This window comes from Mastigoproctus giganteus, chromosome 2, assembly GCF_048544385.1.
Source record: "Mastigoproctus giganteus isolate SK-2022 chromosome 2, ASM4854438v1, whole genome shotgun sequence".
Classification (NCBI taxonomy): Eukaryota; Metazoa; Arthropoda; class Arachnida; order Uropygi; family Thelyphonidae; genus Mastigoproctus; species Mastigoproctus giganteus.
In genome coordinates, this window is record NC_143576.1 from 83,598,910 (window position 1) to 83,887,267 (window position 288,358).

The 288,358-nt window shown below is 37.3% G+C and overlaps 3 protein-coding genes across 3 annotated transcripts; 1 reads left to right on the forward strand and 2 right to left on the reverse strand.

The window, feature by feature from the left end:
* Positions 1–27,426: 27,426 nt before the first annotated feature.
* Positions 27,427–28,804, reverse strand: Uba4 (Ubiquitin-like activating enzyme 4). Its single transcript, XM_090368553.1, has one exon. It carries the CDS (start codon positions 28,774–28,776, stop codon positions 27,427–27,429), a length of 1,350 nt encoding a protein of 449 aa, XP_090224679.1. The 5' UTR covers positions 28,777–28,804.
* A 225-nt stretch (positions 28,805–29,029) lies between these two features.
* On the forward strand, positions 29,030–220,140 carry LOC150089378 (poly(A) RNA polymerase gld-2 homolog A-like). Its single transcript, XM_090368554.1, has 13 exons — positions 29,030–29,191; positions 54,636–55,248; positions 75,778–75,958; positions 93,549–93,663; positions 117,563–117,654; positions 122,954–123,017; positions 139,822–139,888; positions 151,676–151,752; positions 160,830–160,958; positions 170,015–170,061; positions 189,909–190,036; positions 206,144–206,259; positions 219,933–220,140. Exons 2-13 carry the CDS (start codon positions 54,824–54,826, stop codon positions 220,070–220,072), a joined length of 1,581 nt encoding a protein of 526 aa, XP_090224680.1. The 5' UTR covers positions 29,030–29,191; positions 54,636–54,823; the 3' UTR covers positions 220,073–220,140.
* Positions 220,141–243,437: 23,297 nt separating this feature from the next.
* Positions 243,438–276,807, reverse strand: RpS6 (ribosomal protein S6). Its single transcript, XM_090389318.1, has 5 exons — positions 276,712–276,807; positions 266,992–267,123; positions 258,313–258,523; positions 247,235–247,384; positions 243,438–243,751 (listed from the first exon to the last, which is right to left on the reverse strand). Exons 1-5 carry the CDS (start codon positions 276,715–276,717, stop codon positions 243,495–243,497), a joined length of 756 nt encoding a protein of 251 aa, XP_090245444.1. The 5' UTR covers positions 276,718–276,807; the 3' UTR covers positions 243,438–243,494.
* Positions 276,808–288,358: the final 11,551 nt, after the last annotated feature.

A 288,358-nucleotide genomic window follows, 5' to 3' on the forward strand; every position in this document is an offset into this window, starting at 1 on the left:
TCGACTTCACAGTAAGGTACCTAATTCTGGCTAGTGATATGCTCCCAAATGCAAAAATCATCATTGGAAGCAGACGTGAACTGCCAGTCGCCAATGTGGCACAGCCATACCCCAGATAAACAGGGTACTAGAAATAGGACCAGGTTGGAAGAGTTCCTGGCAACTTCAACATTAACTGTAGTTTTTTTTTTTTTTTTTTTTGGTTTGGTAGTTGTTGGCGCATCGGCTTCTGTGGCCATAGTGCACCTCCCAAGGTTTTTGCAGTACTTTGATCCAAGCCCGAGGCGGGAATCGAACCCGCGACCTTTGGGTTGCCCGGCAGGCACTTTACCCACCTGGCTAGCCCGGTCGGCATTAACTGTAGTAAACTTACCCAACAATCTGCCTACATTCTGCAACACATTATGGGAGGCCACTATAGACATCACCATCGCAACGAGGAACGCAGCCAACATTTCCAATTGGACCGTCCGTGAGGCCTGGACAACGTGCCATTACGCTCAGTCTAAACAAATCACTGGCCACAGTACCTATGAACAGACAAACCGCCCATAGATATGCCATAGCAAAGGCAGACTGGGAACTCTTCCAGACCACCTTACAGAATAGCATACAATAGAGAGTATTCCAACGTATCTAGGACCCAAGAATCCTCCAAATTAAAACGACTGAAATCATAAAACAAGCCAGCCTCAGCAAACCAATTTGGCTTCAGGCGGGGGCACCTCCACTGTGGATGCCTTAACTCACCTCCTAACCAAGGTAAACAGATGTAATACAAAGTACTTCCTAGTGATAGCCGTGGACTTCGCTGGGGCGTTCAACTCACTTTGGTGGCTGAGTGTCCTGGCGAGGCTGCGCAAAGCCAACATGCCAGAAAACCTCTATAACACCATCAAAAGTTACCTAAGCAACAGAACCATCAAAGTCACTGCCCCCTATGGCACACTCTCCAGGCATGTCCATCGGGGCTGCCCTCAAGGTTCTGTCCTTGGCCCACTACTGTGGAATATTGTCTTGGACACCTTTCTTAACATCGATCTCCATGAAGTACAATCTCAGGCATTTGCGGACGATCTCATTCTGATGATACAGGCAAACTCAAGAGCCGCATTAGAGGTCCTCGCAAATTGGGTCCTGACCCTCTCTCCAAGAATGGGCAAATCGAAATCAATTCAAAATATCCGCCACAAAAACAAACTCCATCCTACTAAAGGGACACCTTGATCTTAGGTGGCCTCTGCAAATAAAAATTGGGCAGGAAACAATCGAATTCTCCAACTGAAATACCTAGGCATGATATTGGACCAAAACCTGTCATTTCAGGACTATCTGAAATATCTCCGTGAAAAAATAAGACGCTACACAGCCATGGTTGTCAGGGTCATGCGTAAAGAATGGGGATTGAAAAAGCGAGTCCTCCAACTGTTCTACAAAGCTATCTTCACTCCGATTGTCATCTATGCATTCGGCGCATTGTTTCAAAAAAACTACAACAGCAGTAAACAGATGTATCACAGACCAAATTCACAGATCCATCCTCCTAACCATCGCTCGCGCTTCTTGCACAGTGAGCACCCATGCAGTGCAGGTGCTCGCCGGCACTCTCCAACTGGACTTAGAAATCATACAACGTGGCCTACTGTACTACCTAGACAAAGGTACCCCACAGACTTTTCTGGGGTTCACTATTGACCTAACTAGCAACAGAAATGTGGAAAAGAAGAGGATACAAAATCACCTGCAGCAGGCATGGCAGAAAAGGTGGAGCAACTCTCAAAAGGGAGAGATCACAAAGACGTTTCTACCCAATATTGAACAAAACTACTCTACTCAACCTCACCCAACTGTTTCTCCCCAGGTCCACAAGTAACTTACCTTTTAACTGGATACGGAGCGATTAATGCCAAACTGTCTCTACTTGGGGTCCAGGATGATCCAACTTGCACTTGCAGGGGGCTGGAGAGCTGGCAGCACCTCATGTATGACTGTCGGCTCTATGAAGTCCTATGTGGTGTTTTACTCACCAGAATCCACTACTTACCACAGGGACAAGAACATCACCTCCTAGACATGGAGGAGTATCAAGCCTTCTCGGATTACACACAAGCACTGTTCGCGAGGAGGAGAAACCAAATGGCAGCAGCCCACAACCCACTACCATTATAACCAAAGAACATCTGTTCTTTCGCTCGCTTGGACTGGGACACCAGAAATGACCCACCCCCAAGAATTAGAAAACTCAGGAAACACTCTATACCAAAATAGACTAATATGGACGGGACCCATGTCCCATGAATGACAAATGGAGATGACTACCAAACTTAGACACCCCACCAGCTGGGTCTATGTGAACAAGACACATTCCTGAGAACTGGAAGGCTTAGGAAATAAACCACACTAAGGAGGACTAACATGGACGGGACCCAGGTCCCACGGATGACAGATATGACACCAGATTGGACACCACCAACAGGGTCATTGTATAGTTTTCCTGCAGACGCTTGTTGGCGATCGCACTGGGCTCCCTTGCCTGGTGCCTTTCCACCTCCTTCCCCTGTGCCAGTGGTGGGACGCTCCCTCTACTTTCTCCTGGTGAGGCATGGGACTGCCTCACTGACTTCTGGGGTTGCCTACACTATCACCATATTTCTACCTTAACCCCCCCCGCCTTCAGTCTCCCACCCACTCTATCTTTATGCCAGCGAATGCCCCACACACAAAAACTTAATTATGTCCAAATTACCGTTTGCCCATTTTTTCGGCCTTTATTATGCAAGCGTTATCCCCCTCATCTAATGATCATCAAAACCGACGATGATGGATATATGGCTCTGTCTGTACGTACATGCATATAAAAGAGCCCGCACATTTTTTTTTTTTTTAGGTCCTAGTCACTGAAATCTCAGGAAATTAGGTGGCAGGATCTGCCAGAGTGAAACTAAAACTGCTGCGTTCCTGGTCTGCCTTCACGGGGCAAAGGTGGGCCTCAGCAGCTAAACGACCAGATGAACAACTGTACATGACACTACACACATACAATATCCATACCTTTTAAACCTCTGGCATTTCCAGCAAACTGGCAACCCACAATGAAAACTACACGAAGATGGGGGGAACCCCTGGTGGCATGTGACACTAAATACACCTTACTGCCCTGTGGATGCATGATGACCATGAAGGGATGCAGATGGTATGCATATGCATGGATGGACACATAAGCTGGACCGTTTAGAGATGCGTCTAGACGTACCAGAAGTCGCAATGTGTGCCAGTTGAACACACCCCTGATGTCTATAGATTCATCCAATTGTAAAGAAAAGGATACACAATTAGTAATATGAGCACGCAATTGTTTGCTCAGATTTTTATTCATTTTTTCGATGAGTCGCATCAGAGTATTTTTAGATAATTGCAGATCTTGAAAATCACTTTTAATTTCATTTTAATTCTTAAAATTTTCAAAAAGAGAATCTGTTATTTCTAAAAATGAGAATTTGATGAATTGACCATCAGAAAATGGTTTGCAAGAAGATGACTCACTTTAAATGATACTACAGTTATTGCTTTAGATTGTAAATTAGGTGTCATGAAGAAATTTTATTGTGCAAATAATCTGGATTCAAGTTTTTTTAATTAAATTTTTCTAAGGTCACTATTAGGCAGTTGGTATTTACCATGGAGTGCATTGAAGTGCCTTTCTAAATTTCCTTTTTTGGGTATAGACACGGAAGCATTGGAGATCAAACCACAACATTTTTCTTTTATCATTACAAAAAAGTATTCTAGTTCCCACTCTTGATGAAAATAATACATTTTGCTCTTTTTCATAGTATTCATTTAAAATCAAAGTGTATTAAATTAACGTATAAATACTGTCAAGTTATTAATAATATTAAGTAAGCTAAATAAGAATTCAACACATACACTATGCGCTCCACAACGTAATTGCGTGAATTTTCACTAGACAAGCCTAGCTGCTGCACGGCAACAAGAGTATTCAGATGATTCAACAGAATTGTATAAAGCATATGCAGTGGGGTATATAATAACAATAACATTTAGATTTTGACTAATCAATTTTTTTAATATATTTAATATTCATCGTGATCGACCGAAATTAAAGCCGTGATCGACTTGTTGTGAACACTTGCTCTACATGAACAAGATTTCATTCATTAAGAGTGGATTTGATTTTGATGAAAAAGTCTCAGGGGGAGATAAATCTGAAGGATAAGGGGATGGTGTAGTTCTAGCAAAACTATCATACTGCTGGGTCCATCACTGTGGAGGGGGGGGGGGCATTCGGTGGGTTGACAACTGGTTTGGTATGACTGTTAAAGTTCATGTAGGGGAACGTTCAGCAGTGTGGCAAGGATACCCAGATTTAATATTTTTCCACTGCTATAACTCAACTGATGCCTTACTCTTGAATTCTTTTAATGATGATCCAAAACTTGCACAACTTGTTGACATAAATTCTTTATGAATGATTTCTTTGACAGCAAGGGTGTGTGTGGCTTGACAACTGCCTTATACAATGGGATAATCATCTCCTTATCCCTGTTAGCAAATTTCTGCATATGACTGACAAGACCCCACGACTTGATCTGGCAGCTTGTCTGCACTACTCAGAAAACTTCATATCTGACTGCACAGTTGTCCCAGGTCTTTTTCATTTTCTACCACCTTAAGTGTAGTACACACAGTTAGTATGTTTATCTGGGGTTACTTCCACCCATATGCAGTACTTTACATTTGTTAATGCTAAATTTCAGTTACCATTTCTCAGCCCATCTGCTCAATTTTTCTAGATTCTGTTGCAGTAGCATACTGTCATTAACAACGCTGCCAAGCTTTGTATCATCTGCAAACTTCGACATTAACCCTGATTTTAAACCGACATTAAACCATCAATATCATTGATAAATAAACAAAACAAAAATGGGCCCAACACTGAACCCTGGGGGTCTCCACTTACAAAATTAGTCCATGAAGAGTAGTGTCCATTGATTAACTCTTTCTATCTTCTCCCATCCAACCATCCTTTTATTCAATGTAGCAACTTGCCCTTAATGCTATACTGCTCCAATTTGTACAGTGGTCTTCCATGCGCAACAGTATCAAAAGCTTTCCTGAAATCCAATCCAAGTATATGACATAAAAATTATTTTTTGCATCCAGTTCCTTTGTAACCACATCACAGTATCCAATCAAACTGGTCAAACAAGACTTCCCCTGAACAAACCCATGCTGTGTCTGAACTATAACTGCAGTCTTGTCTAGATGATCCTGCAGTGGTTCTTTAACCAGTAACTCCATTATTTTCTGCGGAAAATAAGTTAAACTAACAGGTCTGTAATTACTTGTGTCACCTTTCGATCCCCCTTTGTGAACTGGGGATATATTTGCACATCTACAGTCCTTGGGGAACCCTCCCATGCATCCAAGGATGCCCTCATAATCATGGCCAAGGACCTGCTTACATCCTTTGCTGCCTCCTTTAATATAACTGGATAGCATTAGCATTAGCATTAGTAGAGGCATTTGATGCAAGAAAGCAAGCTTATGCAGCATCAGCCAAAAAAAAAAAAAAAAAAAAAAAAAAAAAGTAACATAAATAAATAAAAATAACCACTTCCACTTCACCCCTCCGTTCGTTCGAAATACCTGTCCAGCTGAGCCTTAAACTTATTTAGGCTATCAACTTCCACGACAAGGGATGGAAGTCTGTTCCACCCACCAACCACCCGCTGGCTAAAGGCAAATTTCCGCACATCTATCCTACATCTGTCTTTCCTCAATTTGAATTTATGCCCTCTCAGGTGATTTTTCTGAGCTAGAGGAAGAATCCCATCAGCATTGAGCATGCTCAAACCATTCAAGGCTTTGTACACCTCTATCAGATCACCCCGCTGGTGCCTAGTTTCCAGACACTGTAATTTGCAAAACTTAAGCCTTTCTTCGTAAGAGAACCCCTTTGTCCCATTCACCAATCTAGTTGCCCTTCTCTGTACTCGTTCCAGCAGCTCTACATCCTTCCTGAAATGAGGCCTCCAGGCCTGTATACAGTACTCTAGGTGTGGCCTGACCATTGCCTTATACAAGGGAATAATCACCTCCTTATCCCTGCTAGAAAAATTCCTATATATCATTGACAATACACCATGAGCTACTCTTGCAGCTCGTCTGCACTGCTCAGAGAACTTCATATCTGCCTGCACCACCACCCCCAGGTCCCTTTCATTCTCTACCACTGTCAGTGTAGTACCACAGAGTTGATACGTTGCTCTGGGGTTGCTGTTTCCCATATGTAGTACTTTACATTTGTCAATGTTAAACTTCATTTGCCACCTCGAAGCCCATCTGCTCAACCTTTCCAAATCCTGTTGCAGCAGCATAGTGTCAGTAGTGTCCTTGACAACCCTGCCAACCTTCGTATCGTCTGCAAACTTGGACATTAAGCCTGATATACCATCATCAATATCATTTATAAATACAGAAAACAATAAAGGCCCCAATACTGAACCCTGAGGGACTCCACTAATAACATTAGTCCACGATGAGCAGTGTCCATTGATTACCACTCTCTGTCTTCTCCCCCTCAACCACCCCTTTATCCATAGCAGCAACTTGCCTCCAATGCCACACTGCTCCAATTTGTGCAGCAGTCTTCCATGTGCAACAGTATCAAAAGCCTTTCTAAGATCCAAGTATATAATATCAAAGTTATTCCCTGCATCCAGTTCTTTTGTGACTGCATCATAGTATCCAATCAAATTGGTCAGGCAAGACTTCCCCTTAACAAAACCATGCTGTGTCCTAGCTATAACTGAAGTCTTGTCTAGATGATCCTGCAGTGCTTCTTTCACCAGTGCCTCCATTAATTTTCCGGGAACAGAAGTTAAACTCACAGGTCTATAATTACTTGTGTCAGCCTTTGATCCCCCTTTGTGAATTGGGGTCACATTTGCACATCTCCAGTCAATGGGTACCTCCCCTGAGTCCAAGGAAGCTCTCATAATTATGGCTAAGGGTTTGCTTACCTCCTTTGCTGCCTCCTTTAATATAACTGGATAGATCCCATCCAGCCCAGGTGCCTTTCTTGTGTTTATCTTCAACAATTTCTCCTCCACTTTGCTCTCAGTTATTACAAGATTCTCTAGCTTACTGCTAGAGTTGACTACACCTCTGGCATTCCCCTCGCTGAATAACTCCTCATGTGTGAATGTCGATGCAAAATATTCATTTAGTTTGTTAGCTACCCGAGCAGGGTCATCAACAGTTGACCCATCGATCTCAAGTGGACCAATCTGATTCATCCCCTTCCTTCTAGTGTTTACATAAGTAAAGAACTCTTTGCTGTTTTTCTTCGCATCCCTTGCCAAGGATCTCTCGTAATCTGCCTTCGCCTGCCTAACCTCCTTTGTAACTTGGTTACAGATCAACTTGTATCTATCATAGGCGTCCGTGTCACGTGTTAATTTGTATGTATCCCATGCATTTTTCTTCTCTGCCATATGCCTCATTAGTTCATCTGACAACCATTTAGGCCTAAACCTTGAACAATATTTCTTAGTTGGTATGTAAAGCCTAGTAGCTTCCACGATAAGTTCTTTGAATGCTTCCCATTTTGAATTTGCTGTTGGCAATATCATCAGTTGATCCCACTGTATAGAATTTAAATACTGTCTCAGTCCATTGTAGTCGCCTTTACGAAAGCAATACCCCTTCCCTTTACCCCTAATGGTAGTTACCTCTTTGAGTAACTCCCACTTCAGCACACTGTGATCACTGCCACCAAGTGGTTCATTTATCTGCAGATTCTTAATGCATGAAGAATCACTACTGATAATCAAATCAAGAGTATTACTCCCTCTAGTTGCCTCCCGAACATGCTGATGTAGAAAACAATCATCCAATAAATCCACAAAAGCCTTGCTACTGTGTGAGTGACCAGCCCCCAAATTCCAGTCAATATCTGGGAAATTAAAATCCCCCATTATAAGACTCTCTGATTTACTGGCCCACTCTATTTCTCCGAACAGTTTCTTATTATACTCATCAGAGTCATTAGGACTATAGCACACTCCTACTCTCAATTTTGATCTCCCAATGCTTATGTCACACCAAACTGACTCGACACTGCACTGTCCAGCGATGTCGACTGGCTTCACTTCCTTGGATTTTATGTGTTTTTTAACTAATAGCATAACCCCTCCTCCCTTCCTATCCTGTCTATCCTTTCTGTAGACATTGTACTCCCCAAATTCCAGTTCTGCATTTCTTATATCTGTGTGACACCACGTCTCTGAAATCCCCACAATATCTGCCTTTGATGTTTTGAGCAATACCTCAAATTCATCAAATTTATTTACTAAACTCCTAGCATTGGTGTACACACAAGTATACATGCACCTGTTCTTTTTCTTAGCTACCCTAACACAACCCATGTGTTTACTTGTACCCCAATGATTCCCAGCAGTCTCTGAAATATCCTGCATCTTATTTTCCAGGCTGCGGCTCATTCCAATAGAAGCAGTGCAAGAATCACTTTCACCTCTGCCAGTGGCTACTGTTAATCTATTAGTCCTTGTATCCCCCCAATCTAGCAGTTTTCCGACCCACCTAACATTGCCTCGATAGCATCAGCAAACATTCTTGCACCCTTTCTATTTAAGTGTATCCCATCCCTGTAGAAGCAGTCTCTCCTGTTAACAAGTACAGACCAGGCTGAAAAAAATTCTACCCCTTGAGCCCTGCACAATCTTTCCAGGGCCGAATTGATTGACAGGGCTCTCATCATATACTCCCTCCTATCGTGTCTGGGCAGAATTGCAGACACTTTCAATTTCAACCCTAATTCACGGCTTTTTTTCATCAGTGACCTGTACTTGTCAAGTAATTCCGCCGGTCTCCTACTCTTAATGTCATTAGTGCCAACGTGTACAACTATATCACCTTTTGTGCCCTTAAAAGATGATATCCGCTCTACAACGTCATCAACTTTTGCCCCTGGCAGACATACCCTGGTCCTATTCCACCTATCCTTTTTACAAAGCATGTTTCCCATTTCCCTGACAATAGAGTCACCAACAACTACTAGTTCCTTTGGGACCAGCGCATTCTGCCTTGGGGGTTGCCGCTGTGTTGCGCGATGACCAAGTGCAAGCTCTGGCATTGGTGTGGGCAGCTGAGAGCTTGATGGGCCCCTCACTTGTAATCCTTCGAGGGCATCCACCCTATCCTTCAAGCTCTCATATAGGCCCATAACAACGCTGAGTTGTCGGGGTAGATTCCATCCACCCCAGGTGCATTTCTTACGTTTAACTTCAACAGTTTCTGCTCCACTTTGCTCTGTTATTGCAAAATCATTTAGCTCCCTGTTAGAATTTGATAAGCTTTTGCCCTTCATTTCACCAACAGAATTCCTCATGTATGAATGTAGATGCAAAATACCCATTCACTTTGTTAGCTACCTGTGCAGAATCATCAACAATCGAACCATCGATATCAAGTGGACCAGTCTGATTCATCCCCCTTCCTTCTAGAGTTTACATAAGTAAAGAAGTCTTTACTGATTTTCTTTGCATCCTTTGCCAAAGATTTCTTGTAATCTGCCTTTGCTTGCCTAACCTCCTTTGTGACCTGATTATAGACTCTCATATGTACCATATGCTTCTGTGTCTCCTGATAATTTATATGCATCCCATGCATTTTTCTTCTCTGCCTCGAACCTCATTAGTTAAGCTGACATGGCCATGTCAGCTTAATTAATGTTCTCATTGCTTTGCTGCCCTGGGGCATGATTTCTGTTTAAATACAATTTAATTGTATTTAATAGGCCTAAAAGGCCTATTAAATACATATTGTACTAATAGGCCTAAAAACTTGATCAGTTTTTCTTAGTTGTTATGAAATACTTAGTAGTTTCCAAGATTAATTCTTTGAATGCTTCCTATTTATAATTCACTTTTGGTAAAATCATCAATTGCTCCCACTGTATTTAATTTAAAATACTTTCTGAGCCACTATAGCCACATTTATGAAAGCAAAAACCCTTCCTTTTACCTCTGATGGTAGTTAATCTTTGAGTAAATCCCACATCACTACACTCTTATCACTGCCAACTAGTGGTACTTTTATCTCCAGATTCTTAATGCATCAAGAATCACTGCTGATAATCAAATCAAGAGTATTACTGCCTCTGTTTGTTTCTCGAACATGCTGTTGTAAAAAAACAGTCATTAAGTAAATCCACAAATGTCTTGCTAGTGTGTGAGTGAACAACCCACAAGTTCCAGTCAATATCTGGGAAGATAAAAATAAAATAATAAAAATAAAATAAGATAAAAAAAAAATAAAAATCCAGATAAAAATAAAGATAACACCTGAAACTCTCATAGACGTCCATTAGAATGCTGAGTTGCCACATCATTTCTTGACACTCTCTCTGCACCTAGCACACACAAAGACCTTGGTTAGATCATGTTTTGTTCAAGAAACATCCATAAACATTTCACATTTTGCACATTTTTTTAGACTGTAATGCTTGGAGAATCTCCCCTTTCAGTTCTCCCGTAAGCCACAGCACTCCCGCTAATTTGTTCTCATTGCTTTGCTGCCCTAGTCTGGGGCATGATTTCTGTTTAAATACAATTTAATTAACAATAAAAATTAATGATTAATTTAATTGCCAATACTATACTAAGCTAACCGATTCCTAATACAGTGCTACGTATTATGCTATCCAGTTTTACGTTATACCTTATGCTATCATGTTCGAGATACACATTACACTATTCCATATTGATGTAAAGTAATAACAAAAATGGCAGTAAGTTTCGAATGGGTCAAGGTTCTATGGATACTAAGTAGTAACCTACAAAATCTCTATCTAAATTCAAAATAATCTGAGTGTGACTACTTCTAAAAAATAAAAAATAGATGTGCAGAAATTCACCTTTAGCCAGCGGGTGGTTGATAGTTGGAACAAACTTCCATCTGTTGTAGTGGAGGTCAGTAACTTAAATAAGTTCAAGGCAGAACTATACAAACATTTAGAGTGAACGGATGGGTGAAATGGGAAGGATGTTTTTTTTTTGGCTGCTGCTATATAAGCTTGCTTTCTTGCATCATATTCCTACTAATGCTAAATTAATATGACAATTATATCAATATAATGGCAAAAATTTATCAAAAACTCATATGTTTGCTGGAGCTTAAAAATCTCCTTCCCCAATTTTATGCAATCAACGTGTGATTTTTTTTTTTTAGCTGCTTCTGGGGTTAGAAGCATTGTTGAATGTCCACAGCATTCTTATTGTAGATCAATATGGCCATTCCAAAATCTTGCAAACCAGTAAAAAAAATAAGAGTGCAAGATAGAGCATACACTTGTTCCAGTGGCAAAACTACCATATAGTCAGATCCACCATTGTGGGAAGTCCAAGGAGCCAGGAACTTCAATGGCTGGTTTCTAAAGATCATGTGGGGGTCATTATGGAATTTGGCTGGGACCAAGAATTTATAGTTTCACCTCTGACTATGTTCCACCAATCTGTAGGTTTCAAATGAATTTTCTCCAAATTGAAACAAAATTTAATATTCATTCTTTGTGTGATCACTTAACATAATGATAACACTTTGAAAACCTCAACAGCTATAACACAGCTGAATGCAAATGACTGGTCTTGAGAAGGATGCAGTCACATAGTTTAGCTGCCAAAATGCATTTCATCTAGAGGTGGCATATTCATATAGGCAGACTAGGTGGTTGCCTAGAGTGCCATTGGGGAATTTATGAATGCCTAAAGTAGAGTCCCGCATTGAGACACGTACCCACAGGTTATCGCATTGTGGATTGGATTGCGGGTCAATTCTCAGGTAATTTTGCAGTTTGTAGGTCAGGTGTGGTTCCAGTTTTTGTAAATACTGTAATTCATTGTCATATGACAGCAAAAGACCAGAATTAAAAGGCTTAACAGAAAGAAAAAAAGGTGGAAGGAAGATGACAGATGATATGGAATATTCAAGCAATAAAAATGTTGAACCAACCTCAAACTGACAAAATCCAAAATTATATCACAATAAAATTTCCAAAACCAGTATGTGAGTATGAAGATTTATAATTGTTGAAGTGGTGATGGTGGGGGGTGCAACAGTTTCAAGTTTTCCAAAACTTGAAACTGTGGCTTGTTTTATGTTTGTCATTCCCAAGAGCAGCGACCCAATGAAAGAGATTTTTCCACAGCTGGATTTCTAATCCAAGAAAGAGTAATACAGTTGAACCCAGAAACTGTTGATGACTATCCTCTTTCTGCATAGCAAAAATGTATAAAATTAATTGTTATGAATACATTTTCAATATATTTTCTCTATGTTTATTTTTGCATATTATATAAAATAAAAATATTATCAATGATTGATTTTTTCATTATTATTGACATGTGAAAAATTTAAGACATTTTTTTTAATATGTCCTTTTTTTGCTTGTGTTTTGCAGGTAGAAAAAAATGTGGGCCAGGTTTGGGTGTGATTCCAGTTATTGCAAGCACAAATTGCTTTTGAGTGCAGTTCCAGTTACCACCTGTGCGGGTCAGGTTTGGGTCTAATACAGTGGACTTGTGTAGGACTATAGTCTAGAGTGCCAATTTCATGGTTTGTCAAGCTGGAAGTCATGTTAGGGCAACCCCTGGTTTCATTATGCTCTTATGTGCTTTGGCATGCATGCATGCATGCAATGCACTCAATGTGAAGCATTAGAATCACCTTGACACTGTATAAGCTGATTCCAATGCTTCCACAACTTCTGGAAGTATTTCTGAAGTTGTGTTTAGGTGAAAGGGACTTTTCTTTTTTGGTTCAAATGATGCAAGAAAACATAATCTGCCACTATTACTACTTTCTCAGAACAATACAAGCATCCATGACTTCTAATAGGAAAGGACTCTGTGTAGTTGTACATATAGTAGTAGTATTAGAGTGACCTATAGCATTATGCAAATTTGTTTTTTAGTAAGTAATAGTAAACAAATTTTTTCAAATTCAATTGTTCAATTTCTTATTTTCTCACAAAAACAAAGCTTTAGATTACTAATCAATGCTATTATTGTTATAGATTACATTAATTTAGTAATGTGCCCGAGGTTTAGCTCTGTAGTAGCAGATCATCATGAGCATAAGCTGTGGTGCAATGTTTTTTTTTTTTTTTAGTAACTTTCCTATTTTTCATCTTTCCTTTTGGGCTCTACTTGAGAACAGGGCCCTGTCACGGCTGCACCACAGAATGATATGCCATTTTCAGCCTTACGTAAATCTGTTTATGCTCATTTCTTATAGCCACTTTCTCCTGGGGTGTCACTATTTCTATTTTAGACTTCACTTAATTGGTACTTTGTCTCGTGACTCAAATATATGTTGAAAGTTTTAGGTAGTAATTCGTTGAAACATATTTCCAACCAATTAGTACTACTAAATGGTTTCCTTGTAAGACTGAAAAATTTCGCCAACAGTATTTGGAAAGTCACTATCTCTAAATAGAAAGTTCAAAAACTTTAAATATTATTAGTTTCTAAAAATTAAAGAAACTAATATGTAATTAGAAAAAAATTATTTACAAATTAAAAAAAATAATTACACTAATTAATTGTGTAAATATTATTATATTATTATAATAATATATAATAATGATTATATAATTATATGCTCAAAATTATGAAGTAGGTAGGTTGTGGTGTGTCACACCACAAGCAAATTTAAAAACTACATAAAAACAATACTCTTAAGTAGGTTTCATGTTTGTAAAAATACTCTTGAACAGATGGTAGAAAGGTATTGAAATTTCAGACCATAAGTAAAGGCAAAATGAACAGAAGTAAGAAATATAGATGTCTTGCAGTCAGAGAGAAACTGCATCAAACAAGTTAAGAGTTAATTTACATATTTTGAAATATAGCAAAATATTAATAGTTTTAGGTAGTAATTCGTTGAAACATTTCCAACCAATTAATACTACTAAATGGTTTCCTTGTAAGGCTGAAAAATCTCTCCAACGCTATCCCTAAATAGAAAGCTCAGGAAAACAACAAAGGAGTTAATTTACCTAAGCATTTTCAATATTTGCTTTACTGAGAGATGTAATTTAAATTTCTCACTTCCTGCTTATTTTTTAAATTTTAATCTTATTTAATCTAAATCATATTTTTAATATCCTATGATGAATGTGTGTGTGTATAACCTTGCAAAGTAATATTAGTAGGGTCACCATGATTTTTGATTTTCATGGAAACATCTTTAACCAGTGTAACCAATGTCTGGTGAGTAACACTGGAAAAGATTTTTAATTATGTTCATCTTTACACACATTACCAGTTGATATTGTATTCATTATTTCTATATTCCTTTTGCAAACTTTTACATTAAAAAAAAAAAAAAGTACAAACTGTTGCAAAATTTTTTATAATAAAAAAAAAAGTTTGACATTAATGTCTCAGTTGTGCTGTTTTCAGTAGATGGAAACAATCAAAATTGGTTGTTGTGATCAGTAGAAGTGGTTTACTTCTACTGATCAGAAATTTTGTGTGGGCAGGGCATGTATGTTCCACACTGGTAGTTTTTACATGTGGCAGTACATATTTAGTATAGTGGTTAAGAAGACAAGATACTTGGTTAATATTAGACTTAAGTTTCTGTAGGTCTTAATTTTCGGAAAATATGTGTGAAGAAAAGTTGTTCCAGAAAACTAAGTAGAAGGAATAAATGAGGAAGGGGAAAAGTTGGTCCTGTGAGTTTCGTGTTGGATAATGAATGGATGTTGACTGGTTGCAGCAAGTGTTCAAACTGTTTTGTAAAAGAGAAGGGAAATTACAGATGCCAAACCAAAACAGCAGTGTTTATGACAGTACCTACAGAAAAGATATGCAGCAGAAACCGAGCATCAAAAGAAACAGAGAGTGGAGAGACTTTGTAAGAGATGAGTCATTGATTAACCTAGCAGCTCTCTTCTGAATGGGCTACTAGGTTAAAACTTCTCAAGCCTAAAAGCTTGAGAAGTTTTGGGGAACAAACAGATGTGACAACAATAGTCTGTGGATTTTCAGCTCTGAAATGGATAAGTAGTTTTGTTATTTTTACCATATTCTTCGTTAATTAACATACTACATTGTGTTCTACAAAGATATTAAATAGGCTTAGTAGCATTCGTTAGCTTATTTTTTAAAATTTAACTAGTGATTTTTGTAATTTACGATTTGCCTCTTGTACCAGTGTTGGCGCCATTATTGTTGAACTTACCACCATTGTATAGATTGATACGAAATAGCATAATGTGTATTTCGAACTGATAGCGTAAGGCATAACGTAAAACTAGATAGCGTAATACGTAGAACTGTATTAGGAACCTGTTAGTTTAGTATAGGATTAACAATTAATCAATAAAATTTATTAATCCTATTAAATTTCATTGTTAATTAAATTGTATTTAAATGGAAATAATGACCCAGACTAGAGCTGCGAAGCAAAAATCATAGAGTAGCAGAAGTGCTGTGGCTTAGGGCAGAAATGAAGCGGGCAATTCTCTAATGCATCACAGTCTCAAAAACTGTACGAAATGTGAAATGTTTGCGAACATTTCGGGAACAGGACATGATCTAGCCAAGGAGGATGTGTGTGTGTGTGTGTGTGTGTGTGTGTGTGTGTGTGTGATAACCTTGTTGTTGTTGTTGTTATTTGGAACATTAGCAACTAAGGCCATATTGCTCCGGAGATATGCGGTGGTCATTCCTTGACCTTTCCGCATCCTCCGTATTTCATGGCTCACGAGCTCGAACCCTGGTCTAATCAAGAAGCATGTGTTATGCACTGCTGCTCCTGCCCACCTGGCTACGGAGGCACCGTGTGTGTGAAAAGGAATTAGGCACCAACTCAGTGTTCTGATGGGTGTCTATGAGAGTTTGAGGTGTAGGGTAGATGTCTTTGAAGAAATTAATATGAGGGACCCATCAAGCTCTCAGGTGCCAACTCAATGCCAGATCTCACTCCTGTGCAGCTGGCAATGCTTGTTTGTTTGTTTGTTTTTTGGTTTTTAGGAGCATTAGCAACTAAGGCCATATTGCTCCTGGGATATGCGGTGGTCATTCCCTGACATTTTCGCATCCTCCGTATTTGGTGATCACGGGCTCGAACCCCGGTCTAATTAAGAAGCGTGTGCTACGCACTGTTGCTTCTGCCCACCTGGCTACGGAGGCGCCGCAGCTGGCAATGCAGAGGCAATCTTCAAGGCAGAATGTGCTGGTTTCACAGGAACTACTTATTGTTGGTGACTATTGTTAGGGAGACGAGGATTATATTATGAAAAAGGATAGGTGGAACAGGACCAGGGTATGTCTGTCCAGAGGCAAACGTTGATGACATTGTAGAGCAGATATCATATTTTAAGGGCACAAAAGGTGATATTGTTGTACACATTGACACTAATGACCTTAAGAATAAGACATCTGGAGATTTAATTAGCAAGTACAAGTCAATGTTGAAAAAAAGTTGTGAGCTAGGGTTAAATTTGAAAGTGTCTGCAATTCTGCAGAGAGACGATAGGATGGAGTATATGATGAGAGCCTTGTCAATCAATTCAGCCCTGGAGAGACTCTGCAAGGCTTATGGGGTAGAATTTTTTTCAGAGTGGTCTGTGCTTGTTAACCAGATAGACTTCTTCAACAGGGAGTCAGTACACTTAAATCGAAAGGGTGTAACAATATTTGCTGATGCTATTGAGGCAGTGTTAGCATTAGCAGAGGCATTTGATGCAAGAAAGCAAGCTTATGCAGCATCACATCAGCCAAAAAAAAAAAAAAAACCCACTTCCACTTCACCCCTCTGTTCGTTCAAAATACCTGTCCAGCTGAGCCTTAAACTTAGGTGGTTCAGAAAATTTCTAGCTTGGGGGGGGGGGTTATACAGACTAAAAGATAAACAGTGGCTGTAGGCAGAGGTGAAAGTGATTCTTGCACTACTTCTATTGGAATCAGCAGCAGCCTGGAAAGCAATTTGCTGAGGATTTCCAGGACTGCTGGGAGTCATAGTGAAGCAAGTAAATACATGGGCTGTGTTAGGGTAACTAAAAGTAGGAATAGGTGCGTGTACACCACTGCCAGAAATATAGTTAATAAATTTGAGAAGTTTGACGTGCTGGTCAAGACATCAAAGGCAGATATTGTTGGGATATCAGAGACGTAGTGTTACACAGATATAAGCAGAGCAGAATTGGAATTTTGGGAGTACAATGTGTACTGAAAGGATAGACAGGACAGGAAAGGAGGAGAGGTTATGCTGTTAGTTAAGAAACAAAACCTAAGGAAGTGCATCCAATTGACATTGGTGGACAATGTTGTTGTTGTTATTTGGTTTTTAGGAGCATTAGCAACTAAGGCCATATTGCTCCGGGAATATCCGGTGGTCATTCCCTGACCTTTCCACATCCTCCGTATTTGGTGGTCACGGGCTCGAACCCCGGTCTAACCAAGAAGCGTGTGCTATGCACTGCTGCTCCTGCCCACCTGGCTACGGAGGCGGCAGGTGGACAATGCATGGTTGAGTCAGTGTGGTTTGAATAAGCACTGGGAAAGGGAAAAAGAGTAGGGGTGTGTGTGTGTGTGTGTGTTATAGGCCTAATGAATCTGGGTTGGTCATTCGCACACATAGCAAGGCTTTTGTGGATTTATTGAATGATTGTTTTCTACAGCAGCATGTTCGTGAGGCAACCAGAGGGAGTAATACTCTTGATCTGATTATTAGCAGTGATTATTCATGCATTAAGAATTTGCAGATAAAGGAACCACTAGGTGACAGTGATCACCTAGTGGTTCCTAGGTGATCACTGATGTGGGAGTTACTTAAAGATGTAACTACCAAGAGTAAAGGGAAGGCTTTTTGCTTTTGTAAAGGTGAGTACAGTGGTCTTGGACAGTTTTTAAATTATAGAATTAGTGGGATCAACTGATGATGTTACCAACGGTGAATTCTAAATGGGAAGCCTTCAGGGATTTAATCTTGGAGGCTACTAGGCTTTTCATACCAACTAAGAAATACTGTTCAAAGTTTAGGCCTAAATGAATGTCAGATGAATTAATGAGGCACGTGACAGAGAAGAAAAATGCATGGGATGCATATAAATTATCAGGCAACATATAAGGCAACAAACATAAATTATCAGGCAACAACTCCTACGGCAGATATATGCTAATCTGTAATCATGTCACAAAGGAGGTTAGGCAGGCAAAGGCAGATTATGAGAAATCTTTCTCAAAGGATGTAAAAAAAAAAAAAAAAACCCAGGAGAGTTCTTTACTTATGTAAACTCTAGAAGGAAGGGGATGAATCAGATTGGGCCACTTATCATTGATGGTTCGACTAGTGATGATCCTGCTAAAGTAGCTGATAATCTTAATGAGGATTTGCATCTACTTTCACATGTGTGGAATTATTCAAGGAAGGGAATGCTAGAAGTTTATCAAACCCTAACAGGAGCTAAGTGACTTTGTAATAACTGAGAGCAAAGTGGAGGAGAAATTGTTGAAGTTAAACGTAAAAAAGGCACCTGGGGCAGATGGAATCCATCCTGTTGTAATGAAGGAGGCAGCAAGGGAAGTAAGCAACCCTTAGCCATAATTATGAGAGCATCCTTAGTCAGGGAAGGTCCCCATGGACTGGAGATGTGCAAATGTATCCCCAATTCACAAAGGAGGTTGATAATCATAGCTCCCTGAATCAGATGTGACCAAGAAGCAGTTATAACCTGACGCTGTTTGGTATTAAAAGTGGGGAAGTGAGAATCTGCACGAAAGTTAAGAATGCCACACACTTACTTCTACTGTTAAAAATGTTGAACAAAAGTTGAACAAAAGCCGAGAATTAGGGTTGAATTTGAAAGTGTCTGCAATTCTGCCCAGACACGATAGGAGGGAGTATATGATGAGAGCCTTGTCGATCAATTCGGCCCTGGAAAGATTGTGCAAGGCTCAAGGGGTAGAATTTTTTTCAGCCTGGACTGTACTTGTTAACAGGAGAGATTGCTTCTACAGGGATGGGATACACTTAAATAGAAAGGGTGCAAGAATATTTGCTGATGCTATCGAGGCAGTGTTAGGTGGGTCGGAAAACTGCTAGCTTGGGGGGAGACAAAGACCAATAGATTGACAGTAGCCACTGGCAGAGGTGAAAGAGATTCTTGCACTGCTTCTATTAGAATGAGCAGAAGCCTGAAAAACAAGATGCATGGTATTTCAGAGACTGCTGGGAGCCATTGCGGTACAAGTAAACACATGGGTTGTGTTAGGGTAGCTAAGAATAGAAACAGGTGCAGGTATACTTGCGTGTACACCAATGCTAGGAGTTTAGTAAATAAATTTGATGAATTTGAGGTATTGCTCAAAACATCGAAGGCAGATATTGTTGGGATATCAGAGACGTGGTGTCACACAGATATAAGGGATGCAGAACTGCAATTTGGGGAGTACAACGTCTACAGAAAGGATAGACAGGATAGGAAGGGAGGAGGGGTTATGTTATTAGTTAAGAAACACATAAAAACCAAGGAAGTGAAGCCAGTCGACATCGCTGGACAGTGCAATGTGGAGTCAGTTTGGTGTGACATAAACATTGGGAGATCAAAATTGAGAGTAGGAGTGTGCTATAGGCCTAATGACTCTGATGAGCATAATAAGGAACTGTACAGGGAAATAGAGTGGGCCAGTAAATCAGAGTGTCTTATAATGGGAGATTTTAATTTCACAGATATTGACTGGAATTTGGGGGCTGGTTACTCACACACTAGCAGGACTTTTCTGGATTTATTAGATGATTGTTTTCTACATCAGCATGTTCGGGAGGCAACTAGAGGGAGTAATACTCTTGATTTGATTATCAGCAGTGATTCTTCATGCATTAAGAATCTGCAGGTAAATGAACCACTAGGTGGCATTGATCACAGTGTGCTGAAGTGGGATTTACTCAAAGAGGTAACTACCATTAGGGGTAAAGGGAAGGGTTATTGCTTCCGTAAAGGCGACTACGATGGACTGAGACAGTATTTAAATTCTATACAGTGGGACCAACTGATGATGTTACCAACAGCAAATTCAAAATGGGAAGCATTCAAAGAACTTATCTTGGAAGCTACTAGGCTTTACATACCAACTAAGAAATATTGTTCAAGGTTTAGGCCAAAATGGATGTCAGATGAACTAATGAGGCATATGGCAGAGAAGAAAAATGCATGGGATACATACAAATTAACACATGACACAGAAGCCTATGATAGATACAAGTTGATATGCAACCAAGTTACAAAGGAGGTTAGGCAGGCGAAGGCAGATTACGAGAAATCCTTGGCAAGGGATGCAAAGAAAAACAGCAAAGAGTTCTTTACTTATGTAAACTCTAGAAGGAAGGGGATGAATCAGATTGGTCCACTTGATATTGATGGGTCAAGTGTTGATGATCCTGCTCAGGTAGCTAACAAACTAAATGAATATTTTGCATCGACATTCACACATGAGGAGTTATTCAGCGAGGGGAATGCCAGAGGTGTATTCAACTCTAGCAGTAAGCTACAGAATCTTGAAATAACTGGGAGTAAAGTGGAGGAGAAACTGTTGAAGATAAACACAAGAAAGGCACCCAGGGTGGATGGGATCTATCCAGTTATATTAAAGGAGGCAGCAAAGGAAGTAAGCAAACCTTTAGCCATAATTATGAGAGCTTCCTTGGACTCAGGGGAGGTACCCATAGACTGGAAATGTGCAAATGTGACCCCAATTCACAAAGGAGGATCAAAGGCTGACACAAGTAATTATAGACCTGTGAGCTTAACTTCTGTTCCAGGAAAATTAATGGAGGCACTGGTTAAAGAAGCATTGCAGGATCATTTAGACAAGACTTCAGTTATAGCTCAGACACAGCATGGTTTTGTTAAGGGGAAGTCTTGCCTGACCAACTTGATTGGATACTATGATGCAGTCACAAAAGAACTGGATGCAGGGAATAACTTTGATATTATATACTTGGATCTTAGAAAGGCTTTTGATACTGTTGCACATAGAAGACTGCTACACAAATTGGAGCAGTGTGACATTGGAAGCAAATTGCTGCTATGGATAAATGGGTGGTTGAGGGGGAGAAGACAGAGAGTGGTAATCAATGGACACTGCTCATCGTGGACTGATGTTATTAGTGGAGTCCCTCAGGGCTCAGTGTTGGGTCCATTATTGTTTTCTGTATTTATAAATGATATTGATGATGGTATATCGGGCTTAATGTCCAAGTTTGCAGACGATACAAAGGTTGGCAGGGTTGTCAAGGACACTACTGACACTATGCTGCTGCAACAGGATCTGGAAAGGTTGAGCAGATGGGCTGAGAGGTGGCAAATGAAGTTTAACATTGATAAATGTAAAGTACTACACATGGGAAACAGCAACCCCAGAGCAACGTATCAACTCTGTGGTACTACACTGACAGTGGTAGAGAATGAAAGGGACTTGGGGGTGGTTGTGCAGGCAGATATGAAGTTCTCTGAGCAGTGCAGACGGGCTGCAAGAGTAGCTCATGGAGTATTGTCAATAATATACAGGAATTTTTCCAGCAGGGATAAGGAGGTGATTATTCCATTGTATAAGGCGATGGTCAGGCCACACCTAGAGTACTGTATACAGGTCTGGAGACCTCATTTCAAGAAGGATGTAGAGCTGCTGGAACGAGTACAGAGAAGGGCAACAAGATTAGTGAATGGAACAAAGGGGTGCTCTTACGAAGAAAGGCTTAAGTTTTGCAAATTACAGTGTCTGGAGACTAGGCACCAGCGAGGTGATCTGATAGAGGTGTATAAAGCTTTGAATGGTTTAAGCATGCTCAATGCTGATGGGATTCTTCCTCTAGCTCAGAGAAATCACCTGAGAGGGCATAAATTCAAATTGAGGAAAGACAGATGTAGGATAGACGTGCGGAAATTTGCCTTTAGCCAGCGGGTGGTTGGTTGGTGGAACAGACTTCCATCCCTTGTGGTGGAGGTTGATAGCCTAAATAAGTTTAAGGCTCAGCTGGACAGGTATTTTGAACGAACAGAGGGGTGAAGTGGAAGTGGTTTTTTTTTTTTTTTTTTTTTTTTTTTGGCTGATGCTGCATAAGCTTGCTTTCTTGCATCAAATGCCTCTACTAATGCTAATGCTAATGTCACACATGCTGAATATGCCGATACGGTGTGCCTATTGTTTTTGTGGTGGAAGTGCTACTGGTGCTTGTAGAGAATACCATCAACAGTTTCTTAACCACAGAATACTGGATTCAAGAGCATTTACTAGTACAGTTCACATATTTCTTCTGAACGTGCAACTCATATTTCTTCTGAACGTGCAAACGAACAAAATGTGAATGAAATAGAACACATTCTTCAGTCAGTAGAATGTAGTCCTACTATTAGCACAAAGATTTTCTATGCATATAGGTGTTCCACAGACGGTATGGCAAACATTACGTGAGCATGGCTTGTATCCATTTCACATACAGCGGGTGCAACACCTTCAACCAAGAGATGACAGCCAGCAATTGGAATTTTGTCAGTGGGCAAATGCTAATCACCGATTAATTCCATTAATACTGTTCGGTGATGAAGCTACTTTCACCTGTGACAGTATCAACAACACCCGTAACTGTGATAGGTGGTTAGACAAAAATCGACATGCTACTGTAGAAACAAATTTTCAACATCACTTCTTTGTAAACATGTGGTGCGGTATCATCAACAATCAGTTGATTGGGCCTGTTGTGTTCAAAATTGTCTTACAGGGCCCACTTACCTAGAATTTCTGCAAAGCAAACTTCCACTACTATTGGAGGATGTTCCCTTGGCTACAATGATTGGTATGTATTTTCAGCATGACAGAGTTCCTGCACGTTAATCAATCAAACTTTCCCCTGAATGATGGATCGGCCACGGTGGTCCCGTTCATTGGCCACCGAAGTCTCCAGATCACTCCGTTAGATTTTTGTTTGTGGGAATGGATGAAAAACACAGCAAACAAAGAAAAGGTGAATACATGAGATGAATTGTTCACTTGCATTTTGGATACTGCTGCCCTCATAAAGGAAAGCCAAGACAACCTCAGAAGAACAACACACCACGTCATATTACAAGAGTTGCAAAGTGCACTGAGGATGGCGGTGAGATTTTCAAACATTTATTGTGAACTGTAAAAAATCTGTCAATTATTTGCGTTTTGTATCATTAAAAAAGTCAATAAATACAAACAATAAGTCATTTATTGTTCTTTAATACCTCTCATAATGGTTTTGTGTGTGCCAGTTTCAAACAGCTGTATCTCTGTATCGATTGAAAATTGGACACGTTTGTATGAACTTTTTTACTCAGAATAATTGATGCTATTACCTCCCAAAATATTTACTATTCCTCCTGAATCACCCTGTATATATAAAATAAAGGGTTCAAGTGTAAACAATGGTAAATAATATTTTTTGTGTAAAATACAATTGGATCTTTTTCACATGAGTCAACATAACAGTTTTGAGGCTTTAACTCCTTATGCAGTAAGAGGTCCTAAAAGGCATCACTTATAGCAATGTCTTGGCTGTGAGTAACTTTGCATATATGAAGTACATAGTGCAAGCAGTTAGGCTTTGATTCACAGAACTGCCTTTGGCAACCCCCCCATCAAAGCATCCTCACCACTCTAAGCTATACGCTTTCTTGTTTTAGTTCAAGGCTTAAGCCCATTTAAAAAAATTAAATTAGGCATGCAGCACTAAATCTCAATTGAAATTATAGCACTATGGAAGTACAATAATAATATTAAATTATATATTGTGTAACATTAAATTTATGAAACATCTATGGTATTAAATATACACAAACAGAATTGCTTACAAGCACGTATTAAGGAATTATACTTATTTCAACTACTGATAATTCCTGACATATTTTGCATCAAACATTTCTCCCAACTCTAAATTAAGAGAATACATAAACTACTTACCCAATAAGAAAAAAAAAAAAACCCTGTTTAATCAGAATACAAATAACTTTAGCAAAAATTTAAAATAGAAAGTATCGAAATTCGTAAACTTTTATACAAACAGGAATGAGATGTGTCACATAAGAAATATATTCATATTATTATTATTATTATTAGCCTTATGGTGCAAGGAAGCCTGAAGCTTTTTCTGTACTAGCCAAAAAAAATTTCAGTTACCCCAGACAGAGAGAGAAATAGAAGGGAATCACCAAGAAAGAGAAGAATGATGATATCCAGCTTAGGACCCTGGGTGTGCCAAGCCCATACTCACCAGATGTGAGCCCCTGATTTTGGACGACTTGTCTGAAGTAATACTTTAACACTGATGCATCTAACTCTAAATGGTGCTTGTTCTTTTAGGGAAGGGTTTTAGGTTCAGATCTTTAATTTGGTGTTTCCTTTGAAGTGTATTCTGATATTAATATTAGCAGTAGTGGCAAAATGATACATGGAATCAAAGCTTATATAGCATCAGAAAAAAAAAAAAAAAACACCCACATATCTATGCAACCTCTTTAATAACACTGGCCAATTTTTACCTCCATACTACAATTCAGGGAGCTAGATATGACATTGACCTGTACCTGCAAATTATAATGTTTGCATGTGCTCAGCGATAGTTACTTTCAAAACTCTTACTACCTTGTCTGCTTTCCTCTTTTAATGGAAAGAGGATTGTAGTGCAAGTACATGTACAGTTTATCTGCATATCTATTGCATACTGTTTGTTTCCTCTGTGTTTTGCACACCACTGTATTGTTGAAATGTTTAAGCAGAAGCAACGGAAGTGTGTGAATCACCCTGGAAATTTCTGCTAGGTGTGTGGATGGTTTACAACAAAAATTCCCAAAAAGAAAATCACAGTATTACTAAACTGTGCATATTTGTACTTTAGTTGCAAGACTGGTGTTCAGGACAAAGCTTTGGCTTCACACATGTGCTGTATTACCTGCACCATAAATCTGAAGATAATAAAACTAGGAAAATAAAAAAAAAAATCATGCTATGACTTTTCATGGATGAACTGCAGCCCACAAACCTTTGATAATAGAAACAAATGCACATTGTGAATTTACACGGTGCAAGGTATACCAAACCTGGGTTGCAGTTCAATGGAAATATATCCTGTGACATTTAGAGAGAAACTACATGCTCTTGTCAGATGGGTACAGGGGATATGGAATGCTTGCTACCTGAGACTGTTGTCCCAAATGGTGAATAACTTTCAGAGGTCAAGATTATTCGATAGCTATTCCATGATCCTGTCATGCAACAATTCCATCCCTTTTCACCAACAAACTACTGGTGAGAAGGAATGAGTACTACTTATGTAAGCTGTCAGTACCATGAATTATGCAAGTGAAAGATATATGGAATGAGAGAAAAAAAAAAGGGGAACTAACAAATGATCTTCATCTGTCTATAGAACTCTCATGATAGCTGCAGTTCATGAAACAATGAATGCTTCATCCTTCTCTGATGAACTGGAAAATTCTGATGTGCCACACTGTGACAATTTTATAAGTGACCCTTATACCTTTTAATGTGACAGAGCTTCATATCAAACAAAAAAAAAAAAAAAGAAGCAAATATTGAGAGAATGTGCGAAGAAAAAAACATGAGAGCACTGCAGTGGCCAGAATAACGAGCATTCAAGTGGCCAGAAAAGTTAGGATAAAACAAAGCCAAGACAGTCCTCTTTGTTAGTGGAGCTCACAAAAATGTTTTAAAGGAGGAGTAGGGCATAATACCAGTAACTCTGTACCTGAAATTTGTGAAATTCTGACAAAGGCAAGTCAATATGCTAGTTTTTGTTTTTTGAAAAAAATACTTCTTTTGTTCATAATTGCAAGTTTCCCTGATTTTAGTAAGGTTGTGTTTATGTATATCAGAACAGGCTTTCACTTTGCTAGCTGAAGTTTCCATAACCTTCATTTATTTACTTTTTATTAGATACCTTCTTATCTTTGTCATTCCTCTCTGCACTATACGGTATCTTAAACGAAATGTATAACTTGAGTACTTAACAGGGTAGCCCAGAAGTCCTTTATACATTTGAAATAGTGATAACCTTTTAAATTTTTAATGAAAGTAAAACTCTACATGACAGTTTATTTTGTCTTTCTTGAATATTTTATCACATATCACCTCTCTCAAGGTAACTTGGGAATTTTTTTTTGACTGGTGCAGCATATGACTAATAATAATAATAATGAAAAATTACATCCTCAAAATCTCTACCATTGCTATTTTGACAAATGTTTGCTTCAGTGATCATCTCTTCATAGTTCTGGCCAATATCCCAGGTGTTATTTGATTAATTTTGTCCTAAATGTTCTTTTAACTTGTTAATATTTCTTGTTTTGCTGACAAACATATGTTCTTTTAAGTAACTCAAAAAAAAAAAAAAAAAAAAAATGGAGCTGATAAATTAGGTAAGTGGGCTGATCAATTCATGTCCCACAGCATGAGATTAAGCAGTTGGGAAAACATTATTTAAAAATTCTTTTGCTTCTCTTATTGTGACCCCATCCTCTAGTTTGGCCAAACTGTCACAAAGTGGGTGTGCCAATCAATCATGGATCATTGTTCTGGACTTCTCTCCATTAAAAGTTTCTATATGACTATCGTTGGCCTCCAAGAATTATTATTATTAGCCGTATGGTGGAAGGAAGCCTGAGGCTTAAGCTAGCTGAACCAGCCAAAAAAAAAAAAAAAAAAAAATTGAGTTACCCTGAGAGAGAGAGAGCAAGAATCAAAAGTAGAAGAGAATCACCAAGAAAGAGAAGAATAATGATATCCAGCTCAGGACCCTGGGTGTGCCAAGCCCATACCAGATGTGAGCCCCTGAATTACAGACTGATAACTGTTTGGGCAGGAATGCCACACCAAATAGTGACACAATTTGGATGCATTTGTTGTTCAAAGTTACTTTTTCAGTACCCTAAAACCTGCAGCTTTGCTTGTTAATCTCTGCAAATGACTTTGTCACTTGTTATCAATTTTGATAAGAAAATATTATTTTCAGCTGCAATATCCAAGGTAGCACATATCAATTCTAGTTAGTTTTCTCATTCCCTGGCTTTAATTATTGTACTAACTATTCTAAGGATTTTATTACCTCTTATTGCCCATGTATACAAAACTTTCTGTTGTTGATTTATCTTGAAAAAAAAAAAGAAAAAAAAAAAAGGGAAAAGCTGAGAAATGGAAATGAATTTAATCAAATTCTTTACCATATTTCACCTAGAAATAGTTCAGGAGAAGAGCATCTAGGCTTTTTTCACAAACAGTTATCATAAAATAATGTAAAAGTTTCTTTGAATTAAAAAAAAAAAAAAAAAAACTAGTACAATGGAAAGTCAGGATCAACACTACTTGCCCATTCATACAAACCTCCTTTAACATCTTGCCAAACTACATGCAAATCTGGCAGTTTCTCCTGTAAAATACGAACTGCTTTCTGAGAATCATTTCCTCTATGACATAAAATAAACACTTTGTGATAAACGTCATTCATTTTCTGTTCGGCAATGGTTTTCTTAACTTTCTGAAGTATGTGTTCACTCTGTAGCTGTGAAAATGGAATGTTAATAGAACTTGGCAGACTGCACATTTTAAATTCAGTGGGTGACCGAATATCAATCAATGTATGTGGAAGACCTTTTTCTCTTATTTCTTTGTAATCTGAACAAGAAATTCTTTCGCTTTCTTTTAAAAGATGAACTGGTTCTATTTTGTCAGTTGCAGATGCCCCACAAAACTGAACATAATCTATAAGATCGGTTATGGTTGGATTATCACCACACACAGCACAACTCATTTTTTTGGAGCGCAGTTTCACTATCTTGAAGCAACCAACTCGTCCATCAAAAATGAGCAGTTTCTTGTAATATGAGGGCTCAATTCCAATTGCTATCTTTATTACTTCTAGGGCCTGTAAGCATCCAATGATTCCAGGAACTGCACCAAGCACTCCAACTTCAGAACAACTTGTTGTCATTTCTGGATCAGGTGGTGAAGGATATAAACACCTGTAACAAGGTCCTTCTTTAAAATTATACACTGTCAACTGTCCTTCAAGTTTCAATGCTGAACCTGAAATCAAAGGTTTCTTTAACAGTACACAAGCATCATTCAGGAGATATCGCGTGGCCATATTATCTGTTGCATCAACTACTATGTCATATTGCAGAATGATGGCCTTTGCATTATATCTATCCAAAAGAATTTGATGAGATACGCATTCCACCGTAGAATTCAAACTACGAATTGCATTTGCTAGCAAAACAGCTTTAGATTCATTCAGGCAAGCCTCTTTAAACAGTATTTGTCTGTGAAGATTACTAAGCTCCAATTCATCATAATCTACAATGCCAATTTTACCGATACCGGATGCCGCCAAATACGCACTGGATGGGCAACCAAGGCCCCCAGCTCCAACAACAAGTACTGATGTATTTCTTAGAGCAAATTGACCATTAACTCCGATGTCTGCAAGAATTAACTGTCTGCTGTATCGACTGATGTCATCCTTCGATAAAATCCCATATTCATTTTCCACTGCGATTCTTTTTGGTTGAATGTCGTTGCTATTACCTCTCTCGTATTTACTTAATTTGGATTTCAATTCAGCGATTTCTTTATCCTTAGCAATGATTAAGTTTTGGAAAACTTCATAGTCGGTACAACTCATTTTCAGTAAAGTACCTGGGGCACAAAATAGAGAAAGACTCGTCGAAATCAAAAATATAGTATACGCAAACTTACCACAAAAAGCTACCACGAGATGCCGCTAACATGTGTACGTTAATGAATTTCTCAAATTGGTGCACGTTTTCTACATAGATGACGCAATAATACACCCGGAACAGGAAGTGCATCAGAATTACAGCTGATTAATCGAAAAACTGCCTTGAATTTTTCTTATGGTGTGCATACGGTTAAGGCATCATTTTCTGTGATATAGTTGGAAATTTTTTTATTCTAAGTCATTAAATTTAAATATTAATGTAGTTAGCATTTTTAGTAGTTCTTATTAGCAGTATAAAGGGAAGAGCTTGTAAGACGGTCTTTCTTCTAGTCCCTAGGGTTACTGCCTGACATGATTGGTGTGTATCGATTTCATAACTATCTACTGGTTTATCGTTAAATCAGTAGGAACGTTGATTAACACTTATGTTTTTAGCCTTCCATTTAGAGTCCTAAATTAGAATCCGAGGAGGTTTATTGTATTTATTTATTTTTATTTGATATCACAAACAGTTGCGGTGTTCGTCGAACAGGAATATCTGGTAATGGAGTGCTTACCGTTACATGCATATTAAAAAAAAAATAATAGGGAAATTAATTAAGCAGTGCTCGCAGAGAAAATTTGTCATAATAATGATATGAGCGAACTACATTTGTATGAGAAGCACTTCGGTTTTACAGCGACTTTCATATTAACGAGTATTAGTGAATGCTAATAAGAAGTTTATATTTCATAATGGTAACAGATCGGTTATGTCTAATGGGACAGTCGCTGAGTTCGTTTTAAGGTACACAGAATCCCAGAATTAAGGTACCCAGAAAGGCTGTTTACCTTTAGGCTAAGCCAAGAGGGTCTTTTCTCTCTTAATTGATATCCCTTTTCATAAAAAAAAAAAAAAAAAAAAAAAACAATATTCTTAGTACATTCTTATTGAATAAAAGTAGTCATAAATAATTTTAGAAAGATGTAAACTTTATTAAATAAATACATAAATAGTTAATGTAGATTAAAAAAAAAATTTTTTTCTTTTCCTTAGTTCTTGTCCAGTAAAATGATTGTTAATAGTAACAGGTTATGCTTTTTTACAATACTTTTGCAAAGTGAAATACAGACTTCATTAGAGAGAGAGAGAGCAAGTGAGACTAGCCATTATATGCAAACTATCAGAAAATTTCTTCTGTGACAGGATAGTAGTTCCTCACATCAATAATATCAAAATTCAAAAATGCTTGGATTTTGATATTATTGATGTGAGGAAATTTAATGTTTTTTAGTTAGGCTAAGTAAGCTTAGGTGAGGCAGAGGAGCACTTTTGCTGAGATTTTTTCCCCCTGTTCTTCTCATATACAGACAAACCAACTTTGTATCATCTAGGAGGATGTAGTGACATTTATTTCAAATAAACGTCACTAAAATATTTTCCATAGGAAAAGGTTGAGGCGACTTGCTGTGAAAATGTGTAACTTTGAATTATTGCCAAGGAAATTTGGCTACAAGGCATTAGTGTAGTATTTTGTAGTTGAAGTTGTAGCCATTTTTGATAAATAATTATCACAAATGGCTACAACTTCTACCATACTGATGGCATGTTGCCTTGCCACAGTCATCCTGATGGCAATACTATATTGTTATAGGACGGGTGGACATAAATCAATGTGAACTTAGCCGAACTATTGTGATATAGAATTGCAGTAGAGAAACTAGGTTCTTTTAGAAGTTTGTTATTTACACCTGGTCACTTTACTCTTTTTTAAAGGAAATTTTTCAAATGTTTAACATTATAAAAATTACCACAAATTTCTTGTAAGTGATGTGGGTGGATGGATAGGTATAGATACATGTTATATGTCCCTTTTTGCTGTAATAGGCTTACATATGTAAGTTTGTACATTTTGTTTTTTAACAACTTTTGCTGTAATGGTATCTTGCTTATATATAACACTCACAAGTTCTCAGTACTATTCTTTTATAAATAAATAGAAATATCCCATTAAGAGAGATTGTCAATTATTTATGATAATAGTGTAATATAAGGATTTTAAAAAAAAATTCTTGCATGTAAAAGATCAAAACCACTATGATAAAATAGTGGAGCAGTGTGGCATTGGAGGCAAATTGCTGCTAAGCATAAAGGGATGGTTGAGTGGGAGAAGACAGTGGTAATCAATGGACACTGTTCTTTGTGGACTAATGTTATTAGTGGAGTCCCTCAGGGTTCAGTGTTGGGTCCATTGTTTTCTGTATTTACCAATGATATTGATGAAGGTATATCAGGCTTAATGTCCAAGTTTGCAGACGATACGAAGGTTGTTAAGGATGCTGACAGTATGCTGCTGCAACAGGATCTGGAAAAGTTGAGCAGATGGGCTGAGAGGTGGCAAATGAAGTTTAACATTGACAAATGTAAAGTACTACATATGGGAAGCAGTAATCCCAGAGTAACGTATCAACTCTGTGGTACCACACTGACAGTGGTAGAGAATGAAAAGGACCTGGGGGTAATTGTGCAGGCAGATATGAAGTTTTCTGAGCAGTGCAGACGGTCTGCAAGAGTAGCTCATGGTGTCTTGTCAATGATATACAGGAATTTTTCTAGCAGGGATAAGGAGGTGATTATTCCCTTGTATAAGGCAATGGTCAGACCACACCTTGGATACTGTATACAAGTCTGGAGGCCTCATTTTAAGAAGGGTTAGAGCTGTTGGAATGAGTACAGAGAAGGGCAACAAGATTATTGAATGGAACAAAGGGTTGCTCTTACGAAGAAAGGCTTAAGTTTTGCAAATTACAGTGTCTTGAGACTAGGCACCTGCGAGGTGATCTGATTGAGGTGTATGGTTTGAGCATGCTCAATGCTGATGGGATTCTTGCTCAGAATAATCACCTGAGAGGGCATAAATTCAAATTGAGGAAAGACGGTTGTAGGATAGATGTGCAGAAGTTTGCCTTTAGCCAGCGGGTGGTTGATTGCTGGAACAAACTTCCATCTGTCGTTGTAGAAGTTGATAGTTTAAATAGATTCAAGGTAGAACTTGACAAACATTTGGAGCGAGTGGATGGGTGAAATAAGGGCGTTTTTTTTTTTTTTTTGGCTGATCTATATAAGCTTACTTTCTTGCATCATGTGCATTTGCTAATGCTAATATTATTTTATAGTGTAAACCTTGATATGTGAGTGTATTATACCAGGAATTATGTTCTGCTATTGTTAATGTATTTGTACTTTTCAAATGAAGTTTTTATTTTAAATCCTAAGTTCATTCTTGTGTGAATTTTTCTAGTGTCAATTGTTTGACAACTAATTTGCTATCCCAGACTGTAGCGCCCTAACCGAGTGATCAGCACAAGGGTGCATAAGTACATGTGCCTTGAGTGATTGGGGTTTGAGCCCGTGACTGCTAAATACAGTGCTGTTTCTTGTATTCTCTCTACCTTGTGAACTCCTCTGACCATGTGGTCATCCCACAGTATAAACAGAAAATTTATTTTATTTAATAGAAGTTTATTCTGCTATGAATAAATCTTGAGATATTATATGTACAATGTAGCTTGAATCACAGATGAGAGAATTCAGAGAAAAAAATTTCAGAATGCATTATATTATTATTTTTTGATGTGAGATGAACAACTTGAACGTTGATATACAGATTTAGTATTTCTTCATGTACACAAATGCCAATAATTAAAAGGCACATCAATGTTCTTTACATTTGTAATTAAGCAACTAAGCATACGCTTATTCAATAATACTCATAGTATGGTTTGAGTGATAATTGAAACATCTGCTCTGCAATCTGTTTCAGCAAATGATATGATAAAAATATATATACTTATATCTGTTAAAAATATATATATACATATATATGTTACCATGTAGTTTGGAAAAACAAAATAGCTTTAAGGCATATAAATCATTTAAAGTGAAATATCAACTAAATTTTTAGCTGGTGACATTTCAGAATTCTTTCGAGATCTGTCATCAGACCTAAGTAGGACTAAGTAAGAAGCAGACTTGTTCATTTTAGGATACCACTGCTAAATTAGAATTACAAATACATTACAGTAGAAAATAAGTTATAATGAGATGGAAATGAGGCCCACACTATCTCGCTGCAATTTCAGTTTTTCAAAGTGTCTTTGTTCACTGAATTCAGGGAAAATTATTAGTAGTGGCAAATGATGCAAGAAAACAAACATACAGAATAGGCCAAAAAAAAAAAAAAAATCCCATTTCACCTATCCACTTCCACAACAGTGGATGGAAGCTTGTTCCAGCAATCAACCACATGTTGGCTGTAGGCAAACTTCCATACATCTATTCTGCAACCATTCTTCCTCAATTTGAATTTATGTACCCTTGGGTGTGTAGTCTGAGCTAGAGGAAGAATCACATCAGCATTTAATTTTGCTCAAACCATTCAGTCTTAAACACCTCAGTCAGTCAGATCACCCCCACAGGTGCCTAGTTTCCAGACGTTGCAATTTGCAAACCAGATGCCTTTCTTGGTATGAGCACTCTTTTTGTTTCCCTTGCCAATCTCATTGCCTTCTCTATACCCATTCCAGTAGCCCTGTCCTAAAATGAGGCCTCCAGACTTGTATGCAGCAATCAAGATGTAGCCTACCATTGGCTTATATAATGAAATAATCACCACCTTATCCCTGCTAGCAAAATTCCTGTATATCATTGACAAAACCCCATGAGTTCTCCTGGCAGCCTGCCTGCACTGTTTGGAGAATTTCATATCTGACTGCTCAATTAACCTCGGGCCTTTTCATTTTTCACTGCTCTGAGTGTAGTACCACACGATTGGCGCTAATAACATTAGTCCACGAAGAGCAATGTCCATTGAAAATAACTGTCTTCTTATACTCAACCAACCCTTTATCCATAGCAGTAACTTTCTCTTAATGCCACAGTGCTCCAATTTATACAGCAGTCTTTTTATGTGCAACTATCAAAAGCTTTCCTGAAATCCAAGCATATGACATCAAAATTATTTTTTGCATCCATTTCCATCATAATATCCAATGAAATTGGTTAGATAAGATCTCCCCTTAATGAACCAATGCTGTGACTGAAGTATAACTGCATTCCTGTCTAGATGGTCTTGCATCAATTCAGGTGACAATTATTTTCCCTGGAATAGAAGTTAAGCTAATACGTCTGTAATTAGTCATGTCACCCTTTGTGAATTGAGGATGCTTTCTGACATCTTAGTTCATAGGGTCCTTACCCTGAATCCAAAGATGTTCTCATAATTATGGCTAAAGGTTTTCTTACTTCCTTTGCTGCCTTTCTTAATATAATTGGATAGATCTTATCCACCACAGGTGCCTTTCTTATGTTTAACTTCAACAATTTCTCTGTCACTTTATTACAAAATAGAGGAATTTTGCTCTCTATTTTCCTCTGTTATCACAACATCATTTAGTTTCCTGTTAGTTTGATAAACTTCTGGCATCCACTTCCCTAAAAATACTCCCCATGTGTTAATGTAGATGCAAAATATCTATTCAGTTTGTTAGCAACCTGTGCAGGATCATCAACATTTAAACCATTGTTATCAAGTGGACCAATGTGATTCATTCCCTTCCTTGTAGTGTTTACATAAGTAAAGAAGTCTGCTGTTTTTCTTTGTCACACATTTCTCATAATTTGTGTTAACTTGGCTAACCTCTTTTGTGACTTTATTGCAGACTAGTTTATATACCCCAGGGGCATCTGGTGAGTATAGCTTGGCACACCTAGGGTCCTGAGCTGGATATCATCATTCTTCTCTTTCTTGGTGATTCCTTCTACTTCTGACTCTCTCTCATGGTAACTTGTGAATTTTTTTTTGCTGGTGCAGCATAAGCCTCAGGCTTCCTTGCACCATATTATTATTATTTTTAAGGTTTTTTTGGTGCAATGAAGCCTGAGGCTTATGCTGCACCAGCCAAAAATAAAATTTTTGAATTACCCTGAGAGAGAGAGAGAGAGGGGGGGGGGAAAAATACGAGTCAGAAGTAGAAGGGAATCATCAAGGAAGAGAAGAATGATGATATCCAGCTCAGGACCCTGGGTGTGGCAAGCCCATACTCACAAGATGTGAGCCCCTGGGGTTTATAATATCTACCATAAGCTTCTGTGTCATCTTATAATTTACATGCGCCCAATGCATTTTTCTTCTTTGCGACTTATCTCATTAGTTCATCTGGCATCCATTTAGATCTAATCCCTGACCAGTATTTCTTAGTTGGTATGAAAAGCTTAGTAGCTTCTACAGTAATTTGCAAGAATGCTTCTTATTTAGAATTTGTTATTAGTAACATTCCTCGTTTGTCTCGCTGTATAGAATTTAAAAATTGTCTAAGACCTATATAGTCTGCATCATGAAAGCAAAAACTTTTCCTTTTACCCTTGATGATAGTTACAACTTTAAGTAAATCCCACATCAATACACTATGATAACTGCCACCTAGTGTTTCTTTTATCTGCAGATTCTTAATGCATCAAGAATCACTGCTGATTATCACATCAAGAATATTGCTTTCTCTTGTTATCTTTCTAACATGCTGCTGTAAAAAACAGTCATCCAATAAATCCACAAAAGTCTTTCTAGTTTGAGTGACCAACCAACCCACAATTCTACTCTATATCTGGAAAGCTAAAATCCCCCATTATATGATTTGCTGTCCCACTCTATTTCTCTGTATAGTTGTTTGTTGTACTCAGCACAGTCATTAGGCCTATAACACACTCTTGATCTCATTTTTGTTTCCGGCTGCTTATGTCACTCCAAACTGATTCAACATTGCACTGGCCACCAGTGTCAACTGGATGCAATGCCTTAGATTTTGTTTCTTAATTAAGAGCATACCCCTCCCATCCTGCCCTGTCTGTACACACTGTACTCCCCATATTCTACATACCTTATGTCTGAGTGACACCACGTCTCTGAATTCCCCACAATGTCTGCATTTGATGACTTGACTGGTACTTCATAAAATTTATTTACTATGCTTCTAGGATTGGTGTACATGTAAGTATACATGCACCTATTCTTACTCTTAGTTACCCTATCATACCCCATGTATTTCCTTGTTTCATGGTGACCCACTGCAGGTCTTGAAATCCCAGATATTGTTCTTTCTGGGCTGCCACATGTTCCAATAGAAGCAGTGGAAGATTCATCTTAACTTCTGTCTGCAGCTATTGTTAATCTATTACTCTTTGTATCTTATCCAAGCTAACAGCTTTTCGACCCACCTAGCTCTCCCTCGATAGCACCAGCAAATATTCATGCATAAGTATACTTATGCAAGAATTAAATTCTTATATAAGCGTCCTTAAATATTCTTATTTAAGTGTATCTTATCCCTGGAGAAGCATTCTCTTAACATGTACAGACCACGCTGAGAAAATTTCTATCTATGAGCCTTGTACAATCTTTCCAGGGCTGAATTGATTGACAAGGCTCTCATCATGTACTCCCTCCTATTGTGTGTGTGAGCAGAATTGCAGAGACTTTCAAATTTAACCGTAATGTGGGACTTTTCCTTAGCATTGCCATGTATTTTTTAAAATAAGTCCTCAGATCTCCTATGCTTGATAACATCCTAGCATAACCCCAGGGGCTCACATCTAGTGAGTGTGGGCTTGGCACACCCAGGGTCCTGAGCTGGATATCATCATTCTTCTCTTTCTTGGTGATTCCATTCTACTTTTGTCTCTCTCTCTCTCTCTCTCTCTCAGGGTGTAACTCAGAATTTTTTTTTTTTTTTTTGGTTGGTGCAGCATAAGCCTCAGGCTTCCTTGCACCATATGGCTAATAATAATATCTTTTCACTCTTACAGCTTTCAGTTTTGAGTACTCCAAATACTAACCAGTCAAAAATGGCAAAGTAAAGTTATACCGCATAACTTTTTCATGAGTGATTCTTTACCAAATTTACATAATTATGAGTACTGACATTGCCACAAAGGAATGTCAGTACTCTTGTTTGTTCTACTATCAAGGTTTTCTTTAATCTTGATAAACAAGGTTAGCAGCATCCATTCTACTTCTATGATCATGAGCTCGACCAAACAGATTTGATCTTATATGAATGTAGCCTTAATGTTTGGCTCATGACTTTTAAACAATTATTTGGGTAACATTTAGGCCTGAAGCAAAATTCTCAGTACTCTAAATGCATTAACTTGATGTTAAAATAATTTTTTGAACAGCCTGAGATATTTCCTCAACTGTCTCATCAGGAGTTTGTTGGTGTGTCATTTCAATGGGAATAATATACGCTTCCCATCCTTTCAAAATTTTACATGGGAGCAACATGTCCGTTAGTGAGGCTGGCACCAAAACTCATTTTTTTCTCCTCTGTCCTACACAATAATGTAGTGGATTCGACATGTAATATATTTTTAACAGTTTGAGTTCAAATTCTGTTGAAGACTAAATGAATTTTTAAATTCTTCTCATCAAGCGAGGAGTTAGGAAAGTAGTTAGCCAGTTCAGGTAGGAGTAGGTTCCTCCCATGAACTATTCTGTTTTTATTTTTTAGTTCTCATAACATGTAGATTGGCCTATGAACACAGACATGCATACAAGCATCATACTTGTAAAGACAGAATATATCCGATTATTTTCTAATGTGCCAAACCTTGTATGGCAAGTTAGAATCTAAGTTCAGTGACTTTTGCAAAAAATTAATTTCATTCAGTGATAAATTTGTAAATTGTTAATATTCTTCAATATAATCTCCTTTTGCAACCATATACTTGTTCCATTCTACTTGCTACTGATCAAGACTTTTTTTTTTTTTTTTGCAAGACATTTTTCTTCTTTAGTGATTGCATTTAGGCAGTCTGCTGTTTCTTGAATCAACTGAAATTGTTTACCTTTCATGTCCCATTTTAATTTTGGGAATAGCCAAAGGCTGTATTTTGCCAAATAAGATGGGTGTAGCAGAAATGGAAGTGTGTTTGTGAATCAAATTGCCATACAGCGAGTGATATGGTGAAGGAGCCAACTTTTTTGCCAGTTTTAGTATTTTATGGCAGATTGTATCTCTCAACCATTTTATAACTTCTCAGTAGTAATAGTAGGCTACATTCAGCGACACCATATGGAACAAATTGTGATGATACCACTCCTTTGTCAAAAAAAATGCAATCAACATGACCTTTGTATGTGATTTTGGCTTCTTCATCTACTTTGACCTTGGTGATGACACTGTTTTCCACTGGGGATTTTTAACCTTGTTCTGGGGGTTGCATTCTTACTTGTATTACTCTGTCACCTGTTATAATTTTTCTTAAAAATGCAAGATCCGACATGGCTTGCTTGAACAACCCAGATGAAATGAAAACATTGATGCTGTCTTTGACCTGAGTGAGAATGCATGGAACAGACTTTGCTCATTTGCCTTGTGTTTGAATCCTCAGTAATGTTCCAAACTAAAGGGAAAAGACTATTCCTTATCAATTTATTAAATGGTCAGTCATGAATTTGATTGTAGGCATCTGCTTCTTTCTTCATTTTCAAGCAAAAGATTTCCTCTCACAAACCCTTTGACTCTCCAAGTTCAGAACAAAATTTAATGTGTGCTTGTTATTTCAAATTTTTCCATTTTCAATGCCTGTGATAATTGAGAAAAACAAGTGTTTACTCAAAGCCATTTGGTGTGCATATGCTCAGAAGATATTGTTAATTTTTTAGCTATTGCTATGCATTTAAGAATTATTATTATTAGCCATATGGTGCAAGAAAGCCTGAGGCTTATGTTGCACCAGCCAAAAAAATTTTCTGAATTACCCAGAGAGAGAGAGAGAGAGAGAGAGAGAGAGAGAGAGAGAATAGAAGGGAATCACCAAGAAAAAGGATGATATCTAGCTCAGGACCCACACCCTGGGTGTGCCAAGCCCATACTCACCAGATGTGATCCCCTGGATTATTCACCAGATTTTTTGATTAAACTTTGTATAAATAACAACAAGGCACTTTCTCTCCTACAAGACTCAAGACATTTCAGAAAACTCAACAGACGTTTCTGAATGCTAAAGTAGTTTATCCAATGTATATTCTAGTTTTTTTTTTATTTGTTACTGTTCCTGAATTAACTTGTATTTCATGCATTGCTATATCAATCTAAAAAAAATTTAATGCATCACGGGGAAGTTCACTCTGTATGATCCTGAGCCCATAATTGCTATAAAATTACCATGAGATGTGAAATGAATGGTACGTGTGAGTAGATTGCACACCCCTACCCAACATAACCATTATTCCTTCAAAAGAAAATTACTACTTTCTTTATTGATAGAGTACTTTATTGTCATTTGAAACATCCCCATGTGCCTCTTCACATCATTTATATCATTAATCTGAACTTCTATTGTTATGTCAACTCATATCATTATCTGTAAACTTTTCTACTCTTATTTTTTAAATAAATTTAATTTAGATAGCTGAATTCCCATGGGGAATTCAGCTATCTAAATTACTTTACTTTTACTATCTAAAGTGCTTTACTTTTTACGCTTTGCATTTCTCAGTCTAATAGATTAACTAGAGCTGCAAGCAGAGGTTAAAATGATTCTTGTACTGCTTCTATTGGAACATCAGCAGCCTGAAATGCAAGGTGTCTGGAATTTGAAGCCTTGCTGTGGGTCACCGTGGAACTGGTAAATAAGTAGTCTGTGTTAGGGTAACTAAGAATAATAACATGTGCTTGTATACTTGCATGTACATTAATTCCAGGAGCATATTAATAAATTTTGAGGTATTGATTAAGTCATGAAATTTATTTACTATGTTCCTACCATTAGTGTACATGCAAGTATACATACACTGGTTCTTACTCTTAAGTTACTCTAGCACAGCTCATGTATTTACTTTTCCTCGGTGACCTATAGCAGTGCTTGAAATCTGTGAAACCTTTCTTTCCAGGCTGCTGGATGTTTCAGTAGAAACAGTGCAAGAATTAGAGTAGAAACTCGATTATCCAGATTACACAGGACAAATACATAATATTATGTTATTAGAGAAAAATATGTAGCAGATATTATGTTGTGCAATGCATGGTGAAGCATCAGGTAGCAGCCAGTATGCATGCCAGTATGGCATGTAGCAATTTGCCATTCAGAAATACATTCATCTCCTGGGCACGGCTAGCCAATGTACTTGTTTGTTTTGTGAATGGGTATTTTTTTTTTTTTTTTTTTTTTTTTTCAATCATGATTTATTAAAAAAAAAGGGCAATAATTGAGGTCTTGAGAAGGGGTGAATCAGGATGTTTTCAGGCAGAGAAATATGAAGTTGTCAAGTCAACAATCTCGGACATTTAAAATAGTGAAAGCATTATAAAATTTTCTAATCATTAATGAGGATGGCAATTTAGCACGTAAAGTTAGTGAAGTGAAAGAGGCTGTCTGCGTGTGGTTTTTTCAATAGTGATCTTCTGGACAGCCAATATCTGATCCTTTATGTGAAAAACAATATTTTTTTAATACAAAATTAAATGGAGACCCGAAGTTCAAAGCAAGCTCCGGTTGGCTCAGAAAGTTTTAGGGAACTTGAAATTTATGAAGAAAGGCTTTCTGCCAACATATCTTCAGCAAACTGATTTATAGAAATATTGAAGTTTGCAGAGGAAATCCTGGTGAGATGGTTTAAACTGAAAAGCACTCCACAGCAGATAGTTACTGTCATGCCATGAGAGTACTGCACCAGGGTACAAAAAAACAAAGAACATGTAACCATAATGGTTTGTGCCAATTCAAATGGCAGACTGATTGCTGTTTCTTATTGAGAAGTTGAAAGTTCCTGGATGCTTCAAAAATGTAAGGAGTCTCCCAATAATGATGAGGAAATTTTCTGACTTATGATCATCAGAAAAAAAGCATGTGTGAATAGTGAAATTTTCAAACAACGTAACAGAAATTTTCCAGAAGTGAAATAATAGAATCGATTGGTAAAGAAGGAAAAATATTATTATTACTCGATAATGCACCTTCACATCTGTCAGTGGAATGCTGAAAACAGATTGACAAAAATGGTTGCAATGCCTACATTGAAAACAACACCTTTGACAGCTCTTATTTGCTCATGATAATGATGAGGAATATGTTATAAATTTCTTTTAAAAAAAATCAACTTAAGACTTGCTTCAAGTAAGTGGAAGGTTGGAATTCTACAGATGTGTCAACATTTAAAAAATTGTGGAACAAAATATTCAAAAGGCCTTTATGAAGTTCAGATGACAAAATGAATGTAACACTATAAAAGAAGCATGGAAACATTAAAACAGATTTCAGTATGCAGAGAATGCAGCAAAGAAGATGTCAGTGCATGGTTAAATTTTGATTTTTACAATCCTAGATTCCAAGTTTTAACATTGGTGAAATAATTGAATCCTTGTTGAACATGGAAGTAGAAGGACAGGACCAAGAAGGTGAGGTAGAAAATATTAGTCCTTCACATTGTGAAGATTTCAATGTTTAGAAGTTGCTGTGAACTGGTTTGAGAGATAGAAAGAATATGATACGAGACTAATAGATTAACAGTAGCTACAGGCAGAGGTGAAAGTGATTTTTGCACTGCTTCTATTGGATCAAGCAGCAGCCTTTAAAGCAAAGTTCTGGGGATTTCAAGAACTGCTAGGAGTCATCATGAAACAAGTAAATACATGGGCTGTGTTAGGGTAACTAAGAGTAAGAACAGATGCATGTATACTTCCACGTACACTAATGCTAGGAGTATAATAAATAAATTTCATGAATTAGCTGGTCACGCCATCAATTGCAGAACATGGTTGGGATTTCAGAGACATGGTGGCACTTAGATGTAAGGAATGCAGAACTTCAATATGGGGAGTACAATGTACAGGTAGTTCTGACCTTTACAAGTTAATTCAGTTATAGTGTGTGCTCATAAAGCGGGAATTGATTTCCCATAGATGTAATGTTAAAAACGGGTTACGCTTTCAAAAATGAAATTTCACCATAGTAATGTTAAATGAAGATCAACAAAACAATAGTTTATGCTTAAACAAAGATTTATTTATCCAAAGAAATGAAAACATAGCCTTTAAAATCAAGCAAATTATAATAATAAAGAAATTATTTATATCATACAAATGTTAAAGAATGTTTATTCTTCATCATTGACTAAATGCATGCTCGTTAATGGTTCTTCACTTATTGTTGGCTTGGCACTTATTAGTTTGTTGGAAGCACAAGGAAGCGTTCTTCTTCGGAAATGCTTCTAGAGTTGTTTGTTTCCAAGACATTGATTAAATTTCACGATAACATGCATAAACATTTTTTTAAATCTATAGCAACTTTTCTAGTGCGATTGAAATGTGAATCTTGTGACTCAAACCTGAATTGCTTTTTGTATGTTTTGAAAAGCTTTGTCAAGTCCCTTGAGAGTGAATGAATGAACAGGAGTTTCAGCTGTCAAATCTTCTTTCTCAGTTTCTTCACATTTTGCCATTTCAAGGGGGGGGGTCTTCATTTGTGAGCTGTCCATTGGGTGTTTGAAGCATATCAGTGACATCAGTTGTAGAAACCTCAAGCTGCAATTGGTTAGAAATATTAACAACCACTTCTGTTTCATTTTGTATGATCTCTGCTGGTTCTTGAAATCTTTCAAAATTATCGATAAACTGATGACAGAGTTTATTCCAAACACTCTTCATGTTCTTCTCTGTAATTTTGTCCCAGGCTTGTTTTCTTATTTTGACTGCATCTAAAATATGGAATTCTTTCTGAAATTCTTTGAGTTGGACCACCCTCCTTACCTCTGCATGAACAAATAAATGCACACACAGTAGTATTGTATGGCTACACGTGTGATTTGAAATGAGGTATTTATTAATGTTTAGCATTTATTTATTGCAATTAATGTCTACATTTTTGATTCTGTTGATACTTGATATTTAAAAAAAAAAGAACTAGTAAACCCTGGAACTCAAAGCGGGAACTGCCTGTATACAGAAAGGACAAACAGGATAGGAGGGGGGGGGGATTATGCTCATAGTTAAGAAGCAATTAAAATCTTAGACTTGTGGGTTGGTCAATTGCATAGTAAGACTTTGTGGATATATTAGCATTAGTAGAGGCATATTTGCAAAAAAGCAAGATTATATAGCATCAACTAAAAAAATAAACCTTCCCATTTCACCCATTCATTCACTTGACATGTTTGACTAGTTCTGCCTTGAACTTATTTAAGTTGCTCACCTCCACTAATTCATCATTAATTCATCTGATATCCATTTAGGCCTAAACCTTGAACAGTATTTCTTAGTTGGTATGAAAAGCCTAGTAGCCTCCAGGATTAAGTCCATGAAGGCCTCCCATTTAGAATTCACTGTTGGCAACATAATCAGTTGATCCCACTGTATAGAATTTAAAAACTCTCTGAGACCACTGTAGTTGCCTTTACTAAAGCAAAAACCCTTCCCCTTACCCCTGATGGTAGCTACATCTTTAAGTAAATCCCACATCAGTACACTGTGATCACTGCCACCTAGTGGTTCCTTTATCTGCAGATTCTTAACGCATCAAGAATCACTGCTGATAATCAGATCAAGAGTATTACTCCCTCTGGTTGCCTCTTGAACATGCTGCTGTAGAAAACAGTCATCCAGTAAATCCACAAAAGTCTTTTTAATGTGCAAGTAACCAACTGACAAGTTCCAGTCAAAATCTGGAAAGTTAAAATCCCTCATTATAAGGCATTCTGATTTACTGCCCCACTCTGCACAATTGCTCATTATACTCAATTCATTGGTCCTATAACACACACCTACTCTCATTTTCCTTTTCCCAGTGCTTATGTCACACCACACTGTATTAACATTGCATTGTCCACCAATGTAAATTGGATGTACTTCCTTAGGTTTAGTTTTTTAACTAACAGCATAACCCCTCCTCCCTTCCTGTCCAGTTGATCCTTTCTGTATTCCCCAAATTCCAATTCTGCACTGCTTATATTCGTGTGGCCCCCACATCTCTGATATCATAATAATATCCACTTTTGATGTCTTGATGTCTAATTCATCAAATTTATTTACTATACTGCTGGCATTGGCATACATGCAAGTATACATACATGTATTCTTACTCTTAGTTACCCTAACATAACCTATGTATTTACTTGTTCCATTATGACTCCAAGCAGCCCTTGAAATTCCCAGTACCTTGCTTTCCATGCTGCTGCTCATTCCAATATAAGTCATATTGGATGACTGTTTTCTACAATAGCATGTTTGGCAGAGGAAGAGAGAGAGAGTATCTTAAATAGATACTCTTGATCTTATTTATCAGCAGTGATTATTCATTGCATTAAAAGAACCACTGGTGTTAGTGATAAGTGTATTGATTTGGGATTTACTTGAAGATGTAACTACCATCAGGGGTAAAGGGAGTGCTTTTTGTTTTCATAAAGGTGACTGTAGTGGTCACAGATAGTTTTAAATTGTGTACCATGTATCCAACTGATGATGTCACTATCTGCAAATTCCAAATGGGAAGCATTCAAGGAATTAATCGTAGAAGCTACTAAGCTTTTCATACCAACTAAGAAATACTCTTCAAGGTATAGGGCATTGGATGGATTAAATGGATGTCGGATGAACTGAAATTTGTGGCAGAGAAGAAAAGTGCATGGGATGCATATGAATTACACTGGTTGGCATCAATTTCTTCCCTGAAATAATTTCGAAAGATTCTCATAGGAATTTATATTCCAAAACTTAGATATATGCGTAAAAAGTTCTTATTGCCCTCAGTTTTCAAATATAATAGTTAATGACTGAAAAGGAAGACCTGTTGTTAAGCTTCATTTCTTACATTCGCATTTAGACATTTTTCCTGGAGAAAAAAAAAAAAAAATTCTGTACCAAGTACATAATGTGTAATAATAGCATATTTAACGTGTTTTATATTTAAGAGTCATCGGCAGGTGTTGAAAACATTTTTAATTTTCAGATATTAATAAAATTTATGGATAATAATATAACAATGTTTTTATTTTATTAATAATAATTACATATCAGTTACTGTGAAAAAAAAAAAGTATTGGTCTGTGATGACTAAAGTAGGATATAAAATTTTTACATTGAAGAGATTTTAGTTCACGACTGAATAAACCATCAATAGTTGTTCCATTACGTGTAGCATTTATCGAAAAAAGCTGATGATATGTCCATGTTGAAGAACATTTTCATAAATGTGCAGAACTCTTTTCCAGCCTCAGTTTAATTGTAAAGAAAAAAATTACATTCAATCTGAAAACACCAAGTGACTTGAAACCAGATGCGTTTTAGAATTAACGCATTTCCAAGTTTCCGAAAGTTTTTTTGTATCTTAAAACCTTAATATTTCTGTTTTTAAATTCCTTAGCTTTCCAATTACATCTATATTATCCTATTTATTATGTGAGAGAATTTCCTTGATCACATGTTCATATTTTGCACTATCCTGGAAAAATTACTGCAATTTTCAGAAGTTTGAAAGTTTTTCCCTTTAGTATAGAGGTAAGATGAAGCTCCATGGAAAATTTCATTAAATTTCGTCAGGTAAAAGATAAATCATTGTTGCCATAATACAAATTTGTACAGCTCAAATTTGTACAGCAGTCTTTCATGTGCAACAGTACCAAAAGCTTTCCTGAAATAGAAATATATGATATCAAAATTATTTTTTGTATCCAATTCCTTTGTGACCACATCGCATTTTGTATCCAATTCCTTTGTGACCACATCCAATCAAGTTGGTCTGACAAGATTTCCCCTTAAAAAACCCATGTTCTGTTTGAACTATAGCTGCAGCCTTGTCTCGACGGTCCTGCTTTACTTCTTTAACCAGTGACTCCATTATTTTCTCCAGAACAAAAGTTAAACTAACAGGTCTGTAATTACTCGTGTCACCCTTTGATTCCCCCTTTGTGAATTGGGGATACATTTGCACATCTCCAGTCTATGGGTGGACCTCCCCTGAATCCAAGGGTGCTTTCATAATTATAGTTATTATAATTAAGGGTATGCTTACTTTCTCTACTACTTCCCTTAATATAATTGGATAGATCTCATCCACTCCAGAAAAGGTAGTACAAAACAATTATGAGAGCATTCTTGGGTGCAGGGAAGGTCCTCACAGACTGGAGATGTGCAAATGTATTCCCAATTCACAAAGGTAATCAAAGGGGTGACATGAGTAATTAGACTCTTTAGTTTAACTTCTGTTATGGGGAAAATAATGGAGCCATTGATAAAAGAAGTAATGTAGGATTATCTAGACAAGACTGCCATTATACTTCAAGATACAGCATGGGTTTATTAAGGGGAAACCTTTTTTGACCAATTTGATTGTATACTACGATGTTGTCACAAAGTAACTGAATGTGAAAAATAATTTTGATACCATATAATTGGATTTCTGGAGGATAGCTTTTGATACTGTTGCATGCACATAAGACTTTGATACTGTTGCATATGTTATACAAATTGGAGCAGTGTGGCATTAAGGGCAAGTTGTTGCCATAAATGAAGGGATGGTTGAGTGGGAGAAAATAGAGTGGTAATCAATGGAAATTTTATGGACTAATGTTATTAGTGGAGTTTCCCAGGGTTTGGTGTTTTGTGCTCCATTGTTGTTTTCTATAGTTATCAAGGATATTGATGAATGTTTTGTTTTATTAATTTGTGATACTATGTAACTCCCCCCCCTCCCCCCAAAGTCTTTGATTCTCTTTGTGGGGGAGCAAGTGATAGGGAATGGATAGTGTTACCTGCTCCTTATGGTCTTAACAAGATTGAAGCTCTATGGATGAGTTCCATTTTCTAGGTTAGCAAGATCCAGTGCCTGATCTGGCTTGGTTCCTTGCATAATAACTATATGTATTGTTACAGATATATACAGTCTGCTCCTAACTTATAGCCATTATGCTGAAGTAAATGAACCTCCACTCGTGATCTCAATAAAGCATGTATTATTATGCTGATCATACCTACGTGCAACTAATAATCCATGCAAAATTAGATCCATGTCTGAGCACCTAAACTGATTATATTATTTATAAAAACCAATGTATTCTTCTTGCAATAATCGATCTATTTGCAATACTCATACTAAACTGTATGAGTATTACAAATAGATACATATTTCTGAGGTGATATGCTTAACTCCACCTCCTCCTTAGTGCAATTTCCATCTCCAAGATATCAAATATGTTTCTTTAGAAACATACTCCAGCTTTACAGCTTTATTGAAAAGTAACTCATTCTGAGGTAACTGTATTCCTTAAGGAAATGCTGGTCAAATGATTACTACCTGATTATAGCATTTATTCTGCTGAAATATTAGACTAATAATTAATCTAATATTAATCTAATATTTCAGCAGAATCTAATCTAATACAGTATTTCATCGCATTGAACCTCCTCTAGTGTGATGTAATATGTCTCCAAGTATCCACAGACGTATTTTGAAGCAGAAAGCAAAGTTGATGCAGCATTAGACAAAAAAAACAAAAAAAAACACATCTTTTTACCCTCTTCATTTGCCCATTCCTTCTCATAATTTTGACCAATCCTTTTAATTACATCAAACTAGTCACTTCATAATACTAGGGTGCCTCCGTAGCCAGGTGGGAAGGAGCAGCAGTGCTACGCACTGCTGCTCCTTCTTGATTAGACCGGGGCTTGAGCCTGTCACCACCAAATACGGAGGATGCGGAAAGGTCAGGGAATGACCACCGCATATTCCCGGAGCAATATGGCCTTAGTTGCTAATGCTCCTAAAAACCAAACAACAACAATCATAATACTAGGTGGAAGTTTATTCCATCATCCAATTGCTTTCTGGCTGAAGGCAAATTTCTGTATATCTTTTCTGTGCCTATCCTTTATAAATTTATGTTCTCTTGGCACATATCAGCTGAGAGGGAAAAGCTGATATTAGCATTTAGTTTACATAACCTTTTTGAAGCTTTCAATTTGATCATAATGCAAATGCCTAGTTTCTAGTTTCCTAATTTATGGAACCAAATTTTTCTTAGTAAGAATATATTATTGTACTTCCAACTAATCTTGTTGCCCTTTTTTGCACCCCTTCCAACAGATCTCTGGGCTTCCTAAGGTGTGGCCTAATGATTGCTTTATACAATGGGATAATTATCTATTTGTCTCTGCTGGCAGAGTCCTTGTATATCATATACAGAAATCCACAAGCCTTTCTAGCAGCCTGCTTGGAATGCTCAGAGAAACTTTATGGAGTCTAATATTATTCCAGGTCTTTTTCCTTAACCACCTTGAGATTTGGTGGTACCCAATTTTTACTTATTATTTACTGTTATCAAAATGCAATCCTTTACTTTTATCTGTGTTAGATCTCAGTTGCTGTTTTTTCAGTCCATCTCCTTGAAGTAGCATATGCTAATTGTCATTAAGCACCCTGCCCACTCTTGTATAATCAGAAAACCTAGACATCAAACTTGAAATACTTACATTATTATATCATTAAAAAATATTGAAAATGATAAGGGACCCAACAACAAATACTGTGATATCCTACTAATAATATTAGTCCATGAATTGTAGTGACTGTTTAATCTTTGGCTTCTACAAGTTAATCATCTCTTCATAACATAGTACAGGTGTTGGAGCAATGTGGCATTAGGGAAAAGTTGTTATAAATAAATATACCCACACTTGCATCTGCAGTTTACTTAAATCTTTCTCTCTTGTTTTATTTAATGATAAGTATTTGACACAGAATTCAGGGTATAGGCTAAATGTAATTGTTAAATTAATATGAATTCAAGATATCAGTATTAATCTTAATATTAAATGTATTAATATTTCAAGGTATCTTTTTAATATAACATTCCATCCGTTTGGATGGAATTTGGAATGTGATATAGTGTGCCAAAATAAATGTAACACATGGAAGAAACTGGCTAATGTTCAGGCACATTGTTGAAAGTGGAAGCCAGTGTGTTCCTTAAGTGTACGAGGTGAATCTTATTTCTGAATGGTTGTTTTAGTGCACCTGTTGATGTGGCATCTGTTGCATGCTTGTGTCCTGCAACTCATTCCAATGAATGACAATGATTTATAACATGAAATTTTAACACAGCTGATTTGCCATTTCAAATAAAACAGCTATTTGCCATTTAAAAATGATGAAACAGGATTTCCTCATCCTCCCTTATGTTTTTAATGATGATTTGAATGTGCAGTATCCTTTAACATTTCTCAACATAAAGAAATAAGGTTAGCTAAGGTCTACTTTTGGCAAACATACTATTCTAAATTGGCTGGCCATGAAACAGACAGACTATGCCAAGGATGTAATATTCTTCTTGAATTTATATACCAGGTTTCAGTTTTTAAAATTTTTTTTGCAAGTCTTGTGGATCTCATGAAGATTTGCTATCAATCATATTCAACAGTTTTGAGAATTAATGAACCCATAAATGCAGTGATGGCTCCAAATATTTTCCTACCCCAGGCACACCTGAATTTTAATAACCTTTTAAGACACTATTTGCCAGAATTCCTTCAAATATTTATTTCTTTATTGCTGGCTATCTGGGTACTGAATACAGCCATCACCACTGAGAGTCGAGCCTCCTCTACCTTGGTGATGTCTAGTGATAGCAGCACAAGCAGGTAATTTCAAAACCTGGTAACCTGTATTTATGTGTGTGTGTGTATATATATATATATATATATATATATATATATATATATTTTTTTTTTTTTTTTTTTTTTTTTTACCCCCTTGTAAAATATCAATTGAATGTAAACAGATAAAATAATTCCTACACAAAACCTTCACTCAGGTGAATTTTTTTTTTATTTATGTAACTAATGTTACTTCTGAAATTCACTTACTAACTTTTAATGAGATATTTATTGCAGTAGTTTCTACTTAATTTGTGTTTTCATTTTCTTAAAGATATTAAGTTTAGGAAGCACTTGTAAATTTATTTTATTTTATTTTTTTTTTTAACAGTTTAAAGTTTTCTGTTTTTGGTACATTTTATTCATAATTATTTAATAGTGCATTAATTAACATTTGAAGAATTATATTTAAAACAAAATCAGGTGAACTTTCTGAATCACAACATTCATCATTAAGGAAGATTTCTTGATTAGCATTAGTAGAGGCATATGATGCAAGAAAGCAAGCTTATACAGCATCAGCAAAAAAATAATAATAATAAAAAAAAAAAAAAAACACCTCCCGTTTTATCCATCTGTTTGCTCCAGAGGTTTGTCTAGTTCTGCCTTGAATTTGTTTAAGCTGTCAACTTCCACAACAACAGATGGAAGTTTGTTCCAGCAATCAACCACTTGCTGGCTAAAGGCAAATTTCTGCACATCTATTTTACAACTGTCTTCCCTTAATTTGAATTTATGCCCCCTCAAGTGCATAATCTGAGCAAGAAGAAGAATCCCATCAGCACTGAGTTTGTTGAAGCCATTCAAGGCCTTATACAATAGTAACAGTATCCTTAGAAAGAATAATTACTAATTGTTTTTGGTTGTTTTATCTAAGAAACATTATTTCTTTCTGAAATGGGTGAGTTTTTGAACAATAATATAATTATGACAAACAGTATTCACAACACCAAGACGAGGACATAACAAACAATCTCTATCCATATTTCTGATGAGCCTATGTCCAGATTTAACCCTCTATCTAGAGCCTTGAAACACAAATCACATTTCAGCTTTTTTTAGAGCTGCATGAACATTGAATAGAGCAGCAAATGATGCTAGGAAACAAGCTTATAGAGCATCAGCCAAAAGACAAACTACTTACCTCATCTGCCTGCTCCTTTCTAATGATACATGTAATTATTCCTTAAATTCATTCAAACTACCTGTTTCCACAGCACCAGTTGATAGTTTTGTTCCAGCAATCAGCTACTCTCTGGCTGAAAGCAAGTTTTTATACATCTATCCTGCAGCTTTCCTTTTTTTAATTTGTCTTCTTGTGTGTGTAGTCTGATAAGAATAAGGTTATCACATCAAGTTTATGCAGTCCATTTAAAAATATCCAGACAGATAAGTAAGAACAGGAAGGACTGGTAAAATATCTGTAAAATCCCTTTCTGAAATATTAATTTTGAAATGAGAGAAAGCATTTTCTAATTTGTTATCAGATCTCCAGCTGTTCTAATTCTTCAAATTGTTCAGCTTTTATGAGATTTTGTGAATGTCATTCTGGTATTCTTGTTCTAACACTTGCAAATATCTTCCTTTGAAAAATGGGATTTGCATACCTTAGAGGAAAATTAATACATATGTATAATTCACTTCCAAATCAATATTTTATATAAATGACTGTCACCATTGTATCTGGTGAGTATGGGCTTGGCACACCCAGGGTCCTGAGCTGGATATCATCATTCTTCTCTTCCTTGGTGATTCCCTTCTACTTTTGACTCTCTCTCAGGGTAACTCATGGAATTTTTTTTTTTTTTTTTAGCTGGTGCAGCAAAAGCCTCAGGCTTCCTTGCACCATGTAGCTAATAATAATAATATTTAAAACTTATCAAAATAATGATTTCAGGCTAATCAAAGGCTAAATAAATGCAACATGAGCAATTTCTGCCAGAATACAGGAAAGAAGTATATGTAAAAAAAAATTTTAAAAACCCCTTTTGAACTCATTCTTCATAAGTCAAATAAAAAATATATTTTAAAATTTATATTTACATTTTTTTAAAAATTATTCAAGTGAATCATTCACTGGCAAACTTTTCTTTTAAGAATTTATAATATTAATTGTAGGAGAGATTACTCTTTTTTACATTAGTTATAATATTTTATTATTTTATTTATATTGCTTCATTTCAAATAAACCAAATGTTCACACCAAAGACCTAATTTTTGCTCTGAAATTAAGACAAAAAATGGGGATATGTACAGATTACTATTTCTTAAGCAGGTATACATTATCTGAAAGTCTGATAGCAATACATGAACAATGCAAAAAGAAAAAAAATAATAATGATAACACTTGATAAATATCCCATAGCTGGCTGCCTTACATAAATTCTAGGAATCATGAGGGATTAGAGTTGATCTACATAATGTACATGTAGAAAAATGCTATTATTACAAGTTTTATGCAAATTAGGTATATACTTACCTGTCATTAACTAATAAAGTCCATGCAATTTACAATCCCTGAAATATAATGATTTCAAAAACTACAGATTGGTTTAACTTATTTAGAAAGTGAATCCAGTATGTTGCAAAAAAAAAAAAAAAAATTAATTATTTTATTTTATTTTTTAACTTACAAAATTGTATTTTTTTTTTTTTTTTGATTATACATGTAATTAAAATATTGCCTACTTTAGATTTTGTTGAAATGAAATTCTATTGATGAATTACACTAGTCCATATTTGAGAAACTTTTCTTTTGGGAAACTAAATAGTTGTTCTTTCAGTTCATTAGGATTAATTTCCTCTACAGTTAAATATAATTTTTTAACATATGTTTACAGGATAATCCACAATAGCAGGTAAAACACAAAAATAGTAATAAACATGGCAGAGACTGATCCATCCTACAACACTTGGATTGTAACTGTTCTTGAGTATATGCAACTGCTTGCTTTGGGTAGGCAGAAGTTATCCCAACATTGTGTGACATCAAAAGTACAATGCAGTCCTGTACCATACAGCGCAGTAAGAAAGGTAGTCCTGTGTTAACCCTGCAATATGTTTGAATTTAATATAATTCATGTGGAGAAGCATAAAATGACAAGCAAATCTCAGTAATATTTTTATTTATTTTCACACTTTTTTTTTGCTGCCCAAGGTCTTGCTGGCTTGCTTCACGAGCCAGCAAGAACCAATTATTCAGCATTGGCAATCAAGTGGTACAAAATCTTGTACTGAAGACAGCTAATATGGTCTTAAAAATAGTAAAAACACTAAGTACAATGCATAGTTCTGTGCTGCAGAACTATACATCAGCAAAAAAAATAATTTTTTTTCACCTATTCATTACCTCCAACAGTTTGTTTAGTTCTTCCTTGCATTTATTCAAGTTATTCACTTCCACAACTTCAGATCAAAGTTTGTTCCAGCAATCACCCACCTGCTGGCTAAAGGCAAACTTCTGCAACCATTCTTGCCCAATTTGAATTTATGCTCCCTCGTGTGTATTCTGTATACTGAGCAAGAGGAAGAATCCCATCAGCATTGAGCTTTTTCAGTTCGTTCAAAGCTTTAAACACCTCCATCAGATCACCTTGTAGGTGCCTAGTCTCCATATTCTGCAATTTGCAGAACTGAAGCCTTTCTTGATTAGAGCATCCCTTTGTACCCTTCACAAATCTCATTGCCCGTTTCTGTGCCACTCCAACAGTTATATGTCCTTCCTAAAATGAGCCCCCGGTCCTGTATGCAGTACTCAAGATGTAGCCCGACCATTGCCTTGTACAATGGAATAATCACCTCCTTATTCCTGCTGGTAAAATTCCTGTATATCATTGACAAAATCCAATGAGCTGCCCTGGCAGGCTCTCTGCACTGCTCGAAGAACTTCATATCTGACTGTCCAATTAACCTCAGGCCTCTTTCATTTTCCACTACCCTGAGTGTAGTGCCACACAGGTGGGGCATTACTGCTACCCTTTTGTAGTACTTTGTATTCGTCAATGTTGAATCTTAATTGCCATTTCTCAGCCAGCTACCTAATTTTTCTAGATCTTGTTGCATACAATCATTACTGTCATTAACCACCCTGCCAATATTTGTTTCATCTGTAAACTTAAACATTAAGCCTTCATCAATATTTTTAATAAATACAGAAAACGAGCACAGCACCGAACCCTGACAACTTTATTGATAACATTAGTCCATGAAGATCAGTGTCCATTGATAACAACTCACTGTCTTCTCCCGCTCAACCATCCCCTTATGCCATGTTCCAATTTATATGGCAGTCTATTATGTGCAACAATATCAAAAGCTTACCTGAAATCCAAGCATATGATATCAAAATTATTTTTTGCATCCAGTTCTTTTGTTACTGCATCACAGGATCCAATCAATTTTGTCAGACAAGATTACCCCTTGACAAACCCATGCTGTAACTGAAGTATAACTGCACTTCTGTTTAGATGGTCCTGCTTCACTTCTCTAACCAGACACTCCATTATTTTCCCTGGAATAGAAGTTAAAGCTAACAGGTATGTAAATAACCATGTCACTTTTTGATCCTCCTTTGTGCATTGGGAATACAGTCATACATCTCCAGTCCACAGGGACCTTTACTGAATCTAAGGATGTTCTCATAGTTATAGCTAAGGGTTTGTTTACCACCTTTGCAGTCTCCCTTAATATATTTGGATAGATTCCAACCACCCCCTCTGCCTTACTTACATATAACTTAAGAAATTTTTCTTCCACTTTCTTCTCACTTATTACAAAATCATTTAGCTTCCTTTTAGAATTTAATAAACTTCTGGCATTCAGTTCCCTAAAGAATTCCTCATGTGTGAATGTAGATGCAAAATACTTATTGAGCTTGTCAGAAACCTGGACAGAATCATCAACAGTTAAACCATTGATATCAAGTGGATCTATGTGATTCATCCCCTTCCTTCTAGTGTTTACATAACTAAAGAAGTCTGCTATTTTTCTTTGCATCCTTTGCCAGAGATTACAAAAAATCTCTTATGTTAGTGGGTTGTGTTTCTTTTTGAACCCACTGTATAATGAACCAAATATGTTATGTTAATATATATATATAATTTTTTTTTTTTTTCCTTTTTCAGATTTCAGGCTAGTATGGGAAGATTTAACACAATTTTTCTTTTAAGTTCAAGATGGAATATATGTTAATGTGCATGACAAGTTTGTCATGACTTCCATTACAGTAATTTTTCAACAGACTATTAATCAGTCTGGAATTAGCATAGTGGATCTTTAATTTTCTTTACCAACATAGATTTCACACAGTAAAATGTATCATTCTGCTTGTCCTACTCCTTGGATACTTGGCAGTGGATGTATTCCCACAAAACTGCCTTTTACTATATCACCATATGGAGATTTACCTCTTCTTGCTATGGATCAAGTTGCTACAGTGATACCTTGTGCCCAAGTATCCAGTGTGATACCAACATTTCCAATAGAAGTTGCCAACATGCGAAGAGTTCCAGTTAGTATGATAGTGCAGAACTCTGAGATATATGGAAGAAAATTGTGGTGTAAAAAAAGTCATTATTGGTCATTAACTCGTCGTCCTTCAAAAGACAGTATTCCTGATGCCTCCAGTAGTGATGACAGTAGAGCAACAGAATCGCGTCCATCTACTCCATCGTCTGAATGTGTCTCACTTGATGCTGAAGAAAATCAAATACAGGAAGCAGTCTTGGAAAAGAAAAAGTATGTGTTTTTTGCTTATTTAAGAGTTTCCTTTATTCAACTATTTTTTTTTTTTAATATTAATAGTATTAAAATTATGTATAGAAGCAAGTTTTGAACAAAATTAGCCAAAAAAAAAACTTTTACTACTTCATTTGCTTTTCCTTCTAATAATTTGTCCAGTCCTCTTTTAAATTTATTCATATTTTACATAATGCTAAGTGGAAGTTTATTCCAACAGTCAGTTGCATTATGGCTGGAGGGAAATTTCTTCCTCTGTTCTCCAACCATCCTCTTTCAATTTACATTTGTCTTATTTTGTGTGTTGTATTAGTCATATGGTGAAAGGAAGCTGCAGGCTTTTGCTGCACAAAGCCAAAAAAAAAAAAAGTAAATAAAAAATAAAATAAACTACCTATGTGATGATTCTCTCCCAACATTTTAGCTGACCTTTGAAATTTTCCCAAGCTGTCAGCCTCAGCCACTCAAGGAGGCAACTTAAACCAGTAATTAACAACTTGTTGGCTAAACGAAAACTTCCCGTAATCCATTCTAAACCTCTTTCCTAGTAATTTGAGTTTGTGATCTCTAGTCTGGGAATTCATTTATAACAGTGAATTTTGCCCTCATTCATTTTTCTTTCTCCTTTTCAGGGCCTTGTAGATCTGAATTGGGTCCTTCTATCCCACATATTTAAAATATTTCCTCATATAGATGTCCTTTTGCCAGTCTCAGCAGTCACATTGCTTATCTTTGGACTCTTTCAGGAAGCTTGAATTTTTTATTTTTAGTTATAGTCTCCATACTTGGACAGTATTCCAAATGATGTGGTCTTACAATTGCCTTGTACAGTGGGATTATGATCTCCCTAATTCTAGAAGCAAATGTTCAATAAATCATCCATTGGACACAGTGGACTCTACCTGCTTGGAGAACTTCATCAGTGTGTATTGTAACCTTCACTAAATCCTTTTCTTCATCTTCTTTTTTAATTTGTTCCACTGAGTGGCGTATGCTATTTTGGAGATGCTATTCCCCAAGTGTAAATATTGCATTTTGCTGCATTAAAATATAGCTGCCACTTGTTTGATCATCTCTGAAGCCTACCTAAGTTGCCCTGAAGAAGTGCACTTGTTTCTGATTATTTATTCTTGACATCTGCAAATTTTTACGTCAAGCTCTAATATCCCTTTGTCAATATCATTTAAGCAAATCAGAAACAACAGTGGTCCCAATACTGATCCTTGGTGGGGAGGGAGCATCTTGCATTAGTCAAGGGGCATCCAACCTGTTTTGGCTAGAGGCAAAAGCAGATAAAATGCTGATGGTCTCAGCTCAGGCTACATGGGTTCATACAGGAAGTGCATAGAGGACTGAGAACAGTTCCTTACCACTAATTACGCATTTCCCAAAATGGAACTGTTAGCTTCTATGTTTACTGTTTAATTTTTTTACATTTAACAGTTAGCTATATAATATCAGTGTAGATACACCATAGTTTATCCATGAATTAAACTACGTACATAGTGCGAAGGCATCATTTTTAATTGTACATACGTCACACTACATGCATAATTTAATTTATGGGTAAATTATGGTATATCTACACTGATATTATATAGTTAATTTAAACCGATATCATATTATGCCTCGTGCATTGAACTGTTCAAATATTTAACAGTTAGATATGATAATATGGATATTACATAACACTAATAGCATTTTTATTATATGGTTATAATAATATTGGTAATTACCAAGGAAGATACATAAACATAAGAAGGCAATACAAAACAATTTGACTATTACTAAAAATTAATATTTTCAGAAGCTGGTATAAAACTCAAAGTATTAATTATATGGTGCGGAAAGCTCTAGGCTTTTGCTGTACCAGTCAAAAAAAATAATAATAATAAATAAATAAATTACCTAGTGATTCCTACTTCACAACTCCAGCTGATCTCTGAATTTTCCACACTGCTAGCCTCAACCAACCATGGAGGCAATTTATTCCAGTAAATATTTTGTGATATGCAAGTTTTAAACTTGGGAATATGTAACTTAAGGCTGTTTACATGGCTAGGGGACTGCACGATGTGAAGGAATGTGCTATAAAGGCTATGTGCAGCCTATTCTTTCACATTGTGCTGCAGGCTGCATCCTCCCCTGCTAACACAAATTTGACAAGTAATATTAATCACAACCTTTATGCTCCTGTCTGTATCCACCTTCTAATCCATCTGAAGAGCTTCCCTGTGATCCTAGTATAGCCCAACATATATAGTAACTATTGTGCAGGACTGCATCAAGTGCTTTTATAAAATCCAAATAAACAATGTTGAAGTTATTTTCTGTATCCAATTTGTGACTGTCAAAATAGCAAACCAAGTTTGTTAAATATGATTTTCCCTTTTCAAAACTGTGCTGTGTAAAGCGAGAATCTGTCATAGTCTCCTTTAGTAAAATTAAAACCCATTCCTTTACCTTTATCAACTGCCACCTTGTTCCTCATCATATATATTCATTTCTTGTTAATGGTTTCTCATACTGTCGGCCCTATGATGTCATCTGGTTTGTGGGTGATGATGTGGTCTAGAATAGTCTTGTCCCTAGTACTTTCCCTAATGTGTTGATACAATAATAATCTAATTGACTTATAAAATTTTGTTCCCATGTTGGGTTTTCCTCCCACTTGCTGCAATCAATAAGGGGCAAATTGAAATTGCCTTTAATAAGACATTCACCTTTGCTTGCCATTCATTGTCATCTGGACATAGCAGCTCTCATCATAACTTTCATATTTTTCTTGTCTGTAGGTTACTCCCATTCTTATACCTTTGCTTCCAGCTAACTGGTTAGCTGGAAGCAAAGGTTGTGGAGTTGCAAAGGGTGCACACAAATTCTGTATTAGCCTGGTGCCATCACAGATTCTGTATTAGTATGTGTATCTCCTGAATATGTGAAAGTTTTTGTTGCAAACTCAGGCAACTTTAGATAAGAAGTATCACCCCACTGCCCTTTCTACCTCCCCTATCCCTCTTAAACATGTTGTATGTGCTCAGAGAATTTCATATCTGACTGCACAATTACCCCCAGACCTTTTTCATTTTTTACTACACTGAATGTAGTTCCACACAGTTAAGTTACTCTGAAATTACTGCTACATGTGTGCAGTACCTTGCATTTGGAAATGGCAGTTGAAATTTAACAATGACAAATGCAAGGTACTGCATATGGGTAGCAGTAATATCGGAATAACTTATCAACTGTGTGGAACTACATTCAGGGTAGTAAAAATGAAAAAGACTTGGGGGGGGTGTAATTGTGCAGTCAGATGTGACATTCTTTGAGCAGTGCAGACATACTACCAAGACATATCATGGAGTTTTGTCAATGATATGTAGAAAGTTTGCTAGTAGGGATAAGGCGGTGATTATTCCTTTGTACAAGATCATGGTTGGGCTGTATCTAGAGTATTCTATACAGGTCTGGAGGCCTCACTTTTGGAAGGATGTAGATCTGCTGGAATGGGTGTGGAGAAGGGTAACCAGATTGGTGAAGGGAACAAAAGAGTTCTCTTACCTAGAAAGGCTTCAGTTCTGCAAATTGCAGTAAGCATCTGTAGACTAGGCACCTGTGGGGGTGATCTGATTGAAGTGTTTAAGGTCTTGAATGGATTGAGTAAGCTGAATGTGAATAGCGTTCTTCCTCTTGCTGAAACTACACATGAGGGGGCATAAATTTAAGTTGAGGAAGGGTGGTTGTAGGATAGATGTGCGGAAGTTTGCCTTCAGTCAGTGAGTGGTTGATTGTTGCAATAGGTTTCTATCTGTTGTTGTTGTGGAAGTGGATTGTTTCAATAAATTGAAGAAAGAACTGGACAAATTCTTGGAGGGTAAAGATGGTGTGTGTGGGTGTTGATGCTATATAAGCTTGTTTTCTTCATTTGCATCATTTTCTTTCTTCTACTACTATATACCATAGTGAAATTTATCATCCCTATTTCTGGATGACACCATTTCCTTTAGTCTTATTATATCAGCATTAGTTGGCCTAATCAGCACTTCAAATTCACTCGTTTTATGGATAACACTTGTGACATTACTTTCAATGCAGTTAACATTAAGTGTTCTTGTTTACTACCTTGGCATATGTTTTTAAGTTATTTAAGCTTGTTTTCCTAGCATTAGCTTCTTGTTCATTAGACATGGCTACCCGTGTCAGGGAAATGGGAAATATATTGTGCAAAAAGGATAGGTGGAATAGTACCAGGGTATGTCTGCCAGGGGTAAAAGTTGATGACGTTGTAGAGCAGATATCATCTTTTAAGGGCAAAAAAATGATATCTTTGTACATGTTGGCACTAATGACATTAAGCATAGAAGATCTACGGATTTACTTAACAAGTACAGGTCAAGGTTGAAAAAAAAGTTGCGAGTTAGGGTTAAATTCGAAAGTGTCTGCAATTCTGCCCAGACACGATAGAAGGGAGTATATGATGAGAGCCTTGTCAATCAATTCCACCCTGGAGAGATTGTGCAAGGCTCATGGGGTAGAATTTTTTTCAACATGGTCTGTGCTCGTTAACAGGAGAGATCACTTTTACTGGAATGGGATACACTTAAATAGAAAGGGTGCAAGAATATTTGCTGATGCTATCAAGGTGTTAGGTGGGTTAGAATACTGCTAGCTTGGGAGGATACACAGACCAAGAGATTAACAATAGTCACAGCAGAGGTGAAAGCGATCCTTGCACTGCTTCTATTGGAATAAGCAGCAGCTTCATAGGAGTATAGTAAATAAATTCGATGAATTTGAAGTGCTGGACAAGACATCAAAGGCGGATATTGTTGGGACATCAGAGATGTGGTATGACACAGATATAAGGAATTCAGAATTGGAATTTGCGGTGTACAGACAGGACAGGAAGGGAGGAGTGGTTATGCTGTTCGTTAGGAAACACATAAAATCTAAGGCAGTACATCCAGTTGACATGGGTGGACAGTGCAACGTTGAGTCAGTTTGGTGTGACATAAGCACTGGGAAAGCAAAAATGAGGGTAGGAGCTTGTTATATGCTTAATGATTCTGAGGAGTACAATGAATAATTATACAGAGAAATAGTGGGTCAGTAAATCAGAGTGTCTTATAATGGAGGATTTTAACTTCCCAGATATTGACTGGAACTTGTGGGTTGGTCACCTGCACACTAGTAAGGTTTTTGTGGATTTATTAGATGATTGTTTTTCTACAGCAGCATGTTAGAGAGGCAACCAGAGGGAATAACACTCTTTATCTTGTTCAGCAGTGATTATTCATGCATTATGAATTTACAGATAAAGGAACGACTATGTAGCAGTTATCACAGTGTACTAATGTGGGATTTACTTAAAGATATAACTACCTTCAGGGGTAAAGGGAAGGGTTTTTACTTTCATAAAGGTGGCTACAGTGATCTCAGTTTTTTTTTTTTTAGGTTTTATACAGTGGGACCAACTGATGATGTTACCAACAGCAAATTCCATTTGGGTTTAGGCCCAAATGGATGTCAGATGAACTAATGAGACTTGTGGAAGAGAATAAAAATGCATGGAATGCATATAAATTATCAGGCAACACAGATGCCCATGGTGTGTGTGTGTGTGTGTGTGTGTGTGTGTGCAAGGTAGTCTGTAATCAAGTCACAAAGGTTAGGCAAGCGAAGGCAGATTATGAGAAATCTTTGTCAATGGATGCAAAGAAAACCACTAAAGGCTTCTTTACTTATATAAACTCTAAAAGGAAGTGGATGAATCAGATTGGTTCATTTGACTTCATTGGTTTGACTGTACATAACCATTCTCAGATAGCTGCTAAGCTAAATGAGTATTTTGCCTCTACATTCACACATGAGCAGCTATTCAAGGAGGAGGAGACGGCCAGATGTTTATTGAACTCTAATAGGGATTTAAATGATTTTGTAATAACTGAGAGCAAAGTGGAGGAGAAATTAAGTTAAACATAAGAAAGACACCTGGGGTGGATAAGATCTATCCAGTTATATTAAAGGAGGTGGCAAAGGAAGTAAACAAAACATTAATCATAGTTATGAGATTCCTTGGACTCAGGGGAAGTACCCCACGTGCTGGAGATGGGCAAATGTAGCTCCAATTCACAAAGGGGGATCAGAAGGTGACAATTAATTACAGACCTGTTGGTTTGACTTCTGTTCAGGGAGAATAATAGAGTCACTGGTGAAAGAAGCATTGCAGGATTATCTAGACAAGACTGCAGTAATAATTCGGACACAGCATGGGTTTTTTTTTTTTTAGGGGAAGTCTTGTCTGACCAATTTGATTGGATACTATGATGAACAAAGGAACTGGATGCGAAAAATAATTTTGATATCATATTTCGGGAAAGATTTTGATACTGTTGCACATGGAAGACCACTGTATAAATTGGAAATTGGATTAGTATGGCATTAAGGGCAAGTTGCTACAATGGATAAAAGGATGGTTGAGTGGGAGAAGACAGAGTGTTTGTCAGTGGACACTGCTGTTCGTGGCCTAATGTTATTTGTGGTGTTCTCCAGGGTTCGGTGTTGGGCCCATTGTTGTTTTGTATATTTATCAATGATATTGATGAAGGTATATGAAGCTTAATGTCAGAGTTTGCAGATGATACAAAGTTCAGTGGGTTGTTAATAATAGTAATGACAGTATGCTGCTGCAACAGGATCTGAAAAAGTTGGGCAGATGGGCTGTGAGAGGTAGCAACTGAAGTTTAACATTGAAAAATGCAAAGTATTGCATACAAGTAGCAGTAACCCCAGAGAAATGTACCAACTGGGTGGCATTACAATTAGGATAGTGGAAAATGACCTGGGGGTAATTGTGTAGTCAGATATGAAGTTTTCTGAGCAGTGCTGACAGCCTGCCAGAGTAGGTCATGGGGTTTTGTCAGTGATATATACAGGAATTTTGCTAGCATGGATAAGGAGGTGATTATCCTCTTGTATAAGGCAATGGTTATGCCATACCTTGAGTACTGCATACAGGCCTGGAAGCCTCATTTTAGGAAGGACGTAGGATTGTTAGAATGAGTACAGAGAAGGGCAACAAGACTGGTGAGGGGGACGAAGAGGGTGCTCTCACAAAGAAAGGCTTAAGTTCTGAAAATTGCAGCATCTGGAGACAAGGCACTTGTGAGGCAATCTGATTGAGGTTTATAAGGCTCAATGCTGATGGGATTCTTCCTCTTGCTTAGATTACAAAACTCCGATGGCATACACTCAAATTGAGGAAAGACAGTTGTAGAATAAATGTGAGGAAATTTGCCTTTAGCCAGCAGGTGGTGATTGCATGGAGAAATTTCCATTTGTGATTGTGGAAGTTGATAGCTTAAATAAATTCAAGGGAGAACTAGACAAACATTTGAAACAAATGGATGGGTGAAATGGGAAGGGTTTTTTTTTTTGGCCGATGCTGTATAAACTTGCTTTTTTGTATCATATGCCTCTGCTAATGCTAATATCTTACCAATATCAGCTGTTGCAGCAACAAACAAGAACTCTTGAGTCATGTTTGATCCGAATCATAAGATATCAGAAAGAGTAAAGATGCTATATATAATTTATTGAATTCTTTTTAAAGCCTTAGCACTTCAATTAATTCATTGTGCTGATACTTAGTTTCCATATGCTGCAATTTACAGGACCCAAGCCCTTCTTGGTAAAAGTACCCTCTCATATATCCCCAACCAGGGATAGATTGTGATTGCTACAAAGTGGCTCAGGAAATATTTTTAAACTACACGTATCACTTGCCAGTCACAGGGGTTATAGATCCGAAATCTCATTATTGGAAAATGCTTGAAAGACAGCTCATTCTGGCCTTCAGTGTTCTGTGTCACAGGTACCAAGAATACAATGCGGAGATGGGGGAAACTCCCTGGTGCCTTCAGACGACTGTCACACTTTACACTTGCCTGAAGATTTGTAGTTAAATGCTAATTTTGGGATCTGATTTGGGTTCATTCTTTCTATGTGACTGATCCATTTTTTTCTGATACCATTTTATGTCATTTACTACATTATCTACTTTTAATTTTCACAAATATGTGAATTTCTTTGATGGTCTCTAGCCTTGTTAAGCCTTATAATGGTCTTAAAAATCTCATTTGTGCTACTTCTATTTTTGTGCACCTTTTTTAATTATTACCCAAGTCTCACAATTGTAAAAGATGATTTATTTTAAGTTTCAATAAAATTGAAATGTAAAGGAAAAAAGATTAAAGGTTATCAAAACATGGTAAACTACTAAAATCAATCACTTGGGCACAAAATGTGACCAGAACTAACTAGGAACCAAAACTAAACTGAAAACAACAACATTAATGAGCAGTACCGTGAAGTATGCAGTGAAAGTAGCTCCCAGTCAGGAAATTATAGTTACTAAAGAGAAATTTTAAAAACAATACTTCAATAAACTTTAAGTTAGTTAGAATCCCCTGAGTAGATATTCCATTTCCCATAATATTGCCAGGCAGGAGGATACATTAAATGTATGTATATCTTAGTGTTTTATAGCCACAGGCACAGGAAACTTGTGCTAGGACAAACAGCTTTAGAAAATTAACACAGATAAATTAGTCACATGCACAAAAAATAATTTCTGGCACAATAAAAGATGCTTTCAAAGTTTCTCCTTGTCATGAATTGGAAATGCTCTGCAACAGTTCCAGTTTAGCTGGAAATTCCACCATTTTCTCATTATTTACAGAATCTGTTATAAAAGTAAATTTTTAATAGAAAAATCAAAGTACAGCTTTGGATGATAAATTACAGTTGATTAAACATTGAAGAGCATCAAAAAGTCTTTGGACACAGCCTCTTGGGTGTCCAAATACTTAACTTCTCCCAAGGTGTTTGCCATGAATAGTGCTATTCTAGAACAGAGTGTTATAGTGAATGAGTGTTGAGTGATCCATGTTATAGCAGGGGAACAGTTGTACTTACAATTAAAAATCTGCAGATTAGCAGACAATAGTTGAGAATAAAATATCACCATACTACACTTATTCTTATATATCAAGTGAAATAGAGATCCTCATTGATAGCTCTATGTGAGCATAAAAGTTCTGTGGAAACATGTTATCCTTCCTTTGCTTTCTCTGTGAATAGGAGCTAAATTTGACCATTGGGTTTAAAACATGACTAAAATAGACTAATCTCACACCTGGAAACAAATTTCATCCATAAACCCCTTGTCACCTCAAGCTTTGTGTGACAAGTCACCCAATGTACTTTGTTGTGAGTGATACCACTACATATAATAGTAGAACTAATGGCCCTAAATAAAGAGAGATACTGTTATTTTGTATATCATTTCAGAATTGCTTGAAATAAGTAATGCTGAACTCCACCCTCATGTTTTTGATGGACCATACATCAGAGGTGTTGCAAAATAATTTCATATTTCACTGTCTCAAAATGAAGTGGGGGTTTGGTAAGCAATGAAGAGCATTGTTAAGAACTTTTAGTTCATTTATAAATCAAAGATCTAAAAGAAGATCATCAATAACATGCTTATTAGTTGCAGCATGAGTGTGAAGGATTGGTCCTCCTTAGTGGATTGTGGCAAGTGCAATGCACCTGAACTTCCAATTGAAAAGAATCCTAAATGAATCCTTTCTCCCCTAAGAAAGGGGAGAAAGTCTCCCATTACTGGCAAGGAGGATTGTATACACTAAACTTTAATTCCTGCATCCAGGTCTCCTGAATTCTAGGACTGGCTCTGAGGTTGAAGGTTCGTTAGTCACAGCCACCTTGAATACTTTCCATATAATCTTGATGTAGTGAGTGAAGATCAAGGTGTAAAGTCTTGCGAAGATATAAAGACTATGGAAAACAAAAATACCAGTGTCAATGAAATAAGGTAATCATGACTAACTATTGTTGTATTTGAGAAGGGATTCATGCAATTAACACAAAAGTGTTTCAAAAAAGCACAAATTTATTCATGTTTTAAAATAAAATAAAATATTGATCTAGTGAGACAACCAAATACCTACGTACAGGGTGTTCATTTTAAAATGCAACCACAGTTTCATTTCATAATATTTATTATAATAACAACCAAATATGTAAAACAATAAAATAATTACTTATGTACAGTTCACAAAAGATGCTAAAAGTGCTCACCATTATGCCGAATACAAGCATTCACTCATTTCACACATTGTGTGCCACTGAATGAAGAGTTTTGATTTATTCTTGAAGTAGCCTCCGAGATGACTGTTTTCAGTTGCTTTATGGTGTGAGGATTACTGTCATAAACAAGAACTTTTAGATGGGCCCAAAAAAATAAATCTGTTGGAAATAGGTAAGGAGACCTATGGAGCCATAAGCCCTGTGAAATCAACTGTTCTCCAAAAAATTCTTGCAGTAATTCCATGGTCATTTGCATTATATGGCAATTGGCTCCATCTTGTTGAAACCAGGATTACCTCTTATCAATATTATCTTATCCTCTTATCTTATCTTATAAGAGATTGATAACAGGTATTCCTGATTTATCAGTTGATTCAACCATTTTCTGATTGAGATGCTGAGGTTTTTACAATTATTAATGACTTCATGCAGGTAGTTCATTTACCTACCAGAATACCAGGAAATTATAGCCACACAGCCAACATTCTTGATCTTTTTCTTGCGAACAGCTCTTCTAAGTACATGGTCGAGGCAAAGTGGTCTTTTAGGCATCTCAGATCACAACATGGTGATGGTCTCTTCTCCAGTGGAACCTTTTTCTTGTGGCCAGTCTCAGCCTTGTGTTGTTTGGCATTGCAAGAATGCAAAAATCTGTGAGATTTCTTTTTTTTTTTCCATTGGTTGAATTACTGTTTGAAATCTTCTGATGTCAACATTTGCTCAGATTGTATCAGTCAAATTATTCTTGTAGGGATGAAATAATTTATTCCACACTCTACCTTAAAATCTCATCCTTTATCTAAACCTTGGTTTTCCAATAAAAGTGCTAAGACTGTGCAAGACAATTGTGTGTTGCGATTGGCTTACATCCAAATCTCTGGTTAATTTTCTGCCTACATAAAAAGCTTGAAACAACTGTAAAGCAATTATTAATCAGAAGAAACTATATTCTGAACAGGCTAAGAGTAGAAAACTTGCTTCTTGTCCAAATGGTAGTCAAACATTCTGGTCTCTTGCCTAAGCTACGAGGGGCGATCACTTAATTTGCGGTTGGTTCAAGATTTTGTTTACTGCACGAACTTTCCATAACTGCAGCTAGAGGTACTCTTCCAGATCGCTACTGAGCAGACTCTGTATGCACATTCCGGTACTTGTCAAGCTAGTGTTGCGTGAAGAGTTTTTTTTTTTTTTTTTTTTTAGCCGCAGTTCACTGATAATAGTTTTGAAGCAAGTATCATGTTGGACATGCAGATTGAACAGTAATGTGATTTGTTATTGTGTCAGATGGGACTTAAATGCATCAGAAACAGTTAAAGAAATGAATGAAGCATATGGTAATGAGTGTCTTGGTAGGATGTCCATATTTAAATGGCACAAGTGACACAGTGACGGCCATGAGTCTGTTGGAGATGACCCAAGACCTCGTCAGCCTTCCTCCTTAACAACTCCTGAGCAAATCACAAAAGCCAGGAAATCTTGGATGAAGACAGGCAAATTACACTTCATGAATTAGCTGTTAGAATGTCCATTTCATACAGTAGTGCTCACAATATTGTGAATTATCACCTGAAAATATCTCGAATCTGTGCCTGCTGGATTCTACACAATTTGACTCCAGAACAAAAACAGCAAAGAAATAATTGATTGTCTTGAAACACAGGGTCAAAACTTCTTAAATTGAATAGTGACGCGATGAAACTTAGATTTTTCACTATGATCCAGAGACAAAACAAGAGTCGTGAGTGGAACCATTGATTCACCAAGACCTGAGAAATTGAGTTTCTCATTTGGCTGACAAACAATGGTTCTTGTGTTTATTGACATAAAAGGCATTCTTGTTACACATTTTGTGCTTCATGGAACAACTATGAATAAGGAAACATATTCTGAGGTTCTCAGTCAAACCTCTTCATGCCATTCATGAAAAACATCAAGAATTTCCAGTGTGAAGTGATTTCTCTATCAAGACAATGCCAGGCCCCACATGGCTAATATTGTGCAGGCAGTGATCACGGCCATAGGTACCATGGTTCTGCCACATTCCCATTATTCACTGGACTTAGCCCTGTGTGATTTCTTCCTATTTCCACGTGTGAAGAAAGCTCCAGACAGTTAGCATTTTGTATCCGACAACGATGCTCGCAGAGCCACAATGGTGGATGTACTTCATGGTATTTCGAAAAATGGCTTGCAAGAAGCATTTAATGTGTGCATACGACAGTGGCAAAAGTGTGTAAAGTTCAAGGGAAAGTATTTCAAGAAGAAGAAATCCACAAAAGATTCAGATGATGACAAGATAAGATCTTGACCAGTCCACAAATTAAATGATCACCTTTCATATTGGCCTCAACTTTTGTCCATCTCTATTCCTACCACTGTTAAAATCTAGTGGTTCTCTTGCTACCTCAGCTAAAAATAAATCCGACCTGCTAGCATTCTAGTTTTCTTCTAACTGTTGTATTGATGATCTTGGTAAACTACCTATGGCCATTTTCAGTATGCTCTATTCAATGCTCCTCCGGTCTTTCCATCAAAAGGATGTCAGAAGAATTTTGAACAGTCTTGATACCAAAAAAGTGCCCATTCCTAATAGTATTTTTCCACTTGTTACCAAAACCTGTGCTTACTCATGTTCTATGTTTCCTTTTTACACTTTCTTATTCCACCGATGTTTTCCTTTTTGCTTGGAAATTTGCTTACATCCAACCAGTTCCTAAAAAGGGTGATTCCCTCCCATCCAATTAACCCATGCACTTACTTCTACTCTTTTTAAAGTAATGGAGACATCCATTAACCACCAACTCCTAAACTATCTAGAAACCTTCCATCTGATCAACGATTGCCAGTACAGATTCAGTCAGTGTTGATCCACTGGTGATATACTGGCTTGTGTTACCCATCTATGGACAAATTCAGTGGAAACGTTTGGTGAAACTGAGGCAGTTGCTCTTGACATTTCAAAGGCTTTTGATCATGTTTGGCATAAAGGCCTTCTAAATAAGCTTCTATCTTATGGTTTTCCAACTGTTTTTTTGGAACTGGGAGTTTTCTCTCTTGCTGCTCACTGTGGTGATGGTTGATGACTCTGTCTTCTAATTTCTCTACTAATGCTGGTGTTTCTCCCACTCTTTTTGTCTTGTATATTAATGACTTACTATTGACTGGAAATCATATCCATAGTTTTACTTATGATAGCACATTGCATTCCACCGTCCATTTTGAGAAACCTTGCCTTGAACAAACAGCTTCAACTTCTCGAATATTCCCTACCATTTCCTTAAATGCTGATTTCCAGGTAATTCTCTAATTGGGCAAAGATAACTTAGTTAATTTTAACACTTCTAAAACTTATCTCTCAAAAAGAATTCTTTTGCTCCTATGCTTATCTTTAAAGACACCTTTTTTTTTTTTCTTTTTTTTTTTTTTTTTTTGACAAGCTCACATGACTCTATTAGGAATCATCTTGGCTTCTAATCTCGTGGCATAATCACATCACAAATATTGCTTACTCAGCTTCTAAAAAAACTTTTCTTCTTTACTTTCATTAATTTTCTTACAAATAGCTACTCGCTCTGTACAAATCTCAAATCCACACTACCATATGGTATTGTTTCCGCGTCTGTGGTGGTGCCCCATAACCTATCTCAGGCTTCTAGACTCCATTTAAAAAAGAGCAGTTGGGTTAATTAATGGCCCATCTCTTACAGTCTCTCTGTTCTCATAGATGTTCTGTTTCTGCTGCATGCCTTTTCTATAGATATTTCATTGGACACTGTTCTTCCAAATTGGCTTCTATAATTACCCTTCTCCCTCTCTCTCTCTCTCTCTCTTACAAACCATTCTGAACATGAGCCATAATGATTCATCATCCATTTACTTTCCATCTTCAAACTCATAGAACCAACTTTTCCTATTCCTGATTTTTTTTTTTCAACTTCTGTTTTCTGGAACAACCTCCCTTTAAATATAATTCCTGAAAATTGCAATCTACAGAAATTCATGTCTAATAAATTTGATGAGTTTGAAGTGTTGGGATATCACAGATGTGGTGCGACTCAGATATAAGGGAAGGCGAATTTGAATATTGGGAGTACAATGTATACAGAAAGGACAGATAGGATAGGAGGGGTAGGGGTTGTGCCCTTAGTTAAGAAACACACAAAAATCTAAGACAGTGAATCCAGGTGACATGGATGGCCAGTGCAATCTTAAGCACTTGGAAGGCAAAAATGAGAGTAGTAGTGTATTACAGGCCTAATGAGTCTGGTGAATACAACGAAAAACTGTACAGAGAAATAGTGGTCCAGTAAATCAGATTGTTTTATAATGGAGGATTTTAACCTTCCAGATATTGACAGGAACTTGTGGGTTGGTCACTTACACATTAGCTAGACTTTTGTGGATTTATTGGATGATTGTTTTCTACAGCAGCATGTTAGAGAGGCAACCAGAGTGAGTAATACTGTTGATCTGATTATTGGCAATGTTTATTCATGCATTAAGAATCTGCAGATAAAAACCTATCACAGCATATTGATTTACTTAAAGATGTAACTACCATCAAGGATAACGAGAGGGGCCTCTACTCGGGACAGTTTTTAAATTCTATACGATATTACCATCAGCAAATTGTAAGTGGGAAGCATTAAAGAAATTAATCATGGAAGCTACCTACTGGGCTTTTCATACCAAATAAGAAATACTGTTCAACGTTTAGGCCTAAATGGATGTCGGATGAACTAATGAGACTCGTGGCAGAGAATAAAAATGCACGGGATGCATAAATTGTTGGACGACACAGAAGTCTATGGTTGATATAAGCTGGCCTGTAATCAAGTCACGAAGGAGTTTAGGCAAGTAAAGGCAGATTATGAGAAATCTTTGGAAAAGAAAGATACAAAGAAAAACAGCAAATATTTCTTTGCTTATGTAAATGCTAGAAGGAAGGGGATGAATCAAATTCATCCACTTGATATTTATGGTTCAATTGTTGATGATCCTGTTAAGGATCATCAATCCTAAATTCACACATGAGGAATTCTGTAGGGAAATGAAGGCCAGAAGTTTATTGAACTCTAACAAGTAGCTAAATGATTTTGTAATAAGTGAGAGGAAAGTGGAAGAAAAGTTGTTGAAGTTAAATATAACAAAGGCATCTGGGGTGGATGGGATTATTTCAGACACATCATGGGTTTGTTAGGGGAAAACTTGTCTGACCAATTTGATTGGATACTATGGTGTGTGTGGTCACAAAAAACTAGATGCAAAAAATAATTTTGATATATTCTTTGATTTCAGGAAAGCCTTAGATAATTTTGCACATAAAATAATGCTGTACCAATTGGAGCAGTCTGGCATTAAGGGCTAGTTGCTGCTATGGATAAAGGGATGATTGAGTGGGAGAAGACAGAGTGGTAATCAATGGACATTGCTCTTTGTGGACTAATGTTATTAGTGGAGTCTTTCTCCCCATTGTTCAGTGTTTGGGCCATTGTTGTTTTCTGTATTTATCAATGATATTGATGAAGGCATAACAGGCTTAATGTCCAAGTTTGTACATGACACAATGGTTGACTGGTGGAGTAATGACAGTAGGCTAGTGCAACAGGATCTCAAAGTTATGCAGATGGGCTGAGAAATGCCAAGTACTGCATATGGATAACAGTATATGGATCCCAGAGTAATGTACTAACTATGTGGTACTACACTCAGGGTACTGAAAAAGACTGTGGGCAATTGTGCAGCAGATATGAAGTTCTCTGAGCAGTGCAGACAGGCTCTCAGGACAGTTCATGGGGTTTTGTCAATGATATTTAGGAATTTTGCCAGCAGGGATAAGGGGATCATTATACCATTGTATAAGGTAATGGTCAGGCCACATCTTGAGTACTGCATACGGTACTGGAGGCTTCATTTTAGGCAGGATGTAGAGCTGCTGGAATGAGTGCAGAGAAGGGCAGCGAGATTGGTAAGGGGAACAGTCGGGTGCTGTTACCACGAAAGGCTTCAGTTCTGCAAATTGGTGCCTCCGTAGCCAGGTGGGTAGGAGCGGCAGTGCGTAGCACACACTTCTTGATGAGACTGGGGTTCAAGCCTGTGACCACCAAATACAGAGGATGCAGAAAGGTCGGGGAATGACCACGCATATCCCCGGAGCAATATGGCCTTAGTTGCTAATGCTCCTAAAAACAAAATAACAACAACAGTTCTGCAAATTGCATAATGTGGAAAATAGACATCTGTGTGCTGATCTGATTGGTTTTAAGGCTTTGAATGGATTGAGTAAGCTCATTGCTGATGGGAATTGAGGAGGCATAAATTCAAATTGAGAAAGACAGTTGCAGAATAGATGTACGGAAGCTTGCCTTTGGCCAGCGAGTGGTTGTTTGTTGGAACAAACTTCCATCTGTTGTTGTGGGAGTTAATAGCTTAAATAAAATCAAGGAAGAATAGACAAACTATTGGAGGGAATGGATAACTGAAATTTGTATGTTTTTATTTTGTCTGATGCTTTATAAACTTGCATCACATGCCACTACTCATGCTAATGTTTACAAGTTATCTTCTTTCATTTTCTCAACTTTAAACTCACACGTTGCTAAGTACTTTTGGTTTAATACCTCTCATGTTTGGGGTTTACATTAAAAAAAAAAAAAAAAAAAACCTTTGTAACAAGGTGATAAATTGTGGTTTTGTCTGACACTCCTGGAAATGCTTGATAGAAAGCTTTTTGCATGACATGATTTCCTACCAAAATAATGCTTCACTATGAAAATTATTTGTTCAAGAGTCAGAGCAATCATTCTAATCAAAAATTTGAATTTTTTTTTTCTGGTGCAATGCACCAACACACATCAGTTTTCCACGTTTCTAACAGCTCATTTGCTTAAAGTTGTCTCGTCTCACTGATTAAACTCAGTCAGCTCCCTCTACCAACAACCAATAAAAAATGTAACACAAACAACGTACAGAAACTAACAATTGTGGGTTGCATTTTAAAATAAATATCTTTTATATTACCATTTGTTTTTAATAATCTGTACCAAAAATTGTCTGCTCAATATTTTAAACTAAGCTGATGGAATAATAAAGGTAATTTTTCATACACAAAAAGCATTTTGCTTATTGGAGGCTTGAAGTGGTGAAACCCATGTTTAGTCTCTAGAGCAAAGTTTCCGGCATCCCCCTCTCCCCATACTTCTCCTTCAACCCATGCACGGTACTAAGTACTATAGGTTTTGATACCTTTTTGCATTTGGGGTTTTCATAAAAAAAAAAAAGGAAAGAAAAATAAAATTCATATAAACATGTTTGATTCTGAATGGTCACAGAGCTTGGGCTGTTTGAATTTTAAAATATGGCTATGGGGTTTTGAATGGTAAAAAGAATTAAAAGTAATAAAATAATATAAAACAAAATAAGAATAAATGGACACATACGTGCTACAAATAAACTATTTTTACTTTCAAAACTTCATAGCTATTTGTTAAAATTCAAACACCCATAGCTCTGCAACCATTTAGAAATGGACACATGTTTGCTTATATAAACATGACTTCTTTTTATTTGTTTTGGTGTATGGAACTACCCCTATAATTTTGTCAGTGTAATTTAGAAATATCCCATATATTTAAAAATGTGAACCAGACGGCCTCCGTAGCCGAGTTGGCGCATTATAACCTTAGTTGCTAATGCGCCAATAAAACCCAACCAACCAACTGTCGCCGAGTGGTCAGGAGCGGGAGTGCTGTAGCACACACTCTGAGTAGACTGGTGCTCAAGCCCCTGACTGCTAAATACAGTTGATCTGCCAAACTGCACTGGACCAGTATGGCAGATTATGGTCCATTTCCTTCAGCATGAATTGTTGAGGAGGCTTCCATCCTGCAGTGGGTTGATAATGGTTGCAGTTTACTTTTTTTTTCTTCTTTTTTTTTTTTAACCACCTATACTTTTTAATTTTATGCAAAAAATTGATTAGAATTAGCACCTAAAAATTGTACTGGTTCATCTCTTTTCATTGAAAAAATGGTAGTGTGTGTTTTTTTTTTTTTTTTTTTTTTTTTTAACAAGTTTAGTCAATTGCTGTAATTCTAAGCACAAGGTGTATATCAACTCAAATTGTACAATATTTTTATTTATTGAGAATCTGTGTTACCCATAGACCAATGATTTGTATTCTGTAGATTTATGTCACTGTGTGTCATGCATGAACACTGTGTTCAAGAATATGCTGTTTGAAATAATTACTAATAGAACCAAGTTCTCTTCACAAATGAGTCTGGGTACATATTGCAACCTAATTCTCAATGAAGTAATGGGTTGCTAGTGGTTCAGAAGTAGAGATTAGCTCCTAAGACCAGTAGTCCTTCCACATGCCATAGCAACAGAAGAAATTTGTTTTCATGGCTGATGCTTTTTTTTGGGAGCTACTTTGAGAAGACACTCATAAAATGTTATGAGTGTCTTCGAGAAGACACTCATAACATTTTATGAGTGTCTTTTTTTTAATTAAATTACTCTTAGAACTTTTTGGGCAGACTGTGTATGTGTATACACTATACTACTAAAAATTATGGGATACTTATGTATAAAATGTATTTATTCAAAGAAACTAATAAAATGTTAACCCACCTTTAACCATGAAGACTACTTTACTGTATCATAGAAGGCTTTCTACTGTTTTCTGGTAGAAAGCTAGTTGTTTGTGCTCATTCATCCTTTAAGTTCATCAAATAATTAATTCAACTAATAGAGAGGGACCAACTTGGTATTGCCCTAATTTTGTGTTTCCATTCATTCCAAAGATGTTTTCAAGTCACAAACCTATTTGTGACAAGGAGCATTGTCATGTTGTAAATTACAAGATAGTTGCCATAAAACTCTCACAATCACACAGAACTAGCACATACAGAACTGTATAGACCGTCAGTGGGATACAGCATTTGTGGTTCAATATGCTGTATTAGTGGACCTAGTCCATACTATGAGAAATACTTCCATACTGTGACAGTTTGTCCATTTACCTTCATAGTTGGGAAAACAAACACTCAGTAAGTGCTCTTCAAGCATTCTCCTTACACAAAGATGCCCATCAGGCTGGAAGAGTGTGTAGCGTTATCCATCACTCTACAGGACCAATTTCCATTGATTCACAATTTAGGCCCACTGTGTCTTGCACCATGCCAATCAGCACTTTTGTTTTTGTTATGTGTTAGGCATGCAGGCAGCAGATTTCCATTCCTTGTGGAAACACTCACAGGTTTGCCTGTAGCCACTTCCAGCTCCAACTTGGATTCTGTATGTTCTGATGGTTAGACGAGGTAATCAGCCACCTTAAGGCATGTTGGTTTGTGTCACTCAGCATTCTCTCTCTCTCTGTCTCTCTGTCTGTCTGATAATTCTTGAGTCATCTCTGGACTTTTTGTTAGTTGTCACTTATGAATGTTCAGTACTTCAGCAGTGGCATGCACATTTTCTCCACTTGACATCTAACCATCCTACTCTTTCAGAAACTGTTAGCTCATTCTTTGTGCTTGTTGTTTGGCATAAATGTTTAAAATGAATTCCGGACTTTGGCTGTCTCCTGTTTTTGCAATTTTCATTAATTAAGTAGGGGCCCGAACATGTTCTTTGCCTCCAGGCCCGAAAAAGGGTAGCTACGCTACTGCCTTTAAAGCAGTGTAGGTGACACAAACCAACTAAATCAATATTAACTGGAAAGAGATTAGGATACCCCCTCCCCACATTTCCTGACATTTTTTTTTTTTTTTTTTCGCAAATATAACACTTGGGCCATGCCAGCTTTTTTCCTGGTTTAGCTCTACATCCTCTCTATCAGTACTGCTCCCTCCCTTACTGGCATGACATGAGAATAAACTGGGAGAACAGCACACTCAGCACCAGGAGATCCACTATGTTACAATATGCTGCTTCTGTGGCCTCAAAAGCTTGGAAAGAATTGCAGCTCAGAGAGCAGCTACTTATTAGTAATTCCTGCATAACAATTCTCAAATCGATCAGCAGCACATAAAGCATGCCAGAAAATCAAGTGTCGTACCTGTTAGAGATTTTTTCTTATCAGCTTATTTTATCCCGAATAAAAACTTTTTTACACTTAATCTTCCTTCCGACTTGTTAACTACGTTTTCTAGTGTAGATGAGCTTTGTTTCACAGAACTGGATTCATAACATAAGTTATTATACAGATATTGACACCTTTATTTAAGTTGTTTTATAGTCTTTCATGATAAGTAATTCTATCTCTTAAGTTCTTTCCAATTTGTTATGCTAAATTTTTCTTAGGATTTGTTATTAAAATAAATTTATCCACTGTTAAAATGCATCATTTATTTTTAGGAAACGAGAACCCAGTTCTGGTTGTTCTTATCGTCCATCTTCACACCGACCATATACATTTAGGAAAGCTAAATATTATGGATACAGTTTCAGCAGCCATATTAAAGGATTTGATCCTGATTATCCTATTAGTCGACCACCTGTATCTCCTCATCTGCTCAGTGGTGATGAATGGCAAAAAGTAAGTACCCAAGTAGAACCTTGAATAAATTGGTATTCTACATAATGCCTAGTGTTTCTTTTAGCCCCTGACTTCCTTCCTTTTTGAATATTTATTTATTGGGATATAATGTACCATTTACTTTGTTATTTATCAACTGTGGTACATTCAATAAAGATTTATTTATTTTCTGCAGAGTGGAAGATAAAATTTAATTTACTTTTGTTTTTGATTGGAATTCAAATAATGGGTAATTAATAAATGTTTTAATTAATGTTTTGATACACCACAAAACTTGGATATTGCAAGATTTTTGAATATTCAGTATATGTGCTCAGAGGGTGATTTACAAAAATTATTTTTCATGATATTAGTATTAGTTGTGAAAAATTATGCAAGAAAGCAAGCTTATACGGCATCAGCAAAAAAGCCAACACTTCCCATATTATCTGTCCACTTCTAACAGTTTGTCTAGTTCTTCCCTGAAGGTATTAGCATTAGTAGAGGCATATGATGCAAGAAAGCAAGCTTATGCAGCATCAGCCAAAAAAAAAAAAAAAAAAAAAAACTTCCACTTCATCCCTCCGTTCGTTCGAAATACCTGTCCAGCTGAACCTTAAATTTATTTAGGCTATCAACTTCCACAACAAGGGATTGAAGTCTATTCCACCAACCAACTACCCGCTGCCTAAAGGCAAATTTCCGCACATCTATCCTACATCTGTCTTTCCTCAATTTGAATTTATGCCCTCTCAGGAGATTATTCTGAGCAAGAGGCAGTATCCCATCAGCATTGAGCATGCTCAAGCCATTCAAGGCTTTGTAGCACTCAGATCACCTCGCCGGTGCCTAGTCTCCAGACACTAATTTGCAAAACTTAAGCCTTTCTTCGTAAGAGCAATCCCTCGTTCCGTTCACTAACCTTGTTGCCCTTCTCTGTACTCGTTCCAGCAGCTCTACATCCTTCTTGAAATGAGGCCTCCAGGCCTGTATACAGTACTCAAGGTGCGGCCTGACCATTGCCTTATACAAGGGAATAATCACCACCCTATCCCTGGTAGAAAAATTCCTGTATATCATTGATAAGACACCATGAGCTACTCTTGCAGCCCATCTGCACTGCTCAGAGAACTTCATATCCGCCTGCACAATTACCCCCAGGTCCTTTTCATTCTCTACCACTGTCAGTGTAGTACCACAGAGTTGATACGTTGCTCTGGGGTTGCCGTTTCCCATATGTAGTACTTTACATTTGTCAATGTTAAACTTCATTTGCCACTTCTCAGCCAATCTGCTCAACTTTTCCAGATCCTGTTGCAGCAGCATAGCGTCAGTAGTGTCCTTAACAACCCTGCCAACCTTTGTATGGTCTGCAAACTTGGACATTAAGCTTGATATACCATCATCAATATTATTTATAAATACAGAAAACAACAATGGACCCAACACTGAACCCTGAGGGACTCCACTAATAACATTAGTCCACGATGAGCAGTGTCCATTGATTACCACTCTGTCTTCTGCCACTCAACCATCCCTTTATCCATAGCAACAATTTTACTCCAATGCCACACCTCCAATTTGTGCAGCAGTCTTCCATGTGCAACAGTATCAAAAGCCTTTCTAAGATCCAAATATATAATATCAAAGTTATTCCCTGCATCCAATTCTTTTGTGACTACATCATAGTATCCAATCAAATTGGTCAGGCAAGACCTTCCCTTAACAAATCCATGCTGTGTCTGAGCTATAACTGAATTCTTGTCAAGATGATCCTGCAGTGCTTCTTTAACCAGTGCCTCCATTAATTTTCCTGGAACAGAAGTTAAACTAGCAGGTCTATAATTACTTGTCAGCCTTTGATCCTCCTTTGTGAATTGGGGTTGCATTTGCACATCTCCAGTCTGTGGGTACCTCCCCTGAGTCCAAGGAAGCTCTCATAATTATGGCTAACGGATTGCTTACTTCCTTTGCTGCCTCCTTTAACTGGATAGATAACTGGATAGATCCCATCCACCCCAGGTGCCTTTCTTGTATTTATCTTCAACAATTTCTCCTCCATTTTACTCTCAATTATTACAAGATCATCTAGCTCACTGTCGGTGTTTACTTCATCTATGGCATTCCCCTTCCTGAATAACTCCTCATGTGTGAATGTAGATGCAAAATATTGATTTAGTTTGTTAGCTACCTGAGCAGAATCATGAACATGAACCATCGATATCAAGTAGACCAATCTGATTCATCCCCTTCCTTCTAGAGTTTCTTAAGTAAAGAACTTGCTGTTTTTCTTTGCATCCCTTGCCAAAGATTTCTTGTAATCTGCCTTTGCCCGCCTAACCTCTTTTGTAAATTGGTCGCAGATCAACTTATATCTATCATAGGCTTCTGTGTCACGTGTTAATTTATATGTATCCCATGCATTTTTCTTTTCTGCCATATGTCTCATTAGTTCATCTGATATCCATTTGGCCTGAACCTTGAACAATATTTCTTAGTTGGTATGTAAAGCCTAGTAGCTTCCAAGATAAGTTCTTTGAATGCTTCCCATTTTGAGTTTGCTGTTGGTAACTTCATCAGTTGGTCCCACTGTGTAGAATTTAAATACTGTCTCAGACCATCATAGCCTTTACGAAAGCAATAACCCTTCCCTTTACCCCTGATGGTAGTTATCTCCTTGAGTAAATCCCACTTCAGCACACTGTGATCACTGCCACCTAGTGGTTCCTGTATCTGCAGATTCTTAATGCATGAAGAATCACTACTGATAATCAAATCAAGAGTATTGCTCCCTCTAGTTGCCTCCTGAACATGCTGATTTAGAAAACAATCATATAATAAATCCACAAAAGCCTTGCTAGTGTGTGAGTGACCAACTCACAAATTCCAGTCAGTATCTGGGAAATTAAAATTCCCCATTATAAGACTCTCTGATTTACTGGCCCACTCTATTTCCCTGTACAGTTTCTTATTATACTCTTCAGAGTCATTAAGCCTATAGCACACTCCTACTCTCAATTTTGATTTCCCAATGCTTATGTCACACAAAACTGACTCGACACTGCACTGTCCAGCGATGTCGACTGGCTTCACTTCCTTGAATTTTATGTGTTTCTTATCTAATAGCATAACCCCTCCTCCCTTCCTATCCTGTCTATCCTTTCTGTAGACGTTGTACTCCCCAAATTCCAGTTCTGCATTACTTATATCTGTGTGACACCATGTCTTTGATATCCCAACAATATCCGCCTTTGATACTTTGAGCAATACCTCAAATTTATTTACCAAACTCCTAGCATTGGTGTACACGCAAGTATACATGCACCTGCTCGTTTTCTTAGCTACCCTAACACAACCCATGTGTTTACTTGTACCCCAATGATTCCCAGCAGTCTCTGAAATATCCTGCATCTTATTTTCCAGGCTGCTGCTCATTCCAATAGAAGCAGTGCAAGAATCACTTTCACCTCTCCCAGCTGCTACTGTTAATCTATTAGTCCTTGTATCCCCCCAATCTAGCAGTTTTCCGACCCACCTAACACTGCCTTGATAGCATCAGCAAACATTCTTGCACCCTTTCTTTTTAAGTGTATCCCATCCCTGTAGAAGCAGTCTCTCCTGTTAACAAGTACAGACCAGTCTGAAAAAAATTCTACCCCTTGAGCCTTGCACAATCTTTCCAGGGCCAAATTCAAACTACCCACCACTACAACACCACATAGGACTTTGTTCCTCTTTCAATTACCTCCTGGCTGAAGACATTTCTGCATATATTTTATTTCTTTTTTTACTCTATTTGAAGTATATGGTGTATGTTCTGGAACCATCCTCAATTTCAATTTATGATCCCCTCTAATATGTAGTCTGAGCAAGAGGAATGATTCCATGAGCCTTGAGCTTACTGGATCCATTCAAAACCTTAAACACCTCAATTAGATCTCCTCATAGGTGCTTAGTCACCAGATGCTGCAGTTTGCAGAACTGAAGCTCTTTCCAGGTAAGAGCACCCTTTTCTCCCCTCACTAATCTCGTTGCTTTTGTCTGCATATCAAAAGATCTACATCCTTCCAAATATGAGACTTCTAACCTGTATGCAATACTGAAGATGTGGTCCAACCATTGACTTATATAGTGGGACAATTACCTCCTTATCCTTGCTGGCAAAATTCTTGTATATCATTAACAAAACCTCATGAGCTGTCCTGGCAGCCTGTCTGCACTGCTCAGAGAACTTCATATCTGACTACACAATTATTCCCAGATCTTTTTTTTTTTTCATTCTCCACTACTGCACAGTTAGTACATTAATCTGGAATTACTGCTACTCATATGAAGTACATTCCATTTGTCAATGTTAAACTTCAATTGTCATTTCTCAGCCCATCTGCCTAATTTTTATAGATCTTGTTGCATGTACCAACCTTGATTACTGTCATTAATAAATACCAAACCAACTTTTGTAATATTTGCAAGCTTAGACATTAAGTCTGCTATACCTTCTTAAATAAATACTGAAAACAGCAATGGACCTAGCACCGAACCTTGGACTCCACATATGACATTAGTTAACAAAGAGCAGTATCCATTGTTAACCACACTGTCTTCTGCCAGTCAACCATCCCTTTATCTGTAGCAGTAATTTGTCCTTAATGCTACACTGCTACAATTTGTACAGCAGTCTTATGCATAACGTTATCAAAATATTTCCCGAAATCCAAGTACAGCAGACTCTCGATTTACCTAGATCGGATTAACTGGGACACTTCAAGATTCCAAATATAAAAAAAAAAAAAAAAAAAAAACAAAAAAAACAACCAGAAATCATAAAATTCAAATAACAAATGGAATAGGTATAAACAGATGTTTTGCAAGTCATAAATAAGCGACATGCGGCATTATAAGTATCATTGGGATATTAGTGTACCTGTTATCTTGCAACCCCACTGTCTTCACACCAGCCACTCAAAAAAAGAAAAAAAGAGAACAAATGTTTAGTTTGTTTTAGTGCGAGTTGGTTGTGACGATTGTTATTACGTTGCACCGCAAAAAGACAATTTTGTTTTGTTATTTATGTCAGGGATGTGAATTTTTTTTTTTTTTTTTTTGTTTAGAAATTGGGAAAATTATGGGTAAACGCAAAAGAGTTGCGCTTTCAGTTAAACAAAAATTTGAAATTATTCAAAAGTTTGAAAACGGTGCATCCATTAAATCTCTAATGAACCGCTATAATGTTGGTGACCAAACCATACGCAACATTGTAAAAAATATAGTAAAGCTATAGACTTAAAATCAACATTGCAAAAAATAAAGGGAAGCATTGTATTGGACACGCCAGTAGTGCGTGATAAGTTTATCTATTGCCGTATTTTTTTATGTAGGTTGCTGAACCTTTTTCGATACTGTAAGTCCCCGTCTTACGCAACTACGGATTTACTGGATTTATGTAATTTTTTTTTTTTTTTTTTTTTTTTAGGATTGTAAAATTTAAAACAAACAAACAAAAAAAAATAAGCAATCAATAACAATGATCACTGCCTGCAAAAATTGCACAAGTGAGACACTGAGTAACAAGCAAAAAAATAGGAAAGAAGAGAAGATTCTAACAATTTATTTATGGTTTTTTTTTATGTGACTGAAGATTTCACCATAATAACGTAAAAACACACAGAATTCCAGCTATCGGTATTATCACAAATACAATAAGATCGAGTTTACTACCCGTTTATAATTAGATGCACGAACAGAAAAGTCCAGTAACACGGAAAGTGAAAATTGTTTTTATTGTTTTATGGTAGTGACCTCCAGAAATGTGCTTTAGCAAAATGTGAGCTCTTGTGGGGTGATAATAGTGTTTTCGCCTAAACCTTGTGAATTTCATTTTGACTGTTATCATGGTGCTGACTAAGAGAATAAGTGACAGTGCTACTAGTAAATCTACCAACAAAAGGAAAGCGATCGATTTGGATCAGAAAATTAAACTAATAAGGATGTATGAAAATGGTAAAACATTAACAAGTATTGCGTGGAATTCAGATTTGTCAATAATAATATAGTAGCAGTATGTTACTAGTCATTCCCAAGTTACGTAAAACTCGACGAAGTAAGAAGTCCTGGAACGTATGTCGGGGACTTCTGTATTTTTGGATTAACCGGGAAATCGATTATCCGGGATTTGTTTTTTAAACCGAGAGTCTACTGTATATGATATCAAAATTATTTTTTGCATCCAGTTCCTTTGATACTGCATGTAGTGTCCAATCAGATTGGTTAGGCAAGCTCACCTGTTAACAAATTCATACTCTGACTGCATTATAAGTGCATTTTGTGTAGGTGGCTGTAATTATATCATAATATCCAATTATACTGGTCAAACAAGATTGCTTCTTAACATCGGAGCTGCCATGATGGTCAATTTGACCATTTGACTATTTTAAATTGTTGCAGCCTTTTAATTACTGAAGTGTTGAGTTGTTTTTGGCATTTTTTAACTTTCTATTAACTTATAGCATGTACAATTGCAAATAATTATACACACATTTTTATTTTAAATTTTAAAAGAAATATACCTAAAATTATACCTGAAACTGTCAAAGCAGTCAATTTGACTGTGTGTAAAATTTTGATAAAATTAGCTAATTTTGTACAGTGTATCAACTTTTTGTATTTATTTACCTTATGACAAACATTTGTGATTCAAATCGCCCTATGGTTTGTGCAACTACATGTCCAGATGCATATGTATGCACACCTGCGCATGCCACTTCACGTCTGAATGTGTAGGAGTCACTACCACATGTTGCTCCACTGTGCCATTTTAGTTTAGTCTGGGTGAAACTTTATATGTGGAAAGGTATTTCAACGATTTTTACGGTGCTAGTTCAGTTGTGTTACTAAAATGATTTTAATGATTTTCTCAGGAGCACATTCAAAAATGTCTAGAGAAATTAGAAAAGCTATCTGAAAATGAGTCTAGAGTGGAGTTGAAATTAGAGTAGAAGAAAGTGAAAAATGGATTCCTAATGAAGGGGCAAGGAATTCAATTGTAGTGAAAATAATACTTCTGATCCTTATACATCAAGCGATACTGTAAATGATAATACATGGCATCATAATTGGAAAAACTATGTATCTGTTAGAGGGCAGCAAACATAATTCAAAATCTGGGCATATATGGGAAGTTATAAAATCTGGTGGTCCTTCAGCTGGACGTGCACTGCAAAGGAATGGAATTCACGACAACTCTGGGCATAACTCTTTATGCAAGACGAAATGTGTATATGGATTCTGTGGTAAGTGCGTTTTGTTTATTTTTAGACACTTTAATGATAAAATATATACAGAACTGTAATGAAATTGAAGTGTGAAGACAACTGAAGAATAATGATTGGTCTGCATCCATTCAAGAACTAGATGTTGTTATCTTACAGAGCATATGGTGCTAGAAATTTATAACTGGATAGTTTGTGGTCAACTGTATTGGGGGCTTTGATTTTTTTTTATTATTTAAAAAAAAAATTTTTTTATGATACAATGTCATGTAATAAATTTGATAAAAATTAAGTGGTTCATAAGATTTGACATTCCTTCTTCAAGGAAGGGCGTGTCTAGGAAATGAGAAATTTGCTTTAGCTTCAGAAATGTGGTGCAAATTTATTTCCAACTGTAGAGCTTGCTATATACCTGGAGCAAATATAATAGATGAGCAACTATTTTCAGCTAAAGCTAGATGCCGATTTGTCCAGTATGTGGCCAAAGAACTAGACAAATTGATTGGCAACTGACACAACTTCAAAATATCTACTGAATGGCTTTTCTTATTTAGGAAAACGCACTATGCATCCAGCTAGTCAACCACTTTCTGAATATTTTGTCCTAAAACTAATGGAACCATTTTTGAATCAAGGTATAAATATAATCACTTATAACTTTACCAGTTATGAATTGGCAAAGAAATAAAAGTCGAAAAAATACTACTATAGTGGGAACTGTGAATCATGCTCGTATAGGAGTTCCAACAGCCATATAACAAAGAAGGCAGAATTATATTCCACTTCGGTTTTCAAACTTGATGATTGCACTCTGAATATCAGGCCAAAGCAAATAAAAATGTCATTGTTGAGTACATGTCATACAAGCGTTGCAACAAGTAATGGTACAAAGAAGAATCCTGACACAGTATTATATTACAACAAAACAAAATATGGGGTTGATGTTTTTGACCAAATTGCTAAAAAATATTCAACAAAAGCAGGTTCATGTAGATGGCTCATTCAAATATTTTATAATATATTAAATCTTGCAGTAATCAATGCTTGGATTATCTATAAAGAAGAGACAGGGAACATTATGAGTGGGAAGAGATTTTATATTTAATCTAGCTGAAGAACTCAGAAAAGAATATATAGATTCACAGCAGCTGAAACCAGTAACAATAGTGGCTGCATCAAAAATCTCAACAGGTCTGCGCTTGTTAACAGGAGAGAGTGTTTCTACAGGATGGGATACAAATAAATAGAAAGGGTGCAAGAATATTTGCTGATGCTATTTAGGCAGTGTTAGTTGGGTCGGAAAACGGTTAGCTTTGGGGATACATGGACTAATAGATTAACAGTAGCTACTGGCAGAGGTGAAAGTGATGATTCTTGCATTGCTTCTATTTGAATGAGCAGCAGGCTGGAAAACAAGGTGCCGTGGGTGATTTCAGAGACAGCTGGGAGTCATTGTGGAACAAGTAAATACATGGGCTGTGTTAGGGTAGCTAAGAATAAGAACAGGTGTATGTATACTTGCATGTACACCAATGCTAAAAGTGTAGTAAATAAATTTGATGAAATTTAAGTGTTGGTAAAAACATAAAAAGCAGATATTGTTGGGATATCAGAGACGTGGTGTCACACAGATATAAAGAATGCAGAATTGGAATTTGGGGAGTACATTGTGTACAGAAAGGATAGGAAGGGAGGAGGGGTTATGCTGCTAGTTAAGAAACACAAAATCTAAAGAAGTGCAGCCAGTTGACATGGGTGGACAGTGCAGTGCAGTGTTGAGTCAGTTTGGTCTGACATAAGCACTGGGAAAGGAAAAATGAGAGTAGGTGTGTGTTATAGACCAAATGAATCTGATGAGTATAATGAGCAATTGTGCAGCAAAATAGTGGACCAGTAAATCAGAGTGTCTTATAATGGGGAAATTTTATTTCCCAGAGATTGACTGGAATTTGTGGGTTGGAGCCACACACACACACACACACACACACACACACACACACACACACACACACACACACTAGCAAGGCTTTTGTGGATTTATTGGATGATTGTTTTCTACAGCAGCATGTTCGGGAGGCAACTAGAGGGAGTAATACTCTTGATCTGATTATCAGTAGTGATTCTTCATGCATTAAGAATCTGCAGATAAAAATTTGCACTGAAAAACTGGTCATATGCACTAAAATGCTAATATATGCACTACAGTTTTTACATTTATTACAATTAATTGAACCACAATTTTTGTATTCAACATGCATTCAACATTTAAGGTAATAAAACAGTTTATGAAAAGTTTTAGCATCTTTTTTAAAAGTTTTTCCCTTTCAAACTTACACCTGGAATAATTTTTGTTACAAAACACGATAATGTACAGGGTGATTCACTACCAGTGTGACAAACTTGCAGGAGGTGTAGGAGGCACAAAGACGAATTGGAATCGCATAGCATTGCAGGGTCCGAAATGCCTTCGTCATGCGGTAGAGGACGTTGAACAGGAGGTCGCATGAACAGTCAGCATTTGCGAACCGGTTCCCGAGGCAGTAGGATGGACGAGTATTCAAACATTGAACTGGCCGACATTCACCTTGCGTATGGAGCTGCGGACTGTAATGGACATGCTGCTCTGCGCTTGTATCAGGAACGTTTCCCGCACGGGTGTGCTCCTCCTCATACGATTTTCGCACGTGTGCACAGAAGGTTACGTGAGACTGGTTGTTTTATAAGAGGTACCATGAATCAAGCGCGAACGACGAGGACGCCAGACAATGAGGAGAATGTCCTATGTCTTGCAGAAGGCAATCCAAGTATGAGTACTTGAGTGATAGGCCAACGATTGGGTATTTCCCAGTCCACTGTATGGAGGATACTGTCAACAAAAGAGTAGGAGACTGGCGGAATTACTTAGCAAGTACAGGTCACTGTTGAAAAAAAGCCGTGAATTAGGGTTGAATTTGAAAGTGTCTGCAATTCTGCCCAGACACGATAGGAGGGAGTATATGATGAGAGCCTTGTCAATCAATTCGGCCCTGGAGGGATTGTGCAAGGCTCAAGGGGTAGAATTTTTTTCAGCCTGGACTGTACTTGTTAACAGGAGGGATTGCTTCTACAGGGATGGGATACACTTAAATAGAAAGGGTGAAAGAATTTTTGCTGATGCTGTCGAGGCAGTGTTAGGTGGGTCGGAAAACTGCTAGTTGGGGGGGATACAAGGACTAATAGATTAACAGTAGCCACTGGCAGAGGTGGAAGTGATTCTTGCACTGCTTCTATTGAAATGAGCAGAAGCCTGAAAAACAAGATGCAGGATATTTCAGAGACTGCTGGGAGTCATTGCGGTACAAGTAAACACATGGGTTGTGTTAGGGTAGCTAAGTATAGAAACAGGTGCATGTATACCTGCGTGTACACCAATGCTAGGAGTTTGGTAAATAAATTTGATGAATTTGAGGTATTGCTCAAAACATCAAAGGCAGATATTGTTGGGATATCAGAGACGTGGTGTCACACAGATATAAGTAATGCGGAACTGGAATTTGGGGAATACAATGTGTATAGAAAGGATAGACAGGACAGGAGGGGAGGAGGGGTTATGCTATTAATTAAGAAACACATAAAGTCCAAGGAAGTGAAGCCAGTTGACATCGATGGACAGGGCAGTGTCGAGTCAGTTTGGTGTGACATAAGCATAGAGAAATCAAAATTGAGAGTAGGAGTGTGCTATAGGCCTAATGACTCTGATGAGTATAATAAGATATTGTACAAGGAAATAGAGTGGGCCAGTAAATCAGAGAGTCTTATAATGGGGGATTTTAATTTCCCAGATATTGACTGGAATTTGTGGGTTGGTCACTCGCACACTAGCAAGGCTTTTGTGGATTTATTGGATGATTGTTTTCTACATCGGCATGTTCGTGAGGCAACAAGAGGGAGCAATACTCTTGATCTGATTATCAGTAGTGATTCTTCATGCATTAAGAATCTGCAGGTAAATGAACCACTAGGTGGCAGTGATCACAGTGTGTTGAAGTGGGATTTACTCAAGGAGGTAACTACCATCAGAGGTAAAGGGAAGGGTTTTTGTTTTCGTAAAGGCGACTATGATGGTCTGAGACAGTATTTAAATTCTATACAGTGGGACCAACTGATGATGTTACCAACAGCAAACTTAAAATGGGAGGCATTCAAGGAACTAATCTTGGAGGCTACCAGGCTTTACATACCAACTAAGAAATATTGTTCAAGGTTTAGGCCTAAATGGTTGTCAGATGAACTAATGAGACATGTGGCAGAGAAGAAAAATGCATGGGATACATACAAATTAATGGGTGACATGGAAGCCTATGATAGATATAAGTTGGTCTGTAACCAAGTCACAAAGGAGATTAGGCAGGCAAAGGCAGACTATGAAAAATCCTTGGCAAAGGATGCAAAGAAAAACAGAAAAGAGTTCTTTACATATTTAAACTCAAGAAGGAAAGGGATGAATCAGATTGGTCCACTGGATATTGATGGTTCAACAGTTGAGGATCCTGCTCAGGTGGCTAACAATTTAAACGAGTATTTTGCATCTACATTCACGCATGAGGAGTTATTCAGGAAGGAGAATGATGTAGGTAAAGTAAACATTGGCAGTGAGCTGGATGATTTTGTAATAACTGAGAGGAAAGTGGAGGAGAGATTGTTGAGGATAAACATAAAAAAGGCACCTGGGGTGGATGGGATCTATCCAGTTATATTAAAGGAGGCAGCAAAGGAAGTAAGCAAGCCCCTAGCCATAATTATGAGAGCTTCTTTGGACTCAGGGGAGGTACCCATAGACTGGAGATGTGCAAATGTAACCCCAATTCACAAAGGAGGATCAAAGGCTGACACAAGTAATTATAGACCTGTTAGTTTAACTTCTGTTCCAGGTAAATTAATGGAGGCACTGGTTATAGAAGCACTGCAGGATCATCTAGACAAGAATTCAGTTATAGCTCAGACGCAGCATGGTTTTGTTAAGGGCAGGTCTTGCCTGACCAATTTGATTGGATACTATGATGTAGTCACAAAAGAACTGGATGCAGGGAATAACTTTGATATTATATATTTGGATCTTAGAAAGGCTTTTGATACTGTTGCACATGGAAGACTGCTGCACAAATTGGAGCAGTGTGGCATTGGAGGCAAATTGCTGCTATGGATAAGGGGATGGTTGAGTGGCAGAAGACAGAGAGTGGTAATCAATGGACACTGCTCAACGTGGACTAATGTTATTAGTGGAGTTCCTCAGGGTTCAGTGTTGGGTCCGTTGTTGTTTTCGGTGTTTATGAATGATATTGATGATGGGATATCAAGTTTAATGTCCAAGTTTGCAGATGATACAAAGGTTGGCAGGGTTGTTAAGGACACTACTGATGCTATGCTGCTGCAACAGGATCTGGAAAGGTTGAACAGATGGACTGAGAGGTGGCAAATGAAGTTTAACATTGACAAATGTAAAGTACTACATATGGGAAACAGTAACCCCAGAGCAACGTATCAACTCTGCGGTACTACACTGACAGTGGTGGAGAATGAAAAGGACCTGGGGATAATTGTGCAGGCAGATATGAAGTTCTCTGAGCAGTGCAGACGAGCTGCAAGAGTAGCTCATGGTGTCTTGTCAATGATAAAGAGGAATTTTTCTAGCAGGGATAAGGAGGTGATTATTCCCTTGTATAAGGCAATGGTTAGGCCACATCTTGAGTACTGTATACAAATCTGGAGGCCTCATTTCAGGAAGGATGTGGAGCTGCTGGAACGGGTACAGAGAAGGGCAGCAAGATTAGTGAATGGAACAAAGGGTTGCTCTTACGAAGAAAGGCTTAAGTTTTGCAAATTACAGAGTCTGGAGACTAGGCACCGGAGAGGTGATCTGATAGAGGTGTATAAGGCTTTGAATGGTTTGAGCATGCTCAATGCCAATGGGATTCTTCATCTTGCTCAGAATAATCAGCTCCGAGGGCATAAATTCAAATTGAGGAAGGACGGATGTCGGATAGATGTGCGGAAATTTGCCTTTGGCCAGCGGGTGGTTGGTTGGTGGAACCGACTTCCATCACTTGTTGTTGAAGTTGATAGCCTAAACAAATTTAAAGCTCAACTGGACAGGTATTTCGAACGAACGGAGGGGTGAAATGGGAGTGGTGTGTGTGTTTTTTTTTTTTTTTTGGCTGATGCTGAATAAGCTTGCTTTCTTGCATCATATGCCTCTACTAATGCTAATGCTAACCAAATGAGTTCATACCATCTGCAACGCGTCCAATCATTGGAGCCTGCAGATTATCCACTCCGGAGGACTTTTGCTACTTGGTTTCTTCAACAGAGTGCGGCAGACAGCACATTTGCTGCATCCATATTGTTCACGGATGAGGCAAGTTGCACAAGAGAGGGAACCTTCAATCAACATAACACCCATTTGTGGGCTTTGGAGAACCCCCACGGTACGCGAACACGTGTAACTCAATGCCGTTTCTCTGTCAATGTTTGGGCCGGCATTGTTGGAGACCACCTCATTGGACTGTACCGTTTGCCCCCTCGTCTGGACGGTAGGGCATACTTGATCTTTCTATAGCAAGTCCTGCCCGAACTTATTGAAGAAGCACATGTTCCTCAGTCGTTGTGCCGCTCAATGTGGTTCCAGCATGATGGGACTCCCCCACATTACACCAGTGATGTCCGCCAACACCTAAATGTTACATTTGGACAGCATTGGATAGGTCGTGGTGGTCCGGTTCATTGGCCTGCTAGATCGCCGGACCTATCATGCCTGGACTTCTTCTGCTGGGGAAGTCCAGGCATGATTCAGTTGAAGACCTCATCGCTCACATCTCTGTAGCTGCCGGGGAGATTCGAGACATGCCAGCAATCTTCCAGAATGTTAGGGATTTCATGCGGCGGCACTGTGAAGCCTGTGTGACTGCTTCTGGTCAAACTTTCGAACACCTTCTGTAGCATGGCTTTTTGCCAATGTAAAACTTGTTATTAAAATGATTTCTGTTACACTAATGAGTTGCTGTTTCTTTTCTTTTCTTTTTCTTTGCTTCTTTGTTCATGCGACCTCCCGCATGATGAAGGCATTTCGGACCCTGCAATGCTATGTGATTCCGATTCGTCTTTGTGCCCCCTACACCTCCTGCAAGTTTGTCGCACTGGTAGTGAATCACCCTATATATCTCAAAGTGGTCCATTGTAAATTTGTGATTCCAGTCTCAAATGGAGGTAGTAGGGTTCCCTGTGAGTTATTCTGGGTTTTTTCAGCCTAAACTGGGTTAGTGATGTCTTGCAGTTTTGCATCAGACAAACATATGCCAGTTGTACTTCACCTATCCCTGTTACACAGAATATTTCCCACTTTTCACTAATAAAAAATCTTCAGTAACCATAACTTCGTTCATTCATTCATTACCCAAAACACTCTACTTTGAGGGAACTGAAAAATGTGGTGGCAACTTCACATAGTCAAATTACTTGTATTAATAAGTAATTTGTTGGCGACTCCGTAGGCAGGAGCGGCAGTGCGTAGCACACGCTTCTTGATTAGATCGGGGTTCGAGCCCGTGACCACCAAATATGGAGGATGCGGAATGACCACCATATATCGCTGGAGCAATATGGCCTTAGTTGCTAATGCTCCTAAAAAAAACAAACAAACAAGTAATTTGATTAAGAGAATAGTCATAAGTAATATGACTAGTCATATTACTTATTAATATGACATTAATAAGTAATGACTATAAAAATATTAATTCATCCAATATTTTAGGAAATACTGAAGGCTAAAAATCGAATGTTCTAAATTATGCTTTTGTTATGATGTATCATTAGTCTAGTATATTTGAGGTAACCATAGATTTACTGTAGTTGTATTTTTTACAAAACTAGTATGACAAGAGGAGTTAAAAAGCATGTAAAATTTAAGACTATGCATGTTGTTCACATGGTTTGCCAGTGTAATATTGACTCAATTTGGTGTGATATAAGCATAGGGAAAACAAAAAAAAGAAGAATGTTGTTATAGGCCAAACAACTATATAAATAAATTGATTTGGTCAGAAAATCAGAATGTCTTATAAAAAAAAAACTGCAGCCATTATCAATCCACTACAGGATGGAAGCTTCCTCAACGATTCACATTGAGGGAAATGGATCATAATCTGCCACCTTGGTCCAGTGCAGGCTGGCAGATCAACCGTATTTAGCAGGCAGGAACTTGAACCCTTGTTTACTCAAAGCACATGTGCTACTGCACTCCCACTCCTGACCACTTGGCTACAGAGGCCTACCTTATAATGGGGAAACTTTAAATTTCCAGATATTGACTGGTTAGGGGTTGGTCCACTCACTCAGCAGAGCCTTTCTGGATATACTGTGACTGTTTTCTAGAGCAGCATTGTTAGATAGGCAACAAAGATATCAGATCATGAATCTGATTATTAGCAGTGACTCTTTATGCATTAATCCTATATTTGCAGATAAAGGAACTATTAGGTGGCAGTGATCATAATATACTGATGCTGTTGGCTTAAAAATATAACTATCAATGGTAAAGGGAAGGATTTTGCTTCTGTAAAGTTGACTACAATGGTCTTTTTACAATTTTATTTTATTGTCATTGTTTCAAGCTACCAACTACAAATTCTAAGTAGAAAGCATTGAAGGAAGCAATCATAGAAGGCTACTAAGCTTTTTATACCAACTAAGAGATATTGTTCAAAGTTTAGACCTAACTGGATGTCAGATGAATTCATAAGGCTAGTGGCAGAGAAAAAAAATGTGTGGGATGATTATAAATTATCAATGAGACAGAAACCTAAGATGTATACAAACTAGTCTGTAGTCAAGTCACTAAGGGCTTAGGCAAGCTGAGGCAGATTGAGGATTAATTGCTTATGTTATCATTAGAAGGGAATGGATGAACTACATTAGCCCACAAGATATGAATGCCATAACTATTTATGATCTTGTTCTAGTTACTGACAAATTAAATAAATATTTTGCATCATCTACATTCATATAGAAAAAAAATTTTAGGAATTGTAATACTAGAAGTGTACCAGAAGTTATAACTGGGACCTAAATGATTTTGTGATAATTGAGAATAAAGTGGAGGGGAAAAAAATTGAAGCTAAAAGCTCTTCTGTTAAGCAATAATGGGTGGAGTGAGAAACTACAGATTTGTAAGGTTGACTTCTCTTGTAGAGAAAATAATGGAGTGAGTAAAGAAATATTGCAGAATCATCTTGACAGGAATACAATTATATGAAAATTATGGCATGGAATTTTTAAGAATAGACCTTGTCTGACAGTCTATTTGTCTAACGTGATGCAATAACAAAGGAACTGGTTACAAAAAATAATTTTGACATATTTCATTAAAGCTTTTGACAGTGTTCTACCTGGACTACTATACATAAATGAATAGTTGAGTGGCAGAACACAGAGGTTGGTTATGAATAGGCATTGCTCTTCCTGTACTAATATTATTGGTGGAGTCCCTTACGGTTCATTGCTGGCTCCCCTTACTGTTTTCAATATTTATTAATGATATTGATGAAGGCATATCAAATTTATCTGTTTGCAGTTATTAATGAAACAAATCAGGATATATTACTGCAACAAGACCTACAAAAATTGGATAGATGGACTGGCAATTCACATTGATAAATACTGAGTACTGCACACCAGTTGGGTGGTACCACAGTCAAGAAAAAGAGAGGTAAGGCTAATTGTACAGTCCAACATGAAGTTGTCGGACCAGTGCAGACAAACTGCTAAGACAGTTCATAGTGTATACAGAAAGTTTGCTATTAGTGAAAAGGAGGTGATTATCCCATTTTATGAAAAACTTCAGTTCTGCAAATTTCAGCTCTCAGAAACTAGGCACCTGTGAGAAACCTGACTTAAGTGCTGATGGCATCATTACTCTTTCTCAGACAACACATTTGAGCCAGTGATTGATTGATTTTTGGAACAGACTTCTATTGTTCCTACTTCACCTATACATCTGGTTTTTTTGGAAGCAGTTAGTTTAAATAATTTAAGGAAGAACTAGACAGATTATTAGAAGGGATGGAGAGGTAAGGTAGGTAGGATTTTTTTATCTTTTTTTTTGGGTGATGTTTTGCATAAGCTTGCTTCTTACATCATTTGTCACTGTTAATACTAATATAAAACAGATCGTGGGGAACTAAGGAGCTGATTATATTTGATGCCCATCCACTTGGAAATCTGAAGTTTAATTTTGTTAGCTGCTTTAAATGTTATGCAGACTGACCTAGTTTTTGAGATACAATGATCCATAATTTTTTTTCTCTGTTTAGCTATCCCATGCAGTTTGGCAGTATTTTATTGAGAACCGACAAACAGAAGAAGCTTACATTAAAAAGATGGAACTCAAGGATGCCCTTCATTGGGTTTTGTTATCCTACTTTCCATGTGAGTATCTGATATCAATAATATATTTTGTTTTTATTGAAATATTAAGTTAAAATTTATAAAATATGAGCAAATTTATTGCAAAGGCTTCTGACTTATGAGAGTTATAAAACATACTCGTACTTAATCAAGAGCAGACTATTATATTTGAAGCAAATTACCTTGACTTGTTTTGGTCTTGCACTTCAAGTAAACAGCACTTCTCCTCGAGGCATTGTTATTTATGTGTAGTGATTGCTGTTAACTAGACAACCATTTCAGAGATTCTCTTTATCAAAGACTAATAGGTCACTAACAGTGTAGAGCTTGAAAACATGATGATTAAGTATTTCCACAGCAGGAGAAATGCCAAAAAGGTTATTTCAAAACTGAAGTAAATTTAGAGCAAAGATAGAATCATTCTACTAATTCAAAATGCTGTTATGGACATAAAACATCCTTTCTGAAATAGTAATATAATTTGGTTAGCTAGAACTAATTACAGCATTTTTTTTTTTTGTATGTAATTCTTAATGGTGGTCAGATGCAATAAATGAAGATGTTAATTATCAGCCTGAAGTTCTAACCATGGTATTATTTAATTAATGCTGTCAAGTACCTTGCTAATTTCTTGTGTTTCTTCTTTATAGGAATCATCTGTTATCTTCTGAGTTGCTTCCTATGTCACTGACCTTCTTTGTCACTTGTCTTCTCACTGTTTGCAGAGGCTGTGATTCCTTCCTTATTTAAATGACTGCCTTTGCTTTTTGTTCTGAAACTGCTGCTTACTGAAAGTTGTGATCGGTAATCTTGTGTTTTTTTTTTTTTTTTTCTCAATACGTTTCTTCCAGCAGTTTACAAATGCCATTGAGTTAACTTTCTCCCCTGTTAATCCAATGTTGTATTGTAGTATAGTTCAGTTCAAATTCTCAAATTTCAAGTTCTACAATTTTCAGAAATTCTAAAACTTGAATTTCAGAGTTGCAACACCAGCAAGTAGCTCACCATGATAGCAGGCATTGAAGGCTTAAATAATACCTTTATACCGTGGACTGGATCAGTGCAGAAATGCAACTCTGATCTTGCCATCTTTCAGTTTCAGGACATCATCTGAAGGATTGGTTGGACAGTGATCTCACAATAACAGAGCTTTTTTTTTTTTTTTTTCATTATTTTTGGAAAGAAAGTGGCACCTCACTGATGGTAGAAATTCTGTTTAAAACCATGAAGCAAAAATATCTCACATTGTCCTCAAGTGTTTCAAATTCTAATGATGCTTTAGCTTGTGGTTGCTAGTGTTGTTTGTGCACATTGACAGGGTCTCTCTCTGTTTTCTTGCCTGCTTTGTTGGGTGCCAATGTCACAGATTACTGAAAAATTACCTTTTTTACATCCAGTGATTTGTTGGGGAGAATAGTATAATGCTGTTTCATTATAGTTGTAAAACTGCCCATCAGTGAACTCGCCATTTTAAATCAAATTAAGCAGAAATTTGAGGAATGAATCTGCTGCAGTGTAACTAGTTGCAGATTTGCCCGCAAGACTAACCTGGAATATCCCACAATGAACCTTCCATCTCCAAAGTTGCCACCATTCAGGAGTTTTAAATGAAATTGAACGAAGTAGCTTGCAGAATTGAAATCACTGCCTATTCTTTCAAAATTATTACATTTATTGGTACTCCATTTCATTCTTGTAGAAAACACTCGTATAAGTATTAATCCATATCATTGTTTTCACAGTCTACTTTTCTTTTTTTTTGGAGGCCTACTTCATCTTCTGGGGAGTCTATGAATATTTAAGTTTCTTCCTTTTTCATCCAACCACGGAATTCCACTGAAATTTCACACATGCATAATACACACCATTTTCTTTTGCCACTCTTAACTCTTTCAGTAATCTGTGACTATTCTTTATATAATTTTTTATTTTATTGGAAACGACTGTCACATGTTCACTTTCTAGTTCATTTCACAAATATTATGTAGTCTCAGTCCTAATCTCAATGATACCCATTTCCACTTAGTCTGCCAAACCCCATGTACTTTTTCTGACAGAATCTCAGTTATCAGTTGATTCGACCACTGCTCATCTCAGTTGCCCAAATTATTTGCTGTATGAGTCTTTTCACCTCAAAGGTGGTGCTTGTGCATATGTCTGTTTCAATATTCCCTGTCAGAGACCTAGTAATTTGGAATCTTCTGTTTTTGATCTTCTCCCATTTCCACTAATCACTTGGAACTCTTTGACTTACTCTTTTCACCTTGAATTTCTTCAGTCCAACTTTCCTAACAGCGAGGTAATTTTCCTTGGTGATTTTAATGTTCACAACTCCAGCTGGCTTTCATTTTCTAGTCACACCACCACAGCTGGTTGAGATGCTGAGGCTTTTGCAATTACTAATGACCTTGCACAGATTGCTCATTTACCTACCAGAATACTGGACAATCCTAACCATACAGCCAACATGCTTGATCTTTTTCTCACAATCAACCCTTCCAAGTACATGGTCAAAATGAGCGATCCTTTAGGCACCTCAGATCATTACTTGGTGATTCTCTCTCTCCAATGGAGCCTTTATCTCATGGCTATTCTCAACCTCATGTTTTATGGCATTACAAGAATGCAAAATGTGATGACCTGCAAGATTTTCTTCTCTTCCTTGGTCGGATTATTGTTTCAAAATCTCTGATGTCAACGTTTTCTCAGATTGTGTCAGTGAAATTATTCTTGTAGGAATGGAATCCTTTATTCCACATTCCAAATTAAAATCTCATCCTTTATCTAAACCTTGGTTATCCAATAAATGTGCTAAGGCTGTTCAAGAGAATAATGTTGCATATCGTAATTGGCTTGTTTCCAATTCTTCATTTTCTGCCTACACCAGAGCTCTCAACAATTGTAAAGCAGTTATTAATCAGTCCAAACTAGATTTTGAACAGGCTAAGAGTAGAAAACTTGCTTTTAGCCCTGATGGTAGTAGAGCATTCTGGTCTCTTGCCAAAGCTATTGGTCACAATTTTTGCCCATCTCTGTCAAAACCAGATGGTTCTATTGTCCCTTCAGCTAAGGATAAAGCTGACCTGCTAGCATCTCATTTTTCTTCCAACTCATGCATTAATGATCTTGGTAAAATACCTCCCACCATTCCCAGCATGTTCTATTCAATGACTTCTGTGGTCTTCTGTCAAAAGGATGTCAGAAGAATTTTGACGAATCTTGATATTAAGAAAGCTCCAGGTCCTGATGGTATTTCTCCACTTGTTCTCAAAACTTGTGCTCCTGAACTTACTCCTCTTCTTTTCCACCTTTTTTCACTTTTTTTTTGCAAAGGTGTTTTTCCTTCTGCTTGGAAATTTGCTCATATCCAGCCAGTTTCTAAAAAGGGTGACAAATCCCTCCCATCCAATTATCGTCCCATTGCAATTACTTCTACTCTTTCTAAAGTAATGGAGAAATCAATTAACTGCCAACTGATAGATAGATTAACTGCCAACAGATAGTTTATCTAGAAACCTTCTGGCTGGTCAACGATCGCCAGTATGGATTCCGTCAGTGTCGTTCCACTGGTGATATTCTGGCTTATGTTACCTGTTTATGGACAAATTCAATGGAAAAGTTGGGTGAAACAAGGATTTGCTCTTGACATCTCAAAAGCTTTTGATCGTATTTGGCATAAAGATCTTCTAAACAAGCTTTCATCTTATGGTTTGCCAACTGTTTTTTGTAATTGGTTATCCAGTTTTTCTCTCTGACTGCTCATTGAGGGTGATGGTAGATGGCTCTGTCTTCTAACTTCTCCACTAATGCTGGTGTCCCCCAAGGTTCAATACTTTCCCCCACTCTTTTCCTCTTGTGTATTAATGACCGTCTTCCATTGACTGGAAATCCCATCCATAGTTTTGCTGATGATAGCACATTGGATTCCAATTTCCAGTTTGAGAAACCTTGCCCTGCTCAATCAGCGTCAACTTCTTGAATATCCGCTACCAATTCCTTAAATGCTGATCTCAAGGTAATTCTCCAATGGGGCAAAGAAAACTTAGTTGACTTCAATCCTTCTAAAACTCAGTCTTGTCTTATATTTCGCAAAAAGGATTCTTCTGCTTCTATGGTGACTCTCCTTTGACTTATCTTTGACTCTCCTTTGACTTATCTTTGGTGACTCTCCAACTTCTAGGCAAGATAATATATCTCTTTTGGGGATTACCCTGACTTCTAATCTCTCTTGGCACAAGCATATTACAAATATTGCTTCCTCTGCATCTAAAAACATTGGTTTTCTCTTTTGCTCTCAGTGTTACTTTTCTTCCAGACAGCTGTTCAATCTGTACAAATTGCAAATCTGCCCTTCCATGGAATATTGTTCCCACATATGGTGCGGTGCCCCCAAAATCTCTCTCAGGCTTCTAGATTCCATTCAGAAGAGGTCAGTTTTAGGTTTATATATGACTCATCTCTAACAGAGTCTTTTCACTCTGTCTCATATACGTACTGTTTCTGCTGCATGCCTTTTTACAGATACTTCCACGAGCACTGTTCTTCTGAATTGGCTTCTATAATTCTTGCTCTCTTTAAAAATAGTCCTACCACGTGCTGCCACCAGCCAACGTCCATTTACTGTCCAACTTCAAATTCACAGAACCAAATTTTCAAACTCCTTGTTTATTCATCAACTACTGTTTTCTGGAACAACCCCTCATACATATTTCCTGAAAATTACAGTCTTCAGAAGTTAGTCTAATGTCAACAAATATCTTCCTTTGTGTTCTCTACTTCCAACCCATGCATGGTACTAAGTACTGTAGGTTCAAATATCTCATGTTTGGGGTTTTCATCGGAAAAAAAACAAAAAAAAAAAAAAAAAACATGTTAGGGAAAAACATTACTGCCTCCTCATGTTAGATTAAAAACATTACTACTGCCATGTTAGGAAAAAAAAAAAACATGAAGTCACAATTGCAGTAGTCAGTAAAAGAAAATTCACAAAATGACTTACAAAGTAGTGTAAGAGCAGAGAAAAATGTCTTATATACACAGTTAACAGTGTTTTGAGAAAAATAAAACAAAATTGAACTGCCTGGCTAGAATTTGACCTGTCATAATGTTGAAGTGAGGTGACATGATTTGTGGGAAAAAGCAGTTGACAATTTCTCATAGTGATTTCACATTCTCAAATGGGACACTGCATATGGAGAATGCCAATTTACAGTAAACCCTATTACTAAATAGTCAAGAATGACTGGCTCAGCTTATGAAATCCTCAACAATAAATCAGTATCACATGGTCATAGTCCTGGTCCTGAGTCTTGCTGTAAACATCTTTGTAAAGGAAAGGTCAATAGCTTACCACAGTTTACTGTGCAGTAGCAATTAAAATATGATTTTCAACAAAAAATAATCTTCTTGTCAATAAGATTTAATTTCAAAAGACTAGGGGCACATTTAGAAATTTTTATCCTCAGATGAAATATTCGTACACGAATCTTGAAAAGAGCCTCAAATTACTTCCAGTATGATGTCAAAATGCTAATTTGAGAAGTCTTTTTTATTTAAAAATGGTACAATAACCATAGCACATACTGATGTCTAAAGAAACTGTTTCAGCACTCCAAATTTCAAAATATAATGTGATTAATGTAACCAAAAGATTAAATTATTTAGCAAGAGCTTATCATTGTAGTACTCACCTCTAAATCTGTAAATTAAGAAATTGAATTTATAGAAGGTGAAAAGAATTAAAATTAAACTATTTAAAACATCTAAGGGAGAAAAGAAATGAACAACTTTTTCCTGGGTTGTTGTCTATAAAAGAATCAGAATAGTGTATTAAAAACCAAGAGCCTTTGATAAGACTTTCAACATCATCATCAGTTGGTTTCAATGAAGCCAACTGATGATGATGATGATGAATGGGGCTTCACACTGGAACTCCATTTTCCAGTGTGAAATTACTTGTTCTTTGAACACACTTTTTTTTTTTTTCATATTTGTTTCAGGATCCCACAGTATATCCAAAAACATGGTGTAGGCATGATATATCTAGGTTGCGCTTTATTAAAAAAAAAAAAAAAAAAGCTTTAAACTGCACAAAAAGAGTATTGCATGATAATAACAAGACTTCATTTCTTGCACTTGGTTTACTGAAAAACACTTTTTTTGAGACTGTCTTCTTCGTGCTCTGATTAGCATGTGAAGTAGACTGTTTTTAGTACAGTAATATAGTAATTGAAGAAACGTAGAAAGTACTGTGATCCCTTTAAGAAATTAAAGACAGTTTTTACTGTTTCATTTGTTTTCATTGTCCACTTGTTTCAATAAAACTAAAGCACAGCATATACAAAAATTTTACAAGGGCATGAGATAATATTATGAAGAAAAGAGAAAATGACAGAAAATCATTCCTTTAATGGACCAATAATATAACCCATCTCAGAAAAGAAGTATAAAATATAAAACAAGCATTCCAAAGGAAGAGTTTCATGTCTCCAAGAAAAATTCTTTTTTTTTTTTTACTTTTTATGAAACCCCCAGACACAGGGCATAGAACCTATAGCACTTAGTACCATGAATGGGTTGTAGGTTGAAAAGATGTGAAAGGAGGTTGTTCCAGAAAACAGAAATTGAAGAAATAAATGAGGAAGAAAAGTTGGTTCTGTGAATTTGAAGTTGAACAGTAAGTGGATATTGACTGGTTGTGGCATGTATTCTTCAGACTGGATTGGAAGAGAGAGGGGAAATTATAGAAGCTAATTCAGAAGATAGTGCCTATGGAAATATCTGTAGAAAAGGCATGCAGCAGAAACCAAAAGTGAAGAGACAGAAAAGTAACACTAAGAGTGAAAGTGAAAACCCAGTTTTTTTAGATGAAGTGGAAGCAATATTTGTGATGTACTTATGCTGAGAGAGAGAGAGAGAGAGAGAGAGAGAGAGAGAGAGAGAGAGAGAGAGAGAGAGAGATTAGAAATTGGGATAATCTCTAGACATCTGAGTGCCATTGAAGATAAGCATAAGAACAGAAGAATCCTTTTTTGTGAGATATAAGATAGTACTGAGTTTTAGGACTAAAATTTCCTAAGTTATCTTTGCCCTGCTGGAGAATTAAGTGGATATCAGCTTTTAAGAAATTGCTAACAGATATTCATGAAGTGGAAGCTGTTTGTGCAGAGGTTTTAGAAACTGGAAAGAGGAATGCAATGTGGTATCATCAGCAAAACTGTGGATAGGATTTGCAGAAGAAAGAACTGAACTTCAAGGAAGAATAAACTCATTGGTATAAGTTAAGGGGGCAGAGAGAGAGAGAGAGAGAGAGAGAGAGAGAGAGAGAGAGAGAGAGAGAGAGAGAGAGAGAGAGAGAGAGAGAGAGAGAGATTTACCATCACATGCAGTGAGCACGCAGAGAAAGAAATCCAGATTAGGAGAGTAGGTCATGGGGTCTTGTCAATGATATACAGGAATTTTATTAGCATGGATGAGGAGGTGATTATCTGTTTGTATAAGGCAATGGTCAGGTCACACCTTGAGTACTACGTACAGGTCTGGAGGCCTCATTTTAGGAAGGATGTAGAGTTGCTAGAACGAGTACAGAGAAGGGCAACAAGATTGGTGAGGGGAACAAATTTTTTTTTTTTTACCAAGAAAGCCTTAAATTCTGCAAATTTCAGCATCTGGAGACTAGGCAGCTGCAGGGTGATCTTATTGAGGTGTGTATGGCCTTGAATGGCATTGAGCAGGCTCAATGCTGATGGGATTCTTCATTCTCTTTATCCTCTTACATGAACCTAAGGGGGAATAAACTCAAATTAAGGAAAGTCAGTTGTAGAATAGATGACTTTCATCAACCGGTGAAACACCACCACTTTGCTTATTGGAGGCTTGAAGTGGTGAAACCCATGTTTAGTCTCTAGAGCAAAGTTTCTGGCATCCCCCTCCCCCCATACTTCTCCTTCAACCCATGCACGGTACTAAGTACTATAGGTTTTGATACCTTTCGTGTTTGGGGTTTTCATAAAAAAAAAAAAAAAAAAAAAAAGAAGAATAGATGTGCAGAAATTTGCCTTTATCTAGTGGGTAGTTGATTGCTGGAACAAACTTGCATCTGTTGTGGAAGTTGATAGCTTAAATAAATTCAAGGAAGAACTAGACAAACATTTGGAGTGAATAGATGTGTGAAATGGGAAGGTTTTTTTTTTTTTTTTTTTGGTTGATGCTGTATAAGGTTTCTTTCTTGCATCATATGTCTCTACTAATGCTAATTACAAAAAACAGTTGACAATCTGTAAGATGGAAGCTTATTTAGAAGATCTTTATACCAAACACGATCAAAAGCCTTTGAAATGTCAAGAGAAACTGCTAGAGTTTCACCAAACTTTTCTGTTGAATTTCACCATAGATGGGTTAACATAATCCAATATATCACCAGTAGATCAATTCTGATGGAATCCATACTGGTGATAATTGATTTAATGGAAGGTTTCAAGGTGGTTTAGCAGTTGGCAGTTAACGAATTTCTCCATAACTTTTTAAATAGAACAGAGGTAAGTGTAACTGGAGTGATTTGTCACCATTTTTAGCAATTGGCTGTTTATGAGCAAATTTCCAAGCAGAAGGGAAAAAACCAGTGGAATAAGAAGGTGAAAAAGTAGAACAGGAGTAAGCCCAGAAGCACAGGTTTTGAGATTAAGTGGAGAAATACCATCAGGATCTGAAGCTATCTTGGTAACAAAATCGTTCCCAATTCTTCTGACATCCTTTTGATGAAAAACCACAGGAGGTATTGAGTTTAGTGTACTTGAATGGTGGGAGGTGGTTTACCAAGATGATTAATACAAGTCTCAGAAGAAAATTAGGATGTTAGTAAATTGACTTTATCCTTAAGTGAAGTTGCAATAGAACCAGTGCTTTTTTTGTAAAAAAAATAGGTGCCGGTACCCATTCTTTGCTATCAGGAAAAATTGAAAATTAAAAGGATATGAAAAGCCTCTCCACCACCACCGTCTCAACACTGGCTCTCTGAGTATCTTGCTGCCGGGACAACTCCAGCTTTGAAAATTGTTAAAAAATACTTCTTGTCGCAAAATTTATAAATGACCTTTACAGAATTATTATCTAACTATTTAGCAACCTTTTTGTCACCAAAAGGAGAGTTACTTAGTACAAAGAAGTGCGCTGTCAAAATGCAATAAAAAATTGTTTTTTTAATTTTAACACATTTATAATTTATCATTTAATTATAAATGATAGATTTCAATCGGAGTAGTTTTCCCTTGATAAGCATCAAATAATGCATAGCTAATGTGATTTTTAAATTTTTAGCTCCGTTAGAGAGGGGAACACAAATTACTCACATTTTCCTGTCTGATGCCACCATTTTTAATTTTAAAATTATATTTTAAACATACTCATTGAGCTCTTTCCAACAGTGTAGCTATAGGTTGTTGACAACATTTTTATCCCCCTACATTTTAACCCCCCCTCCATTTCTCAGACAAATTTTTATCAACAATGATCAATATGGCGTTATGTTGTCCCACTTGATGTGCAAACCCATGCAAAATTTCTAGTCAATAGGTTGAGTGGTTCCAGAGATACAATGCTGTGACAGACGGATGGACAGGCAGACAACCGAGTGACATTTTAAGCATCCTTCATTAGACTATGGCCCCTAAAAATAATAAGTAAAAATAAATAACATAAGTAAAAATAATTTTATAATAAAGTTTTTGTAGAATATTCCAAATTTTTATTAAGTTTTCATCTGACACCCTATGCTAATTTCTTTTCTTCCTCTTTGTGTGTGTCGGTTGCTGAATGACATTTCTGAAGCAGCCACAAATCGACATATTTTGCTGGATCGAAGCGGGTCAGCGGTGAGCATACAATTTTAAGAAACAGTAGTGAAGAAACTGTTTTTGTCATCAACAAAGCTCTGGTTGGACTGACAAGCAGATTCATTTGTGAAGATCCTCGTTCACACTCACTCGATGAAATTGGTATTGTACTCAGAGCGTCCATCAAATTCTTCAGTTCTTCCGAAACCATCTTTTCAATTAGGTACCCCCGAAATCCACGAATTGCATTTAACTGTAACTTAGTTGACAATTTTCTAACTTCATTTTCACCAAATGCCAACAATTCATGCTTAGAAGGTTTTAATATCTTTGTTGTCCTCGTTTTCCTTCTCTCGTCATCAGTATTGTCACTAGTTCTTAAATTTGGATTTTTTTAGTGTTTTTTTTTTTTTTTTGAAACTGTCCAAAATGTCAGTGTCATTCGGATATTCAGGTACAGTGACCAGGCGCCTCCGTAGCCAGGTGGGAAGGAACACCAGTGCCTAGCACACGCTTCTTGATTAGACCGGGGTTCGAGCCCGTCACCACCAAATACGGAGTATGCGGAAAGGTCAGGGAATGACCACCGCACCGGAGCAATATGGCCTTAGTTGCTGATGCTCCTAAAAACCAAATAACAGCAACAGCAACAGTACAGTGACCATGTAAACAGAGATAGGGAAAATTTACGGAAATTTTCACTTCCTTGAAACAATAGATGATTATTTGTCGGGGTAAAAGAAAATCACTTTTCTAATTCTCGAAAGGGGTGCTCACGGTTGATTCACGAAGGTGTCCAACCTATGGCCTGCTTGGAAAGTGAACTAAAACAGCATTCTAAATTTTGTTAATTATCAAAAAATTTCTCATTAAATGTTTTGTTCAGTAAATGTAATTGTGTATTGCACTTAATAAAATTTTCGAATATTTTCAATTTTACTTTTACATGCAACAAGATATGGAAAATGTAACACAGTAATCTAACTTTGAATTTTTTTGAATATGGCCCTATACGGGAAATGTTTGGACACCACTGCAGTAGAAGGTGAACCAGAGCCCATTGGGAATGCACCTTGATCAGCTCTCTGCAGACCAGTGCAACTTCTCCGTATGTGGGACAGGTGGTCAGATAGTTTTTACCAGGTATCACTAAGTTGTAGAATGGTAATCCCTTCAGCTCTCTTAATTCACGCAGCAGCACTAATTGCCTGAAGGCCAGAAATGCGAACAGGGCGTACCGAGTTAATTTTCTCCTAATCCGTTTGCTATATGAAAATTTTCTTGCTCAACGGAAACTATTTTAAATGTAACTTCCAATGGGAATTCAAAATAATTAAACAGAGGTCCGACTGAGTAATTTAGAATTAAGAAAATGGTTATACAGTTTTATGTAGAAAATATCCTTACAATAGACAGTGAAAAATGTAAATTTAGTTAAATAATTTTAAGCTTATTTGAATAGTAGATAAACATGTGAAAAAAATTTACGGAATATTACAAATTTCAAAGTGCACTGCATCCAAATGTCACACGTCACTGTTAATAAAGGTGCCAGTATGGCGTACCATTATGTACCGTCACAAAAAAAGCACTGAATAGAACTATTAGGTTTTAACAGAGGTGGAAGTATGGTTGGGCAAAGGTTGCAACTAGTAGCATTTGGCAAGAGACCACAATGCTTGACTATCATTTGGACAAGAAGCAAGTTTCTGCTCGTAGCCTATTCAAAATATAGTTTGGACTGATAACTGATTCACAATTGTTACAAACTTTGCTGTATGCAGGAAATGAACCTGGAGATTTGGATGCAAGTCAGTTGTGCAACATTCTTATCTTGAACAGCCTTAGCACATTTATTTGAAAACAAAGGTTTAGATAAATAATTAGATTTTTAAACTGCCATGTTCCAAATTACTAAGTCTTTTACAAGGAATATCAGAGTGTACATATGCACAAGTGCCACCTTTGAAATGAAAGGAATTGTACAGTGAAGAATTAGGAGAACTGAGATGAGCAGTGGTTGAATCAACCGATAATTGGAATTCTGTCAGAAAAAGTAAGTGGCGATTGGCAGACTAAGTGGAAATGGACATTGTTGAGAATGGAAATGTTTGGGAGTTTAGATTTTTTTTACAGATAAGTTTACTTTATTAGTTTGCCTACTCATGTTGCAGTAGTAAGAAAAGGTGATGAGGACATGTATGAAGTAATGATATTTTTGGATATGGGGTACACAGAGCAAGGATAACCCAGCTCCTTGACATAATGTGGCTTCGATAATGACCCCTGTATACACACTACTGTCTTCCTTGAGACTGAGTAATGTGGCAGAGTAGAGGCAGCAAAGTCATTCAGTAGCTGATCCATATACCTCCTAGAGAGTTACCAATAGGTTTGTCTGATGGACTATCTAACTGCTAGCCTATGAACACCATGTTAGAGCTATACCCTCAAAATTTAAGGAAGATAATATCTCGCCATGATGCCCATAATAACTACAAAAGACATCAGTCATTCTGCTTGATGGATGAGATGGGCTTTGCTGTGTAGCCTCAACATGGGTTTCACCAGTTTAAGCCTCTGATAAGCAAGGTGGTAGTATTGCACTGGTTGATGAGTGTTGTCAACTACCTAGTGTTGCCTGGTGATACAGTAAGCCTTCATTTTTCTGCGCGATGTCGAAGTCACACTTTGGCCTCTGTTTACATTGGTTCACACCTGAAGATCTTTATGCTTCCAGTATACCAAGTGCAGTATTTTGAGACCTTAATACAGGGGGTTATACCCAGGGTTACAAATAATTCTACCATCCTGAAGGTGCAATTAGATTATTTGTTTGCTACAGAATGATCGGACCTCACCAAAATTCACTCCATTTGACCCAAGTGTCATCTGAATATCAGTTCCATGAACATTTTAGATTCCTAGGTAGCAAGCCCTAGTTTCTCATACCTGAGTGAATGTTTGTGACAAGCCTCAAGAGCCGACCGGGCTAGCCGAGTGGGTAAAGTACCTGCCCGGCAACCCAAAAGGTCGCGGGTTCGATTCCCGCCTCGGGCTTGGATCAAAGTACTGCAAAAACCTTGGGAGGTGCAATATGGCCACAGAAGCTGATGCGCCAACAACTACCAAATCAAAAAAAAAAAAAAAAAAAACAAGCCTCAAGGACCAAATAGAAATTACATCACTTGGGTATAAGAAACAGAAGCTGTTACTGTTCATATAACTCCCCATATTTCAGTAACACTTGTCTCTATCTACCTGCCACCAAACCATACTTACTCCTTAAAAGAACTTGAAGATCTCTTCACACAGGTACCTCCACCTCTCTCTATATTAGGTGATTTTAACAGGCACCACCCCTTATAGAGCAATCCTAAACTAGATAGACGTAGTCAACTCATTGAAAGCTTTCTAGAGGCACAAAACCTCACAATACTCAATACTGGTGCACACACTCACGTACAGCTCCCAAATGGACACACCTCAGCAATAGATCTCTCAATTTGTTCTCCAGTACTGGTCCTGACCATAGTGGTATGTTATAAAGGATCCCATGGGCATCGACCACTTTACAAACATATGCCACTTTTTAATAGCACAGACTCCTTCAACCAAATCCTGCAGGAAATGGAAATTTGTCCGAGCAAACTGGGCAAAATTTCAGTCCTCTATCTCTCTTGATGAGGAAAAAATCCACCTACAGCATATTGATAATGTGACGGCTTACATTCGTTACATCTTCTAAAAGTGGCCAAAGACACAATACCATTACCAAATCCTCCTGGCAAAAAGCACTGTAATTGCTGGTGGAATGAGGAATGCACAAAAACAGAGAAAGCAAAAAATAAAGCCTGGAATTTATTTCGGCAATGTCCAATCACAGCCAACATCATTAATTATAAGAAGATAAGAGCAAAAGCACGTTTCATACAAAGGCAATCCAAAAAAGAATCCTGGATCCATTTTGTTGAGCTTTTGGGATCAGTGTTTCTACACTGATCCCAAAATAATATGGGAAAAAATGAGACAGTTGTCTGATAAGTTTCCTACCATACCTTTTCCAATCCTCTCCTGAAATGGGCAAGATCTATCAAGACCCTTAGATATAGCTAATGTTTTGGGCAATACTTTTGCTGAAATCTCAGCAGCATCAGCCTATACTACCTCATTGCAATGAATTAAAAACACAACAGAAAATCATGCTATTAACTTTCAAACTGCCCGCCTTCTACCATATAACAAACCTCTGCAATATCCTGAACTTTTGCATGCCATTAGAACAGCCCACAATGGTGCTGCTGGGACAGATGGGATTTATTATATCATGCTACATCTTAATGACAAAGTTTTGCATCTCCTCCTGGTATTTTACAATTGTATATTTTTAGAAAATGTTTTTCCAGCTTCTTGGTATCACTCTACTGTTTTGGCATTCCTAAAGCCTGGAAAAGATCCAACCAATCAACCCTCTAGCTATAGACCAATATCTCTATCAAGCTGCCTCAGCAAAATCTTAGAAAAAATTGTCCACAGAAGACTTGTCTGGATCCTTGAATCAGAACATCTAATGAGGAATAGTCAATGTCTTTCATCGAAATAGGTCATGCTTGGATCTTATGGTCAAGGCTACATTTGCCATTTGAAATGCCTTTGTTAAATGTGTTAAATGGTTTCTATAGATATAGAGAAGACTTTTGACACCACTTGGTGGCATGGCGTACTAAGTGATCTTTACTGTCTTGGTCTACGGGGCAACCTACCTACATTTGTTCAGAACTTCCTACATACTAGGTTGTTGCAAGTTAGCATTAGTAGAGGCATATGATGCAAGAAAGCAAGTTTATGCAGCATCAGCCAAAAAAAAAAAAAAAAAAAAACACTACTCCCATTTCATCCCTCCGTTCATTCGAAATACCTGTCCAGCTGAGCCTTAAATTTATTTAGACTATCAACTTCCACAACAAGGGATGGAAGTTTGTTCCACCAACCAACTACCCGCTGACTAAAGGCAAATTTCTGCCATCAATCCTACATCTGTCTTTCCTGAATTTGAATTTATGCCCTCTCAGGTGATTATTCTGAGCAACAGGAAGAATCCCATCGGCATTGAGCATGCTCAAACCATTCAAGGCTTTATACACCTCTATCAGATCACCTCACCGGTGCCTAGTCTCCAGACACTGTAATTTGCAAAATTTAAGCCTTTCTTCGTAAGAGCAACCCTTTGTTCCATTCACTAATCTTGTTGCCCTTCTCTGTACTCGTTCCAGCAGCTCTACATCATTCTTGAAATGAGGCCTCCAGACCTGTATACAGTACTCTAGGTGTGGCCTGACCATTGCCTTATACAAGGGAATAATCACCTCCTTATCCCTGCTGGAAAAATTCCTGTATATCATTGACAATACTCCATGAGCTACTCTTGCAGCTCGTCTGCACTGCTCAGAGAACTTCATATCTGCCTGCACAACCACCCCCAAGTCCCTTTCATTCTCTACCACTGTCAGTGTAGTACCACAGAGTTGATACGTTGCTCTGGGGTTGCTGTTTCCCATGTGTAGTACTTTACATTTGTCAATGTTAAACTTCATTTGCCACCTCTCCAGCCCATCTGCTCAACCTTTCCAGATCCTGTTGCAGCAGCATAGTGTCAGTAGTGTCCTTGACAACCCTGCCAACCTTTGTATCGTCTGCAAACTTGGACATTAAGCTTGATATACCATCATCAATATCATTTATAAATACAGAAAACAATAATGGACCCAACACTGAGCCCTGAGGGACTCCACTAATAACATTATTCCACGATGAGCAGTGTCCATTGATTACCACTCTCTGTCTTCTCCCCCTCAACCACCCCTTTATCCATAGCAGCAATTTGCCTCCAATGTCACACTGCTCCAATTTGTGTAGCAGTCTTCCATGTGCAACAGTATCAAAAGCCTTTCTAAGATCCAAGTATATAATATCAAAGCTATTCCCTGCATCCAGTTCTTTTGTGACTGCGTCATAGTATCCAATCAAATTGGTCAGGAAAGACTTCCCCTTAACAAAACCATGCTGTGTCGGAGCTATAACTGAAGTCTTGTCTAAATGATCCTGCAGTGCTTCTTTAACCAGTGCCTCCATTAATTTTCCTGGAACAGAAGTTAAGCTCACAGGTCAACCTTTGATCCTCCTTTGTGAATTGGGGTCACATTTGCACATTTCCAGTCTATGGGTACCTCCCCTGAGTCCAAGGAAGTTCTCATAATTATGGCTAAGGGTTTGCTTACTTCCTTTGCTGCGTCCTTTAATATAACTGGATAGATCCCATCCACCCCAGGTACCTTTCTTGTGTTTATCTTCAACAATTTCTCCTCCACTTTACTCTCAGTTATTACAAGATTATCTAGCTTACTGCCAGAGTTGAATACACCTCTGGCATTTCCCTCGCTGAATAACTCCTCATGTGTGAATGTCGATGCAAAATATTCATTTAGTTTGTTAGCTACCTGAGCAGGATCATCAACAGTTGACCCATCAATATCAAGTGGACCAATCTGATTCATCCCCTTCCTTCTAGAGTTTACATAAGTAAAGAACTCTTTGCTGTTTTTCTTTGCAACCCTTGCCAAGGATTTCTCGTAATCTGCTTTCGCCTGCCTAACCTCCTTTGTAACTTGGTTGCATATCAACTTGTATCTATCATAGGCTTCTGTGTCATGTGTTAAATTGTAAGTATCCCATGCATTTTTCTTCTCTGCCATATGCCTCATTAGTTCATCTGACATCCATTTTGGCCTAAACCTTGAACAATATTTCTTAGTTGGTATGTAAAGCCTAGTAGCTTCCAAGATAGGTTCTTTGAATGCTTCCCATTTTGAATTTGCTGTTGGTAACATCATCAGTTGGTCCCACTGTATAGAATTTAAATACTGTCTCAGTCCATCGTAGTCGCCTTTATGGAAGCAATAACCCTTCCCTTTACCCCTAATGGTAGTTACCTCTTTGAGTAAATCCCACTTCAGCACACTGTGATCACTGCCACCTAGTGGTTCATTTATCTGCAGATTCTTAATGCATGAAGAATCACTGCTGATAATCAAATCAAGAGTATTACTCCCTCTAGTTGCCTCCCGAACATAATTTGCTTCTTTAGATCCATATTTAAATTATAGTATCAAGTTTTTATTTGATGGACCTTGTCAAGCTCGATCCCTGTACTGACAATCTGGATGTCAAGGAGGTAGGCAGAAGGAGATCTCACACATAGGAGGTCCGGTTTGTGCACTCCCACTTGAGTAACAAACCGAGGTTCCTTTTGGACTTCCCATTCTTTTTGAAACAACCGATTCTCAAAAAGGTTCACCACGCCATTGTGCATTTTCATGCGGATTCCATGTGTCTGTTGGCATCTCTGAGCAATGTGGGCGAGCGAATCAACCTCATTGCATCCGGCCCGGCATTGCCTATCCTAACTTCGCCCTCAAGATGTTCTAGAGAGGGTCGGAAGGGCATTGATCCTAGTTTTAACCAAGTTAATAAATGCGTGGCCAGACAGCAATTTGTCCCGTCACCCACCCACCGATGCTGTGATCTCACCTGCGAGGAGTTTCTAAAACAGTTGCCATCAAAAAAGGAGTGCGGGAGCCCCTCCACAGATTACTTGTTGCAACTTTATTTTCCAGTACCTGAGCCCCATCCTTAAGCAACTTATATGCTCCATTCAACTCTTTAGCTATTAGCCTCTGAGACTTAATAGATTTCACAACTTCCAGAGGAGATTGATGCAGTCTCTCAAGGTGATTTTTCTTTAATATTGGGATAAACCAACGGAGGGAGGGAATCCCAAGTCCTCCATCAGCAATGTCCACATGAAAGTATGGAGTAACAGTGTCTTTTGGCAGATCAACCAAGATTTTACAGATGTTCTTATCAGTACTTCCATCCTATACAATCTAGATGCTGTTATTTTTCAAATGTCAGTGCGTGGTAATATCTAGGTAATAGGAAGATTCTTAGAATAAAAAGCCTCTGTTGTGGCTTCAAGGGGGCTGCTCTTAATCACCCAAAAGCCTCTCATAAATTATGATCTGGGAGGACTTTTCCTATAACATCAAATTTTACTCCCAAGTATTTCCAGCATTGCTGTAAGTCCCCCGCTGGTAAAGATTTATCGCCTATCGTGAGACTGTGCCCTTCAATCTTAGACTTCCTCTCTTTCCCAGATGGGACCCAGAACAACATCCAACTTTTGTCCATGTTAATTGATAGCCCTCTTCTCTTAAAGAAATAATATTGTCCAGAAGGTACTGCAGTCCCTGACTGTGTAGAAGCTGCTATGAGGTCTTCAGCGAAGGCAAGAACATTTATTTTAAAATCCCTCATGTCAAAACCAAGATATGAGGGCAACTTTCAAATCATTATATCTAAAACAATATTCAAGAATAATGGAGATAATGGATTTCCTTGTCGTACCCCATTAGTGGGTGATATCCAATTTGTCTCCCCTGAAACCTCAACTCGGTTGTACAGTATTTTTGCAGCATATACACTTTTCATAAAAGTTAAAGGATAATGCTTCCTTCTTAGGGCCTCAATTATAGCACTATAGTCTACACTGTCAAATGCCTTTTGGAGACGGACGCCAGATGTAGTGGCTTTAGATCATTTCTGGTAGTACTAATCATCGTTTGGAGAATCATTACGTTTTCAGCAACCCCATCAGCTGGAATAAAAGCCCTCTGTCTTGGATCCAGCTTAATCCTCTTCATTAAGCGAAGAGATAAGATCTTATGAAACGTTTGAAGAATTATAGAAGATACAGTTATAGGACAGAAGTCTTCTGGAAATTTAGAGACAGATTTCTTAGGTAGCAAAATAGTATATGCTATATACAAACATGTCGGCAAAGCATCTGTCCATAAGAATATGTTGAATGGATCTGTTACAATCTTCATAGGTATCTTCCTAAACTGTCTCATCTGAACCAGGACTTATAGATAAATCTGGGTATGCACCTTTTACTTCATCACCAGTAATAGGGCTGTAAAGTAATGCATTTAATTCCATATCTTCTTCGTATCCGTCAAGAATATATAAATCTTGCTCTTCATTCTGCTTACAAAACACTTTTTCCCAAAAAGACAGCATATCTGTTGAAGGTACTATGTCTTCTGCCATTCCCACAGGATTAAGAATCTTGTGAGTGCACCTTTTCCTATTTTTATAATACAAACACTGGGTGAGGGCATTTTCTCTGGCATCTCCTACTAAGCGGTTTTCTTTTATTATCTGGCTCCAGGACAATCTTTCCTATTTTTTTCTTGATAGTAGCAGTGGTCATCCCCATGATGTTAAGGTATGTGTAACTATCAAGTTCTTCCATCTCAAATCTGTTGTCCAATGCTTCCACAATAAAACACTTCACACGTCGATGATTGTATGTAGCTTCCAGTAGCTCTTCCATTGATTTAATCATGACATCGTGGAGTTGTTCTTTCATGATAGATGCTGAAACACTCTCCCATATTTCGGTGAACGAACTTACTGGAACCTGGACAACATAACCCATGGAAACCTCACCAGAAGGTGAGGCTGGAGGTGCCACACGAGCAGAGTTAACTTGTCCGGTGGAACCAGACACCTCTGTCGGAGTCATCCTCTGGGAGGGGGGTACTCCCTTGGAGGTACGCTCGGTAGGAGAGGGAGATGGGTCCTCCATTTCCCTGGAGTTCCCAGAGGAATTGAGAATGGAAGCTAAGATGTTATTATAACTTGCCATCTTTTTCCTGCCATTTATCGATTCTACAGTTCTATGTGGGAAAACAGCATTGCAGATGTTGGTTAATATTCTTGACATACATTCTTAGCTATCAGTTCAATCTCAGCATAAACTAGCATCATCACCTCCTCATCAGTCCATCAAGACTGGATTCTGGTCATATTGATCATAGTGTTAGATTCTTCTGGATGCACCCTCTTGATGTGGATGCCCTGTCCAGTTTTGGTAGTAAAACTACGTTGACAGAAGTTGCATTTGAAGGCGTCAGCCCTAATAGAGGATACTGCAGCCTGTTTCAGTGGATTACTATGGCCATGGGCATGAGACTCCAAGGCTTTCTCTTTATTCATTTCTGGCTCAAGGAGATAATAACCTTGGCAGGGTTGGGAGCCTCATCAAGGAGAGACTAGCGAACACCACTTTAGCCAGGACTCACCTGCCCGATCCACACCATGAGGAGGTAGTGTGTTCTGCACTTGTGGAAAGTGCCTAGTACAAAGCTCTGTATTCAAAGTCTTTCCTCATATTGGTGCCCTTTAGCAGATCTCACCAAGCAGATTGCTTTTCTTTGGACCCTTTCAAGAAGTTAGTTTTTTTTTTTAGGTGTATTCTCCATACTTACACTATTCCTAGTTGCTGTCTTACAATTGCCTTATACAGTGGGATTATGGCATCCCTGTCTATGTGAACAAATATTTGATAAATCATCGGTGGAACACCATAAGTCTTCTTTGCCACCTGTTTACACACTTTTATGAAAACTTTGTACCTGAACATATTTCAACTCCTAAATCCCTTTTTTCTTCTGTGTTTTTTTATTCAACCCCATGAAATATATGATATTTTGTGATTGCTCTTCCTGAAATGTTAAGACCTTGCATTTTTCTGTGTTAGCATTAGTAGAGCCATATGATACAAGAAAGCATACTTTCTTGCATTATAAGTCTGCCCAGATAGAAAATGAATGATAAGAAAAGAAGGAAATGTTAAAAACTAGTGAGATGGTATCTATTTGTAAGTTTAAAGGGCTATTGTTATAAAGAAAATTTTGGCTTAACATTTCTGAAGAGGGTATAGTCTGCAACAGTATTAACCTTGAAACAATGACAATGAGTTGGTGGTGTTTAATATCCAATCCAAGACAGAAATGCACACAGAAGTCCTGAGTATGTTAATGTTTAAAAGCATGCTGTTCTTGTAAGCAATCCTATGGCTGTATCTCAATATAAAATAATAAATTTTCTGTTTATACTGTGGACAGCCATATAGGGTCAAGAGGAGTTTCAAGATTGAGAATATAGGAATATAGCAGTAGGAACTTATACAATGGCAGACAAAAACACTGCATCACCTTAAAAAAAGTAATATTTGTAGTGAAATGTATAAGATATTGTTTGATTACAGTCATTTTGTTTGCCGCAAAGCAAAGGTATTGTGTCAGATAACGCTTCTATTGCATCAGACAGTAATTGCAAGGTATTGCATCAGCCATTTCTGTAAATATGGCATTGGAAGGGTATACACACTCATTAGTATCCTGTTTGGTGGAGGTGTGATCATGGCTCCATATGTTCAGTTGACACCAAAGAAAATAAGTGTAGCTGTTGCTCTGTCCCAGGAAGGGCTTTCTATGCATGCTATCACTGATAAAATAGGCTGTCACCAGTCAGCAGTATCCCAGGTGTTGAAATTAAAGCATGAAACCAGTGATGTGAAGAGAAGATCTGGATCAGGCCGTAAGAGTACTATGCCTTCCCAAGATCGATATTTGTGCTCCTGATCTAAAACTGGACTTTAGATGGCCTCTGGTGTTAAAACAAGTGCACGAACTATCCAAAGACAGCTTTCGGAATGTGGTCTGCATGCCTATCGGCCCAAGAAGAAGCATTTGTTGACCCAACAAATGAAGAAGTGACTTACTTGGGCTAAAACGCATGTTTTATGGACAAAAGAGCAATGGGACACCATCATCCTTTCTGATGAATCAAAATTCAACTTGCATGGGTTGGATGGGAAAGCGATATATCAGAAGATGAAAATCAGAGGCATACCATCCTGACTGCCTAACACTGACTGTAAAGTTTCCCACCGGTCAGATGGTCTGGGGATGCATAACAAGCAAAGGGGTGGGACAAATTAAGTTTATTAATGGAACGGTGAATGCAGAAACCTACACTGCTATCTTGGAGGAGTGCCCGAAACCCATTATTAGTGCCTGAAACCCATTATTTGGATGACACAGACATCCAAAACTGAGTTTTTCAATAGGACTCAGCACCTTGCCACACAGCAAAATTGGTAAGTTTTATGCTATTTAGATTTAGTGATGAGTTTGTCTTCTTGTCTCACAAGGCTTAAAACATACTTACACCAATGTTTTTCCTTGTTTTTCTCCCTTAGGGTGCAGTCATAACTCAGAAATAATGCTGGCATTAGTATTGGACTGGCTCGAAAACAGTCCAGATTTGAACCCTATTGAAAATTGCTGGTACATAATGTCGTTTAAAATTGCTCAGAAGAAGTCAACAAGTAAGATTCAGCTGCAGGAAAGCATTGTAAGGGTGTGGTACCATGAAATTGGGCAACCGTGTATCCAGAAGTTGATTAACTCTATGCCAGATCATTGCAAGGCTGTAATTGCAGCTTGAGGAGGAACAACAAAATACTGAGGACTTATTTTGCTGATTTAAGGTACATAATACTATTACGTTAACTTGTCATATCTGTTTGTACACGTAAATGCAATAAAATGTATGTTTGGTTGTCATTGATTACCATTTTTATGATTTCTCATATTTCCATTAATTATGCATTTTACCATTTGTGAAGATATTTTGTGGCAGTTAGGTATATCAGGTGGAGTCTTTTTATAGGATTTCATTCACAGAGATATATATCCCATCTAACAAATGCATTTTAAACATTCCTGCAACCCATAATACAGTGCAAAACACATTATTTGCAAAATTCACAAGCGATGCAGTTTTTTTGTTTATCGCTGTAGGTATATAGCAGTCATACAGGCCAGAACCATGGCCAACAGAAATGTGTGTACTACTGCACATTGCATTTGGCCACTCAACTGTGATGTATATTGCAACAAAATTAACTTCTACACCACAATCTGGATTATAAACTCCATGTTTCTGTTTTTTTGTTTTTGTTTTTTGCTAAAAATTCATAAATTTGTTTTCTGAAGAAAGTTATAGGTTGGCAACTATGTGAATAGTACCAATGATAATTTTTTATATTGTGGGATAGTATAATAATGAATGTATTTTTTATTGGGAAATGCTCTTCACAAATGGGAGGAGTAGCATTTTTTGTTTGCATTTGGATGCTTAAAAAGTCCTATCATGGCCTATATAGGCATGCTAGAAGGTATGTCAACAATTGATATACAGACCTGTAAATGTATTATATAGATTTCTAAAGACAAACAAAAATGGAACTCCCAAAACTGTTCAGGTAGTAAATTCTTTTAAACAGGTAAAAACTTAATTTTATGGAACATTTTTCCATGAGCAGGCATTTTGGATTTAGTTGAAAGACATCTTAAGTGGGAGAGTTCTCTTAAATGGATTTCACTGTATTTCAATGCGAAAACAAAATACTGCACATGCATGTACACACGCACTTCAATTATATATAGTATATGCATCTATTTTTTACTATGACAGCATTTGTGTAAAGATGGATGTACAACCATTGATTCTGGCTGCAAGTGGAACTGAATAATTTTAACCTGCTTCAAACAAATTGCTTTGGTATATTTTTTTATTTATTTATTTTTTTTTTTCCACAAACTGCTTTGTCACACATTAATTATATCTGTGTAAGTTTACTAGTAGTGCTTTTTTAATTATATGGAAAACTTTGCAATTAATGTCTTTGTATTGGTTGATAGCTTGGTGATTGTTATCTATGACTGTATTATAAGAAGGCTTGTTAATCTGTTAGTTGCAAACCCATTATTCCTCATAAATGATAGATAATCAATGGCCTGCTATTATAATGTTTTACAAAATTTGAAGGTTCTGTGAAATGACAGGAAATGCATTTCCTGTCATTTCACGGCTCAACTTTTTTCTCGTCAAATGAGAAAGTTTCACTCTTGTTGCCAGTTAGAGAGGAGCATTCTAGGTTTTTCACTGAGTGCTAAGGTGGTTTGTCCTTGGATTTAGTGTGTAGCATTTGCTGTTGGGAAATCCAGTTTTTATTGCACTTTAGTAGCTTTCATTAATATACAGCCTATTTTCTTTATGATACATCTTTTAAATGTATCTAATATAGTTGGTCACAAGTATCATTTCTTTCTTAGATTGCAGCATCCATGTTGTTGGATCATCAGTTAATGGCCTTGGTACTAATACTAGTGATATGGACATGTGCCTTATGGTGTCATACTCTGAGGTAATGTTTCTTAGCATTTTCATTTGAAAAATTATGAATTAAAATTGTATTAGCATGGTTTGGAAAATTAATGCAATGTTCATTCAAATTATATCTATTTAAATGTCACTATTGAAGGTATTAGTAAGTATTTGAACTTTAGGTAGTTTTCATTTCCTGCTCACCATGGGTACTACTACTATACAGGGTGATTCAGGAGAAATAGTAAATATTTTGTGAGGTTATAGTATTGATTATTCTGAATAAAAAAGTTCATATAAACATGTATCCAATTCTCAGTGGATACAGAGATACAGGCACCTCCGTAGCCAGGTGGGCAGGAGCAGCAGTGTGTAGCACACGCTTCTTGATTAGACCAGAGTTCGAGCCCGTGACCACCAAATACGGAGGATGCGGAAAGGTCAGGGAATGACCACCGCATATCCCCGGAGCAATATGGCCTTAGTTGCTAATGCTCCTAAAAACCAAATAACAACAACAACAACAGAGATACAACTGTTTGAAACTGGTGTGCACAGCTCCCTGAATCAGATGTGACCAAGAAGCATTATAACCCGATGCTGTTTGGCGTTAGAAGTGTTGTTAAGAATGCCACACATCTTCACACATGCTGAATATGCCGATATGGTTTTTGTGGTGCAAGTGCTACTGCTGCTTGTAGAGAATACCATTCACTGTTTCCTAACTGCAGAATACCAGATTCAAGAGTGTTTACTAGTGTTTACACCAAACTGTGTGAGACTGGTACAGTTCCCAGCACTCATATTTCTTGTGAACATGCAAATGAACAAAATATGGATGAAATAGAACACATTCTTCAGTCAGTAGAACTTAGTCCTACTATTAGCGCATGAAGAATTTCTATGCATATCAGTGTTCCACAGACACGTATGTGGGCACAGCTTGTATCCATTTCACATACAGCAGGTGCAACACCTTCAACTAGGAGAAAATGCCCAGCGATTGGAATTTTGTTGATGGGTAAATGCTAATTTCCAATTAATTCCATTAATACTGTTCAGTGATGAAGCTACTTTCACCCATAAAGGTATCAACAACACCTGTAACTCTTGATAGGTGGTCAGATGAAAATCCACATGCCACTGTAGAAACAAATTTTCAATGTCACTTCTCTGTAAACATGTGGTGCGGTATCCGTGACAATCGGTTGGGCCTGTTGTGTTACAAAATTGTCTTACAGGGTCCATTTACGTAGAATTTCTGCAAAACGAACTTCCACTTCTATTGGAGGATGTTCCCTTGGTTAGAAGGATTGATATGTACTTTCAGCATGATGGAGCACCTGCACATTATACCCATCTGGTAATACAATATCTAAATTGAACTTTCCCTGAATGATGGATTGGCCATGATGGTTCCATTCATTGGCCTCCAGGGTCTCCATACCTCACTTCATTAGATTTTTGTTTGTGGGGATGGATGAAAAGTGTAATATACAAAGAAAAGATGAATACAAGAGATTATTTTCTAAATTTCATGCTTACTCGGGATGCAAATAAAATCCACTTTAACATCTATCATAAACCTACAGACATCGGTATGCTTCTACATTATAACAGCTATCACCCGTTCACCTGCAAAAGATTGATTATCTTTAATTAATTTCTCAATGCTTATAAATGTTCAATGATGAATCTGATTTGAGCTCAGAAATACAAATATTAACCAGCAGATTCTTAAACAAGGGTTACCCACTTGCGACAATAGACAGAATTAGGGTACAAGCTAAGGATAGAATGCAAAAACATACACCAACCAACAATAGTAATATCGAAAAATACTTTATTTCTGTCCCACATGTTGAACAGTGGTACAAACAACTTATCAGATTCTTTAAAGATACCGAATTTAAAATTGTAGCCAGGCCAATACGGAAATTACACGCTATACTGAACAATCGCTCAGTCCTTTCCTTGTTTGCAACACAAATAAATGACCTAGTATACAACCATTTCTTGCAGTGATTGCGACTCGTCTTTTCAGGGTTCTATGCAGTTTCCTCTGAATTTTCGTGTTAATCAACACGCTGCCTCAGTTTGTGCTTCTTGTTCAGCAGCATCAGAATTAGCCTTTCGTGCTGTTAATGAAAAACATACTTTTTTTATTTAACGAGGCCAAAATACTTAGTGTAACATAATCCAATGTAATTATACAAGACTATTAATTGCAGAAACCATCGAAATTAAATTACATGAGAATTCTGTTAATGTTCACCGACCATATCTAATCTCCGACTCGTGGTCCTTTACACGCATGCGTGAAGACAAATAATCCCTATTTAAGTTCCCTGTTCACCCCTGTCAAATGTGTGTGGTCGAAAAGCATTGTCAGCTTCAGGAAGGAAAATTATTTTTTTCATTTTGCATTTTTTTCGTTAAATTAATTTTTTACTTAATTTTTAATTGCGTTAAATTGATTTTTAATTGTTTGATTTTTAATTATTAATTATTTCTTACTGTAGTGTAAAATTTTTTTTTTTAATTGTTTTCATTTTAATTTCTGAAGAGTATCATACGGAAGTGTTCTACGTATCATATTGAGATAAACTTCTCTTTTGCAAATAAACTTTTACAAATAAAAATGGTACTTAATGCTATATATCCTGAGATTTTAACTACGTAATCATGGGCCTGCAGTCAAAACCAAAGGAAATGCAGCAAGAAGTATGGCCTCTGTTTCTGTTATGACATACAAGTAGCAGATAGAAAAAGTGAGCAGACGTATATGTCATAGCCGATCTGACAGAGACCAAAAAGAAAAGAATAAAAAATCAAATATAATTCAAAAATAAATAAAAGTAAAATGCAAAATTAAGATAAAATTAATACCAATTAATTCCAATTGAATGAATGGCAAACAGCCCTGCGTGAATTTTAACAAGCATAATATATTATTTTTTAGTTCTTTTTTAGCCATTGTCACTTATACATTGTGATTTTTAACTACAATTTATTATTATTGATTATGTAATACACACACAAGCACACGTGTGCAGGGTTAGTCAAAATGTTATCAACAACTTTGACAGTTCAGTTGAAAATAACTACGTATTTTTCTGTAAGAAAAAAAAAAAAAGCTACCAAAGTTTTTAACAGTTACCTGACAGTCCTTCAATATGGGCCCCATGTATGACTCTGCACTCATCAATGCAGTAATCAAATTCATGCTACTTTGTCAAGCATATTGTTGTCAATCTGAGTGATACATCCTCACACCTCTTGCAAAGTGACAGGTAAAGGGAGCACAAACACCAAATCTTTCATAAAATCCTATAAATAAAAATCTAAGGGAGTGAGTTCCTGTGATCTCAGTATCCAATGAACTAAAGGTTTATCACAGGAATCGCGGCCAATCAGTGATTGGCCGTGCTTCCACACTCCATGAACTGCTTATACCACCTAATGATGGAGTCTTGAGTTGGTGTATTTCTGTGAAATTTAGTTTGAATGATTGCTGCACTGAAACACTTGATTTTGTTTCATGATAACAGAGAACAGTGAATGGGATAATTGTCATTCAGAAACTTCCGCACCTCTTTATGGAAGTATGGTGGAGCCACATCCTGCCGCAAAATGAAGTTGTTTTCACCTTGTGGCAGCAACCACTTGATCATCATTTCAAGGCAAAAAATGCTATTCAGTGTCTTTGGCAAAAAAGAAGGGGCCCATAAATCTTTTTCATGGAATTGCGCAGAAAAAGTTTAATTTTGGACTGTCCCAGTCATGTTCCACAGTTTCATGTGGATTCTCGCTCCCAGATAGGAATGGTGTATCGATTCACTTTACTACTGAGATGGAACATGTCTTCTTTGGTAAACGCTAATCCTTCTGTGCAATTTTCAACAGTATCACACAGTTCTTGGATGTTACATCAAAATTCATACCTAGGAACTTAGTCATGTGGTTTTAGGGCTTGTAAAAAACGAATTTTGTAAGGATGCATGGAAAGTCAACATTCTGAGAATACGGCAAACTTTTCTGTGGAATTCCAAGCTCCCTACTGGCCTTGTTAGTCAATTTACAGGGAAAAAGAAGCTGCAGAGATGCCTGCTGCACACACATTCCACAGTTGCATTGTCTGTGCTGGCACACCTGTGCTTTTGCCCTTGCAGATGCATCCACACTCCATGAACTGCTTATACCACGTAATGTTGGAGTCTCGAGTTGGTGTATTTCTTTGAAATTTAGTTTGAATGATTGCTGCACTGAAACACTTGATTTTGTTTCATGATAACAGAGAACACAAAATGATTTCTCCACAGGAGATGCCATTTTGAATGCAGCACTATCTGGCACAGACACTGGAGATATCTTTGCCATCTCTGTTGAGGCAAACAACTTTGATATTTATGCTTTCATTTGAAAGCATTTTTTCACAGAAACATATGTAATATATTTGACATAAACTGTTAAAGTTTGATTGTATATATAAATAAAAATGTGCAGTTTCAGATTTGATTAAAAAAAAAGTTTAATGAATTTCAAAAAATTCATTTGTAATCAATGATAAATGTTTGCATTGTTAAAATTCATCAATATAGTCTCTAGCAACTATACACTTGTTCCATTGTGCCTGCCACTGATCAAAACATTTTCCCCTACACGTTCTGTTTTAATTTTGGGAGGGGGCAAAAGTTGCATAGAGCCAAATCAGGTGAATAAGTGTGTGCAGCACAATGGAAATTTTTTGTTGGTCAAAAATTGCTGGATGGCGAGTGATGTTTAATGCAGTTGCAGTCAAAGAGCTAACCATTTTGCCATTTTTTTTTTTTTTTTTTTTGGGGGTCTTTTATGACATTATCAACAGTTGCAAAATTTCTTGGTAGTAGTCTGCATTAACAGAGAAGACTCGCATAACAAATTCTGATAACATTATATCCCCCTTGTCAAAAAAATGCAATCAGCATGACTTTCATGTGATTTGACTCACTTGTTTTGACCATGGTGATGAAGTTGTTTTCCATTGGGTGCTGTGAACCTTTGGTCTCTAGATCATATCCATGTGACCAAGGTTCATCATCTCTAATATTTATGTTAAAAATGCAGGTCCTGAGACAGCTTTATTAAAGAGTTAAGGTCTGATTCCTGAGAATATATATATGCTCATTGTTAATGATTTGTATCATAGCTAGTGCTGATATTAATTTTTTTAATTATTAGTTTGTTCCAAGAATTGGGAAGGGGAAGCAAGCTATCTAAACTTTTAGCACTGGGATGCACATTTTTCGAAATTTGATAAAAATTTATAAATTTAGTTTTATCAAATTTTTCTTTTACAGATAGACCAACAAACCGTTGCTACTGGGATCTTGAAGGATATACATAAATGTCTCAGCAGGTGTAGTAAGTATCATTTAATAATAAATTACATTGAATTTATTATTAATTAATAATTATTTACTATAAGATGCAGATGTGTGGTAATGTTGTTCACTCCACTGTTTCATTTTCAAATATTCAAGGCTGTTAAATGTATGATTTTATTTATTTATTAGTACATTAGCATTGAAACTGTACAACCTGTATAGTTTGTACACTAATGTTCTCATATCTTTTTTGTTTCCATTTCTCTCTACTCCCACTAATTAGAAATTAAAATAAGAATAAATATATGTTTATTTTGTATGCTTGGGATGGCATATTTGAATACTTCATACTACAGCATTCCCCAAATCAGGTGATGCATATTAATGAAATAATTCTCTATACTCCATTTTCAGGTGGAATGGTATTTAATCTTCATTAATTAGCAATAGCAAAAAGTCCAGTTTTGTGCAATTACAATAGGACAAAACATTCATCTCCTTTTTCTGACAGAATTACAGGATTTGATGAAAAAAAAATTCAGTGAATGACCTTATTCTTGAATGCATAGCGATTGCTAAAAGATTGAGCAGTGCTTATAACATCTTTTGCTAAAAGATTGAGCAGTGCTTATAACATCTTTTGCTAAAAGATTGAGCAGTGCTTATAACATCTTTTGACTCTGACTACACGAAGTTTTAACTCATTATGCCTGAATTTGGTAAAAAGCAGCTTTGAGCAAACATTCGTTTTTCTCATTTGTTGTGGATACTAAAAAATTATGAAATTTGAACACTTGCAACATTAAATTTTGTTAGTATTAGTAGTGGCAATAGATGAATGGAGACAAGTTTAAACTGCATCAGGCAAAAAAAAATCCCACATCACCTGTCCATCCTGCTTAATAGTTTTTCAATTCATTAAATTTATTTAACACCAGATGGACACTAGTTATGGTTAGGCCACATCTTGAATACTCTTATTGTCATTAACCACACTGCCAACCTTTGTATCATCTACAAACTTAGACATTAAGCCTTCATCAATATCATTAATAAATATTGAAAACAACAGTGGACCCAGCACTGAACTCCATGGGAGGACTCCACTAATAACATTAGTCCACAAAGAGCAGTGTCCATTGATAACCGCTCTGTCTTCTCACACTCAAATCCCTTTAGTCATAGTTGTGACTTGCCCCAAATGCCACATTTCTCAAATATGTACAATAGTCTTCTTGTGGAGCAGTATCAAAAGCTTTTCTGAAATCTAAGTATATGATATCAAAATTACTTTTTGAATCCAATTTCTTTGTTACTATGTACCCAATCAGACAAGATTGCCCCTTAACAAATCCATTTGATTGTTGTGGTATTATAATTTCAGTTTTGTTTAGATGGCTGCATTACATCTTTAACTGGTCACTCCATTATTTTTTTCTAGAATAGAAATCAAGCCTACAGTTTTGTAATTACTCACTTTGCTCTCTGATCCCACTTTGTGAATAGGAGAGACAACTGAAACATCTTCTATGTATAGGTAATCCTTGAATCCAAAGAATATCTCATAATTATGGTTTAAGGTTTGCTTATCTCTGTAAAAAACCTTTAGCCATAGCAAAATGATAAGTTAATAGCTTAAAAAACCATTAACTTATCTCTTTTCTTGCCTCTCTTGATATAACTGTATAGACCCTGTCTGCCTCAAGGGCATTGTTTACTGGGGTAATGAGCATGTAAGTGATATTTGGTATGTTTGAATGATTTTAAAATTAAATTTCATAGTTTTTATTTTGCTCCTCAACCACTCAGATAGCTGCTCTTACTTCCTCACAATCTGGGGCAGGCAGACAGAGGTTATTCCCTTATCTGGCAAAAAAGGGCAAATTTCTATGGATAGGTACAGGTTGTTTGAAGTATTTTGACCCCTGAGGGCAGTGCACCTGAGTTCTGCGACATGTTTAACTTGGGAAAAGATTGTTTTTATAGCTTAGAATAGTTTTCTGGCTTTTTAGCATTTTCGGCCTTGCACAGTTTAATATTATATAATAGTTGTAAATATTGTATATAATATAGTTACTTATCTTGCTTGATTTGTAACTTTTAGTTGCAAATAGTTATTTTATTTATACAATTTACTAATAATGTCTGAAAATTCAAGTGAAAATAAGATAAAACAAGCAGATCTTGGTCTTGAATGAGTCTGATGGGCTCATTCAAGACCAAGATCAGCTGTCCAATGTAATGGATGACAAAGTGGATGAAATTAATGAAGAAATATTTTTGCAGATTGAAGAGTTAACTGAAATTGAGGTTTTTACTGGCAAAAGCATACCAAGGACTCCTGCAAAGGGAAGGTCATTGTCACTTTCTGGTCTCTCACAAGGAACTCATGTACAGAAGCACTCTAAAAAGATACTGATGCAAAATTCAGTGAAATATTTATGACTAAGAAGGATAAAGTGAGTGAGTCTTCTCAAAAAGGAAAGAATTTTGGAATGGGAAATAAAAGATGTAAAAACAATAGTAAAATTTAAAAATCAGAGCATGAAAGATTTCAAGCATATAAAAGAAATAAGTTGATCGAGAAACAGCAGCTATGAGAACTATTATGGAACTAAGAAACGTGTTAGAAAGAAAAGCAATGGATGTCTCTGTTGCGAACTTATTATTAAAGATAGACTAGGAAAAAAGAGCAGATGACTTCTGACAAGACCAATGTATCTGTAGTAAGGGATACAAGTGCTTCTGATAGTTGTCCACCAAAAGTTATTGGCATCGTGCAACATTGTAATTGCCTTAGATTTCAATGCTAATTCTCTTTTCTGGAATGGGGAAGTGCTCTGATGATAGAGGAGTAATTTTGGAAGAATTTCTCTCTCTGCTTCTGGATTGGGTGTTGTTAACATGCCGGGGCATTTTCACATTTATTCTGAAATAAATGGACAGTCCTATGTAGATGTGACTTTATCTAATATGTCAATTTTTAATAAGATTAAGAATTGGAAAGTGGTTGAAGATCTGATCATTGGTGATCACAATGGCATCACTTTTCAGATTAGTGATTTTGGATTTTGGTTGTTATCTAATTAAGAGAGTTAAGTGGGATAAGCTTGATGCATTGTTTATGAGATATGTTGATATAGTAAATTGGGATAGTTTAAATTCTCCTCAATTTGTTGAGAAATTACAAGAAGTAATAATAAAAGTGTGTGATAGTTGTATGGCTAAAATTAGGGTAGTTACTTGTCCAGTGTTTTGGTGGAATCATGATTTAACAATGTTAAGGAAAGAGGTTAATGCCTCAAGGAGATTGTTATAGCAAAATAGGAGAATAGATAATTTAGAGTTAGTGAATGTTTATAAGGCAATGTATAAAGAAAAACATAAAGCTTAAGAGTATGTCATCAATAAATAAGACCAAACAGATTTCTTGATGCAAGATTCAAGATTCATGGGAATATTTTCAAAATTATAACTGAACAGTATAGATTCAGTAAAGTTACTTCCACAGTTGGCAATAAAATTCAGCATACTATAGGATCATATGATTCAGTTAATAAGATTTTGGACAAACTTAAGATGATAGTCAGATTCAGCAAGAGATATTAGGTCAAAATGATAATATTAGTAATGGTAGAATAGAATGTTTATTTACATCTATTGAAATTGCAGAAGCAGTAGACCATCCTAAGCAGGGTAAATTGCAGGGTCTGGATGCAGTTGTAATGCTTAAAAAAAAAATATAGATTGAGGCCTATGTTATATTTGAAAATGTATCATAACTGTTTGGCTGAAAGTGTCTTTCCCCAGACATGGAAGATTGCCCAGTTGAACTTGATTATAAAGAGCCCTGATTGACCAGCTTGTGAACCTAGCTCATATCATCCAATCGCTTTATTACCTGTTTTAGCAGAAGTCTGTGAAGGGCTATGTATAGCTGATTAGTTATGAAGAGAAAAATGTCCTCAGAAAACCAATATGGTTTTAAAAAAGGAAATACTGAGAATGCCATTTACAAAGTAAGGCATTGTGTTGAAGAATATTCTGGGTGGTACATTTTAGGAATTTGTAGATTTTAAAGGTACATTTGACATGCTCCATCACTAGGTAAGTGTTCATCATTTACCCGGGGAAGTGATGGTGCCTGGATGCACAGTGGGACGAAAACAAACCGGTGGCAGCAGTGTTCATGCTTTGGTGATGTTCTGCTGGGATACCCTGGTCCAGTCATCCATGTGCTGGGCACTCTGATGTCTATCACCTACATAAACATCATTGCTGACCAGGTACACTCTTTCGTGGCAACGATCTTCTCATGTGGTGCCATCTTTCAGAAGGATAATGCGCCATGCCACACCATTTGGATTGTTCGAGACTGGTTTGCAGAGTGTGAGGAAAACTTGCAGGTATTGCCCTGGCCTCTAAATTTCTCAGATGAATCCCATCGGTGGTTTGTGTTGGAACAGCAACTCCGACTGCAGCATCTCAACCACGGACTGTACAGGAGTTAAAGGATCTACTGGTTACACGTTCGTACCAGATACCCAAGACACATTTAGCACATTTAGAAATCTTGTAGCGCCCATGCCTCGCCGGGTATGAGCTGTTTTGGCTACACGTGGAGGACCAACATCATATTAGGTAGGTGGTCATAATGTTTTGACTCATCGGTGTATATCTTTTTGTCTAGAGTAGATATTATTGATGTAAAGAAAAGACCATAGCACCAGTTTGGTAGGCATGCAGCTTTCTTATTAATCGGACATAGACTGGCCTTAAGATTATGCCAATTAGGCCTTATAAGTATGATAGTATTAGATGTACCTGTGGAGAGGAAGAGACATTGCCAACTGGGCTAGCTGGGTGGGTAAAGTGCCTGCCTGGCAACCCAGAGGTCGTGGGTTCGAATCCCGCCTCCGGCTTGGATCAAAGTAGAAAATGCAAAAACTTTGCGAGGTGCAATATGGCCACAGAAGCCGATGCGCTAACAACTTAAAAAAAAAAAAAAAAAAAAAAGACATTAATACACACAATGCTGATTTAAGATTACAGTTGGAGTTATCATTTGGAAGTTTGGATTGTGAAACTTTGTGGTTGATGTTTGTTGATAAAAGATGTTTTACATATTTTAATAATTTTGTTCATAATATTTTTAAGTGGAGGATATTATTAAGAACTGGATAGAAGAGTCCAGCCTCCTAGGGATGGAAACCTGATTCACTGGGATGAGCAGAGAAATAACCTCCAAGCTCAATCTTTTTATATCTGGACTAAGTGGTCTTACCCTCTGTTTGATCTTGATTAAGATTTGAGTTAATTGTTCATTTAATGATTTTATTTATTTATTTTAATGGTGATAACTTCTTTTGGCCTAACAAAGTTTTGAGAACATCCACAGATGGACTTTAGTCTGGAGAGTGGCTGTCAAAGGTACTTTAAATGGAATGGAATATATCTTCAAGAATTTCTGTTTTACTTTCCTGTCAGTTATCGCACAATTGTTTAGTTCCCTGTTAGAATTTGATATACTTCTGGCCTCCCCATCCCTATAAAATTCCTCATATGGAATGTAAATGAAAAATATCTATTCAGTTTGTTAGCAACCTGAACAGGATCATCAACGGTTATACCATTCATATCTAGTGAACCAACGTGAATTATTTGCAAAAAATAGCAAAATTTATTTTTCTTTGAATTCTTAGCCAAAGATTTCTCATTATCTGCCTTAGCTTGCCTAACCTCTTAGTGACTTCATTGCAGACTAGTTTGTATTTACTGTGGTTTTCTGTGTCCCACTTGATAATTTATAATCACCCCATGCATTTGTCTTTTTTACACTAGTCACACCAGCTCATCTAAGTCTAAATTATAGACACAATATTTCTTAGTTGGTATAAAAAGCTTAGTAGATTTCTATGATTACATCCTTGAATGCTTTCCATTGTTAATTTGTTCTCGGTAACATCAGCAGTTGGTTCCACTGTATAGAATTTAAAAATTGTTTATGACCATTTTAGCACCTTTTACAAAAGCAAAATTTCTCCATTTATCTCCAATTATAGTAATTATAATTTTCAATTATGTCTCACCTCAGTACATTTTTTTTGAGCCCTTTAAAAGATAACTATTTTCCTCATTAACTTTTACTCTTGGTAGACATACTCTTGTCTTATTCCACCTATCATTTTGGCAAAATATATTTCCCATTTCTTTGACAGAGTTACCTATAACAGCTACTCCTGTGGACCACCATACTCTGCCATGGATGATCTTGTTGTGTCTTGTGTTGCATGAGTGCAGTCTCTAGCATTGTGTTGGGTGGCTATATTGAAGGGTTCCTTTTTTAATTTCTTTGAAGGCATCAATCCTGTTCCTCACGCCCTCATATAAGCCCATCAGAATACGGATTTGGCACTTAAGTTCCTAGCTCATTCTCTTCTAGCCCACAAAGAAATCCACCTTGTTCATATCATGTCCCACTACAGATAATTCTACAAAAAGACCACAATTAGTGCAATGAATATAGCTGCGATCTGCAAGAGAACTACAATTAATAATTCTCTCCTGAGCCAAAGCGTTCCTGCTACTTTCAACTTTTTGCTTTGCTGCTCTTGTTAGAGATATGATTTTAATCTAAATTTAATTTAAAAATACCACACAAACTAAGAAATAAGAGTATAAATGCTATGCTATTTCTGTATTGTGATGACAATACAAACTGGTCCTTGAGGTTGTCACAGACATTCTCTCAGATATGCCAGACAAGCTGTACTTGCTACCTGGGAGTCTAAAACACTGATGGAACTGATATTCGGGTGACACACAAGTCAAGTGGACCCAATTTCGGCGAAGTCCGGACGGTCTGTGACAGCCAAATCCTCTGCTTGCACCTTCACAATGGTGGGACTGTTAGTAATCCTGGGTATAACCTCCATGCACAAGTACATGGTGGGTGACCACCCAGGTGTGAACCAACGTAAGCAGGGGTCAAGGTGTGGCACCCACACCACATGGAGGAACGCCGCCCCTCTATGTTACCAGGCAGTACTAGGTGGTAGATGACTCTCATCAACCGGTGAAATACCACCACTTTGCTTATTGGAGGCTTGAAGTGGTGGAATCCATGTTTAGTCTCTAGAGCTAAGTTCCTGTCAACCCTTTCCCTGTTCCTGTGGGGGACCCTGTGGGTTCCTGTGGGACCAGTGCATTCTGCCTTAGGGGGTTGCCACTGTGTTGCGTGTTGACCAAGTGCAAGCTCTGGCATTGATGTGGGCAGTTGAGAGCTTGATGGGGCCCCTCAATTTAGATCCTTTGAAGGCATCCACCCTGTCCTTCAAGCTCTCATATAGGCCCATAACAACGCTGAGTTGTCTGATTTCCTTACACTCCTTACATCGTGCACACACACACAAAGACATCCCTCATGGCAATATCATGTCCCGTACCCGATTGCTCCACAAACATCAAGCAAGCAGTGCATTTTAAAAGGCTGTGATTCAGAGGGCAACTGCCCCCCCCTTCCCCCCAGTTCTCCCCTGAGCCACAGCACTCCCATTAGCTTGAGCCTTTTGCTTTTCTGCTCTGGTCTGAGTCATGATTTCGATTTAATTTCAATAAATATAGGTTATAATACCTGATGTGTTTGGGGTTTTCATAAAAAAAAAAAAAAAAGTAAAGGAGATACAGTTGTTAATACTCGATAGAACTGATTATATAAATAAGTTAGATTCAATTATATCAGATACCTCTACTTATCTTGAGGTAGTCCCAGTACTATTTACCAATTGGGTCAATCAGTACAATAAAACATTAACCACGTATCAAAAAAATGACTACATCACCATGTATAAGTTAAAGGAATTGAAGGCCAGAACATACAACATGGTGAAACTGCTTAAGAATGGATTTCCTATTCGACCCATTGTTTCTTACAGAAACTCGGCATTTTCATCTTTAGCCACACATGTTTATAGTATTATAAAACCCTTTAGACTGGTGATAAAATTTGGGATAAAAAACTACAATACATTATTTAATAATCTTAAGGACTGTAGACTCGGTGATAATAATAACTTATTCTCACTAGATGTTACTTCCTTACATACGAATGTAAATGTTGAATACACATTAGATATTCTTTGGGATATGTTAAATAATAACTCTATACTGATTAATTATACGAAGCTTCCTATTAAAGAAATTTTTTCACTTAATTAAACTTTTAGTTGAAGCCAACTATATGACCTTTGAAGCAAAGTATATAAACAAATTTTTGGTTTGCTAATGGGATTGAGTCTAAGCAGCTTAATATCTATCTTTCAGTGATTGAGCATATACATTTGATGCCTTTTCTACCCTGTATCATATACTACAGGAGGTATTTAGACAATGTTCTGGTTATTACTGATAGCACTATTCAAGGCATTTTACATTCATTTAATAATATTTTTTCTAGACTCAGTTTTACATTGGAAAGGGAAAATACGGATACTAAGTCATGAAATTTTCTAAATTTCACACTTACTCGGGACACGAATAAAATCCAATTTGACATCTATCACAAACCAATAAATACCAGTGTGCTTCTACATTATAACAGCTATCACTCGTTTGCCAACAAAAGGGCTAATATCTTTAATCAGTTTCTCAATGCCTATAAATAATATTCAATGATGGAATCTGCTTTAGACTCAGAAATACAGATGTTAACCAGCAGATTCTTAAACAGGGATTACCCCCTTGGTACAATAAATCAAATTGGAGTACAAGCTATGGATAAGATACAAAAAACTACAATTAACAATAGTAACATCAAAATACTGTATTCCTGGTGCCTCCATAGCAGCACACGCAGCTAATCAAGAAGGTCTAATCAAGAAGCAGCACACGCTTCTTGATTAGACCGGGGGTTCAAGCCCGTCAAATACGGGGGATGCGGAAAGGTCAGGGAATGACCACCGCATATCCCGGAGCAATATGGCCTTAGTTGCTAATGCTCCTTAAAAAAAAAAAAAAAAAAAAAACAAAAAACCAACTTTATTTCTGTCCCATGCATTGAACAGTGGCACATTTTTTAACAGATTCTTTAAAAATACTGAATTTAAGATTGTGGCCAGACCAATATGAAAATTACATGCTACACTGAACAGTCACTCAGTCCTTTCCTCTTTTGCAACACAAATAAATGACTTGGTATACAATATTTCTTTCAGTGATTGTGACTCATCTTACCAAGGGACCACGCGATTTCTGATCATTGTCCACATGAAACAGCACGCATCCTGAGTTCGTTGCTTCTCGTGCAGCAGCGTCAGAATTGGCCTTCCATGCTGTTAACGAAAAACATACAATTTTATTTAACGAGGCCAAAATACTTAAGTGTCCAATGTAATTATACACTAATTGCAGAAACTGTCAATTTAAATTACACGAGAATTCTTTTAACATTTATTGTCCATATCTAATCTCTGATTCGCAGTCTTTTGCGAGCATGTGCAAAGACAAATAATCATGGCGTTTTCACACGCATTTGTGAGGACAAATAATCTCTCTATTTAAGATTGTTCCAGTCATACTTACTGCAGTAGTAACTGTAAGAAGTATAATTGTGACGTCATACTATTCAAAAATTCTAGAAAGTTAGAACTCCAGATATCGTATTGGTCATGAAAAATGCGTCACGTGCGCTAATCATACTACTATTGAGTGGTGTGAGCATGGGAAGCCCCTCTCTGGAAGACGCTGTGGATGATGTCACTTCCGTGACCGATCACATTTACTCTGTAGGTATGCCCCCCCAAAGGATGTTTCACATCAAAAAGTCAGCAAAAGTGCAAGCCCATTGTTAAAATATTCACAGCTCACCACTGGCAGTAACCCCAGAAGCCCCAGGGGAAGGTGCATTAGAAAAGGTGCGACGCCTAAGCAGTGGAATAATGCAATCATAGTTTTACTGCATAAGAAAGGAGATAAATCAGAAATTGGAAATTATAGACCAATTAGCCTGTTACCAGTTGTTACCAGTTCTACCAGTTGTTCACAACTGGTACATGTGGGATAACAAGCTAACAGATCATTACTAACAGATTAGAAAGAATACTTGATGAGAATCAACCGAAAGAGCAAGCTGGCTTTAGGACAGGATTCTCAACTATGGATCACCTTCACGTAATATCACAGCTAATGGAGAAAGCAAATGAATATAAAACACCATTATGCCTGGCATTTGTGGATTATGAAAAGGCATTTGACTCCATACAGCATAAGGCAATGTTTCAGGCACTGGAAAGACAAGGCATAGATACCCCATATATTATGATTTTGAAGAAAATATATGAGAGTGCTACCTCCTTTATCAGACTAGACAAAGACAGTAGCAAATTTAAAATCGAGAAAGGAGTTTGACAAGGAGACAATATCTCCGAAGCTGTTTGCTGCTGCCCTTGAGGAAGCTTTCAGAAGATTAGACTGGTCGCAGAAAGGGGTCAATGTGAACGGAGAGTACCTAAACCATTTACGATTTGCAGGTGACACTGTGGTCATAAGCCACGATCCCAAAGAATTAGAGGAAAATCTTAATCAGTTATGCACAGTTAGTAAGGATTTTGGACTAACGATGAATATGCCTAAAACAAAAGTAATGATGAACAAGTATGCCACAGAAAGGGAAATAATGATTGAAGGAGTAATTGAAAAGGTGGAGTCATATACTTATCTGGGACAAGTTATTAGCTGTAATAATGATAAATGGCTGGAAGTCAATAGAAGAATAAATTTTGTATGGATAGCATTCAGGAAATATAGTCACATACTGAAGAGCAATATCCCAGTTTGTCTGAAATGTAAAATAATGAACCAATGTATTCTCCCCACCATGACTTATGGAAGTGAAACTTGGGCACTCAGCAAAAGAATGGAAGAAAAGCTGAGAACTACACAGCGAAGAATGGAACGAATTATATTGGGAATCAGACTGTTAGATAAGAAGGGAAACACATGGATTAGGCAGCAAACTCAAGTAAAGGACATTCTTATCAAAACTAAAGAACTAAAATGGTCTTGGGCAGGACACATAGCTCGAAGACATGATGACAGATGGACTAAGAAAATAACAGAATGGTACCCAAGAGGAGCTAGAAGAAAACCTGGAAGACAAAGGCGGAGATGAATAGATGAAATTCATGAGTTTTTGGGTAGTAAATGGATGGCCAGTGCTCAAAACAGAAGGAACTGGAAAGATGCTGGAGAGGCCTTCATCCTGCAGTGGATTGAACATGGCTGATGATGATGATGAGTGGAGTAGTACTCGGTGTAGTGGAGAATGAAAAAACCTTGGGAATAATTGTGCAGTCAGATCTGAAGTTTTCAGAGTAGTGAACACAAGCTGCTAGAGCAGCTCATAGGGTCTTGTCAATGATATACAGGAACTTTTCTAGCAGGGATAAGGAGGTTATTATCCCTTTTTTATAAGATAATGGTCATTGAATACTGCATACAGGTCTGGAGACTCATTTTAAGAAGGATGTAGAGCTGCTGGAATGAGTACAGAGAAGGGCAATGAGATTGGTGATTGGCACAAAGGGGTTCTCTTACCAGTAAATTTTTAAGTTCTGCAAATTACAGTGTCTGGAGATTAGGCACCTGCAAGGTGATTTGATTGAAGTGTATAAGGCTTTGAATGGTTTGAGCAAGTTCAATGCTGATGGGATTCTTCCTTTTTACTTTTTATTTTTACCTCCTACTCAGATTACACACTTGAGGGGTATAAATTCAAACTGAGGAAAGTCAGTTGCAGAATGGATGTGCAGAAATTTCACTTTATTCAGTGAGTTGTTGCTGGAACAAACTTCCATCTGTTGTTATGTAAGCTGATAGTTTAAATAGATTCAAGGAAGAACTGGACAAATGCATAATGCAAATATATGCAAAATATGATTTATCATTGAGGTGGAACATTCTTTATGCAACAAGCATTTTCATGTCAATATATTAACCATTTTAAAAAATAAACACTAGTATTTATCCACATGTTTTATCATATTTTTTGTGCTCTTAACTAGTCTTGTTGCTCCTCTTGGCACACTTTCTAACATATCTATGCTTTTTCTAAAATGAGGTTTCCAAACTGTATGCCATATTTCTCATATGGCCTAACCATTACCTGTATACAATGAGATATTGGCAAAGTCTCTGTATATTATTAACAGAATACTATTAGTCGTTCTAGCAGCCTGTTTGCACTGCTTATAGAAACTTCATGTAGGACTGTACGTTATCTGTCTTTTTCCTTTTACATTGAGTTTGTCGCCTCCGTAGCCAGGTGGGCAGGAGCGGCAGTGCATAGCACACGCTCCTTGATTAGACTGTGGTTCGAGCCCGTGACCACCAAATACGGAGGATGCAGAAAGGTCAGGGAATGACCACTGCATATCCCCGGAGCAATATGGCCTTAGTTGCTAATGCTCCTAAAAACCAAATAACAAACAACTAAATTTACTGTTTACAGTGTGACATATTAAATGTTTATTTTCAGTTTAACACTGAGATAGACTCTGAATCCTTACATAGAATTTTGTAAATTTTTATTTTTACCAATGTCTTTCACTGAATTGTTGAATGTGTAATTAGTTCAGACTGTGAAGTGTGCAACAGACCATCAGGGGCAGCCAAATGTGTGCTGGATTTTATATAGGTTATGGGCAACCTTTCTCCACAAAAATGCTTAGAAGAAAGCTGAATAAAGCCTCATACCATGGCCAGGTTGCTGTACTAAAACTGCTCATTACATTTGTCAATGATTATCTGCATTTCCAGTGGCATCAGGAGATAAGGCTATGGATTGCTTATCAGTAGTGGAATATGATATAGTCTTGGTGAGTCATCTTTCATCTTTTTTTTTTTTTTTTTTTTTTTTTTGCAGTGAATAGATGTACACAAGTGTAGCAACAGCCAAAAGAACTTTCCTTCTTGGATTCCCTTATTGCAGTAGATAAGGGGATCAGGCTATGCGGGTAAATGCGTCAGTGATAAGAACATGCCTTATCACTGGTACGAACTGTGTGACCACTTTAAATGATCATCTATACCTCATGCTATAGCACTTCTACCCGGCTAGGGCTTGTCTTCCATGATTACAATGCTATGTCTCATAGAACCACATCAAAGTTGCAGTATCTGCCATGTCCCCAGTAACCTGGCATTAATCACATAGAATATTTGTGAAAATTTCTGAGGTTGCCACCTACAGCAGATGTTTGTTACTATCCAACTTGCAAAAATTGGTGGCTTTCCTTGTGTTACTAGATTCCTGTTTCTCAGTCTTGTGGATTCTGCATGATGCCAGATCATTTGTCATCCTGGCTGCACATGGTGGACCAATAATGTACTGACTGACTGTTTCCATTATTGTCTACTGTGTTCTCTCTCTCTCTCTCACACATTCACACACCATGGATGTACATGGTTGACAGAATATTGTGTTTGTGTGTGTGTGTGTATATATATATACACACACCCATGTGCATGGCAGACAGAATATTTTTGTGTGTGTGTGTATATATATATACAGGGTGTTCACTACCAGTGCGACAAACTTGCAGGAGGTGTAGGGAGCACAAAGATGAATCGGAATCACATAGCATTGCAGGGTCCGAAATGCCTTCATCATGCGGTAGAGGACGTTGAATGGGAGGTTGCGTGAACAGCGATCCCGCCGGAAGTCAGCATTTGCGAATCGGTTCCCGAGGCAGTAGGATGGACGAGTATTCAAACATTGAACTGGCCGACATGCACCTTGCGTATGGAGCTGCGGACTGTAATGGGCTCTGCGCTTGTACCAGGAACGTTTCCCGCACAGGCGTGCTCCTCATCATACAATTTTCGCACGTGTGCACAGAAGGTTACATGAGACTGGTTGTTTCACGAGAGGTACCATGAATCGAGAGCGAACGACGAGGACGCCAGACAATGAGGAGAATGTCCTACGTCTTGCAGAAGGCAGTAAGAGTACTCGAGCAATAGGCCAACGATTGGGTATTTCCCAATCCACTGTATGGAGGATACTGTCAACAAACCAAATGAGTTCATACCATCTGCAACACATCCAATCATTGGAGCCTGCAGATTATCCACTCCGGAGGACTTTTGCTACTTGGTTTCTTCAACAGAAACGGTTCGCAAATGCTGACTTCCAGCAGGATCGCTGTTCACGGTACTTCCCGTTCAATGTCCTCTACTGCATGACGAAGGCATTTTGGACCCTGCAATGCTATGCGATTCCGATTCGTCTTTGTGCCCCCTACACCTCCTGCAAGTTTGTCGCACTGGTAGTGAATCACCCTGTATATATAAACATATGTGAAATTATGTAGAAAAATATGGAATTTGCAAAATAGAAAAAGAGTATCAGAACAGATTAATGCCATCAAAATAATGATTGAACATTACATCAGTCTGTAAAACATATATTACATTATTTATTAAATTGAATACCAAGGGAATTATACAACTGATGAAATTTAATAAGAATTATGGGATGTAAGTATTATGGGTGAAAAAATATACCTATAAGGCCATAGTGCCAAGTATTTAGGTAACCTATGTTGGACTTCATTGTTGTACGCTATAAATAAACACACAAATTATAATAAAATAATAAAAATAAAATGATGTAGCAAATCATTGATTAATGGATACATTAAATGGAATGTTAACTAGTGCTAGCACCACTTGATACATCCTATCAATAATTGGCTGAGGCTGTTTGTTTGCCAGTTTGTCTAGGTTCAAATATACTAAGAATATAATTTAAATACTCTAATATAATAATGCAGTATATGTTAAATTTAGCAGGAAAATGGCATAATAACTGCTAGCCTGACAGATAGCAGTAAAAAAATAATAATAAAATAATGGAATTGAGTACCAACTATTAATTTTTATAAGTGCAATTTATTTATGTAGTGAAAAAGAGAAAGGCTTATGTCAAAATTAAGGCCAATAGGAGGAGGAGGAATAAGGATAGCAATAGACCTCAATTTCCCTCAAATTGCTCTAATAGATTTTGAGGTATAAAAATTTAGAGTTAGCAAGCTGAAAGCAAAAATGTAGAAACAGCATATTATATACATACTTCAGATTTACCAGGAGTATAACTGCCCGACCTTTTAGTACATTATTTATTAAAATGAATACCAAGGGAATCATATGACTAATGAAATTTAATAAGAATTATTGAATATAAGTATTAGGGGTGAAAAAATATACCTATAAGGCCATAGTGCCAAGTATTTAGGTAATATATGTTGGACTTCATTGTTGTACTCTATAAATAAACACACAAATTATAATAAAAATAAAATGATGTAGCAAATTATTGATTAATGAATATATTGAATAGAATGTTAAATAAACACATAAATTATAATAAAAATAAAATGATGTAGCAAATTATTGATTAATGAATATATTGAATAGAATGTCAACTAGTTAAATGTTAACTAGACAAACTGGCAAATGGGAAACAGATAGCCTCAGCCAATTATTGATAGGATGTATTTCCCTAGTTAACGTTCCATTCAATGTATCCATTAATCAATTTTTGCTACATCATTTTATTTTTATTATTTTATTATAATTTGTGTTTATTTATAGGGTACAACATAGGTTACCTAAATACTTGGCACTATGGCCTTATAGATATATTTTTTCACCCCTAATACTTATATTCCATAATTCTTATTAAATTTCATCAGTTGTATAATTCCCTTGGTATTCAGTTTAATAAATAATGTTTTATATATATATATATATATATTTGAATAATGGCTTTAAAAGTTATAATGAAATGAAATAAAAAATAAATATAAAGCTATTATTAGAGGCAGCAAAATGCACATCCTCCACATGATGCCCAGTACATAATTAATATAAAAATAAAAATCAATACATATGCCAGTAGCATGGCAAAACTGTAGAGGGAAAAATTAACATAAAAATTAAATCAACAGGGAAGGGTTTTTTTTTTTTTAGGAGCATTAGCAACTAAGGCCATATTGCTCCGGGATATGCGGTGGTCATTCCCTGACCTTTCCGCATCCTCCGTATTTGGTGGTGACGGGCTCGAACCCCGGTCTAATCAAGAAGCGTATGCTACGCACTGCTGATCCTTCACAATTACGGAGGCACCTACAGGGAAGGGAAAAGTAAAGGTAACAAGACTGAATCTGTAGCCAAAAGTCTCCAGATAATTTATAAGTTCAATTAATAATAAATCCATTTTAAATTTAAAATATAAAGCCAATTATGTAATAATTTAGTGGCACCCCCTTGTAAGATACCAGTTCTGAGAGACGTGAAATATCACCAAAACGGGACTAAAAGGAACTACTAAAATAAAACAAAGTAACAAAATAATAGACTGACCATTATGCCCCATATCGATGGAGGACCATGAGGCTAATAAATTTACCATTATTAGCCTCATGGTCCTCCATCGATATGGGGCATAATGGTCATTCTATTATTTTATTACTTTGTTTTATTTTAGTAGTTCGTTTTAGTCCCGTTTTGGTGATATTTCATGTCTCTCGGAACTGGTACCTTACAAGGGGGGTGCCGCTAAATTATTACATAATTGGCTTTATATTTTAAATTTAAAATTTTTATGTTAATTTTTCGCTCTACAGTTTTGCCATGCTACTGGCGTATGTATTGATTCTTATTTTTATATTAATTATCGATTTATATATATATATATATATATATGCATAAAATACATGTGTATATACGTATGTATTGTAAATTCCCCATTTCTGAAAACTGACATTTTTGTATAATTCTAGGCTTCATTAAATGCATTGATCTGATAAAGGCCAAAGTACCAATACTAAAATTTACCGATAGACATAGGTAAGTATAGAAATCATGGAGATGATTGATTTAACTTATATAACCATTAGTTTAATTCAACTAATATAATGTAACAGCATTTTTTAAAGTTTTTCTGTCATTATGTAATTTTAATGCTATTCCTTATAGTAATGTCATGTTTCTTAGCATTATATTGGTAATAAAAATGAAATCTCTCTATATGAAATAGAAAAAATTGCACTATTCATTTTATAAGAAATTGATTTAACAATTGTTGGATACCATATCATTGAAAAAAAAAGTCAAAACATTCATCATTTTGCTTTTGTTATGTTTTGTTACTTTAGTGCTGTATTTAAGTGTAGTGGCACCAGGACTATCATGATTGCAGAGGTTGGAAATGTTAATATGTCCAGTAGCATAACTAGGATTGTTGAATCCTGTAGCCAAATATTAGAAATTCATTGTCCTTTTCAGTTTTAATTTTTCAATAAATTAAACTGGCAAATTTATTATTTTTACTTCTACTAATATGCCAGCTGCTTGCAGTCAATTTTTATGTGTAGATTTCAAAAATAATTCTTAAAATTTAACATGTACTATTTCTATAGATCGTTGACTTTACCCATATAATACATAGACTCAGTGACCACTGAATTGTGACCACCCCATCCGTAGTGGATTATGCCACATAGCTTGCAGTATAAAAAGCCAAACAGCTTTGTATGCTAGAGCAGTAGTAATTTGCATCTGGTTGTGCAAGTAACAGTGATGAAGTAGCAGTTATAGGATGTAATAAAGATATCACAGTGTTTCAAACAGGCATGATTGTGGGAACTCATGTGTTGAGTATTTCCATATTGGAAACAGCGCATTTTGTCAGTTGCTCACAGCCCACTGAGGTTAAGGTGTACAAAGAATGGTGTCAAACGGATCAAACTACCTCACCAACAGAACTGTAAAGGATTACGCAAAGTAGATGTTTCTGGTGAGTGAAGGGTGCAGTACGTTGTACTGGCCCAATGGCAGTCACTGTGTGACAGTTGACATCGGAATACAATACGGGGAAATGCAAGTACGATATTCCAATTGATGATGTGCCACACACTCAGATGTATGGGGTTCTACAGCAGAGATGACCCAAAAGACACCCTCTCCTTACTGCTGATCATTGCCAATGGTGAATGCTGGTGGTGCATTCACCACCAGCTGCTGATCATTATCAATGGTAGTGCCAACAATGCACTGGTTGGACACTGGAGGACTGGAAATAAGTGTGCTGGACAAATGAGTTCAAATACCTGGACTCTTGTTGCTTGCACCACATGTTGATGGATCCTTTTGTATGTGGCACAAGCAACAAGAGCCCATGGACCATCATGTATGGTGCCCACTGTCCAGGCAGGTGGCAGTTGCTTAATATGGGAAATGTTTTGCTGGCAAGAACTAGGACCTGGTGTGTGTGTGTGTGTGTGTGTGTGTGTGTGCGCGCGCGCGCGCGCGCACGCGCAGCAATTCACTGGTGAGGTCTACTGGCAGCTCTTAGGAGACCTTGTGCTTCCTGCCATGTTTCATTTTTTCCCAGACAGAAACGGGATCTGTCAAGGTGATAATATGCCATATCATCGGGCCTGCACTGTGCATAAGTGGTTTGAGGAACACTGTGAAGATATCACTCATCTTGATTGGCTTCCAAATTTGCCTGACTGCAGTCAACTTGTGGGATGTTTTGGAACTGGAAGTGAGGTATATGAACATGCAACCGATGCTGTAAAAAGCATTGTAGATAGTACGATTGCAGATTCCTATGGTCTTTACAATTCTAGTGGAGTAAATGCCATGATTAGCAGCTGTTATCCATGTGGACGATGTCCCAGCATGGTATTAGATAGGTAGTCATAATTCGGTGTCTCCTGAGTATATATCTCTTACTACAATTTAGGGACGTAGATACGATCTACTTCCCTAAGTAGAAACTGATCTGTTGTATTACCTGGAAATAATAATGTTTGCATGTGTTCATAACCCCGGGGGCTCACATCTGGTGAGTATGGGCTTGGCACACCCAGGGTCCTGAGCTGGATATCATCATTCTTCTCTTTCTTGGCGATTCCCTTCTACTTTTGACTCTCTCTCTCAGGGTTACTCAGGAACTTTTTTTTTTCCTGGTGCAGCATAAGCCTCAGGCTTCCTTGCATCATATGGATATTAATAATAATAATAATAAATGGGAGTAATGTTGGAGAGGGTTAAGCTGTTCAACCTTGCATGTCTACCTCTGACCTCTCCCTCTTTCAGTTACTGAAAAGTAACTGAAAACCATTGAGTATGTATACATTTTTTTCTGTGTATCTATTGCATATTGTTTGTTTTTCTTAGTATTGTATTGTTAAAATTTTTAAGCAGAAGCAAAAGAAGTGTCTGAATCATCCTGACAATTTCTGCTATGTGGGTGAACAGTTTACAACAAACTTAGAGGGGAAATATCTTTATCACTTCCATATTCTCTGTACTTTGGTTGCAAGAGTGGCAATCAGGAAAACACTTGAGCTCCACATATGTGCTATATTACCTGCAACATGCTATATATTTACCCATTCTAGCATCACTCTACCCACCTGTGTATCAGAATACGGCAGACTGACAGCCCTTTTTCATGAAACTTTAATGCCTCCTATGCTTATTTTTTAAATGACATTTATTTTTATTTACATTTCCTTTTTTTTTTTTTCTTTTTATTTAAGGAGTAAATACGTTCAGTAAATGAGTAAATCACTGAATTATATCTGCAGGCCTGTTCATTCTCCCACCTCATCTACGGCCTTTCCTTGATAACTTACAGTAGTGTACTAATAGAGATTATAAAGGAAGTTTCTTTCATCACAAGTGATTCACCTTCCATGTGTTATGGCTGTGTCCCGTAGCAAAATTTTGCAACCTACCACACCCACACCCACATTGGTAACAACAAAGTGATGCGTCCGATTACTATCGGCATAAGAGAAATTTTTCAACTTCTGTTCCTATATGCAAAATATCATTCCTTTGGGCTGTTTAAAAAATTTCCAATCTTGTACATGATTTTTTATTTAATTTATATTGGATCTGTTTATATACAAAAAAGAGTGCTGCACTTTCCTTTGGCTGAAAATGCATTGTCACAGCATTTAATTTTGACCAACGACCCAAGAGGATGCCAGCTATTAAAAAAAAAAAAAACTAATAACATAACTAATAGTATAACATAACTAATAATAATATAATATAATAATATAACTAATAATAATATAAACTACTAATAACTAATAGATAAAATAATAAAATTAAAGAGAAAATGAAAAGCAAGCAAAAAACAAAAAAAAAAAAATTATTGGATAATCCATGTATTTTTATTTCTTGATGAATAGTTAAATTTTTTTTATTTTAAATTATTTTCTGATGAAAACTAGAAAATGATATAATGCCAGTGTGATCATGTCCTGGAAGAGGAATATAAAAAATAATTCAGTTTATGGCAAATGTACACATTTCATAACCAATCCCGACAGCAGCAAACTCCATACCTTGTGAAGGGAGAATCAATTAATGCAGTGGTGTCAAAATGCAGACCATAGAGAATGTAGAATGGCAAAAACTGCTAAAGGCAATTAAAGTATGCCTTGGAATTTGCATAACAACGGGGTACTTATTAGACAAAAACAAAGCTTTGTTTCTGTAACGCAGTGGGAATGTGTACTTTTCTTTCTTTTAAAATTAAAGTTTACATTGCAATTGTTGGTTTCATTGTAAAGTTATTTGAAACTTTACATCACAATTGGTCTAATTTCAGAAGGCACTACTGTCCAACTCTTAGCATTGCTGCTTACCATTAATATGTCATACAATTTCTTCATTATAAGAAGATTACAGGAATTGTCTTTCTGAAAAAAACTGCAGTATTGAATGTTGATGCATTTTATTCTATAATTAGACTTTTTTACTTTGCAGTATCAAATGGTGATCGAAAAGGGAGATCTTTCGTTTGTGTTTGCTATTTAAACGAAAATAATTTGCTACAGCATAGCTAAGTAAGAATATCACCCTTTGTAAAAGAGTCTGGTATGTCTTTTAGTCACTGCTACCCCCACCCAATAAACATAAAGAAGAGTGGGGAACAAGTGCTCCTACAGCAGAACAACCACCATCAACTATATGGTATCACACAGCAATTACTTCCTCCCCCACCCTCATGAAGGAAGAACTTGGAACAACATGTGCAAACAGATATTTTGTTTCAAACAGTTGAAAATGAAACTTAGGGCAAATAAACTGCTTTACGATGTGATCCACTATTATGTTAGCATTAGTAGAGGCATTTGATGCAAGAAAGCAAGCTTATGCAGCATCAGCCAAAAAAAAAAATAAAATAAAATACATAAATAAAAAATAACCACTTCCACTTCACCCCTCTGTTCGTTCGAAATACCTGTCCAGCTGAGCCTTAAACTTATTTAGGCTGTCAACTTCCACGACAAGGGATGTTCCACCTACCAACCACCCGCTGGCTAAAGGCAAATTTCTGCACATCTATCCTACATCTGTCTTTCCTCAATTTGAATTTATGCCCTCTCAGGTGATTATTCTGAGCAACAGGAAGAATCCCATAAGCATTGAGCATGCTCAAACCATTCAAGGCTTTGTACACCTCTATCAGATCACCTCGCTGGTGCCTAGTCTCCAGACACTGTAATTCGCAAAACTTAAGCCTTTCTTCGTAAGAGCACCCCTTTGTTCCATTCACTAATCTTGTTGCCCTTCTCTGTACTCGTTCCAGCAGCTCTACATCCTTCTTGAAATGAGGCCTCCAGGCCTGTATACAGTACTCTAGGTGTGGCCTGACCATTGCCTTATACAAGGGAATAATCACCTCCTTATACCTGCTAGAAAAATTCCTATATATCACCATGAGCTACTCTTGCCGCCTGTCTGCACTGCTCAGAGAATTTCATATCTGCCTGCACAATTAACCCCTCAGGTCCTTTTCATTCTCTACCACTGTCAGTGTGGTACCACAGATTTGATACTTTGCTCTGGGGTTGCTGTTTCCCATATGTAGTACTTTACATTTGTCAATGTTAAACTTCATTTGCCACCTCTCCAGCCCATCTGCTCAACCTTTCCAGATCCTGTTGCAGCAGCATAGTGTCAGTAGTGTCCTTGACAACCCTGCCAACCTTCGTATCGTCTGCAAACTTGGACATTAAGCTTGATATACCATCATCAATATCATTTATAAATACAGAAAACAATAAAGGACCCAATACTGAACCCTGAGGGACTCCATCGTGGACTAATAACATTAGTCCACGATGAGCAGTGTCCATTGATTCCCACTCTCTGTCTTCTCCCCCTCAACCACCCCTTTATCCATAGCAGCAATTTGTCTCCAATGCCACACTGCTCCAATTTGTGCAGCAGTCTTCCATGTGCAACAGTATCAAAAGCCTTTCTAAGATCCAAGTATATAATATCAAAGTTATTCCCTGCATCCAGTTCTTTTGTGACTGCATCATAGTATCCAATCAAATTGGTCAGGCAAGACTTCCCCTTAACAAAACCATGCTGTGTCCGAGCTATAACTGAAGTCTTGTCTAGATGATCCTGCAGTGCTTCTTTAACCAGTGCCTCCATTAATTTTCCGGAAACAGAAGTTAAACTCACAGGTCTATAATTACTTGTGTCTGCCTTTGATCCTCCCTTGTGAATTGGGGTCACATTTGCACATCTCCAGTCCATGGGTACCTCCCCTGAGTCCAAGGAAGCTCTCGTAATTATGGCTAAGGGTTTGCTTACTTCTTTTGCTGCCTCCTTTAATATAACTGGATAGATCCCATCCACCCCAGGTGCCTTTCTTGTGTTTATCTTCAACAATTTCTCCTCCACTTTACTCCCAGTTATTTCAAGATTCTGTAGCTTACTGCTAGAGTTGAATACACCTCTGGCATTCCCCTCGCTGAATAACTCCTCATGTGTGAATGTCGATGCAAAATATTCATTTAGTTTGTTAGCTACCTGAGCAAGGTCATCAACAGTTGACCCATCGATATCAAGTGGACCAATCTGATTCATCCCCTTCCTTCTAGAGTTTACATAAGTAAAGAACTCTTTGCTGTTTTTCTTCGCATCCCTTGCCAAGGATCTCTCGTAATCTGCCTTTGCCTGCCTAACCTCCTTTGTAACTTGGTTACAGATCAACTTGTATCTATCATAGGCTTCTGTGTCACGTGATAATTTGTATGTATCCCATGCATTTTTCTTCTCTGCCATATGCCTCATTAGTTCATCTGACATCCATTTAGGCTTAAATGGATGTCAGGTGTTGATATGAGAATAGTAATAATATTTGCCATATAGTGCAAGGAAATCACAGGCTTTTGCTGCATTCCCCCCTCCCCCCCCTCCAACAAAAGTAGATAGGAAAATACAAATTATGTGCTTCCCTCCTCACATAAGTAACTACCCAGTTGACCATTGAATTTATTCAAACTGTCAGCCTCAACTACCTGTGAAGTCAACTTATTCCAACAATCGACTCACTAGCTAAAAGAAAACTTCCTACAATCTAGTATAAATCTGCAATCTACACCTCTTCCCCTGTAATTTGAATTTATTGTCCCTAGTTCTGGAATTCTTTTATAATAGTGAAAATTCCACCTTCATTCATTTTACTAACCCCTCTCAGAAACTTATAAACCTCAATCAGGTCATTACCTCTTGGGTGCCTAGTAGCCAAGCTCTGTAGTCCACATAATCTGTGTCTTTCTTTTTGTAAGGACACACTTTTTTTTCTGATCTCACCATGTGAGTTGCCCACCTTTGGACTCTTTCAAGAAACTCTTTTTTTCAGATGGCAGGCATGACTTAGCAAAAGTTGACTCATGTCACAAATATAGATGATAATAAAATTTATTATTTTTGTTTCAAAAAAATGAAAAAGAAGTTAATCTTTTGCTTTCTTTTGGTGAAAACAAGAGATAAGTACAAACATATTAGTTCCATGGCTAATGTGGAGAGTTTACACACAATTGCCAATAAAATGATGTGTGTCATCAATCCCACTTAGCAGTTCTATGGAGTGGGTGGGTGGGTGGGTGCGTGTGTGTGTGGGGGGGGAGAGAGAGAGAGAGAGAGAGAGAGAGAGAGAGAGAGAGAGAGAGAGAGAGAGAGAGAGAGAGAGCAGCAACTGGAAATATGAAAATTAATGCGCGCGTGCACACACACACACACACACACACACACACACACACACCGAAATTAAATTGCTCACAATAAAAAAGCTAAATTAGGACCTCGTATATTCATATTAAAAATTAAGGAAAAAAATAGGTAAATTTTATTTTAGGCTAATGTGGGTTTAAAAGATATAAATAATTAAAAATCTTAATATAAGATTTTTATTATTTATTTTGCATGTGTTTTAATTTCACTTGCTGTGGACCCAAAATCCAGAAAGCTTCTGGTTCCAAGATTTCTGAACAAGGGGTCCAGTAGTGTGTGTTGAACTTAGGATATTGTGTGTTTTTAAGGCAATCTGGTTGCTAGCATAATCACAACAGATTTTAATTTTATATAGTGTAGATTTCAGATCGCAACTTTACTTTGATGAATAAATTTGAGCTAAGTGAATGGTATTGACCTAGCTCAGATGCCCAGAATTTCAGCAAGTGATCTAATGCACCCCTCCTTCTCCCCCATGTCCCAGAACCATCTTGAAAATGTACTTTAGACACTTTACAGTGTGATATAGATACTCCACAATGCAATCACCACAATGACAATATTAGATCAGTCAGAGTTTGATTCATAATTGTTCGAGTGCTTGGGTAACTTGTTCCTTACCATATATGGCGAAGAAGCAGAACCTACTAATCCAATACTGCTGTCCTCTGACCATTGGTATCTTCATCTGTTGACATCTCACTATATTTTGTACATCTCAATATTTTACTGCACTATTCCCATCTCATGCTTTCTTATCACACTATTGCTAAATACTAAGGTGGATACCCAAGGAGAGTGACCAGTCGAGTATTACAAAAAAGAAATACTATTGTTCATTTTATTGGAATAGTATATCATAAATTAAATGTATGTACAGATTCATTTCCATAGCTGAAGTTAACCTGTAGGTTGTAGAATACCTAAAGAAATAATAAATATAAACCATAATTTAATATAATATATTAAATATAAATATAAAGCAAAATATAAAGCATTGTTAACAGGAGAGATGGCTTCTACAGGGATGGGATACACTTAAATAGAAAGGGTGCAAGAATATTTGCTGATGATATCGAGGCAATGTTAGGTGAGTCGGAAAACTGCTAGCTTGGGGGGATTAACAGTAGCCGCAGGCGGAGGTGGAAATGATTCTTGCATTGCTTCTATTGGAATAAGCAGCAGCCTGGAAAGCCAGTTGCTGAGGATTTCAGGAACTCCTGGGGATCATGAAACAAGTAAATACATGGGCTGTGTTAGAGTAACTAAGAGTAAGAACAGGTGCATGTACACCAATGCTAGGAGTATAGTAAATAAACTTGATGAATTTGAAGTGCTGGTTAAGACATCGAAGGCAGATATTGTTGGGATTTCAGAAGACGTGGTGCCGCTCAGATATAAAGAATGCAGAATTGAAATTTGGGAAGTACAATGTGTATAGAAAGGATAGACAGGTAGGAAGGGAGGAGGGGTTATGCTGTTAGTTAAGAAAAACATAAAATCTAAGGAAATGAGTCTAGTTGACATAGATGCAATGTTAAGTCAGTTTGATGTGACATAAGCACTGGAAAGCAAAAATTAGGTTAGGGGTTTGTTATAGGCATAATGATTCTGAGTACAATGAACAATTATACAGTGAAATAGAGTAAATCAGTGTCTTATACTGGGAGATTTTAACTTAATAGATATAGACGGAAACCTGTGGGTTGGTCACTTGCACACTAGCAAGCCTTTTGTGGTTTTATTAGATGATTGTTTTCTACAGCAGCATGTTAGAGAGGCAACAAGAGGGAGTAACACTCTTGATCGAATATCAGCAATGATTATTCATGCATTAAGAATTTACAGATAAAGGAACCACTAGGTGGAAGTGATCACAGTGTACTGATGTGGGATTTACTTAAAGATGTAACAACCATCAGGTGTAAAGGGAAGGGTTTTTGCTTTCGTAAAGGCGACTACAGTGGTTTCAGAGGTTTTTAGGTTCTGTACAGTGGGACCAACTGATGATGTTACCAACAGCAAATTGTAAATGGGAAGCATTCAAGGAAGTAATTTTGGAAGCTGCTGGGCTTTTTGTTCCAACTGAGAAATACTGCTCTAGGTTCAGGCCCAGATGGATGTCAGATGAACTAATGAGACATGTGGCAGAGAAAAAAAATGAATAGCATGCACATAAATTGTCAGGCGACACAGAAGCCTATGGTAGATACAAGCAAGTCTGTAATCAAGTCACAAAGGAGGTTAGGCAAGCAAAGGCTCCTGGCACACTATAACCTTGCTGTTTTTGCGCCACAAAAAATCAAAATCAAGCAAAGGCAGTTTATGAAAAATCTTTGGCAAAGGATGCAAAGTCTTCTTTACTTATATAAACTCTAAAGGGAAGGGGGTGAATCAGATTGATCCACTTGATATCAATGGTTTGACTGAAGGTGATCATTCTCAGATAGCTGCTGAACTAAATGAGTATTTTGCATCTACATTCACACATCAGGAGTTATTCAAGGAGGAGAGGGCCAGATGTTTATCAGACTCTAACAGGGAGTTAAATAATTTTGTAATAAGTGAGAGCAAAGTGGAGGAGAAATTGTTTTGGTTTGACTGTAGGTGATCATTCTCAGATAACTGTCTAACTAAATGAGTATTTTGCATCTACATTCACACATCAGGAGTTATTCAAGGAGGAGGGGGCCAGATGTTTATCAAACTAACAGGGAGTTAAATAATTTTGTAATAAGTGAGAGCAAAGTGGAGGAGAAATTGTTGAAGTTAAACAGAAGAAAGGCAGCTGGGGTGGATGGGATCTATCCAGTTGTATTAAAGGAGGCAGCAAAGGAAGTAAGCAAACCCTTAGCCATAATTATGAGAGCATCCTTGGACTTGGGGGAAGTCTCCACGGACAGGAGATGTGCAAATGTATCCCCAATTCACAATGGGGGATCTAAGGGTGACACAAGTAATTACAGACCTGTTAGTTTAACTTCTGTTTCAGGGAAAAAATGGAGTCACTGGTTAAAGAAGCATTGCAGGATCATCTAGACAAGACTCCAGTAATAATTCAGACATCGCATGGGTTTGTTAAGGGAGAGCCTTGTCTGACCAATTTTATTGGATACTATGGTGTAGTCACAAAGGAACTAAATGCAATAAATAATTTTGATATCATATACTTGAATTTCAGGAAAGCTTTTCATTCTGTTGCACGTGGAAGACCATTGTATAAATTGGAGCAGTATGCCGTTAAGGGCAAGTTGCTACAATGGATAAAAAGATGGTTAATGGGAGAAGACAGTGGTGATCAATGGGTACTGCTCTTGGTGGACTAATGTTATTAGTGGTGTCTCTCAGGCCCATTGCTGTTTTGTATATTTATCAATGATATTGATGAAGGTATATAAAGCTTATTGTCAAAGTTTAGAGACAATACAAAGGTTGGGTAGGTTGTTAATAACAGTAATGACAGTATGCTGCTGCAACAGGATCTGGAAAAGTTGGTTAGATGGGCTGAGAAGTGGCAGCTGAAGTTTAACGTTGACAAATGCACAGTACTGACTGTGTATGGGTAGCAGTAACTCCAGAGAAATTTACCATGTGGTGTTACACTCAGGGTAGTGGAGAATGAAAGAGACCTGGGGGTAATTGTGCAGTCAGATATGAAGTTTTCTGGACAGTGCAGACAGGCTGCCAGAGTCATGGGATCTTGTCAATGATATACAGGAATTTTGTGAGTATGAATAATGAGGTGATTATCCCCTTATATAAGGCAATGGTCAGGCCACACCTTGAGTACTGCATACAGGTCTGGAAGCCTTATTTTAGGAAGGATGTAGAGTTGCTAGAATGAGTACAGAGAAGGGCAACAAGACTTGGGAATGGAACAAAGAGGTGCTCTTATGAAGAATCTGCAAATTTCAGCTTCTGGAGACTAGGCACATGCGAGGTGATCTGATTGAGGTGTATAAGCCTTGAAGGGATTGAGCAGGCTCAATGGGATTCTTGCTCAGATTACAAACCTGAGGGGGCATAGATTCAAATTTAGGAAAGGAAGTTGTAGAATAGATGTGCAGAAGTTTGCCTTTAGCCGGCGGGTAGTTGCTTGCTGGAACAAACTTCCATCTGTTGTTATGGAAGTTGATAGCTTAAATAAATTCAAGGCAGAGCTAGACAAACATTTGGAATGAATGGACCAGTGAAGTGGAATGATTTTTTTTTTTTTTTTTTTGGCTGATGCTGTATTTCTTTCTTGCATCATACTCACACTCTCATATTGCTTCATATACTATGAAGCAATATGAGAGTGTGAGACTTGAATAGGCTGATTTTCACTATATAAATGAAAGAAAGGAGGATGACTTCATGCATGTATATTAAAAATAAATCTCTGTAATGTTGTGTACATTTAGATAATGTATTTTTATGTTTCCTTTATATTGTAGAGTAATAACTGTTTAAAAATATTAATATATCTTTGAATTTATTTTTTTTAAATATAACCTCCCTGAAATTATACCTTTTGCAAGTATCACTTGAAGATTGAATAGATTAAAACTTCATATGTTAATCTTTCAGTGGTGTACAAGTAGACCTCAATGTTAACAATGCAGTAGGTATTTGGAATACCCATCTTATAAAACATTACTGCCGTTGTAAGTATCTTGAATATAAATTTCTTGACATTTCTTATAAGAACCATATGAACTAACTTATATACATAAAAATTGTGAAGAAATCATAAACATTTTAATTCGAAGAATTTGAATTTTGGTAAATTTATTTAATTTTGGGCACATTCAAAAAAAAGTTTATACAATTTATTTCTATAAATAAAAATTTTCTATTTTTATTTATATAATTTATTTTCGTTATTTATAATTTATTTTTATTATTAATAATTTATATAAATTTTTAATAAATTTTATATTATAAATTCTTTATATAAATAAATTTTATAAAATAATTTGTTTAGTATAAAGGATATGGAATTCTGTTGAGAAAAGTACTCTAGGTTTCAAAATAAGAAAAAAAATTCCAAAAAATTTTGTCCATTTGGCTAAAAAGACTATCTCAGAGTAAATGAATACAAAGTATTCCACAAAACTGTACTGATGACTGATTGTTTTAAGTGGTGTTCCTCAACTTGGATACAAGGTATTTCACAAAACTATACTGATGCCTGATTGTTTTAAGTGGTGTCCCTGAACTTATGCAAAATACTTATGCAAAAAAAATATTGTTGCACAAATGCTATATGGTTACAAGTAATTCACCACTAAATTATGTATAGGAGGAGATGTAGATTTAAGTTACAGAAGGATGATTACAGACTAGATGAAAGAACTTAGCCAAAAGGTAATTGGCTTTTGGAATAAACTTCCACTTTGTGCCTTGTTAAAGTGGGATGCTTCTGTGAGTATAAGTGGAATATAAAGTGGTTCTTGAGGTTGTCACAGACATTCTCTCAGATATGCCAGACAAGCTGTACATGCTACCTGGGAGTCTAAAACGCTGATGGAACTGATATTGGGTGACATTCAAGTCAAGTGGACACCCAATTTTGGCAAAGTCCGGTCTGTGACAGCTAAATCCTCTACTTGCACCTTCACAATGGTAGGATTGTTAGTAATCCTGGGTATAACCTCCATGCACAAGCACACTGTGGGTGACCACCCAGGTGTGAACCAACGTAAGCAGGGGTCGAGGTGCGGCGTCCACACCACATGAAGGAATACCGCCCCTCTGTGTTACCAGGCAATTCATGGTGTATTCAATAGTAAGAAATAGGTGGTAGATGACTCATCAACCAGTGCAATACCACCACTTTGCTTATTGGAGGCTTGAAGTGGTGGAATCCATGTTTAGTCTCCAGAGCTAATTTCCGGTCACCCCTTCCCCATCTCTTCCATCATGCAGTATGACTGATGACTTTTGAGCTTATGATGGACATCATGGCGCGATCCAGTCTTCGTTACATTTCGAGGGTACAGCTCTAAAACAGTGTTTGCAGGCTGGCCGCTAGTTAGTACACCGGACCGAACCTATTGGTAACTCTTTAGAAGGCTTCCGGATCAGCCAGTGTATAATCTTGCTACCTCTACTCTGCCAGATAGTGACTGGAGGGAGTCCGAGTAGTGTGTATGTGGAGGCATTGTCGAGGCCATGGTATGTCAAGGATCTGGGTATATTCTTACCATGTGTACGCCATATCCAAAAATTTCATTACTTCATACAGCATGTCCCACTCACTTTTTCTTACTATTGAATACACCATGAATTGTCAAACTAATAGAGTAAGCTTATCTGAGAAAAGATCTAAACCTCCCAAACACTTCGTAGTTCATTTCACAAATATATGTGGTCTCAATTCTAATCTCAACAACGTCCATTTCCACTTACAGTCTGCCAAACCCCATGTTGATTCAACTACTGCTCATCTCAGATGCCCAAATTATTTTCTGTATGATTCCTTTCACCTCAAAGGTGGTACTTGTGCATATGTCCTTTCCGATATTCCCTTAAAATCTCTCTATCGCATTGTGTCAAATTCATCTGTTGTCTCTACCGTTTTCCCAACTCCACTAATCACTTGGAGCTTTTTGACTTCCTCTCTTTGCAACTTTCCTAACAGTGAGGTAATTTTCCTTGTTGATTTTAATGTTCACAACACCAGCTAGCTTCTGTTTTCTAGTCACACTGACCCAGCTGGTCGAGATGCTGAGACTTTTGCAATTACTAATGACCTTGCACAGATCGTTCATTTACCTACAAGAATACCGGACAATCCTAACCATACAACCAACACACTTGATCTTTTTCTCACAAACAACCCTTAGGCATCTCCGTAGCCAGGCGGTCAGGAGCAGCAGTGCATAGCACAAGCTTCTTGATTAGACCAGGGTTCGAGCCCGTGACCACCAAATATGGAGGATGCGGAAAGGTCAGGGAATGACCACCGCATATTCCCGGAGCAACATGGCCTTAGTTGCTAATGCTCCTAAAATCCAAATAACAACAAACAACCCTTCTAAGTACACGGTCAAAATGAGTGATTGTTTAGGCACCTCAGATCACAACTTCGTGATTGTCTCTTCTCCAATGGAGCCTTTATCTCATGGTTATTCCCAACCTTGTATTGTTTGGCATTACAAGAATGCAAAATGGGATGACCAGCGATATTTCTTTTCCTTGGTCGGATTACTGTTTCAAAACTTCTGATGTTAATGTTTGTTCAGATCATGTCAGTGAAATTATTCTAGTAGGAGTGGAATCCTTCATTCCACACTCCACTTTAAAATCTAGTCCTTTATCTAACTCTTGATTTTCCAATAAATGTGCTAAGGCTGTTCAAGAGAAGAACATTGCATATCGTAATTGGCTTGTTTCCAATTCTTCAGTTTCATTTTCTGTCTACACCAAAGTTCGCAACAATTGTAGAGCAGTTATTGTCAGACCAGACTAGATTTTGAACAGGCTAAGAGTAGAAAACTTGTTTTTTCTTGCCCTAATGGTAGCCGAGCATTCTGGTCTCTTGCTAAAGCTATCGGCCGCAACGTTTGCCCATCTCTGCTCCCATCTCTGTCAAAACCAGATGGTTCTGTTGTCACTTCGGCCAAGGATAAAGCTGACCTGTTAGCATCCCATTTTTCTTCCAACTCACGTATTAATGATCTTGGTATAACACCTCCCACTATTCCTAGCACGCTCCATTCAATGCTTCTTGTGGTCTGCTGTCAAGAGGTTGTCAGAAGGATTTTGACGAATCTTGATTCTAAGAAAGCTCTAGGCCCTGATGGTATTTCTCCACTTGTTTTCAAAATCTGTGTCCCCTGAACTTACTCTTGTTCTTTGCTACCATTTTTCACTTACTTATTCCAAAGGTGTTTTTCCTTCTGCTTGGAAATTTGCTCATATCCAGCCAGTTTCTAAAAAGGGTGACAAATCCCTCCCATCCAATTATCATCCCATTGCAATTACTGCTACTCTTTCTAAAGTAATGGTGAAATCGATTAACTTTCCATCTGATCAATGTCCGACAATATGGATCCTGTCAGTGTCAATCCACTGGTAATATTCTGGCTTATGTTACTCATTTATGGACAAATTCAATGGAAACGTTTGGTGAAACACAAGCAGTTGCTCTTGACATCTCAAAGGCTTTCAATCAAGTTTGGCATAAAGGTCGTCTAAACAAGCTTCCATCTTATGGTTTGCCAACTGTTTTTTAACTGGTTATCCAGTTTTCTTTCTGATTGCTTACTGAAGGTGATGGTAGATGGCTCTCTGTCTTCTAACTTCTCTGCTAATGCTGGTGGGGGAAAGAACTGAACCTTGGGGGTTCAGTTCTTTCCCCTACTCTTTTCCTCTTGTATATTAATGACCTTCTTCCACTGACTGGAAACCCTATCCCATAGTTTTGCCGATGATAGCACATTGCATTCCACTTTCCAATTTGAGAAATCTTGCCCTGCTCAATCAGCTTCAACTTCTCGAATATCCGCTACCAATTCCTTAAATGCTGATCTCCAGTGGGGCAAAAACAACTTAGTTGATTTCAATTCTTCTAAAATTCAGTCTTGTCTTATATCTTTCAAAAATGATTCTTCTGCTTCTATGCTTATTTTTGGTGACACTCTGATTTCTAGGCAAGATGATATATCTCTTTTGGAGATTACCCTGACTTCTCATCTCTTGGCACAAGCACACTACAAATATTGGTTCCTCTGCATCTAAAAAACTTGGTTTTCTCTTTTGCTCTCGGCATTACTTTTCTTCCAAACGGCTGTTTACTCTGTACAAATTGCAAATCCACCCTACCATGGAATATTTTTCCCAAAACCTCTCTCAGCCTTCTTGATTCCATTCAGAAGTGGGCAGTTAGGGTAATGACTCCTTTCTAACAGTCTCTCCACTTGCTGTCTCATAGATGTATTTTTTCTGCTGCATGCCTTTTCTACAGATACTTCCATGGGCTCCGTTCTTCTGAATTGGCTTCTATAATTCCCGCTGTCTCTTTCAAAACAGTCCGAACACGTGCCACCACCAGCCAACATCCATTTACTGTCCAACTTCAAACTCACAAAACCAACTTCTCATCTTCTTCGTTTATTCATTCAACTGCCGTTTTCTGGAACAACTTTCCTTCATACGTATTTCCTGAAAATTACAGTCTACAGAAGTTCAAGTGTAATGTCAATAAATATCTTCTTTTGTCTTCTCAACTTTCAACCCAAGCATGGTACTAAGTACTATAGGTTTAATACCTCTCGTGTTTGGGGTTTTAATTAAGAAAAAAAAAAAAAAAAAAAATGGATAAATGATTGGAAAAACTAATGAAACATATGCAAATTACACACAGTAGTGTTTCTTTATATACATGGTTGATGCTATGTACACTTTGTTTTCAGATCCCATCAGAGACTAGTATAATCTAGTTAAATCAAGGTTACACTTTTCCCTCATGACCACACTTGTTCAAACATAATATGCAATAAAAATCATATAAATTAGCAAACAAACTATTGCCCAACTGACTAACCATGTCAACTACTCTGAAAAGGAGATATTATGAAATAGAAATTTTTAGATTGTGCTGCTACTGAGGAAAATGGAAACTATATTAAAAAAAATTTAGAAAATGGTTATTTAAAAGTTCAGTTAGTTGATTTGAATTTGTACTGAAGCAGCTAAATCCATGGAGCATCGGTATATTATGTCTGTAAATTGTTCCTTTATGGTCAGTTTGCCTATTTTGCTGATAAAAAAAAAAAAAAAAATCTAGATTTTGGGAGGAAAAAAATTTGCCATATGCCTGAGATAGATTAACTTTGTACAAATGCAAAAAACCCATAATGATTGCACCCCTTGAGACAGAATTTGCCCCTAGACATTTTCAAAATGACATGGAAAGTCCACAGTTCTAATCACAATGTTAGAAGGGGAAAGTCAAAAAATGAGTGCATATTGCTGGAGTCATACCATAATCTTTTTAGTGGATATTGAATTTAAGAATACATCTTATTAGTATTCATTTCCTTCATGTAAAAAAAATGTGTTGAAATGGTTTGTAGGCTGGAATTGGTATGCTGAAATGCTTACTGACTTCAGTAAAAGTAGATGTATTGACAGAATCAGTTCAAATGTAACATATGTAAAAAATTTTCAAAAAAGTTTTTGAAAGTCTGCTTTACTTGGTATTTTTTATGAATTTGGGTATGCTGATTTTGAACAAGACCTTAGTTTTTGCATATCATCAGTGGTTTTCCCATAAATGAAAGAAAAGTAAATATACAATACTTAAAATATTTATTATTATAAATAATAGTATATAATATACTATTAGTGCATATTGATGAATACTCTATTCTGTACATAGCAGTATTAATCTTTCCTACAAGTAAACAAGCTAAAAAAATTGATTTGAATTGTGAAGTCATTTCTACAATATGAGAGATGCCGAAAGGTGTGCAAGATAATACTTAAATAAAATATAAATGCTCAAGGCATAATAGATTGAGTTTAAAATACACTATAAAATATAGGTGTAAATACATCATAGCGAACTCATAATGAAAAACTACATAAGTAGTGCAAAGGCATCGATTTAATTGTATCTCATATTGTGACTTTACACTACTTATGTAATTTTTCATTTATATTTTATTTAAGTATTATCTTGCACACCTTTTGGCATCTCTCATATTGTAGAAATAACTTTCCAACTGGATTGGCATGATTGCAACATTAGGGTACCTGCCCACCCACTGAGGATAGGGGGCGCCTCCATAGCCAGGTGGGAAGGAGCAGCAGTGCGTAGCACACGCTTCTTGATTAGACCAGGATTCGAGCCCGTCACCACCAAATACGGAGAATGCGGAAAGGTCAGGGATTGACCACCTCATATTCCCGGAGCAATATGGCCTTAGTTGCTAATGCTCCTAAAAGCCAAATAACAACAACCACTGAGGATAAGCCAACAAGCCTTGAAATGGTAAGGCTTGTTGGCAAGTATTCCAATATTTCAATTCTCAGTCTTCTCTGTTAGTGAAGCGTTACTTATTTGAAGTAGTGCAATACATGGTAACTCATTGTGAAGGTAGTCACAAAATGAGAAATAATTAAATCGATGTCTTTGCACTACTTATGTAGTTTTTCATTATGAGTTCGCTATGATGTATTTACACATATATTTTATAGTGTATTTTAAACTCAATCTATTATGCCTTGAGCATTTATATTTTATTTAAGTATTATCTTGCACACCTTTTGGCATCTCTCATATTGCAGAAATAACTTTCCAACTGGATTGGCATGATTGCAACATTAGGGTACCTGCCCACCCACTGAGGATAGGGGGCGCCTCCATAGCCAGGTGGGAAGGAGCAGCAGTGCGTAGCACACGCTTCTTGATTAGACCAGGATTCGAGCCCGTCACCACCAAATATGGAGAATGCGGAAAGGTCAGGGATTGACCACCTCATATTCCCGGAGCAATATGGCCTTAGTTGCTAATGCTCCTAAAAGCCAAATAACAACAACCACTGAGGATAAGCCAACAAGCCTTGAAATGGTAAGGCTTGTTGGCAAGTATTCCAATATTTCAATTCTCAGTCTTCTCTGTTAGTGAAGCGTTACTTATTTGAAGTAGTGCAATACATGGTAACTCATTGTGAAGGTAGTCACAAAATGAGAAATAATTAAATCGATGTCTTTGCACTACTTATGTAGTTTTTCATTATGAGTTCGCTATGATGTATTTACACATATATTTTATAGTGTATTTTAAACTCAATCTATTATGCCTTGAGCATTTATATTTTATTTAAGTATTATCTTGCACACCTTTTGGCATCTCTCATATTGCAGAAATAATTTCACAACTCAATTGGCATGATCGCAACATTAGGGTACCTGCCCACCCACTGAGGATAGGCCAACAAGCCTTGAAACAGTGCCATCTGGGCGGTGGTGCCCACTGAGAATAAGTAACAATAGTATTTTAGTGAAGCTTTACTTATTTGAAGTAGTGCAATACATGGTAACTCATTGTGAAGGTAGTCACAATGTGAGATACAATTAAATCGATGCCTTTACACTACTTAGGTAGTTTTTCATTATGAGTTCACTATGGTGTATTTACACCTATATTTTATAGTGTATTTTAAACTCATAATCTATTATGCCTTGAGCATTTATATTTTATTTAATAGTATATAACAGAGCTTTGGTGCTCAATACATTCTACGTTGATACCAATATTTGTAGAAGAATAAGAGAAATTTACTTCAGTATAATATGTAGAACTCTCTAGAAATTTAAAATGAATAAAAGATTAATACAAAATGATTACAGTAAAAAATCAACTGAACAAAATTCAAAAACAATTTTTTAAAAAAATTTGATTAAAAAATCAGTTAAAGTTAAACGTAAATTTTGAAAAACAGTTTTCCTTCCTGAAGCACAATGCTTTTCGGCCATGTGTCGTGATTACAGGAATGGAAATTCCTGTGAGGAAGGAAAACTGTAAGTCTGCCTCAGGAAGGAAAACCGTTTTTCAAAATTTACGTGCAACTTTAATTGATTTTTTAATTATTTAATTTAATTTTTTTTTTTCAATTTTAGTTAATTTTTAATTGTGTTCAACTGTTTTTTTTACTGTAATCATTTTGCGTTAATCTTTTATTCATTTTAAATTTCTAGATAGTATCATACGGAAGTGTTCTATGTATAATATTGAGGTAAATTTCTCTTATTCTTCTACAAATATTTTATTTAAATATTTGATAAATAGAAATTCATGGTGTGAAAATTGTGAATATTTATTTTAGTTATTTGAAGTGGATATAAATCTGACAAAAATTGTATTTTCTGAAAAAAAATTTATATACTTAGGTTAAAAAACATAACCTAATGTACTTAGGTTTCCTAATCTTCTGTAATAGTATTGTAGCTTTGTTTCTGTTCCATTCATTGGAAACAGTTGGAGTAAATTCTGCTACATCTTGATTAATTTCTTAAAGGCCTTTTCATTGGGAAAATGTAGTTAACTGGTCTCAGGTAAAGGTGGGTAATATGTTTCTCTGTGTGGTACCATAGGGAACGCCGACTGGGCTACCCTGGTGGGTAAAGTGCCTGCCTGGCAACCCAAAGGTCGTGGGTTCAAATCCTGCCTTGGGCTTGGATCAGAGTAGTGCAAAAACCTTGGGAGGTGCATTATGGCCACAGAAGCCGATGCGCTAACAACTAACAAAAAAAAAAAAAAAAAAAAACCATAGGGAATGGCTTTGGAATCTTGCAAATATGTCATGGGAATGTTTACATGTCTACAGAAATGTGGATGTGTATCCATTTATATAAATTGATTTTTTTTCTCTCTGACACACACACACACACACACAGTGAAATGATAAATTACTTTAAAAAAACATACCAGTGCTTGTTATATAAAACAAATTTTTCGTGTAAAAAAAAAAAAAAAAGAAAAGAAAAAAAAAAAAGCACAACATTAAACTGTATATGAGTCAATCTAAAAAGCTGTTGCCTTCCATTTCATATAAAATGTGATCATTACCCTACCTCTTGTATTTAAAAAGTGATGTTTACTAATAATGTACTAATTTCAAAAATTGTTGTAGATAGTTTACAAAAAATTGTTGTTCCATTTGAATCTTTAAAAATTTTGCTTTTTCATTGTAGTGGTTTTCTTAAGAATTTTATTTTTATTTTAAAGTGGATTGGAGAGTTCAGCCACTTATTCTAGTCATCAAAAAATGGGCTCGAGAATGTGAAATTAACAACGCAAAAAATATGACATTATCTAGCTATTCCTTAGTATTGATGGTGATACATTTTCTGCAGTGTAAGTATATTTGGGACCTTTCAATGCAATAGATAACTAATTTTATTGAAAACTAATTATAGTGTTCAATAGAATATACAAATAATACAAATATTATTTGTATGTTCTATTGAAATACAGATGCATAGAGAAATTGTGATTTCTATTTTTTCTATTTCTTGCAGTTTCTAATAGTTTCTACTTGTGTTAATAGAGATATGAATTTTTTCTTTGGATTTTTGCTAGTGTGATTTATTGTAGTTATTCTTAATTGTAGCATAACTTTATTGCAGCATAACTTTATTGTAGGTATTCTTAATTGTAGAATAAACCATTTTGTAAATAGAATTCAGTAATTTATATTTTAATTCTAAATGCCTGTGGCAGTTAAATTTTATTACTGCAACATATTAAATGGGATGTAATAATTTTGGTCAAATTACTAAAATTTAATGGCAGGTTTCTAACTCTTGTACTGTAATATACACAAAGGAAATGTATATGTATACATATTAGTACTGCCGAGTGATGTGATGCAAGAAATGCAAGCTTCTATAGCATCAGCAAAAAAAAAACCTTCCCTTATCACCTGTTCATCCTCTGTAATAATTTGTCCAATTCATTAAATTTATTGAAACTACTCACCTCAACACTAGATGGAAGTTTCTTCTAACAATCAACTATCAGATCAGTGCCCAGGCCTATCCAAAGTATATTTATTTGGATAAAGTTTTTGAGACAGCAGCACATTGTGCATTTTTTTTTAATCACAGTCTTTTTAAGAATTCAATTTCTTGGTTTCATTTTGTCTCCACTAATGTAGTACTATTTCTAATACAAATGCAGTACAATGTTTCTATTTTAACAAATTTTTTATGGTTCTTTTCCTTAAAGTTATCAAATTTTGTTTGGTTTTGTTTGGTATGCAATTTTTTTCCCCTCGGTTATTTGTTCCCCCCCCACTATACTTAGTCTATGGGCATTGTTATGTGGAGTTGAAATGTTTGTGTGCGTGTGTGCATGTAATAAGAATGGGTGAGAAAGTCAGTTCATTTGGTTTTCCTCTTTCGCCTATCTCTTCATCAATGAGAACCTACTAAGATTCAAAATGGCCATATGAAGAGTGGCAGTTTGTTTCTACTTTAGGTCAATAGTCAGCAATTCATAACCTGTTTATAAATTGGTGTTCAATCTATAAACAGATTATGAATCAAGAACACTGGGCAATTGGTGTTCTTGATCTCTAGGCTTGTCCAAAGTATATTTAGTTGGGTAAAATTTTCAATACATTGTGTATTTTGTTTTTTTAATCACTGTCTTTTCAAGAAATTCTTGAATAGAAAGCATTGTGTGTGAATTTCCCGATATTTACCTTTCCAGCTATTCCCTCTGAATAGCATTCCATAATCAGCATAGAGCTGTTAGGTAGAATTCCTGGTTCACTGTTTGTTTGACCATGAGGGACATTCAAAAAAAAAAAAATGCTTGTGAGTCATAAAATACAATAAGCATTCCATAATCAGCATAGAACTGTTAGGTAGAATTCCTGGTTCTGTTTGTTTGACCATGAGGGACATTAAAAAAAAATGCTTGAGCCATAAAATATAATAAGCATGATCTTTACATTTCATTGAAATTGTCTCTTTTTTTTTTTTCTTTTTTTTTTTTTTTTTGATCTTGGAGAAGATAGTCTTCCATTGAGAGTACCAGGCCTTGGTTTCTAGGCCATAGCCACACACCCATAATTCGCCACCAGTAATGGTGGAAGAAACAATGTGTGGGTCAGCAGCAGCAGTATGTTGACGAAGATCCTAATATGTGTCAAGTTGTTGACACATATTAGGAAAATGAAAATGTGAAGCACAAACTTGGCTGAAATGCATTGCATATTAAAATTTAATGACATGTCCCATAAGAAATACCAGTTTCACTAGCAACTTTTCAGAGGGTTAAGTATTGATCACTCCAGATCAGATCACAAACACAATGATTAAATCTTTGACCTTTGAAGTTGAAGGGAGCCCAGAGTGAGGATCACCTTCGACAGACAAGTGACCCTCTCTAAAATATGTAAACTATTGAAAAGTTTCAAAATGACATGTAGCATCTTCTCTGAAAGCTGTTTTTTAATATTTCTTGTGTTTCTGTTGAATATTGTCTTAACTTGAAACAAAAGACCATAAAAGAGTTATCAAAATTTTTGATCACAAACGGTTAAAGGACAAGGTCAGTCCCTGGACTCTATGATCACATCTCATGTTTAGTCTGGAATGTGACAGTCACTATCAAGGAAAGAAACTAATTCTTAGTTACTTTCCTTCATAGTGAACTGATAGTTTCTTTGGAAGTATTATTGTAGAATTTTTTTTTTTATATATAAGCTGATGTGGTGTAACTCTATCTTGTTCAAAGTTTGTTTAAAATTCAGATGTTCTTATAGAGCTGATATGATATGCATATTATTATTGACATACTGTATTTTTCTGTTGTGATGATGGATGGTTTTTGGTTCTTGTTTCCTATTAATCTGGCAACAGTCATGCCCCATTTTGTAACAAACACTGTCATGTGGAACCTGACAGGTTGGCAACTTATTGTATGCGCAGGTATTAATGTGTTTTGTCAAATGCATTATGGAATAAATGGATTAATAATAATTGAAACAAAACCACAATTTGTACAATAGTTAAACAAAACAAAGAGGAACTACTTTCTGTAGCAGATGCTTTTGCCACACGACAGCCAACCTGCCAATTTCAAACAACACATATGAGCAATGTGTTATTTACAGGACACTAAAGTAAAACTAGCACATTTAAGTGAAAATAATCATACAGGATCTGACAGGTTCTTTGCACATATGATTACAAATAAATCATTAATGGTTATAGCAGCAACAATTATTCTTGAGACACTTGTTGGACCTTGTTGCATTGGATTAATAATAGGGCCAACCATTAGTATTAGTAATGGCTATATGGCACAAGGAAGCCTAAGGCTTATTCTACACCAACCAAAAAAAAGAGTGAATTGCAAATGTATCCCTGATTCACAAAGGGGGGTTTGAAAGGTGACACAAGTAAGTACAGACCTGTTAATTTAACTTCTCTTCTGGGGAAAATAATAGTGTCACTAGTTAAAGAAGCACTGCAGGATCATGTAGACATGGGTTTGTTAAGGGGAAGTCTTGTCTGACCAATTTGATTGGATACTATGATGTGGTCACAAAGGAACGATGCAAAAAAATAGTTTTAATATCATATACTTGGATTTTAGGAAAACTTTTGATACACAACTGAAGCCTTTCTTGGTAACAGCAACCATTTGTTCCACTCACTAATCTTGTTGCCATTCTCTGTACTTGTTCCAGCAGCTCGACATCTTTTCTAAAAGAGGCCTCCAGACCTGTATGCAGTACTGAAGGCGTGGCCTCACCATTGCCTTATACAAGGGGATAATCACCTCATTATCCCTGCTAGCAAAATTCCTATATATTATTGACAGGACCCCATTGAGCTACTCTTGCAGCTCGATGAGACCCTGAAGAACTACAAGGTCAACCCGATAGTGACAAACGTCCTAGTAGCAACAATGGCCAAATGGAGTACCACCATTAAGGTCAAGAACATCACAACCAGACCAATCCACATCAGAAGAGGAATCTTTCAGGGAGATACTCTGAGCCCACTGTGGTTCTGTCTAGCACTCAATCCACTATCCACCATGCTTAATGGTAGCAAGTATGGATATAACCTCAAAGAAGGAAGAAAGAACCTGTACACCCTCACCCACCTGATGTACGCGGATGACATCAAGCTTTACACGGCAACCGAGAAGCAACTCCAGCAACTACTCTGGATCACCGAAGAATTCAGCAAGGATATCACGATGGAATTTGGTCTAGACAAATGCAAGATCTACACACTGCATCAGGGAAAATTAGTCGGTTAGAACTACCAGCTGCTGACTGGTAAAGAGATCGAAGCTATGACAGAAGGAGATACCTACAAAATACCTAGGGATGATGCAGGCTCAGCAGTTAGAGCACAAGAAAATCAAGAAGTGCCTGACTGAAAAATATCATCAGAGACTCAGAAGCCTGCTGAAAGCAAAATTGAATGGAGGGAACACAGTTAAAGCCATAAACTCCTATGCACTCCAGTACTAACGTACTCCTTTGGGGGTTATAGAATGGACTAACATTGAGCTATAGGGTATCATGCGAAAAACAAGGACAATGATGACCAAGAGCCGCCAGTACCACCCGAAGTCAGCAGTGGAGAGACAAACAATAGCTTGGAAAGAGGGAGGAAGGGGCCTGATAGAGTAACAGAAAACAGTGATAGTTAACCTAAAGGATTACTTCGAGAACAATAATGCAACAGAGCACCACTCCACCAGGCCATAAGGAAGATAGATAAGTGGTATGCCCCACTCAGCCTAAGTGAGGAGCCCCCTCCTGCCCAGACGGCACAAGAAACGAAGCTAGAAAGATGGGCAAAGAAGATATTCCATGACAGACACTACAATGACCTCCAAGATCACATCGATAACATTGCTTCCAATGCATGGCTCACAAGCAGGAAGTGCTTCCCCGAGACTGGAGGATTCATGCTGGCCATCCAAGACCAGATAATCAACACCAGAAACTACAGAAAATACATCGCAAAGGAGCCCTGAATGTCAGATGACACGTGTCGATGATGCCACCTGGCCTCAGAAACAATCCAACACTGCAGGGTGATCACCCAGACTGAGTATACTCATATATACGACCAGGTAGCCAGGATAATAGAAGCTAGCGAGGAAATACCAGTTGAACAAAGAAAGTGTACCATACTACAAGTACGAACCCCAGGCAGTACTAGAGACCCCAACCCACAAACTGTACTGGGACTGCACCATAATAACGGATAAGACCATCCCGCACAACAGACTGGACATAATCCGTGTGGACAGGATGGAAAAAGCTATCTACCTGATTGACATAGTGGTGCTCAACACTAGTAGTTTTCAAGCAATGTTCAGAAAACTCACGAGAAAAAAATTAGGAAGTACATGAACCTGAGACATGAGGTCAAGGAGATGTGGCATATGCAAAAAGTAACGACCATCCTGATCATCATGTCGACCACCGGTATGGTGGCAAAGACCCTACATAGCAGCCTAGCAGCTCTAGGTCTCCCAGAGAGCACTTACAAGGACCTCCAGAAAGTTGCAATCCTGAACACATGTAGGATAGTCAGAGAATTCCTCGACCAACAGTAACACACCAGACATTACAACCACCCTGTGTGCTTGGTAGCAGTACCCATCATGGAGTGGAATCCCCCAATCAGGGAGAAATAAAATATAAGAGCAACAATAATAATAATTAAAATCTACAGGAAATTGCTGATAAACAACATTGCTTTATTGCGTTAGTTTACTGAATTATTGTAAGTGATATCTAATGAAGAAATAAAGCATTTTCATACAGCTACATTTTGTGAAACAGGATAATTTGAGTGTGTTCACATATCCATCTTGCATTATTGAGATTTTTTTTGTGTACAAGTTAACAGCAGACATTTCAAGAACATCTTTTAGATTGCATTTATTATCTCAGTTTAATGTTAACCAAGTTTAAATTTATAGGCCCTGGATACCAAGTGTTTCTGTAACTAAGCAATTCCAGCACATTATCTAAAGTGATCTCTCTCTCTCTTTCAAGATGATTATAGATTCTTTTTTGTTCCAAATACAATTTTCCTTATTTCATAATCAGGTAGCTCTTTTGCACTACTTCTTGTGTCTTTGCCTACAAGAAGTAGGCAAAGGCACAGGAAGGAAATTCATCTTCCTGTTTTTTTTTTTTTTTTTTTTTTGTTATACTAACACAGTTAATTCAGCCATTTGGTCATTTTATGGCATTGCCCCTGCCTCCCTGTGGCAGGACTGGAAATATAGAAGGAAAAGTAATCCTTTTAGGGCTAAAAAGGAACAAATGGATCCTTTTGAAAACTAAAAATTTGTAGGATTGATTGATCCAAATATATCAGGATGACAGTATGATGAACTTGATTCTTTTCTTTAAAGTGACAGAAGTGACTCCTATGTTTCTCATTATTCATTCAACAACTAACCAGTCCATCAGTAAGCTTTCACATTTCCTTGTACAAAAGTATATAAAAGGCACAACAGCATCTCCCAGACTGTCTGTAGATTAAGATCAGGAGATCTATTGGTAGAAGTAAGTAACATCTGATAGTGTGAATGGCTACAAAAAAACAGAGTATTTGGAAGAATTCCAATTGTTATCTCTCTTAATTACTCTTAATACATCTTAATACGTATGATGCCATCATACAACAGGCATCAAGAAGAAATGATAAAAAGGGCTTATACAAAATAATAAAGCAAATAAATGATACAAAACATAGAACTTATATGAAGTAAAGATGGAATCTTAATAGTAGAAAAGGAAAAGCAAAGAGATAGATGGCAGGAATTAAAAATCTGAATACTGAAGAAGAGTCACTTAATTAAAAAGGAAGGAAAAATATAAACAGTAATCTTCACAGAATGTGAAATTTCTGAAGTGATTAAGAAATTTAAAAATGGGAAGGTCTCAAGATTTGATGAAATAACAGCTGAAATGCTAAAACGACAGAATATTCTGATATTGCATGTTACTAACATTTAATAAATAAAATTTGGGAAGAGAAACAAATATCAAAATATTAGAATAAAGGAATAATAATAAAACTGTATGAAAAGGAAGACCAGACCATTGCAGTAACTGGAGAGAAATTATGCTCCTATTAGTATCCCATAAAAATATTATCCATCATCAAACAGAATTTAAAGATAGAAAATATACCACATAAACAATAACAAAGTTTCTGAAAAAGAAGTTCATGTGCAAACCAAATTTATATTTTAAGAAATATGTACAGTAGAACGTATTTCTTAAAATATGAAATGAAGAATATGGCAATCATCTATTCATCTGACATTTATCAATTTCAAAAAAGCTTTTTATTGCATTAACAGAGAGAAGCAATGTGAAATATTTTAAAGCAATGTGGAATACTATGAAAATTAAGAATAATAATGAGTCTTATATCAATACTTTACAGCAACAGTTAGAGTGAAAGACAGAAATACAGAATGTTTCACAATATCAACAGAGTCAAACAAGGCTGTTATAATATTGGATTGGATAATGAGTAGAGACCTGTGTTTTTCACAGTTTGCAATAAATGAGACATTAATGCGAAAATTAAGAATTCCTTTAAAAAATGTGAACTCCTTAAAATATTCACTTTTCTGTCAAGATAAATACTTAATTTTACATAACCATAAATTAATTATTCTTTAGCCGAGTGGGTAAAGTGCCTGCCTGGCAACCCAAAGGCACAGGTTCGAATCCCACCTTGGGCTTGGATTAGAGTAGAAAATGCAAAAACCGTGGGAGGTGCAATATGGCCACAGAAGCCGATGCGCCAACAACTAACAATAAATAAATAAATAAATAATTATTCTTTATTTTAAGCAGTTTCTAACTATTAACATATTGAATGCTCTAATTGGCTCCTTTGGATGATGTAGGCAGGTAGAAGAAAAACTCAAAACAGAAATCCCTGTGTGTTTAGCCTGCTGCTCGTGTCATTATCCATTATTGTTGGTGGTTAAAAACATTTTATATGAACAATCTTATTTTCTAAGTTATTCTGATTCCATAAATTTTTCACATAATTGGATTATTATGTACCACATGTAAGGTAAGTTTTCTGAATAGTAACCCCACACTTGTAATTTCATTTGTAATAAAGATTATCAAATAATTGCTCATTAAAAATTCATTCAGTAAAAGTAACATGAAAATATTTATTTTTATATTAATCCTGACATCATGGGTGAACATGCTGACATCTAATATCAAAATTGAATGAATAAAGATGAATGGCCAAACTATCCTTAGAAATTCAGATTTTAAATGATGATATGCTGGCAGCTAATGGCCTGGGCTGTCAGCTCATGCCAGTAGCTGTCAGTTGAAGTATCATATAAAAATTGCGTAAATTAATTTCATAATAACTTATTATATAATATCGGTGTAAATACACCATAGTTAACCCATAGATTTGAGCTACGATTGTAGCGTAGAAGGCATCGTTTTAATTGTATCTCATAATGTGGTTGCCTTCACAACAAGATAGCTACTATTGAATTACTTCAAATAAATAATGCTTCTCTAGTAGAGAAGGCTACTGTTATTTATTTTCAGTGTACCACCACCCAGACGATCGTTTCGAAGCTTTTTGGCTTCGTCATCAGTGGGCAGGTAGGTAATACAACAAGCCATCTCAGTTGTGAAGTTATATCCACATTACGAGAGATGCCAGAAGGGTGTGGTGGTAATGTATTTGGAAAATTAAATGCACTAGGCATAATCCTTATGGGTTTTGATAATTAACTATATAATATCGGTGTAAATACACCATAGTTAACCCATTTTATTTTCCAAATACATTAACCACCACACCCTTCTGGCATCTCTCATAATGTGGATATAACTTCGCAACTGAGATGGCTTGTTGTTATTACCTACCCGCCCACTGATGACAAAGCCAAAAAGCTTCGAAACGATCGTCTGGGTGGTGGTACGCTGAAAATAAATAACAGTAGCCTTCTCTACTAGAGAAGCGTTATTTATTTGAAGTAATTCAATAGTAGCTATCTTGTTGTGAAGGCAACCACATTATGAGATACAATTAAAACGATGCCTTCTATGCTACAATCGTAGCTCAAATCTATGGATTAACTATGGTGTATTTACACCGATATTATATAGTTAATTATCAAAACCCATAAGGATTATGCCTAGTGCATTTAATTTTCCAAATAACTTATGTAAAAAATAATTAATGTAGTTCTAAGATTTTTAATTTAAGTGTAATAGCTGAGCAAGGCTTTGTAGTAAGTGAACATTTTTCCTATGTATATTCATACATTTTCAAAAGAAGCATGCTAGTATTTCATATTGCCGATACTTCAATAAATTAAATTAATTTGCCTTTCTTTACATTTAGGTGGTTGTATTCCTCCTGTATTACCATGTCTGCAGAAAATAAGAGCAGTAATTATTTTAAATTTTTCTGTTTTTTTTTTTTTTTAATTTCAAAGTTTTAAGTATGGATTTATATAGATCATAGAGGTAGTATGTTGACTGCAAATAATTTTTCTGTGTAATTTCTACTATGTTTGTTTTTAACATATTGGTGACAATATAAAGTTATTATGTAATAACATTATAATATACTAACAATATTGTTTTGTGCACAAATTACTTTTTCTTGGTTATTTGTGTGTGTGTGTGTGTGTGTGTGTGCGTGTGTGCGCGCGCGCGCCTGTCCAATTTAACAAAAAATTAAAAGTGAGTTGTTACTAGTCAGCAAGCCATCAGCTTAAATGTATAACCTTAATATCTCAATGATTCCTCTTAGTAATTGTAATTACAATTTATTTCATTAATTAGAATGATACTTCATTGTTTTAAGGGGTATTTTTGCACATGAATATACACTTATATGCAGATGACTTATTTCCAAGGACAAATCTTTATGAGCTAGTAATATGGGGAGTGATTCTGAAATCTGGGTGGTAGAAAATGAAAAAGATCTGCGAGTAATTGTGCAGTCAGATATGACTGCACAAGTTTTCTGAGCAATGCAGATAGGCTGCAAGAGCAGGTCATGGGATATTGTCAATGATATACAGGAATTTTGCTAGCAGGGAAAAGGTGATTATCCCTTTGTATAAGGCAATGGTCAGGCCACACCTTGAGTACTCTGTACAGGTCTGGAGGTCTCATTTTAGGAAGGATGTAGATTTGCTTGAACATGTACATAGAAGGGCAACAAGATTGGTGAGGGGAACAAAGGGGTCCTCTTACCAAGAGAGGCTTAACTTCTGCAAATTGCAGCGGCTGGAGACTAGGCACCTGCGAGGTGATCTGATTGAGGTGTATAAGACCATGAATGGGTTGAGCACACTGAATTCTGATGGGATTTTTCTGCTTGCTCAGATTATGAATGAACCGAAGGGGGCATAAATTCAAATTGAGGAAAGACAGTTGTAGAATAGATGTGCAAAAATTTGCCTTTAGCCAGCGGGTGGTTAATTGCTGGAACAAATTTCCATCTGTCATTGTGGAAATTGATAGCTTGAATAAATTCAAGGAGGAACTGGACAAACTTTTAGAGGGAATGGTTGTGTGAATTTTTTTTTTTTTTTTTTTTTGGCTGATGCTACATAAGCTCCTACGCTTGCTTTCTTGCATCACATGCCTCTATTACTACTACTATCTCCTTAGTCAGAAGCCCTTACTCTGATTTTCAAACTGATATAAGAGTATAGTTGCTAGTAGGATACTATCAATTATTATTCTTTCATTAAGGACACTTCTCTGCTTCAGTTGAACTGCACTGCTTTAGAGAAATTTAACTGAACATTAAAAGTAAATCATACATTTCTTTGATACTTGGTTTAACTGTGTGAAAAATTTTTAAAAATATTTTAGTTAAATGATTTGGTAAGTGTGTTGCCCAGCACATAATACAGGGTGGTTATACTTTGAATTAGACTGCATCACTTTGAAGGCCTGTAAAGCACAGGAAACATAGCTAATTGTATAATGATGAAATTTAGAATGAACAGTAGTCATGCAATGTGGAAAGGAATGATATATGAGGGAAAAAGTTCCATAAAGTGCTGCTAGGAGAAAATGACACTGTACATTGTGTAAGCATGAACAGTTATGCAACACATTTATTCACATCATGAATAGTACCCATGTCAGTCATAGCTAGTCAAGCTGTTCAGTCTATTGTGCACCGATGTCAACAAAATGCTGGAATTGTAGAATGTTATTAATTATAGTTAATGTTTCCTTTAGGTTGTTTGTCTTTCAAATAACCCAACAATCAAAAATTGCATGTATTGAGGTTGAGTAAGCAGGAGACCAAACAGTTGGTAGCAGACAGGAAACTGGTAACCTTCAGGAAAACATTGTCTTCAAGCAGCCCATCACTGTATCCAGAGAGTTCTATCTTGAAGGTTAGAAATAACCTGTAGGATGAGGAATTCATAATATTTTGTACCAGTTCAAATTGGAATAGTTGTTTCAGTTTGATATCTAGAAGGTAGATTATGCTGGTCAAATCTGATGTGGTTATCAGGGTTGGGGCACACTTGCATTTTGTATCATTCACATTTTTGCATACCCATGGTGTCCTATCAATGATTTATTGAACATTATCCTGTAGAGATATGGAGTTCATAGTCCCACTTTTTAAGGCAATTGTAAGACCACATTTGTAATACTGTGTTGAAGTATGGAGACCTCATCTGAAAAAAAAAAAAAAAAAGACTGAGTTTTTTGAAAGGGTCCAAAGATGGGTAAATTGCATGGTGCAATTGGCAAAAGGGCAAATCATATAAGGAAAGACTCCGTATATGTGGGCTACAGAGCTTGGCAACCAGGCATTGCAGAGCTGACCTGATTGAGGTTTATAGTGCTCTGAGAGGGGTCAGTAATTGCCTATTTCCTTTGCTGCCTCCTTTAATATAACTGGATAGATCCCATCCACCTCAGGTGCCTTTCTTATGTTTAACTTCAACAATTTCTCCTCCTCTTTGCACTCAGTTATTACAAAATCATTAAGCACCCTGGTACAATTTGATAACCTTCTGCCATTTTCAATCCTTAATAACTCCTTGTGTGAATGTAGATGCAAAATACTCATTCAGTTTGTTTGCTATTTGAGCAGGATCATCAACGGTCGAACCATCGATATCAAGTGGACCAATCGGGTTCATCCCCTTTCTTCTAGAGTTTACATAAGTAAAGAAAAATCCTCGCTGAGACCACTGTAGTCACCTTTATAGAAGCAAAAACCCATTCCTTTACCCCTGATGGTAATTATATCTTTAAGTAAATCCCACATCAGTACACTGTGATCACTGCCACCTAGTGGTTCCGTTATCTGCAAATTCTTAATACACGAATGATTACTGCTGATAAACAGATCAAGAGTATTACCCTCTCTGGTTGCCTCTCGAACATGCAGAAAACAATCATCCAATAAATCCACAAGCCTTACTAGTGTGCGAGTGACCAACCCCAAGTTCCAGTCCAATATCTGGGAAGTTAAAATCCCCCATTATAAGACATTCTGATTTACTAGCCGACTCTATTTCTCTGTACAGTTGTTCATTGTACTCATTTGAATCATTAGGCCTATAACACACTCCTACTCTTATTTTTGCTTTTTCAGTGCTTATGTCACACCAAACTCACTCAACAGTGCACTGTTCATCTGTATCAACTAGATGCACTTCTTTTGATTTTGTTTTTCTTAACAGCATAACACCTCCTCCCTTCCTATCCTTTCTATACAAATTGTACTCCTCAAATTTCAATTCTGCATTCCTCTAATATCTGTGTCACCACATCTCTGATATCCCAACAATATCCGCCTTTGATGTCTTCACCAGCACTCAATTTACTGTACTTCTAGCGGCGCCTCCGTAGCCAGGTGGGAAGGAGCAGCAGTGCGTAGCACACGCTTCTTGGTTAGACCGGGGTTCGAGCCCGTCACCACCAAATACGGAGGATGCGGAAAGGTCATTCAGGGAATGACCACCGCATATCCCGGAGCAATATGGCCTTAGTTGCTAATGCTCCTAAAAACCAAACAACAACAACAACTGTACTTCTAGCATTGGTATACATGCACCTATTCTTATTCTTAGTTACCCTAACTCATCCCATGTACCCACCTGTTTCACAATGACTGCCATCAGTCCCTGAAGGGCGCCTCCGTAGCCAGGTGGGAAGGAGCAGCAGTGCATAGCACACGCTTCTTGATTAGACCGGGGTTTGAGCCCGTCACCACCAAATATGGAGGATGCGGAAAGGTCAGGGAATGACCACCGTATATCTCGGAGCAATATGGCCTTAGTTGCTAATGCTCCTAAAAACTAAAAAATAACAATAATAACAGTCCCTGAAACCCCCCAGCAACCCTCGCTCCAGACCACTGCTTAGTCTAATAGAAGTAGTGCAAGAATCACCTTCACCTCTGCCTGCAGCTACTTTTAACCTTTTAGTCTGTGAATACCCCCCCAAGCTAGCAGTTTTCTGACCCACCTAACACTGCCTTAATAGCATCAGCAAATATTCTTGTACCCTTTCTATTTAAGTGTATTCCATCCCTGTAGAAGCAATCTCTCTTGTTAACAAGCACAGACCACGCTGAAAAAAAATTCTACCCCTTGAGCCTTGCACATTCCCTCTAGGGCTGCATTGATTGACAAGGCTCTCATCATGTATTCCCTCCTATTGTATCTGGGCAGAATTGCAGACACTTTCAAATTTAACCCTAACTCATGACTTTTTTGCAACATTGACCAGTACTTGTTACGTAAATCTGCATATCTCCTACTCTTAATGTCATTGGTGCCAACGTATACAATAATATCACCCTTTGTGCCGTTAAAAGGTGGGCTCAGTTCCATCTTCTACCAGAGTGGCATCCAACCTTTTCCCGTACAGCGGCCGTATTCAAAGTTAGATTTCTTTCAGGGGCTGCACTGAGTGATTCGAGAAAAATTAGTGTGTTACATTTTGCATATCTTGTTACATGTAAAAGGAAGTTTCAGTTTTCATGGTACCTTTTTTATTTTCAGGCTATATATAAAAATGCAAATTCCCAACACTTATGTGTAAAAAATCTGTCACTAATTTATTTTTTAGATTTTATTAAAATTATAAAAAATGACTTTCTTTTGTTTTTCGAAAAAAACCTTACTTTTGCCTTTAAATGCTAACTTTAGGAAATTTAGAACCTGAAAGGATCGCTGCTTAAGATGAATATAAGGTGAATAAATAAAAATAAAGATACACCTAAAATTGAAAATATCGAAAATTTTATTAAGTACAGTACACGATTACATTTAGTAAACAAAACATTTAATTAATGAGAAATTTTTTTTATAATCAGCAAAATTTAAGATGCTGTATTAGCATTAGTAGAGGCATATGATGCAAGAAAGCAAGCTTATGCAGCATCAGCCAAAAAAAACCTCCCATTTCATTCCCCCATTTGTTCTAAATGCCTGTCCAGCTCAGCCTTAAATTTATTTAGGCTATTAGCAATCACAACAAAAGATGAAAGCCTGTTCCACCAATCAACTACCTGCTGGCTAAAGGCAAATTTCTGCACATCTATTCTACAACTATCTTTCCTCAATTTGAAACTGTGCTCCCCTCAGGTAAGTCTGAGTAAGACGAAGAATCCCATCAGCATTCAGTTTGCTCAACCCATTCAAGGCCTTATACACCTCAGTCAGATCACCTCGCAGGTGCCTACTCTCCAGCCGCTGCAATATGCATAACTTAAGCCTTTGTTGGTAAGAGCATCCCTTTGTTCCAATCACCAATCTCGTTGCCCTTCTTTGTACTCGTTCTAGCAACTCTACATCCTTCCAAAAATTAGGCCCCCAGAACTGCACACAGTACTCTAGGTGTGTGGCCTGACCATTGCCTTGTATAACGGGATTATCACCTACTTTCCCTGCTAGCAAAATTCCTATATATCATTGACAAGACTCCATGATTTGCCCTAGTAAGCCCATCTGCACTGCTCAGCAAACTTCATATTTGGCTTCACAATTATCCCCAGGTCTTTTTCACTTTACACTTCCATGAGTGTAGTATAACCCAGTTGGTACGTTTCTCTTCGGTTATTGCTACCCATATGCAGTACTTCGCATTTATCAATGTTAAACTTCAGTTGCCACTTCTCAGCCCATTTCACAACTTTAGCATTAGTAGAGGCATATGATGCAAGAAAGCAAGCTTATGCAGCATCAGCCAAAAAAAAAAAAAACTCACTTCCACTTCACCCCTCTGTTCGTTCGAAATACCTGTCCAGCTGAGCCTTAAATTTATTTAGGCTATCAACTTCCACAGCAAGGGATGGAAGTCTGTTCCACCAACCAACTACCCACTGGCTAAAGGAAAATTTCTGCACCTCTATCCTACATCTGTCTTTCCTCAATTTGAATTTATGCCCTCTCAGGTGATTATTCTGAGCAAGAGGAAGAATCCCATCAGCATTGAGCATGCTCAAACCATTCAAGGCTTTATACACCTCTATCAGATCACCTTGCTGGTGCCTAGTCTCCAGACATTGTAATTTGCAAAATTTAAGCCTTTCTTCATAAGAGTACCCCTTTGTTCCATTTACTAATCTTGTTGCCCTTCTCTGTACTCATTCCAGCAGCTCTACATCCTTCTTGAAATGAGGCTTCCAGACCTGTACACAGTACTCAAGGTGTTGCCTGACCATTGCCTTATACAAGGGAATAATCACCTCCTTATCCCTGCTAGAAAAATTTCTGTATATCATTGACAAGACACCATGAGCTACTCTTGCAGCCCATCTGCACTGCTCAGGAAACTTCATATCTGCCTGCACAATTACCCACAGGTCCTTTTCATTCTCTACACAGAGTTGATATGTTACTCCGGGGTTACTGTTTCCCATATGTTAAACTTCATTTACCACCTCTCAGCCCATGTGCTCAACCTTTCCCGATCCTGTTGCAGCAGCATACTGTCAGTAGTGTCCTTAACAACCCTGCGAACCTTTGTATCATCTGCAAACTTGGACATTAAGCTTGATATACTATCATCAATATCATTTATAAATACAGAAAACAACAATCTAGAAAAAACTTATCTAGATCCAATTGGAGTAGCATACTGCCATTACTGTCGTTAACAACCCTGCTAACCTTTGTATCATCTGCAAACTTGGACATTAAACCTGATATATACCTTTAGTCCATTGATTACCACTCTCTGTTGTCTCCCACTCAACCATCCCTTTATCCATTGTAGCAGCTTACCTTTGATGCCATACCTCTCCAGTTTGTACAGCAGTCTTTCATGTGCAACAGTATAGTATCAAAAGCTTTCCTGAAATCCAAGTACAGGTGACACCTGCTTAATGCTGATAATTCGTTCCGGAAAAACAGAGCGCTAAGTGAATCAGTGCTAAGCGAGTGCCGCATTCCCATAAGGTAACATATGTATTTGTGAGTTGTGGTCGGTGCCATAGGATATTTCCTAATCAATAATAAACGGTAGTGAAAAGATGCACAAATGTCGGTCAAAATAATTAATATTCAAATATTTGTACATACAAAATACTCTGCATTATATACGTATATAATTATGTGGTAACTACTTACGTATCAAAATTTAACTTAAAATTCCAATTAAAATCATGAATTTAATTGATGAATTTAATCAAGAAAAATGTGTCGATTTTGGGTTGAACTTTGGCCCTCTTCCAAATAAACTAAAAGGGGTATTAATTTTAAATCCCCTGCTGAATTATCACCCAACAATAAAGTCAATCGATCCTTCGCCGCTTTGAAACCTGGCATGTTTTTTTTCTTTCAATATGAAACTTCTTTTAGGCATTAGTTTCCATAAAAGTCCTGCTTCATTTATGTTAAAAACTTGTTGAGAAGTATAACACATATCTCTCTTCAATAATTTTAACAAGTTGTTTTTTGAAAGTTTCGGCTCCTTAATCTGCACTTGCGGCTTCTCCCTGGATTTTAAATCTTTTCAACCAGTCCTTACTAGTTTTAAATAGTTCCACATTTTTTTTTTAGGTGAGTTTTCTTCAGATGATCATATTGGCTAACCTTTCTCTCTCTCTCTTTTTTTTTTTTTTTTTTTTATAATATTTAACTTAACTGAATTCTGCATTGGATATTATCTTCAATAAAATCCTAATAGCCGGCCTAGCCCTAGTTGCTTGCAATGGAACAGCTATCTTTCCCGCTGCTAAAATTAATTCTTTATTTTTTTTATAATTGTTCTTACAGTTAAACTTGCAAGTCCTAAATTATGGCACATATCCGCTTGTCTTTGACCGGAATCGATTCGCTTCGAAACGTCTAATTTAATTTTCAAATTCAGTCTTTTTCTTACATTTGTAGTTTTTGTACTGCGTCCAGACGTTGGTTGCATTAATTATGATACAATGTTCGACTAAACTGTCCATTACACACGATGTCTAATACTGTACTGAGTGATGACTAGACTTCGGATAAATGCACATAATGCAAATATTACAAGTAATATATTTGATCATTTTTTTAAAATGTTGATCTTGGAACTATGTAACAAGTCACTGTACTGTTATTAAATTAGCGTGCGAGAAAATATCACTGAGCATGGGAAAATTTCTCAAGTCGGCGCAGGAAACGTTTTAATGCTGTTTTGATATTCATTTTCAAGCTATCGACTCCATCAAATGAAACAATTTCATTAAATATGCCAAAAATACAATCTGTAAAAGAGTGCTGAGGCAGCATTATAGCGAATCAGTGTAAAGCGAACTGCGTTATAACGGGGGCCTGCTGTACATGATATCAAAATTATTTTTGGCATTCAATTGCTTTGTGACCCCATCATAGTAAGCAATCAAATTGGTCAGACAAGACCTCCCTTTGACAAACCCATGCTGTGTCTTAACTATTACTGCAGTCTTGTCTAGATGATCCTGCAATGCTTCTTTAACCAGTGATTCCATTATTTTCCCCGGAAGACAAGTTAAACTAACAGGTCTGTAGTCACTTGTGTCACCTTTTGAACCTCCTTTGTGAATTGGTGATACCTTTGCACACCTCCAGTCCATAGGGACTTCCCCTGAGTCCAAAGAATCTCATAATTATGGCTAAGGGTTTGCTTACTTCCTTTGCTGCCTCCTCTAATATAACTGGATAGATCCTGTCCACCCCAGATACCTTCCTTATGTTTAACTTCAACAATTTCTCCTCCACTTTGCTCCCAGTTATTACAAAATCACTTAGCTCCCTGTTAGTGTTTGATAAACTTCTGGCACCCCCCCCTCATTGTATAAGGGCGCCACCATAGCCAGGTGGGAAGGAGCAGCAGCGCGTAGCACACGCTTCTTGATTAGACTGGGGTTCGAGCCCGTCACCACTAAATACGGAGGATGCGGAAAGGTCTGGAAATGACCACCGCATATTCTCGGAGCAATATGGCCTTAGTTGCTAATGCTCCTAAAAACCAAATAACAAAACATCATTGTATAACTTCTCATGTGTGACTGTAGATGCAAAATACTCATTCAGTTTATCAGCTACCTTGAGCATGATCATCAATAGTCAACCCATCTATGTTAAGTGGTCTAATCTGATTCATCCCTTTCTTTCTAGAGTTTACATAAGTAAAGAACTCCTTGCTGTTTTTCTTTGCATCCTTTGCCAAAGGTTTCTCATAATCTGGCTTTGCCTGCCTAACCTCCTTTTTGACTTCATTACAGACTAGTTTATACCTGCCATAGGCTTCTGTATCACCTGATAATTTATATGCATCCCACACATTCTTCTTCTCTGCCACTAGCCTCATTAATTCATCTGACATCCATTTAGGCTTCAACCTTGAACAGTATTTCTTAGTTGGAATGAAAAGCCTAGTAGCCTCCAAAATTAAGTCCCGTGAGGGCTTTCCATTTAGAATTCATTGTTGGTAACATCATCGGTTGATCCCACTGTACAGAATTTAAAAACTATCTGAGACCTCTGTAGTCACCTTTACGAAAGCAAAAGCCCTTCCCTTTAGCCTTGATGGTAGCTACATCTTTAAATAATTCCCACATCAATACATTGATCACTGTTGCCCAGTGGTTCCTTTATCTGCAGATTCTTAATGCATGAAGAATTACTACTGACAATCAGATCAATAGTATTACTCCCTCTGTTTGCCTTCAAACATGTTGCTGTAGAAAACAGTCATCCAATAAATCCACAAAAGTCTTGCTAGTGTGCGAGTGATCAACCGACAAGTTCCAATCAATAGCTGGAAAGTTAAAATCCCCCATTATAAGACATTCTGATTTACTGGCCCACTCTATTTCTCTGCACAATTGCTCATTATATTCATCAGATTCATTATGCCTATAACACACACCTAATCTCATTTTTCCTTTTCCAGTGCTTATGTCACACCAAACAGACACAACATTGCATTGTCCACCAAGATCAATTGGATGCACTTCCTTAGATTTAATGTTTCTTAACTAACAGCATAACCCCTCCCTCCCTCCTTCCTTCCTTCCTTCCTTCCTTCCTATGCACATTGTACTCCCCAAATTCCAACTCTGCACTGCCTATATCTGTGTGACACCACGTCTCTGATATCCCAACAATATCTGCCTTTGATGTCTTTACTAGCACTTCAAGCTCATCAAATTTATTAACTACACTCCTAGCATTGGTGTACATAGGTGGTAGATGACGCTCATCGACTGGTGCAATACCACCACTTTGCTTATTGGAGGCTTGAAGTGGTGAAACCCATGTTTAGTCTCTAGAGCAAAGTTTCCGGCATTCCCCTCATACTTCTCTTTCGACCCATGCACGGTACTAAGTACTATAGGTTTTGATGCCTTTCGTGTTTGGAGTTTCCATAAAAAAAAAAAAATACAAGTATACATGCACCTGTTCCTGCTCCTAGCCACCCTAACACAACCCATGTATTTACTTGTTCCACTAAGACTCCTAGCAGTCCTGGAAATCTCCATTACCTTGCTTTCCAGTCTGCTGCCCATTCTAATAGAAGCATTGCAAGATCACTTTTGCCTCTGTCTGCAGCCACTGTTAACCTTTTAGTCTGTGTATCCCCCCCCAGCAGTTTCCGACCCACCTAACACTGTCTCGATAGCATCAGCAAATATTCTTGCACCCTTTCTATTTAAGTGTATCCCATCCCTGTAGAAGCAGTCTCTCCTGTCAACAAGCACAGACCAGGCTGAAATAAATTCTACCCCGTGAGCCTTGCGCAATCTCTCCAGGGTCGAATTGATTGACAAGGCTCTGATCATATACTCCCTCCTTTCGTGTCTGGGCAGAATTGCAGACACTTTCACACATTCACTTGCAACTTTTTTTCAACATTAACCTATACTTGTTGAGTAAATCTGCAGATCTTTTACTCTTAATGTCATTAGTTTCAACATGTATAACAATATTACCTTTTGTGCCCTTAAAAGATGATATCTGCTCTACAATGTCATCAACTTTTGCCCCTGGCAGACATACCCTGGTCCTGTTTCACCTATTCTTCTTACAAAGTATATTCCCCGTCTCCCTGACAATAGTCACCAACAATAACTAATTCTTTTGGGACCAGCGCATTCTGCCTTGGAGATTGCCTCTGTGTTGCCTGATGCACAGGAGTGAGCTCTATCATCTAGCTGAGCAGCTGAGAGCCTGATGGGCCCCTCATATTAATTTCTTCGATGGCATTTATCCTATACCTCAAGTTCTCATAGATGCCCATCAGTATGCTGAGTTGGCACCTAATTTCTTGACACTCCAGACACCTAGCACACACAAAGGCATCCTCCTTGGCTAGATCATGTCCTGTTTTAGAAAGGTCAGCAAACATTTCACATTTCGCACATTTTTTGAGACTGTGATGTGTTGGAGAATCGCCCTCTTTATTTCTCCCCCGAGCCATAGCACTCTCGCTAGTCTGATCTTTGCTTCACAGTTCTAGTCTGGGTCATGATTTCCGTTTAAATACAATTCAATTAACAATGAAATTTAATAAGATTAATAATATTTTTGATTAATTGATAATACTATAATTAGCTAACAGATTTCTAATACAGTGCTTCGTATTATGCTATCTAGTTTAACTTCATACCTTAAGCTATCAGTTTGAGATATATATACATTAAGCTATTTCTTATCGACTATAATATGGCAGCTAGTTCAACAATATTGGAGCCAACACCGGGAGTTGTAACTTCCAAAAATCGCTGGTTAAATTCAAAATAAGAAGCTAACGAACGCTACTAAACCTATTTAATATCTCCATAAAACACAATGTTGGGGGCACCACCCCAGATGTGGGAACAATATTCCATGGCAGGGCAGATTTGTGATTTATACATATGTTAAATAATGAAGAATATGCTAAAAATTAAAAAATACTTATTCCTTTACAGCAGCCAAAAATCCACCGTTCGTACTGTTCTGCGATCCCAGTGCCCTGTTTTTAGCATATAAATTAATGAGATGATAAGAACAACATGAACAACATTTTAATTCACTTTCCATGCATCATGGGTTGGGTCCCACTGTGAATCAATTGTAAGCACCCAGTTCAAGAATTAGGAGGGAGTTATTTTTTTTACGCCGACAGATAATCATCTGTTGTTTCGCGGAAGTGTGTTATTCACATTTTGTCGCAAATTTTTCCTATTTCTGTTTGGTCACAGTACCTGAATATCTGAACGACACTGACATTTTGGACAGTTTCAAAAAAAAGAAAAAAGAAAAGAAAAAATTCAAATTTAAGAACTAGTGACAATATCGATGATGAGAGAAGGAAAATGAGGACAGCGAAGGTATTAAACCTTCTAAACATAAAATGTTGGCATATGGTGAGAAAGAAGTTAGAAAATTGTCAATTGGCCTTCAATTAAATGAAAGAGATACAATTCATGCCTTTCGGGAATACCTAATTGATAGGACGGTTTCGGAAGAATTAAAGAGCATTTGATGAACACTGAGTATGATACAAATTTCATCAGGTGAATGTGAACAAGGATTTGCAAAAATGAATCTGATCGTCAGCCCAACCAGAGCTTTGTAGATGACAAAAATAATTTCCTCACTACTATTTCTTAAAATTGTAGGCCCACCGGTGACAAACTTCGATCCAGCAAATGTGTCGATTCGTGGCTGCTTCAGAAACATCATTCAGCAACAGACACAAACAGTAAGAAAAGAAGTGGGCATAGTGTGTTGGATGAGAACTCAATAAAAATTTGGAATATTCTATAAAAACTTTATTATGAAATTATTTTTACTAATTTTTACTTATTTTTTACTTATTACTTATTTTTTATATACTTGAATAATAAATTTATGCTTAATAAACTGTATGTTAATATACTTAATTTGTTGTTCTTATTCTAAAAACATTACTACTAAAGTAACAATATCAGGAAATAATTTTTTAGAGTACTGTACTTTTCATGTCCTTTTAATTTTCAATTTTTCCTGATAGCAAAGAATGAGTACCGGCACCTATTTTTTTTTTTTTTTTACAAAAAAAAAAGCACTGTGTGTGTGTGTGTGTAATTTTTTTTTTTTTCTTGCTCACTCATTCATCTCTTTCTCACACAGGGGGATGCAATGGTGTGTAGCCATTTAAATACTAATGCTTAATAATTAAGCTAAATAAGAAAGAAATATAAAAGATTAAAACTAGGGTTTGTGTGTACTTAACTAACATTTATGTGTTTTTTTTTTTTTCCCCTCACACACACTCTCATTCTTCTGGCTTTAATTTCATTTGTTCGACTGTTGCTTTCTGCACTGCACTCTCAACTTATTGTTATTCTTCAATTGTGGTGCAGGCCCAGCTGCAAGTTTTTTGCAGGCCAGGGGAGAATGCAGTGAGAGTGTTTGTGTTGTTAGTAAATCTTTGTAGCGCAAGTTATTATTAACTTTGTATTCTTTCAGCCAATTACATTTGCTCTTCCACTTATTCCCATTCACTCTCTTTCCCCTCGTGCTGGGTCACTCTTTCTTTCACTAGAACTGACATTTATTCTCTTTTACCATAATTCCTAATTCACTCAGTGACCAGCCTATTCACTCTTCTTTCATTCTACATTGCATCCCATTGCTACCAGCTTACTGATATTTTTCAGCTAATCTGTTTCCCTGGCTGCCTGTACATCTCCCTCCCCTAAATAAGTAATTATTTAATTGTGGCCCCAGGACTACACATGGCAGGTCAATCCGGTTTTGTCATGTCAGGGTGCAGAATATTGCTGTTCTGACAGTTGTTAGGTCATCATCTGGGCATGGTGGGAGACGTGGGCAATTTTAACTATTGATTATTGTTTAATTGCTGGGGGCTGAATTGCCATTCTTTGGATAGTTCTGTGCATTTCAAATACTTTCTGTGTTGAAGGTTGTAAAGGCTTTATAATGAATGCTCTTTTATAATGAATGGATGTTCTTCTACCCTTGGAAGGGGACCATTCTGTGCTATTAGCTGTGTTCTGGGGATGGCATAAATTATACATTCATATAGAATGTGTGCCCAGTCCTCACTCTCACCACAGCTGATATTTTTTGTAGCTCTTTTAAGGTGCAATTTAGGTCATCAGTCAGCCCTAAGGAGGTTAGTTTTGCCTTTACGGAGCAGTGACCTGTCAATATGAATGTTGTAAAAAGTCAAGGAGCATATATACCACTTAGGCGGCTTTGGGCTGACCACTGCCACCTGTGGCAGAAACCTTTTGGTAACTAGACCTCTGGTTTCCTGCTCCCATTTTGTTTGCCCTAGCTCATGGAGTTTGTGACTATTCTTTTTCTTTCAGCATTGAAGGTGTTGGCTGTATCAAGGGCTATCCCCAGAAATTGTGGGTATGATCTTTTTAAGTCTATAATACAAGCCCTTTTTTGGCTACCTTCAGGTAAAGTTGTTGGCCGGAGAGCTCCGGCCAACAACTGTAGCGCAGGTGTGCTCACTGTGCGACATGCTCTGGTAATGGTGAGAAGTATTGTCCTTTGTACCAATTCTAATTTATTCCTGTTTCTTACTATGGCTGAGCGGGTGAACCACGCACCGGCACCATAGGTGATAACAGGTAGGAACATTGCACAGTTTATGATTGCCAGGGTCTTTCTTTTGAGTGATCCTAGCAATCATACCTGCATAATTTCCCACTTTCTTCGCCAAGTAGGTCAAATGGGGATAAAAAGTTCATTTTGAATCGAAGACTACTCCAAGATATTTTAGTTCTGTTACCATTTTTATAGTGGTTGTGTTAATTTTGATTTGTTGACATCTTATGTCCAAATTGGCTTTCAGAAGTATTTGGTTTTTTGGGCGATAATTTGAGCATGTGCATTTGTGTCCATTCCTGCAGCTGCAAGAGGGCAGCATTTGATCTTTGCTCTACAACCACTTACGTGTTACCTTTTACAAGGAAAAGCATGTTATCTGCAAAGGCCAGGCTTTCCGTGGAGCCCAGATCCAAGGCCAGAAATTCATCCAGAACAATCTTCCAGAAGAAAGGGCCAAGAATTGAACCCTGAGAGCAGCCTTTATTCACAGGGCATATCAATTCCTGGAACCTTGTGCATACTGACACTTCTGTCTGTAAGGTAGCTGTTTATTACCTTATAGAGGTTTTGTGGGGCATTTGCCTGGCGTAGCCTCCTAAGGACACTAGACCAACAGAGTGAGTCAAATGCGACAGCAAAGTCAATAGAGATTGCAAGCATTTATTTCTCCTCTGAGTTTTTAACTGTTGTCAGTAGGTAGTGCGGCGCCTCCGTAGCCAGGTGGGAAGGAGCAGCAGTGCGTAGCACACGCTTCTTGATTAGACCGGGGTTCGAGCCCGTCACCACCAAATACGGAGTATGCGGAAAGGTCAAGAAATGACCATCGCATATCCCGGAGCAATATGGCCTTAGTTGCTAATGCTCCTAAAAAACCAAATAACAAATAACAAACAGTAGGTAGTGCATGGCATCCTCCGTAGAGTTGTCCTGCTTTAAACCCTACTGATTATTGGAATGTAAATCTGCTTCTGTGTAGTATTGAGCTAATCTGCTATGTATTAGTCTTTTGTATATTTTGTAGGGCTATTGGTCTATATGATTTGGGATTGGTAGGGAGGTTTCTTGGGGATTTTCAGAATTAGTCTTAACACAGCTTTTTTTCATATCTTTGGGAATATACCTTCTGTTATACAGTTATTAATTAGCGGAAATAGCACTATTAATCTATTAATAGTGCTATTTCCGCTAATTTTTTGATAATCTCAACCTCTAAGAGGTCAAAACCTGGGCATTTATTGTTTTTGGTTTTAGATAGTGGTATTTCTAGGTCTTATACAGTAAACAGAGGTTCAGTATTGGCATTGTCATATTCGGTGTTTTTTTATGTCTAGCTGGCAATCAGTCAAGGCAGACCAAATGACATCACTGGCATTGATTACAAGTATTTTTGCTTACATTTTTTACCAACTTCATAAAATATTTTCACCTCATCCAGTGAAAACTTCTTAGCCGACTGGGTTAGCCAGGTGGGTAAAGTGCCTGTCTGGCAACCCAAAGGTTGTCGCGGGTTCGAATCCCGCCCCTGGCTTGGATCAGAGTAAAATGCAAAAACCTTGGGAGGTGCATTATGGCCACAGAAGCTGATGCGCCAACAACTAAAAAAAAAAAAAAAAAAAACTTTTTGAATTTTCAATTTTCAAAAGAGAAACTATGGTTAAAAATTTATCTTGGAAAGCATTGAGCTACTTGAGAGAACAGAATATTTTTTTAGTGAAGTTAGCAAAGTGGGGGGGGGAAAGAAAAGTGGGACTGAAGTTCATTATATGTTAATTAGAAAACATTGTAGTATCTAACAAGAATGATATTAGTAAATGGTAGCCAGCAGGTTAATATTAGTAAAATAATAAGAGGAGTTTACTTCAATATAGTGCGTAGAACACTTCCGTATGATACCCTCCAGAAATTAAAACGGAAAAAACGAAAACATCGACAACTTACCGGTACATTAAAGATTTTCCTTCCTTAAGGAAGGAAAATCGTTTTAAATTGATTTGGATTGTGTTAAATTGATTATTTAATTATTTATATTTTACTCTAATGTACCGGTAAGTTGTCTTTTTTTCGTTTTTTTCCGTTTTAATTTCTGGAGGGTATCATACGGAAGTGTTCTACGCACTATATTGAGGTAAACTCCTCTTATTATTTTACTAATATTATTATCAACGTAGAACATATTAAATAGTACAGCTCTGATTCATACTAACCAGCAGGTTAATAAATTAAGTTTTATTAATTTCACCTGTGTCCACTGATAAGAGTGGACATGTAAACACAGAAGTATCATAAAGTCACTTTATATGAATGCAACTTTATAGCAATTTGTGATTGTGTCTGGTTATCTTTCAATTTTAAATTTGGGTATATACATAAATGTTATTTTAAAGCAGTATTCAATTTAGTATTAGTGGCAATTATGCAAGAAAGGAAGCTTATACAGTATTATCAAAAAAAAAAAAAAAAAAAACAACACTTCCATATAACCTGACCATCCCCACTAATAATTGTCTTGAGTATTGAGCTTACTGAATTTGTTACAAGCCTTAAACACCTCAAGCCCTCATGGGTAGAATCGCATACTCCTCACACTGGGTGGAAAAGACATGAGTGAGTCCTGTCAGTGAACATGGCTGAGTTTGTTTGTCTTGGTGAGGGTAGCAGGGTTTTTCCCCCTCCTGAAAACTCAGGTTTTTCGTCCAGCAAACAGAAAATCGGCACAGAACACATGCAATTTACAGATAATATATATAGAGCAATATGGCCTAAGTTGTTGATGCTCCTAAAACCATACTACAACACAAACACCTCATTCAGATCTCCTTGCAAGTGCCTAATTTTGGATTGTTGCAATTTGTAGAACTGACTTTTCTTTGTTCCTCTCACTAATCTCAATGCCCTTCTCTGCATTCATTCCAACAGATCCACATTGTTCCTAAAATGAAGCCTCCAGATTGTATGCAGTATTGAAGATGTGGCTTAAACATTGCTTTATACAACAAGATATTATCTCCTTATCCCTGCTGGAAAAATTCCCGAGCTTCCTAGCAGCCCATCTGCATTCAGAGAAATTTGTGTTTAACTAAACAGTTATTCTGAGATTACTTCTACTTGTATGCAGTACCTTGCATACAAGAAGTAATGTTAAATTGTCAATGTTAAACTTCAGTTACTACTTCTCAGCAGGCCCATTCCTAATTTTTTTTTGTCTAGTTGCAGTATCATATGCTGATTACTGTCATTAACCACATTGCCGATCTTTGTATCATCACTTGGACATTGAGCCTGATATGCCTTCATCACTATCATCAATAAATATAGGGCACAGCACTGAAATCTGGGGAACTCCACTAATAATAGTAGTCCAAGAAGAGCAGTGCTCATTGACAACCACTTTCCACTCAACTGTCCCTTTATCCATAGCAGTAGCTTGCCCCTAATGCCACACTGCTCCAGTTTGTTCAGTAATCTTTTATGTAAAACAGTATTGAAAGCTTTTCTGAAATCTTTGCATCCCATTCCTTTGTTCTAAGTAGTAGATGACTGACTCAATTGATGCAGTTTTTTTTTTTTTTTTTTGTAGTTGTTGGCGCATCAGCTTCTGTGGCCATAATGCACCTCCCAAGGTTTTTGCAGTACTTTGATCCAAGCCCGAGGCGGGATTTGAACCCGCGACCTTTGGGTTGCTAGGCAGGTACTTTACCCACTCGGCTAGCCCGGTCGGCAATTGATGCAGTACATCCACTTTGCTTATCGGAGTTGAAGAGTGGCAAAACCCATGTTTATTATCCAGAACAAAGCTCCAGGAACTCCCAATGTCTTCCATCATGCAGTATGATTGATGTCTTTTGAGGTTATGATGGGCATCATCGCAAGATGCAATCTTCCTTACATTTGAAGGATACACCTCTAAAATGGTGTGCATCTAAGAAGCATCTGGAACAGCTAGTGTATAATATGCTGCCTCTATTCTGACTGGAGGAAGACTGAGTAGTGTGCATGCAGAGGGTATCGTTGAGGCCACCTTATGTATTGGAGCTGGGTATATCTTGGGGCTCTATGTACCCCATATCCAAAAATTTCACTACTTCATACAACATATTCCTCCCCACCTTTTCTTCACTACTTAATACATCATGAATAATCAAAGTAATAGAACAAACTTATCTGCAAGAAGATCTAAACCAACCTCACAAACTTTTCCTTGTTCATTCGCAAATATGCGGTCTCAGTTTCAGTCTCAACGATGCCTATTTCCACTTACAGCTAATCCCACTTACTTTTTCTGACAGAATTCCGATTATCTGTTGAGTCAAACAGACATCTTAGTTGTTCTAATTATTTGCTGTACGAATACTGATCAGATGGAAAGTTTCAAGGTCTGCCAGTATATCACCAATGTTGATCCACTGGTGATATATTGGCTTATGTTACCCATCTATGGACAAATTCAATGGTAAAGTTTGGTGAAAATCAAGCAGTTGCTGTTGACATTTGAAAGGCTTTTGATCGTGTTTGGCATAAAGGTCTTTTAAATATGCTTCTATCTTATAGCTTGCTGATGTTTTTGTTTTGTTTTGTTTTTTTGTAATTGGGCATCCAATTTTCTCTCTGACTGCTCACTGCAGGTGATGGTAGATGGCACTCTTTCTTCTAACTTGATGGTAGATGGCACTCTTTCTTCTAACTTCTCCACTAATGCTGTTGTTTTACAAGGTTCAGTTCTTTTTTTTTTTCACTCTTTTCCTCTTGTATAATAATGACCTTCCATTGACTGGAAATCCTCTCCATAGCTTTGCTAATAATAGCACATTGTATTTCAATTTCCAGATGTAAAATAACTTATCAAATTATTCTGCATCACTAGCTCTGGGTACAGTACTATACAAAAAAAGAAAAAAAAAAAAAGTGTTTGAGAAAACAGCATTGAAAAACTAGTTCACAGCTTAATTTAAATTTCTTTCCTAATATCTTTGATGAATCCTTATTGCAGATTAACAGATCATGATCCATTTTTGTTGAACTGATATACATTCTATTCATATGCCATTTCTTTGTCACACTGCTATGCCTAATATTAAAAAAAACAATGCTGTATTTGTAGTCTGTGTAATTGTCAAATATTCATTAGTGTCCCATTACTTGATAATAAAAAGCATTTATTTATACATCTGTCTGTTTGGAGATATATGAAATTATTTTTTCCTTTTCTTTACTTAGAGAAAACATTACCCAACATATGGAAACAGGTGGCAAAATCAGCAAGAGTTTCACTTTACTTCAAAAAATACACAGTCCCTGGGAGAACTCTTACTAAGTTTTCTTGATTACTACAGTAACAGATTTGAGTAAGTGCAAGTTCATGGGTTATATTGAATCATTATACAAACATATCTGTGGTAAAATTTATGTTAGTACTATTTTTGATATAGTTTTTATATACTTGGTCATAAAATTATATTCCACATAATTATTCAGTTTGTTTTCCTGCACACATAGTTCAGTCTGGTTTTGCCAAACAGATTTCTTGCTGTTTGTTCTCTTTTCTATACATCACATAATGTCAGAGATGACTATATTTTCCATTTTCAACAAAACAGCACAGTCCCATTTTATGGCTATTTTTTTAGTTATCTATTTTTGTCAAATTAATATATTTGTTCCATTTTTTTCTTAGCACATTTTTTTGACCTTTTATTTTCTTAAAGGTTATGTATGAAATGTGATTATTAAGCAAAGCCATATTTTTTTCTAGAGCTTCAGTTCCCAACCATGTATTAAAACCAGGACATTGAACCAGAATAGGATTGAAAATCCGAAGTCAAAATCAAGGGGGGGATATATTTCTGCTTGCAACAGAAATGCAGAAGGGGAAGGATAGAAAAAAATAATAAACAATTTTTCCTTCATTCCTGTTTTTACAACCTTTGTTCCACCAACCGGTGGAACAAAGGTTGTAAAAACAAAGGTCGAATTTTGCTAATTTTTAGCATGATAATAATAATAACTAGCTTCACTATATTTGATCTCTTAATGAAATATAAAGAATTGGATAAAAAAAAAAGAAATATTAGAATTTTTGGAAGGAAATCAAACTTTTTTTTTTAATTATTTTGAATTTACCACAGTTGCTTTGAGTGTACTTCACCAATCCAGAGGCAGACTTATCATTTTTATATCCAGTCACTAAATTTATATTTTTATAAATTTTTAAACATATAAAGATTTATATACCTGGTGGTTATAAAATAAATTTCCATATTTAGGAGACCCTAGTGTCAAAACGGTTAGTGTTAGTACTGTGAAAATCGGTGGGTATGTCATTTAGAGTATGGGGAAGCAATTTGTAGAAGAAAAAAAATTAGTTCAAATTTCTGCCACCATGGGGAAAAACGGCGTTGCACATATGTAAAAATTGTCATTTATTTCGAGATATGCTGCTTACGGAAATGACATCCTGTTAGATAAAAGCAGAAAGGCCAATACCATTGTCAATAACCATTATGGCTCTTACAAAAAAGGAACGTGCTCTTTTAGTAAAACTGTTCTACCAGAATAATAGTAATGCTAATGCAGCACTACACGAATATCGGAAACTTAAAGGTTTCCGTAAAGGACCTTTAATGTCAGTGGGGCTTCAAAAACTAATAAAGAAATTTGAAGCGACTGACTGGGGAGTTATGTTTAATTCTAGGCAGGGGACGACCATGTATCGGAATGGAGGTAGTGGATGAAGTGGCAGTTGCAATGGTCATAATGCAAAACACTACCAATCAGAAGTGCCTGCCAGAGGTGTCAAGAGACTTGAACCTTCCTTGGTCTACTGTATGTAAAGATTGAATTTACCACAGTCACGAATAATTTTACGCTGGTTCCTGTACAAGATTCATTAAGTGCAAGAACTAAAGTCTTGTGATCAGCAACAACGAATAGACTCCTCTACAATTTCTGGCTCGTATGGAACTTGACGATATATGGGCTTAACTGATCTTGTGGTCCGATGAGGCACAGTTCATTCTTTATGGGGCTGTAAATGCACAAAACTGCTGAATAGGGGAACTTCTCGTCCATCTGCTGTGCATGAAAGACCACTACAAAGTCCATATGTTACAGTAATTCACAGCAGAGTTTATAATTGGACCATTTTTCTTTGAAGAGTCTACACCTCGTGCCCCCCTCCTGTAAGGTGTACGGTAACTAGTGTGTAGTACTGTGCTCTTATAAGAGATCGCATTATTCCCACTCTGCAAGTAATGCTTGGAGACCATGCCCCCCCCCCCCCCCACGTTGGTCGACAAGTGAAGGAACTGCTCCTTTCAACATTCAGAAATGATCACATCATTTCTAGAGACTTTTGGCAGTTCTGGCCAGCCCAATCAGAAGATCTCAATCCCTGTAATTTCTGGCTATGGAAATACCTGAAAGACAGTTTACTGTGGCAGCATGCAGATGCTTGTCGATTTGAAAGCAAGCATTAAACAGCATGTAGCCAACATCCCCAATGAGATTCTATGTGAAACTGTCACATGCAGTTCTCTGTTTTCAGAACGTTATCTCAAGTGAAGGAAAGCACATAGATCCTTGGTCCTTAGGTCCTCGAGGTTGTCAAAGACATTCTTTCAGATATGCCAGACAAGCTGCACTTGCTACTTGGGAGTCTAAAACGCTGATGGAACTGATATTCGGGTGACACTCAAGTTAAGTGGACCCAATTTCAGCAAATGGTCTGTGACAGCCAAATCCTCTGCTTGCTCCTTCACAATGGTGGGACTGTTAGTAATCCTGGGTATAACCTCCATGCACAAATAATGGTGGGTGATTCACCCAGGTGTGAATCAATGTAAGCAGGGATCAAGGTGTGATGCCCACACCATGTGGAGGAATGCACCCCTCTATGTTACCAGGCAGTAAGTACTAGGTGGTAAATAACTCTGATCAACTGGTGCAATACCACCACTGCTTATTGGAGGCTTGAAGTGGTAGAACCCATGTTTAGTCTCTAGAGCTAAGTTCCGGTCAACCCTATCCTATCTCTTCCATCATGCAGTATGATTGATGACTTTTGAGGTTATGATGAACATCGTGGCGAGATCCAATATTCCTTACATTTCAAGGTACAGCTCTAAAATGGTGTTCGCAGGCCGGCCACTAGTTAGTGCACCGGACCGAACCTATTGGTAACTCTCTAGGAGGCTTCCGGATCAGCTAGTGTATAATCTTGCTACCTCTACTCTGCCAGATAGTGACTGGAGGGAGTCCGAGTAGTGTGTATGCGTGGAGTATTGTCGAGGCCACGTTATGTCAAGGAGCTCGGTATATTCTTACCATGTGTACGCCATGTACAAAAATTTCATTACTTCATACAGCAGGTCCCACCCACTTTTTCTTACTATTGAATACACCATGAATTGTCAAACTAATAGAGCAAGCTTATCTGCAAAAAGATCTAAACCTCCCAAGCACTTCCTAATTCGTTTCACAAATATACGTAGTCTCAATTCTAATCTTAACAATGTCCATTTCCACTTGCAGTCTGCCAAACCCCGTGTACTTTTTCTGACAGAATCTCAGTTATCGGTTGATTCAACTACTGCTCATCTCAGATGCCCAAATAATTCACTGTATGATTCCTTTCGCCTCAAAGATGGTACTTGTGCATATGTCTGTTCTGATATTCCTGTCAGAGACCTGGAAATTTGGAATCTCCTCTCTTTGATCTTCTCTGGCTTAAAATCTCCCTAACTCATTGTGTCAAATTCATATGTTGTCTCTACCGTTCTCCCAACTCCACTAATCACTTGGAGCTCTGACTTCCTCTCTTTGCAACTTGACTTTCTCCAGTCCAACTTTCCTAACAGTGAGGTAATTTTCCTTGGTGATTTTAATGTTCACAACTCCAGCTGGCTTCCATTTTTTAGTCACACCGACCCAGCTGGTCGAGATGCTGAGGCTTTTGCAATTACTAATGACCCTGCACAGATTGTTCATTTACCTACAAGAATACCGGACAATCCTAATCATACAGCCGATACGCTTGATCTTTTTCTCACAAACAACCCTTCTAAGTACACGGTTGAAGTGAGAGGTCCATTAGGCACTTCAGATCACAACTTGGTGATTGTCTCTTTTACAATGGAGCCTTTATCTCATGGCTATTCCCAGCTTCGTGTTGTTTGGCATTACAAGAATGCAAAATGGGATGACCTGTGAAATTTCTTTTCTTTTCCTTGGTCGGATTACTGTTTCAAAACTTCTGATGTCAACGTTTGCTAAGATCGTGTCATTGAAATTATTCTTGCAGGAATGGAATCCTTTATCCCACACTCCACTTTAAAATCTCGTCCTTTATTTAAACTTTGGTTTTCCAATAAATGTGCTAAGGCTGTTCAAGAGAAAATGTTGCATATCCTAATTGGCTTGTTTCTAATTCTTCAGTCTCATTTTCTGCCTACACCAAGGCTTGCAAAAATTGTAAATCAGTTATTAATCAGTCCAAACTAGAGTTTGAACAGGCTAAGAGTAGAAAAATTGCTTCTTGTCCTAATGGTAGCCGAGCATTCTCAAGTCCCTTGCCAAAGGTATTGGCCGCAACTTTTGCCCATCTCTGCTCCCACCTCTGTCCAAACCAGATGGTTCTGTTGTCACTTCAGCCAAGGATAAAGCTGACCTGCGAGCATCCCATTTTTCTTCCAACTCATGTATTAATGATCTTGGTAAAACACCTCTAACCATTTGCAACACGCTCCACTCAATGCCTCCTGTGGTCTTCTGTCAAAAGGATTTTGACGAATCTTGATGCTAAGAGAGCTCCAGGTCCCGATGGTATTTCTCCACTTGTTCTCAAAACCTCTGCTCCTCAACTTACTCCTATTCTTTGCCACCTTTTTTCACTTTCATATTCCAAAGGTGTTTTTCCTTCTGCTTGGAAATTTGCTCATATCCAGCCAGTTCCTAAAAAAGGTGACAAATCCCTCCCATCCAATTATCGTCCCATTGCAATTACTTCTACTCTCTCTAAAGTAATGGAGAAATCAATTAACCGCCAACTCTTAAACTATCCAGAAACCTTCCGTCTGATCAACGATCGATCCACTGGTGATATTCTGGCTTATGTTGCCCATTTATGGACTAATTCAATGGAAAGGTTTGGTGAAACACAAGTAGTTGCTCTTGACATCTCAAAGGCTTTCGATCGTGTTTGGCATAAAGGTCTTCTAAAGAAGCTTCCATCTTATGGTTTGCCAACTGTTTTTAGTAATTCGTTATCCAGTTTTCTCTCTGATTGCTCACTGAGGGTGATGGTAGATGGCTTTCTGTCTTTTAACTTCTCCACTAATGCCGGTGTCCCCCAAGGTTCTTTTCCCCTTGTATATTAATGACCTTCTTCCATTGACTGGAAATCCTATCCATAGTTTTGCTGATGATAGCACATTGCATTCCACTTTCCATTTTGAGAAACCTTTCCCGGTTCAGTCAGCTTCAACTTCTCGAAAATATGCTACCAATTCCTTAAATGCCGATCTTCTGGTAATTCTCCAGTGGGGCAAAGACAACTTAGTTGATTTCAGCCCTTCTAAAACTCAGTCTTGTCTTATATCTCGCAAAAAGGATTCTTCTGCTCCTATGCTTATCTTTAGTGACACTTCGATTTCTAGGCAAAATGATATTTTTTTTTGAGGAATTCCCTGACTTGTAATCTCTCTTGGCACAAGCACATTACAAATATTTCCTCTGCATCTAAAAAACTGGGTTTTCTCTTTCTCTCTCAGCGTTACTTTTCTTCCAAACAGCTGCTCACTCTATAAATCGCAAATCCGCCCTGCCATGGAATATTGTTCCCACATCTGGGGTGGTGCCCCCAAAGGCTCTCTCAGGCTTCTTGATTCCATTTAGAAGAGGGCAGTTAGGTTAATTAATGATTCATCTCTAACAGAGTGTCTCCACTCGCTGTCTCATAGACGTACTGTTTCTGCTACATGCCTCTTCTACAGATACTTCCATGGGCACTGTTCTTCTGAATTGGCTTCTATAATTCCCGCTCTCTCTTTAAAAATAGTCCGAACACGTGCCGCCACCAGCCAACATCCATTTACTGTCCAACTTCAAACTCACAGAACCAACTTTTCATCTTCCCGTTTATTCATTCAACTGCCGTTTTCTGGAACAATCTTCATACGTATTTTCTGAAAATGACAGTCTTCAGAAGTTCAAGGTCAACAAATATCTTCTTTCGTCTTCTCAACCTCCAACCGAAGCACGGTACTAAGTACTATAGGTTGTAATACTTCTCGTGTTTGGGGTTTACATAAAAAAAAAAAAAAAAAGAATATCTGTGGATTTCTAATTTCTGATATTAATTCTAATCCTGAGTTAAGTATTCCATCTCATGTTTACGGTGTCAATTTCTCCCCCAGTTTGCTGAAATTTGAGTTTTTTTTTTCTTTCTTTTGTAAATCGCTTCCCCATATCTTAAATGGCATACCCACCGATTTTCACAGTGCTATCTCCAATCGTTTTAACACTATGGTTTCCTGAATAAGGCAACATATTTTATAACCACCCAGTATATATAATAAAAAATTTATTTATAATGTATAAATTGTTTAATAAACATGCACAAAAATATTTATGAAAATAAATATTTATGCGTATTTTTTTAAATTTATTTATTTATTTTTTTATGTAAACCCCAAACACGAGAGGTATTAGAACCTCTAATTCTTAGTACCGTGCTTGGGTTGGAGGTTGAGAAGATGAAAGAAGATATTTGTTGACAATGGACTTGAACTTCTGTAGACTGCAATTTTCAGGAAATACGTATGAAGGAAGGTTGTTCCATAAAATGGCAGTTGAATGAATAAACGAGGAAGATGAAAAGTTGGTTCTGTGGGTTTGAAGTTGGACAGTAAATGGATGTTGGCTGGTGGCGGCACATATTTTGACTGTTTTGAAAGAGGGAGCAGGAATTATAAAAGCCAATTCAAAAGAACAGTGCCCATAGAAGTATCTGTAGAAGAGGCATGCAGCAGAAACAGTACGTCTGAGACAGCTAGTGAAGAGGCTCTGTTAGAGATGAATCATTGATTAATCTAACTGCCCTCTTCTGAATGGAATCAAGAAGCCTGAGAGAGGTTTTGGGAGCACCACCCCAGATGTGGGAACAATATTCCATGGTAGGGCAGATTTGCGATTTATAGAGTGAGCAGTTGTTTGGGAGAAAAGTAATGCCGAGAGCAAAAGAGAAAACCAAGTTTTTTAAATGCAGAGGAAGCAATATTTGTAATGTGCTTGTGCCAAGGGAGATTAGAATTCAGGGTAATCCCCAAAAGAGATATATCGTTTTGCCTAGAAATCAGAGTGTCACTAAAGATAAGCATAGGAGCAGAAGAATCCTTTTTGCGAAATATAAGACAAGACTGAGTTTTAGAAGGGTTGAAATCAACTAAGTTGTCTTTTCCCCACTGGAGAATTACCTGAAGATCAGCATTTATGGAATTGGTAGAGATTTTCGAGAAGTTGAAGCTGATTGAGCAGAACAAGGTTTCTCAAAATGGAAAGTGGAATGCAATGTGCTATCATTGGCAAAACTATGGATGGGATTTCCAGTCAATGGAAGAAAGTCATTGATATACAAGAGGAAAAGAGTGGGGGAAAGAACTATACCTTGGGGGACACCGGCATTAGTGGAAAAGTTAGAAGCCCCATCTACCATCACCCTCAGTGAGTGATCAGAGAGAAAACTGGATAACCAATTACTAAAAACAGTTGGCAAACAAGAAGGTGGAAGCTTGTTTAGAAGACCTTTATGCCAAACACGATTGAAAGCCTTTGAGATGTCAAGAGCAACTATTTGTGTTTCACCGAACCTTTCCATTGAATTAGTCCATAAATGGATAACATAAGCCAGAATATTACCAGTGGATCGACACTGGCAATCGTTGATCAGACAGAAGGTTTCTGGCTAGTTTAAGAGTTGGCGGTTAATTGATTTCTCCATTACTTTAGAAAGAGTAGAAGTAATTGCAATGGGACGATAACTGGATGGGAGGGATTTGTCACTCTTTTTAGCAACTGGCTGGATATGAGCAAATTTCCAAGCAGAAGGAAAAAAAAACACCTTTGGAATAAGAAAGTGAAAAAAGGTGGCAAAGAATAGGAGTAAGTTCAGGAGCACAGGTTTTGAGAACAAGTGGAGAAACAGCATCAGGACCTGGAGCTTTCTTAGCATCAAGATTCGTTGAAATCCTTCTAACATCCATTTGACGGAAGACCACAGGAGGCATTGAATGGAGCGTTGTGGGAGGTTTTTTACCAAGATCATTATTACATGAGTTAGAAGAAAAATGGGATGCTAGCAGGTCAGCTTTATCCTTGGCTGAAGTGACAACAGAACCATCTGGTTTGGACAGAGGTGGGAGCAGAGATGGGCAAATGTTGCTGCCAATAACTTTGGCAAGAGACCAGAATGCTCGGCTACCATTAGGGCAAAAAGCAAGTTTTCTACCCTCAGCCTGTTCAAACTCTAGTTTGGACTGATTAATAACTGCTTTACAATTGTTGCGAGCTTTGGTGTAGGCAGAAAATGAAACTGGAGAATTAGAAACAAGCCAATTAGGATATGCAACATTTTCTCTTGAACAGCCTTAGCACATTTATTGGAAAACCAAGGTTTAGATAGAGGACGAGATTTTAAAGTGGAGTGTGGGATAAAGGATTCCATTCCTGCAAGAATAATTTCACTGACACAATCTGAGCAAACGTTGACATCAGAAGTTTGGAAACAGTAATCCGACCAAAGAAAAAAAGTCTTGCAGGTCATCCCATTTTGCATTCATGGAATGCCAAACAACACGAGGTTGGGAATAGCCATGAGATAAAGGTTCCATTGGAGAAGAGACAATCACCAAGTTGTGATCTGAAGTGTCTAAAGGACCTCTCACTTCAACAGTGTACTTAGAAGGGTTGTTTGTGAGAAAAAGATCAAGCGTGTTGGCTGTATGATTAGGATTGTCCGGTATTCTTGTAGGTAAATGAACAATCTGTGCAGGGTCATTAGTAATTGCAAAAGCCTCAGCATCTCGACCAGCTGGGTCGGTGTGACTAGAAAACGGAAGCCAGCTGGAGTTGTGAACATTAAAATCACCTAGGAAAATTACCTCACTGTTAGGAAAGTTGGACTAGAGAAAGTCAAGTTGCAAAGAGAGGAAGTCAAAGAGAGCTCCAAGTGATTAGTGGAGTTGGGAGAATGGTCGAGACAACAGATGAATTTTACACAATGAGGTAGAGAGATTTTAAACCAGAGAAGATCAAAGAGAGGAGATTCCAAATTTCCATGTCTCTGACAGGGAATATCAGAATAGACAAATGCACCAATACCACCTTTGAGGCGAAAGGAATCATACAGCGAATAATTTGGGCATCTGAGATGAGAAGTAGTTGAATCAACTGATAACTGAGATTCTGTCAGAAAAAGTACATGGGGTTTGGCAGACTGCAAGTGGAAATGGACATTGTTGAGATTACAATTGAGACCACGTATATTTGTGAAATGAATTAGGAAGTGCTTGGGAGGTTTAGATATTTTCACAGTTAAGCTTGCTCTATCAGTTTGACAATTCATGGTGTATTCAATAGTAAGAAAAAGTGAGTGGGACATGCTGTATGAAGTAATGAAATTTTTGGATATGGCGTACACATGGTAAGAATATACCCAGATTCTTGACATAACGTGGCCTCGACAATGCCCCCCACATACACACGACTCGGACTCCTTCCAGTCACTATCTGGCAGAGTAGAGGTAGCAAGATTACACACTGGCTGATCCGGAAGCCTTCTAAAGAGTTACCAATAGGTTCGGTCCAGTGTACTAACTAGCGGCCAGCCTGCGAACACTGTTTTAGAGCTGTATCCTCGAAATGTAAGGAATATTGGATCTCGCCACGACGTTCATCATAACCTCAAAAGTCATCAATCATACTGCATGATGGAAGAGATAGGGAAGGGTTGACCGCAACTTAGCTCTAGAGACTAAACATGGATTCCACCACTTCAAGCCTCCAATAAGCAAAGTGGTGGTATTTCACCGGTTGATGAGAGTCATCTACCACTTAGTACTGCCTGGTAACATAGAGGGGCGGGGTTCCTCCATGTGGTGTGGGCGCCACACCTCGACCCCTGCTTACGTTGGTTCACACCTGGGTGGTCACCCACCATGTACTTGTGCATGGAGGTTATACCCAGGATTACTAACAGTCCCACCCTTGTGAAGGCGCAAGCAGAGGATTTGGCTGTCACAAACCGTCCGGACTTTGTCGAAATTGGGTCCACTTGACTTGAGTGTCACCCGAATATCAGTTCCATCAGCATTTTAGACTCACGGTAGCAAGTACAGCTTGTCTGGCATATCTGAGAGAATGTCTGTGACAATCTCAAGGACCAAATATTTATTATATATATTTATATACTCTTCATATATTTAAACATAAATATATGAACAGTATTGTACTTTGAACACTGTTCAATTTCCTTATCTTACATACTGTTGTAAGTGTGCGTGTTTGTGCACACACACACACACATATATTAACATTAATACAGGGTCTGCAAAGATGGATATGAGAAGTACGCATAATGCCTGAACTAAAAGGGTGTAAAGAATAGCAGAAAAAAGAAATGTAGTAACAAAAAAAAGGTGAAAGAATGTTAAAATTCTAGTAATTATTTAATTAATTATTTAATTCATAATTTAATTATGAATTAAAATAATGGAATAATTAACCAGCCAATAGGAATAAATGGGAAAAAAATCCCTGAACAGTTGAAATTGTCACTATAAAGTATAACTAAGCTATTTATCTCTCTAAAAGGTTATTTTTATAAACGAAATTGCACTACACTTTCATTGTTATCATATGTTCCATTATAAGAATCAATTTTGAATGCCTTTGTGATATTTTTCTAAAACACATTTCTGGAGGTCACAACCATAAAACAAAAACAATTTGCACTTTCCAGTTTATTGGGCTTTTCACTTAGCGCAATCTATTATAAATGGATAGTAAACTCGATCTTATTACATTTGCAATAATACCAATAACTGGAATTCTGTGGGTTTTTACTTTACGGTATTATGGTAAATTGTGTTCCCCTTCACTGAAATCTTCAATCATATAAAAAACATCCAGGTGGGAAGGAGCAGCAGTGCGTAGCACACGCTTCTTGATTAGACCGGGGTTCAAGCCCGTCACTACCAAATAAGGAGGATGCGGAAAGGTCAGGGAATGACCACTGCATATTCCTGGCGCAATATGGCCTTAGTTGATAATGCTCCTAAAAACCAAATAACAAACAAACAAATATAAAAAACATAAATAAATTTTCAGAATCTTCTCTTCATTCCTATTTACGTATTACAATGGTGAAGGGAAAGGGACTGATGGAAAGTGCAAATGCTGGCAGTGCTAGGAAACGAAACAATTGATTTAGAAATGAAGATGATTAATTAAGAAGTATGAAGAAGGAGGACAAAGTTTGTCATCCATTGCATGGAATTAGGTCTCGCTGCTTCAACAGTGAATACAATTTTAAGGGACAGTGTGCGTATAAAAGAATATATTAAAGGATCAACGCATTTAAGATCAACAGTGATCACAAAACAGTGTTCAGGTGCTATATCGAAGATGGAACAGCTATTAATATGGATGGAAAATTAGATTCATGAGCAAATGCCCCTGAGTCCAATGGTCATTCTAGCAAAAGCAAGAAGTATTTATGAAGATATTAAGGATAAGTACGGCGAAACCCAAGCCAAGTTTGTTGCAAGCAACAGGTGGTTTAATAGGTTCGAGGTCACGTTGAACCTATTAAAAAACCCCTTCTAAATCTCCACAGCCCTCAACTTTTGCAGCGCCTTGGTTATAAGCTGGAGACTTAATTCTGGCAACGATGCTCGAATGGTAAAACTTCCTGACATTATGCCTGTCCTCTCTTTTTGTAATTTTGTACACTTCTGTCATTTTTCCCCACGCTTGAGATAAAAAAAAAACTGAATAAATAATTCTATTAACATGTTCGTTGAACATTTCTTTTTTGCTTCAATCAAATTCTGTGTGCATAGTTACAAGTGCTGCATAAGCATTTAGGGAAATTCTGACACACACAGTTCCACAGAACGCAACCCTTATGTAAGTCGGGGAGTAGATGTATATGATATCAAAATTAATTTTTGTGTCCAGTTCCTTTGTGACCACATCATTGTATCCAATGAAATTTTCCAGACAAGACTTACTCTTAACAAACCCATGCTGTCTCTGAACTATATCTGTGGTCTTATCTAGCAGTGTTTCCCCCCCATCCCCCGAACAGAAGTTAAACTAATAGGTCAGGTCTGTAATTACTCATGTCACCCTATGATTCTCTTTGTGAGAAATCTGTGATGGTATATATTAATCGAGGTGTATAGTATGTTTTTAGAAATAATAGGAAAAAAAGCATTATAAGGTAAATTTTAAATGTTAAAATTTGGTATTGTTAGAGTAAGCTAGGTAGTGCATACTTGAGCCTAAGCAAATCTTATGTTTATATTTAATGAGTAATAATTATTAATATAGTGACATTAATAAATTGTAATTAATAAACTGTAGTTGGCCGACCGGGCTAGCCGAGTGGGTAAAGTACCTGCCCGGCAACCCCAAGGTCGCGGGTTCGATTCCCGCCTCGGGCTTGGATCAAAGTACTGCAAAAACCTTGGGAGGTGCAATATGGCCACAGAAGCCGATGCGCCAACAACTACCAAATCAAAAAAAAAAAAAAATAAAATAAACTGTAGTTATTATAATATTATGGAGAAGATTATAGTAAGATAATCATATTAAGATATATATACAGTCAGTCCTCGTATAACACGTGTTTGCACTACACAAATTCGATCATACACGATTTATATTTTATATATTAGGGGAACGATATCTCGTATAACACAAACCGAATTCGCTTATGCGCGATTCGCCTTTGTGTTTACAAGAAATGACAGTCGAACGCAGAATCACCCCAACCGAATGCAAAACAATAGGAATGAAGAGAAGATTCTGAAAATGTATTTATATGTTTTATGTCAGTGAAGGGGAAACACATTTCACCATAATAACGTAAAAACCAACACAATTCCAGCTATCGGTATAATCGCAAATGCAATTAGATCGAGTTGACTACCAGTTTATAACAGATTCCACTAGCAGGAACGCAACTGGAAATTGTTTTTATTGTTTTATGGTAGTAACCCCTAGAAATGTGCTTTAGTAAAATGTGAGATGTTAATCTCTGCCTTTACGGTGTTGTTTATTCAGTTGCTACATGTGTGCAGCTTTGTTTATGTGTATTAAGCGTGCCTCCTCGTTTTGTAATTGTGCTTTATTCCCTAAAAATGAGTAAAATACTTAAAAGGTGTGAAAAGGAAGCGTCCTGGTGAAGACACTGCAGATTCAGAGAGAAAAAGAAAAGCAATATCGATAAACAGAGATGGACTGGGTCAAAAATTCTTACCCGGGAAAATTTATAGTGGCCTCATACTATGGTTTATTGGCCAAAATCACACCGGCCTCCGGACATGGGTTTCCCCGGTAAGGCTTATGGCCAGTCTGCCTCTGTCGATAGAGAAAAAAATATGAAATTGTGAAATGCTTTGAGCGAAATGAAAGACCATGTGATATTGCACGTGCTACAGACCTAAATGAGGCAACGCCGAGAATTACAAAGAATGCAGAGAAAATAAAAACAACTTTGATAGCAGGAACAACTCAGTCTAATTAAAATCCATTAGATTAAGACAAAGAATTGGAAGAGATGGAACGGCTGTCATCTGTTTGGATAGAAAATCAAACAAAAAACAAGATTGCTTACAATAGAAGCAAAAGCATCAGCAATATTTTATCACGTAAATAATCGTAATAAAATACTTAAGTATTTTATTACGATTATTTATTGTGTTTGGTAGTGTTTTGGTTACAAATGTGTGTTCAATCTTGGGTGGTCGGCATCTAATCTTATTTTTCCCATAGGGCCTGTTGTTTATATTGCACGATTTTGCATTGCACGAGGGTTTCTAGGAACACAAATATCGTGCTATACGAGGACTGACTGTACATTAATAGAAAATGTATAGGATAATATACAAAACTTATCGTTGCTTACCCACAATCTAGGTGACTTTGTCTGGGATCAACCACCCAAACTGATAGTAAAACAGTGATAAGGGGTTTTCTGTTTCTGTGATGATCAATATGCACTAAGGCGAAATCAATTTTGAGGTTGAATACCAAAAGTATAATTTGGTGTAACATAACAAGTAATAAATTTATAGGTTACATAATTTTAAACTAAACCATAATACAATAAGAAACTTGAATGTAAACTATAATACAATAAAAAAAAAAAAAAAATCTTTCTTATTGTATTATTGAGGAGACCTAGGTGTGAGGTGTAGACCTAACTCTGAAAAAAGTAAAATGAATGAGTGTGAAATTTTCACTGTTGTCAATAATTACAGAACTAGGTGACTATAAATTCAAATTATGGGGGGGGGGGAGATTTAGACTGGATTGCAAGACGTTTTCTTTCAGACAGAGTAGTTGATTACTGGATACCACCTATGGAGGCAACTCCATAGGTGGTATGGAGACTGGATTGCAAGACGTTTTCTTTCAGACAGAGAAGTAGTTGATTACTGGATACCACCTATGGAGGCAACTCCATAGGTGGTTGAGGTTGGCAATTTAGGGAGATTCAAAGCTTAGATGGATAGATACTGATATGAAAGGAGTCAAATATGTTATTTATTTTTTATATTTTTTTTTTTTTTTTTGCAACAAAAAGTGAGGGAAGAAAGAGAGAGAGAATATCTCTTTTGGGTTGGAGTGTTTGGTTTGGAGGTTTTTTACGTTTGCATATGTGCAAACTTTGGGTTAACTGTGTACCCTGCATTGTAACAGCTGACTTATCCTTATGCAAAACAGGTGCACAAGAGTGGCAGCCCGAGCTTTTTATCCTCTCTGGAATCTAATTGGTTTCACTTGTTCGCTGACCATGATAAAGACCTCTGCAATCAGAGCTCAGAGAACATGATGCTTTAACTTCTAGACCAGTTTCCCACACTTTTTAGTCGTGGAACACTTTTCATCTCACAATATTATGCAACACTTACGAAATACAAGTTTAGCAGGAGCCAAAGAACTGTTCGCTAATATTTTATTACATATGACGCACTGTTCATCAAGAGCATCCTTATTTCCAACACGTGTAAAACCGAAATTCAAATAACTGTCATCATACTTTCGTTTTGGTCTTTTATTAGTTGGTTCCTGTTTTTACACCACGGATTTTTGGGGAACAAAAGGCTGCGATTGTTCATCCTCACTTTGAAGTGTGACGATATTGTATTCGTTTTCATCGACCACAGTTACAATACTAGAATTACTTGCTTCTCGTTTTAGAGTTCCTTTTATCAACCACAAATCCGTGGTCATTTATTTCAATAATACTGTATTTCAAAATACTGATAATTATCAAAAAAAAATTATAGAAGGAAGTGAATTTAGTTATATCTGTTCGCTTCACCCTCTCCTTCAACCCGTGTACTCCAGGATAAATCACATATGACTGGCATATTAGATCGCTGCATTGCTACTTTTTCATAGATGTCATTACATCTATGAAAAAGCCCACCAAAATAGTGTTCCGCTGTCTATTTGATTATTAGTCTATGCCAGTATATTAACAACCGAAAAAAAGGATGTTAAAAATTATAATGATACAAAAGTGGTGTATACTACAAATATGCAAATTTTATTTATTTTATTTTTTTAATTATTAATTATGATTTTTCATGGACCACTTGTTCACATCTCACGGAACACAGTTTGGGAAATGCTGCTCTAGACAACAGGTGCTGATTAAAGTAGAACTTCAAGCAGTGATAAGGAGCAAACCAAACTTTCTCATTTTGCTTTGTTTAAGGAATATTTTATCCTCATTAATTTTAAGTAAATCTAAGACAACATGATTGCTAATTTCTCATATGAGAGTTTTCAGTCTTAATTTTTTAATACTGATCTGAAGACGGCTGTTTATTATTCTTGATGTGCTATATTCTTATTGTCTGTTATAATCTATAGCTGTCCATAGTTAATCCTTAAGAACAAAAACTAGCATAGCTTTGTTTCAAAAATATAATAATATAATAATGAATGAATATTATTTTCATGCAGAATTACCACTAACAGTGGGCTTAGTATTATTTGTTCTTGAATATCTCATCGTTCATTATAAGAATTCATTAGTTCTTATAACTAATGTTGGTTATTTTATAAACATTGTATTGTAATGTAACAGATTTTTCATTTTTGAAATAAAATTATCTTAACACAATGTTTAATTCTCCATTCAACTTTTTCATTTTCAGTTTTGAGAAAGATGCAGCATCAGTAAGATTAGGTTGCTGTCTCCCAAAACAAATACCAATGAACTTTCAGACAGTGAAGAACAAGAGAGGCCACTGGAAATTTATATGTCTAGAAGGTATGTACCTGTTCATTGTATTTTCATTTTAAATTTAAATAAGAGTTTTAGCTTAGAATTGAAATTTAGTGTGCATGCTTGAAGAAGAGCTATAAAACATTACTAAATTAGCAAAAGCCTTAATTATGTGTTTCAATAACGAAAACTAAGTTTGCTGCAAAAATATATTCATCTCAAGTTGTGAAACCAAAAGTTGCCTTTGTTTTGCACTTACAGTTCTCTGAGAGAAAGAGAGAGAGAGAGAGAGAGAGAGAGAGAGAGAGAGAGAGAGAGAGAGAGAGATGCATTAAAGCGACTTTAAGCACAATAAAAATCTTGGGAAAGTCTTGATATTTCAATGATGAAATACTTCAATATTGGTAAATGTCAAACATCTGAAACCCAGGAAATTTGAGCAAAAGCCGTAACAAGGTATTGTTAGATAACTATCAGAATACTTTGTTACCCTGTGAAGTGTCAATAATAATAATAATAATAAATAAATAGTAGTATGCTTCCTTCATTTTTCAAAGAAGTAAAATATTTCCAGGTTTCATAATGTACTAATCATTCCCACTACCCTTGAAAACATGATTAGTATTAGTAATGGCTGCATGGTGCAAGAAAGCCTATGGCTTATGCTGCACCAGCCAAAAAAAAAAAAAAAAACAACCCTGAATAAAACATTGATAAAAAAATAAATAAAATAATAATTAATAAAAGAAAAGGAAATTAAACCTATCATCCTATGCGCTTCCCTCACCCAAAGGTACTATCCAGATGACCTTTGAATTTTCCCAAACTGTCAGCCTCTGCTACCCATGTAGGCAACTTATTCCAGTAATTTATAACTCGCTGGCTAAAATAAAACTTCCTGCAGTCCAATCTAAACATTTCCCCCTGTAACTTGAATTTATGTCCCCTAGTTCTAGCATCATTTATAATATTGAAAATTTCATCCGCATTCATTTTACTGATGCCTCTCAGAGCCTTAAACACCTCAATCAAATCTCCTCTAAGGTGTCTAGTTTCCAAACTCTGCAACCCACATATTCGAAGTCTTTCTTCATAAGGACACCCTTTTGCCGATCTCACCAGGCGAGTTACCCGTCTTTGCACCCTTTCAAGAAGCTCGATGTCTTTCTTTAGGTGCGGTCTCCATACTTGAACACAGTATTCCAAGTGTGGTCTAACAAAAGTTCGATAGATCATCGATGGGACACCATGGGCCTTCCTTGCAACCTGTTTACAATGCTCAGATAATTTCATGTCTGACTGTATCGTAACACCCAAGTCCCTTTACTCCAGTACTGGGTTTAGTTAGCCAACCGGGCTAGCCAGGTGGATAAAGTGCCTGCCTGGCAACCCAAAGGTCGCAGGTTCGAATCCCGCCTCGGGCTTGGATCAGAGTAAAATGCAAAAACTTTGGGAGGTGCATTATGGCCACAGAAGCCGATGCGCTAACAAAAAAAAAAAAAAAAAATACTGAGTTTAGTTGAACTCCACCAAGTGAATAAGTTATTTTGGGATTACTGTTTCCCAGGTGTAATACCTTACACTTTGTTGGATTAAAGCATAGCTGCCATTTTTCTGACCATTCCTGAAGTTATCTAGGTCTCTCTGAAGAAGCTCAGCTTGACAGTTGATCATTAACTACTCTACCAATTTTAACATCATCTGCAAATTTAGACATCACGCCCTCTATCCTTTCATCGATGCCGTTTATGAAAATTTAAAAACAACATTGGTCCTAATACTGATCCTTGGGGAACCCCACTTCTTACATCAACCCAATCTGAGGAACAGCCATTTATCACAACCCTCTGCCTTGCCTCCTGCCCTGAAGCCATCCTTCCATCAATCTAAGGATTTTCCCAGTGATTACAACCTGTTCCAGCTTATAAAGCAACTGCTCATGTGGGACTGAGTCAAAAGCTTTGCTGAAATCTAAATAAACAATGTCGAAATTATTCCCTAAATCCAGCTCGTGAGTGACCCTTTCAAAATAGCGAACGAGATTTGTTAAACATGATTTTCCCCTTACAAAACCATGCTGAGTATCCTTGAGAATTTCAATTCTATCCAAATGATCCTGAATTCCACTCTTGATCATTGCCACCATGATTTTCCCTACCACTGAAGTCATACTGACAGGTCGATAATTTCCCACTTCACTCTTAGCATTAGCATTAGTAGAGGCATTTGATGCAAGAAAGCAAGCTTATGTAGCATCAGCCAAAAAAAAAAAAAAAAAAACTCCTTCCACTTCACCCCTCTGTTCGTTCAAAATACCTGTCCAGCTGAACCTTAAACTTATTTAGGCTATCAACTTCCACGACAAGGGATGGAAGTCTGTTCCACCAATCAACCACTCGCTGGCTAAAGGCAAATTTCCGCACGTCTATCCTAAATCTGTCTTTCCTCAATTTGAATTTATGCCCTCTCAGGTGATTATTCTGAGCGAGAGGAAGAATCCCATCAGCATTGAGCATGCTCAAACCATTCAATGCTTTATACACCTCTATCAGATCACCTCGCTGATGCCTAGTCTCCAGACACTGTAATTTGCAAAACTTAAGCCTTTCTTCGTAAGAGCACCTCCTTTGTTCCATTCACTAATCTTGTTGCCCTTCTCTGTACTCATTCCAGCAGCTCTACATCCTTCTTCAAATGAGGCCTCCAGACCTGTATACAGTACTCTAGGTATGGCCTGACCATTGCCTTATACAAGGGAATAATCACCTCCTTATCCCTGCTAGAAAAATTCCTAGATATCATTGACAATACACCATGAGCTACTCTTGCAGCCCATCTGCACTGTTCAGAGAACTTCATATCTGCCTGCACAACCACCCCCAGGTCCCTTTCATTCTCTACCACTGTCAGTGTAGTACCACAGAGTTGATATGTTGCTCTGGGGTTGCTGTTTCCCATGTGTACTACTTTACATTTGTCAATGTTAAACTTCATTTGCCACCTCTCAGCCCATCTGCTCAACCTTTCCAGATTCTGTTGCAGCAGCATAGTGTCAGTAGTGTCCTTGACAACCCTGCCTACCTTTGTATCGTCTGCAAACTTCGACATTAAGCTTGATATACCATCATCAATATCATTCATAAATACAGAAAACAATAATGGACCCAAGACTGAGCCCTGAGGGACTCCACTACAGATTAGTCCACGACGAGCAGTGTCCATTGATTACCACTCTGTCTTCTCCCCCTCAGCCACCCCTTTATCCACAGCAGCAATTTGCCTCCAATGTCACATGGCTCCAATTTGTGCAGCAGTCTTCCATGTGCAACAGTATCAAAAGCCTTTCAAAGATCCAAGTATATAATATCAAAGTTATTCCCTGCATCCAGTTCCTTTGTGACTGCATCATAGTATCCAATCAAATTGGTCAGGCAAGACTTCCCCTTAACAAAACCATGCTGTGTCCGAGCTATAACTGAAGTCTTGTCTAAATGATCCTGCAGTGCTTCTTTAACTAGTGCCTCCATTAAGTTTCCTGGAACAGAAGTTAAACTCACAGGTCTATAATTGATTGTGTCAGCCTTTGATCCTCCTTTGTGAATTGGGGTCACATTTGCACATCTCCAGTCTGTGGGTACCTCCCCTGAGTCCAAGGAAGCTCTCATAATTATGGCTAAGGGTTTGCTTACTTCCTCTGCTGCCTCCTTTAATATAACTGGATAGATCCCATCCACCCTGGATGCCTTTCTTGTGTTTATCTTCAACAATTTTTCCTCCACTTTACTCTCAGTTATTACAAGATTCTCTAGCATACTGCTAGAGTTGAATACACCTTTGGCTTTCCCCTCGCTCTTAGAGCCACCCTTATGTATGGAAGATACATTGGCACTTTTCCAATCTAACGAAATCTCCCCAGAGTCTAGTGATGCTCGCATAATTAGCCTCAATGGTTCAATGCACTCACTTGCTGCCTTCTTTAAGATTATAGGGTATATTCCATCAACTTCAGGAGCCTTACTGGCCTGTAGACTCGAAAGCTTTTTCATTAAATAATCTTGCGAAATTTCAATATCATTAATTACATATTTTTCAACTTCGCTCCCACAATTTCCCATTACCACAAAAGGTTTTTCATTTGTAAATACCGATGCAAAATAACTGTTGAGTTCATCTGCAACGGCAGCTGGTGTATTTAATACTATCCCCTTTTCCTTACATAAAGATCCGATCTGGTTTCTCCTGCTCTTCTTGGCATTTATATATGTGAATAATTCCTTATCCCACCCCTCTTTGCTCTGTTTGCCAGTGATTTCTCATAAACTGCCTTTGCCTGTCGAACCTTTTCTGTGGCTCTATTACAGATCATCTTGTAGCTGTTATAGGCTTCAGTACTTTTTATTGCTTTGCTCTGTAACCTTTCCATGCCACCTTTTTCTGCTCAAGTAATGTGGCAACTTCACTATTCATCCAACTTGGAACCCTCCTCGTGGAGTATTTTTTTTATTTTTTTTAATGGTAAATTCGCATTCAAGGCATCTGTGATTAATGTTTTAATCACAGATGCCTTGTGATTAAAGGTCAATTGTATTCGTTCTCTGTGCGATATCTACGCAGTTAATAGAGACCATGTAATACCTTCATCATCATCATCAGCCATTTTCAATCCACTGCAGGATGAAGGCCTCTCCAGCAACTTTCCAGTTCCTTCTGTTTTGAGCACTGGCCATCCATTTACTACCCACAAACTCATGAATTTCATCTATCCATCTCTGCCTTTGTTTTCCAGGATTTCTTCTAGCTCCTCTTGGGTACCATTCTGTTTTTTTTTAGTCCATCTGTCATCATGTCTTCGAGCTATGTCCTGCCCAAGACCATTTTAGTTCTTTAGTTTTGATAAGAATGTCCTTTACTTGAGTTTGCTGCCTAATCCATGTGTTTCTCTTCTTATCTAACAGTCTGATTCCCAATATAATTCATTCCATTCTTCGCTGTGTAGTTCTCAGCTTCTCTTCCATTCTTTTGGTGAGTGCCCAAGTTTCACTTCCATAATTCATTGTGGGGAGTATACATTGGTTCATTATTTTACGTTTCAGACAAACTGGGATATTGCTCTTCAGTATGTGACTATATTTCCTGAATGCTATCCATCAAAAATTTATTCTTCTATTGACTTCCAGCCATTTATCATTATTACAGCTAATAACTTGTCCCAGATAAGTATGACTCCACCTTTTCAATTACTGCTCCTTCAATCGTTATTTCCGTTTCTGTGGCATACATGTTCATCATTACTTTTGTTTTAGCCATATTCATCTTTAGTCCAAAATCCTTACTAACTGATTAAGATTTTCCTCTAATTCTTTGGGATCGTGGCTTATGACCACAATGTCATCTGCAAACCATAAATGGTTTAGGTACTCTCCGTTCACATTGACTCCTTTCTGCGACCAGTCTAATCTTCTGAAAACTTCCTCAAGGGCAGCAGTAAACAGCTTTGGAGATATTGTGTCTCCTTGTCCAACTCCTTTCTCGATTTTAAATTTCCTACTGTCTTTGTCTAGTCTAATAAAGAAGGTAGCACTCTCATATATTTTCTTCGAAATCATAATATGTGGGGTAGCTATGCCTTGTCTTTCCAGTGCCTGAAACATTGCCTTATGCTGTATGGAGTCAAATGCCTTTTCATAATCCACAAATGCCAGGCATAATGGTGTTTTATATTCATTTGCTTTCTCCATTAGCTGTGATATTACGTGAAGATGATCCATAGTTGAGAATCCTGTCCTAAAGCCAGCTTGCTCTTTCGGTTGATTCTCATAAAGTATTCTTTCTAATCTGTTAGTAATGACCCTTGTGAACAACTTGTAGATGTGGGATAACAAGCTAATTGGTCTATAATTTCCAATTTCTGATTTATCTCCTTTCTTATGCAGCAAAACTATGATTGCATTATTCCACTGCTTAGGCGTCACACCTTTTCGAATGCACTTTGTGAAGAGCCTTGCCAGTTTTTGTGTTATGTCTCTTCCCCCAATTTTAACAACTCTACAGTAACTTCATCTTCCCTCGTGGCTTTCTGATTCTTCATTTTGTTCAATGCATGTTCTACCTCATCAGGAAGAATATTGGGTATGTTGTATGTGTTGCAATCCACCTTCCTCACTGCTGGCATCATTCCCTTGCTCCTTGTATAGTTCTCTATAGTAGTCGTCTGCTATTTGAATTATGCCCTCTCTGCTGTTTATAAGTACACCATTGCTATTCTTCAGTTTCAGTATCATTTGTCTTTCTGTATTGCTGCTCATGACTGCTGATTTAAATCCTTTGTTTTCCCTTAATGCTTGTTCTACTTTTCTTGTGTTAAATCTTCTTATGTCCTCTCTGAGTCTCTTTCTAATGGCTTTGCATAACTCAGTATACTCAATTTTTTCCCTGTCAGTGTTTTTCTTCCTCTTCATTTGTCGTCTTCGGTTCACCATGACAAGTGTTTCTTGACTAATTTTTTCTTCTTTGGATTTCTTTTTCCCTATAGGTTTCTTGGGCTTTATCACTTTCAGAAAGTTGTAATATTTCTCGTCGACATCTTGGTCCTGAGCAGTCTGCAGAAGCTCAAACTTGTTCTTAAGTTCTAGTACATGCTGCTTTTTCTCCTCTTCTGTTATCTCAAAGACCTTTGTATTATTTACTCGAGTCAATTTTTTCCTTTCCTACATCTATATCAAGTGTACATCTTACCATTCTGTGATCACTTCCAACATTTACCTTATTCAGGACGGTAACATCATTCACAATATATCTTCTGTTAGTGAGGATGAAGTCGATTTCATTAATTGTTAATCCATTTGGACTCTTCCATGTCCACTTTCTGTTCACCCTTTTCTTGAAAAAAGTGTTCATTACCGACAGTCCTTGAGATTCTGCAAATTCCACAAGTCTTTCACCTCTTTCATTTCTTTCACCAATTCCAAAATTTCCTATAGTTCCCCTTTCTGCACTGTTTTGTCTTTTTCCAACCTTAGCATTGAAGTCCCCCATAATAATAGTGTGTTTTCTGCTCATCTAGAAGACTCAATTTTGGTGTAGATTTCTTCAACCTCTTCATCATCATGGCTCGATGTTGGTGCATAAATCATTATAATCTTTAGCTTGTATCTCTTAAAAATCTTGAGTATTAGTCTTGACACCCTTGATGTGCTTTTGAATTCCAAAATGTTGTTTTTAAAATATTTATGGACCAGAAACCCAACTCCACCTTCACTCCTTTCACTGTTTCCATTGGTGTACAGCAGATTTCCACTTGATAAACTTGTAAGTGATTCATTTCTTCTTCTTGTTTCAGCCAAACCGATGATATTCCAATTCACATTTTCTAATTCCTTTTCCAGCTCTAATATCCTGTCTTCACCGATGAGTGATCTTACGTTATAACAGGCCAAGTTCAGTTTCCGTGCATGGCAGCCTGGTCGTACCCAGAGATTCTTAGCACCCTCTGCTTCCACTCTGATCCTCTCGCTGCCGTAAGAGGGGGAGTGAAAGCTGCTGGGGACTGAGGGCCATTTGTTTAGTCGTGCTGTCATATGCTGGAGGGTTTGGTCTTTTCCTCTTCACGCTGACCAGGCGTCTTGAAGAGAACCACTCTACACGTTCGTTGCCACCTAAGTGACGTAACAGGGCTTACCATCGAGAAGGTGTGCATGAGTGGATTTTAGGGAGGCAGGCCAACCGGACTTCTCCTAAATCTTCTGTAATAGAGAGATATTGGATCCATCAGTGTTTTAGGCTGAGTGTCTGATAACACACAGGATAACTGTTCCCCTCTAAGCCCCTGTAGTACCTTAGGGCATCATAATTTCCTTTTCTGAAATTAAAACCCATTCCTTTGCCTTTTACTACTGCTACCTCTCTCTCATCATCATCATCCACCGTAGAACTCCGTGATCACTTCCTGCTACTGGTTCATCTACTGTCAGCCCTGTTATGTCATATGATTCATGGGTGATGATGAGGTCTAGTATATTCTTCTCTCTCTAGTACTTTCCCTGACATGTTGATACAAATAACAGTCATTTAGTTGATTTAAAAATTGTTTCCCATGTCGAGTTTCCTTCCCATTTACTCCAATCAATTAGAGGCAAATCGAAATCACCCATAATAAGACATTGACGCTTACATGCTCATTCCATTTGCATGTAGAGGCTTTCGTCATAATCTTCACAATCACCTTAGGGGTGGGATAAGGTCTGTAGATTACTCCTACTCGCATTATACCTTTGTTTCCAACTATCTCACACCATACAGATTCTATACTAGCATGTGAAACGTCTGAATCCGGGAAAGCTATCATCGCACTCAGGCTGCTTCTGATAAGAAGCCTTACCCACCACCCCTTCTATCTACCCTATCCTTCCTAAATACATTATACAAGCCGTACTAAAACTCATCATCCCCAATTTCCGGGTGGCACCATGTCTCCGTAAGCCCTATTATGTCTGCGTTACTTGTTTTAACCAGCAGTTCGAATTCGCTTATTTTATTGATGACACTTCTAACATTGCTATATAAACAATTAAGACTTACTGTTCTTGTATATTTAACAACCCTAACACAACCCTTGAAGTTTTTTAGGCTCGCTTCCCTGGCATTAGCTACCCGCTCACTTGAAACGTTTCTGCCCCCAGAACATCTAGATATGTCCAGTTGAGGTAACAAGCAGTGTAGCTTAACTAAAAATTTAGCAGTGGATCATAACCATAATATGAAGACCTTGATCATGAAAAAAAATAAATAAATAAATAAAATCCTGAACAAGGTTTTCTTGCTGAAATTATTCATCATAACTTCAAAGAGAAGACCTGTTTAGCTATGAGAATTTCAGAATTAAGCAGTCAGTCTACAAAACCCATTTTAAAGCTGTACTTTCAATGCAAGGGATGTTGGTTCCCCATAGCTTTAAAAGGCATAAATCATATTACATTTGCAGTGGTCAGATGAATAGGTAACATAAATGAACTTGTACTGAATGTTAAATAGTGACCAAGGAACCTTTTAGGGAACCAAGGAGGCAATGGTATCACCATAACAATGGTGATACCATTGTTATGGTGATACCACTATAGCATTGTTACAGTGTATGGCACCTTTAAATTTATTTATTTTTTCATTTTCCAAGAGTAGTGTGTTTAGCATTATGGAGAATTCATGTAACTGTAATTTGCATTATGTTTTGTTTATATAGAGGTAAAGGAGAGGGGGGATTATTACTAATGGTGCCAAACTCATGATTTCCCAGTGAAGTGTTTTTCAGTTTGAAGTTGTTTTTCAGTTTTCAATCATAAAGGAGGTTAGGCAACCTAAGGCAGTTTACAAGAGGGCTTTGGCAAAGAAGACAAAGAAAAGCAGCAGACGTATTTACTTACGTAAATAGCAGGAGGAAGGGGGTTGAATAACATTGGTCCACTGTATATGAATGGATTGACTGTTGATGATCCTGCTCAGGTTGCTAACAAACTGAATGGGTATTTAGCATCAATGTTCACATGTGAAGAATTTTTTAGGTATTGGGATGACAGAAGTGAATCATTGTTGGAGCTGAATATTTTGTGATAACTGAGAGAAAGTGGAGGGGGAAATTGTTGAAGCTAAACATAAAAATGGTACCTGGGGTGGTGAGATCTATCTAGTTATATTAAAGGAGGCAGCAAAAGAGATAAGCAAACCTCTAGCCATGATTATGAGGCATCCATAGGTAGAGGGGCATCCCTATGGACTGGAGATGTGCAAATGTTCCCAAATCACGAAGGGAGAAATATGAGTAATTACAGACCTATTAGCTTGACTTTGTTACAGAGCAAATCATGGAGTCACTGGTTAAAGAACTAATGCAGGACCATGTAGACATGAATGCAGTCACAGCATGGATTTGTTAAGGGATGAACTTGTCTAACCAATCTGACTGGATACTATGGTGCAGTAAAAAAGAACTAGATGCAGAAAATAATTTTGATATCATATACTTGGATTTCCTTTTTAGCAGATGTATTATTTCATAAAACAACATAACACATTATTTTAATGTATTAACATACAGCTTGTCAAAATGTACAAGGAGTAATGGTAGCAAAATGAACTTAGCAATCTTGTTATCATGTGTGAGAAATTTATTGAATATTCCACAGCGCAATTGTTTTTTTTCTTTTTTCTTATATTGAATAAATTAACATATTAACTGTCTATTCGAAATGTATACCACAACAATACTAAAAGTGTGGCTCCATTATTGTGCAAACAGGAAAAATGCAAAAACAAGTTAAGCCTATTCTTGATAATTATATGCAAATGCTGGAAAAAAAAAATTTTAATTAGTGGCATCTCTCTTTCAAATCCAATTATTGGAGCGTACTGTCATTTTTATGGCAGCATCTCCAATTTTTACATTCTCTTGACGTCATGTCATGGAAAGGTCTTGCTAGTGTACAATACACTTGTTGAAGTTCATGAGTTTTTCGATTTACATTTTGCTTGCCATCAGCCAAGATAATAATGTACATTTACATTTTGCTCACCCAAAAATAAGGGAGATGATAAAAATTGTATATTTTTTCATGTCTGATTGAAAATAAAGGCAGCATAAAAAAGTGAAAATTTTTGAATTATTTCTTACCAATTTTTTTTTTTTTTTTTTTTTTCCCCCACACATGATCTTCAAAAAACACTGGCATGACCAGTTATGGCTTAATAAAAGCATCTAACAAAAATAGCTCAATTAATTGATACAAGCATGGTCTGAACTTGTAAGAATACTTCAAAACTCATTTAAACTGAAATTAATATATTTCTGGTCCTTTGAAAGTTGAATTACTCAGATTTTACTGTATCTGCTCGCCCATCCCTGCGCATGCTTTTCTACATAAAATGTAGAGGTATGCAGAGTAAGTCAAATTTTTTCTACATAAAAGAAACACCTGTCAAAACGCACTGGTTGATATCTAGTCAGGAAATGACCTATGTAATTATTAACCTGTGCAATTATAGTGCATGGAATTCTCAAAGTCGAATAAATATCACGGTGAAACTCCAGAACGGTGTATGTCCTCCAACGTGGTGACAAGCAAAACAGTGAGAAAGCAGCGATTGACAAGTTGACTCCCGTTTCGACAAATGGACAGGAACAAAACAATGATTGGCAGATGCCGCTGCTTTTCCCCGCCCAGTCCTCCTAGGTTGATATGCCTAGGGAGTTTTTCCCCACATTTGCCACTGTTTTTAAGTCGAGCATTCTTTTTCCCATTTTAAAACAGCAGAATGGAGGGATAAACACCCTACCTAAGCTAAGCCTCCCCTCTTCAACGACACAAAACAATCAGAAAAGGGAGGTGCCTTCATCTGTCAATTATCGCTGACTTCCTTGCTTTCATCGAAGTAGCAGCTGGTGTATACTGTACTCAGCCAATATCACTATGTAATTATTTATCTGCATTTACATACGTCACTTAGGAAAAGGCTTTTTGCTTTTGGTTCCATAATGCACGAGGAATATTACTGCATCCAAAAGAGCAGGACTAAAATATTTAACTGAAATATTTACAAACTATACAAATATTTTAAAATATTTACAAAATACTAAACTACAGTATTTACAAATATACAATTTTCATTAATATACAACTAGAGGGGCTTCGCTCCTATTCGCCCATCCCATGTACGTTTTTCTATGTAAAATATAGTTATACGGAGTAAGTCAAATCTTTTCTACATAAAAGATACACCTGTTGAAACGCACCGGTTGATATCTAATCAGGAAATAACCTGTGTAATTATTTACCTATGCATTTGTAGTGTACGGCATTCTTAAGATTGAATAAATATCACAGTAAAATTCCAGAACGGTGTACACCCTCCAACATGACGGCAAGCAAAACAGTGGGAAAGCAGCGATTGACAAGTTGTGACCTCCCATATTTCGACAAACAGACAGAAACAAAGCAATGACTGGCAGATGCCACTGTCCTCCTAGGTTGATATGCCTAGAGTCGGGCACTCTTTTTCCCATTTTAAAACAGCAGGATGAAGGGATAACACCCTACCTAAGCTAAGCCCCCTCCTAGACGACACAAAACAATCAGAAAATGGAGGTGCCTTCACCTGTCAATTATTGCCGTCTTTCTAGCTTTCATCAAAGTACCTAGCGATGTATACTATACTGGACTTCAGCCAATATCACTCTGTAATTATTTACCAGTGTTTACATAGGTCACTTAGGAAAAGGCCTTTTGCTTCGGGTTCCATAATACATGAGGAATATTGTTGCATCCGAAAGAGCAGGACTAAAATATTTAACTGAAATATTTCCAAACTATACAAATATTTAAAATATTTACAAAATACTAAACTACAATATTTACAAATTACAATATTCATTAATATACAAAAAATGTTACAATGGAACATCAAATGTTAGACAGTGAATCATGTGCACGAGGTTGGTGAATGTTATGGAAGCAGTTGTCAATAATTAATTGCATTTGTAGTGACGTAATTGCGCCCCGCGTGAACAGCGATCCCGCTGGAAGTCAGCATTTGCAAACCGGTTCCTGAGGCAGTAAGATGGACGAGTATTCAAACGTTGAACTGGCCGACATGCACCTTGCGTATGGAGCTGCGGACTGTAACGTGCACGGCGCTCTGTACCAGGAACGTTTCCTGCACAGGCGTGCTCCTCATCATACAATTTTCGCACGTGTGCACAGAAGGTTACGTGAGACTGGTTGTTTCGCGAGAGGTACTATGAATCGAGAGCGAACGACGAGGATGCCAGACAATGAGGAGAATGTCCTACGTCTTGCAGAAGGCAATAAGAGTACTCGAGCGATAGGCCAACGATTGGGTATTTCCCAATCCACTGTATGGAGGATACTGTCAACAAACCAAATGAGTTCATACCATCTGCAACGCGTCCAATCATTGGAGCCTGTGGATTATCCACTCCAGCGGACTTTTGCTACTTGGTTTCTTCAACAGAAATGGTTTGCAAATGCTGACTTCCAGCGGGATCGCTGTTCACGCGACCTCCCGTTCAACATCCTCTACTGCATGACGAAGGCATTTTGGACCCTGCAATGCTACGTGATTCCAATTTGTCTTTGTGCCCACTATACCTCCTGCAAGTTTGTCACACTGGTAGTGAATCACCCTGTATATATATCCAGAGAGAGAATTGGATCTAACAGGTAGAAAATTGAGTAGAAGTGCCACAAAACAAAATAACTTACTTAGGGGTGCTGTTATTAAAAATAGTTCGAAAACCACTGAGCTAAAGTAACATATTTAAACTGTTAGCATGAAGATAATTTTTGTTTGGTTGTTCTTTAGCTGCTTTATTATGGTTAACAGATAGTAATGTGTTAATGATGATCAGAGTGGTTTAGGGAGAAACCTCATCTTTCCAAGCCTTGTGATATGTAATCATCAGATAGTCTTAGCTTGGGGGGGGGGGACATTGTTTTCCATCTGTGTGAAATTAAAAATATTAAATGTCTGGCCTGAGATTTTTACTAATTCTATCTTTAATTTAAGATAATTTAAATTTGTTACTTTTATCATACCATATTATGAACCTTAATATATACTATGCTTTAATGTTTGAATGTGTATGCACATTCAAACTGATAAACAATTTCAACTTTTTTTTTTTTTATCATGTATTATTTTTGTTTTTTCAGAACCTTTTGATCGCACCAACACTGCATGTGCTGTATATGATGAGACATCTTTCAACAGGATTCTTGCAGTTTTTAGGTCTAGTTGGCTGGTATTAAAAGAAAGTCAACAGCTTGAAACTGTATTTAGGATTAAGAACTAATAACATGAACTTATTTAATAATTGACAGTTGCACATATTTGCTGACATCTCTGAACTTATAGGGGGGGGGGGAAACGAAAAAAAGAAACTCAGGAAAAATTGCCTTTTCCTCCAACCTTTCCATTGACCCTCTTTTTTAATGCATGCAGTGAACAGAACTTGCTATTTTCCAGTGTATGTACATATATGTGTGGGGCAGGGAAGAAAATAATTTTGTTTTGTTTACTTGAACTTTTTTCTTAAGGACTTGTGCAGTTTGTAACTTTATGAAATTATCACTTTTTTGTAATGATTTTTAACATTTTCATGAATAAGACCATCCTCCTATCAGAAGTAAAATGTCTTGAAACTATTGTATTATTATGTTGCTTAAAGGAGGAAGCCAAGATTTTTGTAAGTGAATTTAAGTATCCCAAATATTTTGCTGCTTTCCTGAGACAGTATATTTTGTATAAATGGAACTGTAAAGAAGATCTCAACAATCCTGTCAAATATTGTCTCTAATTCTAGTTTCCAAAAGTTTGTAAGAAAAATAAAAGTTCTATACCAATATATGAATATATATGTCCCAAATGCTTCCTTACTGAAATGGCATTAAGTCTTTTGATTTCATTTATATAAATTGTATTATACAATGTTGCATATTTTAAAGGAATGTAACTGTGGCTTTCAGTGCATAACAAAAAAAGGAGTATTAGTAATAATTGTTTTTTTATGTTCAGCAAAATGTTAGTATAAAGTACAGCAGATAAATTTCTGCATGTATCTAATTATATATAAATACTGACATTGCATAAATTGCTCTGAGGAGAAGTGTACGTCAGCGTTTTAAATTATATAAAGTACAATTGATTTATTATAAAATAATTCTAGGAATTTGTGATCAGTTGAAATGGTTGTACTAACTTTTGCTCTCAGTACGCCATTTGGAATTACTGTTAGGGAATACTGCCTGTACCCTTAGTCTATGGAACTTGTTGCTTTAGTCAAGGATGGAGGTCTGGATGTGGCCTGCAGGCCACACTCTTTAATCAAGACACTTATGTTTCTTTCTCCCCATGTAAAATTTGAGTTTTATAAGAGTATTAGACCAATGTTATTACACTGTATTTCAAATTTCATACAAAACTGAGTAACACTCAGTTAATAAGATTATTTACAAGTACAGCCCTACTAGTAAATACAGAGTATGTAAAAATAGCTTCAAAACCATGTGAGGCTTAGCCTTATAAATTGGTTATGTTGAATTTAGTAAAATATCCCACATAAAGATTGAAGGTTACAGCCAGCAGTTTTGCCAGTAGATAGTTTACATGTAATGTAAACAACAAAATGGTGGCTTTCAGTGAAGCAGAATGAGCACAGTGTATTTTTCTCTTTATTAGAAAACTCTTTTTATCATGAATCTTTGAAGACAACTGGGTCATCAGTCCCTCTACCATAAAAAGGCATACCCTCTAAAGGATCTGTTCATGTCCATAAATTGCTGGATACAAACTTTTCAAATCAGTGGTGTGGTCAGAGTTGAAAAACAATCCATTTACATAAAAGCAATACAACTGAAATTTTCTGTCTAAAATCAGGTTTACTATCTGATTATGAAATCAAACATTCTAAATTTAACATTGTGTAAAATTGGAGGCACTTTCTTTTTTCTAGTATGAAATACAGTGAATTTTTTTTTTTGCATTCAAACTTCAAATGGTATGATATAATTTACTACTTTATAATTAAAAAAAAAAATAGTTTAGCATGTGTCAAAATTAAGAACAATTTCTTAATAAATGAATAAAAGCTGAATATATTAGAGGAGGCGGTGCCTCTGTAGGCAGGAGCGGCAGTGCGTAGCACACGCTTCTTGATTAGACCGGGGTTCGAGCCCATGATCACCAAATACGGAGGATGCGGAAAGGTCAGGGAATGACCACCGCATATCCTCGGAGCAATATGGCCTTAGTTGCTAATGCTCCTAAAAACCAAGTAACAAGTAAATTAGAGGAGGCAGCAAAAGAGGTAAGCAAATCCTTAGCCATAATGGAGAGTATCTTTGGATTCAGAAGAGTTCCCTATGGACTGGAAGTGTGTGAATGCATCCCCAATTCACAAAGGGGATCAAAAGGTCACATGAGTAATCACAGACCTGTTAGCTTGACTGTTCTGGGGAAAATAATGGAGTCACTGGTTAAAGAAGTAAAGCAAGACCATCTAGACAGGAATGCAATTATACTGTGGTCACAACATAAATTTGTTAAGGGACAATCTTAATGAACCACACAGTTATAATGCTTTAAATACTGAAACAAAGACACCATAGTTATGTTTTAATTTTAATGAAACTTGTTACCTTAATGAGAAGGTTGGGCCTGCTTTACTTTGGAAAGCTCAGATGTTAGATGGCACTGATGATGCAGAAATTCTTAGTTGGTTTGCAAGATTATCATCCATAAGTCTAGCATGCAAGTGGTTCTTGGCTAAATTTAATGTCGAGAAAAACTGTTCACATTGGTAAGTGGTAGAAAATAGTGATGCAATTTTCAATGCATGATTCCTCAAAATTGGATATTTTTCAATATCATCAGTAATTGTCTTGTGACTGGTCAGTTCCTCTGAGCTGTCTCCACCTTTGTCTCTCCTGTGCTGTTTGTTTTAGTTCCTCAAAATTTCAGTCCTGCTTCATCCAGCAATGTCCTGATGAAGGTATTTACATAGATACAATAAATTTCAATTTCAAAGTATTATCCGATTGTAAATGAATTAACTGTAGTTGCAAGGAATCAGGAGCTTCATCTGACATCATGTCAAAAGGAGTTTCACACATTGTTAGTTTGAGTCCATGGGTTTTGTAAATCCTGAAACCTCTTTTGAAATTGATGCAAAAGATTGGAACACTCTGGTTTCAGTGCTGAAAATGTAACATGCAGTGTTTTTTCATTTGAGTTATGAACAATTGCAGCATGATTCAAAGCTCCTGATATTGACAAGGAGAGGTAATAAGTTGATCTGGCCCTTGTAATTTCAAATTTAGATTATTTAAAGTGGCTAGTGATATTGACCAAAAACACCAAATCACATAACCACTTTTGGCCCTGTAATTCCATAATGGGAGAGCCTTTATTATCCATGAAAGGTTTCACTTCATCTTTCAGCTCATAGAAGTGCTTGAGCATGCAACCTTTGATTGGCCAGCAAACCTCACAATGGTACAACACATCACTGTATTCCTCTTCAAGGTCTTTTAACATTGCTTTAAATTCTCTGTTGTTCAATCCCTTACTTTTTATGAAGTTGATGCATTTTGTTACCACTTTCATCACATTGGTCATTCTTAGAGAATGGGCACATAAATTTTGTTGGTGAATTCACACTATTTAACATATCAGATTCCAGTAGACAGCTCTCCAATTCTTTCTTAATTAAAGCAACAAGTCCTTTTTGAGATCCTATCATATATGGTGCACAGCTCAGTTTTTCATAGGGTAAATTGAAATCATCTCCTGCCTGAGATTAGCTGATGACAGCCTTGATTGAAGAGGATTTCAAAAATTCCGCCAGTCACTGATAAGAATTAAACCTAGCACCCCCCCCCAAACGAGAGATGAACGGCAATATACGTCATACTGACTGAGCAGTCACAGAGGACAGAAATCAGAATCAATAACTGGATTTGATTTGGAATCAAATTCAATTATTGATGTTTAGGTGCTTTTCTCTGTTCTATGCTAGTGCCAAATGTCCACAGCATGTTGCTTCTGCTTAACATATGCCCTTCCATTTGGTTCTTACTAATTCTGATTGACAGCAAATCAGTTTTTCTCATTCAGAAGCAAATTTTGTAGTTCTTTCTAATTGCTGGTATGTTCATTGTGTTTCTTCTCTTAAGAGATTGGAAAAGGGAGGTATCATGATTAAATTTTGACAAAGGAGATAGGATATACAGGGTGTCCCAAAAAGGTGTAACCAATTTTAAATGTTTGTAACAAATGTAATTTTAATGATAGAAACACAAAACTTGTGCTAAGTGTGAGGAAAACAGTTGAAGTTTTTATTGACATTTAACGTGTGCACCACTTGTCACACGAACAATATCTAATCAGTAATAAAGTTCATCCCTTGTTTTTTCAAGGATGCCATGCTTAAGTGCTTCAAGTCTGCAACAGGGGTCTTGTAGACTGTCTTTGATGAATCCCCTTAAGAAGAAATCACAAGGGGATAAATCTGGTGAATGTGGTGGCCACACAATGGGACCATTACCCAATCCAACGGCCGGGAAACTTGTCATCAAGAGACCGTATTTATTCCTGAAATAACACTGAACCTGCATTTCAGACCGGGTTTCAATAAACCACTCCCCTACCACCTGTGCTTTGGTCATGGGATCCATTTGTTACCTCCCTATCTTAAACTTCATGACAACCGTCACAATCTGCAAAAGAAAAGAACGGATTATTAGTTTCCTATTGTTTGTATTGCTCATTTAAAATTGGTTACACCTTTTTGTTCGTGTGACAAGTGGTGCACATGTTGAATATCAGTAAAAACTTGATCTGTTTTTCTCACATTTAGCACAGTTTTGTGTTTCTATCATTAAAATTATATTTAAAATTGGTTACGCCTTTTTGGGATGCCCTGTATTTATATATATTGGAATAATAGTGTAATTGTGTAGACTGGCAACAAGTAGGGAGCATGCTAGTGCTGCAGCCTCCTTTTACTACTACTTTGATTTACCAATTTTTAAAATTCCAATGGAATTTACAAGCATTTTAATAAAATGTAATAAACTGAAATACACCAAACCCCCCCCCCCCCAAAAAAAATCCAGATGCATGTAAGTTTCACATTAACATTGCTGACACGCCTCAGTAGAGTGTCAGCTGACCGGGCTAGTCGGGTGGGTAAAGTGCCTGCCTGGCAACCCAAAGGTCGCGGGTTCGATTCCCGCCTCGGGCTTGGATCAAAGTACTGCAAAAACCTTGGGAGGTGCATTATGGCCACAGAAGCCTATGCACCAACAACCACCAAAAAAAAAAAAAAGTGTGTCATCCACATTTGACTGAAAATACAATCCTGCAAGTTTGCTCACAGCTAACTTGCAGGAGGGGTATTGATGCAAAGTGATCTGTATTTCTTTTATTGGAGAGTCCTTTTACTTGAGATACACGCCAGCCAAGAAATTTAAAAAACCTTTATTCAGTATCGAATCAGGCCGCCTTTGTTTCGAAAAACAGCAAGTGTGTAGTGTGGAATGGATTCTCTAATTTATTGCATTTTTGTCTAATTGTAACCATTCTTTCAACGAAATATCACTTAACTGCAATAAAGTTGAAGGAAGAGGACTTCATTGCTGAATAGCTCTCCAGCATATCCCACACATTCTCAATAGGATTAAGATCAGGTGAATGTGGGGACCAGGGAAGATGGTGGAAATCTGTCATGTTCTCCAAACCATTCTTGCATGACATGCTGTTGCACTGTCATCTATAAAGTGGCCATCACAGAAATTTATACAAAAATTTAAGTACAGTAGACTTTCAGAATAATGGCACCTTTGGTGATTCAAGGTGCCATTATTTCAATTTTTAAGTTTTTAAAAACTTATTTTTAATGTATTTAATGCAGAAATAATGAGGCCAAGTAAGAAATAGAGATTAAGAATGTAATTTTATTAACTGCACCTAAAAAAACATGTTGACAATCCAGTGGTGTCATTATCATCATTCTCTCCACGCTGGGTGGAAAAGGCCCGGGTTCGAATCCCGTCGATGATGCAAGGAACTTTAATGGACTTTTTTCACTCTGTGGCTGAGTTAGTGAGTTTCAGGCGTAGATAGCAAGGTTTTAGCCCAGAAACTGGGGCTTTTCATCCAGCAAAACAGGCAAATTGACCAGAGAATACACTCAATTTAAAGATACAATACACATGGTGGGTATATGAATTAACTTTCCGGGTGATCCTAATGTAATACTTCAGATTATATCAAGTTTGTCACTAAGTTTTAATGTTATTCACTTTTTCTGTATGAGGTTTATTAATTTTAGTAAAGGGTTTTTAATTTAAAATAAATGTAAAACAGCAGTACAATCTGTGATATCAGTACAGAATTCATTTTGAAAATGGCGAACATAAACAAATACAGTAATGTATTACATCTGATTGCAATGTGCCGTTATTTCAACAGTCTACTGTACTCCCTGGATGTCATTCGATTTCACCAGTATGTGCCAACAAAACATTCCCCATATTGTGATAGATGCTTGGATTGTCTTAATATACAAACAGGAAGGCTAGTGCTTCATAAAGTTCTCATCACACTCTCTGCCTAACATCCGTGCAAAACTGATAGTAGGCAGCGATTATCATATTCATCTGACCATGACTTTGTTCCACTGTCCAATCATGATATTCTCAACACCACTACAAATGGATTTTTTTTTCTCTGAAACAATTCCAGACTATTGCCAACACACACAACTTCCTTCTTAAATTCCCTGTGCACGGTACAGGTCCTTGGCTTGGTTGAATTTGGCTGTTATTGCACACTGGTTGTCCTATTCTTCTGTATTCCTCCTTAAATGAATTTACTCTTGAAGTATTGTTTTTCTGCCTTTGAGATGTAGAATTCCTCGCCACAATACAGAAAAACCCTCTCAATCAAGAATCCACTCTACTACTAGAGGAAGATACCTATAAGGCATTAACCACCTACGCGCAAGAAACATTTGCACTTAGGCGAGCTAAGATTGCAGAACTCAGAGCCCAAGAACTAAACTGGACCGGCGTGGGATAACTCTCCATTCCCCAGGAAAAACGCAGACATAATCATGCAAACCCTAATAGGGTAGGATCTATTGCAGGCACCATCCAAGGTGCAGAATGCTGGCACTCCTTGGAGTGCGGGATTTAAAAGTCATCGCAAACCCGAAATGGATGGGATATACTGCTGGCACTGACCTCAGTGCGGGATCTACAGGTGCTATGCCATTGGCAATTACACAGGGTTACCTGTCCCCTGTGATTTTTAAACCCACACTCTTTCCTATACTTCGCCTAAATAAGGGTGGATTTATTCTCCCCCGTCAACCCACCCAAATTAATTCCCCCTCAAATCCTCTCTTTTTCTATGCCCCTCTCTCTCTCTCTTTTTTTTTATCTATTACTTTTTTATCTATTTTTTTTTTATTTTATTTTATTATTTTTATTTATTTATTTTTTATTTTATTTTATTTATTTATTATTTTTTTTATTTTTATTCTTTTTATTTTATTTTATTATTTTTTTTTTTTTTTATTCTTTTTATTTTATTTTATTATTTTTTTTTTTTTGGTCTCCGTCAGGAAGCTCAGGCAACCCTGGCGGAGGCCAGCCAGAGTACAATGGGCAGCCTGGCTCACCTCCCAGTGGTGGTGGTGGGCAACGTGGGGTTCCCTTAGGGGCCTTGCGGCTAAGCAGCCAGAGACAGAACAACAGACCACAGCACAACTGTCACAAACCGGACACCACACTTTTTCTGGCTTTTACAGAGATTCTGTAAATTCTTCACAAAGTAGCATGGTGCAGATGTGGGAAACCACCGGTGGCACCTTCCACAAAACACTACGCCACTATGTAGAAGAACTGCTTGCTTTCCATTCATTAAAAAAAAAACCTTTCAGACAGATGCTTTTGAGAAATGGATTGGCTTTTGTTTGTTAAATCATGGCTCCTGCTAAACATCTACCCACTATAAAACCTTTTTCAAAGTCTGGTAGATCACGTTTTCTCCATTCTGGCTTCAGATTTCTGTCAACTGTGCTATTATTATATATTTAAAAAAAAAACATGAACCTGAGCTTACAGGGCCTATGGCAAAGCATAATCCTCTGAATAAAATATATGCAGTAATTAGCCAGTCTTCAGCCACCTTGAGATTTGGATTAATATTAACCTATCTGCCAACCACAAGCTAAGAATATGCACAGAAGCAACTGCATTCATACTAGATCAATGAAATATATACGGGTTGAAAAAAAATTGCATCGCTTGTGAATTTTGCAAATAATGTGTTTTGAGCTGCATTATGGGTAGCAGAAATGTTTGAAATGCATTTATTAGATAAAATATATATCTCTGTGAATGAAATCCAATAAAAAGTCTCCACATGATATACCTAATTGTCACAAATATCTACCCAAAGGGTAAAATGTGTAATTAATGGAAATACGAGAAATCATGCAAATGACAACCAAAACATACATTTTATTGCATTTACATGTATAAACTGAAATGACTAGTTAATGTAATAGTAGTATGTGCTGTAAATCAGCAAAAGAAGTCCTCAATATTTTGTTGAGGACTTCTTTTGTTTTTATTGCAAGACTAATTGCAGCTTGAAATAATCTTCTAGCATCAAGTTAATCAATTTCTGGATATACAGTTGCCCAATTTTGTGGTACCACACCCTTACAATGCTCTCCTGCAGCTGAATCTTACTTGTTGGCTTCTGAGCAATTTTAGACATTATGTACCAGCAAATTTCAATAGGGTTCAAATCAGTACTGTTGCCGGGCCAGTCCAACACTGTATTGCAAGTTTCTGAGATATGACTGAACCTTGAGGGAAAACATTGGTGTAAGTATATTTTAAGCCCTGTGAGACAAGTTATTTGTTTGTTTGTTATTTGGTTTTTAGGAGCATTAGCAACTAAGGCCATATTGCTCCGGGGATATGCGGTGGTCATTCCCTGACCTTTCCGCATCCTCCGTATTTGGTGGGCACGGGCTTGAACTCTGGTCTAATCAAGAAGCGTGTGCTACGCACTGCTCCTGCCTGCCTGGCTACGGAGGTGCCCCTTGTGAGACAAGAACACAACCTTATCATTAAATCTAAATAGCATAAAACCTACCAATTTTGCTTGTGGAAAGGTGCTGAGCCCTGTTGAAAAATGCAGTTTTGGAAGTCTGTGTGGTAATCCCTAATAAAGGGTTTCAGGCACTCTTGGGGTGAATTAAGTTTATTAATGGAACGGTGAATGCACCGTTCCATTAATAAACTTAATTTGCATCACCGCTTTGCTTGATATACATCCCCAGACCATCTGACCGGCGAGGAACTTTACAGTCAATGTTATGCAGTCAGGATGGTATGCATCAGATTTTTGTCTTCTGATATATCACTTCCCATCCAAGCCATGCAGGTTGATTTCGATTCGTCAGAAAAGATGGTGTCCCATCTTTTCTGATGCAATGAAAGAGCAATGATGGGACACCATCATTGCTCTTTTGTCCCATGAAACATGCATTTTAGCACAAGCAAGTTGCTTCTTCCTCATTTGTTGGGTCAACAAATGGTTGTTGGATAGTTCATGCACTTGTTTCAACACCAGAGGCCATTTCAAGTCCAGTTTTGATCAGGAGCGCTAGCATAGCCAGTTCAAATATTGACCTTGGGAAGGCAATGCCTGATCCAGTTCATCTCTTCACATCACCGGTTTCACGCTTTAATTTCAGCACCCGGGATACTGTTGACAGCCTATTTTATCAGCTATAGCATGCGTAGAAAGCCCTTCCTGAGACAGAGCAATAGCTACACTTTTTTTTCTTGGTGTCAACTGAACATATGGAGCCGTGCTTACACCTCCACAAAACGGGATACTAATGAGAGTGTATACCCTTCCAATGCCTCAAACAATACCTTATACACTGATGAGCCAAAACATCATGACCAGCGAGTTGTTATGCAAATCGAAGCAACTGCAGGTGAACTATGTGTGTGTGCGGGTCAGGACATGGCATAAAAAACACCTGATACTGAGCTCCGTTAATCAGTGTTGTTCTTCAGATGGGAAAGGCAGCGGACTTAAGCGAGTTTGACAAAGGCCAAATTGTAATGGCCAGACGAGTGGGTCAGAGCATATCTGAAATGGCACAGCTGGTGGAGTGCTCATGGTCAGCCATTGTTAGTACCTACCAAAAGGGATCCGAGGAGGGAAACCCACGAACCGCCGCTGAGGTGTTGGACGACCACAGCTCATTGATGCTCGACAGCTCTCCTGAATGGTACGTGGAAATAGAAGGGCGACTGGAGTAATGTGTCACAACACACACAGTACATTGAACGCTACTGAAAAAGGGGCTGTGCCGAGTGCCCATGCTAACCACGGTTCACTGGCAACAGCACCTATAATGGGCATGTGAGCATCGCAGCTGGACCTTGAGTGATTGGAAGGTCATCTGGTCCAATGAATCGTGTTTCCTGTTGCACCATGTGGACGGCCGGGCACATGTCCCTTGTTTATCTGGGGAAGTGATGGTGCCTAGATGCACCGTGGGATTAAAACAATCCGGTGGCAGCATGCTTTGGGCGATGTTCTGCTGGGATACTCTGGATCCAGTCATCCATGTGCCGGGCACTCTTAACATCTACCACTACCTAAACATCACTGCTGACCAGGTAGACCCTTTCGTGGCAACGGTCTTCTCAGGTGGTGCCGTCTTTCAGCAGGATAATGTGCCATGCCACACCAACCGGATTGTTCAAGACTGGATCGTGGAACATGAAGACTTCCAGGTATTGCCCTGGCCTCTAATTCCCCAGACATCAATCCCATCGGGCATCTGTGGTTTGTGTTGAAACAGTAACAACTCCGATCTGCAGCGTCTCAACCACAGACCTTACAGGAGTTAAAGGATTTGCTGGTTACATGTTGGAACCAGGTACCACAAGACACATTTAGAAATCTTGTAGCATCCATGCCTCACTGGGTACAAGATGTTTTGGCTGCACGTGGACCAACATCACAGAGAGACAAGAGATGCCAAATGGTGTATAAATAATGTATTAGAAGATGAAATGCACAAGGCATAATTTCTTATGGGTTTAGGTAATTAACTATATATCGGTGTAGATACACATTGGTCGACTAACTCCGCACCTCACGTGGTCAACCAGTCGCATTGTTTTCATAGGAGGTCATAATTCAGTGATCACTCTGTATATTCTCTATTAGGTAGCACAGAGTGGAATGGAAAGTAAAATAAAATGAGTTGTAGTTAAACTAGGTTTAATTTTTTTTTTTTTTTTTTTTTTTTTGGTAGTTGGCTCATCAGCTTCTGTGGCCATAATGTACCTCACAAGGTTTTTGCAGTACTTTGATCCAAGCCCGAGGCGGGATTCGAACCCACGACCTTTGGGACTAGGTTTAATGTCAAATAGAAACAGTAAAAACAGAATGTTAGATATGGTAACCAGTAATACAAAAAGCTTTCGGGCTTTATGTTGCCCTTCATCAGTTAACTGTTGGATTGAAAGTTTTGGGAACAGAACTCAAGAGCCTGCAATTGCAAGTCATGCACAGTGAACTGCGTGATGCAACAACTGTCTGTGGTTGTAAAGTATGGGAACATACGTCATCAGGCATGTCCCCTCATGTCAGACCAGGGTGTCCGAGTATGGTAGGGTATTGCCCGACTAGTTCGATAGTGAATTTTATGAAAGGTGACAGAGTTAAGGTGGTCTGAGTCAGTTGCCCGAATCTCTGGGAATTACTACAAACACGTCATCCACATAGCGACACCAAATGGTAATGGAATCTGGTATACTCGTAAATGCACGACCCTCCAATTCTTCCATTGTGATGTTTGCCATGACTGAACTAACTGGGAAACCCATGGCTGTGCCATGCACCTGTTGGTAAATGGAGTCACCAAACATGATTGCACCACCAGTTAAGTCTTTCTAATTGATTCACTGACTTTTTTTTTGGTTATAAAATTTAAAACAGTAAAAATGATAAGCAATTAATAACAAAGAACATGGCATGCACAAGTGAGATACGGAGTAATGAGTTTCCAAAAATTTGTTTTTTATGACTGAATATTTCATGGAAGGGGAAACCCACAGAATTCCAGCTATCAGTACTATAGCAAATGCAAGATAGAGTTTACACTAACAGAAAAGACCAATAAACTGGAAACTGCAAATTGTTTTATGGTAGTGAACTCCAGGAATGTGCTTTAGAAAAATATCACAAAGGTGATAACGACTAAAGAGTCAACAGCGGGGATTCACAAAAAGGAATGGAAATGTTGAAAATTACATCTAAATAGCAGGGCTTTTCAACACAAAAATACCATGTTGTGAAATTTCCCGTAATTCTCCAACCGTGTTATACAGGGGTTGCCTGCATTCCTTTTGGGGCAAATTCTATTTCTGATTTTAACTTTTGTTGATGTAACAACACAAGTCATTTTCAAAAACATGTAAATCTGCCTTGATAGTATGCAGAAATGTTCTTGTCCAGTTAGAAGGCTGATTTGTTTTCATGAGATAACACTTGAATTTATATTCAAATGTTATCTCATGTTTCACAAAGCAGTCCATTCTCTTAAAATGGAAGCCACAAGAAAAATTTTAACCCATGCACAATCTCTCCGGGTTACGGTTGACTGATACAGAATACTATCCTATCATGCCTGAATAAAATTCTGGATGCATGCTATATCTTGTATTAGACAGTAGCATAATCATCCCATGTTTTCTGCAGTTTAAAATGTTAGAGGCTAATTCCACACAAAGTATTCAAGAATTACAATAGCTTTCTATACCATTTGTGTTGCAGATCGCTGAAAAAAAAAAGAGAAGTTTACCTGCTACCTTCCTAATCAAGACAACAGTGAAAAAGCACCTATTTTGCATTGTTTTGAGAGGCATCTATGCTTTTATGCTAAATTTCTTTTAACTCCCAGTAGCTAAATAAAATTACTGTATGCTGTGCCAATATTCATCATTTTGATAGGAAAAATGAAGTTGCTTCATCAGATGTACACATTGCTATATGCTGGCCTACGTAAATGGCATACTTCACAATTTTACTCTATTATGACATGGATACTAAGGACTAATATGTCTAGTTACAGAAATCTTATCAAAAAAAAAATTATTTCCAAAGTCCCACTTCCCATATATGATACAAAGTAAAGAAATTGAAGCTGAAATAAAAGCTCTTAGGAAAATCAAGACAGTAGCTGATAACTGTATGCAGTAACACTAATGTTCACGGATGTAATATTTTAATATTTAGGTTTTTGTTATTGAAATACTACAAAGCTTTCACTAGGATTTTTTTTTTTCATAAGTTGCAGTTGGCAGAAAGATCCTTTTAGGCACAAATTTAACAGCCAATATATAAATGAACAAAATGTGGAGGGGGGGGGGTTAAAATGATTTGACACATTACTTTGGAAAAAATATTTAAAAAATTGTTCAAGAAAGTCCAGTTAGAAGGCTGATTTGTTTTCTGATTTCTAAGAATTGGCAGGGAATTAAACTTTCGAATCAATGTCATATATATATATATATACACGGTCAAACTTGGTTATAACAAGCACAGAAATAACTAGCAAAAAGCCACGATTTTAATTTATGTGTATTCCCATACAATTGCTCACTGTTATAACGAGCGTATTACACGGATATACCGAACAAATTTTGGTAACAATGCAAACATTCTTAATTGCTTGGGTGGTCAAAAAAACAGAATTCAATGAATAGACGAAAATGAAAAGGGCAACTTAACTTTATGATCACCCGGATCACAGATTAGAGGCAGTTTATGACCTTGTCATTTTGGTTACAGATGTAGTGCAGTGGCATTCTGCTTCTTGCATTACCCTGTTTACAGATTGTCTTGTATTCACTGAACCATAAATTTGTTTTGGGACTTCTAAGAACATTGTATGCAGATCACTTTATCACTTAAAAGTAAAATTGGTTAGAAACGAACTCTTCCTTCGGAAACATGTCTACTAACAAAAGAAAGTGTCTCTGGATTCGCAAAAAAGTTAAAATTATTCGTGCGTTAGAACACGGTGCAAAAAATGTTGAAGTGTGTAAAAAGTTTTCGTTGTCCTCTTCAAGTGTATCGACATTGTGGAAGAATAAAGATGTTTACATATCAGCAATGGAAAAGATTGATTGATTTTTTTTTTTTTTTTTGATTTGGTAGTTGTTGGCGCATCGGCATCTGTGGCCATATTGCACCTCCCAAGGTTTTTGTAGTACTTTGATCCAAGCCCGAGGCGGGAATCGAACCCGCGACCTTTGGGTTGCCGGGCAGGTACTTTACCCACTCGGCTAGCCCGGTCGGCAATGGAAAAGAACATAACCGAAAAAAATTTTGAAAGTGCAAGGTTACAAACATTGAGGAAGCATTGTTTCAATGATTCACCACAGAAAGAAGTGTTGGATTTTCAACAGATGGAGGCTTGGAATGGTGGAACCCATGTTTAGTCTCTAGAGCTAAGTTCCGGTCAACTCTTCCCTATCTCTTCCATCATGCAGTATGATTGATGACTTTTGAGGTTATGATGAACGTCATGACGAGATCCAATATTCCTTACATTTCGAGGGTACAGCTCTAAAACGGTGTTCGCAGGCCGGCCGCTAGTTAGTACACCGGACCGAACCTATTGGTAACTCTCTAGGAGGCTTCCGGATCAGCTAGTGTATAAACTTGCTACCTCTACTCTGCCAGATAGTGATTGGAGGGAGTCCGAGTAGTGTGTATGCGGGGAGCATTGTCGAGGCCACGTTATGTCAAGGATCTGGGTATATTCTTACCACATGTACGCCATATCCAAAAATTTCATTACTTCATACAGCATGTCCCATCTACTTTTTCTTACTATTGAATACACCATGAATTGTCAAACTAATAGAGCAAGCTTATCTGCGAAAATATCTAAACCTCCCAAGGACTTCCTAATTCATTTCACAAATATACGTGGTCTCAATTCTAATCTCAACGACGTCCATTTCCACTTGCAGTCTGCCAAACCCCATGTACTTTTTCTGACAGAATCTCAGTTATCGGTTGATTAATCTACTGCTCATCTCAGATGCCCAAATTATTCGCTGTATGATTCCTTTCGCCTCAAAGGTGGTACTTGTGCATATGTCCGTTCTGATATTCCCTGTCAGACTTGGCAATTTGGAATCTCCTCTCCTTGATCTTCTCTGGCTTAAAATCTCTCTACCTCATTGTGTCAAATTCATCTGTTGTCTCTACCGTTCTCCCAACTCCACTAATCACTTGGAGCTCTTTGACTTCCTCTCTTTGCAACTTGACTTTCTCCAGCCAAACTTTCCTAACAATGAGGTAATTTTCCTTGGTGATTTTAATGTTCACAACTCCAGCTGGCTTCCGTTTTCTAGTTACACCGACCCAGCAGGTTGAGATGCTGAGGCTTTTGCAATTACTAATGACCTAGCACAGATTGTTCATTTACCTACAAGAGTACAGGACAATCCTAATCATACAGCCAATATGCTTGATCTTTTTCTCACAAACAATCCTTCTAAGTACACGGTTGAAGTGAGAGGTCCATTAGGCACTTCAGATCACAACTTGGTGATTGTCTCTTTTCCAATGGAGCCTTTATCTCATGGCTATTCCCAACTTCGTGTTGTTTGGCATTACAAGAATGCAAAATGGGATGACCTGCAAGACTTCTTTTCTTCTTTTCCTTGGTCGGATTACTGTTTCAAAACTTCTGATGTCAACGTTTGCTCAGATCGTGTCAGTGAAATTATTCTTGCAGGAATGGAATCCTTTATTCCACACTCCACTTTAAAATCTCGTCCTTTATCTAAACCTTGGTTTTCTGATAAATGTGCTAAGGCTCTCCAAGAGAAGAATGTTGCATATCGTAATTGGCTTGTTTCTAATTCTTCTGTTTCATTTTCTGCCTACACCAAAGCTCGCAACAATTGTAAAGCAGTTATTAATCAGTCCAAACTAGAGTTTGAACAGGCTAAGAGTAGAAAACTTGCTTCTTGCCCTAATGGTAGCCGAGCATTCTGGTCTCTTGCCAAAGCTATTGGCCGCAACTTTTGCCCATCTCTGCTCCCACCTCTGTCCAAACCAGATGGTTCTATTGTCACTTCAGCCAAGGATAAAGCTGACCTGCTAGCATCCCATTTTTCTTCCAGCTCATGTATTAATGATCTTGGTAAAAAACCTCCCACCATTCCCAACATGCTCCATTCAATGCCTCCTGTGGTCTTCCGTCAAAAGGATATCAGGATTTTGATGAATCTTGATGCTAAGAAAGCTCCAGGTCCCGATGGTATTTCTCCACTTGTTCTCAAAACCTGTGCTCCTGAACTTACTCCTATTCTTTGCCACCTTTTTTCACTTTCTTATTCCAAAGGTGTTTTTCCTTCTGCTTGGAAATTTGCTCATATCCAGCCAGTTCCTAAAAAGGGTAACAAATCCCTCCCATCCAATTATCGTCCCATTGCAAGTAATGGAGAAATCAATTAACCGCCAACTCTTAAACTACCTAGAAACCTTCCGTCTGATCAACGATCACCAGTATAGATTCCGTCAGTGTTGATCCACTGGAGATATTCTGGCTTATGTTACCCATTTATGGACTGATTCAATGGAAAGGTTCAGTGAAACACAAGTAGTTGCTCTTGACATCTCAAAGGCTTTTGATCGTGTTTGGCATAAAGGTCTTCTAAACAAGCTTCCATCTTAGGGTTTGCCAACTGTTTTTAGTAATTCGTTATCCAGTTTTCTCTCTGATCGCTCACTGGGGGTGATGGTAGATGGCTCTGTCTTCTAACTTCTCCACTAATGCTGGTGTCCCACAAGGTTCAGTTCTTTCCCCCACTCTTTTCCTCTTGTATATCAATGACCTTCCATTGACTGGAAATCCTATCCATAGTTTTGCCGATGATAGCACATTGCATTCAACTGTCCATTTTGAGAAACCTTGTCCTGCTCATTCAGCTTCAACTTCTCGAAAATCTACTACCAATTCCTTAAATGCTGATCTTCAGGTAATTCTCCAGTGGGGCAAAGATAACTTAGTTGATTTCAACCCTTAGACAAGACTGACTAAAACTCAGTCTTGTCTTATATCTCGCAAAAAGGATTCTTCTGCTCCTATGCTTATCATTAGTGACACTCCGATTTCTAGGCAAAATGATATATCTCTTTTGGGGATTACTCTGACTTCTAATCTCTCTTGGCACAAGCACATTACAAATATTGCTTCCTCTGCATCTAAAAAACTTGGTTTTCTCCTTCGCTCTCGGCGTTATTTTTCTTCCAAACAGCTGCTCACTCTGTATAAATCGCAAATCCACCCTGCCATGGAATATTGTTCCCACATCTGGGGTGGCACCCCCAAAACCTCTCTCAGGCTTCTTGATTCCATTCAGAAGAGGGCAGTTATGTTAATTAATGATTCATCTCTAACAGTCTCTCCACTCGCTTTCTCATAGACGCACTGTTTCTGCTGCTGCTGCATGCCTCTTCTACAGATACTTCCATGGGCACTGTTCTTCTGAATTGGCTTCTATAATTCCCGCTCTCTCTTTCAAAACAGTCCGAACACGTGCCGCCACCAGCCAACATCCATTTACTGTCCAACTTCAAACCCACAAAACCAACTTCTCATCTTCCTCATTTATTCATTCAACTGCTGTTTTCTGGAACAACCTTCCTTCATACATATTTCCTGAAAATTACAATCTACAGAAGTTCAAGTCCAATGTCAACAAATATCTTCTTTCGTCTTCTCAACCTCCAACCCAAGCACGGTACTAAGTACTATAGGTTCTAATACCTCTTGCGTTTGTGGTTCACATAAAAAAAAAAAAAAAAAAAAAAAGATGGTCTGATCTTGAAGGCTCAAGTGGAAAAATTTGCGAAACAATTCGTATGTGATTTTGTGTGTAACAACGGTTGGCTGATCAATTTAACAACTGACACATCATTATGGAAAAATTGTTGGATAATCTCAATCTGCAGATCCAATAATGGCAAATGAATGGATTTATGGATTTACCATGTTTGGGCAGAAATCAGGAAATATTTCAATGACAAAGACATCTACAGCAGTTGTGCAACTGCAACAGGATCTAGAAAATTTGGGCGATGGGCAGAGAAGTGGCAAATGAAGTTTAACATTGACAAATGCAATGTAGTGCATATGGGTAGAAGTAACTCCAGAAGAATGTACCAACTGTGTGGTACTACGCTTAGGGTGGTAGAAAAAGACCTAGGAGTGATTGTGTAGTCATATATGAAGTTTTCTGAGCAATGCAAACAATGCCAGAGCAGGTCATGAGGTATTGTCAATGATATACAGGAATTTTGCTAGCAGGGAAAAGGTGATTATCCTTTTGTATAAGGCAATGCCTTGAGTACCGCATACAGGTCCGGAGGCTTCATTTTAGGAACGATGTTCAGTTGCTTGAGCATTTACAGAGAAGGGCAACAAGATTGGTGAGGGGGAATGAAGTGGTTCTCTTACCAAGAAGGGCTTAAGTTCTGCAAAATGCAGCAGCTGGAGACTAGGCACCTGTGCGGTGATCTGATTGAGGTGTATAAGGCCTTGAATGGGTTGAGCACGCTGAATTCTGATGGGATCCTTCTGTTTGCTCAGATTATGAACTTGAGGGGGGATAAATTCAAAATGAGGAAAGACAGCTGCAGAATATATGTGCAGAAATTTGCCTTTAGCCAGCGGGTGCTGGAACAAACTTCCATCTGTTGTTGTGGAAGCTGATAGTGTAAATAAATTCAAGGAACTAGACAAACATTTAGAGGGAATGGTTGTGATTTTTTTTTTTTTTTTGGCTGATGCTACATAAGCTTGCTTTCTTGCACCACATGCCTCTATTACTACTAGTACAATGCCAACAAATTGGGACTTTTTTATAATTTGACACCTGACAATACATTTAAATTCAAAGTGGAAAAAAATCAAAGGCTCGCTTGATGGTGCTCGTGTGCACAAATATGCCAGGAACTGATAAAAAAAATGTCATCGGAAAATTGTTAAAACCTTGGCATTTAAAAAACGTAAGAAAACTTCCTGTGGAATATACTGCAAACAAGAAAGATTGGATGACTTCAGATATTTTTTGGCCATATGTAAATGATTGGAATAAGGCGCTATTCAAAAAGAAGAAAAATATTTTATTGTTAGTTCATAACTGTCCTGCACATCCCAAGATTCAAAATTTGTCCAGCATTAAGTTAGTGTTTCTGCCTCCCAATGCGATATCAATTTTACAAATAATGGACATAGTTGTAATCAAGAGTTTGAAAAGATTTTATAAGATTTCTAGTTCTATATCTGATCAATCAAAGAGAAAAGAAACTTAATCGATATCGATATTAGATGCTATAAATTTATTGAATTAATGATACGCGGAACGTTACTTCGACAACCATATCGAATTGCTTCAAGAAATCAAAATTTTTAATTCAAATGAAATTTCAATTGTAGATGAAGATGGAAATGAAGAAAACAACCACAATTATCCGAATGGTTGCTACGTAACATTGTAGGTTTTAATACAGATAACATCGATGATTTGTACAAGTGATGACAACTTATTAACTAGTGGTCTTCCTACAGAGAGTGACATTGTAGATGCTGTGCTCAACAAAGACGATGATTGTGATGATATTAAATACAGATAACATCGATGAATTTGTACAAGTGATGACAACTTATTAACTAGTGGTCTTCCTACAGAGAGTGACATTGTAGATGCTGTGCTCAACAAAGACGATGATTGTGATGATGATATTATGACTAGTGAAAGTGAATCAAAATCAGTGCCGAAAATCTCACAAGCTCAAGGTGCAATGGACACATTAGTCAATTTTTTTGAAGGAACTGAGGCAAGTAATGAGACTTTTAACGTGTTGAGTTTTAAGCGGAAACTTAAGAAATATCAAAATGAAATATTTAAAACAAACATTAATTTTAAGGTTCATAAATAAAGACTAATTGAAATTGTTTATTATTAAATAGTATTGTTTTTAATTGCAGAGAAATGTTTAGTATTAAATGTATGGTTTTAAAATTACAGACAAATTGTGTTTAATATTAAGTGTACTGGAGTTTAAACAAGCATATTAATACAGATAATATGTATGTATATACGTATTATTTGTCGGTCCCTTAAGCTTTTTACTTTACTTTTAATGCTCGTTATAACCAAGTTCAATTGTATATGCACTTTCAGAAAACACAATCAGTTGAGAACCACGTAGGGTAACAATGCTACCTACTAATGGTTTAAATAGCAGTACATTTTTGAATAAGAAATGCTTATTTTACTTAATAAAATAAGAATTTACTCAAAAAAATAAAATAAATAAAATGATGTATGCATATTTGCTTAAAATTTGTCAACAATTTGGGAGTTGATGAAACAGAATACAGTGAAACTTCCCTTTAACGGACAGCCATGGGGAACGAAAATGTGTTCGTTAGAGAGAAGTGTCCGCTAACAAGAAGTCTGAGGGAGAAAAAAGAAAAATCGTTAAACATTTAATGTAAAATTAAATTAAAATATATACAGATTTTGCACAATATTTTTGTAAATAATATACATACAATTGTGCTATGCATATTATGACTTTATCTTAAGAAAAATACATACAGTAATCACTTATTTTCTTCTGCACCTTCTTCCGGCTGATAATTTTGTTTTCAACATTTGTTTGGAGTGAAGAAACCATCGAAAGTCCTTCAGTATCTTCTTCAGCGGCGAAAAACATTTTTAAACGATTGATTTGTATGAGCGCTTCTTTTATTTTCATCGGTGGTTCGTCGTTAATATGTTCTTCGACAGAATGACCTCCTTCCATTTCTTCATCCTCATGAGGAACTTCTTAAAAAATATCGATGATAATGTCGTCGATATCTAGAGCACCATCTTCTGCAGTGAGGTTCGAGTCTATATCTTTGTAGCCAGGGTCACTTTTAGCGGAAGTATCGTACATTATCAATAGATGTTGAAGTTCTTGTTCTTCTTGGTGCTCCACATTGCTGTTCACAACTTCAATTTTTGCGTTTGAGAAGCCAGACTTTACAAAACAGTTCACGACAGTGTTTTCTAATTGCGTTTACTGAAGAGGAAATCCACTGAATCGCATCTAGGATGCTGATTTTCTTTGCAAGGTCACTCGCACATGTTACATCGTTCATGTTTGCAATGAGATGTCTTAAAACACGTTTTCTGTAGTGAAGTTTAAAATTTTTTATTATCCCTTGATCCAAGGGCTGACACTCTGCAGATGTGTTTGGTGGCAGAAAAATGATTTGAATGTTGGACAATTCAATGTGCGGGTGAGATGCAGCATTATCCATGAAAAGAATAATTTTTCTGTTTTGATGAATCATGTTTTGGTTAAAGTGACTAATCCATTCGCTCATGATATCTCGTGTCATCCACGCTTTTTTATTAGACTTCCAGTCAACATCCAAAAGATTCAACTTTATGCCCTTGAAACGAGGATTTTGTGGGTTTCCTATAACAAGAGGTTGTGCAAAGTCTCCCAGCATATTTGTACACAATAGTACAGTCAAGCGTTTCTTAGAAATTTTTCCGCCCTGGCACTTTTCGTTTTTTAGACTCATTGTTTTTTTAGGAAGAGCTTTAAAAAAACAACCGTTTCGTCAGTTGTGAATATCCTTAGCTTCAAAATAACGACATAAATCTTCCAATTTGACGGTCCACTCTGTTACAACCCCATTATCAACAGATCCACCTTCACCACTTACGGTTTTCCAAGAAATTTTATGCCGAGTTTTGAACTTGTCTAGCCATCCCACAGAAGCTTTGAACTCATTTACTCCCATAGATTTCGCAACCTCCAAAGCCTTTTCCCTAATAATAGGCCCATTAATGGGAATTTTTTTAGCACGTTCGCGACAAAACCACTCATACGTAACATTGTCAATTTGAAGTCCAACAGTTTTCGGGAATGATTTTTGAACCTGATCATTTCCGTGTTGCCGAAATTGTTTGAGCAGTTCATTTTTTTTCTTTAGGATGTCGCTTACCTGCGTCTTCCCGATTTTGAATTTTACAGCGAGATTGTGAACACTATTTTTTTGCCGATCATACGCATTAATGAGTTCAACTTTATCTTTTAAAGTTAAATGTTTACGAGAAGACATTGTGCACTTCACACGACACTGAGCAAAACTGAAACTGAAAAGACGAAAGGCCGATCATATTCCCCCCCCTCCCTGCGCACACCGAATTCATCAGAAGTTTTACACGTGCCTTAAAATTCTTGAAAAAGGGTTTAGAACCGCAACGTAAACCTTGATAAAATTCAGAGAATCGGAAATAGAAAATAAACACACGATTGAGGCAATATGTGGAAGAAACGTTCCTAGAAAAAGGGCCGTGAGCTCGCCCGCTGTCCATTATGGGGAGATCAAATTAAGTGCTAATCTAAACGAAACAGTGCAGATTGCCTGTCCGCGTCCATTACAGAGAATGTCCGCTAGACAGAAGCTGCAAACACGTTAAAACCAATGGAGGTGAGTTGGGGAATTTGAAAATGTCCGTTGTAGAGAAATGTCCGTTAACGAGAGGTGTCCGTTAGAAGTTTCACTGTATATAATATTTTACCTACCTGTGAATTTGTTTACATTAGTCAATCACACAACTAATGAAAAAGCAGGAACAGACTGACAGTTCTTTACCAAAAGGTTTGGGACATTTTTAATAGAACACCAAATTCTGGTACACACCATACAAAACAAATCAGAATTCCATGTTTTGTTTCTCACTTTATTTTTAGTGAAATACTACTGAATATTTTAAATTGTTACACTTACTTTTTAACTTAAGGTAAAAAAGAAATTACCTCAAAGAGTGAAATTTTTTTAAATGCAAGGAATTAAGCTTAGCTCTGATACACAGCCAGATAAAAAAAAAAAAAAAAAAAAGAGAGTAATGAATTGGTTGAATTATCTGCCAACTCAAACCTCAACATGCAGTCTGGGTGGAAATAATCTGACCACTTTCCCTCCCAACCACCCATTACAGTGATACTCAAGACATTATATATCTAAACTAACAAAGCATTTTCATTCAGATCACACATTCCAATTTAATTTCAACATTAAATTCCCCTAAATGTATTTCAAAGCAACCTCACTCATTCTGTGCACACCCATGCTTGCACTATAATTTCAATGAAAATTACAAACCCTCAATTTTGCAATTTCACTCCTACACCCGCAGACCTCCACAAGAATGAATCTGGAAACCACTCATGTAAGGTTGCCTACCCCTAATCTGGAAGACCTTATATATTTTTTTTTAATTTAAAATGTGCAGAGTTTTTAAGCTGTTCCCTACAGCAGGCACAAATCTGGGCACCACTGTTTAGAACTGCTCAACAATTAAATTTAAACCTTTCTTTGGCAAATGAAGATGAAATTTGGTAGTTTCACCAAGACAAAAATTAAGGTCAACGGACATGTATTGTCTGTAAATTACATATATTCTGTGACCTGTCTGCTAAATATTGGAGAGAGAGAAAAGAAAACCGATTCAACTTTGTTTATTCAATGTGTTAAAGCTTTACATAAAACTGGTTTATGATTATTTGCTTGTACTTCCTTTGCCTGCTGATGAAGTAGATTCTCGCTGAGAAGCAGAACGGCGGCGACGTAATTCTTCAGAGCGTTTTTCTTTAGCTTCCTTAGCTCTTTGGGCAAGAAGACGAGCGTAGTCAGCAGCTTCATCTTTACGTTTCTGAGCACGCTTACGCTTGAGAGCAAGACGGTGACGTTTTCTTTGCAGCATAACTGGAGTGACGAGACGCTGGATCTTAGGGGCCTTTGTTTTAGGTTTTTTCCCTGTAATAAATAACTTATGCAAGTAAATTAATTCAATAAGTCTGATTATAATAGTATCTTATATTTTTTTTTTACATTCCCTCACTCCACATATTTAACATTAAACCTGCTGTTGGGGGGAGACGTGAAGAAGGCTCACAATTAACCATTTCTCAATTACATATATATGTTTTTCAAGGTTGTTTTAAGTATAAGTCTAACAATATGTGCTGCCACATATTATCTGTGTTTCTGATCCAGAAGTTCATGAAATCTATGATTTTTGTGCCACAGCATCAAGAAGTCATGTAGTAATATTTCTTACTTACATTTTGTTCTGGTCATCAATTCTTTAATCAAGCGATACATAACAGATGCAGAAGACAGTATTACATTAAAAAAGTATTTAAAATTTTTTGATTTTTTAAAAATTCTTTAAATTCTGATGATTTTTGAAATTTCACTGAAACATTGGGAAGCAAAGTAAAAGAAATAAAATTATCAAAGGCCATATTGTAGTAGAGTATTGTGATGGTACAGATGTGTGTTCATGGCCTCATCTGCAAAAACTAAACCCTCTGCAAGAGACTGGCTAACTACAAGCCCAAATGAAGAACCTTCTAAGAATTCCTCATGGATGATGTGCATTTTAGTATGGCCAATTTTCAACCAAAAAGCACAAAACGATTTTTGTGCCACAGCATCAAGAAGTCATGTAGTAATATTTCTTACTTACATTTTGTTCTGGTCATCAATTCTATGTGAACATTAAGCCTTTAATGCTGCATTCATAGTAACAGTAGGTTAAATTTAAAAAAAAATAAATAAAATAATAAAATAAATAAATGGCAACGTATGAATGTTTGATATTAATTTTCACTTTCTTGATCGACAATACTATTATCATTACAAAACTGAAACTTTCTTATAATGACAATTACTTTTTTTAAATTTTGAAGCTTATGATGCAGCTGTATACACTACTGCTCTTAAAGAAAAATATGCACAGTAACCACAATTAAGAGTGGTGCTACACCAATTACTCTGCATCCTCTGAGAACAAATTGTCAGAATATAGTCACACAATAAGTACAGACTAGTGTCTGTACTTATTGTGTGAGTACTGAGGAGAGTGGAGGGACGAGGGGGGGTTAGACAGGCAAAGGCAACCTATGAAAAGTCTCTGATGTGGAAAAGAAAACTAGCAAGAAATTATTTGTATATGTTAACATTAATTCACAAGATATGAATGTCATAACTATTGATGATTTTGTGCAGACTGCTCATAAACTGAATAAATATTTTACATCTATGTTAACACATGAAATTTTTAGATGGAGCTGGCAGAAGTCTGTTTAATACTGAATGGAATAATGCCAAAGGTAGAAACTGTCACAAGTAAAAGTAGCTAAAACACCCAAAGCTGATGTAATCTATACAATTATACTAAAATATGCTGAAAAAGCAGTAGTTGAACCATAATAATGATATAACCTTACATTCAGAAGTTCTTACAGTTTGGAGATGTGCAAACATATATCCAAATTGTAATAATTGGGTGGTTCAAAGGGTGAAATGGTTATCTACAGACCTTGAAGTTTAACCTCTGTGCCAAATAAAATAATGGAATCAACAGTTAAAGGAGAGAGAGAGAGAGAGAGAGAGAGAGAGAGAGAGAGAGAGAGAGAGAGAGAGAGAGAGAGAGAGAGAGATCATCTTGATAAGAGTTGAGCCATGAGGCAATTTACAGCATGGATATGTTAAAGGGAGATCGTGCTTCACCAATCAGTAGCTATACTACAAGGTTGCTACACCTGGATGCAAAGAATCAGAGAGAAAGTTGAAAAGTTTATATCTTCTCATAGAAGGAATGCCAGAAAGTTGTGGAAACTGAATTTTTTTACAACACTCCCCACATTTGCAACTGTTGCCACTTTCTGGCACAACCCACAAGCTTTCATAACCCTCTCAAATAAAATTCAGAAGATTTTGACTCAACCCAGTTGTTGACTGTATCCATCACAGCAACATCACTTTCGAATTTCTGCCCTTTCAAAACCGTTTTTTTTTTTTTTTTTTTTTGAGATTTGAAAATAGAAAATAGTTCAAGTCCTTTGCTGAGATCTGAAAATACTCCAATGAATAGGGTGGATGTTGTAAGAACTAAAAACCCAGTCACGAAGTGCTGACTGAGTCACAAATGTGGTGCGTACCATTGCATTGTCTTGATGCAAGGTGACTCCTTTGCCAATTTCCAACACCTCTTGAGCCTCAATTCCTCATAGAAATTGTCTCAGTGGGTCATGATAATACTAAGACATTGATAGTGACACCTTGTTCCAGAAAATCAACCATAATGATAATGCACCATGTCATCAGGCCCACACTGTACACAAGTGGTTTGAGGAACAGTGAAGATACACCGATCTTCACTGGCCTCCAAATCTGCCTAACCTCAATCCAATTGAACACCTACAGGATATTTCACAACAGGGAGTGAGGCATATGGATATGTAACATCATATATTACATGGTGGAAAGCCTTGCAGATCCCCACAAACGTTTTCAGGCATCTGGTGGAGTCAATGCATAGGCAAATAGCAGCTGTTATCCATGTGAATGTTAGCCCAACACTATTAGGCAGGTGGTCGTAGTTCAATGATCACTATGTAAGAGGGATTTTTTTTTTTTTTTTTTTGAGTTATCTTTCACATTTACACATGCATCTCATACTTCACTAACGTATATAGTGCTCTAAGAAATTCTTCTAGTAGTTTAAGGAACCATTCTTTGATAGCAGTTTTCATATCATCATATAGTGGCAAATGAAACTACATAAGGGGTATCTGAGTGCTCTTTTTAATTTTTAATTAAAACAATATTTAGTCACTCTAGGCCTAAATCAAATGGTAATATGTCAGAATGCATTATCATGAAGCAGAATAATTCCTTCAGTCAAATGCTCAGGTGCATATGGTTCGATTTCCACAGAGCATTCCATGTTAATGTTGTCATTGGGCTCTTCACTGAAATAGCAAAATACCACAGTGGTTAAACAAAATAATAATAACACCTAAAGAAATCGAGGATAAACATTTCTAACGCTTGGAAAAAAAAAATGAGGATGCCTCTGCTGCACTGGAAACTTTCTTGACCATTTTAATAGTAGTGATTTCTGAGTAGCAACCTTTGCCACATAGAGCCCAATTCTATTCTGAATTTCAAATTGTTCTTGCTCTCCGGCAGTTAACTGAATTACCATAGTCTATTCATTTGGAATGTGACATCTATTTGGAATACACAAAAAACCATATATGCAACTGTAACAAAGCAGATCTTATTACAAACTAGCACATCACCATGTCGGTTTAAGCATAATCAAATCCACTTCTGTCATGCATTATGTTTTAATTGATACAACTAAAATCTTTACACCATACAAAAGACATGGTACAGCAAAACTTTCCCTGATAACAAAAAATTGCAATGATATATAAGTATTACCTTCTTTTGGTGGAAGTGGTCGTCTAACAACATACTGGCGAACATCATCTTCTCTTGACAAATTAAACAACCTTCGAATCTTGCTAGCTCTCTTGGGTCCAAGTCGACGAGGTATGTTGCTATCTGTTAAGCCAGGAATATCCTGTTCACCTATAAAAGAAAGCAACATAACGAGAGAAATATTATATTCACTTTGCTACTATCGATCATTAAAAATCAACTGAAAATCCCCCCCCCTTTAAATTGATATTTACTATAATGCACCTCACATTCCAAAACTAGTAGTAGTAGTATTAGCAAATGATGCAAGAAAGCAAGCTTATATAGCATCAGCCAAAAAAAAAAAAAAAAAAACAGTTCACCCATCTGTTTCCCTCCAAGAATTTGTCTGGTTCTTCCTTGAATTTGTTCAACCCATCCACAATCATCTTTCCTCAAATTGAATTTATAACCCCCTCACATGTGTAGTCTCAATTAATAGAAGAATGCCATTAACAATCAGCTTACTCAATCCATTAAAGATTTTAAACAAACACTTCAACCAGATCTCCTCAAGGGTTCCTAGTCTCGAGATGCTGCAATTTGCAGAACTGAAGTCTTTCTAGGTAAGAGCATGTTTTTAGTCTGTTTGCCTTTCTCTGCACCCATTCCAGCAGATCTACCCTTCCTTTCCTAAAGTGAGGCCTACAGACTTGTATATAATACCCAAGATGCAGCTCTAACCATGGCCTTATACAAAGGGATAATCATCTTATTCCTGTTAACAAAATTTCTGTAAACCACTGACAAAAGCCTTTGAACTGTGCTGGCACTGCTCTCTGAGCAGTGCCAGGACAGCTCAAAGTCTGTCTGCACTGCTCAGAGAATTTCATGTCAGACTGCAATTACCCCAGATCTTTTTTGATACTCCACTACCTTGAGTGCAGTATCAACACAGTTCAAGTTACTCTGGGGTTACTGCTACCCATATGCAGTAACCCCCAGAGTAACATACAATGCCAGCATTTGTCAATGTTAAACTTCAACTGCCATTTCTCAGCCCATCAATTCAATTTTCCTAGACCTTGTTGCAGTACTGTTGTTAACCACCCTGCCAACCTGTAAGATCTTTGTAAGATCTACAAAGATTTTACAAAGCCTGATATACATTCATCAATATCACTGATAAATATTGAAAACAATAATGGGCCCAGCACTGAACCCAGGGAAACTCCACTAATAACATTAGTTCATGAAGAGCAGTGACCACTGATAACCACTATTTCTTCTTTCACTTAACCATCCCTTTATCCATAGCAGTAACTTGCCCTTAATGCCACATTGCTCCAGTTTGTACAGCAGTCTTTTATGTGTAACAATACCAAAAACCTTCCTGAAATCCAAGTACAGGTAGCCATCTGTTTACAACAGGGTTCCATTCCTGATGGAACAGTCACAAAAAAAAAAAAAAAAACTGTGTAAAATGAACCTAATTATATAATGTAAGTCAATGAGTTGTTCCAAGCCCCTCTCAAAATTGACATTGTTATATTTAAAACTCTGAAAGAATTAAATGCAATTCAGTATAATACAGCCAAACTAAATATAATTTTTAAAAAATTAAATTTTGTACCTTTATTTTGATATGTTCGAAGAGCAGATGGAAAGTTTTAGAAGTGTCACTGTAAGACCCCTGCATTGATCTTTTTTTGACAGTGGCATAATGCAGACCTTACTTCTCAGATAAAGTCCCTGGTTGAGGATCTTCCCTTTTTTGGAAAAAAGCATACAATGTTGACTGTCAAGATTTCCTCTTTCTTTCTTTGAGAATCTCAGAATAAGGGCCAATGGATAAAATTACACTCCTTTTCAATTTCACACTTCGCTCCCAGTCATGGTCAATCTCACAGGGCTCATCAGTGAGGGTTTCCATTGCTGAAAGGATGAGCTATAGATCGCTTGTACTCAGATTTTATTGGAGGCTCTTCATCTTTTTCTTTCTCCTCCTCCTTCTTTTGGCTTATTTCTTTAGCTAATTCTTCCAAGTCTTCATTGGAAAGCTGCTATCCATGGCAATCCAACAGCTGTTACATCTTCAGCTGTAACCTCATCCAATTCCATCTCTTGTGCCAGTCTCCTAACATCTTCAAAGTTCTACACTGGCCCTAATTCTGTGAAGTTGTGCATAAATTGTGGGAGAATGCACCTCACTCCATTCAAACAGTTCACTGACACTTCCTTCCAAACTGAATTGATGTTATTAATGCCCTTCAAAATGTCGAATGAGTGCCAATAATCCTTGATAGTTTGGTCTGACCTGTCCAAAACTCTCATCATTTCCACGAAGGTTTGGTGGAGCTAATAGGCTTTAAAGGTTGCTGTTAATCCCCTAGTCAATTGGTTGCAAAACTGAAGTGGCGTTTGGTGGTATGTAAACAATGACATCCTGAGATGTTCCAACTTCAGCAAGGTTTCCAGTAATGCCAGGGACATTGTCCAAGATAAGAAGAGCCTTGGTTGGTAACTCATTCTCTTGACAAAAACAGAGCACAATAGGACAAAAATAGTTTGAATACCAATCCAAGAAGATTTGTGTTCACCCAAGCCCTCCATTTCCTAAAGAACTTCTCCTGTTCCATTTCCAGTAGACTGGCAACATGGCTTTGTTAGGTCCTTGAGAGCACATGGTGTCTGAATGGTACACCAACATTGGTTTTAATTTTAAAGTGCCAGAGACATTGTGCCCAGCAGAAGCATTAGCCTGTCTTTTGCAGACTGTTCATGAGCAATGAAGGTTCATGATAGCAATTTCTTCCAATAAAGCTGTCTCATCAACATTAAAAATGAGACCAGGAGGATAATTACCCTCCTGCAGGAAATGCTGCAGCTTATTCATTATCTGCACTTGCACCGTGCCATTTAATTTCGCACAGCAGCACTTACTTCAAGATTTAAATTGCATGAACCAGCACTTTCTACCTAAAAATGTCTCACCATCACCCTCTTTTTTTCTTAAGATCTTCAAAAATTGATTTTGCCTTATCAAATAACAGCTTGAGCCAGTGGAATTTTTTCTAAAATTTATTTAAGTCATCCACCCACAATGACAATAATTTCTTCATTTTTTTTAAAAAAGTTTTACTTCTGCTATAACTCACTTGCGTAGTGCTTACTGTCATAGCATGTTGCAGTGACGGTTTTATTTTATCTGCATTTTTCATTATGGTACTCTCAGTCGATGGAGACAATTTCATACTTCTGCACACATTAAGATGTGCCTGATCATCTTCCATTCTACAAATTACCTCCATCTTTTTTTTCAGCATGATAGATCTATGTGACATTTTCACATTCACTTGGCTTTACTGCACACTTCTCTTACTAGACATGGCACTTCTTATTTTATTAATTTAATCAACAATTTTTAATTAAAATTCACAAATTGACACTGTAGAATAGTGGCCCAACAATAGTATACCAACAAGCGAACTGAGTGTTCCTCTCTTATCTGCGGCCACCTCATCTCTGATTGACTGTGCTTTCTTTACATCATATCTGATATTTAAAGTTGCACATTTTTGAAATTTTTTTATAGTTTTTGGATATTTTTGGCCTTCTGGTTTCACAACCATCGTTATTGTGAATCATTTCAAAACAAACTATTGCAAACCGAGCGCTACCTGCATATGACATCAAAATTATTTTTTGCATTTAGCTCCTTGGTCACGGAATTACAGTAGCCTATCAGATTGCTTACACAAGACTGCACCTTAACAAATCCATGCTGTGATTGCAGTATAATTGCATGTCTGTCCAGATGGTCTTGCATTGCTTCTTTAACCAGTGATTTCCATTATTTTCCATGGAACAGATGTTAAGCGAACAGGTTTGTAATTACTCATGTTGCCTTTTGTTCCCCCTTTATGATTTGGGGATACACTTGCACATTTCCAGTGCATACGGACCTCCCATGAATCCAAGGATGCTCTCATAATTATGGCCAAAAGGTTTGCTTATCTACATTGCTGCCTCCCTTAATATATTTAAATAGATTCCATTCACGCCTTTTTATGTCCATCTTCAACAATTTCTCATACACTTTCCTTTCAGTTACCATAGGTCCTCGTTATAGTTTGATTAACTTCTGGCATCACCTTCTGTAAAGATGTGTGAATGTAGATGCAAAATACCTATTCAATTTGTCCGCAACCTAAGCAGGGTCACCAACAGTTAACCTATAGACATCACGTGGCCCAATGTGATTCAACCCCTTCCATCTACCGTTAATATAAGCATTGAAGTCTTTGCTGTTCTTCCTTGCATTCATTGCCAGGGACTTCTCATAATCTGCCTTAGCATGCCTAACCTCCTCTGTAACTTGATTACAACTAATTTATATCTTCCATAGAGTTCTGTGTCCTGATTAATTTATATGCATCCCATGCATTTTTCTTCTCTACCACATGCCTCAATAATTCATCTGACATCCATTTAGGTCTAAGCCTTGAACAGTATTTCTTTGTTGGTATGAAAAGCCTAGTAGCGTCTGATTACTTTCATGAATATTTCCCATTTAGAATTTGCTATTGGTAACATCAACAGTTGGTCCCACAGCACGAATTTAAAAACTGTCTGAAAACACCGTAATCACTCCGATGAAAGCAAAAGCCTTTCCTTTTACTCTTGAGAGTAGTTATGTCTTTTAATTAAATTCCACATTAAGAAATCCACATTTCTTAATGTGGAATTACTAGTCTGTGAGTGACCAACCCACAAATTCCAGTCAACATCTGGAAAGTTAAAATTCCCCACTATGAGAGATTCAATTTACTAGCACACTATTTCTCTGTATAGGTGTTTGGTATATTCATCACAGTCATTAGGACTGTATGAATGAGAGATCCCCCACTATGAGAGATTCGATTTACTGGCACACTATTTCTCTGTATAGGTGTTTAGTATATTCATCAGTCATTAGGACTGTAACACGTGCCCACTCTCAATTTTGTTTTCCCAGTGCTTGTATCACACCAAACTGACTCAACATTGCACTTGTCACCCATGTCAACTAGATGCACTGTCTTTGATTTAATATGCTTCTTAACTAAGAGCATAACCACTTCTCCTGTCCTGTATATCCTTCCTGTATATATTGTACTCCCCATATTCAAATTCAGCATTACTTATGCCTGAGTCACAACATGTTTCCGCTATTCCTACATCTGCATTTTTTGACTTAATCAGTACAAATTTTTTTACAATGCTCCTAGCATTAGTGTACACGCAAATATACAAGAACATGTTCTTACCCTTAGTTACCATAACACAACCCATGTATTTATGTGTTCCATGATGACCTCGACACCTTGATTTCCATACTACAGGCTGCTGCATATACCAATAGTAGCAATGCAAGAATCACTTTTGCCTGTGCCTGCAGTTAAGCTATTAGTCTGTACATCCACATATACCTAGCAGTTTTCTGACCCACCTATCACTGCCTCAATAACATCAGCAAATATTCTTGCACCCTTCTATTCAGGTGTATCCTACCACTGTAAAACGTCTCTCCTATTAACAAACACAGACCAAGCTGAAAAAAAAATTCTACTGCATGAGCTTTGTCCATTCTCTCCAGTGCTGAATTGATTGACAAAGCTCTCAAAATGTATTCCTTCCTATCATGTCCGAGCAGAATTTTCGACTTTCAAATTCAATCCTAACTCGTGACTTTTTCCCATTAGCAATAAGGCTACAACACAGCAAACTGTACTATGGTCTGTTTCTTTTTAAGTTTATTCCAGATGTAAACAAGTGGGAACATATAGTGGCATCCTTGATAGCTATTTTTCAGATATGAAGTAGCTATTTTCAAGAATAGCAGTGAATCCCACTTGTAAACAAGTGGAATAAAATAAAAAGGACTACAGAGAAATCTAGGAACAATGAAGTGGAAGATTAGAAATGGAAATAAACAGAACAAGAAAAATAGAAGTGTAGGAAGCCAGTTAACAAATTCATCTGGACCAAAGGACAAACTTAGCCCTTCACTGTTTTTAAACATATTTTAACCTATGGAACCAAGGGCTGGGTAAGCAAAGAAACTGATCAAAAATCAGAATCTTCAGAAATGACTTTAAAGATAAATAGATAGGACTACCAGTTAGAAGCAATGGAAAGCCAATATTACAAATGAGGAAATAAGAAAAAAAATTTTGAGGCAACAAATAACAAAATCAAAGGTAAGAAAACAAACTTAGGCATGCAGGAAGAATGGGGGAAGTAGGCACAGAGCAGAGAGGAGGTGGATCAATGGTGCCAAGCAAGCATTACAAGAAAAAGTGCTTATGCTGACTATAAGCAGTAAAACAAGTAAGGTTAAGAAGAAAGTAAATAGCAAATGGAAGGATGACAGTCCAGAAGGAATGATTTATACTATCACACTGAACCGTAAACCAAATGGATTTAGCAGATTTAAATGACAGTGAATGGGAAACCTTTGTATTTTAGCAGTGCAGGCAAGCAATGCCATTTTTCTAAGATGTAAAGAAGTTAATAATTACTTAAGTAAAGGCTGTGAACCAGTGATGTCCTGTAAGCACTCAGAACAAGTCTGAGGGCATTATTCTGAAAAAGATTTAGCCACTTCAGTATGCTCTCCTTCGCAGTCAAGTTCTATAATCAAGACAAGATCTTATCAAAGCCCTATACAGATGAAGTAGAAATATTCTATTTGAAATTATTCCATTGTTCACAATGGGTTTTGCTTTCAATATTTTCACAATTTTGTTTTAACAGCATTCTTAACAATTCCAGATACTGAATAATATATTCAGTTTTTGAGGCATATTTGATTTACTCTATAAATCTAAGTTTACTGTGGAATATTGATGCCAGGAAGTAACTGCTATTGCATTGCTGCCATTCCTTGACTCAAAAAAAACTCCACCTATTGATTCCCCAACCAACAACCAATGTATATCAATTCTTTCATAACAGCTTCCAGGAGATTCATACACTAAAACTAAGAGAACCAATAATCCAAATCATCTGTTTACATAATTCTTTAAATTTAATGATTCTGAGAAGTACTGGAAACTTGTCCACAAAAACTTCAAATATGAAAATGATATAGTCAAAACTCTTTATAGCAACCCTCCAGGGGAATGAGAAAAACAGTCATCAAAAGGACTGTAATTAGCATTAGCATAAAATGCAAGAAAGCAAGCTTATGCAGCATAAGCCAAAAAAAAAAAAAAAAAAACCCCTTCCACTGCAAATTTCCGCATATCTATCCTACATCCGTCTTTACTCAATTTCAATTTATGCCCTCTCAGGTGATTATTCTGAGCAAGAGGCAGTATCACATCAGCATTGAGCATGCTCAAACCATTCAAGGCTTTGTACACCTCTATCAGATGACCTTGCCGGTGCCTAGTCTCCAGACACTAATTTGCAAAACTTAAGCCTTTCTTCAAAAGAGCAACCCTTCATTCTGTTCACTAACATTGTTGCCCTTCTCTGTACTCGTTCCAGCAGCTCTACATCCTTCTTGAAATGAGGCCTCCAGACCTGTATACAGTATTCAAGGTGCGGCCTGACCATTGCCTTATACAAGGGAATAATCACCTCCCTATCCCTGCTAGAAAAATTCCTGTATATCATTGATAAGACACCATGAGCTACTCTTGCAGCCCGTCTGCACTGCTCAGAGAACTTCATATCTGCCTGCACAATTACCCCCAGGTCCTTTTCATTCTCTACCACTGTCAGTGTAGTACCACAGAGTTGATATGTTGCTCTGGGGTTGCTGTTTCCCATATGTAGTACTTTACATTTGTCAATGTTAAACTTCATTTGCCACCTCTCAGCCCATCTGCTCAACCTTTCCAGATCCTGTTGCAGCAGCATAGCGTCAGTAGTGTCCTTAACAACCTTGCCAACCTTTGTATCGTCTGCAAACTTGGACATTAAGCTTGATATACCATCATCAATATTATTCATAAATACAGAAAACAATAATGGACCCAACACTGAACCCTGAGGGACTCCACTAATAACATTAGTCCACGATGAGCAGTGTCCATTAATTACCACTCTCTGTCTTCTGCCACTCAACCATCCCTTTATCCATAGCAACAATTTTCCACCAATGCCACACCTCCAATTTGTGCAGCAGTCTTCCATATGCAACAGTATCAAAAGCCTTTCTAAGATCCAAATATATAATATCAAAGTTATTCCATGCATCCAATTCTTTTGTGACTACATCATAGTATCCAATCAAACTGGTCAGGCAAGACCTTCCCTTAACAAAACCATGCTGTGTCTGAGCTATAACTGAATTCTTGTCAAGATGATCCTGCAGTGCTTCCATTAATTTTCCTGGAACAGAAGTTAAACTCACAGGTCTATAATTACTTGTGTCAGCCTTTGATCCTCCTTTGTGAATTGGGGTTACATTTGCACATCTCCAGTCTGTGGGTACCTCCCCTGAGTCCAAGGAAGCTCTAATAATTATGGCTAACGGATTGCTTACTTCCTTTGCTGCTTCCTTTAATATAACTGGATAGATCCCATCCACCCAAGGTGCCTTTCGTGTATTTATCTTCAACAATTTCTCCTCCACTTTACTCTCAATTATTACAAGATCATCTAGCTCACTGCCAGTGCTTACTTCATCTATGGCATTCCCCTTCCTGAATAACTCCTCATGTGTGAATGTAGATGCAAAATATTGATTTAGTTTGTTAGCAGGATCATGAACAGTTGAACCATCGATATCAAGTGGACCAATCTGATTCATCCCCCCCCTTCCTTCTAGAGTTTACATAAGTAAAGAACTCCTTGCTGTTTTTCTTTGCATCCCTTGCCAAAGATTTCTTGTAATCTGCCTTTGCCTGCCTAACCTCTTTTGTTACTTGGTTACAGATCAACTTATATCTATCATAGGCTTCTGTGTCACATGTTAATTTATATGTATCCCATGCATTTTTCTTTTCTGCCATATGTCTCATTAGTTCATCTGATATCCATTTGGCCTGAACCTTGAACAATATTTCTTAGTTGGTATGTAAAGCCTAGTAGCTTCCAAGATAAGTTCTTTGAATGCTTCCCATTTTGCATTTGCTGTTGGTATCATCATCAGTTGGTGCCATAGAGTTGATACGTTGCTCTGGGGTTACTGTTTCCCATATGTAGTACTTTACATTTGTCAATTTTAAACTTCATTTGCCACCTCTCAGCCCATCTGCTCAACCTTTCCAGAGTTCATGAAATCAGCAAAAGAACAAAAAAAAAGGTTGAACGTATAATGTAATTCTAAATGCATAGTATTACACAAGATGAATGAAGATTTGCACATTTTGCACTGTAGAGATTAATTTGTAAATTACATATGTACGGTAAATATGTATACAAGTACATGCATAAACATCAAGGCATAACCACAGACAGGGCAATTGGTTTCAAACTTTAAAATAATCTACAAAGATGTGCTGCTTCAGCAGAAGGGCATGTTTTAAGAGAAAATTATGAAAGTGCACAATAGTAGTCAAGTCACTTTCGCAGTTAGGCTGCATTTAAAAAAAAAAACTCAAAAAAGTTCTAATCCTTGATAATGTCTTTCAATGAAACTTCTCAATCACATTAAGTTCCTCTTCATTCATGCATATCCTGAAACATGAAATCTCCACATCCACTTCAATAGTCTTCAAAACATGTTTCACTCAAAGTTTAAGTGATAATGCACATCCTCAAAAATTTCTTCACTATTATCGGACTATTCTTCATGATTAACAGAAGAAGAAGCACCTGAAGCTTCATTCATTGCATCATTCAACGAGACAAATCCAGCACGTTTGAAGCAATTGGAAATCACTTTTCGTCAACCTCATCCCATACTGAAACACATAAATACGCCACTTGCAACTATGTATCTGTGTTTCGATGACTGCACATAGGTCATTCATTTGGCAATAAGGGGTGCAGTTATCCAAAAACAGTTAACTTTTTCTATGCTTCCCCCATTTCAATTTCATAATGGGTTTTGCTTTCAAGAAACAATTTTGAATAATAGTATTCTTTGATAGTTTTTCTTAAAGCATTGAAGTTTACCTGTTCAAATGGCTGAACAACTGATTTCATATTAGATGACAAGTAATAAACAGCGATTGCATGTAAACCACTCACTTATTTTAAAAATGAGTGATTGCAGTTATCCACAAACAGCAAAATATTTCTATTCTCCCTGCTCATCTTGCGATCTAAGTCAGTGAGCCATTCTTCGGTCGATTTTTTATTACTTTCTGGAATTTTTTGCATGCATCATTAGCAATTCTAAAAGTACATTTCAAGATCCAGATAGCTCACTTTTTGTACTCTCATCTGACCTAGTACAGATGATTTCTCTAAGCTTTCCAAATCTTTTTTTTCAATTTTTCTGAATGGTTAACAATGTACTCTTAGTAATGACAAACTCTTCAAAACTGGTCTTAGAATGCAAACCATTATTTACACTTGAAAAATCTTAAATTTGTGTGATTGGAAAAAATCTATCTGCTTTGTAGGAGCCTTATCAATAAGCATACAGTGTATACATGCTGTACAATGAAATGAACTTATAGTCACTGTTAATTATATTTCGCCAATGAGTGGTCATCATGCAAACTGATGAAAATTATCTTGGATTCAGAAGTTGATAGAACTTAATCAAATAATACATAAAAAATAAATAAAAACCAGTAAAATTCTGGAGATTTGGAAAGCACCTGAGCTTATTACTTTTATTTTATAGTTTTCAAATTATAGTTATATTAAAGTAGCATTAATTTTATACCATATAGGTATTTTTAATTATTCACAGCTGCACCAGTATGCAAGAAACAGGATAATGCAATGTGTAATTCATCATTCCTCTGCTTCATTTACAGGTGAATTTTGTGACAGTATAGTTCTTCTATAAAAGATTTGTCAGCAGTACTTTTCACTTAGGTTTCTTCTTTTCTGCTATTATGGAACTTGTTTATTAGTTGTCTTAACAATTTTTCACTAACCTTACAATTGAAATTTCTTATTACCATTTGAATGGCAAACCTTACCTTTCTTAATTATGACCAAGCACAAAACACTGAGATTGGAATCAACAATACATCCTCTCACAGATTTACGTTTACGTTCTCCAGTGCGACGAGGTCTATAACATGAATGACCTTTAGAAAGAAGCAACCTCACACGTCCTGATGTTAATACTCCTTGCTTCATCGGAAAACCCTGTTTGTCATTGCCACCACTAATTCTTACAACATAACCCTGCAAATAAAAACGACTTCTATGCCAGTTTGCACATAACAGAGACAAAGAATAATAATGCAGATATGGAATGAATGATTACAATGAATTCTATTATCACAAAATTTAACAGCTTTTAATTATCAATTAATAAATTAACTTAATATGTATGCAACCCTTAATTTAATTTAAGGAGTGCATACATATTTACATTTTCAAGTCTTGATCATGATCTGTGTTCCAGTAGGAACATAGATCATGATTAAAATTATAACATGTGTTCTCAAATAACAGCAAACACAGTTTATTACAAATGGCAGCATGAAAATAGCTTTAAAAATTGGAGGTCACACCTGTTATCACTGCTGTCTGATTTGGGTTTTCAAAAGCTGAAATTCACTAGAATTCAGATCCAGAAGTTCATGAAACTTCAATACATAAATGGATACAGTGTGTATATCCTTGTTAATTTTATGTTGGATTATTCAAAAATCAATGTATTTCAAAGTTGGTAACAGTACAGCACTGGATGTAGTAGACAACTTTTTTGTGACACGTGGCACCCCGGTAGTTGATGTGGTGGTTGTTGTTTTGTTCAATGCTTTTTACTTGAGAATCGTAAGTTAATGTATTTAATTTACGGTTGGAGTAACATAATCAACAAGATCTGTGTTCTGTTAGAATCGTTCTTTGTTATAACATTAACATAATTAAGAAGAATGAGAGTTGTAGTAACATAATCAAAGAGACTTGTGCATTCTTGTTTACATATTTGTGCTTGTTGTTTATGTGATTTCTATTTTATTTTAGAATTCTTGGGCAGCAGTGTCTTTCATTAGAGATCCAAATACGCTAGAAATCAGCAAGATATGTTCTTTGAAGGACTGCACCTTCCACTTTTGCCAACAGGAAATGGCTGATTGCTAATTTTTCTTCAAATTGCAATGGAAACTTGAGGACAATGACTATATTAGACAAAGGAAGGAAATTCGGTCCTTGAGGTTGTCACAGACTCTCAGATATGCCAGACAAGCTGTACTTGCTACCTGGGAGTCTAAAACGCGGATGGAACTGATATTCGGGTGAAACTCAAGTCAAGTGGACCCAATTTCGGCGAAGTTCGGACGGTCTGTGACAGCCAAATCCTCTGCTTCCACCTTCACGATGGTGGGACTGTTAGTAATCCTGGGTATAACCTCCATGCACAAGTACATGGTGGGTGACCACCCAGGTGTGAACCAACGTAAGCAGGGGTCGAGGTGTGGCGCCCACACCACATGGAGGAACGCCGCCCCTCTATGTTACCAGGTGGTAGATGACTCTCATCAACCAGTGAAATACCACCACTTTGCTTATTGGAGGCTTGAAGTGGTGGAACCCATGTTTAGTCTCTAGAGCTAAGTTCCAGTCAACCCTTCCCTATCTCTTCCATCATGCAGCATGATTGATGACTTTTGAGGTTATGATGAACGTCATGGCGAGATCCAATATTCCTTACATTTCGAGGGTACAGCTCAAAAACGGTGTTCGCAGGCCGGCCGCTAGTTAGTACACCGGACTGAACCTATTGGTAACTCTCTAGGAAGCTTCCGGATCAGCTAGTGTATAATCTTGCTACCTCTACTCTGCCAGATAGTGACTGGAGGGAGTCCGAGTAGTGTGTATGCGGGGAGCATTGTCGAGGCCACGTTATGTCAAGGATCTGGGTATATTCTTACCACATATACGCCATATCCAAAAATTTCATTACTTCATACAGCATGTCCCACCTACTTTTTCTTACTATTGAATACACCATGAATTGTCAAACTAATAGAGTAAGCTTATCTGCAAAAAGATCTAAACCTCCCAAGGACTTCCTAATTCATTTCACAAATATACGTGGTCTCAATTCTAATCTCAACGATGTCCATTTCCACTTGCAGTCTGCCAAACCCCATGTACTTTTTCTGACAGAATCTCAGTTATCGGTTGATTCATCTACGGCTCATCTCAGATGTCCAAATTATTCGCTGTATGATTCCTTTCACCTCAAAGGTGGTACTTGTGCATATGTCTGTTCTGATATTCCCTGTCAGAGACTTGGCAATTTGGAATCTCCTCTCTTTGATCTTCTCTGGCTTAAAATCTCTCTACCTCATTGGGTCAAATTCATCTGTTGTCTCTACCGTTCTCCCAACTCCACTAATCACTTGGAGCTCTTTGACTTCCTCTCTTTGCAACTTGACTTTCTCCAGTCCAACTTTCCTAACAGTGAAGTAATTTTCCTTGGTGATTTTAATGTTCACAACTCCAGCTGGCTTCCGTTTTCTAGTTACACCGACCCAGCAGGTCGAGATGCTGAGGCTTTTGCAATTACTAATGACCCTGCACAGATTGTTCATTTACCTACAAGAATACCGGACAATCCTAATCATACAGCCAATACGCTTGATCTTTTTCTCACAAACAACCCTTCTAAGTACACGGTCGAAGTGAGAGGTCCTTTAGGCACTTCAGATCACAACTTGGTGATTGTCTCTTCTCCAATGGAACCTTTATCTCATGGCTATTCCCAACTACGTGTTGTTTGGCATTCCAAGAATGCAAAATGGGATGACCTGCGAGACTTCTTTTCTTCTTTTCCTTGGTCGGATTACTGTTTCAAAACTTCTGATGTCAATGTTTGCTCAGATCGTGTCAGTGAAATTATTCTTGCAGGAATGGAATCCCTTATCCCACACTCCACTTTAAAATCTCGTCCTTTATCTAAACCTTGGTTTTCTGATAAATGTGCTAAGGCTCTCCAAGAGAAGAATGTTGCATATCGTAATTGGCTTGTTTCTAATTCTTCAGTTTCATTTTCTGCCTACACCAAAGCTCGCAACAATTGTAAAGCAGTTATTAATCAGTCCAAACTAGAGTTTGAACAGGCTAAGAGTAGAAAACTTGCTTCTTGCCCTAATGGTAGCCGAGCATTCTGGTCTCTTGCCAAAGCTATTGGCCGCAACTTTTGCCCATCTCTGCTCCCACCTCGGTCCAAACCAGATGGTTCTGTTGCCACTTCAGCCAAGGATAAAGCTGACCTGCTAGCATCCCATTTTTCTTCCAGCTCATGTATTAATGATCTTGGTAAAACACCTCCCTCCATTCCCAACACACTCCATTCAATGCCTCCTGTGATCTTCCGTCAAAAGGATATCAGAAGGATTCTGATGAATCTTGATGCTAAGAATGCTCCAGGTCCTGATGGTATTTCTCCACTTGTTCTCAAAACCTGTGCTCCTGAACTTACTCCTATTCTTTGCCGCCTTTTTTCACTTTCTTATTCCAAAGGTGTTTTTCCTTCTGCTTGAAAATTTGCTCATATCCAGCCAGTTCCTAAAAAGGGTGACAAATCTCTCCCATCCAATTATCGTCCCATTGCAATTACTTCTACTTTTTCTAAAGTAAGGGAGAAATCAATTAACCGCCAACTCTTAAACTACCTAGAAACCTTCCGTCTGATCAACGATCACCAGTATGGATTCCGTCAGTGTCGATCCACTGGAGATATTCTGGCTTATGTTACCCATTTATGGACTAATTCAATGGAAAGGTTTGGTGAAACACAAGTAGTTGCTCTTGACATCTCAAAGGCTTTTGATCGTGTTTGGCATAAAGGTCTTCTAAACAAGCTTCCATCTTATGGTTTGCCAACTGTTTTTAGTAATTGGTTATCCAGTTTTCTCTCTGATCGCTCACTGAGGGTGATGGTAGATGGCTCTCTGTCTTCTAACTTCTCCACTAATGCCGGTGTCCCCCGAGGTTCAGTTCTTTCCCCCCACTCTTTTCCTCTTGTATATCAATGACCTTCTTCTATTGACTGGAAATCCTATCTATAGTTTTGCCGATGATAGCATATTGCATTCAACTTTCCATTTTGAGAAACCTTGTCCTGCTCAATCAGCTTCAACTTCTAGAAAATCTGCTACCAATTCCTTAAATGCTGATCTTCAGGTAATTCTCCAGTGGGGCAAAGACAACTTTGGTTCGCTATTTCGAAAGGGTCACTCACGAGCTGGATTTAGTGATTTCAACCCTTCTAAAACTCAGTCTTGTCTTATATCTCGCAAAAAGGATTCTTCTGCTCCTATGCTTATCTTTAGTGACACTCCGATTTCTAGGCAAAATGATATATCTCTTTTGGGGATTACCCTGACTTCTAATCTCTCTTGGCACACGCACATTACAAATATTGCTTCCTCTGCATCTAAAAAACTTGGTTTTCTCTTTCGCTCTCAGCGTTACTTTTCTTCCAACAGCTGCTCACTCTGTATAAATCGCAAATCCACCCTGCCATGGAATATTGTTCCCACATCTGGGGTGGCACCCCCAAAACCTCTCTCAGGCTTCTTGATTCCATTCAGAAGAGAGCAGTTAGGTTAATTAATGATTCATCTCTAACAGTCTCTCCACTCGCTTTCTCATAGACGCACTGTTTCTGCTGCTGCTGCATGCCTCTTCTACAGATACTTCCATGGGCAATGTTCTTCTGAATTGGCTTCTATAATTCCCGCTCTCTCTTTCAAAACAGTCCGAACACGTGCCGCCACCAGCCAACATCCATTTACTGTCCAACTTCAAACCCACAGAACCAACTTTTCATCTTCCTCATTTATTCATTCAACTGCTGTTTTCTGGAACAACCTTCCTTCATACGTATTTCCTGAAAATTACAATCTACAGAAGTTCAAGTCCAATGTCAACAAATATCTTCTTTCATCTTCTTAACCTCAAACCCAAGCACGGTACTAATTACTATAGGTTCTAATACCTCTCATGTTTGGGGTTCACATAAAAAAAAAATAATAATACCCAGTTATTTGGTGATCCGGGTGTAAAAAGAAGCGTAGCATCAAAAAAAAAAAAAAAAAAAAAAAAAGATCACATTTCATGCAAGTTGAATGTGTACTTTTGATCATCTAGGCTGGCCACAATCAAATCACCCAAACTGACAAATTTTATATGGGAGGATGTGCCAAAAATTATAACCATTGCCAGATAGCTGGAAACACCTCCTCTATTGAATACAAAGTAAGCTCAAAATTATGGAAAGGCTGTAGTCAGTCCTTGGGTATTTGGAATGATTTCCCACCACAATGGAGCTCCAAAAGAAACTCCCATGTTCTCAGTTCTCCACCACAACATGGCTACTCTTAGTCCACTGACACAGTATGTAGCTCCAGGAACAGAAATCTGGTTGGATGAGTAGCAAGCTTACACATCTATTCCTTCCTGGGAACATTACAGTCACAAAACTGTGAAACACAGTTTGAATTTGTATGTATCTCCACATTCAAACTTGAAAATTCTAACGTTCTGCAAATTTACTTTCAAACAGCTTTTGTAGTTAATTATAAAGGTCCCTAAATAAGTAACAATCTTTAAAAACTTATATACGTTGAGTTGAATGATTAGTAATAACTGCAAAAATTAAACTTTGCAACAGTTACTACATGAGAGAAATTAGCTGATTTTCTCCATGTTAAATGGTCGACTGCTAATTTTCTCTAAATTGCAATGGAAACTTGAGGACGACTGTTATCCTTCTCATAGTTGCTAAATTAAAGTGTTAATTGTCTATTACTAACATCTACCACAATGAAACTGAAAGATATTTTCAACATTTTAAAAATAATGGTAAAGTTTGGTGTTAATAAAAGTTATCTGAATAAAAATTTCTCTTCAATACAGGCATCTTGTGTGGATACTTTGAACCTATTTAATCAAGTTTAAATCCAGTTGGCTTTCTAAAATAGCTAGCTCTTTTAGTGCATGATTAACTCATCACATAACAGACAACAAAATGAACTACTCCTCCTCTATTGAATATAAAGTAAGCTCAACAGACCCTTCTTCTGTACCCTTGCACTGAGCAATCAGTGCAAAGGTATGGAATGTGTTTGAAGGACCATGGTTTAAGCCTATATGATTACTAAATATAGTGATGTTCTTGTTCTTTCTCTCCCCCAGAGTATAAAAAAATACGGTCAAACTTGGTTATAACCAGCATCAAGGGACTGACAAAATTTCCTCGTTATAACCATTACTCACTATATCAGTGATGAGTTAAATCTACTTTCTATTTTTTTAAATTCTCAATAACTTGATAAAAGATAGATTCAAAAAACAAAAGAAATATTGGAGAGAAAAAATATATAATTTGTATTAATATGCTTGTATTCGCTTTTTAAATTGATCCAGCCAACCGTTGTTACATACAAAATGGTAGCGTCAAAATTGTTCAGCAAATTTTTCCGCATGAGCCTTCAAGATCAAACAGTCTACTGAAAATATAGCACTTCTTTGTTTGCTAAACCATTTAAGCAATGCTTATCAATGTTCGTAACCTTGCATTTTCTAAATGCGAGGTTACGAACATTGATGTTTCAGTTATGTACTTTTCCAGTGCCAATATGTAAACATTTATTCTTCCACAATGCTGATACTGTTTAAGAGGACAAAAACTTTTTACACACTTCAACATTTTTTGCACCACATTCTAACTCAGTGCTACCCAAAGTGTGGTCCACGAACTGTGTTACCAGTCCGCAACAAATTGAAAATTGGTCGCGGACGTTACCAGTCCCTGATGATTCACCCATTACCGGTCTACAAGATGTGTATTTTGCAAAAGTACTGATCTGTGATGGATTGGAAATAAAAGAAATTGGTCCTTCATCACAGATAGTTTGAGAAGCACTCTATAACTCATGAATAATTTCTACTTTTTTGAAAATCGAGAGAACCTTTCTTTTGTTAGCAGACATGTTTCCGAAGGAAGGGTTCGTTTCTAACTGATTTTACTTTAAAATGACAATGACAGTAAAGTGACCTGCATAAGTTTTTAGACATCCGAAAATGCATACAAAGTTCTTAGAAGTCCCAAAATAAATTTATAGTTCAGTGAATAGACGACAATCTGTAAATAAGGTACGACAAGTGGAACACTAATGCACTAATATCCACATCACTAAAAGGACAAGGTCATAAACTGGCTGCTAATCCGATGAGGGTGGTCATAAAAGCTAAGTCGCCCTTTTCGTTTTTGTCTATTCCAAGAATTGGGTTTTTTGAGCAATTAAGAATGTTTGCATAGTTACCAAAATATTTACAGTATATCCATGTAGTATGCTCGTTATAACAGTGAGCGATTGTATGAGAATATGTACAAATTAAAATTATGGCTTTTTGCTCATTACAGCAGTGATCTCGTTATAACTAAGTTTGACTGTATTTAATTTACTTATTCATACGTGAGGAAGTCCAGATGAATGGAGGCACCAAATCATGAATTGACATCTACAAGACATGTAAAATGACCAATTTCGCAAGTTACTGAAACATGACATTTGTCTCTCAAGAAATGTGAATCAACAATGCCCTTGATGACTGAAGAAAGTACAAACCATAAAAACTGAATTTATGAGCATGGCAGTAGTGAAGACAAGTTTTGGCATTCTACATAGACATTTTGTGCATACACTTGTGAATCTGTTTCAAACATATCCAACAAAATAACTTTTCCAAAATTTTCCTTCTAAAACACCGTCCAGCAAATATGGTAATTAAAAATTGGGTACTTTTTATTGTCATTCTCTATTCTCACATTATATTAGATACAAAAACAAAATATATATATATAAAAACTGTATAAATATCAACATTCCTGTTAGGCAAACAGTTATCTTCCAACAAAAGCAGCAATAAAAATCAGGATCTATCAAAAAATTAATTAAGTAATAAGTCTTCAATTTTTCTTTTAACTTCATTTTGTTTTCTTATTGCCAAGTGATATTTGACAATCTACGTACAGTGGCTAAATCAAATGTGCACTCAAGCTTAGATGAAATAAAAGGCTTATGTGAAATATAGGATTACAGCTCTTAAAATAATCTAAATAACATTTGATAAGGCCAAATTTTTTATAGGGTTATCAGGAGAAAAAAACTTTTAAATCCCTGTATTTTTTGATATAGTGAGCAAGAACTGGTGATATTGGTGTCATAAAAACATACAATATGATAATTTTTTTAATGCTAATTAGTGATGGACCCTAGCAGGAAAATTCCGAAAGCAAGAATTGAAACAGAGTCCCTTAGATTTCAAATTATTGAGGATATTAATATTACTACATAAACGAGTAAAATTTTGTTTTGAGAATGGAAAGAAAAAAATTCTTGCCTTCTCAATGACAGAGCAAGCTAGGAATGAACAAGTTTTGTTCGGTTTAAATTTGTTCTTGGCTACTGAGAAAGCCCTACAAAACCAAGTTGTAAAGTGAAGCTTTTTAAATTAAATTTTCTGTAAGCTTCAAGTTAAATTATCTTTAAATTTCACGCAGAAAAGTTTATTTAAATTAGTTTAATCTACCTACATGTTAAACATTTCTTTCAAAAGTTATATTAGGGGTTGGGAAAAAAATTACTAACACTGAATATAAAGTTTTACAAAAAGATGGCACTCACTTTCCACTCATCTCCTAGTGCATCCCCTTCTACTTCTTGTCCCATTCGTTTCTCATAAAATATCCGAAGTTTTCTATCATCATCAACTTCAATCAACTTTTGACAACCAGTTGCAGGATATGAAATATTTAGCTGAAAAATCAAAATGTGCCCAATTAGAAATATTCTGAATATTGAAAATTAAGAAAAGAAATTACTTAACCCTGAAAACAGATGCATCAAGAAACATCAGCAGACATACTGTTTCATGTAACATTACATATTTTTTGGGGAAAAAAAAAAAAGACAGGAAATATAAAATAGTGTACTTAAAAATTATATTCTTTATTCTTACATTATACTGAATAATTAAAGGCAAGTAATATCTTCAGTCTTGTTAAGCAAAAAGTTATTTCACGAACATAGCACTTCTAATGCACAACATAATGGAGTGAAATTAAAGCAGAAACAAACTCTGCAGGAAAAATTAAAGACGCAGGTGCAAGATGTATTTTGCACTCAAATTGGATTTTTTATGGTGATATTTTTAAATTTATAAAATAAAAAATCATCAGCCACTTTCAATCCACTGTAGGATGAAGGCCTCTCCAGCAACTTGACACTTCCTTCTGTTTTGTGCAATGGCCATCCATTTACTGCCCACAAACTCTTGAATTTAATCTTTCCATCTCCATTGTTGTCTTCCAGGTTTTCGTTTAGCTCCTCTTGAGTACCATTCTGTTGTTTTCTTAGTCCATCTGTCATCATGTCTTTGGGCTATGTGTCCTGCCAAAATCCATTTCAGTTCTTTAGTTTAGATAAAAATTTCCTTTACTTGTGTTTGCTGCCTAACCCATGTTTTTCTTTTCTTATCCAACAGTCTGATTCCTAATATAATTCATTCCATTCTTTGCTGTGTAGTTCTCTGCTTCTCTTCCATTCTTTTGGTGAGTGCCCAAGTTTCACTTCCATAAGTAATGGTGGGGAGTATATATTGGTTCATTTTATGTTACAGACAAATTGGGATATTGCTCCTCTCCATCAGAAATTTATTCTTCTCTTGGCTTCCAGCCATTTATCATTATTACAGCTAATGACTTGTCCAAGATAACTATATGAATCCACCTTTTCAATTTCTGCTCCTTCAATGATTCCCTTCCTGTGGCATACATACTTGTTCATCATTACTTCTGTTTTAACCATATCCACCTTTAATCTGAATAACTGATTAACATTTACTTCTAATTCTTCGGCATCATGGCTTATGATCACAATGCCATCTGCAAATCATAAATGGCTTAGGTACTCTCCATTTACATTGATTCCTGTCTGTGACCAGTCCAACCTTCTGAACACTTCTTCAAGGGCAGCAGTGAACAACTTCTGAGATATTGTGTCTCCTTGTCGAACTCCTTTCTCAATTTTAAATTTGCTACTGTCTTTGTCTAGTCTAATAAAGGAGGTAGCGTTCTCATATATTTTCTTCAAAACCAATGTATGGGATGTCTATGCCTTGTCTTTCCAGTGCCTAAAACATTGCCTTATGCTGTATGGAGTCAAAGGCCTTTTCATAATTCACAAATGCCAGGCATTTTATATTCATTTGCTTTCTCCATTAGCTGTGATATTACGTGAAGGTGATCCATAGTTGAGAATCCTGTCCCAAACCCAGCTTGCTCTTTCGGTTGATTCTCGTCAAGTATTCTTCTAATCTGTTAGTAATGACCCTTGTGAACAACTTGTAGATGTGGGACAAGCTAATTGGTCTATAATTTCCAATTTCTGATTTATCTCCTTTCTTATGCTGCAAAATTATGATTGCATATTCAACTCCTTAGGCATCATGCCTTTCCTAATGTATTCTGAAGTCTTGCCAGTTTGTGTCATGTCTCTCCCTACTAATTTTTTAACTTCCTTCTAAATTTAATAAAAAATCTTGCATGTATAAATTGAAGAAAATATTGGGTGTGTATAAAATTCAGATCAAAATGATTTTTGACTCAGTGGCACTTCCAATTATGTATAACAACAGTCGCACCAAGTGTACATGAAAGTCTAGTAATGTATGGGTGAGAAGAATCAGTAGTTGTATGTGGTGTTAATTTTTGTTAATTGTTTAAAAAAAATTGGTTTTGCTGTTTCTTTTTCTTCATTTCAGCTCCAACATGTGCTGTCATGTGACATCATCTAGAAAGATTAACTTCAGTCCAGAGAAGAGGTTGTTTGTTGTTTGGTTTTTAGGAGCATTAGCAACTAAGGCCATATTGCTCCGGAATATGCGGTGGTCATTCCCTGACCTTTCCGCATCCTCCATATTTGGTGGTGACGGGCTCGAACCCCGGTCTAATCAAGAAGCATGTGGTACGCACTGCTGCTCCTTCCCACCTGGCTACGGAGACGCCCCAGAGAAGAGGCAAGTGGCACATGGGATGTGGCTCATTTCTGTCAATCAATGTTGGCACCACTCCTCGCCTTTGCCCAAGTTAAGTCACAGTTTCGTGTTTAGTCATCTGAAAGCTCCAGTAACTGCATTTTTACTGACTGGCTTTCTTCTGAGACCTGCAGAATGTGAAAGCCAAACAAATCACACATTAGTGTCAGTTCATGCTCAGATCCTTGAAAAATATTTGTATTTTAACCACACATATAATATGTCCATTTTAAAAAACCAAGTTCCTGAAAGTGTATACTAGTGATGATGCAGATGCATGACTAATTACTTTACACAAATGAACACCCATCAAGTACATGACTATAGCAGTTTTTCTGCAAAACAACTTATATTTTAAGTAACCCCATGAATAAAATGTCCCATGGGTTCAAGTCTGGACTCAGGTGGCCAAAAACTACTCACAGTTGTGACTATTTCTATTATTTTGGTTTTTTTTTTTAAGGAGCATTAGCAACTAAGGCCATATTGCTCCAGGGATATGCGGTGGTCATTCCCTGACCTTTCTGCATCGTCCGTATTTGGTGGTCACGGGCTTGAACCCCAGTCTAATCAAGAAGCATGTGCTACGCACTGCTGCTCCTGCCCACCTGGCTACGGAGGCGCCACACAGTTGTGACAATCAGGATAATGAGATGAAAATATGCAAAGGCCAAAAATTGTGCAAAAAATCTAATGCTATATGCTGCCATCTTATATAAACCATTAGGTGTCCATGGTAAGCCAAGTTGCCATGAGATGTGGTAGAAAGTTGCATAGAAGCATATGCAAGTACAGCTGTAAGTTAAGTTTTATTGCAAGGTTCAATTAAATTGACTTGACAAGGATACTCACGGGGTAACTTTAACTCAGTAGTTACTACTGTCGTGAAGCTGGCTGGGAAGTTGTAGCCCAGAATTGTACATTTTGCTTTTTCACTCGCATCCAAACAAAAATCAAACGTAAGAAAACGAAGTGTGTAAAACTGAATTTCTCCCCTCTTTCCATACAGTGAATTGAAGTCTTTTTTTGCTTATTTTCAGAAAGTTTATGCAGGACTGTCATCTTACATGGGAATATTTTCAATCCAACTAAAGCATTTGTTGAACAGAATGCCAAGATAAGTTCATGAGTTGCTTTATCCTGGCCTATGCTGCATTGCAACATTCAGAGCTTAACATTTTCGGGAGAACAGACACTGAAGGAAAGGTTGCTTTCTTTCCTCTAGACAGCCTCTCTCTTCAAACTATTGGAATAAATGATGTATCATCATGGGTCTATATTCAGTTAAGGGTACAGCATCCTGACTCTTGGCAATATGGCAGTGATTGACAGGGTGAGACTCCACCCACTGTTTTTCCCCTCTTCATGCCATACGTTCCAGGGAAGGATCACATGATCTCCAAACTCTGCAGGAGCCACGTGAACTTATGAACTTCACTCTTCGAAACGTCATGTGGTGTTAATGTAACGATTGGCTGGTTATTTGATTATTTTGGATATGTAATTGAAAATGCATAATTAAAAACAAAAAAAAAAAAGAAAAGGTGTTTGGTTTTGGTAAGGGCTGAATGATATCAGGGGTGTGGGGGCAGCAGCACCCAGGGGAAAAAAAATAATAATAATTACAGTAAGATCCCCACATCCGCGGGGGATATGTTCCAAGACCTACTGTGGACAGCCGAAACCACAGATGTAAGCGAACACCTGCTGATCCCATATATAACGATTTTCTTGTACATACATAAGTATAATAAAGTTTAATTGATAAATGAAACACACAGTAAGACATTACCAACATTAAATACAGTAATAATAAAGTATAGCAGACTCTCGATTTACTGGGATTGGATTAACCAGGACCTCTTCAAGATTCCAAATTAAAAAAAAAAAAAAAAACACAACCAGAAATCATAAAATTCTAGTAATAACTAGAATAGGTATAAACAGATATTTTGCAAGTCATAAAAAAGCGACAAGAACCGGCATTATAAATCATCATTGGGAGATTAATGTGCCTATTACCTTGCAATCCCCACTGTCTTCACCCGTACCGCTCAAAACAAATTTAAAAAAATGTTTTAGTTTGATTTAGTGCGTCGCATTGACTGTTGTGTTCCGTCGCACCGCAAAAGGAAAAATTTTGTTTTATTATTTGTCAGGGATGTCGGAATTTTTTTTAATAGTATTTATTTTTTTTTTTTTTGTTTAGAAATCGCAAAAATGATGGGCAAACGCACGAATTGTGCTTTCAAATTAAACAAAAACTTGAAATTATTCAAAAGTTTGAAAACAGTGCATCCGTTAAATCTTGAAACAACCATTATAATGTTGGTGACCAAACCACACACGAAATTGGTTTTGGAGTCAAAGGCCTTTTCATAATTCACAAATGCCAGGCATTTTATATTTATTTGCTTTCTCCATTAGCTGTGATATTACGTGAAGGTGATCCATAGTTGAGAATCATGTCCCAAACCCAGCTTGCTCTTTCGGTTGATTCTCGTCAAGTATTCTTCTAATCTGTTAGTAATGACCCTTGTGAACTTGTGGATGTGGGACAAGCTAATTGGTCTATAATTTTCAATTTCTGATTTATCTCCTTTCTTATGCTGCAAAATTATGATTGCATTATTCAACTCCTTAGGCATCATGCCTTTCCTAATGTATTCTGAAGTCTTGCCAGTTTCTGTGTCATGTCTCTCCCTCCTAATTTTTTAACAACTTCCTCCTAAATTTAATAAAAAATAAAGGGAAGCTATTCGATTTAAAATCGACATCGTAAAAAATAAAGGGAAGCATCGTATTGGACACGCGAGTAGTACGTGTTAAGTGTTTTTGTTTTTTTTCTGTGGTTAACCGCGGTTAACTGAATCAGCAGATACAGGGGCACAACTGTACTGCTGATTAGGAATACGTAATTTCCCCCAATTGCACATTCAATTGCTTGTGATGTATTTTTTTGATTTGCCTTGGTTGAGTGTGGGTGTCTCTTCTATTGGGTGATTTATTCCAACCCCGTTGGAGAGAATCAAATGTTGTTGTTTAGAAAATATAATTCCACTGATAAGGTGGGTGGTTTTCTGTCTTTTTAGAATTTCTGTTGATGCGCATCAGCAATTTTCAGTGTTGATGCTTATGAAATAGTCTAGTAATCAGTGGTTGCATATGATGTTAATTTTTGTTACTTGTCTTTGTTTGTTTTTTTTTTTGTCTTTGGCTCATGAAATCATGTAGTAATCACCAAAAAAGTGAGGGTTAGGGAACGGCAGACTCCACCAAAATTTTTAAAAAAAGAAGCATTTCTGTTGTTCACATGCATTAGCAATTCTTGCTGTTAATGCTCGTTAAATAGTCTAGTAATGTATGGATGAAAAGAATCTGGTTGCATGGTGTAAATTTTTGTTGCTTGTTTTTTAAAAAAAAATTGCTGTTTCACCTTTACTTTTTCTGCATTTCAGTTCCCATTTTGTGATGTCAAGTGACACATTGCGATCCCTGTACGTACATTTTTGTTGCTTGTTTTTTAAAAATATTGCATTTCCCGTTTCATTTTTCTTTATTTTCAGCTACGCCGTATTGTGTTCTTACAAAACCTTGACTGCACATTACAGGCAGATGTCACATGACATCCGCCTGTAACATGCAGTCAAAGAGAGGAGGAGGAAGCAATGAGTGAGCAGTCACAACCTGTCAATCACTGCTTTCCCCCTCCTCACTGCCATTTTTGGAGGCTTCTTGCAGGTGCCCAATGAGTTTCAAAAAAAAAAAGTACTTCAACCTTCTGCTTAGTTTTGAGGTGTAACTTCTCTGCTCTCTTTCTAACTGACACGGGAGCACATGACTTCATCAGCTGTTAAGTGTTGCAACACTGCTGCTCTCTGGTAAATTGTCCAGGAACTAATGCAGACTACCACAAACATTAAATGAAATTCAACCAACACTTCACTTTTAATTGACGACACAAATATGTTTTGTGCACCACCCTAATATGCATTTCACATATGAACTCTGTACAGTTCACATATGAAATTTTTTTTTTCTGGGGACAAACTCCCAGAAAAAAAAAAAATTCCCCCTATTTGCGTATTCAATTGCTTGTGATTTACTTTTTGGTTTTCGTTGGTTGAATGTAGATGTCTGTTGTATTGGGTGATTTTTTCCTGCTAAACATTAGTTCGAAAATGTTGGGTCATTTAGAAAATATAATTCGATTGATGAAGTGAGTGGTTTTCTGTCTTTAGCATTTCTGTTGACAGGCATTGGCAATTTTCAGCGTGAAATTGTGTAGTTATCAGTAATTATTCAATTGCTTGTGATTTACTGTTTGCTTTGCCTTGGTTAAGTGCAGGTGTCTCTTCTATTGGGTGATTTATTCCTGCAAAAATATTAGTGTGAAAATGTTGGATCGTTTAGAAAGCATAATTCGATTGATCAGGTGAGTGGTTTCTGTACTTTAAGCATTTCTGTTGATGGGAATCAGCAATTTTCAGTGTTATTGCTCATGAAATGTCCGGTCATCAGTCGGTGGTGTTAATTTCTGTTACAAATAATATGGTAATTACTTGTTTAATGTTTGGGCAGAAAAGCAGGGGATAGGGATTGGCAGCCCCTATCCCCCATCTAGTAATGTATGGGTGAGAAGAATCAGTGGTTGTACGGGGTGAAAATTTTTTTTTCTTGTTTTTAAAAAAATTAGCGTATCGCCTTTCTTATTCTTCATTTCAGTTCTGATTTTGTGGGGGAAAAAAAGCAGGGGTTAGGGGACAGCAGCCCCTACCAAAAATTAAAAAATGTGTATAAAAAAAAAAGCATGTGTGCACTCGCATCAGCAATTCTTGTTTTTAATGCTTGCAAAATAGTCTAGTAATGTACGGGCAAGAAGAATCAGTGGTTGCATCTCGTGTGAATTTTTATTACTTGTTTTTTAAAAAAATTGCCATTTTTCCTTTTATTTTTCTTCATTTCAGCTTTGCTTTTTTGATGTCTCGCGACATATTGTGATCCCCGAATAACGTGCATTTTTGTTACTTTCTTTTTAAAAAAATTGACATTTCCCGTTCGTTCTATTTTTCTTTTTGATTTGCCACATTGTTGACAATAAAAATTGTTGATTTGCCGTTCCATTTCTATCACGAAATTTCTTTAAAAATTACCGTTTTGCCTTTTTTTTTTTTTTTTTAAATTCTTTTCAGCCAATCTCATTGTTAATGCTCATAAAATATAGCATAGAAAAACGGGCATTTTTGTTTGTATTATTTTTAATAATTGTTGATTTGCCATTCCATTGCCAAAATGTCATGTGACGTTTTGTGATTCCGAAAAACGTGTATTTTTTGTAACTTAGAATTTTTAAATTTATTGGATTTATTCTTTGTTTTCAGCCACCTTATTTGTTGCTGTGCCATGTGCCATCCACATGTCACTAGACATCCGCTGAACAAAGGAGGGGGAATGCAGTGAGTGGGCAGAGTCAAACCAGTCAATCACTGCTTTCCCTCTCCTCTCCTCTCCTTGCTCCCAATTTTGGTGGCCATAACTGAATCCTTACCCTAATTCGTTTCTGATTTTTGCAGGAAATGCAAAATTATTATGTTGCTGTTTAGTCGTTGTCATGCTGCTCTGTTGCCCTCCATTTTTCTGTATTATAATTTTTTTGTGCTCATTGTTTGCAAAAGGATGGATGTAAGACTGTAAATGAATGGTGTAAGAGTTTGAATTTGATAGCTTCGGAACACAAGTGTGGATGTTTGATGAAGTGTACCAGCCAGTATGCGAGGACTGCTGAGTTGAGTTTTCTTGTTTTGGTGTTGTTTCTTGATGATTTGATTTTTTCCCCCGGACCCCTGCTTTTGTGGGGACTGCTGTCCCCATGAAAGCAAGGTTCTGGGGTGGCAGTCCCCAGAACAAACATAACAACAAAAAGCATTTTGGTTGACGTGGTAATGTATGGGAGAGAAGAATCAGTGGTTGCACATGGTGTTAATTTTTGTTACTTGTTTAAAAAAAAATTGTTGTTTTGCCATTTCTTTTTCATTTCAGCTTCAACATTGTGATATTATTATTATTAGCCATATGGTGCAAGAAAGCCTGAAGCTTAGGCTGCACCAGCAAAAGAGAATGTTGCATCTTCATTTTAAGGAAGATGCAACATCCCCCAGTAATGTGCAGATGAGGAGAGGGGAAAAGCAATAAGTGGGAGGTACCTTCACTGGCCTATTACTGCATTCTTCCTCTTTCTCTCTCTCACCCCATGTTCTGGAGTATAACATTAATTTGTAACTATCACCTTTACACCGGCTGTATCAGGAAACAGGCACAGAGAATGGCAACGAAACTTAAGGACATAAAAGAGTATTCTTACAACTGAAAGATTTCAGTTCTACACATTGCAGTGCTTGAGTGGCATAAAGAAAAGGAATCCAAGGATTCCTTTTCTTTATGCCACTTTAAGGAGAACTGAAGTGTTTATGACTTAAATGGATTGAATAAACTAAATGCCGATGGCATCCTTACGCTTTCTCAGATAACACATGTAAGGGGACAAACTGAAAAAGATAAAGACTATGAAAAAAATTGATTTCAGTCAACGAATAACTGACTGTTCAAACCAACTTGCATCTGGTATTGTGGAAGTGGATATGTTGAATAAATTTAAGAATTTGCCAAATTATTAGAAAGGATGGGCATATGGGGTGGGGAGGAGAGGTTTTGACATGATGTATGAGCTTGCATCACTTGCCACTACTAACACCACATAAGACATTTACTGGCTCACTGTATTGGTTAAAATAAGAAAATTAACCTGCAAGTACTACTAAGGGGGGTTACTGGTATATTCAAGCCATTACATTCGTGAACACCTGACATATTTGTTAACTAAAACATGCTCAGATAAAATCGAATAACAATACCATAAACATACAAATCACCATCAAGTACGTTGGAAAAATCTAACCTTGCATGGGTTACGCCAGGCAAGGTTAGATTCTAAGATTTAAGAAACAGCCAGTAAGCTTGTATTGCTTTGCACTAAAAGCATAAAAAGTGAAGTTCATGAAACAGATCTCGTACTGTTTACTTGGTACATAACGAATAACGAAAAATCCATTTCGGGAAACAACGATGAGTAAATACAAATGTCTCCACTAGTTCCAACTTTCTAACAACACATCTCTATAACAATCCATTCAATCCATAAAACAGTAATAAAGTAAGAACAGAAATTATATATTATATGAAAACATACAAACGTGGTTAAAGTATCAAATCATATTTCCCACATAATAAAAAGAAAAATAACTTCTACTTACCTTCATTTTTGAACAATTCCACAAGATTCAAAACACACAAAACCACATACTCAAAAGAAACACATACTCTTATTACCCATGATCATTTGAGAAAATATTGCGCCACCTATAGGCAGGAAAACTTTTTACCACATTAAATAGTCATATAGTTCTAATGATAGGTGTTGCTTTGAAGGTTTACCCACAAGGGCTGCAGCGGCCACATTGTGCCTTTCAAATTATTAAAATAATAGTTTCAAGTTTGTCAGTTTTTAGAGATGAGATCTACTTTAGAAATGAGAAAAAATCATCTAGGTTTGCTTCATTTCCCAAAATGTGCTTCATTGTTATAGGTTCCTATAAACTTCTGAAAGATATGAATGTTTCTAGCCTTTTCTGCTGATAATAGGAAGAGCCAAATAAAATATGTTTCCCTGTGAGACTTTTTATGGCAGTGAATACACCGTGGAGGACATTTGCTTCTGAGAAGGTAAAGAGGAGTTATATGAGAATGTCCAATTCATGCTCTTGCAAGAACCACTTCTCTTCTTACCTCTCTGGTGCTGGAAGTCCAGAAGGATGCGGGTCTTAATTTCCATAAGTTTATTATGGATGTCAGATAAACTAATGAGGCATATGGCAGAGAAGAAACATGCATGGGATACATACAAATTAACACATGACACAGAAGCCTATGATAGATACAAGATGATCTGTGACCAAGTTACAAAGGAGGTTAGGCAGGCAAAGGCAGATTACGATAAATCTTTGGCAAGGGATGCAAAGAAAAACAGCAAAGAGTTCTTTACTTATGTAAACTCTAGAAGGAAGGGGATGAATCATATTGGTCCACTTGATATTGATGGGTCAACTGTTGATGATCCTGCTCAGGTAGCTAACAAACTAAACGAATATATTGCATCGACATTCACACATTAGGAGTTATTTAGCGAGGGGAATGCAAGAGGTGTATTCAACTCTAGCAGTAAGCTAGAGAATCTTGTAATAACTGAGAGTAAAGTGGAGGAGAAATTGTTGAAGATAAACACAAGAAAGGCACCCGGGGTGGATGGGATCTATCCAGTTATATTAAAGGAGGCAGCAGAGGAAGTAAGCAAACCCTTAACCATAATTATGAGAGCTTCCTTGGACTCAGGGGAGGTACCCACAGACTGGAGATGTGCAAATGTGACACCAATTCAAAAAGGAGGATCAAAGGCTGACACAAGTAATTATAGACCTGTGAGTTTCACTTCTGTTCCAGGAAAATTAATGGAGGCACTGGTTAAAGAAGCACTGCAGGATCATTTAGACAAGACTTCAGTTATAACTCGGACACAGCATGGTTTTGTTAAGGGGAAGTCTTGCCTGACCAATTTGATTGGATACTATGATGCAGTCACAAAAGAACTGGATGCAGGGAATAACTTTGATATTATATACTTGGATCTTAGAAAGGCTTTTGATACTGTTGCACATGGAAGACTGCTGCACAAATTGGAGCAGTGTGACATTGGACGCAAATTGCTGCTGTGGATAAAGGGGTGGTTGAGGGGGAGAAGACAGAGAGTGGTAAACAATGGACACTGCTCGTCGTGGACTAATGTTATGAGTGGAGTCCCTCAGGGCTCAGTCTTGGGTCCATTATTGTTTTCTGTATTTATGAATGATATTGATGATGGTATATCAAGCTTAATGTCGAAGTTTGCAAACGATACGAAGGTTGGCAGGGTTGTTAAGGACACTACTGACACTACGCTACTGCAACAGAATCTGGAAAGGTTGAGCAGATGGGCTGAGAGGTGGCAAATGAAGTTTAACATTGACAAATGTAAAGTACTACACATGGGAAACAGCAACCCCAGAGCAACGTATCAACTCTGTGGTACTACACTGACAGTGGTAGAGAATGAAAGGGACTGGGGGTGGTTGTGCAGGCAGATATAAAGTTCTCTGAGCAGTGCAGACGGGCTGCAAGAGTAGCTCATGGTGTATTGTCAATGATATATAGGAATTTTTCTAGCAAGGATAAGGAGGTGATTATTCCCTTGTATAAGGCAATGGTCAGGCCACACCTAGAGTACTGTATACAAGTCTGGAGGCGTCATTTCAAGAAGGATGTATAGCTGCTGGAACGAGTACAGAGAAGGGCAACAAGATCAGTGAATGGAACAAACGGGTGCTCTTACGAAGAAAGGCTTAAGTTTTGCAAATTACAGTGTCTGGAGACTAGGCACCAGCGAGGTGATCTGATAGAGGTGTATAAAGCCTTGAATGGTTTGAGCATGCTCAATGCTGATGGGATTCTTCCTCTCGCTCAGAATAATCACCTGAGAGGGCATAAATTTAAATTGAGGAAAGACAGATGTAGGATAGACGTGCGGAAATTTGCCTTTAGCCAGCGGGTGGTTGGTTGGTGGAACAGACTACCATCCCTTGTCGTGGAAGTTGATAGCCTAAATAAGTTTAAGGCTCAGCTGGTCAGGTATTTCGAACGAACAGAGGGGTGAAGTGGAAGTGGCTTTTTTTCTTTTTTTTTTGGCTGATGCTGCATAAGCTTGCTTTCTTGCATCAAATGCCTCTACTAATGCTAATGCTATATATATGCGGTACAGGTTTAACAATCTGGGTGTTTAACAGTTGGTAGAGGGAAAAACGTTCTGCAGAGAAAGTGCTGCTCTCTTTTGAAGCATAAACAGAGACAGTAGGTAAGACTGCTTCAGCACCTACTGTCTTGTCAGAATTCGAACATCAGTGTATATATGAGAATATTCAACATAATTATGGTTGTGGAAAACAAGAAGATGTCTTATATTGAAGCTTTCCATGGAGTGCTTACCCGCACAGGCTGAAATAACCATCAGATTTATCCATGATTGTAGCTCACGGAGGTTACGAAGGACCACACCTTGATACACTGGTGTGCAAAATTTAAGGACCAGTCAGGTTTTCACCTGTAGCTTCTCATAGGAGTGGCCAGTATATAGGAAAGCATAGCAAAGAAACCTCGTGAGGTTCAGAAATGACGAAGGAAACAACAACGGAAACAAAACGGTACAGAAGGACTTTATTCAAAAATGGCAACATCTCACTGGCTGCCATGATACAGATCCATCACTGCCAAAGATGGAACAAAGGGAAGAGGCGGTCCTCAGTAAGAGACATGGACACCCCTAATGTCGATGCACGCTTTGCACCACTGGTCATACTTAGAACAACGTTGTTGATAAGTTCTTGCGGTAACATCGTCCATTCCTCTCTCAGCTCCATCTTCAGCTGGTGAACATTTTCTGGTAGGTGTGGACGTGCCGCTAGGTGTCTCCCCAGAGCGCCCGATATGTGTTCGATTGGATTTAGATTGGCGGAACGGGCAGGCCTATCCATGCGAACATTCCTCACTTTCCAAAAGCATATCAACAGCTGCAGTGCGATGGAGTGTGCCGTTATCATCCATAAACACGAACTCGGGGCCAATGGCACCTGTAAACAGACGCACATGTGGAAGGATTACCTCAGTACAGTGTGCACCGGTTACAGTGCCGCCTTCCACTATCTGGAGTTCTGTGTGTCCATCCAAGATAATGCCTCTCCAGACGAGAACACCTCGACCGCCATATCGATCCCTTTCAGTGATGTTTGCGGGGTGATACAGAGTGCCAAACTCTCGCCAGATTAGCTGACGTCCAGAATGGATGCTGAGGCGGAATCTACTCTCATCAGCAAAGAGTATCTTAAGTAAAGATTTTTGGACTGTAACCTTTAGAAATAGTGTTGGTCCTTATGTTTTCACACCAGTTTAGATTCTTTCAATCAGTATAGTCCAGTCTAAAGGGAACTCATGGAGTCTAATGCTGCAAGATTATTCAAACACACTTATTTTCTATTGGGGCTTTAAGAAATATGACCAAATAGAATGAGGTGGCAGGCTCCAAATTTTGGATGCATAGTTTACTAATAAAATTTTCCTTCTAAGATACAATGGTGGTCTGTGAACTTCTGAATATAAGCTTTCATCTGGGGAAGATTTAAAGACTCCTAACGCAACTCTGAGCGTGTTCTGCTGAAAACGTTCAAGCCATACTAGTGAACTCTTGAAGATAGATCTGTAACGCCGCCTTTTCTCTCCGTTATAGCGCGGGCATGCTGTGTACTTTCACCAATATCCATACAACTTTCAAGCATGCTCAACACTAAAATGAATGTCCAGAGAGTCGGGTTTTAATGTGTTCGTCTACCGGTTTGAATTAGGACATAAACCTCACGTGTTCTTCAATCGTATTCGTGGAATAAAATTGGCAACATCGGAGGGCGTTGTGTTCTCCACCCTGATTCTCTATTGAATTAACAGAGCTCTAGAGTGGCCGCAAATAAAGGTTCTTTCTTAACTTGGATTCCGTGGTCCGTGTGAAACCAGAGAATGTCATGAGGCAAAGTTAGCAAACAAACATGGTTTATTAAACAACAACATTACATAACAACATTACATATAAACGTACAATAAACTCAATATCATAGTATCTAGTATCAAGATAATTGTTAAGTTAGTATAAGGGAAATTTGGTTGGTACATTAAGTCTGTGTATCTTCTTGTAGTTAGGCGAACAACGATTCCTTTCCTTTTAGTGATGACATAGATATTCTGCAATCTTAGTGTTAAATGAGTAGCAAAGGTAATTGCTGGGTAAATAATAGAACACAATATGGTATCATTGGATAATATTACTTTACTGTTACAATCATATCAAACACATCTTGAAGCTTACTTTAATGAGAAGAAAGGTGGGTATAATATGACATACTATCATATACAATTCTATTGATTAAAATGGGGTGAACTTACCGCAAAGTTCCGAGCCACGTCGGAGCGAGGACTTCATCATCTTTGGTATCATCTTATCTCACTTCTACTCGGAGTAATACCGCTCTCTGCCTTCTGTTTTCTTACTGCTCTCGAATCAACTCGACTACGGCAACTTGACAACTTTCTGACCAACCAACTGGACCACTCCCTAGACTCCTAGAACTAGACAACTTCTCCTTTGTTCTCAATCTCTATATATAAGTTTGTCCCCTTTCTGCTTTTCCCTCGCAGATGCAGGTGTTCATTTGGACGGCCAGGCAAAAAGGGTTTTTGCTTGACACTTTTAGGACCTGACCCACCCAGGGACGATATTTATGAAGGGGCTTGCATATTCGTGCAGGGCTGCTTTGGAGAAGTTTATGTGACATTCACCTCTCCCCTTTTTAGTCTCCCCGCTACCAAACATTCCGGTGATACGTGATTCAGTCGGCATCAGTAGTATGACTTACAGGGGCAACTTTTCTCTCTGCAGAGTGTCACATCTCAATCTCTCGTTTTTGTAAACATGCGTCAGCACGCTGCCTGGGGAAAGATGACCACTCTCCGCTAGCGGGCGGCACATGACGGGGCGATAATGTTTCACTCGCGCGGCGTCACCTGCACACCACAGGGGGCAGCGACGCAGCCTTCTCCGTTGGGGAGGGAGGAAGCTTTACTTATACAGGCCGTGGCAAAGTATTAGCGTTTCGAAGATTACTTATTAAGATAAGTCCAAGAGGTAAAATAAAGCTATTTTACAGATCCATAGACTGGAGCCACAGTCCAGAAGCAATCTAATTAAGGCTAAAATGAGCCAGAATGCTAGCATGATAAGTACCGTTGTTTTGACAGATGTTCCTCAGAGAAAATTCGCTTTTTCTAAACGGTTGGTTCGGTTCAGATTTGCATTATATGCAGGGCCGGTGCTGTCATTAGGCCTACTAGGCAGTCGCTTAGGGCGCACACCACAGAGGGGTGCAGTACTGACCTCAGCCTAGATTTCCCTTAGATTCTGGGGGCTCTAACTTCATGATTTGCCTAGGGTGCCAAACGCTGACAGCTAATCTAGCATCAGCCCTGATTATATGTGCTACGGAGTTATGTTTTTGTCTGGTGTAACCCAATGAACAGAATGGGATGATATCTTCCTGTAAATACACTGCTCATTATTCTACGATATCGTGGTACCGCAGAATAATGATGGAATGGGGAGATAATGAGAAATTTCGGACAGGTATAAGGGGTATTTTTTGGGGTTTTATAAGAATTACCAAAAAAGGTCGATAAAATAGGTTCGAAAATATAATCACGTGACAATAGTACGGCGTATGCTCTTCTCCAACGGCTAAACAGGCCTGACAGCGGTTGACCATGCTCAATAAGATTCTGTGGCAAGAAATGCCACTCTTCCAAAACTCTCCAAAACACACCAAAACTCACCAAATGAACGAAGAGTAGGCTGTCAGCATACAATTCTGAGCCTAAGGGCGTCACGGATATGTTAGATCGGAATTAAGTCTATCGATCGTGATGGAAACAACAGTCGTTGGATATCTTCTGTTTCAAGCTACATATATACAACACTTAAGCTGTGTGTGCAATGCATCATGGTGCATGAAAAGAAAATGTGGGCGAAGCGCACCCCCTAAAAATTCGCACATAGGGTTCGAGGATCTGTTATTGGTACATCTGCGCAGTAACGTCACGCCCATCAAACACACGAAGAGGGATACGGCTGGTTCCCTTTCTCTGAAGTTAGCATTAGTTTTCATTTCAAGAAAGCAACAAAGTTAGCATTCAAAAAAAAAAAAAAACAATTGACCCATCCATTCCCTCCAAATGCTGGCCTAGCTCAACCTTAAATTTATCTAAGCTATCAACTTCCACAACAACAGATGAAAATCGGTTCCAGCAATCAACTACCTGCTGGCTAAAGGCAAATTTCTGCACATCTGTTCTACAACTGTCTTTCCTCAATTTGTATCTATGCGCCCCCCTCAGGTTTAGGTTTGTAATATGAGCAAGAGGAAGAATCTCATCAGCATTGAGCTTGCTCAACCGGTTCAAAGACTTATACACCTCACTCAGATCACCTCCAGGTACCTAGTCTCCAGGTGCTGCAATTTGCACAACTTAAGCTTTTCTTCGTAAGAGAACAAAAGCTTAAGTTGTCCCTTAAGTAATCCCTCTTTTTTCCCCCTCGCCAATCTTGTTGCCGTTCTTTGTACTCGTTTTAGCAACTCTAGATCCTCCCTAAAATGAGGCTTTGAGACCTATACACAGTATCAAGGTGCGGCCTGACCATTGCTTGTGCAACAGGATAATCACTTACTTGTCCCTGCTAGCAAAATTCCTATATATCATTGAAAAGACTCCATGACTTGCCCTGGTAACAGGCTGCACTACTCAGCGAACCTGGTATCTGACTGCACAATTGCCACACGTCTTTTTCATTGTCCACTTCCTTGAGTGTAGTACCACACGGTACAGTGCTCTTGGGTTACTGCTACTCATATAAAGTACTTTGCATTTGTCAATGTTAAACTTCAGTTGCCACTTCTCAGCCCATCTGCCAAACTTTTCTAAATCCTGTTGCAGTAGCATACTGTCTAAACTTGCACCTTAAGCCTGATATACCTTCATCGATATCATTGATAAATACACAAAACAACAATGGCCAACCACCGAACGCTCAGGAACTCCAGTATTCACATTGGTTCATGAAGGGCAGTGTCTTGATTACCTCTCCCTGTCTTCTCCCATTCAATCATCCTTTTATCCATTGTAGCAACTTGCCATTAATGCCATACTTTTCCAATTTGTACAGTAGTCTTCAATGTGCAACAATATCAAAAGCTCTCCGGAAATCCAAGTATATGATATCAAGTTATTTTTGCATCCAGTTCCTTTGTGACCACATCATAGTAGTCAATCAATTAGTCAGACAAGACCTCGCTTTAATAGATCCATGCTGTGTCTTAATTATTACTGCAGCCTTGTCTATATGATCCTGCAATACTTCTTTAATCAGTGATTTACTATTTTCCTTGGGAACAGAAGTTAAACTAACTGGTCTGTAATTGCTCTTGTAACCCTTAGATCCCCTTTGTCAATTGGGGATACATTTGCACATCTCCAGTTCCTGGAGACTTCCCCTGAGTCCAAGGATGCTCTCATAATTATGGCTAGGGGCTTTCCTCCTTCCTTTGCTGCCCCCTTTATTATAACTGGATAGACATCCACCCCAGCTGCCCTTCATATGTTTCCCTTCAACAATTTCTCCTACTCTTTGCTCTCAGTTATTACAGAATCATTAAGCACTCTGTTACAGTTTGATAAACTTCCGCCATTTTCCTTCCTTAATAACTCCTCATGTGTGAACGTAGATGCAGAATACTCGTTCAGATTGTCAACTATCTGAGCAGGATCATTAACAGTCGAACAATGGATATTAAGTGGACCAATTTGATTCATCTACTTACTTCTAGAGTTTATATAAGTAAAGAAGTCTTTGCTGTTTTTCTTCTTCTTCTTATTATTATTAGCCGTATGGTGCAAGAAAGCCTGAGACTTATGCTGCACCAGCCACAAAAAAAAAAAAAAAAATTCCCCCAGTCACCCTCACAGAGAGAGAGAGAGAGAGAGAGAGAGAGAGAATGATGATATCTAGCTCGGAACCCTGGATTTGCTAAGTCCATACTCACCAGATGATTTAGTATCCTTTTCCAAAGATTTCTCGTAATTTGCTTTCGCTTGCCTAATCTCTTTTGTGTCTTGATTACCGACTAGCTTATATACTATAATAATTAATGATAGACACCAGCCAGGAATTAAACTAAAAATTTACTATACAATGAAATAATATACAATGAAATATGATGCAAATAAAATAAAACACTGATTAAATTATAGTTAAAATATAGTTAAAAACAATAAAATTAATTAAACTAGGTTAAAAGCGATAAAACAATACAATCTGGAGCTCTCGGAGAACTGCCGTCTCCTTCTTCAACAGCGTACTACCAGTGCTAAAACACATCCTTAAGTAGCCGGTCCATGGCACTCATGCAAGTGTCAAACGGCATCAGGGTTTGCCCCCACCTCCACGTAGTATACATTGTGGGTGTGAAACAGAACACTGTTAATGCCAGAGGTTTAAAGGTATATGGATTTTGTATATGTGTAGTGTCGTGTACCGTTCTTCCTCCGGTCATTTAGCCGCTGGGCCCCTAATGGGTCCCAATGTTGTCCACACTACGCCCTGTGGAGGCAGACCAGGTACACCAGTATTATAGTTATTGACTCTGGGAGGTCCTGACACCTAATTTCCTGAGATTTCAGTGGCTAGGACCTAGAAGAAAAAAAAAAAAAAACGCTACAGATAGGGGTCAGCCAAATGGAGTACTGGTTATGCAACTTGATGTTATTATTAAGTTTTTGGGTGTAGGGTTCGGACGCTGGTTATAAGTTAGAGAATGGGAGGGAGACTGAAGGCTGAGGGTAAAGACAGAGATAAGGGGTCCATAGAGCAGATGACCCCCAAAACAGTGGAGCAGGCCCATTCCCCACCAGAGGGAAAAGAGGGGCAGCGAGAGAGAAGGAGACCAGGGGTAACCTCCCCCCCGCCTGGGTGTTGCAGGAAAAAGACCACACAAGGAAGCGTGGCAAGGAAAGCTTAATGGCAGCAACTGAGCAGTGCTGGTATAGTGTCATACCTGGGACAAAGGTCCCATACTGTCTTCTTTTTCAGAGTCTGGCGAGCCTGATTGTGGTCACACTTAGGACTGTACGTCATGCGTCCCGCCCTTTGTATACTTGTCACTACAAGTTCGGAGCTTTCAGATCTGATCGTCAGGTGTGCGGTTATCACTGGATTGTGTCACTGGTATGGGTCTCTTCTCGGATTTTTCCCGTTTGTTAAGTCAAAATTAGAGATGTATGTTCGCTGCAGTCAAACTTGGGGGGCAGTTTCAGGGCTCCCGTCCATTTAGTCACTGGGTCAGCAGAGCTGCATAATATCATATTTTGTGAATAGTTTAAATCAGGAAGGTCCAAAACAGTGTTGTCATTCATGGGACCGAGGTCCCCTCCAAATATCGATGGTAGTCAAGTTGACAGTCCTGCTTGAATTTGGGCAAGACGAGTTAGTCAGGTGGGTGTTCGTTCCAGTGTAGGGATCTTCTTCTTGTGAATAGCTGCTGGCAGTGTTGCGAGAAAGGCCTTGTACTCTCTGTCGTTGTCCATCAAGAAGGCCTGACGTAGCCCAGTGGTCAGGAGCGAGAGTGCATAGCACGCGTTCCTTGAGTGGACCGGGGTTCAAGCCCGTGACCACTAAATACGATAAATATTTGTATTGACGATTTATTGTAAACTCTACTGACTTGGTTGTCGTGCCGGAGTATAAACAGAAAATTTAAAAATTTAAATGCTCCTGAAGTTTTGGATTGAAGTTAATTCTGGTAATCAGAATGCAGCACAGGTCCTCATACAAAGGGCAGTCATATATTAGGCGACTGCAACTCTCCAGCTCTACACAGTGGCAGAGGGGATCATCAATAATTCCAAGACTGGAGAGCTTGGGTCTGATGGATCCGTGACCTGTTAGCATGAGAGTTGCATGCAGGCCGGGGAAGAACCATGAAGGAGACTTGAGATATACCTTGTTGATATGTGGAATAAATTTCCTAGTGATATCTCCTTTAGCGGAGTCAGCCCATCTATCTTGCCAGGTCTGCTGTAAATGGAGGCTAAGGCGCTTCTTTTCAGCCCTCAAGTTGTTAGTGGGATCAATGGTGTGGTCCATAAACGTCATCGATGTGCCTTTTGATAGTTGGTAGAGGAACCCGCATCGTAAGAACCTGAAGGGTATGGGTGCTGACAGTACGGCAGACCCTGGTAATGGTAAGGAGGATAAATCTTCGAATAGTTTCGAGCTTCTTTCTGTTTACTGCTATTTTTGCTCTGGGATACCATATTCCCTGCACCATATTGATTTGATTATCAGCAGTGATTCTTCATGCATTAAGAATCTGCAGATAAATGAACCACTAGGTGGCAGTGATCACAGTGTGCTGAAGTGGGATTTACTGAAAGAGGTAACTACCATTAGGGGTAAAGGGAAGGGTTATTGCTTCCGTAAAGGCGACTACGATGGACTGAGACAGTATTTAAATTCTATACAGTGGGACCAACTGATGATGTTACCAACAGCAAATTCAAAATGGGAAGCATTCAAAGAACTTATCTTGGAAGCTACTAGGCTTTACATACCAACTAAGAAATATTGTTCAAGGTTTAGACCAAAATGGATGTCAGATGAACTAATGAGGCATATGGCAGAGAAGAAAAATGCATGGGATACTTACAAATTAACACATAACACAGAAGCCTATGATAGATACAAGTTGATATGCAACCAAGTTACAAAGGAGGTTAGGCAGGCGAAGGCAGATTACGAGAAATCCTTGGCAAGGGATGCAAAGAAAAACAGCAAAGAGTTCTTTACTTATGTAAACTCTAGAAGGAAGGGGATGAATCAGATTGGTCCACTTGATATTGATGGGTCAACTGTTGATGATCCTGCTCAGGTAGCTAACAAACTAAATGAATATTTTGCATCGACATTCACACATGAGGAGTTATTCAGCAAGGGGAATGCCAGAGGTGTATTCAACTGTAGCAGTAAGCTACAGAATCTTGAAATAACTGGGAGTAAAGTGGAGGAGAAACTGTTGAAGATAAACACAAGAAAGGCACCCGGGGTGGATGGGATCTATCCAGTTATATTAAAGGAAGTAAGCAAACCCTTAGCCATAATTATGAGAGCTT

Bases quoted from the DNA above. Each gene is read 5' to 3' on its own strand.
- Uba4 (XM_090368553.1), bottom strand. From the start codon at position 28,776: ATGAGTTGTACCGACTATGAAGTTTTCCAAAACTTAATCATTGCTAAG.
- LOC150089378 (XM_090368554.1), top strand. From the start codon at position 54,824: ATGTATCATTCTGCTTGTCCTACTCCTTGGATACTTGGCAGTGGATGT. The intron at 123,018-139,821 runs GTAAGTATCATT...GTATAATTCTAG, and splicing joins TAAATGTCTCAGCAGGTGTA to GCTTCATTAAATGCATTGAT. The intron at 190,037-206,143 runs GTAAGTGCAAGT...TTTCATTTTCAG, and splicing joins TACTACAGTAACAGATTTGA to TTTTGAGAAAGATGCAGCAT.
- RpS6 (XM_090389318.1), bottom strand. The intron at 258,524-266,991 runs GTGAGTGCCATC...TTTTATTTGCAG, and splicing joins CACTAGGAGATGAGTGGAAA to GGTTATGTTGTAAGAATTAG. The intron at 243,752-247,234 runs GTAATACTTATA...TATTTATTACAG, and splicing joins ACCACTTCCACCAAAAGAAG to GGAAAAAACCTAAAACAAAG.